We start from the raw sequence: 280,730 nt of genomic DNA, 5'->3' as shown, positions 1-280,730 counted from the left end.
ATAAACCTTGAGTCTGAAAAGGCTTGTGTGAGTCATGTGCCCCAGTTTGAGTCAGAAAATATGGCCTTGGAGCACTGGCGCAGGCAGCCCCATCTCCATCCCAGCACCACACGAAAAACACAGCCTTGATAGCGTTTTTATCCCCTGCGTTAGTCCTTTGCCCTAGTGGGTGCTAAGTAAATGTTTGAGAAATCCACGACTTGTGGGTCCCTAAGGCCCTCAGATCTTTCCGTAACAAGTCAGAAGAACAGATTAAAAGGCCCTGGAGATCTCGGTCCAGCTGCCTCTGCCCTGGATTCCAGGCTGGCTACTGCTCTGATGATCATGGTATTCCTGCCCGCTTGGGCACCAGCCTGGGGACAGAGGGACAGAAAGGATGAGCCTTGGTTCCTTGGGACCCCAAGGAGCTCAGTCTCGACATCGACTCGCCAACCACACAGGTTCAGACTGCTTCACTAAGAGGTGTACCCAGCATACCCACCTTCACTGTGGGACTCTCGGCTCAGTTGCTCAGCTGACTTCCTTGATATTGGCAGGGTTATCCTAAACACCAATCCAGTCCTTTCTTTCTATGGCTCCCTGCTGCCTTCAGAATAAAATCCACATTCTTTTTTTAAATTTAATTTTTAAAAAATTATTGAGTTTATTTAATTTATTTTTACATGTGAGTATTTAGCCGGCATATATGAGTGTGCACCACACGAATGCTTGGTGCCTGTGGAGGTCAGAAGATGGTAACAGATCCCCTGGAAGTAGAGTTGCAGACAGTTGTGAACCACCATGTGGGGGCTGGGACTCGAACCCAGGTCCTCTGGAAGAGCAGCCAGTGATCTTAACCACTGAACCACCTCCCCAGTCCCAAGTGCACATGCTTAAAATGGCCATTTCTTTGTCTGGGTTTGTCTCTAGCTGTCTACCCAGGGTTGTTTCTCACTGTTTCCTACAGGCAGGAAAAGATACGAGGGGTAACCCAGCTGTAAAGAGACAAGGGGTGCATCCTGAGGCAGGACCCGCGGTGGTCCTTAGACTTTTCTAAGTTAGCCTGCAATAGGCCAGGCTTTTTTTCCGGTCTCCCCACCTTCACACAGGCCATTCACTCTGTGTGGAATGCCTCTTGTTCTCCTCCGTTTCCCCAGAAAGACACCTGATCCTTGTCCCAGGAGACTGTACTAGTCCATGTGACGTGAGTGCTGGCTTCTCCTCTCTCCCAGCAAGGTGCCAGCCCCAGGCCTGAACAGCCTGGAGAACAGAGGAGAAAAGGGGCAGACTAGGAACCTGCCTGTGAATGGCTGTTAGTGTCACACTGTGCGACCTTGAGAAGGTCACTTTCCCTCTCCTGGAGTGGGGTAGAGAGCCACAGCTAAACAGGTCTGAAGACAGGAACTAAGGTTATCCCCCTGTGACCCAACCTTTTTAGCGTCCCTTGTAATTTGCATAGATTTGCATATGCACTATAAAAGATGTCAGCTAGATTTCATTCATAGAAAGAAATAGATTCCCAAGGATGGAAAGGACTCACCAGCTCAGAGTTCCATGCAAATCTTAGCTGTCTGAGGTGTTTTAGTCATTAACAGTCCAGCCTTTACATACGGGTGATAGAAGCTCAGAGAGGGAAAGTGACAAAACCAGGGTTGCACAGCAAATGAGTAAGGAGAGCTTCACCCAGCTTCCCATGTCTGCCAGCAGCTTGTATTGCGTCCCCTGTTTCTCATGGGGGGTAGAAGATGGGGCGGGGGGGCTTCGTTTCTTTCCTGGAGGCCTTTCTCTACACCGCAGAACAACAGAGCTGGCCAGCATGGCAGCCTCCACAACCACAGGAAACCAGGCTGTGGTAGAAGACAGACAGGAGTGGAAAATCTTCTGAGAGAGGCCGGGGTGCTTTCACCCGCCTAAAAATAACCTGCCTCATTAGAGATCGACAGATGACGTGGTCACCCGCAGGTTCTTCCACTAAGGCCCCGGAGGGCCGGAGCAGGGTTCTGTGAGGTGGCCCAGCATGTCAGGTCCCCCCCATGCTGGGGACAGCTGGAGCTCAGCTCAGGGTCCCACTGGGTTCTAACGTCAGGAGGACACAGTAGGTGAGCCAGTTCCCGGACAGGAGTGCTGGGTGGACTGGGATGTGCAAGAACCAACAGAAACAATGAGAACTTCAGAGAATGTTCCTAGAAATAAACCCACAGGAGCTGCAGGTGTGTGGGATGGAGACCCCCACACACACACTCCCGGCCCCGATTTCGGACCCTGAGCAGCTATGGCAGGTTGGCCAAGCCTGAGGTGAGACTCTTCTTTGGGTCATTACTGCCAAGTATTGGCTCACTACTCACTCAGTACCCTCTCAGTCCTGGTCAGTACCCATGCTCAGGCCCACGTGCTCAACCCAGTACATTCAGTGTCGATGAGAATTAATCTCAGTTGTCAGTGTGACGAGACCCACAATCCCCTGGGAGACGGCCTCTGGGCATCCCCATGGAGGATTATTGCCTTGGTTAGTTAATTTGGTTCGGTTCTCTGGGCTGGGCGGGGATCTTGGCGGAAGTAAAAAGGAGAACGTGAACGGAGAAATGCCATACATTCATTGCTGCCTTTTTTCTTTCTTCCCCCGAGACAAGGTCTCACCATGTAGCTCTGGCTGACCTGAAACTCACTCTGTAGGCCAGGCTGGCCTCAAATTCACAGGGCTTCGTCTGCCTCTGCCTCCCAGGTGCTGGGATTAAAGGTGTGCGCCACTATGGATACGGCGTCTCAACGTCCTTGCCGTGATGTATTTATTCTCCTCCCTTCTTTCAAGTCATGTGTCATAATATTTTATCTTAGAACAGAAAAAGCCATCATGAGTTACCATCCCAGTACCCATCTAGTACCCAATCTGTACCCTCCCAATACCTGTCCAGTACCACCTAGTATCCTCTTAGTCCCTTCAGTGCCGACCGGCCCTGCTGCAGTCCCGAAGGAGCCAGGAACACCGGGCTGGTTGAGCAGAGAGTTGGTTCTCCCTGCCCCCATCACCCAGGCCCAAGGGTGAACTCAGGGACCCAGGAACCAGCATAAGTTGTTTTGATTTTTGTTTTTCGTTGCTCCTTGCCTGTGGTATTATAACCTGTAACCAAAGATTCTGAAGCAAAAACCAGGCTTGGCCCGCTGTCCCCGGTATACCTATTATAGACACAAGTAATGGGGAAAAGTGGAGAGATTTATTCAATGCAGCCACAAATTGGGAAGGGAAACAGAGAGGTTCCTGTCAGGACTAATGTGCCGCTTACATTTAAGTAGGGGCTGGCCCAGCATTAGTGGCAGTTAATCCTAGAACTGGAGGAGGCAGACTCTGTGAGTTTGAGGCCAGCCTGGTCTATATAGTGAACTCCAAGCCAATTGAGGAGGACAATCACTTTTTTGTGGGGGAGTTGAAGGGAGCATTATCCTTGGGAGTTGAAGGGAGCATGCTCCCTGTGTTCCTGGATCACAGGGAGATTTAGCTTTGGGACAATGACTTTAACTCTCTGCCTTCAGCCCTGAAGGGGGTTGATAGGTTCAGACAGGGGTTCTCAACCTTCTTGATGCTGTGACCTTTTAATACAGGTCCTTATGTTGTGGTGACCCCTCAACCATAAAATTGTTTTGTTGCTACTTCATAACTGTAACTTATGAAGTTATATAACTTCATAACTGTTGCTACTGTTATGAATCATGATGTAAACATCTGACATGCAGGATACCTGATGTGTGGCCCTGTTGGAGATTGAGACCCACAGGTTGAGAACTGCTGGGTTAGCCAGGCCCTTCTTGACTAACAGCTTGGCTGTGTGGAGCAGAGACCAGGTATGCTCATTTTCCATAGGCAGAGGGCGAGTCAGCTCTTTCCCCAGTCACCCCTTCCAGAGACTGGGTCAGCAGGTGCCCCATTAGTGGCTGCTGGAGGGATGATTCGGGTCCTAGGCTGCTTTTTCAAAACCAGCACCCCCCCTTCAGCTGCTGTGTGTTTCGAGAACTCTTGGCCACCTCTGATCACATCCAATCAGAAGGGTTCCTGGTCCATCCTTGTCTCTGATCCAGTTCCCATCTCAGCATATGACTCTGGTCCTCAGCCGGGCTGCTCACCTTCTGACTGCTGTGTGCTATGAAGCCTCAGGCACAAAGGCAGGAACTCTTCTCTATAAGAACCAACCTGCCTCCATCTTAGGCTTAAAAGCCATCTTCAAGACAAACTAGGTTCATTCCCGTTTATGATTAAGCCTCTGTTTCTCAAGGATTGGGCTAGGCCCCACTTGTAATCTTCAAGAGGTTCTGTACTGCCTATTCCAGGAATGGCAATCACGTCTTTGTTTCCAACAGCTGTTACAACCATCCTGAAACCTTACCTTTGTACCTTGCTATGACTGCCTACTGTTCGACCACCTTGCAGTCGCGTCTGTTTCAGGAGGTCGTTATGACTAACTTGTTATCCTTACGCTCTTGTAACCCCGCCTACTTTGCCTGCCAAATTCCCCATTTGGAAACCCCCTGCTCCTGAGCGATAAAAACTTTACCTTCTTCACCTCCCATGCTGATCTCTTAACCCCACCTCAGAAGGAGGCAGCCCGTGTACACGAATAGAAAGGCTTACTTTAATAAAAAAATTAATTTGCTTTAATTAATTTGGACGTGATGATTTAGGGCAGTGGTCTTTCTCCTCCCATCTTTGGGATTAACAACCCCATGGCCACCCCAAGAGAGCATCACTACCTAGGCCTTCCTGTCCTTCCACCTACCACATCCATAGGAAGCCTTGAGAAAACTCAGAGTCTGTCCTGTGCCCCCACCGCTATAATCTTCTCACAGGCCACTGGATTCCACACTCAATGGCTACCTGCCACTGAGGCCTGATAGGCAAAAGACCCCTTGCCGCAGTTCCTGCAGCATGGGAGGCTCTCTGGTCTCCACGACTTTACACAAGCTCTGTCTTCTACCAGGACCCCTGAGTCCCTTCGACAGGAAGCGGCTGGCTCTTTTACACCTTTGAAGATTCCAGTCCTCAGGAAGTGACCTCCATTGCAATTCCAGCCAGGTCACCCACCCACTCACCACAGTGAGGTCATCAGCATCTGTAGCAATAAGTGCATGTAACAGGTGATGATAAAATCCCCACAATGATATTCTCAAGCAAGTTCACCATGGAACTTGGAGCAACTGGTCACGTGGTATTCATGGTCAAGAAGCAGAGAGTAGTGCTCAGAGCTCTCTCTCGGATTTTTTTTTTTAATTTTGTTTGCTTGATTGGTTTTTTGTTTTGTTTTGTTTTGTTTTGTTTTAAGACAGGGATTCTCTGTGTAGCCCTGGTTGTCCTGGAACTCCTGAACTAGACCAGGCTAGACTCACCTGCCTCTGCCTCTAGAGTGCTGGGACTAAAGGCCTGTGCCACTGTGCCACCACCTCCTGGCTTTGTGACTTGTTTGCTTGTTATGAGATAGGATCTCATTATATGATCCTGGCTGGCCTGGAACTCATAGATTGTCTCTGCCTATCACTTTATTTTAAATTGTGTGTACGTGTGTGTCCTTGCGTGACTCTGTGCATGTGAATGTAGTGCCCTCAGAGGCAGGAGAAGGCATCAGGTACACAGGAGCTGGGGTCATAGGCAGTTATGAGCTGCTACGTGGGTGCTGAGCCACCTCTCCAGTCCTCTCCCTTTTTGTTTCGTCCGGGCCCCGTGGGATGGTGTTGCCCGTTCAGGGTGAATCTTCCCATCTTGCTAACATAATCTAGAAACTCCCTCCCCATCATGCCCAAAGGTTTGTTCAGTGTTGGAGAGAGGCTGCTAGTTAGTTCCCAGCTGCCCAGAGCCAAAATAACCACACAGAAACCATATTAATGAAATCACTGCTTGACCCATTAGCTCAAGCTTCTTATTAGCTAACTCTTTCATATTAATTTAACCCATTTCTAGTAATCTGTATATCGCCACGTGGCTGAGGCTTACCGGGTAATGTTCCCAGCATCTATCTCCAGCGGCTCCATGACATCTCTCTAACTCCGCCTTCCTCCTCCCATGCTATAGGCCAAGCCAGTTCTTTATTCATTAACCAATAAAAGCAACACATAGACAGAAGGACCTCCCACACCAGTTCAGGGTGATTTTAGCTCCTGTAAATTTGACAGTATTGAATACTCCATTAGAGGACTTACCTGCAGCATTGTAAGTGACCACCTTTAAACAAGAACTTGAGCTCGTGGCTCGTTCTTTCCATGCCTGGCAGAGAGTGGAGCACACAGTAGGTGCCTAATCCAGCAACCTTGCACGGGTTCTTATTCATAATCTTCATGCTTTGGAGAACAGATCAGTCTGAAGGAGGAAAGTTACTTGTTTTGGTTTTAGAAACAGGGTCTCACTATGCAGACCATGCTAATCTTTTTTGTTTGTTTGGTTAGTTTGTGTGTGTGTGTGTGTGTGTGTGTGTGTTGTTTTGTTTTTCAAGACAGAGTTTCTCTGTGTAGTCCTGTCCATCCTGAGACTCACCCTGTGGACCAGACTGGCCTCAGACTCACAGATATCTGCCTGCCTCTGCCTCCTGAGTGCTGGGATTAAAGGCATGTGTTACCACGGCGTAGCTACCAGGCTAGTCTTAAATACACAGAGATCGGCCTGCCTTTACATCCTAAGTGCTGGAACTAAAGGTGTGTGGCACCATGCCTGGCCTACATTTATTTGTTTTACATATGTGTGGACATAGGCATGCCACAGTACACATGCACAGAGCTGTGTGCACAGACAACTTTCAGGAGGTAGTACCCTCCTTCCACCATATGGGTCCCAGAGACCAAACTCAGGTTGTCACGGTTGGTGGCAAGTGTCCTTACCTGCTCAGAGTACCCCGTAGCCCTTAATCCCACAGGAATCCAGTTCATTTGGGACAGGTGGTGGTGGAGCACGTCTTTAATTCCAGCACTCAGGAGGCAGAGGCTGGCTTATCTCAGTGAGTTTGAGGACAGCCTGGAGACCGAGTGAGTTCAGGACAGTCAAGGCTACCCAGAGAAAACCTATCTTGAAAAACAAAAACAAACAAAAGCAGGAGATCACAATTGTTTTCACAACTCTGCTGGGTAAGAGTGTTGGATGCCATCAGATGAGCCCAGGAGCGTCTAAGGAATGAGTCTGAGCATCCGGCCAACAGCCGATGGCCTGCAAGCTCCCTCCACATGCCATCAACCAGGACGGGAGGGATGTTGAACCCAGATGAGAACAAGGGGACAGGAGGCCCTGTGTGTTAAAGGGTCATTCATCACTGTCTCCCTCAACACGGGGTGCCTTTGGGACAGACCCGAGTCCCTTCCTCCGGGATCTAATACCTCTTTGGGACAGGAAACTCTTCCTTGTCACAGAGTTTCAGACCCCTCCCCCAGGCCACTCCCCTCCCTGCTCCCTGGAGTGTACTGGTGAAAGCCTGGCCTGTCAAGAGCCAGCCTGCAGGGTCCCCGGCCAGCAGCTGGAGATGGAGAGGCAGGAAGCAGGGACAATGGATGAAAGATCCTCAGTGCCCAGGTGGGTGGGGGAGGGACAGGCAGGAAGCCTGGTCTATGGAAGCTGGTCCAGCACAGGCTGAAGGAAGGCTGCGCGGGGTGCCGGAACCTGTGGGGTTTGTTTGGATTCCCCAGGGATCCAAGCTGGGGAGTCATTTGCAAACCTCAGTTGAGCCCTCCTCCATAGGGTGCCAGGCCTCGGGGGGGGGGGGGGGGGCCTGAGTGACAAGAATGTCACTTTCATTCATCACTGTTTGTCCCCAGGGCCTGGGAGCCAGGCTGCCTGCACAGTAGGGGCCTGATCTGTTGAATGCAGAATTTAATAGGGCACCACTAATAACTGAAGGATTACATATGGATTCGCTTGTTGGAGAAAACAAGGCTTGCGGGTGGGTACCCCCCAGGTGTTGCCCTGGCTCTTCCCACTGCACCTGCAAGGTCACCTCCTCAGCCTCCAATTCCAGCTCAAGAGATGCTCTTCCCTAGAAAGCCCTGAACTGGAGGGCTGCCCTGACCCCCAGCCGAGGAATATCCCCACTTCCTTTCTGCCTCTAGCCCTGCACATATTATGGGGTTGGGGATAGAACTTGAGGTGCTAAGGAGGTACTTTGCCATCGAACTATATCCCAGTCACCCTTCTCTTTTCCCTTCCCTCCCTCCTCCAGTTTTCTTTAGGTTCTGTAGCCAAGCCAGGCTCAAGATCGCTTTCCGAGTGTTGGGACTAGTGGCGTGCGCCGCCATGCCTGGCTTGTTCATTCATTTAATATATATGCTAAGCATGCATTCTGTGTCTACAAGGTTTCACAAACTGAGATGCAGTAATAGCCAGAAGCTCAGGGGCTCAAAGAAATAAAGCAAAGGCTAGAGAGTGAGCCGCTTTGGTGACCTCTAAAGCAAGCCTGGGCTTTGCCAAGGTTGAAGAGGGAGGAGGAGGGGAAGGAAAGAGGAAAAAAGGGGAAGAGGGAGAGGGAGGAAGGGAAAGAGAGAGAGAGAGACAGACAGACAGACAGACACAGAGAGAGAGAGAGAGAGAGAGAGAGAGAGAGAGAGAGAGACAGAAACACACACACAGACACAGAGAGAGGAGAGAGAGTGAAAGAGAGAGAGAGAGAGAGAGAGAGAGAGAGTTAGAGCTGGCCAGAGAGAATTCAGAGTGGAGGATAAGGCTGATGGTAATGACTGAGATGACCAGTGTGGCTGACCTGATGGTCTTGCTTCTGAGCCTGCTGCTATTCTCAGCCTGGTGGGAGTCCTATCCAGGAAGTAAGTGTGTCCAAGTGAAGCAGTGTGTCTCAGCAGCATGGAGCGTAGTCACTAGAGAACTCCAAAGCCGCTCACTCTGAGGAAGTTTTTATAAATGCCTTACTTTGTGCTTGGCTTTGTGCTGGGTGCAAGGGTTACCACAGTGAAGGAGACTGTCTGTCTCCGTTTGTGCTGCTGTAACAAGATGCCAGTGATCGGATGGTTTACAAACTGAAGAAGTTAGTTTTATCCCAGCTGTGGAGGCTGGGCCCTGGCAGACACATCTGGTGAGGGTCTGGCCTCAGCCTCATCCTCTCTGTGTACTCCACAGCTGGAAGCGAAGGGTCCTCCTGTAGTTGGCAGAGGCCAGAAGGGCCAAATAGTTCTCTCTCACAATTTTATTTATTTTTAAACTGTGTGTGCTCATGCACACACATGTTGGTGTGTTTGCAGGTGCTGGGAGTCAAACTTGGATCTTCTGCAAGAGCAACACTTTTTTTTTTTGAGACAGGGTTTGGCTGTAGCTTTGGAGCCTGCCTACTTAACTCTTGACCGCTGAAGCCATGGTCCTATTTGCTTATTTATTTCTCAGCGAGAACAAGAATGCTGTTTTATTTATCTGGATCCCTGGTGTCCTGGAACAAATAGAGGCTATTCAACACATATCTGTAAGAGAAAAGAACTGGGCAGGGCAGTGGTGGTGCACCAGGAGGCAGAGGCAGGTGGATCTCTGTGTCTGAGGCCAACCTGGTCTACAGAGTGAGTTCCAAGACAGCCAGGGCTACACAGAGAAACCCGGTCTCAAACAACAACAACAATAAGAACTGAGCGTAGAGGCTCACACCTACAATTCTAGTGCCCAGGAGGCTGAGGCAGGAGAATCATCTTGAGTTCAAAACCAGTATGAGCTATATAATGTGTTGTTCCAGGTCAACCTGGACTACAGAGTGAAGTCCTGGAGAGAGAGAGAGAGAGAGAGAGAGAGAGAGAGAGAGAGAGAGAGAGAAAGAATAGAAGGGAAGTCATAGGACCCTTCCAGGAAACTCAGTTAGAGCCGGGGTGCAGGATAGCCCAGAACCAGGGTGCAGGATAGCCCAGAAGATTTGGGTACCAGCAGAATCCCAGAGCAGATCTAGAGTGATACCATTCAGGTAGAAAGGGTCTTCTTGATGGTCTCAGGTGCAGCAGGAACGACCTGAGCCCTGGAGAACAAAGGCCAAGTCTTGCCTCTGTTTTGCAGCTGACTTCTGGTGGTTCTGTCAAAAGCCAGAGACAGGCGTAGCTGGGCAGAAAAGCCTAGGTCTTTCAGGGTCATGGGAGATGAAACGGGGGAGGGGACATGTTCTCTTCCTTCTGAAGCCATCCTGAGAAACCGAGGCACGTGAAGAAAGTTTTGTAGGACTGGAGAGATGTCTCAGTGCTTAAGAGCACTGGCTGTTCTTACAGAAGACCCAGGTTCAATTCTCAGCACCTCCATGGCGGCTCACAACCATCTATGAGATCTGATATCCTCTTTTGCCAGGCAAGCACTCATAGACATAAAATACATAAATAAATCTTAGAGCGAGAGCGAGAGAGAGTTCAGGGGACAGTAGGCAGGAAGGCCACGTGGGGCTTCATCCTTTCCCTGTCTTTTCTGGTCAGGACACTGGGGACTTTGATGGACCTCAACTTCCAGGACCTGATTAAACATACCACTTCAGGGTTAGTCAAATTGTCCAGGAGTTTAGTTGTTTGGTGTCTATTCACAAACAGTGAAAAAGGCTAAGGAAGGTGTTACATTCTGACATCATCTGAAGGTCACAAGATATTCTGGGTTCTGAAATATGAAGAGATTATTTATCTGTCAGTCCCTTAGATATATATGCTTCTTGTTAGCATTTAGAATGGCTAATATTTAATAATAGATTGTATTTAATAATATAATTTAGCTATTCATTATTTAATAATATATAATAATTAGTAATAACAGATAATATATTACTAAATATTAAATATTTATTATTTAATGCTAGATTTCTATTTAATAATACAATTTAATAATAGGTTAAAGATGTAGTGGCTCATGCCTTTAATTCCAGCACTCAGGAGGCAGAGGCAGGTAGATCTCTGTGAGTTTGAGGCCAGCCTGGTCTACAGATTCTAGGGAGAGACCCTGTCAAAAAAAAAAAAAAGGAAGGAAGGAACAAGCACGGTTACATGCTACATGGGGAGATGCCGTCAGCATCATGGGCTGTGTGCACAGGAACAGGCGGTAGGATGAACTTCTTCGTATCCCACAGATGCCCTGAAGGCACACAGGGATGACAGGTACATGCGGCCATGTGAGACAGCCTATGGGAGAGCAAAGGCAGAAACTTCCTGCTGGCTCCTCAGCTGTGTGCCCTTGGCAGACCCTCTTTGCCTGGAGAGGCCCCAGGTTCAGGCTGGGGCTTGGCTTTTGGAGGTGAGGGCAAGCTCACTTTTAACTACTTCCACTGAGTGGGGTTTATCTGAGTCCTCTCAGGATCATCTGCCTTTGGGTGCTCACAGTTCAGGGGAGGATAAGCCGGGAGGACAGATGAGCCGGGCACTGAGTCCAAGTCCTTGGGTTCACAGGTGGGCTGCTGAGCCCAGAGTCCTTGGAGGACTTGTCCAAGGGTACACAGCCAGGTGGCTGCAAAGTCAGTTTCAGAGTGCAGGTCTCTTCATTCCCTCCCGACGCTCTTTCTGCTCTGCTGGAGCTGTGTCGGAGGCTCAATTCCAAACCTGGCTTTTTGGTGATGCTGCGTGTAGCTGCCTGTGTCCAGATTCCATCTATGATGTAGGAGGGTCTTCTATCTATCTGTTTCTTTCATTGGTTAATTAATAAAGAAAACTGCTTGGCCTGATAGGTCAGAACATAGGTAGGCAGGGAAGACAGAACAGAATTGTGGGAGAAAGAAAGCAGAGGCAGGCAGTCGCCATGAATCTCCATGAAGCTCCGGCCAAAGATGGACGTAGGTTAGAATCTTCCCTATAAGCCACCACCTCATGGTGCTACACACATTAATAGAAATGGGTTAATCAAGATGTGAGAATTAATCAGTAAGAGGCTAGAGCTAATGGGCCAGGCAGCATTTAAATGAACACAATTTGTGTGTTGTTATTTTGGGTGTTAAGCTAGCCGTGCGGGAGTCGGGCAAAATGAAAAGCAGGCCTGCTTGCCTCATCACGACACATCTGGGTGCTTTGCACACAACGCTTTCCATCTTCACTGTACTTTCTGCCACCATCACTCCTGTTTCACTAGCCTAAAGTTTAGAGAGGGTGAGTGAGTCACCCAAGGTCACACAGCAGGTAAGCGCAGGCATGGAATTCACAGGTATTCTCCCCCCCTCCCTCCAGAGAGGGTCTCATGTATTCCAGACTGGCCTCAAACTCACCACATAATCAGGAACGACCTTGAACTTGTGACAGTCCCACCTCCTCCACGTGCTGGGGGTCACAGGTGTACGCCACTGTGGCTGGCTTGCATAGCTTTGGGGACTGAACCCAGGGCTTTGCGGGTGCTAGATAAGCATTCTACCAATTGAGCTGCATCCCTTGGAAGATTCAAGTACTCGACTACTGTCTCAGAAGCCTCCACTCAGCTGTGGCCTTGACCTCCAGAGTGTTGGGTGAGGGTTGGGGGCATGGTAACAAAGTCTGTAGTCAGACCAACACCGATCATGTGCTGCTTCATTTGGTCCCCAGAAGAGGTCCTCGATGGCTAGGACCTCGGATCTCAGAACTGTTAAGGTGTCCCCTGCCCCCTTCAGTGACAGCAAACTCAAGTTCATCGAGGCCAAGTCCGCTGACCAGGGTCACAGAGACTCTGCCTGGCTATCCTCAAGGCTACACTCTGGACTTGAACAATGGTTCCATACAAATACTGGCTCATTGGTCCCATGCACACTGATGCCTGCCCTACTGTGTGCCAAACCCCGTCAGAGACCTACTGGGCATAGACAGGGATAGTTCATGGCTCTTGCCCCACCTATAGCCAGCAGCAGAGGTGGGTTTGGGGACTGCGAAGAGCTCGGTTCCCATGCCCTCTCGGTGACACTGATGGGGTACCGGAACCAACCGTTGACGCTGGCCCGGTCGTCCCCCAAAGAATGTGCACTTGGAAAAGACGACGGAGGGAGGTTGTGATGACATCAGGCCCCCAGGCCTGGTCCTCGCTGCCTGGTTCTGACTCATCGCCCACACCTGCACTGGCCTCCGGCAGACAGGCTGGAAATAGCTGGGGAGGGACTAGGGGCAGCACCTGCACTCTGGGCTGCTGGCCCCACCCTCCGTGCCAGGAAGCAGGGTTGCTTCCCAGAGTGCAGCCCCACCTGAGTCTGCTGGCCTTCTGGCGGCTCAGGGAGAGGAGGCCCTCCAGGCCGCCAGAGGCTGTCCTGGCAACCATAGGGGACCACAGTGAAAACAATTTCTCATGATGCTGAAGTGGGTACTCGCTGGCGCCTGGCCCTGGCCTAAGTGTCACTGCCTCTTGTATTGAGTTCTGTGACTCCTCAGAAATTTGCTGTGAGTAAACCCATTTCACAGACGAGGAACTGGAGACTCAGCCAAAGAAGCTCACCTAAGGCCACACAACCCCAGTGTTAGGCAACATGGGCCTCCCCAAGCTGTCTTGGCTCCTTACCCCATCCAGTTGGGTCAGCTCACCCTGGGTTTCTGATCCAGCATTGTCCCCATCTTCCCCACCCTTTTTATCCAGGTAAGATCTCCCTTCTGAACGCGCAGGAAGACAGAACATTACCCTTCTCTTGCCCTCCCCGCCCAAGTCTGATCACGTTATCTCTCCGTCTAAAACCTGCAGTGACTCCCTATTGTCTTTGGGGTAAAGCATCTTCAGGGCCCTTCATGCACTGGGTCCTGTCCACTTGTCCAGGACTCCTCCCAGGCCTCACTTCCTGAGTGGGGACCGTAGACCCTCATGCTGATGTGGATGAAGGAGGCTCATGGACAGGATCTACCCAGCAGGCCACGTGTTTTCAGAGGCATTGTGGGGTTCAGTCTCTGCAGGCAGCCAGGTGATGGGCCAGGCCAGGCGCTGTCAGCCTGACTGAAATCCATCTAGCAATCTGAAAAGCCAGGCCAGCACCATAGAGGCATACTTGTAATCCCAGCACCGTGGACGCTGAAACAAGCTATGTATCAGGAGAAGACCGTATCAGGAAGAGAAGAAAAGGAGGAAAGAACGAGACGTGGGGGAGGGGGAGAGAGATAAAGAGAAATGGGGCTGAAGAGATGCTCAGTGCTTAAGAGTGATCGCTGCCCTTCCAAAGGGCCCGAGTTCAAATCCCAGCACCCACAGCGGATGGCTTGTCACCATCTCTAACTCTCGCTGCAAGGACTCTGCTGCCTCTGACTTCCTCGGGCACCTGTTCTCACACGCACAGGTACACATAATTAAACATAAGAAAAACAAACCTTTGAAATGGAGGGAGAGCGAAGGGGGTTGGCCGGAGAGAGAAGGGGGAAAAGGCGAAGGAAAGGAAAAAAAAGAAAGAGAGAGAAGCTTGAAGCACTTCCAGCAGCGGCGGTTGGAACTCTGGGAAGAAGGAGGGGCCGTCAAAATTGACTCTGGAGTCCTTTTTTTCTTTTTCTTTTTTTGAAAGAGGGTTTCTCTGTGTAGCCTTGGCTATCCTGGAACTCACTCTGTAGACCAGGCTGGCCTCAAACTGATCCACCTGCCTCTACCTTCTGATTACTGAGATTCAAGGGTGTGTACACCACCACCTGGCCGGCAGGCTTTCACTTTAACTATAAACTAGCAGGTAGATGCACCCATTGTAGAGAAAGAAAACTGAGTCCATCTATGTTATCAGAATCAGAACCAGAACCAGCATGGAAGCGTCGTCAAGTTCCAAAATCTGACCCTCTTCTTCCTGTACCCACTGTCCCCAGGCTTGGAAGATGGAGAGTCCTTGCTCGGGAGGGAAGGTGTGGAGTGGGATACAAAAGCGCCGGACAAGAGGGGCAGGTGTCTCCAGAGCTGCAAGTAGATGTGAGTGGGGCCTGAGGCCCATTGTAGCCGAGTGAGGTCATCTAGGATGAGCAGACACACCTGGTGTGGTCCGCGGACATACTCATCCAAACCCTGCCTACCACACCCCCACATTGCCGGTCACACCATCACGTGAGAGCAGCCAAGGCTGGAGGAAGTCTCAGGGGAGGAGCCAGGCTGGGTAGCATCCCGGTTGTCCTGGGCACATCTTGGGTGCCTCTGTTGAGGGCCACTCTGCCACAGCGGAGCTCTGGGCTGTGGACCGTGCAACTGTGACGTCAGAGCCCTCCCCGCCCCCCAGCATCTGGTGGTTGAAAGGCCACCTATTTTAAACTCACCCTGCCCTGCCGCCCTTTCCCCACGGAGGCAACGTGTGCTTCTGATCTGTGTTAGCCGCTCACTTCACGATCCAAACAGCCTGTTGTCTCCAGTACCAGTCTCCCGGTGGCTGCAGGAGTCCCCAGCAGCTCTGAGCAGTGGTTACACTCTGAACTCCAGGACATATTCCTGTCTTTCCGGAGCTTACAGCTCTTCCATGCTGGAACATGCCCTGTTTGTCGCTATTAAAACGTGAGTTCCTGGGCTAACACAGTGACTCAGTCGGTAAAGCACCTGTAACAGAGCATGAGGAACCTGAGTTCGAATCTAAGGAGCTAGGTATACCGTCCCAGCACTGCGGGTTGGATAGAAGTAGATGCCAGGGGCCTGTGGGCAGCCAGTCTGGCCTGCGCACTTAGCTGCATATTCAATGAGAGACCCCGTCTTAATAGAAAGAGAGGGGCGGGAGAGATAGCTCAGTGATTAAGGGCTCCGGTTGCTCTTTCAGAGGACTGGCGTTCAAATCCCACCATCTACATAGCAGCTCACAACCTTATGTAGTTCCAGTTCCAGGGTACCTGACACCCTCATCTGGCCTCCAGGGGCACAGTACACACATGATGCATAGACATATATGTAGGTAGTATACCCAAACATATATTTTTTAGAAAAAAAATAAAAGGAAAGGGCAACTGAAGAGATCTGATTTTAACCTCTAGCCTCCACACACAAGTGCACATATGTGAACATGCACCTGCACACATACGAATTACACACAAATATACAATATAAGCTCTAAGAACTTGGTGACTCATGCCTGTAATCCCAACTCTTGGGAAATTGAAGCAGGAGCATTGCTGTGAGTTTAAGTTCAGCCAGGGCTTCATATGGTGGAACCCTGTCTCAAAACCAAAACAAAACAATAAAATAGTACATATAAAAATAATAGTAAAGAAGTCAGATCTGGAACTGTGGATCCAGTTCAGGATAGGAGCATTTGGAGGGCATGCAAGTCCCCTCCTTTTGTGTGTGTGTGTGTGTGTGTGTGTGTGTGTGTGTTTTGAGACAGGGTTTCTCTGTGTAGCTTTGGAACCTGTCCTGGAACTTGCTCTGTAGACCAGGGTGGCCTCAAACTCACAGAGATCCACCTGCCTTTACCTCCTGAGTGCCATTTTTAATCCCCAGTACAGAAAAAAAAAAAAAAAAGACAGGGGCTAAGACAGAAATAGCTCAGCAGCTAAGACTTCTTTCTGCTTTTGTCTGTCTGTCTGTCTGTCTATCTATCTATCTATCTATCCATCCATCCATCTATTCATTCGTTATTTTGGAGGCAGGGACTTTCTATGTAGTCCTGGAGCTCACTATGTAGACAGGCTGGCTTTGACCTCACAAAGATCCACCTACCTCTGCCTCCCAAGTGCCAGGATTAAAGGCCTGTGCCACCACAACTGACTGTGTTTTCTCAACTTGCTGGGGACAGACCCAAGTTTGGTTCCCAATACCTACAAGGGGCAGCTCTCAACTTTGCGTAGCTCCAGCTTCGGGGAACCCAATACTCACTTCTGGCCTTTGCAGGCACAAGCACGTAACATATACATATGGATTTAAAAAACAAATTAATCCAGAAATGGTGGCGTATGCCTTTAATCTCAGCACTCAGGATCCTGAGGCAAGTGGAGTTTGAGGCCAGCTTGGTCTACATAGTGGGCTCTAGGACAGCCAAGAGTACAGAGAGAGCCCCTTCTTTAAAAAAACAATAAAAATAATAAATAAGTAAACAGATAAACCCCTGGGGTTAGAAAGACAACGGCACAGTTAAGAGAACTTTCTACGCTTGCAGAGGATCCGCCCCTTACCTGTTGGCTCACAACCATCTGTAACTCCAGTGTCAGGGCATCTGATGCCTCTGTCAACCTCTGTGAGCTCCTGCATGCACACAGCCCATAGATATACGTTCAGGCAAGTGCACATACACCTAAGATTAAATAAATAAATATTTTGCCGGGCGGTGGTGGCACACACCGTTAATCCCAGCACTCAGGAGGCAGAGGCAGGCAGATCTCTATGAGTTCGAGGCCAGCCTGGTCTACAAGAGCTAGTTCCAGGACAGACTCCAAAGATACAGAGAAACCCTGTCTCGACAAAACCAAAAATAAATAAATAAATAGATATTTTGAAACAAGCAAACCCATGTCCTTTGGGAGAACAGCCAGTGCTCTTAACTGCTGAGCCATCTTTCCAGCCCCAACCATAAGATTTTAATCTTTTCCTTTCTCTTTTGCTCTCTCTTTAGACAAGGTCTCATGTAGCCCAGGCTGACCCTAAACTCACTGTGTAACCTCCCAAGTGCTGGGATTACAAGTGTGTGTTACTGTATACTGCTCTGTGTGTGTCACACAAATACACAAATAGATATGCAGAAATTTACGGTTCGTTTTGAGAATCTCTTTTCCACTAGAGACTGGTAGCATGTAGATAAGATTGTTCTAGAACTCTCCCTCTGGCAGTCATCTGTGACCAAACACAAAAAGCCACTTAGGCAGAGGTAACCTCATCTTAGAATTCCTTAGTGTGCCTCAGGACCCAAGGATGCACCGGGGACCCAGTGCGGTGATGCAAGCCCATAATCCCAGCACTCAGGAGGCGGTAGCTGGGAGACTGCCAGTGCCAAGCCAGCCTGGGCTACACAAGGAGGCTCTCAAAACAAACAAACAAACAAACAAACAAACAAAGCCAAAAGCAAATAGAAAAGAGAACAACAACAAAATAAGGGCTGCAGAAACCCACCTCTCCTATTGATGCTTCCTAGACATTTCGAGGGTGGTAGTCATGATAATCATGGTTTTTCTTTTCTTCCCATTCCCTTTTTCTTTTAAATTATTATTATTATTTCATTTCTTTGAGACATGGTTCCTTTGTATAGCCTTGACGTTCCTTGAGCTAGCTCTGTAGACCAACAGGCTGGCCTTGAACTCACAGAGATCCACCTGCCTCTGCCTCCTGAGTGCTGGGATTAAAGGTGTGCACCACCAAGCCTGGATCTTTTTTCTTTGACATCTGGGCAGAAATGGTGAATGACTTGCTTCTGAGCATGCCCTACATCTTAACCCGACAACCACAAGCCTTCATCTCCAGCCAGGTTCTACATCCCACCTTCCCCTACCAGCTCAGCATCTCCCTTGCTAAGTTGCCCCAGGCCAGATACTAAGCACCCAGAGGCCCGCCTACAGGATTCAGATGATAGTTATCTGGTCCTAACCTTGTTCACACTTGCTGCCTGCCTTCACCTTCGCTCCCGTGCTCCTTCCCACAGAAACCACATTCAAGGCCCTGGGCCACACTCTCTTCTGCTCCCTCTGACCTGCCCTGCATCCCCATGAAATGCAGCCACCCCCTGGGCTGTGAATAAAAAACTTCTCCTTGGCACAGACTGCCCTGTAATCGCCTCTGTAAACTAAGTCCCACACCCAAATAAATTACTAGTTTGGAGGGTTGGAGAAAGAGTTTGGCCCTGGCCTGTCACATGCAGGGCCCTGGAGTTGCTCTTCAGTACCCAGGAAACATTAACAATCACACAGAGAATGCTGTTCATTTCAACAGTCCCAGGTTTCACTGCTACTGCACACGGAGCCAACCATCTTTGTATGCATGTGAATCCTACTCTGTTTGCCGGGGGGATTTATTATTAGTTAGTTAGTTAGTAGTTAGTTTTGAGATAGTCTCGGGTACCCCAGTCTAGCCGCAGATGACCTTGAACTTCTGGTTTGCCAGTCTCCATCTCACAGGTGCTGAGATTACAAGCATACATCGTTGTGCCCTGGTTTTACGTAGTGCTGGAGCTCAAACCCTAGGCTTTGTGCTTGTTAAGGGAGCACTCCGCCAACTGAGCCATGTTTCTAAACCACAAGTCTTACCTAGAATAACAATTGTCAAGTAGGACTGTAGAGAAGGTTCATGGCTAAGAGCCCTGGCTGCTCATCCAGAGGACCTGGACTCCAGTTCCAGAAGATCCAAAACTCTCTTCTGGCCTCTGTTGGCACTAGGCATGCAAGGGATAAATAGACATACCAGCAGGCAGAACACCCCTACACATAAAATACATAAAAATCAAAAGGAATAGCGGGTAATAATTATTTGTCCATCTCTAAAGGACAATACCCCTTTCCAAAATGAGCCTCTGCTGTTGTTGCCAGAGATGTTAGCTCATGTCAAGAGCCCATTTCTCTTTCTAGGCTTGTCTAGAAGCTGCCAGAAGGAGGTCCCTGGACTCAGGATGAAGCTGTCTTGGGGAACATCTCCAGAGCTGTGCAGTGAGATCACAATGGAGATGAAGGGTCTGGAAGAGAAGTCAAGGAGCTGCCTTCCCCAGCTGAGCCCCACAGGGAGCATCCTGCCATCCCAGCCTGCCAGAACTTTGTAGGATTGAGGTCTCACCTGCCCAGCCTGCTCTCAACAGCCTGGGTGTCCCGTTTGGGACCCTCATTCACGGTACTAAATTCATCCAAAACAAGCTTGCCCACCAAATGCTAAGAAAGACACATTAAGGTTTTCTTTTTAGGGATCGATATTAATAATAGCCAGACCCTGAGTACCTACTGTGTATTGGCCACTCTACGAGAATTTTCGTTCATTCTTCAAAACTTATTAAGGGTCTATGTGATGGTTAATGTTGAGTCTCAGTTTGATAAGATCTAGACTCATCTAGGAGATAAAGTTCTGGGCGTGTCTGGGAATGAGTTTCTAGATTTGATTAATGAGGAGCCACACTGACTGTAGGTGGTACCATTTCATGGACTGAGGTCTCAGGCAGATGGGGAGACCGTGGCTGAGCCCCAGCATTCTGCTCCCCGGCTGTGACTACAGTGTGACTTGCTTCCTCATCCTTCCTGTGAGCCAAAATGAGCCCATCTTCCCTTAAGCTGTTCTTGTCAGGTGTTTACAGCCAGGGGAAAGTAACTGACACAGTCTTGCTACAACCCTGAATAAAGGACACTTCCCTCTCAGAACTGATTTCCAAGCCACAGTCCCTGGGAGGCAAGCATCAGCCCCCACCCACTTCTCCCATTTACTCTGAAGCGGGGTCTCCCTACTTAGCTCGGGTTGGTCTGGAATGTGGCAGTCCCCAGTTGCAGACCCTAAGTGCTGAGATGACAGGTGAGCACCACCATGCCGGCCTCTGCTGCGACAAGGATGCTGAGGACCAGAAACATGTCCAAGGCACCACCAGCTGAGTCTGAGACATGACTTGAATCCAGATCCGCTAGGCTTCTCGACTAGAGCATCAACTCAGGGAACCATGGGAGGTGGAGAGGGCCACGCGGTCCTCAAGAGACCACCTGGGGGAGGGTCCCTGGAGCCCAGAGGAAGGGGTGCCATGTCCCATGTGCATCCCAGATGCTGGCAGTGACTGAGGAGTGGAATCAGGGGCTGAGCTGGCCACAGCTGTGGAAGGATACTCTCTTCCTTGCCCTTGTTTGGAATTCCCATCTTGACGTAAAAAGTTGTGAGTCACGGTCTCAGCACTTGTCCCGATTGCACAACCCACCGAGATGATTGCAGACACTGTCATGCCTCACGCCAGAACAGTTTCAACAGGCACGATTCCCTTTCTCTGCCCCGGATGTGAGGGATTTCGTTTGGAAGGACAGAGAGAACAATACAGGAAAAGGTGAGCCTAAGACCTCATATGTCACTCAAGGGGTATTCGAACTAAGACTCTAGAATGGTTTTAACAGCCCAGTCAACGCTCCTCCAAAACACCAGCCAACATCGTTTCATGAGCACCCTTGATGAGCTGATAGCCATCTAAAAAGTCAGCAGTGCTTAAACCTGTGGCTTCCAGATCAGCAGAACTTAAGGTCAAGCTCTGCTGTGTTATCCCAGGAACAACAATATACCTCTCTGAGCCTCAATTATTTATTTTATCTGTAAAATCATGAATAGCAGTTAAAAAGAAAAAGAAATCGAATCACCCAAAAGGTATCGTTAGACTTTCCCTTGTTGATTTATCTGCTTTTTATTGGTGCCCCCACAAATGTCCATCTTCTTGAGAGTGGGAACCTGATAGTACAGTTCCCAAAGCCTGGTGTACTCAGATGTGTTTGTTTTTGTTTTTGTTTTTGTTTTTTTGTTTTTCAAGACAGGGGTTCTCTGTGTAACAGTTCTTGCTGTTTTGGAACTTTCTCTGTAGCCCAGGCTGGTCTCAAACTCACAGAGATCCACCTGCCTCTGTCTCCCGAATGCCCCACCAATGCCAGGTCCCATTGTTTTGCTCTTAAGGAGTGCCCACCAGGATCCTTTCTCCTGTCCTCCTTGAACACATAGATTGTGACTAGAGAGCACAGTCCTTGCCTGGCAAATCTTGGCAAAGGTAGGCAGGGGTCCTCACAGTGCAGGCCGCCATGCCAGCTGCGGGGTCTCCTTGGCCTCATGCAGGATCGTGTTCTTGTCCTTGCTCGTGGAGGAAAGCACCTCCTGCCATCTCTTCCTTACTTCCTCAGGCACCAAGGACTTTCGTATGTTTGAGTCACAGGATAACTTAGTAACATCATCAGAGATAGCCACCCTGGACGCCATTTTTCAGGAGACCACAAGGCGAGCCCCAGAGCACCAGAACCGCCACAGCTGCTACCAGAAAGATGGCTTTCATTAATATTTGTGTATCTTTACTATCATTGCGCACGTGTGTGTATGGTGTGTATGTAGGCATGTGCATTGCATGTGTGGCAGCTGAGGACAGCTTTACAGAGCTGGATCTCTCCTTCCTCCTGTAAATGTGTTGGGGGCGAGAGCTCAGACGACCACGCTTCACCCCAGGACTTCCACCCGCTGAGCCACTGTGCCCGGCTCATTTAGTATTTTTAGGTTTATTATTCTATTTTATATGTGTGGGTCTTTTGCCTGCATTATATGTGCAACACATGCGCGCCTCCAGCCTGTGGAAGTCAGAAGAGAACATCGGATCCCCTAGGACTGGAGGTATGGATTTTCGTGAGCCACCATGTGGGTGCTGGGGACCAAACCTGGGTCCTCTGCAAGAGCAGCAAGTGCTCTTAACTGCTGGTCCACCTCTCTTACCCCTTATTTTATTTCAACAAGATTTAATTTGTACAGCCTGGAAGATCAGAGGTTCTGGAACTTTGTTTTCGTCACAGAATGGGTTACTTCCACGTTAGCTTCCATGTGAAGATCCGACTCCTAGACAAGATGAGAGTGGAGTGCCCCGGATGCTGGAGGCGGTGGTCCAGAGCGTGCCTGATCCGGGGATCTGTTGCTATCCAGCTTCCACAGAACCCCTGCACTTGGAGGAGCTGAGCTTTAAAACAAAATGACTGAACGAGAGTTACTCTCCAGGGTTCTTCCCAAAGTGCAGGAGCCATGGGGAGCGGAGAGGAGCCCTTGTTCTCCCAAATTACAGATGCGAGTTGTTCATTGAGTCAGAGTCCAGCTGCCTCCTGAGGTCATGAGAAAGAAGGCGAGGGCAAGCAAGGGGCACAGGAAGTGGAGCCGGCCAGCTGGGAGGCAGCAGCAGGCGTGGGTACTGTGGCCTCCTGGATGGGCCGGTGACATCACAACCCCAGGAAACAGCTGCCCCAGAGGCCCTCGCTGTCCCTTGCTCCTCCTCTGGGAAGATCGTCCGCCAGCTGTCACAGTGCTAATAGTACGCTGCCCTCCTCCGAGATCGTCCCCGGGCAGGCCGTCATCTTTAGCGGTGGCACCCACTTGCTCTCTGACGTGCCAGGACCACGTCCCCCTGTGCAGCACAGCTCCCAGTTGGATGTGGTCTCCTCTGTTGTTATACTAATGGAGTGCTATCTCCGTGACCCAAACGATGGTGATTTTAGGACCTACGGGTCACAACCTCCTTGGGGTTGCTTATCAGATATTTACGTTATGATTCATAGCAGAAGCAAGACTACAGTTATGAAGTAGTAACGAGAATATTTTGGTGGCTTGGGGGGGTCACCACCACATGGGGAGCTGTATTAAAGGGTCGCAGCGTTAGGAAGGTTGAGAACCGCTGGCTGAGAGAGGTCAATCATGCCACACAGATTCATCCAGCCTGGTTTTGTCTGACTCCAGGGTTTAACCTCTTTCCAGGGTGATTCAATACAAAGTGTATTCTTCATCCATGGCAAAACGGGGCTGTGCACTGCAGACCCCGTATCTTCATTGATGGTAACTCCAGGCCCGCCATCCAGTCTGCCTGGCACTCAACCCGGGCATCTATTGCTTTGACTGTCCTTACTGACCAAGGAGGACACCAGGGCTCAGGAGTACTTTAGTCAAGTACTAAAGACTTAGAGTAGGCGGGTCAAGACTCATCCGCAGAGCCTCCACGTTGAAGCCGCTTCCTTTCAGCCCTAAATTTCTCAGTCAGGATTCTCTTTCCTCCGTGTCTACAGATTCATCTTTTGGGACTATGGCAACAAACTACCATAGACTTGAAGTTCGCAGCAACTGTTTATTATGGTTCTCTGGAGGCTGGCAGTCCAAGATCCAGGTGCTTCAGCAAGAAAGTCCCCCTCTGGAACCATTGCTGGGGGGATGCTTAGTGTCCCTTCCTCCTCTTCCTCCCTCCCACTCTGTAGTGGTTGCCACAACCTTTAGCAGTCTGTGTTGTGGGATTTTGTAACTTCACTCGTAGGTTCTGTCTTTGCTAGTCCATCTCTTCTGTATGTCTCCATTGTGCATGTGTGTGTGTGTGTGTGTGTGTGTGTGTGTGTGTGCTCACACATGTTAGGCAAGTGCTCTATTACTGGGCTCCATCCCCAGCTCTCTCTCTTTTTACGTTTTATTTTGAGACAGGGTCTCACGAAATTGCCCAGGCCTGCCTTGAACTCATTCTGTCATCCATGTTGACCTTGGACTTTTGATTTTCCCACCTCAGCCCCCTGAGTAGCTAGGATCAGAGGCCTGCACCCTGGCCTGGCTTCGGTCTTCAATCCTACTGGTTAAGGATGCCAGTCCTTGTATTTAGGACTTTAAATACAGGACAATCTTATTTCAGGAGCTTTTATTGCATCTGTAAATCTCATCTGCTTCCACAAAAGATCATATTTTCTGACCTAGACTTTTGAGGGGGTGTGATTTCAACCCAATATACCGTTGCTACCATCTGGTTCAGCAAGGCAAGCCTTCACTGAGCATGAACAGCGTGTATGCCAGGGCAGCGAATGTCTATAACACAATGCTGCCCACTGTCTCCCAGAGGAGGTAACCGTGAGGTGGCTTCTATTTATTTATTTATTTATTTATTTAGCGTATGTGTGGGCCTCAGGTGGAGGTCAGAGGACAACTTGCAGGGTTCGAGTCTCTCCTTCCACGCATGGATTCTGGATTCTAGGAATTGAAGTCAGGTCATCGAGCCCCTTTCCTCACTGAAGTCATCTCACTGGCCCCACGTGTTTCTTGTTTTCTGACAGGGTTTTGCTACACAGCCTCAGCTGGCCTTGAGCTTTCGAGCGAGCCTCCTGCCTCAGCTTCCTGACTTCCAGCATGTATGCTCCTGTGCTTGGAAGAGGGGCTAGTTTTTAAACTAGCTGCAGAAATAACAAACACGAACTCACAAAGGAGAACAAGTCATGAGGCCGGGGATGGGGCGAGCGGGAGTGTGTGTGTGTCATCAATCAATCAATCAACCAATCTAGAGCTATTTATTAGGCACTCACTATGTACAAGAAAATGTCTGTTTGTAAAGACACAGAAAGGAACTGAGAGATGGCTCAGTTGGTAAAGTGCTTGCTGCATAGGCAGGAGGAATCAAGTTCAGATCAGCAGCACCCATGGAAAATTCAGGTACAGGGAATGCATCTGGGATCTCATTCGGTGTGGGAGGAGGAGGGTGTGGAGATGGGTGGAGCCTAAGCACTTGATGGCCAGCCATCAAGTTTCTAGCCATGGCTGTGCTTCAGTTCAGTGAGACCGTGTATCAAAATCTACAGTAGAGAGTGACTAAAACATATGCCCAGTGTCAAACTCTGGTCTCCAACACACATCACACATGTGAACACGCACCTAAATGTATGTGCCCACATGAACATACACACATACATAACATCCACACATGCAGGAAATCCTGACCCTTAGCTTTCAAGCTAGAAAGAACTCACATTCAGTCCACCTGTCAGTGCCTCGGTTTCCCCACCTGTAACTCACCTCACGGATGTGCGTGGTGTTGCTATCTAAGCTTTCGCCCACCAAAACACTTGAGCTCCTCCCCATAAACCAACAGGATCCCTGGTCTACACCAGCGAGCAGGCAAGATACCAGGCTCCGACAAAGCATCAAATGAAATACCAGGCCCTGTCATCTGTCCCCTGATTTGTAAGTTGGGTAACAGCCAGACATATGTACGAGCAAGGGCACATGGCAGGGTGGGCTAAAGGCCAGAAGGTGTCCCTCCAGAGAACAGGGAGATAGGGCCGCACCAGTGTGCTTCCTACAGGAAGTAATGTACATGAGACCCCAGAGAACCAGTAAAAAGAGAGTCTTACACAGTGGGTGCACACCTGCAAAAATCCCAGCACTTGGAAGGCAGAGGCAGGAGGATTGCTGTGAGTTTGTGAGTTTGAGGCCAGCTAAGCTAGAAAGCAAGACTGTCTACAAACAAAACAAACAAGGAAAGAAAGAAAGAAATAGGGCTGTTACACAGAGAAACCCTGTCTCAAAAGAAGAAGAAGAAGAAGAAGAAGAAGAAGAAGAAGAAGAAGAAGAAGAAGAAGAAGAAGAAGAAGGAAGAAGAAGAAGAAGAAGAAGAAGAAGAAGAAGAAGAAGAAGAAGAAGAAGAAGAAGAAGAAGAAGAAGAAGAAGAAAAGAAAAAGAAAATAGGTTTGGGCCAGATAGTGACCTTTTCCGAATGATTCTGGCTTCTGCAGGGCAATGAGCCTCTGTAAAAGTGAGAGACTTTCTAAGTCTAAAAAGAAAAAAGAAAAAAGCCCCAAGGGTAAGTACAGAGAAGAATGTACTTAGCTGTGCCACGGACATTTGCATCTCTCAATTTTGCCAATTCTGGTATCAGGCTTTATGCGGGGAATTTCCTACTGTGGATAGTTTCATATCTTCATATATATAATTCATATATTCATATATAATTCATATATTCACATATAAAATTCATATCTGTATATATAATTCATATATTCGTATATATGACTCATATATTCATCATATATATAATGTCATTAATTTTTGAGACAGGGTCTCACAATGTAGCCCTGTCTAACTTAGAACTCACTACATAGATCAGACTGGCTTCAAACTTATAGCCATCCCCCTGCCTCTGACTTCTGAGTGCTGGGATTACAGGTGTGCACCACCACACCTTGGCCTCATATATTTCTAGCATATGTAGAAGTATATGTACAGTAGACACTCAGTGGACATTTTGTCGAATAAATATTTATCCTTATCATCAGGCAGTGGCAGGAATGTGCCGCAGGGCCGCTAATGTGCTAAGCCAGCACTCTACCCCTAAACTACACCCTCAGTTCATAAATTACTTTAGTCTTTTGTTTTTCAAGACAGGGTTTCTCTGTGTAGCCTTGGCGGTCCTGGAACTGGCTTTGTGTACCAGGTTGACCTTGAACTCACAGAGATCCGCTTGCCTCTGCTTCCCAAGTGCTGGGATTAAAGGCATGTGCCACCACACCCAGTCATAAATTACTTTTATATTTCTGCTTTACGTAAAGCATTATGTCTTAAGTGGTATGCTAAGATTCATGTTTCCTTTCTGAAATACGAGGAATATAGCTATCCACAGTCAAACACGGACACTGGGCACAACTAGAAACAGTGATTGGAATGTCCAGCCTCAGTTCTGTCAGGACAAAGGCACACAACGCCTCAGTAACTTGAACCTTTGACACGAACCCGTGGGCTGTGCAGCTCTGAACTCGAGTCAGTCAAGGGAAGTGGGGTGCAAAGACTTTGTTGAAGTAAGCCTGCAATTTGAAGCCTGATACTAAAGAGAACAGGAATTCCCGGGGCCCAACCTTGTCTCCTCTGCTTGGAGCCCTTGAGGTTTGCACATTCTCGCCTTGAGATAAGAAGCTGGGCAGCCTCTTGAAGGTTTATTTTGTTTCTGGAGCCTCCAGATCTAGTGGGTGGATTGTGCCTTGAAATAGAAGCATCTCGAATGGCCTGTGAGTCATTCCTCCATGCAGGCCTGCCTGAGAGGTTTCATATCCTGTTCTCAGCTATACCTTGGTCGAGGTGTTTGTGTACGTGTGTGTGTGTGTGTGTGTGTGTGTGTGTGGTTTTGTTTCAGGACTGTTTGCCTAGGATTTGGTTTTGTAACTTTTACTTTCTTTTAATAGCTTTCTTTCAAACTGGAAGAATTTTTCAAATGGTTTTTGCGAGAAAGTTCAAACCCAAGAATGACTAAGGCCCAGGAGGAACTTGGAGTTTGGGAGGGGAATTCGTGTCCTGCTGTGAATCATCCAGTCACTGAATTCTGCAGAGAGAACAGCTTTTGAAAGGCTTCTAGGTTAGCTCCTCATTATGCAAATGGGGAAACTGAGGCTTGGGGTGGGAAAGGATTTCTACAGAGGTCCTTCGGCCTGTCAGTGGCAGGGGCAGTGCAGGTATTAGGGCTGAGTCCCAGGCAAGCTTTGGAGCTCGTGGGCACTCTGCCTATTCAGTGGGTACATTTTCAAAATTTGTACTGGGATGGTCAGAGCAGGTCCTCGGAGCACAGACATTAAGGGGCTGTGAGGGAGGAGCGGCCACATGCAAACGTGTCATTGCCTACAGTCGATCCTCCCTAGGGTCCTGCTAGGCATTGGTTTCCAAAAGGACATTGGACAAAGTCTGAGGGTGTTCTGATTCATCACAACTTGGATGGGAGTTGCTACTGGCATCTGGTAGAGGTGGAGCCAAGGATGCCATTGGCACCCGATAGTGCACAGGATAGACAGAAAGCACATATATATTGGCTCCAAATATCCATAGCGTCAGCACAGAGGAGACCTGTGTGGAGGTACGTGCTCCCACAGTCCTGTCAGCAAATGAGGCACATCTATGTAGTTTCCCAGGGCCCCCCAAATTTTTCCTTTTCAGACGGCCTGCCTTAAATTTCCCTTCATGTTTTAAGTTAAAGTGTCATGAATCTCTTCAGCAGGTCAAACTCAGGCCACCCCTCCCTATCATTCATAACGGCTCCTGGTGTCCTCATTGTTCAATCCCCTCCAGACACGTAGGCCACTGTAGGCTGAGTGAGGATGAAAGTGGGGGCCCCCGCTAACAAGTGTAGCTGGTATTCAGAAACAGACAAAAGGCAATGCAGACAGGCATGTCGCTCCCAGGCTGTGTCCTAGCTAGGGTTTCTATTGCCCTGATGGAACACCATGACAAAAAGCAACTTGGGAAGGAAAGAGTTTGTTTAGCTTACACTTTGACGTCACTGTTCATCATCAGAGGAAATCAGTACAGAAACTCAAGCCAGGAAGGAACCTGGAGGCAGGAGCTGTCGTAGAGGCTGTGGAAGACTGCGGCTTACTGGCTTGCTCCCTCTGGCTTGCTCCCCTGCACTCCTACAGAACCCAGGACCACTTGCACAGCACAGGGATGGCACCCTCTACAACGGGCTGGACCCACCCCCGCCAATTACTAATTAAGAAAATGACTTGCCTACAGCCTTATCTTAAGGATAAAGTCATCTTCTCCGATGACTTTAGCTTGTGTCAAGTTGACATAAGACCAGCAGGCACGCCATCAGTCAGGCCCTCAGAGATAGCCTGGCCTGAAAGAGGCCTCCAGTCTGGGACAACTGCCCTGAGGCCTTGCACCTCCCTCAGGGCCCACATCTGATCCTCCCATCTTAAGCTTTGATGGCCTTTTACCCAGTCTGGGCATGCGCCATGCAGTCCACTTTAACCCTCTAATCCTGTCCTTAGCCAGGGGTGAAATTCCTGCATTGGCCACTGACAAGGGCTAGCTTAAAGGGACACTCCTGTGTGCAACCCCAGGCCCTACATCTCCGCAACACTCTCAGTATGCCTCTGCTCTGCCCAGGACCCGTTTTCTAAGCTTTCATAATTGATATATTAGTTAGTTAAGCATTTGCATTTGCTATGCAAGTGTGAGGGCCAGAGTTCAGATCCCTAGAACTCTGAAAAGCCTGGGTGAGCATGTGGGCCAACTTGTATTCTGACACCCAGGGTTGGAGATAGGAGATTCTGGGAGTAAATCGGCTAGTCACACTAGCTAGGTCTGTGAGAGAGCCTGCCTCGGTGAAAAAGGCAGACAACTCCCAAGAGTCAACTGTGAACCTCTAAATGCCTGTTCACATACATGCATCCATGCCTGCACACATGCATGCACCCACACTTGTGCAAACACACACATGTACACACACTTACGTGCAAAACAAAAAAAAATTAGGCTTTGCTTCCAGATCATTAGAAGCCAAGTGTGTTACACATGCAGCTCTCCAGCTCTGGATACCTAAAACACTCTGTATCCATTGTATCCAGTTTTCTTTGCTGCTCTAACAAATGACTCCAAGCCAGATGGCTTGAGACAACCTGAATGTGATCTGACCCCACTGGGTTAGAATCAAAATGCCAGTGTGACCACGCCCTAAAACCTACTTCATGGCTTTTCTGGCTTCTAAGTTAGCCCCTATGCTTTGACCGGTGGCTCCTTCTCTATCATCAAACTCAAAAGCATGGCATCCCTTCACTCTTCCCGCTGCCACGCCTCTCTACCTGCTCTCCTTTGCTCCTTGTTCACATTAGAGACCCTTGTGAATTGTGCAGAACAACCCCACCCCCGATAAACTCTGTAATTGAGACCTGTGACCTTAATTCTCTTTTCTTTTTTGGTCTTTTGAGCCAGGGTTTCTCTGTGTGGCCCTAGTTGTCCTGAAGCTTGCTCTGTAGATCAGGCTGGCCTCGAACTCACAGAGATACCCCTGCTTCTGCCTCCCCAAGGGTTAAAGGTGTCTGCCACCACTGCCCGGCTACTTTTTTTATTTTCATTTTTTGAATGGCCTTAATTCTATCTGCAAACTAATTCCCCACTTGCTCTGTAAAGTAAAGGCATAAGTTCTGTGGCGGGGCCCCTGCAGGCTTCTAGGGAGGGTTACTCTCCAGTCCACCACACTGACCCACAGGAGGGGTGAAGATCATGCTGACCCTGAGAGTTCACACTCCTCCTAAAGGGAGTGCAGTTCACTTAGTGTGATGTCACTTGGCCCGAAGGCACACTGTGACCAGGTGTGCTGGTATTTCAGGTAAATATAGAAAATCGGATTCTTAGGTGAAACATTCTAATTTTGAAATCACAGTGCAGATAAGAAAAGAAAAGAAAAAAAAACCCACATCAAACCAGCTCAGGTGCTATATCTGATCTGCAGCCACTCAGGTGTATTCTAGGGGCCTCTTCTGTCCCATCAGAGGATAAGAATCAGGCAGGACGTGCCCTGGGGATGAGGCACCTTGGAGGCCTGGAGGAGGGAGGGGAAATTGAGCAGAAGCACCGCAGGTACCTGTGGGGATGCCTCAGGGGAAGGCTCTGAGGGAGAAGGGACCAACCATCTCCCTGAGGGACCAGCCGTCACCTGCAGGAAGCAGTGGTGCAGCAAAGAGAAGAGGAAACCAGGCTGAGGCTAGCCTGCAGAGATCCTGCAGAGCAAGGTGGCTCTGCGCCTCGCGGCTTCAGAACAAGCCAAGCAGACCCTTTCCTGCTGCCAGACGCTAGATGCTTTTCTTCTGAAACCTTGGTGACCCTCCAGCTGGGGGATGGCAGGCCTGGGCATGAAAAGACCATCTTCCTGCCCTATTTAGTTAGGTAGGTAGGTGTGTGTGTGTGTGTGTGTGTGTGTGTGTGTGTATCCACGTTAGCAACTGCACATACAGGCAGGAGGTCAGTGTTGAGGTGTCCTTCTTAACTAACTTTCCACCTTGTTTTCTTAGACAAGATATCTCACTCCATCTGATCCTGCTAGATGAGCAGGCCAGCAAAGCCCAGGGACCCTGTTGTACCATCTCTGCAGCCCTGGGATAGCGAGCATCTGGTCCAGGGCCTTAGACAGGATAGACAAGTGCTCTACCACTGAGCACACCCCAGCCCAATCTTTTAATTTTTAAAAATTACTTCATCATTATTTTTATTTTTGAGATAGGGTTCATTATGTAGCACTGGCTGTCTTAAAACTCATTCTGTAGATCAGGCTGGCCTCGAACTCCCAAATGCTGGGATTAATGGCATGTGCCACCACCACCCTGCTCTTTTAATATTTTCAAAAATTTGAACCCAACAACATTATTGCCTAACTAAACATTCATTGAAATCCTTTTGTTTATTAAAATATTATTTATTTATTTTAAGATGGGGTCTTATTATGTAGTACCGGTTAACCTAAAACACACTATGTAGACCAGGCTGGCTTTGAATTCACAGAGATCCATTTATCTTTCTCCCCAGTGCTAGGATTAAAAGCATAAGACACTACTGCACCTGACCCCAAAGTAGTTTAAATGCCTTGGTTTGCATTAGAAATAGAAACAAGTGGGGCAGTGGTGGCGCACACCTTTAATCCCAGCACTGGGGAGGTAGTGGCAGGAGAATCTCTGTGAGTTCAAGATCAGCCTGGTCTACAGAGTGAGTTCCAGGACAGTCAGAGTTACACGGAGAGACCCTGTCTCGGAAAAGAAAGAAAAGGAAGAAAGGAAGGAACGAAGGAAGGGAGGGAGAAAAGGAGGGAGGGAGGAAGGAGAGAGAGAGAGACAGACAGACAGACAGACAGACAGACAGACAAGGTTGTTGTCCTGATCATGGTTACTACCCTTCCATGAAGCGTGTGACGCTCCAGGACAGCCTAGGAAGGAGAAACTGTCCACAAATTGAGTCCTTGACTCCGCACCAATCGCCCACCTAAGCCCACAGCTGTTTTCTTTTCATCCTACCAAGACTTAATGGCCCCGGTTCAGGCTTTCAGAGTTCTATTCTCACGCATTCTGAATGAAACAGAGCTAAGACTCTAGAGTCAGCTGGCTTGCCCCTACCACACTGTAAGCCACACACTTAGCCTCTCTGAGCCTCAGTTACCTTATCTGTAAAATGGGAGGGATAATGGCACCCTAGTTCACAGTGCTGTTGTGAAGATTAATGAGTCCATGTGTGTACAGCGCTTGAAACGGCACTGGGATCAGGGCCCGTAAACGCTGACTTCACATGTGAGTCACTCTCCTGTAGTCGGAGAAAGTCATCTCAGGGAGGAAGATCAATCTGGGCTCGCAGTTCTAGAGGGATGCAGTTCATCATGGCAGAGAGGACACGGCAGCAGAAGCTCAAAGCAGCCGGCTGTATCAAACCCACAGTCGAGAAACAGAAAGAGGTGGATGGAGAGCCAGCACTTGTCATTTTGAGGTTTTTTGTTTTGTTTTGTTTTGTTTGTTTGTTTGCTTTGTTTTGTTGTTGTTGTTTTTGAGACAGGGTTTCTCTGTGTGGCTTTGGAGCCTGTCCTGGAACTAGCTCTTGTAGACCAGGCTGGCCTCGAACTCACAGAGATCCACCTGACTCTGCCTCCCAAGTGCTGGGATTAAAGGCGTGCGCCACCACTGCCCAGCTGGAGCCAGCACTTGTACCAGAAGCACCCACCCGGGAATAGTCTACATAGTTAAGACGGATGTTTCCACATCAGTGAAGATTATCTCTATCAAGATAATCCCCAGATGTGCCCAGAGGCCCATCCCCCAAGTGACTCTAGATTCTGTCAAGTTCCCGATGGACACCAACCACCACTCTCTTCCTATTGACAGTGTTCGTTATTTTCGTCACCTTCTCTTGTTCTGTCTTGAGACAGGGTCTCTCTCACTGGGTAGCTCTAGCTGGCCTGGAACTTACTGTGCAGAGCAAACTGGCTTCCAATTTTGTGCTGATCCTCCTGCCTCTGCCTCCCAAATACTGAGAGTACAGGAACATGTCACCACACCAGCCTTCTCAAACATCTTTATTTTTTTTTGTATTTATTTTAATTTTGCAAGTATTTTTTAGTTTATTTATTTATTTATGTATTTTATGTGTATGGGTGTTTTGCCTGCATGTATGTCTGTGCAGCATGTGCGTGTAGTGCCTACAGAATCCGGAAGAAGGCATCAGATCCCCCAGAATAGGAGTTACAGACAGTTGTAAGCTGCCACGCGGGTGTTGGGAATTGAACCAGGGTACTATAGGAGAACAACCAGGGCTCTGAACTGCTGAACCTTCTCTCCAGCCCTGCAGTATTGATTTGTGTGTGTATACATGTGTTCACACATGTGCCTCAGCATGCACGTGGAGGTTAGGGGACAGCTTGAAGGTGTCAGTCCTCCTCTTCCACCACGTGGAACCTGGGGATTGAACCCAGATCGTCAGCTCAGCAGCCCAGACTCTTACTCGCTGAGCGATGCGGCCGGCTTTTTCTCCAAACTTTCCTGATGAATGGGGGAATTGTTTAAACTCTGACAGTTTAAGCAGGTCATGGTGACACATGCTTGTAAGCCCACTATGCAGGAGACAGAAGCAGGAGGATCATGAGTTCAAGATCAGCCTGGGCTACATAATTAGACCATGTCTGACAACAAACCCCCAAACCTAACAACTTACGATGTAACGAGGGTGGCCTATGGAGCATGGTAAAATGAAGTGAATGTCACTGCTTGCATCAAAATCTTTACAAGCAGTCTGAGGGAGTAGTAGTGTTGATTTTCTGTTTTGTTTTTTAGTTGTCTCATATGTATGGGTAAGTGGTCTTTCATGTATGTGTCTGTGCACTGTGTGTGCAGTGCCTAAGGAGGCCAGAAGAGGGCATCAGATCTCCTGGGACTAGAGTTAGAGACAGTTGTGAGCTGCCATGTGGGCGCTGGGAATAGTCTGTATCCTCTAAAGAGCAGCAGGCGCTCTGATCCGCTGAACCATCTCTCCAGCCCCTAATGGTGATGTTTCATAAACAGAGAAACAAGACTTGGAATAGATCAGCAAGTTGCTGCTTGACACTGAGTTTGGAGTTGGAGACCACTAGGCTTCCAAGGTACAATCAGGATGATAGAGGGGGATTACAGTGAGTTCCAGGCAATCTGGGCTACAGAATGAATTGGTGCCTAGCCTGGACTTCAGGAGACCTGAGGGGAGTGATGTCAGGGGCAGAAAAGAGGGAAACATGGGGCTTGAATTGGGTTTCCAGGGCTTTCGGCTTGAGGGTGTCCTATAGAATAAGTCAAGTCACAAGGCAGAGGAGGGTTTGTTAGTTCTGGTTGTTGGTTTTGTTGGAGGTCAGACCTCCGCCTTCATGCTCCCAGATCTAGGAGGCTCCAAGGGTAGGGATCAGGTCAGGGCTCTGGCTTAGATTCTGGTCTCAGTTTTGGAGCCAAGTCTCTCCCTCCCTTGGGAGAGGAGAGTGCAAGGGAGGGGGAGTAAGGAGCATGCTACACATGACTGGACCAGCTGTCACCAAAGTGTTCTCAGGAGGAGGCTTTCCCAGCAACTCAAACTTACCCCAGGACTTCTGCCCGCTCTAAGGAACTCTTGGCGCAACTTGAAAACCTGACTTGTACCAGGTGTGTGAGTTCTATCCTGAGCACCAAATAAACAGCCCGTGGTAGCAGACACTTGTAAACGCATGGGAAGTAGAGGCAGGAGGATCAGGTATTCAAGGTTGTCCTTAGCTACCTAAGAAACATGAGCCCAGCCAGGGTTACATGAGATCTTGCCCCTCATCCGCCCCGCCCCCCAAAAAAGTTGTAATTTAAAAAGTTTAAATGAGTCAAGCATGGTGACACTCACCTTTAATCCCAGCACTCAGGAGGCAGAGGCAGGTGGATCTCTGTGAATTCAAGGCCAACCTGGTCTACAGAGTGAGTTTCAAGACAACCAGGGCTGTTACACAGTGAAACCCTGTCTCAAAAAAGCAGCAAAATAAATAAATAACTACAGATATAAACAAACAAATAAGTTGTTTAAATGTATAAGTTCAAGGGCCCAGAGGAGTACAGGACACAGTCCCAGCAGTGCCCAGGACGTGAGCTATTAGGAGCACTGCAGTTTGTGATGCGCGTCATTCCCTTTCTGAGCAAACTATGACTAAGGATAATATAATAATGCCAGATATGCCAAAAGGTGTTGGGAAAATCTGTTTTTCTTTCCTCTTCTTTTTTCTCAGAGTTGAGATCTTGATCCAGCTGGGTATGAACTTGTGGATACAGGTGATCCTTCTGCCTCAGCCTCCTTTTGGACGAGAGGTCTGTGTTATGGTGAGCTTTTTCTTTTATTTCCTAAGCGCTTTATTGAGCTGTGATTTACATACCATAAAATCGTCTGCTTTAAGGACACTGTGATTTTTTTGCATGCTTACCGAGCTGTGCGACCATCACTGCGTCAACTTGATAATATTTCCATCATCCCCCATGAACTTCACTCCCATCTGCAATCACTCTCCTCCCTTTCCCAGCCCCAGAGAACCACGAATCTACTTGTCTCTCTAGATTTGCCTTTTACGGGAATTTCCCATAAACGGAGCCATATATTATGCGGCCCTGTGAATATGGTTTCTTTTACTTAGCACAATTTTGGAGGTCCATCCGTGAGGCTACATGTTTCAGTAGTTTTTTTATGACTGAATAATATTCCATGTGTGACTGTCTCATACTTTGGTGATGTAGTCACCCGTTATGAACATTTGAGTCACTGTTGCTTGTTGGTGATTAACAGAAAAGCGTGGCTGTGAGTGTCCCTTACAAGTCCTTTCCTTTCTCCTGGGTATCAGATATCTGGGAGGGAACTGCTGGGTCAAATAGCAAACTTGGGTTTAACTTAAACACAAAAAACAAGAAACAAAACAACTGTTTATCTTTTCAAAAAGTGTGTGTGTGTACCCACATGTGAGTTCAAGCACACACATACACAAGTTAATATGTACCACGTGTGCACAGGAACTGGAGTTACAGGCAGTTGTAAGCTGCCTTCTAGGGATGCTGGGAATAGAACCCAAGTCCTCGTGGAGAGTAGTGAACAGCATCCTAAGCCATCTATCGCTCCAGCCCCTTGCCAAAGTTTATATTCTGTTCAGCAATGTATGAGGGTTTATTGAGAAAATTAGTACAAAAGCTTAGAATGGCATCTGGTTATAGGAGATGTTAAAAAAATGGGCAGCAGGAGTGGATGGGGGTGGGGTAGGGAGAAGGTGGGGGAGTGGGAGGAGGGGAGGGAGGGGGAACTGGGATGGGTAAGTAGAATAAAAAAGATTGTTTTCATGAAAAAAGGGCAGCTAGGGCTGGAGAGATGGCTGAACAGTTAAGGGCACTGGCTGTTCTTCCAGAGGTCCTAAGTTCAATTCCCAGCAACCACAGGGTGGCTCACAACCATCTGTAACTGTAGTCCCATGGGATCTGATGCCCTCAAACACAACACCAATATACATAAAGTACGTAAATAAAAGTAGTTGAAAATAGTTTTATTTTGTTTTGTTAAAAAAAAAAAAAAGCCAGCCAACACTAATAGGGGTTTCCTTTCTTTTCTCTTCTTTCTGTTTTATCTCTCTGCTCTGAGGCCTAAACCCAGGAATTCCAGCAGGGCCTAGGTGAACTTTGGATCCAGCCCAAGGAGAGGGTCTAACAGAGTTAGACAGTTAGAGTACCCAGAACGTTTTTGTTTCCTTCCCTGAAAAAGCAACTCTCTCCCCTCCTCTCTCCTCTTCTCCCTTCTCTCCTCTTCTCCTTCCTCTCTCCCCTCCCTTCCCTCTTCTCTCTTCTCCCTTCTCTCCTCTTCTTCTCCTCTCTCCCCTCCCCTCTCCCCTCCCTTCCCTCCTCGCCTCTCTTTCCTCTCCTCCTCCTCTCCCTCCTCTCTCCTCTCTTTCCTCTCTATCTCTCCTCCCTTCCTTACTCTCTCCTGTCTTCCCCCTCTGTTCCCTCCCCTCCCCTCTCCTTTCATTTCTTCTTCTCTCCTCTACCTCACTCTCAGTTTCTTTTCTCCACTGTTGAGGATTTTATGTAAAGTCTTGTGCATGCTAGACAAGAGCTCTACCACTGAGCTACATCCCAGCCTAACAAAGAGGAGCCCATCCGGAGAGTCCCTCTGACCTGTCGGGACCCCTTCTTTATCTGTTTGCACGCCCCTTAGCCTGGCTCCCCAAATTCTCCAGGCACCCCACCTCCATCTACTTACCCAGTCGTGGCTAGTAGGTTCCTCTACTTGGCCTCTGCCCATTCTCTCTGATGAACCTTACCGCACATCATTTTCTGCCCAGCTTCCTCAGTGTCTTGTAATGCCCACTTACCACATCTTAATGACTTACTGTGGAAAATAGTGTACAAAGAATAGATTCTTTATATCATTTTATTTTGGGATAATAGGGTCAGATGAGATTATATTACTCAAGTCAATTCCATTGTCTTTCTAAAATATTTATTCATTTATCTATTCATTTATTTCATTTATTTATCTATTCATTGTTTTCTTGAAACAGTCATAGCCAAGAAGGATCCTGAATTGCTGCTCCTCTGGCCTCTGCCTCCCTCACACTGGGATTAGAGGGATGCGCCACCATACCCCATGCTGTCCTCTTTTTTCTTTATTTTCATTTCGTGTGCATTGGTGTTTTTCCTTCATGTATGCCTGTCAGAGTGTTGGATCCTGGACTTACAGACAGTTGGGAGCCATCATGTGGGTGCTGGGGATTGAACTCAGGAACTCTGTAAGAGTAGCCAGTGCTCTTAACCACAGAACTCTCTCTCCTCCTTATTTATTTATTTATTTACTTATATATTTATTTTATCTTTGGTTTTTTGAGATAGGGTTTCTCTGTATCTTTGGAGCCTGTCTTGGGACTATCTCTGGTAGACCAGGTTGACCTCGAGCTCTCAGAGATCCACCTGCCTCTTCCTCTCAAGTGCTGGGATTAAAGGCACGAGCCACCACCGCCCGGCTCCCCTTCCTTTTTAAAAGACAACCAAAATTCCTTTTTAATCTTGGGATTGCTAAGAATGGAACCCAGGACCTTCTGCAGGTACTCTCCACTGAGGGACACCTCCTCAGCCCTCCTGATTGTTTGTAATGTAGCTAGTAAGCCATGTGAAGTTAGTTACATATGTGGACAGGAAATGTTTACTGTGCACTTGTGGAGGTCAGAGGACAACTTTTGGGAATCACTTCTCTTTTTCCACCATGTGGGTCCTGGAAATGGAATTCACCCATTGGGCCATCTCTACAGCCCTGTGTCTTACATCTCAGTGTCGGCTTGCATGCTGGTCTCTGACACAAGGCTCACTACACTCCCGTGGGGTGAATGTTGTGACTATCTCTTCTTTACAAAAAACTAAATCCAAGGGAGAGCGTGACCTGCCCAAGGTCACGGCTGGGCACTCACAGATTCCAGTTTCCAACCGAAGTTCTGTGACTCCAAAGTCTATCTTCAGTGGGACCTTGCTGCCCAGGTTAGAGCTGGAATGTACTTGATTAGACCGGCTATGAGCAATAACGAATCTAATCAGAACCCAGGCTGAACGCTGGTCTTTCATAAAGACAAAATGAGAGAAGAGATTAACATAAGCAATACATTACTTTCTATTGACTCTTGGGATGTGCGGATGAAATAAAAGACGGAGGACCACTGATCTGAGCAAGAATCTCATCTTACAAGTGTGGAAGCTGACGCTCAGGCAGGAGGATGAATTTACCAAGGGCTCCACTATGTTGGCAGTCCTTGGAGTTGTGGTTTTGGGAATCCTTGGGTGGGATCCTTGGGGACTTTAGTCTTTCCTAGGAAGGTTTCTGTCCCCAGCCACCTGGAAGCCCTTTTCGTGAGTCGGTCCTCTTCCTCCCCTAAGACTGTCCCAAAGACTAGAGCGAGGAGGGGGACAACCCACTTCCCATCAGGATCCCAAGGCCACCATCCGATCCCGGGCCAGGAATTCCTTTCAGAGATTTAAACCGAGACGAAAATAATTGTGAACCTTTGGAGGTCTCCAAGAGCTGACTGCTCCATTTCTCTCCCGACTTAGGTGACTCAGGCTTCCTAAGCGTCTTTCCCGAGGCGGGCCTGGACCTCACAGCTCTGCCCCCATCTGCTCTCACACGTGGTGGGGAGGTGTTGAAACAACCTACTTCCCCCGTGCCCTCTTCCCAGCCCTGTCCAATGAGGCGGGAGAAACGGCTACAGAGACATGCTGAATCCATCAAAACCCCGAGCCCCGGAAGCCACAGGCAGAGGCTGAGAAGGCGCCACTAAGATAGAAAGGCGCGGAAACAAAGGCCCAGAAAGAATGCCCTGGACAAAGAGGGAGACTCGGAAAAAGGCCTCGGGAGAGCGACGAAGGGGCCAGAAACGAGGGAAAGAGACGGGAGAACCAGAAAAGAGAGAGAGAAGAGGGGGAAGATGGAGAAGTCAGAGTTTGAGAAAAGGGGTGGAGGATGGAGACAGCGCTGGCAGGAGACTCAGGCGCGCGGGGCCGGGCGCGGGTCCCAGGTCCCCGGGGGCGGACCCTGCTGGCGGCGCCTGGCCCCGCTGCGGCCGTCGGAGCAGCCACATTCCTCCGGGTTTCCCACACATTCGCCATCAAAGCGTCCCCAAAGCCCCAGCTTTTCCCGCGCCCCTCCCCCGCCACTGGCTGGAGAAGCTATTTTTCACCCCCTCCTGGTCTTTAATCTGTTGTGGGAAAAGAAAGCGGCTTTTGTTGAACGAGGGGCTGCGCGGGGGGCGGGGAGGAGGCACGGGCGATTGTGTGTCCCGCAGCTGCGCGCCAACGCTGGGGTGGGGGCTGCCGGGGTGCAGGCCGAGCTGGGGCCGTCCGGGAAGGTGGGCCAGGGCGGTAGAGACAGCCTGGTCTCGGGGTGCACGTCAAGCTGGGCCTGCCCATGAAGGTGGGTTGGAACTATAGGGTGTAGGAACGGCCGGCGTGTGGTCAGGGAGGATGGCAGTGGAGAGGGACTGGAGTCCTCTTGCCTTTGTTTCCTTGGCCAGGAGATTGCAGGAAGATGGACTCATACGGGCTGGGTGTATATAGAATCCTGCCCAGGCTCGGGCTGCGACTCTGCAAAGGACAGACCGCGATTAATGTTTGGCTTTTATGGGCTGGGCGTAGAGCCCGGCGTCTCTTGCATGCACTGTACCAATGAGCTACATCCTCAGTCAGACAGCTTGCACTTAAATCCATCCGGCTGCATACAGTCCTCACCTGGGACCCAGACATGCAACTCACACCCAGGCAGTCTCACTCCAGAAAGTGGGTACAGCCCACGCTCGTATTCAAAGACACACACGCTGCCTAGGCAGATGCCAAAGTTCTGTGGGGCTTCGAATGTGTTTCCTTCGATTTCCATCCCCAAAGCGTTAGTTTGTAGCTCACCCTTTCCTACCTTTCGACAGCTAGCTGTGTGACCTTGGTCAGCTGACCTCACCTCTTTACACCCCAGTCAGTGTGAGAGTTGAGGATAATGACGTGTAAAATGCCTGCTCAGTTGGGTTTGATGAGACACAGCCTCTGATGGGAGCACGTGGCCGAATTTAAGGACAGCCTGGGCTACATAGCAAGATACCGTCTCCTGAAACATAAACAATGAAATGTCAAAATAGTGTTTGACACTCAGCAAGCACTACGGCTGCTACGCAAGTCACTGTTACACAAGCCAGCTTGGCTACTCACGATTTATCCTCAGGAGCAGTATAGCCTGCAGGAGCCTCTCTGTGAGAGCTCCAGCCCAGCCTCTGCCTTCTGGCATCCCAGCCTTTCCAGCACTCTGCAGAGTTGTGGCCCATTTAGGGGTGGGAGATCCCTTTCCTCTCTGGCAGGGTCGACCCTGCCGCCAGGCCCATCCCTCCCCTCCCTTCCCATCTCCTTCCCCTGGCAGCTTTTGAACTGCAGCTGGGCCCCAGGCCAAAACAGGACAATGTCTGGGCAGGGTGGACACTGTTCTTCAAGGTCTTTTTTGTCTTCATCTTTCCTTGCCGTGGACTCTGGACCTCACCATCCTTCTGGGGCTTTTCCTGAAGCACAAAACTCAACTATCTGCTATAGAGAGAGAAGTTGGGAGCCACAGGACGCAAGGGCAACCCGAGCTTGAACTGTTTCATTTCTATTTTGTTTGCAGTGCTGGACATCAAACCCCAGGGCCGCATCACCTCTATGCAACATCTCCACCCCCAGCCCCCAGGCCCAGTGATTCCCCAGTGATTCTATATTAAATCCTGCAGGCCAGGGCCTGGCTGTCTATACTTTGTAATCTCAGCACTCAGGAGGCCAAGGCAGGAGGATCAGCCATCACAAGTTATAGGTTAAGCTGGTCTACCCATGAGTTCTAGGCCAGCCAGAGGTACAAAGACCTGACTCAAAAGAACAATAGCAAAAATTAAAAACCCAGATCTTGTCTCTAAGTGGTGATGTCCCAAAAGTACTTAGGATGACTGGGGTAGAACTGAACTTAGTTGTCATTATTTTATTTTATTTTTTTATGTGTGTGGACTCACTTCAGCAGTACATGTACTGAAGTTGGAGCAATACAGGGAAGATTAGCATGGCCTCTGAGCAAGACCTGAGAATTAGTGAGGCATGCTGTATTAAAAATTCTTGCAGCAGCCAGGTGGTGGTGGTGGTGGAGTAGGCCTTTAATCCCAGCACTTGGGAGGCAGAGGCAGGTGGATCTCTGTGAGTTTGAGGCCAGCATGGTCTATAGAGTGAGTTCCAGGACAGCCAGGGCTACCCAGAAACCCTGTCTTGAAAAATAAAGCAAAACAATCAATGTGTGTGCGTATATGTGATGTATGTAAGGTTACACATGTCACAGCACCAGTGTGGAGGTCAGAGGGCAACTTTGTAGGACTGATTGTTTCATTCTGTCTCCGCATGGATTGTACTCAGATTGAACTGAGAGTGAACTCAGTTCATCAGGTTTGCTCTTCATCCATTGAGGCATTTCACTACACTGACTTGTGAAGATCTCCCTGCCTCTGCCTCCTGAGTGATGAAATTGTTAGGTCTATATAGCACCAGGTTCGGGCCTACAGGATTTAATGTTATCTGTACCAGGAGTTATAAGGGGCACCGATGAGTTCAAAGTCTTCTTAGGCTACACAGTTAGACTGTTTCAAAAACACCCACAGCTTCTCCTCAATAGAGAATCTCACACAGTGTAGGTGCTCAGAAAATACCCACCTCTGACTTACCTCATGCCAGGGGCAAAGCTAGGCCTGGGGCAGCCATGGTCACTGATCATTTGGTGAAATTTCAGTAGGTGTGACTTGGAAGATGGAGAAGGCATCCAAGTTGACTCTAATTTAGCAGTAGTCACTACGTAGCGAGGGTCAGAGGAAGTGTCACACTGGGAGGGCAGCTGGAACGGTAGTAGAGTGTGCTTAGCTTGTGCAAGACTCGTGTGTTCTGTCCCTAGCACTTAAACAAGCCTTACTACTTCTCACCCTACCTAATGGGCCCAATTAGCTTTTTTCTACCTGGTGTAATACAACCTTCTCAGGGGCTGGTGAAATGGCTTCATCAAGTGAAGTCACTTTTCCCAATACCCGAGGACCTGAGTTTGATCCTCTGGAGTCACACAGTGGAGGAAGAAAAGCAACTTTTGTAAACTGTCCTCTGGCCACCACGCATTCACACTAATGTGCGTGCGCGCGCACACACGCACACGCACACACACATACACACAGATATATGAATAAATGCAATGACAATCATTTCTGAGAGGTCCTTGGAAAGGGTAGAGGAAAATATGCAGAAGGTTAGAAGCTTTGGAGACAGGATGAAAATCTTGGCTTTCCCACTGAATGGCTGTGTGACCTGGTAGAAATCGCCTCTCTGAGCCCCTTATGCGTCCACAAAATGGGTCAGTGAAGCTAGGTATGGGGAGCACATTTGTAACCTCAGTACCCGGGAGGCTGAAGTAAGAGGATTTCAAGTTTGAGGACAGCACAGGCTACAAGGTGGAGACTCTGTCTCAGAAGAGTCAATGAGAAAATGCAGGGCCAGGTCCGGGCTGAGAGTGGAGAGCACAGCACTCTCAGGCCCCAGGTTCCATCCCCAGCACTGTAAAAACCAAGCCAAATCAAACAAAACCAAACCAACAATGATTAGGTAAACAGTGCTTGTCAAACAGGACTCAACAATGATGAAGGCAGCAGGCAGTGGCAGCTCCAAGTATTTCTGAAGTGTAGAGGAGCCCATCTCAAAACCCCCTAAAATGTCCACCTTTAGAAGGACTTAGGTCTCTTCTATTGCCTTTCTCAGTGTTGCCCACATTTCTGGGAACTACCTCTGGAGGAAGCACTAACTTCAAGGGACACCTTGGATCCCACGCAACACATCCTATCGCATAAAAGCAAGTACTTCCCATCTTTCTTCTGTCCTCTATGGTCTTCTCGGCTGCCAGGTGGGTAAATAGTATTTTCTCCCCATTTTTATAGAGCTGGTAAGCGAGAAGGAGTGAGGGTGGATAGCCTAGGCAATGCCAGGATATGCCTTCCTCGTGCCCTCTGGATGTGGGGTTGTACTTTGGGGTTCAGATTTGCTGAGAGGAGCAGGCATAGGCTCTCAGTGTATGGCTGGGAAATGCTCAGCCCATCTTTATGGCCACTTTCTGAACAAATAGGTAGATATCAGAAAATGCATGGACTGGCAAGATGGTTACCCTGCAAGCCCGAATGCCTGAGTTTGGTCCCGGTACCCAAAGTAGAAGGAAAGAACCGGATACCCCCACCCCCAGCTGTGTTCTGATGTCCTCGAATCGAATATGTTGGTGGCATGTACACACCATGGCACATGCCCACACTTACATATACATACATCACTTACACACATTTAAAAAAAAATACAACTTCTGGGAACTTTAACCAACATAGAATACTTAATGCTTATGAGAACTAGGGCCAGAGAGGTCAGGGAGTTAGGGGAGCAGAAGGGTTGGATCTTGGCCACAGGTCAGTCACAGACGTTCGACATAACCTTGGACAAGGTTCTAAGGTCCCTGGATCCTCGTGTCTACACATGGAGAAAAGATAGCGAGCTAGCTTGACAGAAGCCCAGTTTAAGCAAGACATCTGCAATCCTCATCATCGCGACATTGACTTTGAAATTCACAGCCGAGAGACCCCCTTGCCACCACGTCTTAAATTTCTAAAGACAAAATAGTAATAGCTTACAGTTCTGCCAGCTCCTCAAAAAAAAAAAATCAGAGAGCACAACATTGATTTTTTTTTTCTTTTTATAATTTTGGCAGAGGAAGATGCAGTTCCTGGAAATGCTTACAAAACGATTCCTGACACTAGGAGGAGAGAGTTAAAAAAGGGGAAAAAGTAACAAGAAAATTTATCTGCATACAGATAGAAAGGAGGAAGGTGGAAAGAAAAGGCATAAACAAAAGAACTAAAAGAGAAAGGGGGGTCTTTAAAAGGCCTCAATTCAGGGGACGTTATCAAGGTCTCAGAATCTGCGATTCACAAGCTGCTCGCCGGCTGGGGTGGCGCAGGCCCCGCCCCTATCTCGGGTGTCGGGCGTTCATTGGTGGAAGAGGCAGTCGCCGGCCGGTGACTGCCCGAGGAAAGGTTGCCTGGGACACGCATCCCTGTGTGAACGCATGACGTCCCACCCTGGCGCCAGGCTGTCTGGGGCTGAGTCTTAGATCAACACAGCTGTGGGACCCGGACCCACAGCTGGGCAAAGGAGCGGATTCCTCAACAAAAAATAGGATTGTGGGAAAAGTTCTGAAACAAAAACAGCGCAGACAAAAGCCTTAATGACATCCTTTCATAAAAATAAAAAATGCAAGAGGGGGGAAAAAGCTGGTAAAAGGAGCAGAACTGGGAACAGAAAGTTCAGAGGCGTTTGGAGTAAGAGGCTGAGGCCCCGCCACCGCTAAACAAGTTGCAGAAGGCCAGGGCGAGCCGGCCAGTCTGCTATGCGGGAAAGAGAGGAGTCTTTGGGGTTTAAACTCTATTCAATGTTCCCAACCTAATCGAAAACCACTCCTTTGACACTTAGACCCTTAGGGTCACAAAAGATCCTTAAAGGTCTTTTACCCCCTCCCTATCCTCGCCTCCCCCAAGTAAGGTCCAGGAAGGATTTGTTTCCAAAGGTAAATTCTTGTCATGGAAAGGAGATAACCCCACTGCACCCTCCTGCCCTATCCCACACAGCCTATGGCCATTTCAGCCTGGAAGCATCAAGAGGAAATAATAAACACTTTGAAGGTATTTTGCAAACCTTAAACCCAGTAAACCCTCTATCCAAGCCAGAGACAACAGAGGTACTGAAGGACCTGAGACCCTGGGTGGGCTAAGCACTAAGCTCTTCCCGTAACACAACTTGGCCCCATGCAGAACTAATGCTGGTGGAGGAAGCATGTCCGGTTCTTCTCTTTTTTTGAGACAGGGTCTCACTATTTAGTCCCTGGCTATCTTGAAACGCACTATGTAGACCAGGCTGGCCTTGGACTAACAGAGCTGTGCCTGCTTCTGCCTCCTGAGTGCTGAGATTAAAAGCCTTTTTATTTTTTTTAAAAAATAAATGAGTCAGAGCTGGGTATAAGGGCACACCCCTTTAATCCCAGCACTAGCATTTGAGGCCAGCCTGATCTACAGAATCTACAGAGTGAGTTCCAGGGCAGCTAGGGGCTACACAGAGAGACCCTGACTCAAAAAAAAAAAAAAAGGAAAAATAAACAAATGCATACATACAAACAAACACACGAGATCATCCTCATGAGCTCCACAAGCAAGAAAAGTGAGGCACCAAGAATAATTTGTTCCAAGTTCACACTGTGAAAGCATTTGAACATAGGTCTGCCAGGCAATGAAGGCCATGATTTTTCCAGAAGCTCCTGGAATGAGTATTTTGCACAAACATACAGAAGTCTTCACAACAGCCAAAGAAAGGGTCTTCTGTTTAGTTATTCGGGAGTCCTCAGCTACGGAGATTTTCCTTCCCCCTGACCAATAGCTGGCATGTAACTTCTTCAGCGTAAGCGTATAGAGATTGATTTGTGTTTTTACAGGTTAGATTCCCTTTTTCTGAAACTGAAAGAGCTGTCCTTGAGAACTTTCATATTCCCAGGAGAAAACTTCCCAAGGGCCCTGTGGAGTGATGGAAAAGAACGAGGCTTCACCTGTGACATGACACTGGACATGCTTCACACGCCTCTCCCAGCCCCTTGCCACCCCACATGCTCTCTCTGTCCAGCTGTCACACAAGCATAGATTTCTTGAGTCAGAAAGTGTAACAATCCCTTAGTGCCATCTCTCTCTCTCTTCTCTCTCTCTCTCTCTCTCTCTCTCTCTCTCTCTCTCAGAAGGCAATCAAAGCCAGGGTCGCTGGTTTTGCTCAAGATTCTATGAAGATGACCCACAGTTAGCAGAGATGGCTGAATGAAGGAACCCAGGGCTCTGGCTTCCTAGTGGCCTTCCCACTGTTGGAACTGTCCCAGCTCAGAGGTCCCATTGTCCTGTTGATCAGTGCCACACACTACTGAACACTTAATTGTTTCCTGTGTTAATCTCGTCCCGGACATTGTGAGGTTCTTGAGAGCAGGGGCCTCTGTTTCATGTGAAGCAACTCCATAAATATTCACTAGGCTGACTAAGACAGCAATCTTGGCTGGGAGAACCTCACCTGGCCTTTTCCAAGATGGAAACCAGAGTCTTGGAACTACAGGGTTTTCAGAGTCTGGGAAGTGGAGAGAAGACAGCCTAAGAATACAGAGTGCACTGTCCTTTTGCAATGGGGGGGGGGGTGCAATGTGTCCTCTTGCCTGCCTGCTGGCTCTTCCTGATCTCTCAGGCGGTGATGGAGCTACTTCAGCAGGACCAGGGATAATCACGTCCAGGTGGCTGCCCTTCCACAGCAGAAGGGGACAGACAAGGGAGCGAGTGCTGAAATTGCTATTGTTTTCTGCACCGAATGTGGAAAGTGTGAGGAGGAAGGGAGGCTGTGCAAAGTGAGGAAGCAAGAGTTAGAAGGGATTTGCTGACCCATTGCTGTATGTGCGTGGAGGGGACCTTCTAAAAGGGTGCGTGCAGAAATGATTCCTTCTAATCCTCCCTATCTGAAACCTTGTCCAAACTTCTAATCAAACTCACTGCCAAAGAACAACTGGGCACATATCTAGTTCCTTAAGGAGCTCATAGGACAATGGTCCCTGTTTTTTCTTTCTCCCTGGAAAACGCTTGGATCTAGACTATTTTCTTCTCTCTCTCTTTTACCCCCCCTTCCCCCTGTTGCTCAAATAAATAGTGTTCTTTGCTTAGGCCTCCTCTCCCCTCCTCCTTCTGTAATCTCAGCGCCTAGCCCAAATCTGTTTTCTTCATTGTAACCTCAGCTTCACCGCAATTAATTTTTTTCCCCTCTGGTCACAAGATAATTCCCGACGCCAGTGAGTCTGGAGGTCAGACGAGCAGCAAATTGGGGAACAAGGCGGCACTAATTCCTTACAAGTTTCCCTTGAAAATGAGAGAGAGAGAGAGAGAGAGAGAGAGATTGTCCTTTAGGGGTTCATGACGACCTCGGAGCTGTTGGTTCGAACCAGTGTTGTGCAGAGGGCAGGGGAGCTCAAAGATCTTGTGCGCCGCCAGAAAAGGCAAATCTTAAAGTTAATGGTTTTAAGTGATTTTTTTTTTCTTCAAATCTCTGCTGGCTCAAGAGGCCCGCCTCTCCTCAGTATCAGCGCTTCCTCATTCTTCGCGTCCGCGGCTCAGCGGTCCTCGGCGTCAGACCAGCCCTAGGAAGCCTGTTAGCAATTTAAACTCGCTGTGAACGCCCAGGGCCGGAGAGGCGGTGCTTAGGGCGGGCGGGGGCGGAGCCTGGACGGGCTCTTTTGAATAAAGGGGCGTAGCTTAGAGTCGATTCTATAAGAGCCGACTGCGGCAGGCGTGCGCCGACTGTTTGCTGCTTTAGTGGTCTTTCTCTCACCTCCAGCTTTACTATCTAACATGAAGGCGCTGAGCCCAGTGCGCGGCTGCTACGAAGCAGTGTGCTGCCTGTCGGAACGCAGCCTGGCCATCGCTCGGGGCCGCGGCAAGAGCCCGGCGGCCGAGGAGCCGCTTAGCCTCCTGGACGACATGAACCACTGCTACTCGCGCCTGCGGGAACTGGTGCCGGGAGTCCCGAGAGGCACTCAGCTTAGCCAGGTGGAAATCCTGCAGCGTGTCATAGACTACATCCTCGATCTGCAGGTGGTCCTGGCAGAGCCGGCGCCTGGACCCCCGGACGGTCCGCATCTCCCAATCCAGGTGCGCGGGGAACCAGGCGGGGCAGAGCTGATCATGCGGACTGGGATGCTACGGGTCTCTCACCGAGTCCCCGAATGACTTGGCTAACTTGCTTCTTATCCTCCTTTCACAGACAGCTGAGCTTACTCCGGAACTTGTGCTCTCCAACGACAAGAGGAGCTTTTGCCACTGACCTGGCGGCCCTGGCACCTCCCGGTAAGTTTTCTTCTGACGCGGACGAGAGGGAGGCTTGCTTGGAAAGTCCTGAGGTTGACAGAACATTGCAAGGTTTAGGGTTTCCTCCGTTTAGGGAAATCCAAGCCAGAGAGAGACAAGAGGCTTATCCGTGGTCACTTAGAGTAAACGACAGTACCAATGTCAATATCACGTGCATTTCTAAAGCACGTTGCCTCTGTTCACCCAGGGTGGCCAAAGCCTTGGGCAAGTGGGCGCGCGGATCGCACCAAATAGTCCTTTAGTAAAGGCAGCCCCTTTTCCATTAGTGTCATTTCCAAGCGGGAGGGGGAGTGGTGGCTCCGCCTGTGGTCCTTTGGCGCCAACTGGGTGGAGGCTGTGTGGGGTGCAGAGTTATCAGCTGGAGGTAGAGACCGAGTTTCCTCCCTGGCGCCGGCCAGTCTGCGGCGGCCTCCGCCTGGGCGCGCTCGGCGGAAACTGACGGCTCTCTCACTCTTCTCTTCTCCCCCGCCCAGAACGCAGGTGCTGGCGCCCGTTCCTCTTGGGACCCTGGGACTCTCTGGGACCCTCTCTCCGGCCGGAAGCCCGAGGGCATGGATGAGCCTCGATCTTGCCCAGCCCTCTTAACTTCCCCATAACCCCTGCCTCGAGGTTGGACCGGGAGCCCGAGAGCGAAGGACTGAACTTGGGTGGCCTGAAGAGCTAGCGCTGGTCAGCAGCTGGACAACGTCACCCTGTCCCTACCCTGACTCCCAAGTCTTAAAAGACTGGCTTTTCCGAGAATGGGGGTGTCGAGAAGGGGGGCGAGTGGCTGCCCTGCACACTGCCAAGGCAGCGTAAGAGCTGGTTTTCTGATCTCCTTGGAGAACGGCTCAGCTGCCCTGATTATGAACTCTATAATAGAGTATATAGCTTTTGTACCTTTTTTACAGGAAGGTGACTTTCTGTAATCATGTGATGTATATTAAACTTTTTATAAAAGTTAACATTTTGCATAATAAACCATTTTTGAACACTTTGTGTATGACATCATGCGCCATCTGCCCATTTCTTAAATCTTACCTGTCTGTCTTTAGGAAATAGCCTAGGACCTTGGAAGGAACAAGTTTGGATACCCTCAGGGTTGATTGAAGATGAGGGATATTGTGGGGTGGATATTTGAAAGGGCTAAGAATGGGAATCCCCAAATCCATTGGGGGTTGAGATAAAGGATCTGCAATCCTACCCTGCTACAATACAAGCTACCCAGGAAGTTTGAGGCTGCGTTTTTCTTTCAGTCCCTCAAAACTTGGAAGTGGCTCTTTGATGCTACAAATTGGTGATGCCTTCCTGGCTCCTAGCAAGGGATCTGGTAAGGGTGGTCCCATTTCAGCTTCTTCCTAGACTTCCAAACTTCAGGGTTGCTGGGCATAGTGACGCACGGCACACCTTTTAATTCTCGCACATGAGAGGCACGGGCAGGCATTTCTCTGCATCTGAGGTCAGCCTACCGAGTACTGAGTTCCAGGTCAGCCAGAGCTACGGAAGTGAAGAGCAAGCCGAAACCGGGGTCCCCTCAAATCTGCAGCCACTCTCAAGCTCAGGAATGCAGGCTAGCTGTGAAGTGAAGCTGCAAGTTCCGTTAACGCTCAGTAAACTTTGACCTGGGAAGTTGAGAAGAGTGACTAGGATTTGGGTGGGCAGGACTAGGACCTTAGACTGGCTATTTTATGGGGTCAGGCCTGGGAGTGGGAAAAGAGATAAGACATCAACCCATGCCCCATCTATCTACACCATCATTGCCCCTCCCCAGGTGGGATCCCATCTGTGTGTTGGGCCTTGGCATGAGCTACTTCTATTTCATAACAAGCAGGGCATGTCATTACCCTTTGTGCCTTAACCCTAGTAAGCTTTTTGGGGTGAACCAGGGTCAAGCAGGGGGTGCAACCTCTGCCTTTGCCAGCCGTCCTGCAGTTTGATAAATAGTTTTAACCTGTTCTGGGTCCTGGTTTCCTCTGATGGGTTGATGGAAGATAAGAGCATCCTTCAGAAAGCACACATGATTTTTCTGCAGGGTAATAGCAACCTCCCACCTTCTGGAGGTCTCAGCTCCCATGTGAGAAACCCTTGCCAAATAAATTTAGGACTCTCTCTGGTCACATCCACCTTGGAGCGTGTGTTAGGCTGTGATATGGTCTCTGGATACAGGTGAGCATCCCTGATTGCCGAGCACGGCAGGCTGCAGACTGTGCCTCCAGAGAGACTCAGTTTCCACATGTGTATCAGGCATTTCGGAACGGCCTTTACTCTCTAGCACAGTAGTCGGCCTTCTTCCCGTTCACTTAGAAGACAAGGGAAAGCAGCAGGCTCGTGTGCCATGTGACCTGGAGCAAGCCACTTCGTTCTGAGCCCAGCTGCCTGCTAGGACCAAAGATAATGATGGGAAAGTTCTTTGAAATGCATCACACACCTACGAGGCATTATTAAGCTAATTCCAAGGAAATTGCTTGTCAAGACTCCCAGGGCTGAGCAGTTCAGGTGGCCAGGACAAAAGCTTAGACCATCCCGCCAATCCATTAGTCATTAGAGAGTGAAAGCAATTTAGCCCTAGGTCAGAAACCTCTGGGATAGTCTGCTGTTGCAGTCATTAAGGGGAGTGCCTACCAGGTGCGCTGAGTCCATTTCGTCTTAATCTTTTTTTCTAATCAGTAAGGTGGGTCTTTTGAATAGGTTTATCAAGGTCACAGCGTGGAAGTGGGAGAAGGTATTTAAGAAGTTCAGCTTCCTCTAGCTTCAAAGCCCACATTCTCATCTCTACTTCAGACATCTCTTTTCCCTGCCAAATTTGTGGGGCACAAATTTGGAGCCCAGTAAGAGCTTGTTGAATAAACAACAAACAACAAAACATGAAGGTTTACCCCAGTTCTGTAGGAAATAGGATGATGGTACGTACCTCCCTTGCAGTTTTATGGTTCGGACAAAAGACCACACATAAAACATCTCCCGGGCTCCTTGAGCGATACAATTGAGGATCTTGAGCTGATCTCTTAGCTCTGAAGCACAAACATTTGGGCTGAATATATATATATATGAATATATATTAAAATACTCTATTAGCTCGTGGCCACACAGTTCCTAAGTGACAAAGCAGGGATTCAAACTCATATCCTTGACACTTGGTGGCCTTCCAAGAAGGCAGTTCACCTGACTCTCTATACAGCGTGGGACACTCTTCAATTTTGTCTTCCGAATCGTTACAGCTGTCCCTGGCCGCCACTCTTCCCCCAGGCTCCCCCGACTACACCTTTAAAACTTCTGTGAGCGCATTCCCTTAAGACTGCCCCCCCACACACACACACACCCCATAGCCGGCCTCCAGGCAAGAAGAAGCGGCTCGGCGGCGCCTGGGCAGGGCAGAGAGTCTCGGCCCACGTGGCCCTGGGCCCGGGAGGGCGGAGCTCCAGGCCCCACCCCTAGCTCGGCCCCACCCCCGGCCCGGCGCCCGCGCTCTCCCGCCCCCCGCGGGCCCTGGGGGCCGCTCGCAGGTGTTCGCTGGCGCCCGGATGTCTGAGCTCTGGCTCCACTCTGGCTCCGGCTCCCTCCGCAGCCTGCGGGCGGGGCTCGTAGCCCATCCGGAGCCTCGCGGCGCCCCCGCCGCTTCTGCCAGCAGCGCGGCCTGCAGCTCCCAACCTCCCGGCCTGGGTGAGCCCCCCACTACCCGGCCGAGTCGCTGACCCCACTGCTCTCGCGCTGCCCCCATCGGCGCTTGGGCCGCTGCAGCCTGGCGGCGCCCCCACCCCGCTTCCTGACTCGGCCCGGCGGCCGCCTGCCTCGCACCCCGCTCCTTCCTTCCTTCATTCTTTCAGGCAACGCGCATTCCTCGGGTGCCTGCGACGTGCCCTGCACAAGGCCTCGCCGACCTTCTGAGAGTGGCCTCGAGCCACCAGGCTTCCCTGCCCTCCCTTCCCACCCCGCCCGAAGCTGGCGGTGACGCCCTACTTTACTCTAGAGTTCTCTGATTATTCTCCCTCCAGTTAGACTTCAGTCCGAGGCAAGGCTAGGAGGTCGCTGTGTAATTATGATGGGGTCGGTCTGCAAGCCCCTTGATGAACCCGTCAGAGCATGGCCCGAACTGGGGTTCCAAGCAGCTTTGGTAATAGTTTGTCGCCTGGCCTCATGAACTAGATGTGGGGTCAGGATAAGGAGACTTAGAGACCAAGGTTTGGGGGTTGCCTTTGACAAGCTATGTAAGGAGGATCTGCTTTCTGTAAGCCCCTCCGCCAGCTCACACATCCCTCCCCGGTGGGAGCCTCACCATCATCTTAGCCTTCCTGCTGGGGACACCCACTTTCCACCAGTACTCTGTTCCTCTCAGCCAAATGTCATAGGCAGAAGCCTACTTGGGCCTGAAGCCCTGTTGTGAATAGAAACCTATGTTGGCCAGGGTAGGGAGGGGCTGCACCGAAGAACCAAATGTGTTTAGCAGAGAGCTGTTGTTCCTCCCAGTACCTTTTCCCATTTGTTCACAAATCTCCTGTCAGGGATGGGAGGACCCTCAAGCCTCACACATGTGGCCTGTTCAGAGACATCCAGCAAGCTAGTGGTCAAGACAAGACTCGTAAGTAGGATGTGATGGCATGTGTTGGACTCAGGACTTTGAGGCAGGAGGATCCTGAGTTTGAGGCCAGCCTAGGATACATAACAATAACTAGTCTTAAAACTGGATAAGGGGCTGCAGAGATGGCTCAGAGGTTAAGAGCACCCGTGGCTCTTCCAGAGGACCAGAGTTTGGTTCCCAGCACCCACATCAGATCCAGGGCCTCCAGTGCTCACTTCTGATCTCCATTGGGTGGATCTGGTCGTGGCGGCAAATATCTATAATCCCGGCACGCAGGAGGCAGAGGCAGGGGACTCTCTGAGGCCAGTGTGGTCTGCAGAGCAAGTTCTGGGACTGCGTAGAGAAACCCTGTCTTCAAAAATAAACGAATGGGGGCTGGAGAGATGGCTCAGAGGTTAAGAGCATTGCCTGCTCTTCCAAAGGTCCTGAGTTCAATTCCCAGCAACCACATGGTGGCTTACAACCATCTGTAATGGGGTCTGGTGCCCTCTTCTGGTCTGCAGACATACACACAGACAGAATATTGTATACATAATAAATAAATAAATATTTAAAAAAAATAAACGAATGGATGGAGGGAGGCATGGTGGCAAATACCTGTCTGTATGTAATCCCTGTACTTGGAAGGTAGGGGCAGAAAGATCAAGAATTCAAGGGCGATCTTCCACTACATTGAAAATTGGAGGCCAGAGTCAGTAAGTTAATGGAGCTAGCTGCCAAGCCTGATGGCCCGAGTTCAACCCCCAGAACGTACATAGTGGAGAGAAGGGGCTTCCACAAGTTGTCCTTACATGCATACTGCAGCGTGCATGTGCACCCCCTCCATACACACACACACACACACACACACACACACACGTAAGAAATTTTATGAAGTCAGAGGCCAATCTGAGCAGCATTAGACTCCATCTCAAAATGCTAGGGAAGAACAGCGGATAAACAAACAGGAAAACTGAAATATCTAAACGTAAAAGAAAGAGTTTGAGCCTAAACCTCCTGGATTCCCATCGCGGTCTCTCTTCACCCACTGAGCTCTCCCGAAGCCAGCAGGGGTATTATTCCCGCTTTGGGGATGGGGTAGGCTGGACTCTTGCCAATCCACAGACCTCACCCACTGCTCTTACAGAGAGACTGCCGGGGACTGCTGGAGAACACAGCCCTACCCAGAGACTCTGGAAAAGGGCAGTTGGGATGGCACCTCCCGGAAGCCTTGTCTCTTGTCCCTGCCCAGCCCCTTCCCTGCCCCGCTGCCAGGAACAAATGGAGGAAGGGTGACCAAGTAGGAGCTGAAAGCCAGGAGGGAGAGAAGGCTCTGAGAACTGCTGGGGCAGCTTAACTGGGTTCCTAGAGACACATACGGAACCCATTACCCTACATCAAGGTGGTCGCTGGCCAGCTGGCAGTGGATGGGTTTGGGGCGAAAAGCGTGTGTTCTGTGGCAGGAGGTGCTTAAGGCCCAGCTGACTCCCCAGGATGCGTCTCCCACTCCGTGACCCTGGCTCCCGCTAAGCCTTGTGTAGTTTTCAGTCCCTGCTCTTTCTAGCATCCAAATAGTTTCGAGATAAAGGCCCCTGTACCAATCCCCTGTAAGTTATTCAGGAGACTTGGGGGCCACCAATACAGACTACCGCATTCTCCCCAACTTGTCCCCCATTCTCACTGGGGCCAGAGGTCCTGTAGATCGGCCAGTGGGTCCAGATGTGTGACAAACTGCACCATTCATGATCTCTTGGTTTTCTCCCAGGACTTATCCTGGTGGGGGGTCCTACAACCTGTCAATCACCTCTTGCACTGCGGATCCATCTGCGTAGACAAGAGCAGCAAGATCTTGTTCAGAGGAGGCCTTTAGAAGCGCACAGCCCCTACAGGGCAACACAGTCTGGAAGGGAGGGGTGTCTTCTCTCTCAGTCCTGTGACCCTAAGCTGTTAGGGTCTTAACAAAAGGCGAGGTAGAGTAGCCAGTGTGTTTGTCATCTGCCATGTTAGGAACTTTTGCTCAGCTTGGGGCCATAGCTGAGCACTAGCGTGTTAGGTCCTGAACCCCATTCCTGGCATCTTCAAGCAAAAGGGAAAGAATGCTTTACTTAAGACTTTGAGACGAGGAAGGCAGCTCAGTTAGGAAGGAGCCTGAATTGCAGGCATGAGGACCTGAGAAGGCTGTGTGCAGGAGCACATGTCTGTAATCCCAGTGCTGGGGAGGGAGACAGGAGGATCCTGGGAGTTACCGACAAGTCATTCTTCCTGAGTCCGTGAGAAAGCCTGTCTCCACATATACGGAGAAGAAGAATCGAAGACGCCGGACGTTGGCCTCTGGCTTCCCCGCCTACAGGCCCTGTGCACACCTGGGCACACACAGACAGACAGAAACCCCTCAGAACGTGCACCAGCCCCAGACAGCCTACAACTGCCCCAGCCGCAGCAGCTCTCCTGAAGCTGGTTTTGCTTGTGTGAGTCTGGGAAGCAGACACAGCTGACGGGAACCCTGGCTTTGTCATTTATCAGCTCTGCCAGCACAGGTAAGCCGTTTATCCTCCACGAGCCTCGCTGGATTGACATGATGATTACATTTGATGACACGTGTAAAGCTCCTGGCACTTGCTCGGCCCTGGGTGACCCCCACCAGGAAGTCTGCTAGGTGTGGTGTCACATTCCCAGGTTCTTAGGCACTGGTGTTGGCAGCACACGGCAGCACCTCGGGACCACCTACCCGGTGTTTGTATCCAGGAGGGCACGCTGGCACTTAAGGAATGAGCCGTGCAGGGAAGCCACAGGCTGGATTCCGCTCCTCGGCAGTGCCAGCATGGACAAACCTCTTAACCTCTGTGTCTGCAGTTCCTCTCTGCCATCCTGCAAGAGGAAACTGAGTCCCAGGACGGAGAAGTGACTTACGCAAGGTCATATGGAAAAGAAGTACTCACAGACCTGGAAATAAAAGCCAGACTCTTGCCGGTGTGATGGCACACACCTTTAATCCCAGCACTTGGGAGGCAGAGGCAGATGGATCTCAGTGAGTTCGAGATCAGTCTGGTCTATAAAGTGAGTTCCAGGGCAGGCTCCAAAGCTACACAGAGAAACCTTGTCTTAAAAAAAAAAGCCCAACTTGGGGGCTGGAGAGATGGCTTAAGAGCACTGGCTGCTCTTCCAGAGGTCCTGAGTTCAATTCCCAGCAACCATATGGTGGCTCACAACCATCTGTAATGAGATCTGGCACCCTCTTCTGGCCTGCAGACAGAACACTATGTACATACTAAGTAAATCTTACCAAAAAAAAAGTTCACAAAAAACATAAAATAAAATCTGCCTTAAAAAAAAAAAAAAGCCGAACTCTAGGGGTCACACAGTAGTAGCGTGCATGGTCGCATGGTCTAGGTGACTGTTCACTGTGGACAGCCATTATCTATCTAGCCAGAGGGACCCATGGGAGGCCACTTGTCCCACCTCTCTGTCTTGCTTTCCCCTCCCTCCCCTCCTCTTTTTTCCTTCTAGGCTGCTCTTCAACTCTCTATCTAGCCTTTGACCTTGAACTTTTTGTTTTGCATTTTGAGACAGGGTTTCTCTGTGTAGCCCTGGCTGTCCTGGAACTCTCTCTGTAGACCACGCTTGCCCTCGAACTCACAGAGATCTGCCTGCCTCTGCCTCCCTAGTGTCGGGATTAAACTTGAGCTTTTAAAAAAAAAGGCCTATTTATTTTTACTTTTTGTGTATGACTATTTTGCCACATGTAGGTCTGCACAACACATGCATGCAGTGTCTGAGGCGACCAGAAGAGGGCATCAGAGCCCCTGAAATGGGAGTTACAGCTGGTTTTCGGCAGCCCCATGGGTACTGGAAATCCAACCTGAGTCCTCTGGAAGCACTGAACCATCTTTGCAGCCTGACCTTAAACTTTTGACCCTCCTGCCTCTACCTCCTAAGTGTTGGAATCACAGACATGTACACATGTCTTTAATTTCATAATTTATTATTATTTGCAAAATCTTGTGTGCGTTTGGGCGCTTCTAGGCCACAGCCTGTGGAGGGACATCCGAGGACAACTCGCAGAAGCCAGTTCTCTTCCACCAAGTGAGTCCTAAGGATTGAGCTCGAGATGTTGGTCTTGGTGGCAGGCACTTTTACTTGGTGAGCCATCTTACTGCCCAGTGCCTGGTGTACAATGTTGGGTGTTGCTAGGCAAGTGCTCTACCAACTGTTTCTTCCCTCTCTGCTTGAAGTGATCACCTTCATACACGATTCTGGTAAAATTTCCGTTTGAACAAGTGATGGCTAATACAGATATTCTAATAGTCTCACATTAAATGCCTGTGAGTTACAGGCTTTCCCACTCGCCGGCTATGTGGATTTGGACATATGACTTAACTGTTTCTGACCCCAGCATCTACAGCTATGTAATGGGAGCGGCAGTCGTTTCTCCCACGGAGAGATCTGAGAGCCAGTTAGCATGTGGTACCCTTCCTCCGCCTAGCTGTCCCTCATCATCTTGGTGTGCCCTGAGAAGTCACTGCTCACACATTCTGTAGCCATCTGTGCTGTCATGTAAAAATGTGGCATCTCTTTTCTGTTTGGTTCTTTAAGTTGAATTGACATCTCAGGAAGATGTACCAGATTTTTATCACATGGTTTTGTGAGGCCAGGCACCAAGCCAGCTTCACATAGCCACACATGTGCCTACATGAGCACACAAGCCTGCGGACACACATGCTCTGAGAAGCCCGAGCCACCATGGCTCCTTTCCAGAAGGGCTGGAAAGGGGCTTCAAGGAGCTGGAGGCTGCTCCACTCTCCCCAGCAGGCTCTGAGGGAGACATGGCCGCCACCAGCCGTGGCTCTGTCCCCCTCCTGCCCTGCGACTCTGCAGAGATCATCACCTCCCTCAGACTCATCCCTTTCTCGTCTCTCCTGTGAAAGGGGGTCCAGCATCTCTACATTTTGGGGTTCTTTTGTGTAGTGCTGGGAATTGAACCCACAGCCTTGTGCATGCTAAGCAAGTGTTCTTCCACTGAGCCTCATCTCCAGTCCTTTCCAGGTTCTTGCAAAGTCCACAGAAAGTGTAGAAAGTTCCTGAAAGGGAGTTCCTGCCAAGAGTCCAGCAATGAGAGTTCTCAGACACCCGGCTTGTTTTCAGGTGAGTAAAAATCATTTTAAGGAAATGAAATAAAGTCTTTGTGCCTTACATAAATAGATTGACTTATTACCTCTTAACACCCCAGTTAAGCCAATGAAAGTCTTTCCCCATAAACTTATTTTATTTCATCTCCAAATGTGAATAAGAGATTAAATATGTCTGGATAAAAGAATGAAGAGTGAAGATCACCGAGATTGGGTTTTCACTCTAACATGGGACAGAAAAGAGAAGGATCATTCTCCTGAGAGGTGTGTGTGTATGTGCTGTCTATGGTACTGGGAATTGAACCCAGGGACTCTGGTGTGCTTGCAAACCCTCTCCCTCCAGACTATCACCCTAGTGCCCCCACCCACCCAGTAATTCTGAACCCAGGCACAGCTGTGCACTCCTGCAATCCTATCACCCACGGGTCGTAGGCAGGAAGATCAGTAAAAAGTTTAGCCTGAGCTACATAGCAAGCATCTGTCTCAACCAACCAGGGCAAAGCAAAACCAAGATTATTTTGAGAACTCACTGAGGTGGTATATGTAAAGCTGTGGGACCAGCCAAAAGTCTCTTTCTCTGTCTGTCTCTGTCTCTGTCTCTGTCTCTGTCTCTCTCTCTCTCTCACACACACACACACACACACACACACATGTCGGCATTCTCAGTGATAGGACGTGGTTGCTTACCCCTGGGCCTCAGCGTTGGTGGTGTAGTGATAAACTCAATAACGCTTAAAGTGGCAACATTCATTGTTGAACACTTGGTTGTACAAGATCTGTGCTGCACACACGTTGGACTTGGCAACATGGTTCTGTCATAAATGTGCCTGCTGTGCCAGCCTGATGACCTGAGTCGGAGTCCTAGAGCCCACAGTGAAAGAACAGAAAGGGAAAAAGCCGGGCGGTGGTGGCGCACGCCTTTGATCCCAGCACTCAGGAGGCAGAGACAGGCAGATCTTTGTGAGTTTGAGACCAGCCTGGTCTACAAGAGCTAGCTCCAGGACAGACTCTGAAGCTTCAGAGAAACCCTGTCTCAAAAACAAGAACAGAAAGGCCCTAAAATCTGTCTTCTGCCCTTCCTGTGTGCATTGTCACAACAGCGCACAAATTTATATTCAGAAGCTAAGGATGCACAATGAACTTTGAGAACATCTTCTTGAAAGTCTTTTATCTTTAAGTGGGAAGCCTTTAAATTTTCTTGGTTGATTCCGTATCTTAAATATCTTTGTGTGGTTTTGTTGTTGTTTTGGTTTGGTGTTTGAGACAGGGTTTCTCTGTGTAACAGTCCTGGCTGTAGAACTGGCTTTGTAGACCAGGCTGGCCTCCTGCCCGCTTCCACCTCCCAAGTGCTGGGATTACAGGTGTGCGCAGCCACCACCACAGGCCTGCTTTTGCTTCTCTGAGACAGGTTCTCACTCTAGTCTAAGCTAGCCTGGAGCTTGTTATGTGGCCAGGCTGGCCTCATCCTCAGCAAGCTTTCTGTTTGACTCTCAGTTGCTGGGATTATAGGTCTGAGCCATCACCGTGTTCTGCTTTCTGCAGTGTTGTTTTTGGTTGTTTTTTGTTTTGTTTTCAGATGCTCACGTAGCCTAAGCTATCCTTGAATTTAATATGTAGTCAAGGATGACCGTGAACTTCTAATCCTCCTGCCTGTACCTCTGGAGTGCTGGGATTACATGGTTATAACATCACAGGGTTACGAAGTGCTGACGATCAAACCTAGGGCTTCATTTATCCTCCCTAAACACTGAAACTCCGTTTGTATTGTGTTGGTTTTTTATATATAGCTATTTATTTTTATTTTATGTGCATTGGTGTTTTTCCTGCATGTGTGTCCGTATGAGGGTGTCAGATCTTGGAGTTACAGACAGTTGTGATCTGTCACATGGGTGCTGAGCCCTTTGGAAGAGCAGCCCGTGCTTGAATCACTGAGCCAGCTCTCCAGCCCCTGCATTGTTTTTTTAATACCAAAAAAAAAAAAAAAAAATCTGTTCTACTTTGTCTCTTTGTGTTTCTCACATGCAGATGAGGTCATTTTAATTCTGATCCTTATGCATCTGGGGCCAAATCAGCTGGAGAGCAGCATGGCAGTGCTGGGTTGACCGTGTGGTAGGAATGGTGCTTGCCCAGCTCCTAGCCCCCCCCCCCCCCCCCCGGATCTATATATCCTTGTTATACGTGGATTAATGATCAACTGGTCGCAAATAAAGGAGTCCCAGGAATGGGACATAGTGATAATAGCTTCCCACCCCTTCCTTCCCTCCTCTCTCATGCACACATCTGTTGCAGAGGGCAGCAGTGACCCTCTGAGATCTGGTCAGCTAGGGACAAAGCCCTCTGAGCTGCTCTTCTCCCTCCCACAGCGTTGCAGCTCCTTCTGCAAAGCTTCCCCCATCCTGAGACCCTCAACCCGCTGGTCAAGCCCCACCCTCTTCAGAAAAAGGTCCCGAGCTTCCATGTCCCCGAAGGCTTGACCACTATGAGCGTCCCATGGTGCCCTGACCGTGTGTTGCATCTTCCAATGCCGTGTAAAGCTTGTCAGTACCAAGCAGGAGAGAGACACAGACAGAAACCTGGAGAGATCACTCAGTGGTCAAGAGCGCCATTACCGCTCCTGCAGAGGACCTGAGTTCAGTTCCCAGTACTCATAGGAAATTGACAACTGCCTGTACCCCAACAGTCAACCTCTGGCCTCTGTGGGCACACACAGACACATTCACATGATTAAAAACACACACACACACACACACACACACACACACACACAAAGAGATCAGGGCGTGGTGGCACTCGCCTTTAATCCCAGCACTCAGGAAGCACAGGAGGATGGATGACTGTGAGTATGAAGCCAGTCTGGTCTACGTAGTGTGTTTCAGGCCAGCCAGGCGACAGTGATACCCTGTTGAGGAAGGAGGAGAAGAAATTAAAAAAAGAAAAAACAAAAAAAAAAAAAAACAAAAAAAAACAAAAAAACCAAGCAAACAGACCAGACTTGGACCAGCAAGATGGCTTATTTGGAAAAGCACCTGCTGGGCAAGCATGAAGATCCAAGTTCAATCTCCAGCACCCAGGTAAGGCCAGGGCAGCACCCTTGTCTTCTCACTGGGCTCAGTGGGGGCCCTTGGAGCTTGGTGGCCACCTGTAGTTCGACAGAGTCAGTGAGCTCCAGGTTCAATGAGAGACTCACTTTCAAAAACATCATGTGTGTGGGCGGCGAGATGCTCAGTGGTTTAAAGTCCCTGCTGTGCTTGCAGAGGACCTGAGTTCTGTTTCTAGGGCCTAGTTGTCAGCTCTTAACTCTTCCAGGGGCTCCCAGGCTCTCGTCTGACCTCTGCAGGTGGCAGTTTCATGCTATGCACATACATTCGTAAAGCAGAACACCCACACATCAAATACAACTTAAAATACTAACCCTTAAAAAAAAAAGTTGATGGTGACTGAGAAAAGCACTCATTGTCAACCACTGACCTCTACACACACACACACACACACACACACACACACACACAGAGATTAGAGAGAGAGTGAGAAATTAGCTGGGGGTGGGTGCACGGGTGTGTTTAATCCTAGCACTTAGGAGGCAGAGACAAGTAGATCTCTGAGTTCGAGGTCAGCCTGGTCTACAGAGTGACTTCCAGAACAGCTAGGACTACACAGAAATCCTGCCTCAAATAACATTATTGCCATTATTTTGTTGCTGGGTATCAAAGTAATATTGGGGCTGGAGAGATGGTTCAGAGGTTAAGAGCACTGACTGCTCTTCCAAAGATCCTGAGTTCAATTCCCAGAAACCACTTGATGGCTCACAACCATCTGTAGTGAAATCTGGTGTGTTCTTCTGGCCTGCAGGGATACACGCAGACAGGGCACTGTACATATAACAAATCTTAAAACAAAACAAAACAAAAAAGCCTTGTACTTACTAGACAATCTGAAACTCAATTACACCTTCAACCTCCTAAGAATTTCTTTGTTTTGTTTTGTTTTTTTGAGGCATGGTTTCTCTGTGTAAAGTCCTGGCTGTCCTGGCATTCGCTTTGTAGACCAGGCTGGCCTCGAACTCCCAGAGATCCACCTGCCTCTACCTCCCAAGTGCTGGATTAAAGGCGTGTGCCACCACCACCCGGCCAGAATTTTTTGTAAATTCATCATTGCATTTCATGCTTTAAGCCTTTCTAAGTCTGCAAGCCATAGATGGGCACCTGAGGCCCATGTCCCAAGGCATGCCTCAACTTCTCTGAACTCATTCACCCTGAGGACCTTGTATGTGGGCTTTTGGCCTGACATCTTCCTCAGCAATTTAATAAAACAGGTGTTGTCTTCATGTGTTGAGGGCATTGAGACTCTTGTAGATGAAATAACTTGCCCAAGTCACACAGCCAGGAAGGGACAGTGGCAGGGGTATGTCAAAGCTAGTCCCCTCCAGCCTTTTATTTAGTGCTCTGGGCTTTGTTGTTAGGGAGCCTCCATCTGGTACCCCAAAGCAAGGCTGACTACCAAGACTGCCCCCCTCACCCACCTCCCTCAGCCTCAGCATCTGGGGTCAGAGGGCTCATGCAGAGGGCACACAAGGCCATACATACAGCCAAGCAACCCCCAAGGTCCATTGTCTACCCCAGAGACAATATAGATAAAGGACACAGCCTAGTGGGCTGCTTGCATCAATCTGTAGCCATGGAAACCCCTAGGGAGACAATTCCAAAGCCCTCCTTGTCAAACCCCCCCCCCACATACACACACCCTGCAGCTGTGTCGCAGCCCCCAGCGGGAGGGAAACTGTTGGTAATTGCCGCCTCCCCAACCACTGCCACCTCCAAATGGGACACAGCTGGATCACCCTTAAACCCCCTCCTGCAGCAGAACTGATACTGCTAAAGGGTCCTTAGGCCTTAACTTCTAAACCTGGCAGGTCAGTTTAAGGTTCTAGGGCGGTGAGAAATGCCCTTGATCCCAGGGTCAAACAAGGGAGGAAAGGTTCAATAGAACCCGCCACCGTAGAAAGAGTGACAGCGCAGATTTTTCGGCGTGTGACTGCTCTCTTGTGGCCAGTTGCTGCAATTGTCAGCTGCCGCACTGGAGGAGAGAACTTTCTTCAGGGCTATGTAACTTTCAGATGCCGGCGCCTGTTCTAATCGTCATCCTGTTGGGTGGGAGTTCCTATCCTACTTAGGAATGCTTAAGCCGAGGCTTCCAGAGAACATCACGAGGTAAAAAAGTCGGTTGTTAGGAAGGCATCCTAGGCAGCATTAACTCAAATACTTGCCATCATCTGCCTCAAGGCCGGATCTCTGTGAGTTTGAGGTCAGCCTGGTCTACAAGAGCTAGTTCCAGGACGGGCACCAAAACCCACAGAGAAACCTTGTCTCGGGGGGGGAAAAAAGAGAAAAAACAAATCTCTTTCCTCAAGACCTTGGGAAAATGATCAAACTCTATTCAGTTCTCTGTTCACTGCTGTTGCTATGACCAAAATAAATAATAACTTAAGGAAGAGTTTATTCAGCTTATAACCCCAGGATAGACCGTTACTTTGGAAGTCAAGGCAGGAACTTGGAGCGTCAAAAGCAGAAAGAGAATAAATGCATGGTTCTTTGCTTGCTTGCTCTCAGTGAGCTTTCTCCTCTTCTCTTAGACTACTGTGGACCCCCTGCCTAGAGAATGGTGCTGCCCACAGTAGGCTGGGTCTTCCTGCAAGCTTGACAGTCCCTGACAGACCTGCCCACAGGCAACCTGATCTAGATAACCCTTCTTTAAAAAAAAAAAAAAAGATATTATTTATTGGGAGGGCCTTGGACTTCCCACAGGGCTGGATACCCTTCCCTCTCTTAGGACTGGAGGGGGAGAGGGGGAGAATAAATAGGGGAGTGGAAGGGAAGTGGGAGGAGGGAAGGAAGTGGAAATTTTGAATGGTATTATTTATAAATTAATAAAAAATTATTAGAAAAATATTATTTATTTATTATATATACAGTGATCTGCCTGCATGTATTCCTTCTATCCAGAAGAGGGCACTAGATCTCATTACAGATGGTTGTGAGCCACCATGTTCCCACCAATTCCCACCAATTCTGGGAATTGAACTCAGAGACCTTTGGAAGAGCAGGCAGTGTTCTTAACCTCTGAGCCATCTGTCCAACCCTAGATAATCCCTCATTAATACCCTCTGAATCTGTTTCTCCATTTGTTTTGTTTTTAATAATTTACTTAATTTTATGCACCTTGATGTGACAGTGTTAGATTCCCCATCCAAACTGAGTTTACAGACAGTTGTGAGCTGCCATGTGGGTGCTGGGAGTGTTTGAACCTGGGTCCTCTGGAAAGGCAGCCAGTGCTCTTAACTGCTGAGCCATCTCTCCAGTCCCCCCACCCCCGTTTCTCCATTTGTTATGGTGTTATAAGAGTCAGGAAGATCACAGGTGGATGTTTCTAAGCCTTCAGGAAGCTGACCGCATGTATAGAGAGGATAGATAGAATTCTGGGGCACTTTATTGAGCGCTCCCTGACCTGGAGTCACGTGGCTGCTTTGATAATGGAGAGCTTCTGGGTGGGTCACAGGTAGGTCATCCCTTATCCAAAATGCTTGGCCCCAGATGTGTTTTGGATAGCACACATACATAAGCATATTTACATATTCATGATGAAATATAGCATGCCCCTGGGACCCAAGTCTAAACATAAAGTTCATTGGTGTAACAGGACTTACCTGTTAGGCAAGTGATGTGTCACTGAGCTGCCGCCTCCCTTCCCCCAGCTCAACCCTTGGACCTTCACTTTGACTGCACCGCATCACATGGGGTCCAGTGTTGAATGTCCTGGTAGGCAGAGGTTCTCAATCTGTGGGTCACGACCCCTTTGGGGTTGAATGACCCTTTCATGGGGGTTTCGCATCAGCTATCCTGCATAGATATTTACGTTACAATTCATAACAGTAAAAAAAATCACAGTTATGAAAATAATTTTACAGTTGGGCGAGGGTCACACCATGAGGAACTGTATTAAGGGTGCAGCATTAGGAAAGTGAAGAACCGCTGTGATCATGGTGATAGGGTCAGTGTCCAAAAGCTTTGCCCAGCATGCATGAGGTTTCCACTCCATCTCGCATACTGATTAGAAATAAGCTTCTGATTGGCTGGATAAGAGGAAATGGCCACGTTGAGTGGAAGAGTACGAAGGGGGGAAGTGGGATGGAGGGAAAAGCTATGTTTCTTTCTGGGGGGGGGGCGCAGAGAAAGGGAACACATTTAGCCTCTGAGGTGACCTAGACCTCTCTGACCTTACAGCCCCCTGATAGGATTTCCCCAGCCACAAAGTTCCAGAGACTGTGTCAGTGGCCTGAGGCTGTTCCCAGGGAGGGGCTGAGTGACCGGCCAAGGACTTCACACACCTCCTGTGGAGAATGGAGATTAAGCCTATCAGGGGCTCTGGGCTGGGCAAGGAGCACTTTTAATCTAACAGGGCAGGCGGGGAATAAAAACAGTCGTGATTACCATGAAGTTGATGCTGGACTGAGATACTCATGGGATGGCAGGCACTGGGGTCATAGTCAGCAGCTGAGGTTGGACACCAGCCATCACCACCCGACACCAGCAAGATTCCAGAGACCGACTGTCCTGGAACTCGCTCTGTAGACCAGACTGACTTCAAATTCACGGAGATCCACCTGTCTCTGCCTCCACCTCCAAGGGCTGGGATATAGAATGTACAACACTATGCCTGGTTTAAGACCAAACAGCTCTGGTCTTGTTTTCCCATCTTAACCCTTGATCTAAGCCCTGCTGAGCCCTTTGCCTAAGACCAAGCGCTACTGGGGTCCCAGGTCCGTTTTGGTTTTGTGGTGGAGATGGAACACAAAGATCTGCCGAGGCAAATGCTATATTCAACACCATCCCAGGGTGCTGTGCAGGCCAGGCTGCTGTAAATGAGATGCTGTGCTCGGAGACAGCAGCATGCAGCTGCTTGCTTCATTACCAGCCTCCACCAGGTCACGTGGTCTCCTTTAAAAGACCCCCCCTTCCTGCTCTCTCTGTATCCCAGTCTTTCTGCCTGTCTCTCTCACTCCAGGATGGCCTTTTGCTCTCCTCCCTCCCCCAGTAAACCTCTTGCCTTAGATCTGTTGTGTGGAGTGACCTCTTAGCAGGCTTGCCTAAGGTACCTTCCTGCCGTGACTTCTCAGCTGAGTCTGGATTCCTGACTTTGCTCCAAAATTTCACTTCTATTGGTCTGAAGCATTAAGGCACGCTTTAAAAAAAAAAAAAAAAAAAAAAAAAAAAAAAGGAAGTTCTTTGAATCAGGAATGAATATATGTCTTTCTTTGAATCGGGCATGACATTCTCAGTGACTTAACTGGTTAACAGAAAGGCAGGAGGCCTGGTGAAGCTCACCTGTAATCCCAGTATCCTAGTGCCCTAGTGCTGGGGCTGAGTTTGAGGCCAGCCTGGACTTTACAGTGAGGCCTTATTCAAATAGCAAGAAACAGAGCTTGGTGACAGACACCTGTAATTCCAGCACTCAGAAGGTGGAGGCAGAGGGCGCAAGAGTTCACAGCTGTCCTTGGCTACAGAGAAAATTGGTAGCTACCTGAGTTCTTATCTCAAAATGAGAAAGAGAGAGGGGGGTGGAGGGAGGGAGGGGAGGGAGGGAGGGAGGAAGAGAGAGAAAGAGAGAGAGAGAGAGAGAGAGAGAGTTGAGGAGGCGGGGAGCAAGCAGGATGCTTTCCCGGGGCAGGAGTTGAAGGAAGACATTTAAGCAGAACACCTCGGGTCCTCCGGAAGCAGAGGGGTCAGGCAGTTGGGAGAAGCATGTTGACCAGAACTCAAGGCTCAGTGTGAAGAGACTGGAGATTAGAGGTGCTGGAGGGCGGGGGTGCGGCATGCTGGATCTTTAGCCAGAGAGTGAAAGACAGGGTGCCCTAGGGAATAGGTGGGGAAAACTGATATGGGTGGTGCTCCCCCAAACTGTCCTAAATACCTCCAGTGTTTTTCTGTCTGTGTCTTCCTCTAGGCTGGTCTTGAGCTATTGGCAATCCTCCTGCCTTATCCTCCCAAGTACTGGGATTATGGATATGGGCCACTAAAAAAAAATTGTACTAGACCAGCAGTAAATGTTTTATTGTTTATTTGTTTGTTTTTTGTTTTCTGAGACAGGGTTTCTCTGTGTACCACCAGTTCTGGCTGTCCTGAAATTTACTTTGTAGACCAGGCTGGCCTCAAACTCAGAGATCTGTCTGCCTCTGCCTATGGAGTGCAGGAACTGTAAAGTGTGTGACATCACCACCCAACTCTTTTTTTAAAAGGTATTTTTAAATTGAATTTCCTTTTTAAAAGAATTATTTTATTTTATTTATGTAAACAGTGTTCTGTCTACATGTTTGCCTGAACGAATGTCAGAAGAGGGCACCAGATCTCATTATATAGATGGTTGTGAGCCACCATGTGGTTCCTGGGAATTGAACTCAGGACCTCTGGAAGAGCAGGCAGTACTCTTAACCGCTGAGCCATCTCTCCAGTCCCTAGCTAATGTTTAAGTTAAATTTATTCGTTGATAATTTCATGCATGTATGTTATGCTTTCTGATTACTCTTACTCCCACCCTTTTATCTACTTCCCACTCCTGCCCTTCCCCCCTTCACGCCCCAGAACACCATTTCCCCCTCAATTCTGGAGATTGTAGCAAACAAACACCTCACCAAGTCCTCTATAACTGAGCTATACCCGCAGATGGATGGTCCCCTTTAATGTGGGGTCATCTTCCCAGGTCCCAGCATCTGTGAAAAACATCTTCAGCGTCTAGAAACATCTGGAAAGAATCTGACCAAATTGGTCGCCTAGGCTTTCCCACCACGGCTGCATCCTTTACTCCCTGTCTTTGCACGCACTCGCCAAGGGAATCGGTGAGACGCTCCGCGGCAGATGCGCCAGCTGACCTCTAGATGGCACCCTTTTCCTTTGGCGCCAAAGGGCTTGTTTCACTCACTGCGTGAGCAAGTTCACCACGCCCACAGCCGCGTCCTCAGCAGAGCATTGCCCTTACACCCCAGAAAACAAAGATTTAAAATCAAGCAGAATGGTGGGCATAGGGCCATTTGCCTTTTATGTGCTCCCCTTCCCTATCTATAATGGAGACTGAGCTATCCCCAGGAAATGTTAGGCTGGTTTTCTGCGCTTTAGACCGGGATTCTTTGGGTATTTCACATAAAATGGATCTTATAATATGTGGCCTTTAGTATCCAGTTTCTTCCACTTGGCGAAATATTTTCAAGGCTCATCCATGTTGGGGTATAATTGGTTCTTCTTTGCTTTTTATGGCAAAAAGTATAGACCGCACATGGGGACCCACGACTATAATCCCAGCCCTCAGAGGCTAGGCAGGCGGGTTCAAGGACAGCCTCGTCACAGAGTGAAGTCCAGGACAGCCAGAGAGGTGTAGAGAGAAACACATACACATCAGTTGTAAGGCTACAGTTTTCTTTATGTATCTGTTTATCAGTTGATGACACCTGGGTTATTTTTACTCTGGAGTCATTAAACATACCTTCGCTATGAACACTTATGTGTACACATGTGCTACATAAAGATCTCATGTAGGGGTTGGAGAAATGGCTCAGTGGTTAAGAGCACTGACTGCTCTTCCAGAGGACGCGGGTTCAATTCCCAGCACCCACATGGCAGTTCACAACTGTCTGAAGATCCAGTTCCAGGGGATCTGACACCTTCACATCAATGCACATAAGATAAAGTTAAATAAACCATAAAAAAAAAAGATCTCATGTATATAGCCACGGCTGGCTTGGAACTTCAGAGACCTGCCTGTCTCTGTCCCACTGCGTGCTAGAATTAAAGGCTAGAATCAAGGACATGTGCCACAAAGTCTAGTCGTGAATACGCTTTGGTGTAGAGAGGCATTTCCTTCTTTCCTTCCTTCCTTCCTTCCTTCCTTCCTTCCTTCCTTCCTTCCTTCCTCCCTCCCTTCCTTCCATCCTTCTTTCCTTCCTTTCTTCCTTTTTCTTTCTTTTTTTTCCCCAAGACAGGGTTTCTCTGTGTAGCCCTGAAACCTGCTCAATAGACCAGGCTAGCCTTGAACTTGAGGATTTGCCTGTCTCTGCCTCCCAAGAGCTGTGATTAAAGGTGCTCGCCACCACTGCCTAGTGCACATCACAATCTTAACAGGGCTTTCAATTCTCTAAAGTTTATAGCCAGGATTACTAGATCATACTGTAGTTGTTTGTGTATATATATACACACAAATATATATATGTATATATACACACAAATATATATAGCTTTTTTTGTTTTTGAGACAAGGTCTCAATATGTAGCCACGACTGGCCTGAATCTCACTATGTGGACAAGGATGGCCTTGAACACATAGCGATCTTCCCACCTCCCAAGTGCTGTGAGTAAAGGCCCAGACTTTGTTTTATTTACCTATCTATGTATGGATTTGGTGGAGTAAGACCTGGACATACTGTGTAGCCTGAGTCCTGAGATTACAGGCCTTCTCTATCTGTGTGTGGCTTTTTGAGAAACTGCCAAATTGCTTCCAAAGCAGCTGCACTAACTCATTTCTTCCAGCAATGTAGGAGCTCAGATTTCCCCACTTCCTGGCCAACACTTGCTTGTGTCCATCTCTCTCAAGATGGCCATGCCAGTGGGAAGCAGAATCTCACAGCAGTTTTGCTATCTCCCGAGGGACTAACAATTTTTTTCTTTTTCTTTTCTTTCTTTCTTTTTCTTTTTTTTTTTTTTTGAACAGGGTTTCTCTGTGTGGCCATGGCTGTCCTGGAACTTGCTCTATAGACCAGACTAGCCTCAAACTCACAGAGATCCACCTGCCTCTGCCTCCTGAGTTTATTTTCATTCATATATGTGTGTGTACCTGTGTGATTTTTTTTGGTACCATGTGCACGCAGGAACTGGAGTTGCAGGCAGTTGTGAGCCAACATATAGATGATGGGAACCAAGTCTGAGCTCTATCCTCTGCAAGAACACTGAGTGCTCTTAACTACTGAGCCATCTCTCAAGTCCCATTGTTTCTCTCCCGCGTGCTTTCTGTGTGTGTGTGAAAGAGAGAGAGACAGAGAGATAGAGACAGAGAGACACAGAGAAAGAGAGACAGACAGACAGACAGACAGACAGACAGACAGAATCTTGTTCTGTAGCCCTGGCTAGCTTGATACTTGCTCTGAAGCCCAGGGTGACCTTGACACAAGGCAATCCCCCCCTGTTTTAGCCTGCTGGATGCCAGGATTGCAGGTGTGAATCACCACATCAGACTCTTTGGGAAACCTGCACCAATTATTGTAGGCTTTGATAAACAGGATTTTGAGCGGAGGCATCTGTCAGAGGTATTTCTTCAGAAGACACACAGGGGATGACAGATGTGGGGACTGGAAGTTTGCATTGGCTTGGGGAATTTTCCAAGGTTCTTTGTGCCTGGCTGGGAAAAGGACTTTGTTATCAGCTCTGTGCCTCAGGCAGGTCCTTAACTCGTGGAGTCACCCTTCACCACCTGGAAAATGGCCCGAAGCGTCCTGGACTCACCCAGTTGTGAGCATATTTATTTACTTATTTACTTACTTACTTACTTACTTACTTACTTATTTGGCAGGATCTCATACAGTACAGGTTGGCCTAAAGCTATGCAGTTGAGGCTGCCCCCAGTCGCTGCTCTTGCCTCCCCCTTCCGTCCTCTGTGACTGCAGACGTGAAACACCGCTTCCGGCCTGCTCACACGCTTTCCACTGCCAGCAACGTCTGCAGCCCAGAGATCCCTGGCTCATGCACAAGGCAAGGATTTCCAAGACTGGAGCTTCATTCAGTGTCCTTAGTGTGTGGCTCTGGAGAATGGCTCAGCGATTAAAAGAACTTGTTGCTCTTGCAAAGGACCCAGGTCCGGTTCCCAGCACCCATATGGAGGCTCACAACCATCAGTAACTCCAGTTCCAGGAGACCGGATGCCCTCTTCTGACCTTCTTGGGCACCAAGCATGCACGTGGCACACAGACATATATGCCAGCAAAGTAATCATACACATAAAATCAATACATCTTTAAAAAGAAAGATCTTAGTGCCTTGAGAGACAGAGATTCAAGTTTGCTCCAGTTTTATCTCCAAGCAACTTCTGTCAAATCTTTTTGCACTAAGCAGTTCCCAACCTATGAGTTGCAACTCCTTTGGGGGTTTCACGGGGTCGCCTAAGACCTCTGAAACCTACAGATGTTTACATTATTATTCATAACAATGGCAAAATTAGTTTGGAAGTAGCAATAAAAATAATTTTATGGTTGGGCGGTCACCACCACATGAGGAACTCTACTGAAGGGTATCAGCACCAGGAAGGCTGGGAACCCTTGAGCGACAGCCTTCACCCTTAGTGTCACGTGCTCATATTGTACCTGTTATAAGGTAATTGGGAGGCTTCAGCCAAACAAGAATGGTAGACCATGCTTTTTTGTGTTGTATTTTTTGAAACAGGGTCTCACTATGCAGTCCTGCTCACCCTAGAACTCACTAGATAGATCAAGCTGGCTTCGAACTCACTGTGATCCACTAGCCTCTGCCTGCCGCCTGTTGAGGTTGAAGGCCTTGACCACTTCTAGCACTTGGGAGGCAGAGGCAGGCGGATCTCTGTGAGTGGAAGGCTAGCCTCGTCTATCTAACGAGTTAGAGGCTAGCCAGAGCTACATAGCAAGCAAGACCTTATCTCAAAAGTGCCACCATAACCAAACAACCAAATAAGCAGGTAAACGCCGCACAGCCGGGTGTTTACACCTATTAACGCACCAGACGCCATTCTGTGGATTCCATATTCAACCAACGGTGTGTCCCAGTAAATGAACGGGCCACTTTGTCCCCAACGGTGTAAGAGGCAAAGCTTGGCGGTCCAGCATCCTGACTGAGATGGACGGGGCAAGGATTCAAGTCGAGGAAGACCAGCTTGAGCTCAGTCAGCACCCACACCTCCCGCAGGAATCCGTCCGTTCCCAGGCAGTGAAACTCCAAAGCCAGCCCTGACTACCCGAAACTCCACCACCGAGAACTGGCTCTCGGCCCCCCTCGCTGGCTGCCGGTTCCCTCCTTTTCTCCCAGCCCCACCCTGCCACCTCCACTTCCCTCCCTGGCCCTGGGGCTCTGCTTCTGTTTCAAACCTGCTGAGCTACAATTCCTTCCAGGTTCCCTCATCCGTAGAATGGGGATAGTAACAGTGCAGCGCGCTGCGGGGATCAGAGACACTGAGGGGAAGTGTGCCGAGTGGCTTCTAGCGACAGACCAGGGACCATCGCTTCCACTGTCTGGTGAATGACACCTTTGAAGACCTTAGCCACAAGCCGAGTGGGAGGGGCTGAAGGACTGGAGTTCTGAGGTGTGGGGCAACAGCTGCCCAAGGTTATTCAGCAGGAAGTAGGGGGCAGGACTTTGTGAGCGACCCCGCCCCCAGACTTTCTGAGTTCAAATCTTACTACTGCCTCTCTCTGTTGGACACATGAACAAGTCATAATCAATATTTCTTATCCACCTTCTGCACATCACACCAAGCCCCATTCAGAGAGATTTGACAGTGATCATAGCAGGAGCTTACAATGCAAATGATTTACACGGCAAGAAAGCCAAGCCTTGCTTGAGGCAGAACACAAAGAACAGTGAAAGAAAGGAAAAAGCCTTCTGGATGAAAGAGGGGAAATAGGCTAGGGAGGCTTCCTGGAGGAGGAGAGGGTTAAACTGGGCCTGGAAGGACCAATGAGATATTTAAACTGTTTTTTGTTTGCTTGTTTGTTTTGTTTTTTGTTTGTCAAGACATGGTTTCTCTGTAGTTTTTGGTGCCTGTCCTGGAACTAGCTCTTGTAGACCAGGCTGGCCTCAAACTCACGGAAATCCACCTGCCTCTGCCTTCTGAGAGCTGGAATTAAAGGCGTGTTCCACCACCACCTGGTGACATTATTATTATTATTATTATTATTATTTTGTTTTTTCAAGACAGGGTTTCTCTGTGTAGCCCTGGTTGCCCTGGAACTCAATCTGTAGACAAGGCTAGGATTAAAGACATGGGCCACCAGTGCCCTGCGAGATATCATGGACTAAAGATGTCTGTGTTCCAGAGACAATGTCTGACTGACGTAGCCACAGCTGCCGATTCCTGAGGGTCTGCACATTTTCTCTTGAGATTTCTCTGTGATCCTATGAAGTATCATTAGGGATGAAAAAAACAAGACCCAGAGAATTAAGAAATCTTGTCAAACAGCTTGGGTAAAGGGTTAGGGGTGTGAAATTCAGAAAGCTGGGGACAAAACCTGGGCTGCCTAATTCCTAATGGCCGAATGATGTTTTAATTTTGAGACTCAAACTGAAGGACTTTGAATGCCAAGGCTCAAACTTAAAAAAAAATAAAAATAAAATCCCCCACACAGCTGACCTTGAATAGGCCAGCACCTGCTGACGCCCCTCTCACTAGCCGTCCAATACTCTCTCAGCCTCTTCAATTGGAGAGATGTGAGCTGTGGATGTTCAGCAAGGCGCGTTTATGAATAAGGAAGACTGTTGAGGTGAAATAATTGTTCAGGAGAAACCTGAAGGTGTTTAACCCAGTAAGAGGGCTGGGTTCTGGGAAAATGACTGTCCCCCCCCCTCCACCCCCACCCCGCAGACTCTGGACCCTCGCCCCTGCTGTGCCTGCCAAGGCTACACCAGAGCTTGGGAGAGTCGGGGAGGAGCTTTCACTGGAACAAACAAAGACACCCAAGCTGGACTGTCCTAGATTTGACTGCCAACACTCAGATCAGCAAATCTGTGAATGACCCTGGGCAAATTGCAAATTACCCCGCCCCTCTGACTCTCTAGCCTTACCTATCCCCCTGCTCAGAATTGATGGGATAAATTAAACAACGTAAAACAGGTTATAGTCTAATCTTGGTGTGCTGTACCGGGTACAGTAGGTGCCCCATAGATGTTAGTTAGCTCTTTCTGAAGAAATATGAACGGGAGACTCCGCCCTTTCTTTTCTGCCCCTCTGCCAATTAAAGAAACAGGTGTCTGGCTTTCATTTGAAGAGAAAGGGAGATACATTGGCTATATTAATTAATTAATATATTAATAAATGAATATAATCTAGCCAAGCAACAATGCAAACAAAAGCTCCTGTGGCCCGGAAAAGGCACTGAGGGTCAAGACTCAGGTTCAGTCTCTGACTTCCCTCAAGTGTTTGGCCATTCCTCTGCGCTATTCGCTGTTTTGTCGGTGGCAATACTGGGAGTCCCAGGTGCACCTCCTGCCTCAGTTTCGCTGGCTGTTAGAGCCAAGAGGGCGCTGCAGTCAACAGATGTCGCGGCCCCTTTAAGCCAGTAAGTAAGCTACTGTTGTAATCGTTGTTTCTTAAACGGAGAAACAGCGCCTTTCCGGGGGCGGGTGGGTGGGTGGAGTCCGAATGTGTTGTAGCAGCCAATCGAAGCGTGGCATTTTCCGCGGGAGATCCGAATTTGGCGGCACGTAATTTGGCGCTAAAAAAAAAAAAAAGAAAAAAAAGAAAGGAAGAAAAAGAAAGAAAGAAAAAAGAAAAAGGAGACCGACCAAGGGCCGGGAACTAGAGGGCAAGCGGAGAGCTCAGCAGGGCGTGCAGGACACCCCTCGCGGGTCAGAGCACACGCGTGTCCGCGAAGTCCGTGGGATTCCCGGGACTCTTTCCCGCACCGGTGCGATCCCGGGTGCCCAGACATTCGGGGCGCAGGCCGGACCAGCCCCTGGCTGTGGCACCCGCGCCACGCGATCTCCGAGCGGAGATCTCCGAGCTCGGCAGCGCTGGGCGGCGGGCCAGGAGGGGAGGGTCCGGCCTTGCCCCGCGGGCGTCCATTGGCGGCTGCTCCCGGCGTCCGCGGCGCAGCCGGCTGCAAAGCCCGCAGGTGCCCCGCGCGCGCGCCAGACCCGGGTGGGTAGGGGGCGCCGCACTCGCTATGCTGCGCGCGCCGCGGACCCTGGCTCCGGCCACAGCAGCGCAACCCACAAAGAGCTTGCCCGCGTTGAACCCCACCGAGCTGTGGCCTCCAGGTCTCAGCAGCCCCCAGCTCTGTCCGGCCACCACCACCACCTACTACGCTTCGCTCTGCACGCAGACGGTGCCTTCCACTGCGGCGCTGGGCACCTGCCTCGACGCCACTCCCCACGGACCTGAGGGCCAGATTGTGCGATGTGTGCCCGCAGGCCGGCTGCCGGTAATGCTGGGGACCCCCCCCCCCCCCGGTGCTTCCCATATGTGTGTCTGGGTGGGGAAAAGGAAGGAGGGCGCCTGGGGCTCACTTTGAGTACAGCTGGTTGAGGTGGGGAAGTGGGACTGACTGGCAGTGTTTTCCTACGGTGTGAAATAATCTCACCTGCTGTTGTGGAGTGTGATGAGCACTGGACTGGGTGCCTGGAGACCCAACCCAGTGTCCACGGAGCCAGTGTGACCTTGAGAGAGTCCACAAGGCATAGACATTGCTAAAGTTCATTCATTTCTTCGCGTTGTTTCTACCAGAAACCAGCACCTGCTATGTCAGGCCAGGGGCTTGGCCTGTGTGATTTCCTGGTTTGACAGGAGAGTAAGTCCAGAGGTCTCTGGGCCGGCCTGGTATGGACAAAGTGGTCTAGCCAGCTCCTTCTCAAGTGTTGTCCTCGGGTCCTCCCCAGGGCCTGGTCATCCTCTGAAATAGCCAGCAGCAGATGCAAATGTAGCCAGCCTGTCGGAGTTCCTGTTCGGTTGGACTGTGTCGTCCTCAGACCTGCGGATCTGTTGTCAAGGAGGCCTGGTGTGGTGGCTTGGGGCGGTAGCACAGGGCGCCTGGGATAGGAGTAGGAGCCGCCTTAGGGTGGAGGTAGAGTGGGAGAAGGCCTGGGGGTGGGGGGTAGGAGCGAGGGTTGGAGAGCTTCGTTTCAACTGCTGGTCCTCACTGTGTATTTGGATAAGTCAGGGTCTCTGTTTCCTCTTTCCAAAGTTTTAAGCTTACATCCCTGTGGGGGAGGGTGCTCCTTGTACCACATCGTGTGGTACAAGTGGTCAGAGGACAACTTTCAGAGTCGGTTTTTTTACTTCTGAGTGGGTCCTGGGGTTCAAACTCAAGCTGTGGCGCTTGGTGGCAAGCTCCCCTACCCACTGAGCCACCTTGCAGCCCATGTTTCCTCTTCTAGAAAATGCACCTTCCCTGGCTTGTCTCCTCTGTCACTTCCAGCTCAGGTTTTGGAAGCAGGTGCCAGGGAGGGGAGATGATATTTGTGGTGTGTGGTAAGTCTAGGGACGGGGATAAGAACACCCCGTGTCCCCTGGGCATTCTGGATGACCTATGCATCTGTCTGTCCTACCTTCCCAGGACGAACTTGGGGCTCAGTAATCTTGGGAGCTACATGGATCAACTCTCTGGCTACAGGCAGAGCCACACTAGAGAGCATTTGGAGCCAAGCTGTGTTTTCCCTTCCCAGATCCCTTTCCTGTGAGCGCAGGAAGTGTCTGGGCTGTGCTGTCATCCCTGTTTTACAGGTCAAGATGTTGAGGATAATTCTCATGCCTTGTCTGATGTTCAGCATTTTCCGGCCTAATGCATTTATCTGTGTAGCTTGTAAAGCAGATTGAACAAGAAGCTTTGTGTCGGAGAGGTGGAAAACCGAGGGTCAGAGGTCATATGGGAGATGGGTCTGGTGATCTAACCCACCAGCAAGTTCTCTCTATGCAGCCTTGGAGCTAGGTGGCCCCAGGAAAGGGGACTCTGTGGCAGGCTAGTCTCTCCTTTGACCACCTGCTTTGGGATGTAGAGTGTCAGTAACAGCTGGGGTTCTGAGGCTGCGTTGGACCTTCCCCACCAACTTTGCATCTGTCTCGTTCTACCCTCCCAGGGCGGGCTCAGGGATCTTAGCCAGAGCAGCTCTTGCATGCCAGGTACTGCTTGGCACTCTTCACCAGTTATCCTGGTTAAGATGCCCGGGATGAGGCACTCTGCAGGTGAGGAAACCGAGCAGAGGCGAAGGCACTTGCCCACGTTACAAGCCAAGGAGGGGGGTGTCCTTGCATCATACTCGGTAAAGGCTTGCCAGGCCCAGAGCCCATCTCTGGTCCATCTCCAGATGCTGGGGCCCCAGTGCCCCGTGGGCAGGCCTAACCCCCCTGCTTACTCATTTTACAAGGGTGTGACCTGGAGTTGCTCCAAACCCAACCTTGGGTGTGGCCTTCTGCTTTGTGGCTGCAAAGTGTGGGGTGAGCAAGATTTGTTGGGGAGCTGACCTTTAAAGGCATGGTAACCAAGTTGAGTTGCAGAAGTAAGGACCCAGGTCTCCTTGCTTCTAGGCCACTGTTCTGCTGTCCTCTAGAAAAGGCTGAGGGCCACCCCTTTGTGGGGTCTCACCTCTGGCCTTTTCTGTCAGTCCTACAAACTGGCTTCTGTGAGGACAGTGGGGGCTCTTGGGTGAGTTTTCTTTGCCTCTTAATTTGTCTAGTCTGTCCACATTACTGTCCTGGAACTCATTCTGTAGACTAGGCTGGCCTCAAACTCAGAGATCTGCCAGCTTCTGCCTCCTAAATGCTGGGATTAAGGGCGTGCGCCACCACACCTGACTCTTGTTGCTGTTGGGATAGGGTCTCACTATTGCCAGGCTGGTCCTGAATGCCTAGGCTCAAATGATTCAGCTAGGCTGAGCAAACATACACTCCAGTAGTCCCAAGCACTGGGGAAACTGAGGCAGAAAGATTGTTGAAAGTTCCAGATCCAGCTGGTCATGGTGGCGTATTTAGGTCTTTGATTCCAAGACTGCACAGGCAGAAGCAGGTGGATCTCTGTGAGTTTGAGATCAGCCTGGTCTAGGACAGCCAGGGCTGCATAGTTATACCCTGGTTCAAGATAAACAAGCTCCTGCATCAGCCTCTCCAATGGCTTGGACTGTGTGTGTGTGTGTGTGTGTGTGTGTGTGTGTGTGTGTGTGTGTACACACTCTACTGACACCAGGTCAGAATATGACAAATAGACTCAGGGACAGGATGGAAGTCCCAGGCTGTTCTGCCGTCATGGAACATTGGAGCCGACAGCTAAGTGATCCCTAAATTTGTTCTCACTCCAGTTCCTGACTAGGTTGGAAAGGAGACCCAGGTCCCTGCTGTGTGACCTTGAACAAGTCACTTCCCTCTCTGGTCCAGATACTCTCTTGGTTGCCCTACCGGCTCCTCCGTTCCTCTAGGGCTACCTGAACAAGGGGGTGTTCTGTCCTCAAGGGCTTGGCAGGTGGACTTAAAAGGGGCTGCTTCAGAGGGTCCAGATTAGATCCACACTGGCCTCTGGGTGTGGTCACAGACCTTTGCTCTGCTTAGCCCCTGCTGTCTCCTCTTTGTTCACCCTTGAACTTCACCCACGGTGATACCCATGCCTGAGTGGCGGGAGGCCCCGCACTGGCCTGGACAGGGTACACTTACTGACTCTCAGCTGGAGCAGACTGACCCAATTCTATAGGTGGCTCAAGGCCACCTGACTTCTCAGCTCACCTCAGGAGGGAGAAGCCTAGCTTTGACCCCGTCTGACCCCAAGGCCTGCCCTCAGCCTCTCCTGCTGCTTGTCCTCGGGCGCCTGGCGCTGTAGGCTCAACCCAGTCACGTGACAGTACCCAAAGGTGTTTCGGCTGGTGTCCTTAGTGGGGACACTTTGTTACTTAGGTCCCCTGGAAGTCCAATGAGTGTAGGACGTAGTGAGAGAAGAAGAGACGGTGTGAAGTCGTGGGAGCAGATGACAGCCAGACCTTAGCCCACATTCTAGCAATTCCTGAGGAATGTGTATGCACAGCTTCTGTGGCCTGGCCATGACTTTGGGGTTGATCTGGAACAGAGCCGGGTTCAAGCCCTGGCTCTGCTTTGTCTCTCTGACGTTAGGCCTACCTTGCAGCTTAGCCTCTCTGTATTCACATGTCTGCCAAGACAGACTACCAGTGCTGATCCACTTCAGGACTGAGAATGGGATCAGCTGGTCAGGGTTCTCTCCTGCGCCTGTCTGGCAGGAGGCAAGTGGCCTTCTGATGGGGGTTTAGGAGGGTGGGGTGAGCTGGAACTTGGCTTCATCAATCCCCTTGTCTCCTTGCCCTCGTATGGGGTCAGAGTGAACCGTTTTGATGAAGACAGTCTGTGGAACCCACCTGGCCTTATTACACCGGCTGTGCAAAGGGTGCTAACGGTGCTGGGTGCTGGAGGCTCACTTAGAGCCAGGCGCTGGAGCTCGGTTTGGATTGTGCAGCAGGTCTCAGCGGGTAACTGACTGGGCCCTTCTCTGATGACGAGGTGAGGGCTACTCAGGAGACACTGGCAGGGGAACAAGCAGGGAAATGTTTGGATTTTGTCCGAGCCTCCGTATGGGGTGGAGAAGTGGCATTCGGGCTCCCCGGGGCAGTGAGCAGGATTCTTTCACCAGTCCAGGGAGGCTTCCTGGAGGGGGCAGGAGTGGGGGGGGGGCGCCGACACCTGTCAGGCCAGCTGTGCTCAGCAGCAGTTAGAAGGCTCAGCCTTCCGGAGCGTGACCTCACCGCTAAGTGTTGAAACAGACCTCTCAAGTGGATGGGGGTGTCTGGGGGGGCAGGCGAGGAAGGAAACAGGCTCAATGGTCCCAGAGGGTGTGTCCAGGAAGATGTTGAGATGTGTTTGGGGAATAGACTGTGCATTTCCTGAGCCCCCTACTGGGTATCTCATCCTGGGAACTCCACAGAAGTTACTTCCAAGTCCTTGCCATAGTTCTTCAGGTCACCATGTTCTGCCCATTTTAGGGAGCAGGAAACTGAGGCTCTTAGCTATGGTGGCACATGACCTTAGGTCACACCGTGAGCCTTCAAAGGTGCTGGAGATTCCAGCTGGCTCTTTGCCCAGTGCCCCAGTGCCCCAGTGCCTCTGCCCCACCCCTGCCCAGCCCTAACCATCAGGGAGGCCCTTTCCGGGCAATGCAGCTAGAATGTGACCCTGTGGTAGTGGTGGTGGGTGGTGTCTGGGTAGAAAGGAGCAGATGGGTTGTGGTTTGGTTTCCCCAGCAGGTGTTTCCCAAGCTTGGCGGGAACGGGGAGGGGCAGCAGGGCCTCAGCTGCTTGTCCTTAAGACACCGGGGAAGGACTCATTGTGTCTCGGCAAAGAGAATGACAAGCCGTCCATTCAGGAGGCCCTGGACCCTCAAACTGGAGCCCAAATGGCAAGGGGGAGTGTTTGCACTGTTTCCCAATGTGGGCACCTCCCTGGGGTGTGGCGCTGAGCCAGGAAGTCCCCTGGGCCTGGGCGGATGCTGGTCCCACCCTGATAAGGGCCAGCTGTGGGGCTGTGATGGGCACCAGGTCTGTCTGGGCCAGCTGCTTCTGAAAGGGGCGGGTCCTCGGCCTGATGTGGTTTAGGTTCCGCCCACTTCTTCCTTCAAGTGTGTGTGTGTGTGTGTGTGTGTGTGTGTGTGTGTTTCATTGGGTAGATGCCTCCAGGGGCTGATCCACAGAGATGGGAATTTAATTGCCCCTCAGAAAATATGGCACTCGCTTCGCTGGGCACTGACATTTCCTCCCCAGGTTCAGTCAGCCACACTGTACCAAGGGCTGATGGCATACACACGGGAAGTGGCTGCCGGTGGGCTCCTTGCCCTGGCTGCAGTTCAGAGAAAAGGCTAAGGAAGACCCAATTCTCTAACTCTTCTTCTTCCCCTCTCTCCTGTCTGTCAAAGGCCAAGAGGAAGCTGGACCTGGAGGGCATTGGGAGGCCTGCAGTCCCTGAATTCCGGACTCCCAAGGGGAAGTGCATCCGAGTGGATGGTTTGCCAAGCCCCAAAAGTAAGAGCTTCTGGTGGGCACCTGCAGCAGGGTGGCATGGGACAGGGGGTAACAGCTCTACCCAAGTCGCCAGCACCGGGGTCTGTTTCAGACTGTTTCCTTTTCCAAGGTTTCTGGTATATTCTCACACTTGATTCTGTCCAGGAATAGGATTGTGCCCCACTGACTGATGAGGCAGCTTGGAAGAGCTCAGGACTTGGCCAAGGTCACACAGCTAGTCCGTGGAAATGGAACTAATGCCTCACACTGCTTCTTAGCCTTCAGGCACCTGCTCCCCAGAGCTAACCACGATCGCCAGTGTTGATTTGGGAGCTTAATATATTTTTTTAAGTTTTCATAGATGGGTCAATCTGACTTTTTCTGAAAGACAGCTCTGGGGCTGGGGGTCAGTGGCTCACCAGGGTCTGTCTTCCACACGCAGACAGCCCTGGTTGATTCAAAGGGTGCTGAAGCTTGGAATAATCTCACCTGTGCCTCCCGACGATCTTGGGGCTGTCTGGCTAGAGCCTTCCTAAAGCTAAGCTGGAAAGAAGTCCTACAGCTGAGATTTCCAGTCAGTATTCTGGTTAAACTGGGAATTAAAACCAGTGTGTTCAGGAGATGTATGAATTTCCCCAGAGATCCAGTGAGTGCATGAAAGTCAGGAACTGGGAGCCCAGGTAAGGGCCCCCATGTGCCTTGACTGGCTCACCCTTTTCTGTGAACCCCTGTTAGCTCATGTAGATGAGACACAGCTAGATCAGGATGAGGAGAAAGTTTATTCTTCAACTGGCTGATTAGAGAGGTTACCTAGACCCAAGACTGATGGATTTCAAAGCTCACTCAGTAGAACTACAGAGCATAAGACACAGATCAACTATTAATGTCTGCCATGGACGCAAAACTGGACTAATCAATATGTGTGCCAAATGCTTGGCCTCTGCGTGTTAAGGGATTCTCAAGTCCCCTTCTAGAGGGATTTGTGACTAAAACTTAGTTCCCATGATTAGTTTGGCCACCAACTTCTATGTGACTTAAAGTCATTTGATTGCAAAAGTTCCTTTGTGGTTTAATTCGCTGCAGCTGAGATGTGGTATTGCAACATCACAGCCTCATTGAGAAAGGGACCTTTTCCACGAACCTGGTCCATTTGATGTTTGATGTTAGATGATTCCCCTCGGATAATTATTGGGCTACACATGGAAAGGCAAGGCGAATGTGGATCTATAAAAATGTTCTCAAATCCAGGCTTGCCCTTCCGTCCCGACCATAATTCCGAATTCCTGGTATAATTGGCAGGAGAGGATGGTTTAGGAGAAAGACTGGAGCCAAAGTGCCCGCGTTTGAATCCTAGTTTGCCACTTGCTGAGTGAAACGAACAAATTACGTAGTAAAAAAAAATCTGTGCTTCTGTATAGCCTTGCCGGGCAATCGCTAAAGATAAATGCCCAGAACAGTGACCCTCCCAACAGTACAAAGTTGTTGGAGTGTTGCTATGTCTGTCTGTCTGCTCTGGAAAGGTGAACCCCGAGCCGCGACACTTGGCTTCCGGTCTCTGCAGCGCCCCCTGGTGGTAAGACTTGGAGCAAGTCTCTTTCTTCCGAGGTTACAGGGTCCTGGTCTGGGCGACAGTGCAGAATCCCCTGCCTGCGTGCTCTGCACGCTGGACAGCTCTCGGTGAAGGCTAGTAGAAGGTGTTGCTTAGTGGAGTTGAACTCCTGGAGAGAACCCAAGCTGTCTCCCCCGGAGCAGTGTGTGAGTGAGACATCTTCTTTCTCAGCCCCCAAGTCTCCTGGGGAGAAGACACGCTATGACACTTCGCTGGGGCTCCTCACCAAGAAATTCATTTACCTCCTGAGCGAGTCCGAGGATGGTGTCCTGGACCTGAACTGGGCAGCCGAAGTGCTGGATGTGCAGAAGCGGCGCATCTATGACATCACCAACGTGTTGGAGGGTATCCAGCTCATCCGCAAGAAGTCCAAAAACAACATCCAGTGGGTGTGAGTGCCTGGGCCAGGCCGTGGCACCATCCAATGGGTGCATCGTTGGGGGCGGGGCCTGGAGCAGTAGCCAATAGGTGTGAGTTTTGGAGTGCCCGCCCCAGCAACAGGCAATCCGCCCAAGTACCAGGTGGTGGTGGTAGGTGGCCAAAGCCAACCAATGGGTCTATGAGGAGGGGCGTGGCCAGTGTGTTGGAGTGGGATAGGACAGGTGTTAAATGCTGGAATAATACAGTAGAAAGAGCAAAAGGACCGGACAGAGTGGATGGAGTTCCAGGGGTTATAAAGGCCTGAGAACACCCCAGGTCCTGTGTCTCTGGTCCCTAGGGTCTCCCCTCTTAGGAAAGCCCCTTGGGAGCTGCACAGGTGTGGGTCAGACTCCTCTCCACAGCTACAAGGTCTGAAAGAACCTTGGCGTGAACCCTAAAGGAAACCCAGGAGCGGAGCCAGGGCTAAAGTCAATAGTTCCTTTCCATCTGGTGGAGGCTGGGGCCTACAGGTAGACCGTGGGGCTCAGGCTTCTTATCGCTAACCTACCGCCAAACTTCAAGGGATAGTTCACGACAGTTCCCAGGGAGCTAGGCATCACCACCGATTTGCACGACATGGCACGGGGCACCACTGGAGACTTGCTCTGGCTTGGGGTTTCGCTAGCTCCCCCATGCAGTTGTGCAGGGCAGCCTTGACGGTAGGGTCCGCGAATATGGACTCACACCGACAATGGGGGCGGCTCTGTTCCCAGAGGCAGGGGAATATTTGAAGACCCCACCCGACCTGCGAAGCAGCAGCAGCTGGGGCAGGAGCTGAAGGAGCTGATGAACGCGGAGCAGGCCTTGGACCAGCTCATTCAGAGTTGCACGCAGAGCTTCAAGCACCTGACCGAAGATAATGCCAACAAGAAATATCCTTCCTGCGGGGACATGGGGGGAGGGGCAGGGCAGCTGGCTGTTGACTTCTACACTCAGTTGCTTTCTTACCTCCTTATAGGGACAGCTCCCTCTATGGGGCTGTCATATCTGTGTCTCCCTCAAGTAGGGAAATTTGGGGTTTGTTTTTCTTTCTTTCTGTTTTTCTGGTTTTTCTAGACAGGGTTTCTCTGTAGCTTTGGAAACTGTCCTGGAAATAGCTCTTGTAGACCAGGCTGGCCTCGAACTCCCAGAGATCCGCCTGCCTCCGCCTCCCGAGTGCTGGGATTAAAGGTGTGTGCCACCACCTCCCGGCCTCTTTTTTTTTTTTTTTAAACATTTACTTAGTTTATATATATATGAATGTTCCATCTGCATGAACAACTTTATGCCAGAAGTGGGCATCAGATCCCACTCTAGACGGTTGTGAGCCATGATGCGGTTGCTGGGAATTGAACTCGGGATCTCTGGAAGAACCGCCAGTGGTCTTAACCATCTCTCCAGCCCATTTTGTTTTGTTTTTTTTTTCTTTTGTGAGATGTTGGCACAGAGATTTAGGTGCCATGCCTGGTACCCAACTGTGTTGATAAGGGCTAGAATGGGTGTTTGGATCCAGTCTAGATTTCCCTTCATAGTTTTCTGTTTAGTTTTTACACTTTTTCTTTTTTAAATTGCATGTATTTATGTGGGGGGCACATGTGTGGAGGTCAGGACAGTTAGTTAGTGGGAGTCAATTCTTCCTACCAGGGAGGTCCCAAAGATCAAATTGCCATGCTTGAGGGCAAGCGTCTTTACTCTGAGGCATCTCACCAGCTTAGATTTTGTTTTGTATTGGGTTAAAGGTGTTAACCACTGTGCCCAGCTTATGTGGTCCTGGGGTTTGAACCCAGGGCTTCATGTATGCTAAGTAAGCAGTTAACCAACTGAGCTGCACCCCAGCCCTTGACTTTCTTGTTTTTCTTTTCCTTTCTTTCTTTCTTTCTTTCTTTCTTTCTTTCTTTCTTTCTTTCTTTCTTTCTTTCTTTCTTTCCTTCTTTCTCTCTCTCTCTCTCTCTCTCTCTCTCTCTCTCTCTCTCTCTCTCTATCTATTAGTTGGTTAGTTGAGATTTATTTATTTAGTTAGTTGATATAGGATTTCTCTGTAACTTTGGATCCTGGAACTCGCTCTGTAGACCAGGCTGGCCTTAAACTCTCAGAGACCCACTTGCCTCTGCCTCTGCCTCCTCCTCTGCCTCCCGAGTGCTGGGATTAAAGGCATGCACCACCACTGCCTGGCCAGTGCTGTCTTTCCAAGCCTGGGTTACCAGGCTTTATGTACTGTTTTCCTACATATTTCCTCTTTTCCTTTTCCTTTCTGCTGACATATTTCTATTGCGTCTGTATCATTTGTCAGCATCTGTTCATCTGCTGACAGGCCTCTAGGCTGATCCAGTTTCCTGTGGTTGCAGTCAGCCACACTAGACGCCTGTTTTCTCTCCTTCCATCTCTCTGGGATGGAAGGTCGTTTGTGCTTGTCAAAGAACAAGTTATGGTCACTTGCAGTCTTTCTGAACTGTATATCATGTGAGGTGACATTCAGAGGCTTAGGAGAGAAGATAAAAGCTCCCCGGCAGGCTGGGAGATTGTGTGTTTTGACAAGGTGTTCGCTTTTCTTAACTTTCCTGTCCCTACATTGGCCTATGTAACCTACCAGGACATTCGTGCTGTGGGCAACTTCAAGGAGCAGACGGTGATTGCAGTCAAGGCCCCTCCACAGACCAGGCTGGAAGTACCGGACAGGGCGGAGGTGAGAAGAGAAACATTGGGTGGAGGACAGGGTAGGAAGGCCCTGGATAGCTCTGTAGAGTCTGCCTGGCACTGCCAGCCCCAGCTGCACTGGTCCATTCTGGGTCTGGGGACTTCTCTGGTTTGGCAGAGATTTTTTTCTTTGCATTCCCTCTTCAGGGGTTACTGTGCACATGCACTGTCTCCCCACAGAAGCCAAATCAGGCCTCCCAAGAACCCTTACCTTACCTGCTGACCTTGCCCTCACAGGCTCAAGGTGAAAGATGAAACGGTTTTTCTTCAATGCTGAGGGTAGAACTCGGTGCCATGCATGTGCTAGAACATTCTCCATGACTGAGCTCTACCTGTACCCTTGGCTTTTTGAGACAGGGCCTCTCTGTGGGTCAGGTTGACGTTAAACTTGCTCAGCCTAGCCCCAAATTCATGCCCTTCTTGCCTCTGCCCCCTAAATACTGGTATTAGAGGCAGACATCACCATTCCTGGCATAAGATCAAATTAAAAAAGAAAAAAAAAGTTTTGTTTTTTGGTTAAAGATTTATTTATTTATTCTTATGTATATGAGTGTTCTACTTGCATGCATGCCTACATGGCAGACAAAAGAGGGCACTGGATCCCATCGTAGATGGTCGTGAGCCACCACCGTGTGGGTGCTGGGAATCGAACTCTAGAAGAACAGCCAGTGCTCTTAACCACTGAGCTGTGTCTCCAACTCCAAACCAAAACTTTAATACTCCTTGTGAAGCCTTTGGTGCTCTGAGCTCCAAAGACTCCGCCTGATCCCTCTCCTGAGCCCCTTCATCTCCCTGCCCTTTGCCAAGTCAGCCTGTCTGCAGTCTCTGCACTGAGTTCGGTCCTCAGGGCAGAACCTTCGCACAGGCTGTTCGCTCTAGGCAGAATGCACTTCCTCATCCCTGGTGGACCTGCTAGCCCTCCTCAGGTTTCAGCTAAGGCTGAGTCACTTCCTTCCTCATCAACCCCAGACTAGATCCTCTCATTTTTCTTTTTTTTTTTTTTAAAGCACACTAAATCTCAGCTCTCTGGCCCATCTTGAGAGGATTCCTTGCAAACTCACTAAGTAATCAAAGATGACCTTGAAATTTGATTCCTCTTGCCTCTATTTCCAGAATACCGGGATTGTAGGCCTGCTGAGAACGCTAGTTTAGGTGGTGCTGGGATAGAACCAGGGCCTTATACCTGCTAGGCCAGCATTCCACCAGCTGAGCTAGCCGGGGCCCCTGCTAGGCTTTTATGCTTTACAGAGGAATGTGTTGCTCAACTTCTGTCAGGGTGTGGCACATATTGAGGGATCCAGAAACGGTGATGTGTTTGAAGGAACCCATACTACAGAGGGAATGAAAGCCCCACCCCTCAACCCAGGACCTCGGCAATGGGTTTATTACTTCTTGACTGAAAATCTGTGTAAAGGACAGAGGAAGCATCCTGGGTGGGGGACAGGTAAACTGAGTCTCAGAGACTACAAGAGTTTCCTGCCAGGCGAGGTGCTGCATGGAGACCTGGGACTTGTGTGAGTGTGTGTGTGTGTGTGTGTGTGGCCACTGTGGCCTATGTAGGGGTACAATGGGAAGGGATAAGGGTGGAGAAACCAAACCCAACTTGTTTAGGCCTGTGGTGAGGAGACCAAATGACAAGCCCAGGATTTTGGAGATTGGAGACAAAGTTTAATTCGGGGGCTCAAATCACAGTTCCCGTTTTTCCATCTGTCCAGTGCTCTCTGTCCCTGCCTACCTCTCCATTCTTCTCAAGTGGGCTCCCTGCCAGTGGTAGCACACGTGTCCACACCTCAGCCATGTGACACCCTGAGGGAGCCACATAACCCTGGACTCTCCAAGCTGCCTCGAAAGTGAGGCCACAGGAATTGAAAGGCAGGCTTATTTACCCAAGGGACAATCAAGGTGTCCTCCCTCCAAGGGGACTTGCAGGTGGTTCCATGGATCGATGATGTTCTCCCAGCTGGGCCGGGAGGACAGTGTCGGGCTCAGGGGCTGAGCTTGTTCGCGTGGATAGCACTACCTGTAAGTACCTGTATGAATGGACGTTCATCCTGGCTGTCCTGAGGGTCTGTGTTCAGCATTGTGAGACAGTTTCTCTTCCTCCTCCAGGAGAACCTGCAGATTTATCTAAAGAGTACCCAAGGGCCCATTGAAGTCTACCTGTGCCCGGAGGAGGTGCAGGAGCCAGACAGTCCTGCCAAGGAGGCCCTCCCCTCCGCCTCTACCCTCAGCCCCATCCCTGACTTCGCCGAACCCAGCTGCAGCACTGACCCTGGGATCACAGAGACCACAGCGTCTTCAGGTAGGCCCTCTGTTCCTTGGGAGAGGAGGTGAGCGGAGCAGTGACTCTAATTCTTCCCCATTTGCACTTGTTGCATCCCCCGCAGATAAGCCCAGTGTCCCCACGTGTGATAACTGTGCTTCATGCTTTGCGAAACGAATGTGCATCCCTGTCTCACCGGGAGAGCCCGGGCTGCTCTGGGGCGGCACAGCCATTCATTCCCTCTGCTGTGTGCCCTTCAACAGTTGCTGCTTCAGTTTCCTTATCGGTAGGTTCGACAAGAGTAGTTAATGTTTAAGTCTCGGGTTATTAAAAGGATTAGTGAGCTCAGGTGAGCCGAGTGTTTGACCTGGCGATAGCTCTTCCTGTCATCTCTGCTGCCACAATTGCTATGTGGTTGGCTCCCAGCCAAGCACGTGGCACTCAATAAGCCACAGTAAGTCGTGTCACGTATGTGTTATGAGAGCTGAACCCGGGACATCATGCTTGTGCTTCCTAGGTAAATAAGCCCTTCACCCCCAAGCCACATCCTCAGCCTCTGGGTTGTTTTTTGTTTTTTGTTTTTTTTAATTAAAACTTTATCATAAAGAGTTTGTTAATAAAAAACATCACGCACTGAAATTAACCAGATCCAAAGTTTATATGTCTCAATATACTTTTATACTGTTTTATACTGTTAGAATAGCCAAGGCCACTGAGTGGTGGTGGCGCATACCATGCCTTTAATCCCAGCACTCAGGAGGCAGAGGCAACTGGATCTCCGAGTTTGAGGCCAACCAGGGCTCCTCAGAGAAACCCTGTCTCATTAAAAAACAACAACAACAAAAAAAAACCACAACAACCAAAACCGGGGGTCTGGGTGGGGGAGGGACTGAGTAGCCAAGACCAAAGAGAGATAGATTGCTCAGTGGCTAAGAGAACAAAAGGGCCAGATTCAGTTCCCAGCACCAGTGTGATAGCACACAGCCATCCATAATTGCAGTTCCAGAGGAGCCAGTACCTTCCTGAGCACAACCCAGCACCATGTGAGCACATATGCGCACGCGTGCACGCACACCCACCCACACACTCTCCCCGTGTGATGCATGTACATTCATGCAGGCAAAATACTCATATATATATATATATATATATGACATGAATATAAGTTTTTTAAACAGCCATTCTGAAGCTGTGAGCTTCCCATCCGATTCCTCACTGAGCCACTGAATGTGTTCGCACACTTAGCTACCACCAAAACCAGAGGACCAGAAACAGGATGACCTTTCTAGCTCTGTCTGTACCGTAGACTAGGCTGGCCTCAGGCTCACGAGGTCTGCCCGGCTCTGCCTCTTGAGTGTTGAGATTAACAGCGTATACCACTGTGCCTGGGGGTTTTCGTTTTGTTTCGAGATGGGGTCTTATGTAGCCCAGGCCCACCCTGAACTCTCTGTAGCTAAGGATGACCTTAAATTCTTATCCTCTTGCCTTTCAAGTGCTAGACTTATAGGTTTGCACCACTACACTTAATGTCTGTGCTGCTGGGCATCAAACTCGGGGATTTTGTGCCCAGTCTGCAAGCACCCTACCCACTGAGCCACATCCCCAACCTGAGTCTTTGTTGCTGTTTTACAATTTTTTTATTTCCATACCCATTTTCCATATATTTATTTTGCATTTACATTATATGTTTATTTACATTATTTATTGTTGTATGTGGACGTGTGTATATGTGTGCACGTGCATGCCATGACACGTGTGTGGAGGTCAGAAGGCCACCTGGAGGAGTTGTTTCTCTCCTTCTACCATGTGGGTGCCAGGGATGGAACTCAGATGGTCAGACTTAGTGCCAAGCGCCTTTACCTGCAAAGCCATGTTGTTGGCTCCAGGTCATTTTAATTGTTTGAGACAAGGGCTCTAGCCCAAGCTTATCTGGAAGTTGAAGTCCTCTGTCTTCACCTCCCCAGTGATAGGATTATTAAGTGTGTGTGTGTGTGTGTGTGTGTGTGTGTGTGTGTGCGCGCTACCACACCTGGTTAACTCTGGATTCCCAGAAGAGGTTCAGCACTTCCTCTGCTAACAGTAGCTAGGGTTTTGTTCTGTTTTGTTTTGTTCCACCATGACTTGGAAGGGGTCTCACTCACCTCTCCTAGTTTAATGATGGAAACCCAAGAGGGAGACAGTTTAGCCAAGGACAGGCAGCTGGGAGCAGCACAGTGGTGTTTTACCCTTGGCCCACAGGGGCCCAGGGCGGTGTCCTCAGGCACAGGATCAAGCAGGAAGGGCCCCTGGCTGGAGGGCCCACACCTGGCCCAGGGGTGGGGGAGCACCCAGTGGGTTTAGCTAATGAGTCGATGGGGCCAGAAGCCACCTCTGCAGAATGGCCTTGCCTTCTGTTAGGATTCTGCCCCAGGTCACGTGAACAGGTTCTTCAGGGTCTGTAGACCGCATTCCATCTTTGGTTTTTTGGATCCAGATTTCCTTAAGTAGAACCCTGGTAGTTTTTTCCGTTTAATTTTTTTTACATTTATTTATTGGTGGTGGTACATGTGCCACCCACAACTTGGAGGAATTGTTTTTCTCCTCCCACCATGTAGGTCCTGGGTTGAACTCGGGTCACTAGGCTCTCCTGCAAGTGCCTTGTCTCAGTGAGCCATCTTGCTAGCCCAAGAACCTTCATGTCTAAAGAAAGGCAGAACTGGGCTTAGCCCGATGACAAGGCCTGGTGTGACTGTTCTACAGGACATAGGTTGCTTCTCTTTCTCTGCCAAAAAGTTTGACACACTCCAGCCTTGCAGGTCAAAACTGGCTTGTTTTTGTATGGTCAACAAGCTAATGATGGCTTTGAACTCATGTTTTTCTTTGTCTTTAGTGGTCATGCTGGGAACCGAGCCCAGGACTTGGCACACCCTATCACTGGCTGCACCTTACCTTGGTTTTTACATTTTTCAAGCGTTGGAGAGGGGTCTAGAGAGGGGGCTCAGCTGTGAGGAGCATTTGCTGTTCTTGCAGAGGACATGAATTCTGTTCCCAGCACCCCTGTGGTGACTTCCTAACTACAGCTTTTGGTGATCTGATGCCCTCTTCTGACTTCTGCTGGCACTGCATGCTCAGGGCATACTTGTGGGCAAAATGCTTGGACACATAAAACAAATAAATCTTAAAAAAAAAAATTTTAAGGGGTCTGGAGAAATGGCTCAGAGGTTAAGAGCACTGACTGCTCTTCCAGAGGTCCTGAGTTCAATTCCCAGCGACCACATGGTGGCTCACAGCCATCTGTAATAAGATCTGGTGCCCTCATCTGGCCAGCAATCATACAGACAGACAGAACACTGTATACATAATAAATAAAAAATCTTTAAAAAAAAATTTAAGAAGAGTTGGGTAGCTGGGCAGTAGTGGCACACGCCTTTTATCCCAGCACTCTGAAGGCAGAGGCAGGCGGATCTCTGTGAGTTCTAGGCCAGCCTGGTCTACAAGAGCTAGCTAGCTCCAGGACAGGCTCCAAAGCTACAGAGAAACGCTGTCTTGGGGAGAAAAAGAAAGAAAGAAAGAAAGAAAGAAAGAAAGGAAGGAAGGAAGGAAGGAAGGAAGGAAGGAAGGAAGAAAGAAAGAAAGAAAGAAAGAAAGAAAGAAAGAAAGAAAGAAAGAAAGGAAAAGAAAAAGAAGAGTTGGGTAGAGAGCCACAGTGTTACAGAGGCCACATGTGTGCCATTAAACCTAAAACACTGCCCGGCCCTTTACAGAAGTTTATTGATCTCGGGCTCATTCTACAGAATTAAGCTAATGCCCAGAGAGAGCAAGTGGCTGCTTTAAGGTCTCACAAGTTGATGTAGAGCTGGGACAAGAGCCCAGACTCCTCGGTCTTCTCTGGGGATCCCTCCTGTATGTGTCACCCAGGGACCAGAGCTTCTCTGTGTGCCAGCCATCTGTCCCTTTGGGCACCTCCCCAGGCCCTATCTTTGATCCCAGACCTGTGCCCCACCCTGTTGTCCCTCCTGTTACTCTGCCCTCTTCGCTCAGCTGTCAATGTGTATGCGGCTTTCCAGAGTTAGTACTGCCTGCATGTCAACATGTACACGGCTCTCTAAAGTTAGTACTGCCTGCATGTCAACGTGTACGCGGCTCTCTAAAGTTAGTACTGCCTGCATGTTCATTGTCCTCTAGGGGAGACAGTGGTAAAGACTTCCCAGCAGCTCTCTAGTATGAGACCTGAAGCCCAGAGGCTGGGGTGGAGCTCAGGGGTACATTCTGGCTTTAAAAAGAAGAACATTCTCTCATGAATGTTGCAGGCCCCATTCCCAGGGGATGATACTATCAGACTATGGTTTTTATAAACAATTGATATAGACCAAGCACCCCACCCCTGCAGGGTCTAGTGTAGTTTGGAGCTATTCAGAGTGGACAGAGCAAAAGGTGTTACAAAGGATGGCTCCGGTCTGGCCATGTCCAGCAGCAGGAAGGAGAGCAAGGTTCACCCTACCCCATGGTTTCCACAGGCCTTCCCTCAGTTTCCACTCCCCGAAATTCTGAGTCATTTCTACTTTAGCCTCCTGGGATAGCTGGGCACTGAGTTCACAGCTGATAAGAAACAGGGCTGGGGTTTGCGGCCACACTCTTTTTCCCATGGCCAGGCCCCTGGCTGTCATCTCAGCGGTGTGTTAAAATTGTGGGGCGCTGGGGGTCGAACCTGGGGCCTATGTGCACTAGGCAAATTCTCTGTTGCTGAGTTATGTCACCAGCCCCAAGTTTTAGTGATGGTGGTAGTTGTAATTGATGTGTGTATGTGTGTTTTGCATGCATGTGCATGTGTGGCTATGCATACATGTGCAGAGGCCAGAGCAGGACACACCCTCTGAGTTGTTGCCATGAGACTGAGTCGCTGGGTCTGAAGCTTGCTATTATTTGGCCAAACTGACTGTCCCGTGAGCTCTCAGGATCCAGCTGTCTCTGTCTTCCACTTCTAGGGTTATAGGCACTCACAATCATGCCCGCCTTTAGGTAGGTGCTGGAGATTTGAACTCTGGTCCACCTACTTGCAGTGCAAGCCGTCTCAGCCACTAATCTGTCTCCCCAGCCCTTGTTTGTTGTTGTTTTGTTTCAGGATTTTGCTCTGTACCCCACACTAGTGATGTAGGCTACAAAACAAACTTAGAATGCTTCCCAAGGGCCAGAATTAGAGGTATAAGCCACTCTCCTTGGCACGAAACTTTTGTTCTAGGTTTTTCTGTAAGAATTTAATAGATTGATGGGGCTAGAGAGATGACTCAGTAGTTAAGAGCACTGACTACTCTTCCAGAGGACCCGGGTTCAACTCCCAGCAACCACACAGCAGCTCACAACTGCCTGAAACTCCAGTTTCAGGGGACCCGAAACTTCCCATGGCAAAACACTGATGGACATTTCAAAAAAAATATTTATTTTATTTTTCATTACTTATTTGTGTGTGGGCACGTGCATGCATACGAATACAGGTGCCCACAGAGGCCAGAGGAGGGCCTCAGATCTCCTGGATCTAGAGCTGCCTACTGTGAGCCGCCAGGTTTGCTGCTCCAAACTCAGGTCCCCTGGAAGAGCAGCACACTGAGCCACCTCTTCAGCCTGGGAAGATGCTTTTTTTTTTTTTTTTAAAGATTTATTTATTTATCTGTTATGTATACAGTGTTCCTCCTGCATGTATGCTTGCAGGCCAGAAGAGGGCACCAGACCCCATTACAGATGGTTGTGAGCCACCATGTGGTTGCTGGGAATTGAACTCAGGACCCCAGAAAGAGCAGCCAGTGCTCTGAACCTCTGAGCCATCTCTTCAGCCCAGAAGGATGCTTTTTAAAGATAGGAATTATTGGGGTGTTGTGTGTTGTGCTGATGGAGGAGGGTTAGGGAGACTGGAAATGCCGGAACGAGCAAAGGGCTTCGGGAGCAGGCCACTGCACCTTGCAGAGGAGAGGAGAGAGCGGAACATGGCATTTCTGTGACTGATGTCTGAAGAGGCAGGGTATCATCACACCATCGCGTGGGGGAGATGGAGGAGGGGCCGGCCGGCCAGCCAGAGAGCTCAGGGCCACCCATGACTCTTGTCCTTTTGTCTCCAAAACCAGTGCTGACGTCCCAGCCGGTCCCGCCACCACCAGCGCCATCCCTTGTCCCCTTGGAAACCACTGACAACATGCTGGAGCTGTCGCACCCACTGCTGCAACAAACCGAGGACCAGTTCCTGTCCCCGATCCTGACTGCCAACTCCCCTCTGATCAGCTTCTCCCCGCCCTTGGACCAGGATGAATACCTGTGGGGCATGGATGAGGGCGAGGGCATTAGCGACCTCTTTGACTCCTATGACCTTGGGGACCTGTTGATCAATTGAAGAGTCCCGCCTCTGTCTCTACCTCCTCACAGACAGAGCGACAGGCTCTCTGCCCAGATGGGGGATGCTGGACACTAGGTGTCAACCCCTGCGTGTGAGTGACTCCCTTCCAGCCTTCCTTCCGGTGTAGGCCAGCTGGGGAGATGTGGAGGATGTGAGTGAGGAAGTGTGTCAGGGGCTGGGCCCTGATCCTCCTCTTCTGACCTCTGACCCCTTCATGAAGGACAACAGGTGCAGGAGACCATGTTCAGGGAAAGGGTCTGCCGCCTTCTTCTGAGGGGCAGTTGGACCCTGGCTTTTTCAAGAAGCACTTAATGCCTTTGTATTTATTATTTCAGGTTTGTTTGTTCGTCCGCCCTGAGTTTTGGCAGGGAGATTTGTTCTAGTTTCTCCTCTGACAGGTCCTCCCATGTCTACTGTCTAAGGGAACCCCTGGGCTTCCAGGGGCCCGGGCCAACTCCTTGGTCCTTCTCCCACAGTAGTACCTGGGTCTTGAGGAGACTATCCAGTTTGCTTGAGTATTAACTGCACTTAGGCCTTGTAATTCTCATAAAGTGCAGGGCCCAGCCAAGGCGTTGGCTTAGGGTTCCCCACCTCTTCCATCCCAGAGAAGGTTCCAGTAGCTGTCTTGGGGGAGGTAGCATTGAGTTCCCTACAGGAGCAGGTAGCCAAGAAGGTTAGCTTCCAGTTGGGTCCCGTGTCTCTCCTGAGCCTCAGAAAGTAAATACAGGCCTTCAGGAACTAGGCCAGAAGAGTCCCTGGGAAAAGCAGGAGGCACGTGTCTTGGCTGCTGGAGGTTACCCTCCTTAGAGCCTCTGCCTCATCCTAGTCAGAGACTGGGGAGGTGGTGGCAGAGACAAGTGTGAGGAGAAACACCCTGGGGGCTGCCCATGCTCCCCTGGAAGGATTATTTTGTTTCTTGGTCACAGTTGTTGGAGGGAGAGATTCCTTAAGGACCAGCCTTCCCAAGCCCTCGCTCCACGTCCAAAGTCCGAAATGACAGGAACTTGGGGGCAGGTTTGCACCTTCCCACAATGGAATGCTGAGGGGATGACGGGTAGGGTGGAGTGGTCTTCACTGCAGACTAGATCTCAGCAGCTCATGAGGAGATGGTGTGGGGAGCTGGGAGAACCGTGGGCCTATTTCCCTATGGGCTGACCATCTAGGGTCCCTGTGGTCCAGATGGGGACAGGAGTCTGCTGTCTCCGTTGCCCTTCCTGGGATGGACATTGCTCTGGGCTGAACCAAGGCCATGTGTTCTGGAGAGGTACACCCAGGGGAAGGAGGGTCTTACCCTCTTTCAGGGAGCTCGGGTTTCTCAGGGGCTCAGCAGGGCAGCACTTTTTTTTTTTTTTTTTTTTTTTTGTGAGTTTGTAGCATTAAATTGATTTAAAAGATGAAGTTGACTCTGCCAGGTAGCTTCTAGCTGGCTGACTGGCAGTTGAAGTTTAGATGTTGGTCTAATGTGAACTGATGCCCATTTGGGGCTAATTTGTCTTATCCTTAGCTCAACTTTTTGGGCCCCCAAGTTAGTTCCCTTCGAGGAGAGGTCGGTGTCTCACAGCTGCCCCTCTTGGAATTTGTATACTTTTACATCGCGCGTCTAACCTTTCGACCTTGCGATGTGACCTTGTCGTCTATAAAGTTCACACTCAAGAACCGCACAGTTAAGCTACCAAAAAAGAAGAAATCTCATGAGGACGTTTACAGTCTTGTGTTGGGCTGTTGTCCATGGCTCTCTGTGGCCTGTGCTGCAGGTTGGACATACCTGCTACCAAACGCAGGGGCATAATCGGACACCAGGGAAGTCCACTGTGCTCTAAGCCTGCAGGTGACCCTCGAGTGGTGAGGGTGCCACCTGGACTCTAGTTTGATGCTCCTGAGGCTGGAGGCAGCTTTGTTGTTCTCAGGTCTCTGCTATTTAGTCATGTGCCAACTCCAAGAACAGAGACGCCCGACCTCCGTGCCTTGGTCTCTGGGGGGAGAGCTAAGGTTCTGGGGATAGAAGAGGGCTGTAGTTCCTGTCTGGAGTGAGGCTAATAACACAGCTCAGAATTCAAATTCAGCTGCCTAAGGCCCAGCCCAGGGATGGACAGAGGCCTTGCTACCAGCTGCCTCTTGCTCTCCTGCCCCTCTTTTCAATCCTGCTTGATCGAGGGGCTGGACCTCCCAGGACAAGCCCCAGGCTAGTGTGGGAAACAAACTCAAGCCTCTTTCTTGCCAATGATACTTGAGACCCCCCAAGTTCCTTAAAGTGCTTTAAAAGAATGGGGTGTACCCCATTTGGGACACCGTTTTGAGCGGTATTTCTTTTAGGCCCCACGGGAACATTCATGCTAGGGTGGGAAAGATGCCAGTCTCTTTTGAGGTGGATGCTTTTGTTCAGGGAGGTTTCCCAGCCTCAGCAGCAAGCCCCCAAGTCATTTGGGTCCCCAGGGACCCCAGAGCACTTAACAGAATTAAACTTGTAAATAGCGTTGGAAATGCGCCTGTGAAGGTGTCGGGGATGAGTCGGTCCCTCCATGGTGACATGGCCAGCTGGCGTGTCGATGAGCCGTGGGAGTTTATAAGCTTTGAGGGGGTGTGACTTGGTTTCTCCTCCGTGTGTGTTCTCAGCCTCCCTTCTGCACAGGTTAGTGTTTCAGGGAGTTTGCTTCTGCTGACCGGCATCGGCTGTTGTGTGGCTCTAGTGTACCTGAAGCCCTCGGGGTGGATGAGAATCAGTTTCTTGGTTTCTGTCATTGTGCCCAGAGGCCCCACCTCACCTAGGTACCCTATTCTCCCACAAGGCCCTTTAGGGACCATAATGGCCATAATCTGGCCAGCCTCTGGCTGCTGGGAGAGATGAAGTCTTATGGTGTTGTTTGTGTTGAGGGTGCCTGGGGGTGGGGGTCTGGGGTCTCTGAGCTGGGACTCCATGTGGGTCACCTACCTCCTCGTTTCACCCAAAGTTCTGCCTTGAACTCCAGCGAGTGTTCTTCAGTTGTGATGATTGGGCATTAAACAGTGTCAGCTGTAAAGTTTCGTCTCCGGGTCCTTTCTTTTTGCCGCCCTGGGGATCCCGCCCAGGCCCTCATACATGTTAAACACATGTCCACCATTGAACTGCCTGGGGATCCCCACCCAAGCCCTCATACATGTTAAACACATGTTCACCATTGAACTATACCTCAACCCCATTACGCTATTATGATGGACACTTTTTGCTGACTGGAGGGTGAGGACCATGCTTGCCCAGCTGATGTACCCAGTCCCCATGTGTCTTTTCCCTGCATTGCTGATCCCACGCTTGGAGTTAGCAGTGCCAACCTCCGCAGTGTGACCTGCCTGCCTCCCCTACTCCGCGTGGGGTGTGCCGCCGCCTCCCGGCTCATACCTAGCTCTCTGAGTACCTCAGATACCCCCAAACTGCATGCCTTAAGCAGGTGTCTCAAAGGTGTACAGCCTGTCAAGGAAGACTCAAAAATAGTGTGGGTCAGTTCTTTGAAGCGTTGAGACAAATCCTAAATAGAAACTGACCAACTAAATATAGACTTGCAAAATAAGGAAAAGAGGTCACAGCCAGGTAAGATTGAGATAGGGACGCCAAGAATTCATCAGCATGTTTACTGGAAAATTCCACACCTTTCTTGTGGAATGAACAAACGAATTGGGCTGGGGTATGTAGTTCAGTGGCAGAACCCATGCAAGAATAGTACCCTGGGTTCCACTGCCTGCACCTTCCCCCATGACAAAAGAAGGAAAAAAAAACCAAAACCAGCCAGCTTGCCCACGTGGCCTGTGAGATTAGCCCCTTTGCTCTCTTGAGCAAGGGTCGTTCATTTATCGGACATTTATGGATGGAGCATCTATGCCGTGCCAGGGTGGGGTCAGAAGTCTCCTTCCTGGTCCACGCTGTGCACCTGCTTTACCTTTTGCTTCCTCTTTGCAGGGCGGCCAGAGCCTGGTCTGTGTGTCAGCTGCGGAGTCCTTAGGTACCTGAAGCTCTGTGTTAAATCAAGGCTAGAAGACCACATAGGAGAGGGTGTGTCAGGGCCCAGCAGTGTGTCAGGGCCCAGCAGGGGGACTCTTGTGAAGTCTCTCTATTCAGATGTTTAGTAAATGAAATTGTAAGATACTCAGAACCAGAAAAAACAAAACACTAGGCTGGGTGAGGTGGTGTTTATGATCCCAGCCCTGGGAGGGTGGAGGCAGAGGGGTCATGAGTTCAAGGCCAGAAGCCAGTTTCAAACAAGAACTGGGTGAGATTGTTGCTCCTTTAGCCCAGAGGCTTTTTTTTTCCCTCTTATTTCCCCCCTCCCCCAACAGGGTTTTTCTGTGTAGTCTTGACTGTCCTGGAACTCACTTTATAGACCAGGCTGGTCTCAAACTCAGAGATCTGCCTACCTTTGTTCCTCAAGTGCTGGAATTAGAGGTGTGTGCTACCACTGCCAGGCAATTGTTTTTTTTCCAGAATATGGACTCAAACCCAGGGTCTCACATGCTAATCAAACATTCGAGCACTAACCTATAGTCTCAGGCACCCCATCTTCCTTTTCCCCCACTGTTTCCAGTCTTGCTAAAAATTGCCCATGCTGGCTTTGAATTTGTAATCCTCCTGCCTCAGGTTGCAGAATAGCTGGGATCACAGATCACACCAGACTCACAAACATTTTCTGTGTACCTACTATGTGCCTGCACCTGTTAGGTGCCTCCTTCGTGGTGCTTACAGTCAGTTCTAATCCAAACCACACCGTTTGTAGGTTGGCACAGATTGGAGGGGATCCAAACCACACCGTTTGTAGGTTGGCACTGATTGGAGGGGAATCAAATGAATTTAAAACCAAATGTACAAAACTCTGAGGTGTTTCTGGCCAAGGCTTCCAGGGATGCATTGTGGGACTTCAAGGCAGCCTTGGTTCTCAACACAGTCCTCGTACTTTGTAGAGCGCCTCTTTTCAAGCCGTGCATGATTATGACCTCCGTCTGAAACATCTCGCTCGGTCTGGAGACTGTGAAAAGGTATTATCTTCAATAAGGGTTACATTCCTGTGCGTAGACTTTCTATCCTTACAAAAACGTGACGGCTTAATTAAATTACGGAAACCAGACCAAGATGGCCGCTCACAGCAGAGTTCAGAGGGCCCCAGCTGAGTGGAAGCAGGAGGGTACCTGCTGGGTCTGTTGGCTGCTGGCTGTGTTGCGCTAGGCAAGGCCACCCATCCTTTCAGAAGTACGTGGTCCCTTCATGAACAGGACCACTAGGAGCTAGGTGTGGTTGCAGAGGTTGAGGCAGGAGAATGGAGAGTTATAGGCCACCCTTTGAAGATGTTATCTGGAGAACGTCGCCTGGGTGTTGGGACAGCAGTTGTTCACCCAGGGTGAGCACTATTGCCATCTAGTGGTCACTGCGAGAGGCAGCCCCTTCTTGGAAGCTAGTTTTAGGTTTGTGTTTTTTTGTTTTTGTTTTTTGAGACAGGGTTTCCCTGTGTAACAGTCCTAGCTGTCCTGGAACTAGCTATTGTAGACCAGGCTGGCCTCGAACTGACAGGGATTCACCTGCCTCTGCCTCCCGAGTGCTGGGATTAAAGGCGTGCGCCACCCCTGCCCGGCTCTAGTTCATTCTTTCAAAACCCACATAGATGTGTGATTCTGTCCAGTGAGGCTCAGAAAGGTGAATTTACGTTCCTGAATTAACACAGCTGGGACAGGATCAGGTGAGTAAGCGAGCTTGATGATCCACCTCATTCTTTGCCAGGGTGCTGAAGCTCAGACACTGGCACTCGCCACAGCCAGGTTGACGGTTTCCTCACTTCCTGGCTGAAGAATTTAGGCCGGGCCCCCACCTACCTCAGCATTCTACCCCTGAGCTGTATTAACCAACCTTTGGATAAATTATCTTTTTGAGGACTCCTAAGCAACGTGTGAAGAGGACCTACACAAAGTAAGGGTTGGTTGTCTGTTTTTGAGCAGAGAGAGTATAGTGTCTCTTTCTTTAGCTCTGACTGTCCTAGCCTTTAACTCCACCTGCCTCTGCCTCCCTAGTGCTGGAATTAAAAGCATGTATTCCCCCCACCTGGCACAAAGTAAGGTTTTGATAAATATAATATTCATTATTGTTTCATGCCCTGGTATACCCATCCCACCCCAATCCCTCTCACCTTCTTTAAAAAATTTATTATCACCATTATTCCTAATATATATATATATATATACATTGTCAGTAGGGTATCAGACCACTTGGAACTGGAGTTACAGGAACTGGAGTGAACTCCCTAGAATGGGTGTTAGGAATCCAACTTGGGTACCCTGCAAGAACAGTATGCACTTTTAACCACTGAGCCCGCCCCAGCTTCACCTTTTTTAAGACAAGGTCTCATGTAGCCCAGGCTTGCTTCAAGCTCCCTATAACAGAGGGTGACCTTGTATTTATGATCCTCCTCCAAACTCTCTAGTGCTGGGTTTACAAATATTATTCTTGAAAAAAAAAACCATACTATTTATTTATTTTATTTATTTTGTTTATGTATTTTTGGTGTTTTGAGACAGGATTTCACTGTGTAGCGTTGGCTGTCCTGGAACTTCCTCTGTAGACCAGGCTGGCCTCAGACTCATAGAGAGCTGTCGGCTTCTGCCTCCCCAGTGCTGGGATTAAAGGCGTGTGCCACCTCCCAACTCAACACATCCCTTTTGTGAGGTTCTGGGATGGAATTCAGGGCTCTGAGCAAGGCAAGCAATCTATCAATCAAACCTCACCACCAGCCACTCAATTCCTCCTCCTTTTAAAAGATTAGCTGCTGAGGGCTGGAGAGAGGGCTCAGTGGTTAAGAACATTTATACTGTTCTTGCAGAGGACCTGGGTTAGGTTCCCAGCATCCACCTGGTGACTCCAATTTCAAGGAATTTATGCCCTCTTACGATTTCCATAGGAACCAGGCACACATGTAGTGCACATGCATCCATGCAGGCAAAACACTCATATACATAAAATAAAACAAATCTTTTTTAACAATACAAAAATCATAAACATCTTTCTTTTACAATTTAGTTATTTGTGTGTGTGTGCACACATGTACATGTGTGTCACCGTGTGCATGATACATGTGGAAGTAAGAAGACAGGCTGTGAAGTCCATTCTCCCCTTCCAGCTGTACAGAGGTTCTAGGGATCAAGCTTAGACCTCAGGCTTTCACAGCTATCATTGTTTGTTGGCTTTTGTTTTGTTTGTTTTAGAACAGGGCTCTCACTATGTAGCCCTAGTTGGCATCTAACTCTCTATGTAAACCAAGATGGCCTCCATCTTAAGAGACCTGCCTGCTTCTACTTCTCAAGTTTGGCAGGAAGCAAGTGCCTTTCTCCCGCGCTGACTCTAAATCCTACTTCTTGTTTTTTGTTTGTTTGTTTTGGGTTTTTATTTTTGTTTTTTTCCAAGATAGGGTTTCTCTGTGTAGCCCTGGCTGTACTGGAACTTACTCTGTAGACCAGGCTGGCCTTGAACTCAGAGATCCACCTGCTTCCTCCCAAGTGTTGGGATTAAAGGCGCGTGCCACTACTGCCTGACTTCTAAATCCTATTCTTTTTTTTTCTTTTAAGATTTATTTATTATGTACACAGTGTTCTGCCTGTGTGTATTTATGCAGGCCAGAAGAGGGCACCAGATCTCATTATAGATGGTTGTGATCTGCCGTGTGGTTGCTGGGAATTGAACTCAGGACCTCTGGAAGAGCAGCCAGTGCTCTGCTGCTGAGCCATCCTTCCAGCAACCTAAATCTTATTCTTAAGAACTATGGTGGTGCCTTAAATTTATATATCAGACATGTTTATGTATTTACCAAATAAGTTTAGAAGGTTCCAACTGTTCACAGGTTCCCTGACCCTTTGGGAACCTGATTTTTAAAATTATTTATTTTTATTTTATGTGCATTTGTGTTTTGCCTGCATGTATGTCTGTGTGAGGGTGCTGGGTCATCTGGAATGGAAGTCAGAGGCAATTGTACTGGGAATTGAACTCAGTACCTTCAGGAGAATAGCCAATGCTCTTAACCTCCAAGCCGTCTCTCCAGTCTCGGGAATATGATTTTTGAAGTATCTAATTCATTCATACTGTCCTCTGCAAATTTCCCGTGAGTGCACAAAGGTTATTGCATCTGCTCTGTGGGGTGTGAGTGACATTCCTTCTCTACAGAAGTCTGGCCCACTCTAGTGGGCACTCAAGGCTACTGTGCTCCGCTTTCCAGCTGTGCACTACCCAACGCTAGGTGGCGCCACAGCACCAACTATAGTGCTCAAGTTTGGGCTCGAGCTCTTGTCTCTTTCAGCTGGGAATATCTAGTTCTCTCTTAAGGGAATTTAAAAATTGAGATTTGAAGATTAGGATCAGCTAGTGGTTTAAGATGAGGACATACAAAGACCACGGGGCCCTGGAAAGTGACTGTGGTCGACCCGAGCACCTTTCAGTTTCTTGGGTAGGAACCCCACACAACACTTGAGGCCAGGGAATTAGGGAGCAAAGAGAGGCGGGCATCTGTCTATGCCTCAGCAGACAGGGTGTAAAGGAAAAACAAGAAAACAAAGTGAGAGAATTGTATGTCATGGGCTTAGGAACGTATCAGCACAAAGTGCATCTTGGATGAATTATTTCACTTTTATTATTATTATTTCATGCCCTGGGAACATGAAAATCCCCTTCTTAGGAACTATGGCCGTGTAAATGGGTTGACATGCATACCCTCTCATTAAAAGATGTTTTTAAAATTATGTGTCTGTGTGTAGTTATGTGCACCCGTGTGCAGGTGCCTGCGGAGGACAGAAGAGGGCGTTGGAGTCCCTGGCGTTAGAGTTACAGGCTGTGTGTGCAGGTGCCTGTGGAGGACAGAAGAGGGCGTTGGAGTCCCTGGCATTAGAGTTACAGGCTGTGTGTGCAGGTGCCTGTGGAGGACAGAAGAGGGTGTTGGACTCCCTGGCGTTAGAGTTACAGGCTGTGGCTGTGAGCTGCCTGAAGTGGTTGGTGGGAACTCAACCCTGGTCTCCTGTCAGAGCTGCAAAGCCTTCTTAACCGCTGAGCCAGCTTCCCAGCCCCGACAGACATTTTAAAATTTGGTGCTCTGCATTTTCTCTGTAAACATTTTCTTTCGTGGGTTTGTGGAAGCACAAAGACCTATGGGCAGGGCATCAGAACATCCCAGGACATGAGGGAAGGCTTCCTTGGGGGCAGTAAAATGTATGCCATTTGAGCCAGGAAGCTGAAAAGAAACTGGAAATAATGCAGACAGAAGGGACAGGCTGCACGGGAGCAGGAGGTGACCAGGGCAGTGAGGTGGCAGTCTCCTGCCTCGGGAACTACACGGAGGCTTGTTCTTTTCTCCTGAGAGACTGGAGAGGCAGATCACATCGGATCAAGACGGTGCTAGGAGTGGTGTGTGTAGTGATATTTTATTTGTATTGTAATAAATAAAGCTGGCCTGATGTTCAGAGCGTAAAACAGCCCAACTGATCAGCCTTACAGACCTGGCAGTGGTGACACACACCTTTAATCCCAGTAGCTACACTGGCTTGCCGGAGTAACCAGGTGATGGTGCAGGCTCTTAATCCCAGCACTAGAGAGGAATGTAAGATGGGAGGAAACAGCTCTCACACACAGTCTCATTCTGAGATTCCTGGAGGCAGGATCGCCATTTCGGACTGAGGACTGAGGTAGAGGTAAGAGCCAGTGGCTGGCTGTTTTGCTTTGCTGACCTTCAGGTTGAACCCCAATATCTGTCTCTGGTTTTTTAATTAATCGTGCTACAGGTGTGCAAAGGTATAGCTCAGATCATCCGACTGAGGCGCCTCTTTGCTGCCATTTCCTCCTGAACTCAGTTCTCATTTGCACGAGAGATATGAATTACCTACGGCCTGGAGATGAACCTAGAACATGTTTCCAGAAGGTAGATCACATGGCAGCAGAGAGTGACATCAAATAAACCTGGACTTGAGTTCTGCCCTTTCTGCTCATGGGTCAGCTGACTTTGACATATAAACTAGCATGCCGTCCGTGTCATGTTCATTGCATACATACGTACTGTGTACCGGCTGTGGGGACAATGGATAACACGGGGGAGGGTGTGCTGTGGTTAAACTCTTCACTCTTTGTATCTCCTCATTTTGACCATCCTAGGAGGGAAGGCACCCTCATTCCACCTGGGAGAGAAGAGGAAACTGGGACCCACAGAAATGGAGCTATTTATGTAAGGCAGATAGAGGCAGATAGCAAAGACAGGATTCAACCCCGGGCCGTCTGTGCCTCTGGACACTAGCCTGGTTTCCCACAAAGCCTTAACCAAAACAAATCCCTTTCCTTCCTGACAGAATTTACATGGTAGTAGAGGGACAAACAGTAAAAGGGAGGCACATAAGTCAGCAGCATGAGCCTAGGCATCATGGCACATGACTTAATCCCAGAAGAGGCAGGCTGATTTCTCGGGAGGTGAAGGTCAGTCTGGTGTATCTAGTGTGTTCCAAGCCTTCCAAGGCTACACAGTAAAACTCTATCTCAAAATGAGAAAAAGAAGAAGAGGAAGAGGAAGAGAGAAAGATGATGATGATGAAGAAGAAGAAGAAGAAGAAGAAGAAGAAGAAGAAGAAGAAGAAGAAGAAGAAGAAGAAGAAGAAGAAGAAGAAAAGGAATGCAAGCAAGCAATGTCCTGGACAGGTCTCAGAGGTGTCATGCAGTTACAGTGCTCAGCAGGAAGCATCAGATAAACCCGGTGTGTGGCAGTGTCTGCAATCCTAGCATTCAAAAGATGGAAGCATGTGAGTCAGGAGTCTGAGGTGACCCATGGCTACACAGTAAGTCAGTCTAGAGAAAACCCTGTCTGAAGATAAATAGACACCCACGTGGGGAGGAGAGAGCCAACTCCTGAAAGTTGTCCTCTGACCTCGTGAATTCAGTGTCATGCATGTATACACACGTGTGTGAGAACACACACACACATTGTAAATTTTTAAAAATAAAATTAAAGGGACTGGAGAGACGGCTTGGTGGTTAAGGAGCATTTGTTCTTGCAGAGGACCTGGGTTCAATTCCCAGGAGCTATATGGTGGCTCACAGCTATCTGTAACTCTAGTTCCAGGGGGTCTGATACCTTCCTGTGGCTTCCTAGAGCACCCAGCATCACTCACATGGTACCCAGACATACAGGCAGGCAAAACATCCATACATATTAATAAAACAAAACAAGCAAAAAGCAAACTCATACCAAAAACCTAGCATACTAAAAGTAATGGATCGGGAAAAAGCAGCAGGATTAAGATGACAGAGAGGTGGAATGTGGAGAGCGGGGTGAGGAAGGCTGCAGGTGGCGAGTTTTAAACAAGATGGCCAGGATAAGCATTATGGTTACATTTGAAATGTTCAAGGGGGCTGGAGAGATGGCTCAGAGGTTAAAAGCATAGACTGCTTTTCCAGAGGTCCTGAGTTCAATTCCCAACAACCACATGGTGACTCACAACCATTTGTAATGAGACCTGGTGCCCTCTTCTGGTCTGCAGGCGAATATAGGCAGAATACTGCATACATAATAAATAATAAATCTTAAAAAAAGAAAACTTTTAAAAAAAGAAAAAAAGAAACATTCAAGCCTTGAAAAAAAAACCTCAAAATCAAACAAACAAACAAACAAAAAACAGAGGGAGGCAACCAGCGGGAAGCGAATTCCAGGCTGGGAAAGAGGCCAGTTCTAAGGTCCTGAGGCAGGAGTGTGTGCCTAGTGAGTTCAAGAGACATCAGGGACAGGTGATGAAGGAAGGAGGGAAGGACGGAGGGGCGGGGAGCAGCAGTCCCAGGAAGGTCTGCCTCAAAACAAAGGAAAAGCAAGCAAATAAAACTCACCCAGAGCTGGGTGGCAGTGTGCACACCTTTAATCAGGAGACTAGAGGCAAGCGGATCTCTGTGAGTTCGAGGCCAGCCTGGTCCAGAAAGAGGCAGCCTAGATAATCAGGAAGGAAGTGGAGATGGGAAGGAAAGAGGCACTCAGCATGGGTCAGATGCTGAGGCCACAGGCGTCAGGCTGGGTGGGGAAGGTGGCAAGAAGAAACCCCTGAAAAAGCCAAGGAGATGGACGAGGAAGGTAGATAGGTGGACACCAGACAGTGGGAAGGGCCCCTGGCCACAGGTGGAATTAAGAAACTTTGCCAAAGGAGTGGAGAGACGATGACTCAGCGGTTAAGAGCACTGGCTGTTCTTCCAGAGGACCCCAGTTCAATTCCCTGCACCCACATAGCAGCTCACACTTATCTGTAACTCCTCACACAGACATACACGCACGCAAAACACAGATGCACATAAAATAAAACTAATGTAACCCTCTCCCATTCCTACTTAAATATACTCTAGAGTATGACACGAGCCCAAACGCATAAATTACTTTTAGAAGCCAGAGAGGCAGGTGACTCAATGGCACATGGATGGGTGACGGCGAAGATCTTCTGTGGCCTGGTGAAGCAGACCTTATCTTTAACCACAGCCTTCAGGCAGAAAGAGAAGCAAACACGTTTGGCCGCCACTAAGACAGCGGTGGGCGGGGCACAGAGCTAGGGGGCAGGGCTGGAGGCTGTAGGGTCGCGAGGGCGGGGTCAGCGAGTCAAGCTGCGGGCATGCGTGCGGCTCTCAGAGGCTGGTAGTCCTTGGGGGCGTGGCGAAGAAGTAAGAGAAGCCGGTCGGGGGCGGGGCCTGGGAGTTGAGAGCTGGGTCCCGGGAAAGCGCTCCCCCACTTTAGGTCATAGAGGCCGGGCAGAGTAGGGCCGAAGCAGGGGACTAGGGCGTGGCCAGGAAGTTAGGGGCGCGGCTGGGGTGTGGCCGGAGAGTTAGAGAAGCGCGTGGGGGCGTGGCCATGGAGTTAGGATGAGGAACTGAGTCTGGGCCAAGGAGTTAGCCTAGGCATTCGGGGGCGTGGCTAGGGAGTTAGACTAGTGGGTCAGGGGCGTGGCCGAAGAAGAAGGCTAGGGGAACGGGGCGTGGCAGGAAAGTTAGGGGCGGGGCGGGGCGGGTCAGGGGGCAGGGCGTGAGGAGGCCAGGACCGGGACGCTGCGGGTAGTGGAGGCAGGCCCTGCGCGGTGCAGCCAGCCCAGCGCGGTTAAGTGCAGCGTCCCCCGCGCCCGGCTCAGGCAGCTTCGACGTCTCCGTCCCGCGCCCGCCATGCCCGAGCAGCTCAGTGTCGCGGAGTTCCTGGCCGTCACCGCGGAGGACCTCAGCTCCCCAACCGGGGCAGCCGCTTTCGCGGCCAAGATGCCCCGGTGCCGGGGGGCCGCTCTGGCACGGGAGGAGGTGAGGGGCCCAGGCGGGAGGGAGCTCACGTCAATTTGGGGCCTGGGTTTGACCTTTGCCGGAGTACTCGGAGCTACGATGGCTCTTTGAGGCGCTCCAGAAACTCGCCCCTCCTAGATCTGTGGGAACCTAGCTCATCTCAATCATCTGCCTCCTCACGGAGAAACCTGGAAGAGAGGACCAGAGGGTCACCTCGATAGAGACTCCTACATGGCGAGGCACATCTCTCAAATACTTTGGGCGACCTGCCCATCATATCATATGTGTATTTGCTCATTGGCTTACAGCTCTGTGTTTTCGTTTTTGGAGTCCCACAAATATTCAATCCCCCAGGTCAGTCCCTTTCTGAGAAACAGGCTCAGTCCTGAAACTACCTCTCCCTGACTTTAGGAGAGAGGTGGCCCCCTCCTCTTGGCTGCTTGTTCTGAGACTTGGCTCGCCTTGTGGAATGAATGCGAATGGGAAGAGGCGCCAGGAGCCGGGGTTCACCTTGGCTGTCGCGGGCAAGTTTATAGACTCCTCTCCCCTCCCTTCTCCTCTTTGTGTTTCCAAGTAAAGTGTCCCAGGCCCTTTCTTTTGCCCTTGTGGGCTGCCCCACCCCATTCCCATGCTCACTGGAGTTCATTCCTCTTCTCTGAACTCCCTTCAGCTTTTCATCCGTAAGGAATATGCAGTCTGTGGTCTGCAGCCAGAGGAGGATAATGTCCCGCAGCTGTGTTCGAGAGGATGCTCCAAATTGGGGTGGCATCTTGGACTTGAGCGGTACTCTGGACCCCCAACCCTTCACCATAAATGTGCTGCCTTTTGTGTGTGGCAGATACAAAACTACACAGAAATAGTCAGAGCTGAGGTCTTAGGAAATCTCCCTTCTTCCTTTCCCGTGTCTGGCTGGACCACTGTCTGGACTCTTTCCTCCTTGGTAAAGAAGACAGAGAATTGTACAAACTGTCAATTTCAAGTGGTGCTAACCCGTGTTCAGACCCTGGCCCTGCAGTTTGCAAGATGGGTGGGACCGGTCATGTGACCTGGCCGGTAAAGTGGGGCTAATTGTTTACCTCTTAGAGCTGTGCAGAGAGGGGAACATTACTGTCAAGGTCATTGACAGATCTCTTTAGGTAGTGACCAGATCTCTTGGAGCTTCATTTCTTGTGCACATAGTAAGAATACTTGGTTTTTGCTGCTGTTTAAGACTGTCTCACTAGAAAGCCCAAGCTGGCCTTAAGCTTGTGATCCTCCGGCCGTGGCCTTTCCAGAGCTGGTGTTACAGGGGTGCACACCATACCTGGGTTTGGAGTACATGTCTTTGTGAAAATGAGAGCCAGTGAGGCTAAGATCGCTTGAGCAGAAGCATTACCACAAATATGGGTGTCTTACTGGCTGTTCTGAGGGAAATGCTACCCCGTAGCCTTAGCCTTGTCTTCAGGAGTGCCTCCTTCACATTTCGGGACATCTTCAAGGATTTTTCTTCTTCTCCAGGTTGTCCACTAGAGTGCTGAGTCAGAGGCGAAGGGGCTGATCCGACTGTGTGCCTGTGCAGCTGACCCTACCTGACTGTCTCAGCATTGGGTCTGGAAATCCAGTGGGCTCTGGAGGGGGCTCAGATTTGCCTCCAGCGAAGGGCAGACAAAAGCCAACCTTTTTTGCCTTCAGATCCACGCGCTTGCAAGCTTTTGTTTTGTTTTGTTTATTGTTTTTGCAGCAGAAAGGCTTGAGGTTCCCAAGCACAGCTTTTCTCCTCAGCTTTCCAGCGTCCCCAAAGTTAGGAGTCTGACTTTCGAATTAGATTTTGATGGAATCTTCTGGTTGGTTTTGTGGTCATGCCTCTCTATTATTATGCTATGCTTACATGCAGTTTGATACTTTTTTTTTCTCCCTCCAGTACCAGGCATGACTAACCTCACTCCAGGCTTGCTTCTCCTGTTGCTTCTTAAATCAAGACTTCTAGGTCTAGGCGGTTTCCTGGAAGTAACTCGGGGCTCTGTCCTAGGACTTGCAAGCCTTTTTTGTCACTCCTACTGGGAAGGACCCTGGAACAGGCCATAGGAGCCAAGAGTGTGTAGGCTGGAGGACCCTGTGAGAGAGAAGTCAGCTAGAATTCCTCTCATTTAAGATGGAGAAACAGATACTGAGAGGACCAGACACTGCCTGAGTTCCCAGAGCAAGGGAGTGGGGGCAGCTGGCATTTCTCCCTCATTGTCTTAACCTCTGGTCCTGCTCTCTTTGTGCAACATTCACCTGCCTGGCCTCCCTCTAGACCGTCTCTAAACCTCAATTATTTCGTCTTGAAACCGAGTCTCCTAATTCCTCCCTGCTCAACCTCACTGGATTGCTAAAGGTTTCTTTGTTTTTCCCTATGAATCTCTGTGCAACATGAGGGAGTATTGAAATAATCCCTGCATCAGATGGCCCCTACCATCCTCGACCCCCCCCCCCCCCCGCAGCCATCATCCTATTGATTTTCACAGGGAAAATAAGGCAGTTGCCATGTGTGTCACGGCAGGTCCGGCTGGCTGCTGTTTTTGTATAGTTCTCTCTGCCATTTCTGTGCTGGGCATTGCGGATGTAATGATCCTTCTTTGGTTTGCTGACTGGATGGGGACACGCAGCATGTCTTAGGGTAATAAGCAAGAGTTGCCAGGAGCTGTCCTCAGTGTCCAGCAAAAGACACAGTGTTGTCAGAGGCTAAAGGAGCCACTAGGAAGTGAGCCAGTGAGAATCAGTGCAACACTGGAACTTCCTGGAGGAAGTTCTACTTCCAGCTAGATAGAGATGAACCCAGGTTAGCGGAGAACACGAGTGAATTCAGGGACTGGCTGAAAGGAAGCAGATCAAGAAGCCAGGAGACCATTTTGACCTGCACTCTGCAAGAGGCAGTCTCTGTGGACACGCGCATGCTCCCCGTGTTTGTCTTCAGAGCTGATAGATGGGGGAAGGGTCATGGCTAGCAGAGTGTTTACCAAAAATCTCTATCATGTCTAACAGTGCATAGTTGAAATTCTGATGGAGTCAAAATTACCTTTTCCTTGGTGTGTGTGTGTATGTACATGTGTTTATTTTGAGACAGGGTCTAGCCAAGGCTAGCCTGAAATTTATGACTCCCCCCGCCCCCTTTTCTAGCCTGTTTCTGTGGAAAGGAAGCTTGTTTTAAAGTATTAGAGGTGCCTCTTGGAACTGAGCAGCGAGGCCAGGTAGATGCCTTGTGGCCTGGGAGTTGAGGTTTGGGAGGAGTCAGGGGCTCGGGCAGCTGCTCCATCTATGTCCCCTCCCTCTGTTTTATCCGATTTGTGCTTCTGCTCCCTTCTCCTTACACAGGCCCCAGAGTTCAGGCAGCTTCAGCCCCACACGGTCACGAGACCTCGCTGGTCCAGTGTCTAAAGGTAACCCAGCCAGTCTCTCATGTCCCACTTCCAAGTTCCAGGCAGCCCAGCCCAGCTTTCGGACTGATTACAGAAGCTGGGTCTCCACCCCTCGTTTCATCAACAGAGGTCACGGAGGGATAGATTCAGGCAGGGTAAACATGGCCACAGTTAGTCCTGGGGGAGGAAGACACTTCTTAAAGAAGGAGGACAGGGTCCAGAGACTCCTCCCAGGAACATTCATGAAGCTTCTCTCTATTTGGTGTAGTCTGGCCTCTGCAGAGAGGCCCATGCTGCCAGGAGCCTCCTGTTTAGAACAGTTACATATTATCCCATTGGAATGTTTAGGGATGCTTAGCATCTCGGACTTTGTGCTGGGCATAGGGGATCAAAAATCCAATGGGGTTGACCAAGTACTAGAGGAGACAATATTACCAAGGGTCTCAAAATGGCACTGTATTCCAAGCTGGGTAGTAGGTGCTGGGAAAGCCCATCCCTCAGCAAGAGAGGTGCAGTCCCTGCCTTAAGCACAGTCTCTTCTGGAGAAGTCGGCCAGGGAACAGATGAGCACATTCAACAGCAATTGCATATGGTAGCAGGTGGCAGGAAGTTCATCCCCTTGTCCAGGCCTTCCTTAAGGCTGGGCCCTGGGTCACCATCTCTCTTCCTGCTGTCTCTCCAGACTGTCTAGCTCGTGACTTCAGTTACCTCTGGCCCCTCAGTGACTCACCCAGCCCAGACTCTCATGTCCAGCGGTTTTGCAGTGGTTTTCCTTAGACCACACTGACAACTCCTCAGGCTGGCCGCCAGGTTCTGTTACACAAGTTGGGAGGCTCATTCCACCAAGGGCCATGGATTTTACCTGCTGTGTGTCTGCGGTCTTCCTGCTTTTCCTTATTGCTTCCTGGTCCACACCTATCAGCTGTCCCCTAGAACACTGTGACCTCCAGCTGGCCTGACTGCTCAGCTTTCTTCTATTTCCCAGGTCCCACACATAAAACTTATATTTATTTTGTTTGGTTTTTTTATTTTGTTTGGTTTTGTTTTATGTTTTTTTTTTTTAACACAGAATTTCTCTGTGTAGCCCTAGCTGTCCTAGGACTAGCTCTGTAGACCAGGTTGGCCTCAAACTTACATAGATCTACCTACCTCTGCCTTTCAAGTTCTGGGGATAAAAAGGCATGTACCACTACTGCTTGGCTAAAATTTATACTTATTTGTATAACTATTTCATTAATATTTGGGTTTTTTTTTTTGGTTTTTAGAGACAGGGTTTGAGCTTGCTTGTAGACCAAGTTGGCCTTGAACTCACAGAGATCCACCTGCCCCTGGCCCCTATGCGCTGGGATTAAAGATGCCACCACCATCCAGCAACATCTGGTTTCTTTACAGAATGCATTTTCTTCTCCTGGAGACTAGACTCTTAAGTTTGGTGTTATAGTTCCAGTTTTACTGTTTTCAGTGTGGCCAGCATTTCAATTTAGGGTGAGTTAGGAGGGTAGGCAGGGGCAGGTCCCATGGAAGCTTGTAGGCAATGCTAGTAACTTATATTTTGCTGTGGTATGTGTGTGACTTTTATTATTATTGTTGCCATCGGCATTTATTATTGTTATTATTATTATTATTATTATGACAGGATCTCATTTATGTAGCCCTGGTTCTTGAACTCACAGAGATCCACTTGTCTCTGCCTCCCGAGTGCTGGGATTAGAGTGTACCACCATTACCTAGCTTGAGTTGTTGTTGTTTCTGAGACAAGGTTTCTCTGTGTAGCCCTGGTTGTCCTGGAACTTGCTCTGTAGACCAAACTGGCCTCAAACTCTGAGATCTGTCTGCCTCTGCCTTCCAAGTGCTGGAACTAAAGGCATGCGCCACCATACCCAACTTATTTTGCTTTTTTGAGACAAATCTCGCTTACTTAGCACTCATGGGGCAGAGACAGTACGACCATAACTTTTGAGGCCAGCCTGCTTTATATAGCTAGTTAAGAGGCCAGCCTCGACTACAGAATCAGACCTGTGTCAACAAAACGAGGCACACAGAGACATATATCAACAAGTTAGGGGACTGGGGAGATGGCTCAGTGGGTAAAGTGCTTGCTGCACAAGCAGCAATGGTATCCTGAATTTGGATTTCCATGCCTGCCAGTGCATGCCTGTAATCCCAGGGCTGGGGAGGGAGAGACAGGAGGGTTCCTGGGGTTTGCTGGACAGCCAGTTTATTGAATCAGTGAACTCCAAGTTCAGTGAGATCCTGTCTCAAACGCTAAGGAGGGGAAGCTGGGCAGTGGTGGCTCATGTCTTTAGTCCTAGCACCCTCCAGAGGCAGAGGCGAGCTGATCTCTTATGTCTCAGGCATCTTACTGTGAGCCCCAGTAGCACCCACCTGGGCTCTTTTAAACAGAATAGGAACTCACTTGATGGGAAACTCAGTAATTCCCAGAAGTTCCCCAAGCTAGAGAACCAGGGATGAGCAGCAGGCAAGAGGTCAGCCAAAATGACATCACAGAGCCAGGTTGGCAGGACATTGCCCCGTGCACTAAATGCCACAGCTTGAGGTGCCACTGCTCCTAGGATACTGTCACTCCTGTTGCTTATCAGCGCTACAGTGGACTTTCCGTGTTGCGTTCTGGTTCAGACCCACAGTGAGAGTCCCATATTAACTGCGCCTAGGCGCAGGGGAGCCTAGAAAAGCAAGAATTGGGCCTCTTTGGCTTTTATGAGACGTGGCCTGCTAAGACTTGTGTCATGATGTCAGATGTCCCTGGCACAGGTTTACCAGTGTGTAGGGTGTCTGGGAGTCTATAACCCGGTACTCCAAAAGTCCCTGAATCTGTGCATCTCATTTACATCCACCCTGGCAGTGGGAATGAATGATGAGATCAGCGCTGGGAGAGGAATGCGGGAGTCTAGGCCCTTGCTCCGGGGAGCTGAAGTCTGGAGAGCTAGCAGAAGTGAGTAGAGTAGAGAAGAATGGAGGAGACCGAAAGGAGCTTCCAAGGAAGCAGGGAGAGATCTGGAGACTGCAGGACTTCAGAACCGTGAGATTGTTTGGAGGAAGGAGGGGTGGCCAGCTCCAGGGTGCCTCTGTAGCAAAATAAGCAGTCAGCAAAACCACCAATGGCTTTGGCCCTGCAGAGGTCAGCAGCGAGTGTGTGAAGAGGGTTGAGGTCCTGTTCTCCTGTGTGCTGGAGAGACGTGGACAGGAGATTTATTCACTGCTTTGAAGAGAAGACCTGGGAGCCTAGCCCTGCCCCTCCCAGCCGTCCCTGTCTGGAGTGAGGGTCAGCCTCAGCCTGGTCTCCAAGTCTGTCCTCCTGCACATAGTTCAGCCTTAAGTGTGTGCTTCTCTTGGCTGATGCCAGCAGCTTCTGGCCATTGGAGTGACAAGGTAGATCTGGAATAGAAACTGAAACTTGGGAAGGAAACAGCACCCTCAAAGGCAGTTTGATTGCCTAGTTTTGCTGTTGTTAATGTTTTAACTTTTAGTGCGCGCGTGTGTGTGCGTGCATGCACATGTGTGATGTGTATGAGGGTGGTGAGTGGGGTGGTGGGTAGGGGTGGCAGATGTTGGTGTGGGTGTGTGAATGTGTTTGCTGGTGAGCTTGTATATATGCATGTGGGAGGTTAACCTCAGAGGACTTCGCTTAATTGCTCTTGCCCTTTGTGTGTTGAGATAGGGTCTTTCATTGCTTCCTGGCCAATGACCTCCAGGGATTTGCCTTTCTCTTCCTCACAGTGCTGGACTTACTGAAGTACTGTGAGCCTGGCTATTTGTGTGAGTGCCAGGGATCAGGATTCAGGTCTTCATGTGTGTGTGTGGCAAGTGCCTTACTGACTGAGCCATCTCCCCCAGCCCTTGCTATTTTTTTTTTTCCTGAGATAGAATCTCCTGTAGCTCAGGCTGACCTTGAGCTTGCTATGGAGCTGAGGATGACTTTGAACTCCTGGTCTTCCTGCCTTTCAACCTCCAGGTGCTGGGACTCTTGTGTCCAGTTTGTACAGTGTTAGGGACTAAACCCAAGGCTTCATGCGTGCTGCCACCTGAAATACATCGTTCCTTTAGAGGCCTGGTGTTTTCAAGAGAGCACACAGGGTTTCTCTGGTTTCAGGGCAGGCCCCAGGAATGTCATGTCTGCCTCTCCAGTCACCAGAGGCTCTTTGGAGGACTGAGATGGCTGATCTAGTAGCGGTGTTGAAGGTTCCTCTATGTTCGTTATACACCTTACAGGAGCTTAAAGAACCTCTCATACCTTGGGCTCCACCTTGACCCCATGGAATCAGAGTCTCCCAGGGATGAGACCTGAGCCGCTTGGAAATTCTCCAGATGGCTGAGCAGTCAATGTGAAAGTAGATCAGAAAGCTTTGAATGCCTACTAGAGGTTAGTGACCCGTTCAACCGTATTTGCAGAACACCCGTGGGTACAAAGACAGTTTCTGAGGTCATAGAGGTCTCCATTTGGTAGGGGAAGGACTCCCTCCTTGAAAGCCTGGTCAACCTGTGATGCCCACAGTATCCATTTGCCTGGCTGAGTTCAGTAGCAAGCAATCGGTGAGGTCAGACTGGCTTTGAATTGCTATTGGCAATTGCCAGACAAATAGCTTTACCTTTCAAAATCTGGCTCCCCACATGTAAGTCAGAGAGGATTCCATTGTATTCCATCGCAGACCTGACGCATACAGATGCGTAAAGATGTCTGCACCGGACATGAGGCAGCTGCCGCGAGTGACCCGTCCATGCTGTCCTGGTGTCAGGTCAGAAAGAGCTCTGTGATTTAGAAGACAGTGGACGAAGTTCCGAACCTGTTTGTTTGTTACCATCTTTCTATTAGGTCTTATTTGTAGCCCAGGCTGGCCTTGGAGTCATAGAGATCCACCCGTCTCTGCCTCCTGAGTGCTGGGATTAAAGGCTTGTGCCACCACGCCTAGCTCTCTGGAGCCTAGTTTTATTTTTTTTTTTATTTTTTAAATATTTATTTATTTATTTATTATGTATACAATATTCTGTCTCCAGACCAGAAGAGGGCACCAGACCTCATTACAGATGGTTGTGAGCCACCATGTGGTTGCCGGGAATTGAACTCAGATCCTTTGGAAGAACAGGCAATGCTCTTAACCACTGAGCCATCTCTCCAGCCCTGGAGCCTAGTTTTAAAGAGGCAGGATCTTCCTCCCTCTGCCCTCTGCTCTCCCATTCACCCGTTTCAGGCCTGGCTGCCTATTACAGTCTCGGTGGTGCCGTTAGGTAGTTTTATCTAAAGAGGTCATAAAAATTTACATTATGTAAAATTCACCATTTTAAACTTTCCCTCCTTCCCTCCCTCCCTCTGCTTTCTTCTTTTCCTTTTTCTCCCTCTTTCTATCTTTTCTGCTGAGAACTGGACTCAGGGTCTTGCACATTCTTTGCACTAATAGTTTACTACTGAGCTGTATACATCTCCACTTCAAAAATTAGGTCTTAAGGGGATGGAGAGTTAAGAGAGTGTACTGCAGCTGGGCAGTGGTGGCACACAGCTCTGACCCCAGCTCTCAAGAGGCAGAGGCAGATGGATCTCTGACTGAGTTCGAGGCCAGCCTGGTCTACAAAGGGAGTTCCAGGGCAGTCAGGGCGACACAGAGGAACTGTCTCGAAAAACTGAAAGGGAGAGAGAGAGAGAGAGAGAGAGAGAGAGAGAGAGAGAGAATGTACTGTTCTTCTAAAGGAACCTGCATTTGGTTCCCAGCACCCACATCAAGGGTCTCACGACTGCTGACAGCTGCACTCATGTGCACATACTCACACTCAGACACACACATAATTTTAAATGTATTTATTTGTTCATTCTTTATTATGTATAGTAATGGAAGGTTGAATGAAGACCTTATACATTAGGCAAACACTCTACCATTAGGCCGTTTCCCCATTTTAAAGCCTATAATTTGGTGATCTTAGTAAATTCAGTGTTGTACAGCCATCACCACTATCTAATTCTCGAGCACTGAGTAGCGGTCATCCCCATCCTTACCCCGGTCACTTTATATTTTTGGATTCGCCTGTTTTGGACGTTTTTCAAAGATGGACTCCTATAGTGTATATCCTTCTGTCTGGCTTCTTACAGTTAGCATTGCACTTTTAAAGCCTGTCCCATTGCCTGGCTTAGCAGACAGATCAGACGGTATGAAAGTGTTGTCCATGGAACCTTCTAGGGCCTGGGGGGTGGGGGTGGGTAAAGTACCCTAGCAATCATGTTGCCAGGTAACATGCAGAACATCCTTGCAATATCTGAGCTGTACTTTCACCCCACCAAGTTGTTCATCAGTTGTCTGACACGGGGATCCAGCTGAGTGTTGTGTATTTATTTATCTTTGCTAAATCTGGCTCCTCTACCAGCAGGAAGTGGCAGAGCCAGGATCTGTACCTGGGAAGCTGGCCCAGAGCTGAGCTCCTACTCATTCTGCTGGGGATGCCTGGCTCCTCATGCTGTCCCCAGGGTCTTTGGGGCCTCAAGGGAAGCTCCAGCGTTTGCTTGTTTTGTGGTTGTTTTTGTTTTGTTTCATTTAGGGCTCTAGGTGGTTTTCTAGGGCAGCCTGGGGATTTTGAAAAGGCAGCTACTGGACAATAATAGCCGTTAGGAAACCCTCCCTATGAACAGCACCCCAGGGCAGTCGCTTAAATGCTGAAGGGGTTCAGTGCCCTGAGAGAAGTACCGTTATTATCTCACTTGACAACAGGGGAAATGGAGGCTCAGAGAGGTTACATCACACAGCTAAGAGAACTGGACCCTGAACTTGGACATCACACTGTCACAGTTGGAGTTCTCAGTCCCTGCTGCCTTTTTGTGTTCCTGTGGGACCTTGATAGTGTTAACTAACTAATTAATTGATTCAATCGCTCGTTTATCCCATAGGTATTAATGGACATCCCTGTGGTGGGTGATGCAAATACGAAAGCAATGGAAGGGGCTAGAAAGATGGCTCGGGGGTAAGAGCGTTTGCTGCACAAGCATGAGGACCCGAGTTCAAATCCCAGCAGCCATATGAAAAGCTGAACGTGATCACTCCGGTGCCTGTCACACAGTACTGCAGGAATCAGAGACAGGGACCTTGCCCAGTCCTACTGGCTGCCAGCCTCCCTCCAGGTTCAGTGAGAGGCCCTGTCTCAAAGGAATATGGCAGAGAGTGAGAGAACAGGGCATCCGGTGCCCTTCCCTGGCCTCCACCTGGGCACACACTCCCTTCCACACGTGTCCAGTCTCACCCCCAAGGTCACATGTGTGAACACAGGACGGTAAGGGCTCTGATAGAAGCCTGTAGCTGGCACTGAATAGCCAAAGCCAGGGCAGGTCAGTTCTGCTGTGGTGGGAGCTGGGGTGACCCTCCTCCTGACTCAGGAAGGATGATTGTTTCCAGAAGGAGGAAGAGTCCTCCAGGCAGAGGGAGCAGCTGAGGTGACTGGATACAGCTCAGCATGGTCAGGAAATTGCCAGGGGCTCCATAGCTGGTGCCAGAGGGGCTCATGGTGAAGAGGGGGGTGGGTGTTGTCCTGGCTACCAGTCGAGGCCAGAGGGCTCCAGGCTGCAGATCGCTTACTTTTCTGTCCAGCAGGCCAGGCTTTCTCTCTCGACTGGGTGGAATCCAGGGCTGGCAGCCAGGGGTCGGCTGGGAATCTTCGGGAATCTTCAGCCCTCGGTCCAGCAAAGTTCTTGCTCTCTTAGCTCATCGCTGCCGAGAAGTCTCCTGAGGAAAATCCCAGCCAGGAAACTTGGGGTTTGTTGAGGCCTCCATGTGGGGGAGGGTGTGGCTCCCTTCCTGCAGCCCCTCTTCCTCTCCGCCTCCAGCTACCCCTCAAGGGGCAGTGGAGGGACTGAGCTGGCCAGGTTGGCCTGCTGCCCAGGCTGGGAACCATCCACAGAGGCCCCACCTGGGGTGCACAGGGGCACACGGCAGCCGGCTGGGGCTCCAGGCTCCATTCTTGCAGGAAGGAAGGCAACCAGAATCCTGAAATAATAAATGGCAGAGCCAGCAGGAGTCTTCCCTGTCACCGCCCAGCTTCTTCATTCCAGATGAGGGGCTCCGAAGTGGGAGGCCCAGGCATGGGGGAGACTGGGCAAAACCACTCTACCGGTCAGGCCTGGCTCCCGTAGGGCTGTGCGAGGCAGGGGTTTGGACCCTCCTCTCTTCAAGCACCTTCTGACTGCTCAGCAGGACACAGGGACACTGGGTAAAGTCACTGGTGGGCACGTGTGTCTGAGGCTGGCCAGCCTGGAGCAGCCTTGCAGGGCATGGCAAACTCAGTTCTGAGTTCCAAGCATCCCTTGGAGTGGGCTTAGAACTCACATCTGTCAGATCTAAACTGTAGATGAGGAAACTGAAGTTCAGGAAGAGAAGGAGCTTTCTTGGGGTACACAGAGGGAGCAGGCCAGAACCTCAGTACCTCACCCCACCCCCTCCAGCCTCCGGTTCGAGTCACTGGGTCATGCAGTGTTGAACATGCTTGTGCTCTGGGAGGCAGGTTGTTCTGTGCTCCTGTGTTGCCTGTGAAGACATCTCTGATAGAGGAGTTGATGCTCTTTAGAAAAGATGATCGGGAAATCAAGTGTGGTGACACATGCTTATAATCCCAGAATGTGAAGGACTGAGGCAGGAGGATTGCTATGAGTGTGCAGCTAGTTTGGGTTCTAGAGTAAGAAAGACTCTGACTCTAAAGAGAGCTGGAGGGGAGGATAGAGGAGAGGGCTAGAGAGAAGGCCCAGTAGGATCCTTTCCTCCCATGCATGAAACCTGGGTTCGCTCTAGAGGTAGAGTTCAAGGTCACCTTAAGCTACAAAAGGCCTTCCTCCCACCCCCTCAAAAGGAGATGGAAGGAAGAAGAGAAAAAGAAAGATGGCAGGGATTCTTACCCCTTGGGTTTGCCTCATGGTTTGCTGGCGCAGGGAAGTACGAGACCTTGAGCTCACTGTCTCCCTCGGCGCTCTGTGAAACGGGGCGGCTAATGAGGACCTGCAGTGTGGTGGGGCCAGCGAGGCCCTGCCCCGAAGCCAGCAGCCCTCAAGCGGGGCAGTAGGCAGTTTTACAGTGGTACAGGCTCTGGAGCTAGTTTGGAATTTGCGTCCTTCCTGTTGGGTAATCCGCTCCAGGCCAGCGCTGGCTGTACCCCTGTCACCCTGTACTGCCCCAGGGACACGGCTGCCCTCCCCGTCTCCTACCTGGACGTCGGCTGCAGCTGCCCTCTGAAGCCATGCTTTCTACCCTAAGTGATTCTTGTTGACCATGTTCAGACCCTCTAGGCGCTCCATGATTTGTAAGGTAAAACCCAGGGTTTTGGTAAAGCTTGGCCCCTGAATCTGCCTGTCTGCCTGGAATCTAGCCCTTCTCTGGGCACATGCCATAACTTCCAGCTTCACCATAGTTTCCTCATCTGTAAAACCTGCATTTGGCGAAAGGACTCCATAGGAGATACAGAGTGGCCTCAGTGCCGGGATTAAAGGCTGGCTTGCAGTGAGGGGAGAGCATGTCACTCACTGCCATCCAGTGCATCCTTCCAGCGGTCTTCACTGTGAAGCTCAGCTCTGGGGCCTGACTGCTCACACTCCCTCCCTGGCCCTGTGAGCGCTGGGAACCTCAGGCTGTTGCTCAGGTGTACCTGGCAGAGGTGCCCCACCCTCCATAGAATCATCTTCTCTTACTTTGCTCGGCCTGTGGCTTCTCATTTCGGGGGTCTCAAGATGCATCCCTTTCCCTAGGAGGGTCCAGGGCTGCTCTGTGCTCTGACCTTGAGTTTGCCAAGCATCCTAAGCCCTTAGCAGGCACCTCCTCACTGGTGTTTGGTCTTTACCTAAGCTGCAAGCACCAGAGACAGGGAGAGACTCATCCTCCCTCCCCAGATGTTCTGTCTTTACCCCTGAGCATCCGAAAGAGGGACAGTCTCATCTTCCATCCCTAGACTGTGCCTAGAGGACAGCAGGCACTCATCATGACTGAGGTGCCCCTGGGTCAGTTTTCCTGGGGCCTCAGTCAACCCTTCGTGGTGGAGCTGAGCTGGGGTTACCCCAGAAGTAGGAGGCTGGCCAAGTTTCCAGGCCTACCCTTTCCCTCTCTGCCTGTGCCAGCCACCCAGGCAGGGTCTCATTAGACTCTCAGTTTCTCTTGGGATCTGCTGGATCAGGAGCAAAATTAGTACCCAATATGGCCGGCCTCGCTCACTCACACACAAACCACAGGTGCAGCTTTGCGCAGTTAGTTCCATCTTCAGTGAGAAGGGAGTGGTTGAGACCATTGTGTGGGGGGAGCTGGCGGCCCAGAGGGACCAGGGACTTGCTGAGAGTCGCCAGGCCTGAGCAGAGTTAGGTCAGGGGATAAAGCAATCTCTTCGCTCTGCCTTGGACTCTGTGACTTACTGTCCTCTCTATCAAGTGCTGCCTCTTCTCCGACTCCCCTGGGACCCGCCCACCAGGCCTGGGCCCCAGAATTTCCCAGACTCCATTCTGTCTTATTGAAAGCCGAAAGGGGCCAGCTCGTTGCACATCGCCAAAGTGGCCTAGCCAGTCTCAGGTTACTCCCGCAGCCCTCAGCTTTGTTGCTGCAAGAACCCTTTTGTCTTCTTTAATTTATTTGCTTTGTAGAACTTTCCCAGCCTACTCTTAGCTTACTCACCGATTTCAACGAGTGTCTTGTTCTTTTACCTTTCAGCCCCCAATTTTCCCTTCTCTTAAAATTTATTTTTAGTGCATTGGTGTTTTGCCTGCATGTATGTCTGTATGAGGGAGGCTGTCGGGTCCCCTAGAATTGGAGTACAGACAGCTGTGAACTGTCATTTAGATGTTGGGAATTGAACCTGGGTCCTTTGGGAGAGGAGCCAGTCCTCTTAACTGCTGAGTCATCTCTCCACCTCCCAAACTTTTCCTTTTCAGGGGAAACTTAAAACATTCACAGAAGTATCAAGTTGGCAAACTCCATCCACCGCTTGCTATTCCTCTCTGGCCCACATCTCCTGCCTACCCCTTCTCTCTCTAAGACAGGATCTCATATGTAGTCCTGGGTGACCTGGAACTTGCTGTGTAGACCAGGCTGCTGCTGCTTCACAAGGGCTGCAATCAGTGATGTGTGTCTCCATACCTGGCTCCAACTATCATTTATTTTGCTTTGTCTTCTGTTTTCTTTGGTTTGTTTTTCTTGAGACAGGGTCTCATGTAGCCCAGCCTGGCCTCAAAGTCACTACATATTCAACAATGGCTTTGGATTCCTGATCCAACTGCCGTTATTTTTAAGTTCTGGGTGTACAGATGCCACCATGCCAGGATCTCTCTTATTTTGAAACAAACCCCATCTTTCCATTTCATCCTTCAGTAGTTGGGTATGCCTCTCTAAGCAGTAAGGATGCTATTTCTGAAAGTACTTTGCTGTCTTTGCCCCCCAAATATTAGCAGTATTATCCCTAAATTATCAATTACTCGGTATTCTAGTAAATGTCCTAAGACCTTTTGGTTTTATGTGTATCGATATGTATGAGCGAACACGCCACATGACATGTGTGGAGATCGGAGGATAGCCTTGGGTGTTGGTCCTCAGGAGTCTTCCTTTTGTTTGAGGCAGAGTCTCTCACTGGCCTGTAACTTCACCATGTAGGTCAGTCTGGCTGTCCTATCAGATTTCAGGGATCTGTCTTCACCTCCCATCTCACAACCCCAAGATTACAGGCATGCACTACCATACTCAGCTTTTATTAAAAATTGTAAATGACATATAATGTGTTAATGTATATATATATATGTATATATGTGCATATATATAAATGAAAAACAACTATAAGTCGGGCAGTGGTGGCACACACCTTTAATTCCAGCACTCAGGAGGCAGAGGCAGGGGGATCTCTGTGAGTTCAAGGCCAGCCTAGTCTACAGAGTGAGTTCCAGGACAGGTTCTAAAGCTACAGAGAAATCCTGTCTCGGGAAAAAAAAAAGCCAAAAAACTATATATGATACCATTATAATACACATTATATTTACTCTATGTGTATGCACATTATAATGGTATGATATATAGTTGTTTTTTGAGACAGGGTCTCACTGTGTAGCTCTGGCTGTCCTACACTCACCATGTAGACCAGGCTAGCCCCAAACTCACAGAGATTCTCCTGCCTCTGTCTCCCAAGTGCTGAGATTTAAGGCATGTACCCCTCTACTTGGCTTCCCTTATGGTATTTTTAAACAGAGTGTGCTTTTTGTGCCCTTTTGCCCACTCCCGCTCAGCTGTTTACATGGGCTCTGGGAATCCGAACTCAGACCCTCGCCCTTGTGAGATGACGACTTTACTAACTGGGCTATTTCTCAGCCCCCAGTGGCTCTTTGAGACCGACTTTCACTGTTTGGCTCAAACTGGCCTGGAACTCACATTGATATGGAACTTCTTCCTCCTGCCTAAGTTTCCCAAGCGCAGAGGCTATAGATATGTATTGTCACACCCAGTGACAGTTCATTTTTAAGAATCAGGTCTCAGGGGCTGGAGAGATGTTCTTCCAGAGGACCCAGGTTCAATTCCCCTTACCTACACAGTGACTCACAGCCCTCTGTAACTCTGGTTGCAGAGGATCAGATGACCCCTTAGACACTGCATGCAATGGTGATCAGGCAAAGCGTCCATATACACAGGAAATAGATCTTTAGAAATATCAGGGCTCAAATAAAGTTCATGTAATGTGATTTGTTGATATGTATTTTAAAGACTCTTGAGATATCCTCTCCAGGATTGAGGATGTAGCTCCAGGGTAAAGCACTTCCTTAGCATGCTTAAGACCCTAGTTGGGGGCTGGAGAGATGGCTCAGAGGTTAAGAGAACTGACTGCTGTTCCAGAGGCCCTGAGTTCAATTCCCAGCAACCACATGATGGCTCACACACATCTATAATGAGATCTGGTACCCAGAACACTATATACATAATAAATAAATTTTTTAAAAAAAGACCCTGGTTGGATCCCCAGCCCTGCAAAAAAAAAAAAAAAAGTTAAAATTTCCCCTCTTCTCAAGTTCAGGCGATGATAGTATACACCTTTAATCCCAGCACTTGGGAGGCAGAGGCAGGTGGATCTCTGAGTTTAGGGCCAGCCTGGTCCACAGAGTGAGTTCTAGGACAGTCAAGGCTACTCAGAGAAGAAACTCTGTCTCAAAACAAACAAACAAAAAACCTCTTCTCTATTCCTTACTCTTTCTCTCTCTCTCTTTAGAGACTCACTTCAGCTGGGACTGCTTGGAGTTTCTACATTATTTACTCAATGTGTTTAGTGTAATTTGGTTTGGGCATTCAAATAACCTGCTCTAATGACCATGTTTCATATCTAGAACATGTAATTTAATCTTCCCTGTGAACATCAGTTAAAGATCAAAGGAGTCAGAAATCACCCCTCCCAGAGCTCATTTTGAGCAGCAAGGCTTCCATGACCTCCCCACAACAACAGTTAAGAGATCTAGGAAAGGCTGGGAGGTACCCAGAATCCAGGAATGCTTGGAAAGAGATGGGGCTTGTTGGACAAAAGAGCCATACGCAGTTCTAGTGGGAGAGCAAATGAGATTACGGGACCCTTTCTTTTCCTTCTTTCTAGATCTTGCTGGCAGCATGTGAGAACTTTTCAAGTTGATAAGTGTAACTCCAGAGGTGCTGGTCGCAGTCTGTGGACCTGCAGGGTCTAGGTCACCGGGATGAGATGTATCCATTGGCGCGACGTGAGCTTAGGCAACTTTCCTGACTCATCTGCCAGATGGAGAGCAGCAAACAAACACCCTTCTCGATGGCCTCATTAGAACTAGAATGCCAGGGTGGGGCACTTACATTCTGTGCACTGTGCTTTCTTATGAATAGTGAACCAGGCATATCTTTAATCCCATCACTGGGTGGCAGAGGCAGGTGGACCTCTGAGTTAGAGGCCAACCTGGTCTATGGAGTGAGTTCCAGGACAGCCAGGTTAAACAGAGAAACCCTGTCTTGAAAAAAAAAAATCTCTATCTGGTTTTCGTTTTATTTGTTTTTGTTTTGAGACAGAGTGTTATGTGTAACTCTGGCTGGTCTGGAGCAGGATATCATCAGATTCACAGATTCACAGGGGTGAGGGTAGAGGTGGGAGGGGTGGGGAGTGGGGTGTCCACCTGCCTCTGCCACCGGCTGAGGGAGTGGTGCACAGGCGTGCACCACTCATGGCTGATTTGCTTTCTTCTTATTTTTAAATTTACATTTATTTATGTTTTGTATGCATACATATGCATGTGTGCACACTCGCACATGCCATAGGGCACGTGTGGAGGTCAGAGGTCAACTTGACAGAATCGGTTCTCTCCCTCCACCACCATGCAGGTCCCAGGCTCAGTTCATGTGTCTCTATAGCAAACCCCTTTACGCACCGAGTCAATTCCCTAGCTCCTGTGTGGGTTCTGGTTCTGTTTGCATTTTCAGTTAGAACTAGAGAAGAAAAGCCTCTGGGCTTTAGATTTTTTTCAGTCTATAATGTTACAGCTAATGGTTGACTCCAACATTCTGTGGTTTGGTCTCTCTGGAGGCATCCCCATGGTCCAGAGCAAAGCAAGTGGTCCACCTCCTGCTTCAGCTGTATGCTACAGCAGGGGTTTCCAGGTGGCGGGTACCTGGAGGGTCATCCCAGCAGAGCGACAAACCTAGAGGCTCTGAGAAACTGCTGATGTTGACTGACGGTAGCCGTAAAAGGTCACCGGAGGTACAGAAATGGTGTCTGTGGTGATCCAGAGGAGGGAATGTCTAATAGTGAAATATAATCTGCAGTTCCCAGGGCCTTATTGCTAGCAGTTCTGCCCCTTTGCTGGGTTGCCATGGTGACCACAGCTGGCACTGCAGGGCCACCAGGATGAAGAATGGGTACTATTGATGCATCCTGACCCAAGAAGAGGTGCAGGCAGAAAGCCTTCCTAGACAGGGCATCTGGGCATGGCCTGGTACTGACATCTATGGTCTTTTGCATAGGCCAATAGCCAGAGAGTGGTGTATTTATGTGGGGGGGGGTTGGGTGGGTGAGGGGCACAAAGGACATAGCCAGTGGTTGGAATTCAGGCCTTTTCTTGGTCTGGACAGGCCAGGCTGCCTGAAGGATTCCCCTGGGCTTCCCAAGTTCAGAAACATCTCTTTTGTGCTGGGTTCCCTCCATCTTTGCTCAGTGCGTATTTAGGTTTTTGCACAGAAGCACTGGCTCTCGTGTCAAAAGAAATCCAGATGTCCACCAGTTCTTAATATGTGTGTGCACGCATGCATGTGCACAGTCATGAAAATGCACATATTTCGGTACACTTGTAGAGGTCAGAGGACCACTCTGGGGAGTCAGTTCTCTCCTGTCACCTTGTGGACAGGACCCTGGGATCTAACTCCAGTCATCAGGCCTGTGCACAGGGACCTTTCCCATTTACCCGTGCTTGTCCATAGGTTCTGATTTGGGATCTAGGGCCTCAGTCTCCTTAGCACTGAAATCCTCGAATGTGTCCAGTGCTAGAGCTCTCCAGATCCTTCTATTCTCTTTTCTGCAGAACAGACTTGGGGGTGTTAGGACTTGGGGATCAAAGACTGCCACCAACTTTGCTTTCTTTTTTCAAAATTAATTAATTTTTATTTATATACATTGTTGTTTCACCTGCATGAATGTCTATGTGAGGGTGTTGGTGCTGCCATGTAGGTGCTGGGAATTGAACCCGGGTTCTCTGGAAGAGCAACCAGTGATCTTAACCACTGAGCCATCTGTCTCTTCAGCCCCAACTTTGCTTTCTTTTGCCAGGTCCTCTCTTTCCTTTCTGGTTCCTCCTCTACGGTCAAGGAGTCGGAGAAAGGACTGGTGGGGACAGTGGAGTTCGGACTGAGGTTCAGAGGTGGTTTGTCCATGAGTCAAAGCTGTGCCCCTGCCTCTGGCGGGTCAGCTTGATGTAGGCCTTTGGATTGTGTGGATTTGGCCCATCCTGAACTAAGTTCTGACTCTGCCCCTGTTTGTGACTGCATGATCTGACATCTCCCTTCTGTTTCACCTGTACAATGGTCATGGTGATGTCCACCTACCGCTGTGTGTACGGCCAGAAGCATGAAGTCAGGGGAGCCCTGAGCGCACATGGGAACCTGTGTGGCAGATGCTGGAGGCCAGAACCTCATGTCCTGATTCACTGCTGTCATTACAGGGTCCTGGAAGGCCCTCTGCCTTTCTCCCAAACCTTCTCTTCTTAGGCTGCTCTCAGAAATCCTCTGTAATATTTTTCTTTTTCTATTTTTGTTTTGTTTTTCAAAACAGGGTTTCTCAGCCGGGCGGTGGTGGCGCATGCCTTTAATTCCAGCACTCGGGAGGCAGAGGCGGGCGGATCTTTGTGAGTTCGAGGCCAGCCTGGTCTACAAGAGCTAGTTCCAGGACAGGCACCAAAACTACAGAGAAACCCTGTCTCGAAAAACCAAAAACAAAAAAAAAAAAAAAAAAAACAGGGTTTCTCTGTCTAATTCTGGCTGTCCTGGAACTAGCTCTTTAAACCAGGCTGGCCTCAAATTCACAGAGATCCACCTACCTCTGCCTCCCAAGGGCTGAAATTAAAGGTATACGCCACCATTGCCTGGTATTTATTTATTGTTTTTTTTTCCAAGACAGGGTTTCTCTGGGTTGCCCTGGCTGATCCTGTCCTGGAACTTGATCTGTAGACCTGGTTGGCCTTGAATTCACAGAGATCCGCCTGCCTCTGCCTCCCAAGTGCTGGGATTAAAGATATAGGCCACCATGCCCAGCCCAAGATGTTATTTTGTTTTCATTTATGTATATGTGGATGTGTGCAACATCCACACCTCTACCACTTGTGAGAGGGTATCTGTGGAGGCCAGAAGAGGGTGCTGGATACCCTGGAGCTGGGAGCCTCCCAGTATGGATGCTGAGAGTCGAGCATGGGTGCTCCGTGAGAGCGCTGTGTGCTTGTAACTGTAACTACTGAGCCAGCTCTTCAGGTCCCAGACAGGGCTAATTTGATCCATGCTGAGGAATAACTGGAGAATATTTAGTCTCTGTTTCCTATAATCAAACTGCTGTGTTTCTGTAAGAACAGAAAGCTTTGTATATACAACAAAAATCCTGCGGTTCCTAACATACAAGAGTCTCGAGCATGCACCAAGGTGTTCGGGGCTGCATTTGCTGATACTGTATGGTGTGGTATGGCAAACAGTGTAAGACGCTGGTGTTGCGTGTTCAGAACCAGGGCTGCAGTGAAGTTGCTTTGTACAGTGTGGGTGAGCCCTGCCAGAGGCAACTCAGGGTCATTGTGTTTGATTTTGAATTAATGTTTGGTGATCGCATCTTTAGAATCATTTTACTGTTGCCAAATCACTTGTGGTCCTCACACTCAGTTATGTGACCCATAGCTTAAGAAGCCTTGGTGGGGACTAGAGAGATGATCCAGAAATTAAAAACACTGACGGTTCTTCCAGAGGTCCTGAGTTCAATTCCCAGCAACCACATGGTGGCTCATAACCATCCATAATGAGATCTGGTGCCTCTTCTGGCCTGAAGGGCATACATGCAAGCAGAACACTGTACACATAATAAATAAATCTTAAAAGGGGGGGACTGGAGAGATGGCTCAGAGGTTAAGAGCACTGGCTGCTCTTCTAGTGGTCCTGAGTTCAGTTCCCAGCAACCACATGATGGTTCACAATCATCTATAATGGAATCTGGTGCCCTCTTCTGGCATGAAGGCATACATGCAGGTAGAACACTGTATACTTAGTAAATAAATAAACTCTTTTAAAAATTTTTTTTAAAAAAAGGAGCCTTGGTTAGGTTGAATCAAAGTTCCAAACCTAACCTGGTGGCTCCCCTGTGTCATACATCTTTGAATCTCTAGGTTTATGTGTCAAGCTGACTGGCTTTAAGTTGGTTGAGAAAGTGTGTAGTCTTCTTGGAGTGGCTTCTATGGTCAGGCGGAAGAATGATCAGGTAGAAGAAGGTGGCCACTTTATGCTTAGAATGGGGGAGCCCAGGGAAGAGTTCAGAGGACAGCAAAACTTGTCTGTGTGTCTGTGTTTGTCTGGAGGGTGGAATTCTGAAGTCAAGGCCCTCTTACTTGGCCCCACTGAACCTTGTACACCTTGCCTTTAGGTCCTGGAAGGAGACCAGGCTATCTTGCTGAGGATCAAGAAGGCTGTGCGGGCCATCCACAGCTCTGGCCTTGGTGAGTGAGCCTGCCTGGGGTCTGGGGCCTAGGGCCTAGCCAGGCCTACAGCCAGCTCTGAGAGCCTTTCCTTGTCTGCAGGCCATGTGGAGAATGAGGAACATTACCGAGAGGCTGTGGAGGCCTTGGGGAATAGTCACCTGTCCCAGAACAGCCACGAGCTGTCCACGGGCTTCCTGAACTTGGCTGTGTTCACCCGTGAGGTGGCTGCGCTCTTCAAGAACCTGGTGAGGCTCCTGCTTCTTCCTGCCAGACTCAGGGCAAATCCAGCAGTTTGTTTCTGGGAACTGAACCCAGGGTCTTCTGCAAGAGCAGCCAGCGCCCTTAGCCGCAGAGCCATCTCCCCAGCCTGAATCCAGCCTCTGTCTTCAGAGCTGACCAGGATGAGTCAGTTGTGCCTCTCGGTCTCTGACCACCCCTGCGCTGAAGCTTCTGCACGGATCTGGCACATCCTTCCCGTTTTGTTTTGAGGCTGGTCCCACTCCCGCCGCGGCCTTCTGAATGCTGGGCTCACAGTCGTCCCCCAACGCTGCCTCAGTTTTGTCTGATTTCTAGTCTCACTTTCCCCTGCTCTACTCCACTTCACCCAGGAGCAAAGGCAGGCTGGCAACAGGGCAGGATGAGCCCCGTACAGGGTAGAGGAGTTCGGGGAAGGCACTGAGTTCAACACCCCCAGCCCTCCTCTGGCTCTTCATCTCATCCTCTCCCTGACTCTTCCACTCCCACGGCTCTCCTTTGCCTCCTGGTACCTCCCTGGACCCTGATCCCCTTGGGGCGGGGTCTCAACTTCTTGCAGGTGCAGAACCTGAACAACATCGTCTCCTTCCCACTGGACAGTCTGATGAAGGGGCAGCTAAGGGACGGGCGGCATGTGAGTGTCTGTGTGGGAGAGAGGGAGCCGCTGAGGGTAGGGGGATGTAGAGCTGGGCGGGAGAGGAGGGGCTGACACCGCGGGAGTCCTGCCTCATACTGCCCCTGGGTCAGCTGGAGGGCCTGGCATCCATGCCACGTGTAGAGTTTGGCCTGCGGTTCTGACTCCCCACCTCTACTCCCGGACTAAAGGATAGGTGAGCCTCACGTGCTTCCCAGTACTGGGACGTGGTTGTTCAGAGTACAGGCCCAGGGTCCCCAATGCCCCGGTGCTGTTCCTCCTGTACCTGGCAGCTCTGGATTCATCAGAGAGGTCCTGCGAATGGAGGGTGGCAGCGTCACCTCCCTGGGCAGTCTGCCCCACAACTCATGGGGCCGGAACTGCCCTCATCTCAAAGTGACACCAGCATGGGCACCTCCCAAACCAGACTGGTGACTTTTTTCCTCAGAAGATGTTGAGGCTGTCTAGAAGGGTGTGGATAGCTGGGCTGGCTCAGGCTCAGGCATCTGGCCCAGGTTAGCCAGGTCAGGAGTCAGCTGTGTCTTACTGGTTTGCTGTGTGACCTTAGGGAGACTTCCCAACCAGTTTGTGCCTGCGTATTCTCCCTGGTAAGAGAGTGGCCTCATATCCAGCAGGGTAAATTGGTAGGATACAATAGGGGTGGTGTTTGACCTTTATCTCCCTGCCTCATCCTACTTGGCCCATGACAAAACTCAGAGCAGAACCTGGAGGTTGACTGTGCCCCAGGCTAGAACCCACCACACCTGGCTGGTTCTTGGCAACTCTGGGGAGAAGTTGGGGTGGGCTGAGCCTCAGGAAGGGTTGGTTGGGTGTGTGCTAGTGGGTATCAGTTGGAGAACAGCTCTGGACAACATAACTTAAGAGTGGGGGGTCCCTCTCAAGGTACAGAGCATACTGTTTATTCCAGGGCTGACGGTTCCCTTTGGGCAACTTGTTCTTTTTTCAACCCCAGGACTCGAAAAAGCACCTGGAGAAGGCGTGGAAAGACTATGAAGCCAAAGTGTAAGTGACCTTGGAAGGGTGGACAGAAGGAGAGGGTGCTTGTGTTGAGGAAGTGTCACTCAGGGTCTCTGGCTCCTAGGCCAGGCCTGGCTGGCTGCTGGGAGCTCTGCTGCAGGACAGTCCCATGTGAATGGACCATGGGATGCTCCCCCCCCACCCGCCCAGTGACCTTCTAGCCTTGCGGTACCCATGTGGACAGGGACATTGCATCCTCAAGATCACTCACCCCTGAGAAGGAGGTGTTAGAGTCCAGAGGCTCAAAGAGACTGAGTTGTTAGCTCAGGGCACACAGCTGGGGCAGCAGATGGTAGTTGCGGACACTGGGTGGACATAGGAGAGAGGAGACGCTGTGGCACGCCTAGGCTTCCTGTGTGTGCCACACCATACTACAGTTCTGCCACCAGCTATGGGCCATCCCCGGGACAGAGGAGTCTGTGGCATTCTGTGGCCAGCCTTCCTAAGCAGCCTGCTTCGGTTCTCTCAGGTTCCTGTTTCAGAACCTGTATTCTTCCTTGTAAAAATGATCTTGCTTACCTTTTGCTAAAGAAAAATATATTTCTTATATATAATTTAGAAAAAATGATGAAGTTAAAAAAAAAAGAGAGAGAGGGAAAGAGAGAGAAAATTTGCTCAGTATGAGTTTACATACATTCAGTCCCAGAAACTCCAGAGGCGAGGAAGGAGGATGACTTGATCCCAGGAGTTTCAGGCCAGCCTGGACAATACAGTGAGATCCTGTCCCATTACCCACACACACAGAAAAATAAGAAAAAGGTTTAATCATCTTTAGGAGAGTATTAGGGTCATTTTGTAGGAAGTGTCTGAAAGTTCTCCGTTAGAAATTTTCTTTCTTTCTTTCTTTCTTTCTTTCTTTCTTTCTTTCTTTCTTTCTCTCTCTCTTTCTTTCTTTCTTTCTTTATGTTTTTTTTAAAGATTTTATTTATTATGTATACAATATTCTGTCTGTGTATATGCCTGCAGGCCAGAAGAGGGCGCCAGATCTCATTACAAATGGTTGTGAGCCACCCTTTCTTTATGTTTTTTGAGACAGGGTTTCTCTGTGTAGGTTTGGAGCCTCTCCTGGCACTCGCTCTGTAGACCAGGCTGGCCTCAAACTTGCAGAAATCCCCTGCCTCTGCCTCCCAAGTGCTGGAATTAAAGGCGTGCACCACTGCCACCACCTGGCCAATTTATTTATTTATTTTTACAAAACCGTATGGCACTCTAATTTCATAACTTAAAAAACAAGGTTGGGGGGTTGGGGAGATGGCTCAGTTGTGTTCACTTTGCAAGCCTGAGTGCCTGAGTTCCATCCCCAGAAGCCATGTTAAACCAAACAACAAGCAAGGTGGCGGCTCCCTCCCGTAATTCCTGCAGCATGTAAGTGGAGGCAGGAAGATCAGCTTCAAAGCCAGCTTCTGCTGCATAGCTAGCTTGAGACCGGCTTGGGATACATAAGACTCTGTCTCAGAAAAATAAAAAAATAAAAAACCAAGATGAAATAGGGAGAAGCTACTAAAGTGTAGGAGAAAAACTCTTTCCTCCCCAGAAATGAGACAGTAATATTGTTCCACCTTTTTCTTCTAGATACAGTGAACTATGTTGATAAGACTGAGATTCAAATAACCATATCATTGTGTAATCTGCTATTTTTCTTTAGAAAATATCCTGTCAGACTGGGTGTGGTTATGTATACCTATCATACTTGTATTTGGGAGGGTAAGGCAGGAGGGTTGCAAGTTTGAAGCTAGTCTGGTACATAGAGAGATGCTGCCTCAGAAACAATAGCTGGGCTTGGTGGCACATGCCTTTAATCCCAGCATTCAGGAGGCAGAGGCAGGCGGATCTGTGTGAGTTCGAGACCAGTCTCACCTATAAAACTAGGTCCAGGACAGCCAGTGCTATTCAGAAAAACCCTGTTTCTGAGAAAACAAAAACAAAACAAAACGAAGCAAACAAACAAACAAAAACAAAAGAGAGAGAGAATTAAAAAAAGAGGAGGAAGAAAATACTTGCCTATTGCACCCTGGATCCAATCCCCAGTGTAAATGGGTGTGGCTGTGGTACAGACCCCAATTCCAGAAAGAGAAGGCAGAAGGGTGAGAGGTTCAAGGTTACATACCCCTACACATAGAGTTTGAGGCTAGTCTGGGATGCATGAGACCCTGTCTAAAAAAAAAGAAGAAAAAGCCGAAATTATGACCCATTTTTCTGCATTAGTACATGTTTCCAGACAGCAATAGTTAACTGGGGCAGGGCGTGCCAACACATTCATTCTGCAATGTGTGTTTAATCTTCCCTGTCATGGAGGAAGCATCCTGTGAGCTAATATTTGCTCCAGTGCGTAATGACCACTGCAGGACGGGTTCCAAAAAGCAGGTGCTGGAGCATTTATTGCCCCTCCGTCCCCTAGAGCCATGCACACCTGTCCAGGTCCAGACTTAAAGGTCATCCCTCCTCCTCTTACAGCTGTGAACATCCTGCCTGGGATGTTCATTTTAGAGGTCCAAACATGGGCAGACCCAGGCTAGCGTTATCTGTATGAGTTGCTAAGGGAACCATGTGACTCTTCCCTTAACCTTGTAGAGCCATGTCTACCAAAGTGGACAGAATCACCTTTCCCTACAGACCTTTCCCAAGCAACTCTGTCTTTACTAACTTTTTAATAAAATTTTTTTGTAAGATTTCAAAGGTGTAGTGGCATGCAGTTTTTTTTAATATTTATTTATTTTGTATACAATATTCTGTCTGTGTGTATGCCTGCAGGCCAGAAGAGGGCACCAGACCCCATCACAGATGGTTGTGAGCCACCATGTGGTTGCTGGGAATTGAACTCAGGACCTTTGGAAGAGCAGGCAGTGCTCTTAACCTCTGAGCCATCTCTCCAGCCTGGCATGCAGTTTTGATCCCAGCACTTGGGAGGCAGAGAGAGGCTGATCTCTATGAGCTTGAAGCCAACCTGGTCTACATAACGAGTTCCAGGACAGCCAGGGCTGCACAGTGAGACCCTGGTTAAAACAAAACAAAACAAAACAAAACAAAACAAACATTTGTTTATAGAAAATACTATTCCATTGACAAGATATGGGCTGCCTGGGGTTAGTGATGCACTGTTGATGTGGCCCTGACTAGGACCGTATTTGAGTGGCACATCATGGTGACTATGCGTTCCTTTCCATGGGGGTTCCAGGTGTTGCCAGATGTTAGTAAACTGTAAGATACTACAGTTCTTAGTTCAACCCATATGTTCTACAGTTCAACCCATATGCAAAGCCAGTCCAGGCATTAGGATGGCCCATATTGCTAACACCATCTGAATCCCTCTGGAGCCCATGGAAAGAGGGCACTGTCTCTACCTTGGGCTGCTGGCATGCCAAGTCCTGTGCCACCCTAGGACCATGTTTACCAGACTGATACATACATACATAATACATACATATACATACATTCATACACACACACACACAGCTCTGTTTCCTCATCTATAAAATGGCACAGTTTTACAGTACATTTAACATACCCGGCGCTGGGCTGGAGAGATGACTCAGTGGTTAAGAGCACTTGTTCCTCTTGCAGAGGACATGGATTTGATGCCCAGTACCTAGATGATGGCTCACAACCATCTGTAACAACCTTCAGTACCAGAGGATCTGATGCCCTCTTCTCAGGTACCAGGCACACATATGGTATACATGCATATACACAGGCAAAGCACTTATACACGTACAATTAAATAGATCTAAAATCAAAAGTATCCCATCTCTCTGTGCCAGATCTGGGATCAGAATAATGGGAAGTGCCTGAGAAGCAGAAACCCAGACCCCTGTCCTTCTTAGCATTGCCCTGACTAGATTTTTTTCTTTCTTAATATTTATTTTTATTTTATATGTATGTGCCCCGGTGAGTGTCTCTGCACCGTGCCCATGCAGTGCCTGTGGAGACCATCAGATGCCCCTGGAACTGGAATCACAGATGGTTGTGAGCCTCCATGTGGTTTCTGGGACTCGAACCCAGGACCAGTGCTCTTAACCACTGGGCTATCTCTCCAGCCCCCAACCTGTGATCTTGAACATCTCACTTTTCCTGGGTTTCAGCTTTATCACTCTGATTGTAGATTCTAACAAAGACAGTGTGGCTGTCTGCGTATGGTGGGTACCAAGATGGTGGAGTGGAGCTAAGCCACTGGGTTGGTCACCCACTGTGCCCAATACAGTGCTGCCCTCTGGGTGCTACACTAGATAGATCTGGATTCAAATCCCACCTCTGCCAGTTAATAGCCATGTGACTTGGACAAGCCTTAAGCTTCTCATCCGTACAATGGGGTAGCGTCCTGCCTCGTGTGCTTATCACTTTAGTGTGTGAAGCCCTGATACAAAGTCAGTGTGTAAAGATAGCCGTCAGGTTGGGGGTGCAGCTCAGTTGGTAGAGTGATCGCCAAGCACACACAGAGACCTGGGCTCATTCCCTGGTGTGATGTAGAAAACCTGGTGTGATGCACACTTACACTCTCAGCATTTGGGAGGTGGATGCTGGAAGATCAGAAGGTCAAGATGATCTTCTGAGACATAGTGAGGCCAGATTGGGTTACGTAAGACCCCTTTTCTGAGGAAAGTAAATGAGGAAGAATCACACTTAACGCTTTGGAAGAGCTTCCTTGGTGCCCGGAGCTGGGAAGACTCCTTACACCATTACCAGATTTGTTGTCCCAGCAAGAGAAGGCACAGCTGTCACCCACCCCATCCATAGATAGTAAATAAATAAATAAAGTCACCCCAGGTCCAGGGCCCTGCCTTGTTGTATCTTGCTGGTTTATATGACAAGAAGAGAAGTGATTCAACAAATAATGGAAACAAGAGTGACCAAGGTGTGGTAGCATCCACACAGGGCAGGGCGTGCAGGCAGTTCGATTTGACGAAGGGGGGGTAGTGAGGGAGGTGTGCAGGAGACTTGGCGTCACCACCTAGCTCAGGGCCTTCAGGTTGGCAGGTGCACAGTGTGCCTTTAGTCTTATTTCCCTCTCCTTCCTCACTACACTTGGATACCTGTCTTTGCCTCTCAGAGTAACATTGTGAAAGTAACAGGCTTTCAGAGCTTTGACTAAGAAGGTCTGTGAGCTCATGAGAACCAAGGTTCTGCTGGTCCTCTAACATACACATATTCTAAGTCCCTTAGCTAATCCAAACTCGTCACCCTTGGTCCCACCATCTTCATCATCTCTGACATAAAGTCTCGAACCCCTTCCTCTTGTTATAACTTAAAGACCAGGAAGCCTAACTGGTGGGAACCAGGCCTACTGTGGTCCTACCTCCCCATTGCCATCGCCTCGGGCAATGCCACATCCCTGTCCATCTCTGCATAGCTCCCTGAGCCCTCCACCTCAATGTATCCCATGTTCTTGCCCTCCTGCCCAGGCCTAGCTTCCTCCAAGCTGGGGTGTCAGGGCTTCCAGTCCAGCATAGACATCTCTTTCTAAGTTATCGTGACAAGGTCTCTCTTTTACTCTCCTGCCTCAGCTTTGATTTGTGTCTTTTTCCTCCGTGACCCCCTGGACTCCCCAGACCTACCCCACCGTCTGTTGTTGCCCGTCCAGGCACACAGATGGCACAGGGATGGGCTTTGTTCCCACACTCGTGGGCCCATAGCAGGGATGGTGGGTGGGATAAGGGTTGGTGACGCTTGTTCAAATGTTTCTTTCTTTATGACTTAGGGCCAAGCTGGAGAAGGAGAGGGATCGAGCCAGGATCACAGGGGGAAGCCATGGGGAGCTGTCCCAGGACACGCAGCGAGAGCGGCGGGTCTTCCAGCTGCACATGTGTGAGGTGAGGTGTGACCCCCAGTGAGGATGGGTTAGGTGTGTTTCCTGTTTGCCTCTTCCAGACCCTCAAGGCGTCAGCCACAGGCCCTAGGGCTGGCCAGCTGGGCTGTAGGATGTGACCAAGGTTCAGTGGAGGCTCAGAGGATTAGCCCTGGGCTGGGGAACAAAACCCCTGTCACCAGGATCTGGCTTACATCACGCTTCTTATCCTGTCTTCTGCCAGTACCTTGTCAAAGCTAGAGAGAGTCAGGTGAAGCAAGGTCCAGACTTCCTGCAGAGCCTCATCAAGTTCTTCCACGCCCAGCACAAGTAAGTATCTCCCCGCCTCAGCCTTTAATGCACCCCTCTGGGATTTGAGACCCTCCAGGTCTCTGTGTGCCTGGACCTCGTGAGCAACGCTTCCATCACACAGATGCTGCTGCATAAAGCTTTCACTGTGGTTCAGACACTAGGATTGAGCATAGTGATCCCCCCAGTCCCCCCAATACCCCTGGAGCAGGGAGCAGATACAGCATTTAAGCATTTATTCATGTATATGTGGGGATATAGATATGAATATATATATATATATATATTCTTTTTTTCAAGACAGGGTTTCTCTGTGTAGTGTTGGCTGTCTGGAACTAGTTCTGTAGGCCAGGCTGGCCTCGAACTCAGAGATCTGCCTGCTTCTGACTCCCAAGTGCTAGAATTAAAGGTGTGCCCCACCACCGCCCAGCTATTTAGCCATATTTTATAGATGAGGAAACTGAGTCCCACTTACTAAGTTGCCAGGGCTAGTCAGTGAGATCTGAACCCAGAGAGTCTCTCTGCATGCCTGCTCTCACCTTCAGGCAGCATGCCCAAGGGTGCTTGTGGGGACCTTCTCCACCTTCTGGCCTCATCTACATTTCCATCCCTCCCTGGTCCCCGTGTTTGGCCTCTGGCCTTCCTTAGCTTCTTCCAAGATGGCTGGAAAGCAGCTCAGAGCCTGTCCCCCTTCATCGACAAGCTGGCAGCCTCGGTCCATGTGGTAAGTCTAGCCTGTCCCTCAGTTGTGTTCAACCCCGTGTCCTTTTGGGAAGCTGGAAGTGTGGAGAGCGGGCTCCCAACACAGAGTGAAACACTGGCCCAGTGTGCTGCGTCAGGCTCTACCCTGCAATGTCCCCTCACTGGCCACGGGTCCTGTCCTCTGCCCATAGCTTCGGCAAGCTCAGGAGGAGGAGCTGCACAAGCTGACCCAGCTCCGCGACTCCCTCCGAGGGATGCTGCATCTGGAGAGCAGAGAGGTCAGGCCCTGAATCATTCTAAAAGAGATACCTGACCCATCCTCCTCACCCTGGCATACAGAGGGAGGGAAGGAGGGAGAGAAGCCCCCAAGTGTCCCCCGAGGAGCAGTGCAGCACGGGGCTCTTCCCTCCCAGACACCCTGAAGTCTCCTTTGCATGTCTGAGGTGCAGGAGCACCCAAACCGGAAGAACTCAGGGGGCGGCTACAGCATCCACCAGCACCAAGGCAACAAGCAGTTTGGGACTGAGAAGGTGGGCTTCCTGTACAAGAAAAGCGATGGGTGAGTGACTCAGAGAGCTCAAGCAACTTCCCCAAAGACACACAGGTCGGACATGCAGGTTAGAGAAGATGCTCCAGTAACTATTCTTGTATTCCTGTGGACCATTTTGCACAGTCTGATGGTATACAGTTATCAAAGGACAACTGGGCATGTGGCTCTTCGCTAAAGGTCACTAAAGGTTATTCTTCAAAAGTTGTAGCAACAGGGCCATCCGTGGCACGTGCCTTTAATCCCAGCATTTGGGAAGCTGAGGCAGAGGATATCTATGTGTTTGATATCTAGCAGCAGTTAAGATTTACTTACCAAGCAGTTAAGATTTACTTAACCTCAGCGATTAAGAGCACTGCCTGCTCTTCCAAAGGTCCTGAGTTCAATTCCCAGCAACCACATGGTGGCTCACAACCATCTGTGATGGGGTCTGATGCCCTCTTCTGGCCTGCAGGCATACACACAGACAGAATATTGTGTACATAATAAATAAATAAATATTTTAAAAAAGATATTTACTTACCAAGTCCTTAAGCCAGGTGGTGGTGGCGGCACACAGCTTTAATTCTAGTGCTCAGGAGGCAGAGGCAGGCAGATTTCAGTGAGTTCAAGGCCAGCCTGCTCTACAAGAGCTAGTTCCAGGACAGGCTCCAAAGCAGCACAGAGAAACCCTGTCTTGAAAAACAAAAACAAAACAAAACAAAAAACCCAAAGAAAAGAAAAAAGAAAGAAAGACTTACGAAGCACTTAATATGTCTTCATTCTTGCCCTCTATACAATATACTGTGGATACCTACAAATATGCCTAGAAATGAAAACATCAGGGCTGCAGAGGTGGCTCAGAGGTTAAGAGCACTGACTGCTTTTCCGGAGGTCCTGAGTTCAATTCTCAGCAACCACATGATGGTTCATATCTCTCTTTAATGAGAGCTGGTGCCCTCTTCTGGTGTTCAGGCAGAACACTAAATACATAATAAATAAATCTGAAAGAAAGAAAGAAAGAAAGAAAGAAAGAAAGAAAGAAAGAAAGAAAGAAAGAAAGAGAAAGAAAACTATGCCTTGCTTCCTGGTGTTAATTTTTCATTTTAGAAAGTAAAAATTTAGAAAAACCAGTAAGATGACTTAGAGCAGTGGTTCTCAACCTGTGGGTCCCGACCCCTTTGGGCCGTGGGTCTCAGCCTTTCTAATTGTGCTTTTCTTTAACACGGTTCCTCAGATTGTGATGACCCAACCATTTCCCTTGCTACTTCATAACTATAACTTTGCTACTGTTACGCATTGTCATATGTAATATAAATATCTGGTATGCAGGTAGTCTTAGATCACTCCTGTAAAAGGGTCATTCAACCCCCAAAGAGTCGCAACCCACAGGTTGAGAACTGCTACTTTTTCACAGGGTCACCTAAGAACATAAAAAAAAAAACATATTTATATTATGATTCATAATAGTAGCAAAATTAGTTATGAAATAACAATCAAAATAATTTTATGGTTGGGGTCACCACAACATGAAGAAGTGTTAACAGGTCACAACATTGGGAAGGTTGGGAGTCACTGGCTTAGAGGGTAAGGGTGTTTACTGTCATGCTTGGCCACCTAAGCTCAGGCCCTGGGATCCACACGGTAGAAAGAGAACTGAACATCTTAGTTACTTTTCTGTTGCTGCGAAGAGATGCCATGACCACGGCAACTTATGGAAGAAAGAGTTTACAGGGGTTTGTGGTCCCAGAGGGAGAGTCCATCACCATCGTGCAGGGAGCATGGCAGCAGCATCAGATCTTCCTGCCAAGCACGAGGCAGAAGAAGAGCGTACAGGAGATGGCATGGGTTTACCCCTCAGTGACGCCTCCCAATCCTTCCCAAACAGTTCTACCCACTGGGGGCCAGGTATTCAGACATGAACCTGTGTGGACTGTTCTCATTCAGACCACCACCCTGACTCCCTCGGGCTGTCCTCTGCCCCCATGTGTGTGCTCTGGCATGCTCGCACACAAAGTAAGTAAGGCGGTAAGCTGTGTTTCCTCCATCAGGCTAGAAGTTCTCAGGGTACTAGAGCCATATTGACCCTCTAGAATAGGAACTTGAAGTTTGAGGCTTCCCCCCTCATACTGGAGGCATCCTGAGGGCCGGAAGCCGTGAAGCACTGTGATGGGAACGGAAGAAGTCATGGATTCTACTCTCTGATGCAGGGGAATGAGGTGTGAGCCACTGGTCACTGTTTCTCTGTCCTTCTGTGCTTTAGGATTCGAAGAGTCTGGCAAAAGAGGAAGTGTGGAGTCAAATATGGCTGCCTGACCATCTCACACAGCATGGTGAGGCCTCTTGAGGGTTCTGAGCAGACAGATGCCAAGCTCTGTCCAGTGTTAGAGATCCCTGCTAGGAGGAGGGACGGTATCCAAAGAGCCTCCTTAGAATCCTTATCCCTCCCCTGGAGGGACAGGACTTTCTTGATTATTTAGTAGACAAAGAAACAAAGGATTCAGAGGCCCAGGGGGTAACATATGTGTCCTCCACTCTCAAATCCCCACAGATCAACCGGCCCCCAGTAAAGCTGACCCTGTTGACGTGCCAAGTGAGGCCAAACCCTGAGGAGAAAACGTGCTTCGACCTGGTGACCCGTGAGTAGTCTGTGCCAACCCCACACTGCCCAGTGCTTCCTCCTGAGAGGCTGCAGCCAGGGCTCTGTATTCAGTCCCACTAAGTAGCCAAAGGCTACCACTGCATACCCAGGACTCCAAGGGCCAGAGACTTTACAGGGTTTCACCTCCCATCCCTCTGAACATGAAAACACATGCTGGGAAGGAGCTGACCTTTCAGGCCAGGAATGTAGCTGACACTGCCTGGCAAGCCTGGAGCTCTGACTTCCGTGATGAGAACCACATAAAACTAGGCACAGTGCTGCACACCTGTAATTCCAACGTGGAGGATCAGAAGTTTAAGGGAATCCTCAGTTACATGGGAAGTTTTAAGCTAGCCTGGGCTACATGAGATCCTGCCTCATTTTTTTTAAAGCTATTGTCTTCAGAGAACCCTCTTGGAAGGAATGGGACCCAAGGCTTTAAGGTGGGGGTCTGGTTGTCCAGAGGAGAGAGGCATACATAGAGACCCTCAGAAGCCCCGACCTGCTGTAGGGAATCTAGGGCTGTGGGAGGAGAGTGTTTGCATTTAGCCTTGAGAGACACAGATTGTAGCATTTATGAAAAAGGAGGGACTTTAAGGTGGGGGTTAACAGGGTGGGAAGCATGAAAGCAGAACACGGACTCCCCCCATCAGTCTTACAAAGGACTTCACATAGTAGTGAGAGGCAAGGCCTGGACCTCTTCTAGGTCTGGACCTTGTTCCCCGTAGTCGGGACTGTGGGGGTCTGGAAGCAGGGTGCTGTATAGTTAAAGCCATAGACAAAACAGCTTGGGATCCGGTGGGGCGAGGTGAAGAGGAGAAGTAGGAAGCAAAGAAACTAGAATGGGGTGGCAGCTGGAGGTAAGGGCCATGCTGTGCTTGAGCGGGGCATAAGAGGTGTGCTAAGCACTGACCCTGGATCCACGGCCTCATGCAGAGAGCCTTGCTGGGGTCCTACTTCGGAGATGACTTCTGGAGGCGGTGGCACTTCGGGCCTGATCTCGGGGCACACAGGTGTTTGTCCTGGGGAAGGCCTGCAGGATCGGTGGCCTTGATGGCCTTTTTTCTACCCCACAGATAACCGCACATACCACTTCCATGCGGAGGACGAGCTAGAGTGTGAGGCGTGAGTGCCGGCTCTGGGCCCGCAGTGGTGGGGGCAGCGCATGGGGTAGGGAGCTCAGTCCCCCGACCCGGCCTCCTGTCCCCAATACGCCTACCATCTGCACAGGTGGGTGTCGGTGCTGCAGAACAGCAAGGATGAAGCGCTGAGTAGCGCCTTTAATGGGGAGCCCAGTGGCGGCCAGTGGTCTTGGGGTAGTGCCAGATTGGATTCTGAGCCCCAGGACCTCACCAAGATGCTGGTCGCTGAGGTGAAAAGCAGGCCGGGGAACGACCATTGTTGCGACTGTGGGGCTTCAGGTCAGTGGTGGGGAAGGTTTGGTGGGAGGGTGGGAGGTATGGAGAAGGGACTCTGGGCTGGAGGCTTTAGCTGCGCTCCTTGCTCCCCTGCAGACCCCACATGGCTCAGCACCAACCTGGGTGTGCTCACCTGCATCCAGTGCTCCGGGGTCCACCGCGAGCTGGGCGTGCGCTTTTCTCGCATACAGTCCCTCACCTTGGACCTCCTAGGCCCCTCAGAGCTGCTGGTGAGAGCAGGGTCAAGGGTCAGAGAGAATGCTAGGGGTGTGGGGTGGGACTCGGGGGACTGGAGCTTGGCTAACTGGGAATGAATCTGAAGCAACCAGAGTGGGGTTGGTAGGGCGGCACATGGGGAACTATGGGGAAGGACTGGACTTCGGAGACTGGACCTCGCCAGGGGCTCTGTCCTAGCACCCAATTTTACCTGCTGACTTGATACCCTGTGCTGTGCCTCCAGCTCGCCTTGAACATTGGAAACTCCCACTTCAATGAAATCATGGAGGCCCGTCTGCCCTCCCATGGCAGCCCTAAACCCTCTGCTGAGAGTGACATGTAAGGAAGGTCTCAGAAGGTGGGGTTTGCTAGCTCCCCAGTTCCCAGGGTCTGAGAGAAGTCTGGGGTCAGAAGGTTGGAGAGAAGGGTACCCTCTGACCTGGAAGTCGCCAGGACACTAGATTCTCCTGGAGGGTGGTTCCAGAAGTTACTATGTGGACAAACTTCTGAGGACCCGTGGTTGTCTGTTGTCTGGGTAGGAGCAGCCGCAGGAACTACATTGTGGCCAAGTATGTGGAACACAGGTTTGCACGCCAGTCCACACCTGATCCCCAAAGACTAAGAACAGCCATCTGCAGCAGGGACCTCCTGTCTGTACTGGAGGCCTTTGCCAATGGGCAGGACTTCGGACAGCTACTGCCAGGGCCTGACGGGCAGGTGAGAGGCCCTCCCAGGGCCACTTTTAACCCACCTGCTCTCACATGCTCCCCAGCCCTCCTCTAAGACCAGATGTCACAGTCTTCTACCATCTGCTCAGATCTCACACATTAAATGGGAAAGAGAATAATAGCTCCAGCCAAGCAGACCTAGGTCAGAATCCCTGCTGTATCTTTTCTTAGCTCTGCGACCCAGGGTAGTTAGTTAACTTCTCTGAGTCCTAACATGGGTTAACAATCGCCTTGGAAGTGGAAATGGGCAGGTCTGATTAGAGTGTGAAAGCCCCTGTATTTTGGAGATCCATTCATGAGGGAGGAAGGATTTCAGAATGATCCCGTCAGCAGGAGTGACTGTGACTGATTGGACATTTAAAAACTGACACTGGAGAGATACTTCAGTGTTTAAGAGCACTGGCTGCTCTTCCAGAGGCCCGGGTTCAATTCCCAGTATTCACATGGTGGCTCACAACCATCTGTAACTCCAGTGCCCCCTTCTGGTCTCCATGGGCACCATATGCATGTGGTACACAGATATACAGGCAAAACATTCATGCCTGTGAAATTGGGAGGGGGGGGATGTACGCAGTCTTTTCAAAACAAAACAACTGGATGTCGCTGACTGGGGGTGTAGCATCTGTGATGGAGCACAGTGAACCTAACCTGTGAGGCCCCGAGTTAGCCCGCAGCACGGGAGGAGGTAGAGCAGGATGTTTCTGAACTGTACGTCCGAAATCGTCACAGGCCACCTAGTGAACAGTAAGGGCATAGCACTTAAGTGAGGTGGGAAGTAGGACCTGGGTAAGGTGGGCAGCATGTTTAGCAGGTGACCTCCCAAAGAGTCCTTGGTGAGGAAGTAGGACAAAAGCAGAACCCCAGCCCGATGAGGATTTGGGAACACCTTCTCCTTGGGCAGAGGAGGAACCACTGACTGCCTGGGCTTTCTCAGGCTTCCCTAATGTGAGGATCTATCCATAGGGTCTTGTCTTTTGGGGTTTCTGACCCCTTCATAATCAGAGATGCTGGGGCAACAAGGGTTCATGGGGGAAGCACCAGGTTGAGGGCAGGTGACAGGGGAAACTCAGGCATGTATGTGTGTGTCTGTATGTTCAGGCACCCGGAGAGCTCGCCCTGCACTTGGCCATCAGAGTCGCCAGCCAGGCTTCCCTGCCCCTAGTGGACTTCCTCATCCAGAATGGGTGAGAGCCCGTCTGCCATCAGCAGCCTCCCTGTTCCCCCACCCCCTCCTTGTCCCTCAATCTTTCCCTGGGACTCTGACCCCCTTACCTGCTTGTTTCCCTCCCCAAACCTCCCTGCTACGCTCTCTTTCTAGTGGCCACTTGGATGCCAAGGCCGCAGATGGAAACACCGCCCTGCACTGCGCGGCGCTCCACGGCCAGCTGGACTGTCTCAAACTTCTGCTGAAAGGGAGAGCTCCCGTGGGGGCAGGTGCGGCCCGAGGCCCCTCCAGACTCCTTCACAGACCCGAGCACTGGCAGCAGGCATATTCCTACTCCTGACTTGCTTCTGCGCTCCTTTGTGGCCTCAGGGGTGGGGCTGTCATTCATTTCTAAGGCCTCAGCTTCCTCTCCTGTCCAAATGGGAGTGTCACAGAGCTAGTGAGCCCTCCAAAAGGTGTGGATGGAGCAAACGAAATCCTATCTGTATCTGCGTACAGTGATAGGAGGGTTCCCTGCTTACCATACAACATGTGTCTGGTCCCATGACATGTGAGCCATACTGCTAATCAGTGAATCCTCAAAGCCTGGTCAGATAGTTTCAAGTATCATATTCATTTTATAGATGAGACAGTTAAGACCCAGAGAGGTTAAGTAGGTCACCTAAGGCTGCACAGCTAGGAATTCAGAGAGCCAGTTTTTTCATACCCAGACAATCTGATTCTGAGGTCCATAGAGACCTCAAAGCTGCCTTAATTCTTGACCATGGTCCCTGGATTTCCCCTTCACAGCAAATGATGCTGGAGAAACAGCTCTGGACATAGCCAGGAAGAAACAGCACAAGGGATGCGAAGAACTGGTGAGTCTGAGGGCAGAGGCCGCCCTCTAACCCTTCCTCCCCCATGCTGGCCCTCTGACATGGTGAGCCTTGGCTTTTGGCAGCTGGAGCAGGCACAGGCAGGGACCCTCGCCTTCCATCTCCACGTGGACTATCCATGGGGACATTCCATGGGCCATGGCTTTGACAGTGAGGAGGAGGAGGAAGAAAAGGTAGGCCCAGCCCTTCAGCTCTGGGTGGCATCAGACAAGAGCCTTACTGGGCCTGTTTGGGAAGGGGCAAGCTGAGCTGTGGAAACCAAGATGGCCTTTCCCCACAGCACTGTCCTGTGAAGCCCCCAGCTCAGGCCTGCTGGGGCAGTGGGAGGTTGGACATCAGTAACAAGACGTATGAGACCATTGCTAGCCCAGGACCAGCCACCTCTCAGAGCCAGAGCGAGGACAGTCCCCCACCCCTGCCCATCAAAAGCTCTTCTAGGACCATACACCCAGGGCGAGCTGGACATTCCAATGGAGGTATGGTTGGCTGCCCAGAAGTATTGCGAACATGCCGTTTATTGAGAGACTGCTGCGTGGAGTACTGTGCTGGGCATGCATGCTGTATGCCAGAGCTAAGTGTGGTAGCACATGCCTGTAATCCCAGCTACGAGGAGCTGGGAGCAGGAAGATCAGGAGTTCAAGGTCAGCTAGGCTCAGTGAGACCCTGTCTGAAAACAACAGAGCCTATGGAGGCAAGCCCACCCCGCCATCAAGGTTCCCTTAGGCCATCCTCTCCTTCAGGTAAAGGGAGAGATGTTAAGTGACATGCTTAATCTGCCACCATTTGTGAAGCTTCTACTGTGCGATTCCAGCCCAGGTTGGGCTTTCTGGGATTCTTCAGTGCTTCAGTTAACCAAAAAGACACGTGTTTGTGGAGCATGCCCTGTGTGAGCCTAGTGAAGGGATGGAGCCTCGGAAGCAGTCAGTCATAACGTGAGGCTCCACATACTATAAGTGCTAATCCCAGGAGACCCAGGTTTGGTCCTCGGCAGAGTGCTCTCCCAGTACTGAGCAGAGCCTGGCTGTGCTCTTAGACTTGTGTATTGGATGAATGGAGCTTGCTGCAGGAGGCCAGGAAAGAGATAATGGGGAGGGTAGCTCCTGCTGGAGCTGGCGGTGGGTTGGGAGGGCTCCCTGAAGGAGGTAATGCCTAACCTGAGCTTGGGGGCTAGGCAGAAATGCCCAGGCTGAGGAGAGCGGGTAGACCCTACTAAATGAGAGTGCTGGGTGGCGCAGGGGCTGGGGAGCTGCGAGACAACCATGATGGAGCCATGAAGCCAAAGTCAGCTTTGACGCTGAACAAAGAGGAAAGCATTTCTTTTTTTAAAAGATTTATTTATGTATATGGTTGACATATTTGCATGGATGCCTGCGAGATCCTCTGGAAGAGCAGCCAGTGCTCTTAACCGCTGAACCATCTCTCCAGCCCCACATTTCTATGTTCTTATCACAGGGGAGCAATTAAAAAACAAACGTCACTTTGTGGTTCTAGATCGCTCTGACACCCCCAGTCTGAGGTCAGAGTCTCCTGAGGCCTCAGAGAACCCAAACAGCCCAGCGTCTTTCTTATCCAGCCTCACCGGCTCTGTGGAACCTGGGAGGTTGAGCCAAGCCCCGCCTAGCCCTGAAGAAGGCCTCCAGGAGACACCAGGCACCTCCCGACCTGGGCCAGCATCTGGGACCACCCCTCCTGAGGTGTACCTCCCCGTCAAGTTCAGGTTGGTATTGGCCTAGCTGTGCTGCTCAGTATGCCTCCTGACCACTTTGAGCATGCGTTGGCTTCTCTGCCTTTGAACAGTATCTGTCTGTAGTCTGGGTCACAGTCTCACTTAGGACCCAAGGTGTAGGCTGCACCTGGGTGGAGTCTTACCTCTTCCTCTTCCTACCACCTGCTTTTTGGTTTTGGTTTGTTTTGGTTATCTTTTTATCTGAGACAGGGTTTCTCTATGTAACAGCCTTGGCTGTTCTGGAACTCGCTCTTTAGACTAGGCTGGCCTCGAACTCACAGAGCTCCACCTGCCTCTGCCTCCTGCATGCTGGGATCTACCACCTGCTTTTAAGTTTAGCCAGGAGAGCCAAGGAGGAGCCTGGGCTTGGGCTGCTGAAGTTGGTGGGAGAAGGAAAAGCTTAGCCTTACCTGCAGAGACCCTTCTTAAACCCTCATGAAATCTTCACCTGTCAATCCAACTGCCTCGCTTCTCTGCAAACCCTTTTTGTCTAGACTTGAGTCTGGGGAGAAGTAGACTTGCGGGCATCCTTAGAGCCCTCTGCAGAGGGATCAGTTCCAGACCTCCAGGGCCTGTGATGATCCAGCCTCGGGGCCTGGTAGACTCTGGGTCCCCTTTCCTACCACCTCAGCCTTTTCTGTCTACCCAGGTCCCTCTGAGGGGCTCTGGACAGCTGGGTGACTTTGGCCATCCCTGCCTTCCAGCTCGGAGAGCACTCGGTCCTACAGACGGGGAGGTCGGATCCTGGAGGATGGTCCCTCTGCCTGGCATCCTCTGTCTAGAAGGAACATTCCGGTAAGAGCACTGGGTGTGTGCTTTGAAGCATAGGTTCCCGTGTTGTAGAACTGGTCAAGAGCAGGCACAGAGGGGAGGATGCCCTCCCTCGATGATGGCAACACTATGGACCAAGATGGCCACTGTTAAGCTGGTGCACCTCCCTGCTTTAGCCCAGGACTGCGTGCATCTGAGTGAAGCCTACCTAGAGCCATTTCCCAGAGGAGACACAAAAGGCTCTTTAACTGTGTCTGCTTCATCCTTCTTTTCCCAGGTCGTCCTTGTGGAAGGAGATGGCTCAAAGACCGGGGCTCTCGCGGCAAGTTCTCTGCAACTTTTGCACGACTAGCTCCTTGCTGACCCCTCTGCATGGCCCCACACTGGACCCCAAAATTCAAAGCTGGGACTTGAGCCCACAGAACTGGACTGTGCCCCTGCCAAGGACACTGACCCTTCTGTGTTGGCGCTGATGTAGATCTGAGGATGAGGATGCCTGGACTGGGTTCAGTTATCCAGCCAGTCAGTCCTTGCCAGACCAGGACCATTTCTCCCTATGAGGATGGGACCCACTTGCTATCTTTCACATCCGGGCACTGTCTTGTGGTCTAGTATTTCCCGTGATGATTCCAGCTCTGTGTCCAGACCTTTGCTAGGTACTATGGATGCCACATGAATAAGACAAGCATCCCACAGGTATGGTCCCTTGCTGGAAAGCTGTTCTCAAGAACTGACTTGGAATGAGCAGATCCTAAAGAAGGAAGATTGCTTCTGAGCCCCCAGGGTCAGCTTTTGTACATCTCAGAGCCATTCTTTTATTCATCTCTAATAAAGGATTCTCGGGGGAAGGACGGATCCTGCTGGTTCATTTATGGGTTCTAAAGAGTAATAGGAAAATGAAGGACTCTTAGGACTTGGGGTTCTTCCCCTGGCTCTGGTGAGGGACAGGGCTGGTAAGGAGGAGTGGTCACAGTATGAGCAGGGACATTTGGTGTGGCAAACATTTGCAGCTGGAGGGCGCATCCCCGAGGTCAGGGATAACCTCCTCAAGCACACTGTCTTTGTCTGTTTGTGTTGCTGTTTAATAGAATGCTGGAGGCTGGGCACTTTCTACAGCAAAAGGCTTTATTTGGCTTAGGATTCTGGCAATTAGAAAAGTCCAAACGGCATGTCATGAACAGCCGGTGAAAGGCCCCCTGGCTGTCACAACATCGCAGAGAGGTGGAAAGCAAACACTATGTGTAGTGGTTTCAATTGGCTTTATAGTAGCTCACTTTTGTCAGAACTCACTTGCTCTGAGAGACAGACCTCAACGCCCCCCCACTAGTTACCTCCCACTAGGCTCCACCCCTTAAAGGCTCGGTCATCACTCAACATTGCCACATCAGGCAGGAATCAAGCCTCTGGCCTGTAAGAAAACACACTCAAACCATAGCCGCGTGGTAACGGTCATCCCTCTGGCAATAGCCAATCCAAAATGTCAGCACTAAGCCTGAGAACTGCTGGTGTGTGCAGGAAAGCACACTGGGCTGGAGTGTGAGGACCTCACGTTTGGACTCTCCTCTCCCGTGGTTCCCTGATTGCTTCCAGATGATGAGTCGGCCAAGTTAGTGAGGTGACCCCCAGGAGCATAACGAGGGTAGAGAAGCGAAAAAGGAGGTCACCAAATGCTAGAGGAGAACAAGGACAAAGTTGTGGAGAATCTGTTTGCCACACAAGCACGAGGACATGAGTTCAGATCCCCAGAATTCATGCAAAAAGTCAGGCATGTACTGTACTCTCGTACTCCTGGCTCTGTGGAGGCAGATTCTAGGGGATCCCTGCTGCTTACTGACCAGCCCCAAGTTCAGTGAGAGACCCTGACTCAAAAGATAAAGTGGCTAGCATTTGAGAAAAGCGTCCATCAATGACTGGTCACCACATGTACCCATACACACGCACACAAAAGCATAAAGGATGCTGGCACATTGGCACACATCTGTAATTCCAGCATCTGAAGGCCGAGGCAAGAGCATAGTGAGTTAGGAAATACCTTCAATCTGTCCCTCTGAGAGTAAAGAATGGGGTGCTTACCACCAATGCTGGGCCCCTCTTGGGGTATCAATTCCCTGCCTGCCCCCAAAACTCAAAGGGAGATATGCCAAGTAGCAGCTGTGTGTCAGGATTGCGTGCAGGTGAGCTCCCAGGTGGGCAGAGGGGACATAATGGGTACCAGCAGTGCTGGCTCCACTCCGGGAGAATATCAATGATCCCACCTCCTGAGCTTTCATTTGCATAGTAAGGTTGGACGTGTTTATTCGGGTCCTTCATACTTGTGTTGGCCAAGAAGCCTCCCAGGAGCTCTAATCAAGAAAAACCTGGCTTGGGCAACTAGATGCTACCCACCCCCTCCTTTCCCCCACCTTCCTTCTCCACATCCCTATGCTGCAGCCACTGACTTCTCAGTTCCTCCACCGCGGACATGCCAGGGACCCTCCCATCCCTAAGCTTTGTACATTGAGTTCTCCAGAGGGCTGGCTGTCTTGCTCTGGATGCCAGAACCACCTGGAGCACAGGTGCTCAGTAAATAGAATAAACACGCGTGGCCTCCTCAATGGCACAAACCCCCTCTTTCTCCCACCAAACTCCCACCCTGCCCCTTACGGCAATAGATTTCACTTCTTGAGAGGGGATGGCACCCAGCTGGGCCTTTCAAGCGCCCTCTTCCGCGCCGGCCCCACCGCAGCTGTGGGGAATGCAGTTCTTTTCAATCCTTGTTTTGCCCAGTCGGCTGCAGTGAGGTCTTTCTTGCTAGTTGATTGGACGAGTTTGTTGGGGGAAAAAAAAACACAAACAAGCAAAAAAACCATCATTGATCGTCACCACACAGCAGCAGTTGGGAGACAGGTGTCCACAACAGGCTACCTCTGGTCCAGACCTGGTTCTCTGAGGTTCTCTCAAAAAGTTGGGGGATTTCAGTTTTCCCGATCCTCACACACTGTGGGCCCTCTTCTGCTCTCCATCCAGATCAGAGACCCTGGCAGGAAAGTCATTTTCTAGGTCTGCAGGGGACTCTTGTAAGACCTTTCTACCGGAGAGTACGTGTGCACAGCTGAGTGGGAGGCACACTTACTCCGTCCACCCCAAATTTCTCTTCCAAGCCCACCCCTTGCACACTGCAGTAAGAATCACCCAAAGCTTGGTCTCTCAGAGCATGATTGCGCCCCAGGACTTGAGAGTTTGTTAGAAACACATTAAACTATACTGCGGCCGGCTGGCCGGCAAAAGGCTCCAAGCATACCTCCCGAGAAGAGGCTGGAGACGGAAGCACACCACAGGCCTTGGGTACACGAAGGAGCCTAAGTTAGGGCAGGGCTGACTTCAGGATGCGATGAATGTACCAACTTCTCTCGGCTTGGGCATAGCCACGAAACTAAGTCCTCCTTCTGGGAGATGCAAAGACCCAGGAGCTCAGAACTTCCCGCAGCTGCACTCACACTCCAGGAGAAGCCTCATGCCCAAATGTCCCTGCAGCCCGGGGCACCCTTAAGAGGGTCGGAAAGGAAAAGCCCCTTTTCCCAGCCTGGTCCTTCCCCCAAAGGTGCGACCCGCCTGGCTCGTGCAATCTTTGCCCGGGCAGTCCTTGAAGTCTATATTTAGTGCCCGCCACCCCTCCCCCAGCGCTGGGAGGGGCATGCCCCGCCCCCGCCGGGCTTGAGTGGAGTGTTGCGCCCGTGCCGCTAGCGCTCTGCGCTTTGGCGCCCGCTACTGCTCTGCGCCCCTAACCCCGCGGGGCGTCGTGGACCAACATGGGCCTGGAAGAGGAGCTGCTGAGGATCGCCAAAAAGCTGGAGAAGATGGTGGCCCGGAAGAAGACGGTAAGGCTGCAAAGTTTGCAACGCAATCCCCGGGCCATGGAGGAGCGACCCGGCCAGCCACGGGTTTGGTGGGCGTGCCGGCCGTGTGCCCGAAGGGAGCGCTCGGGACTCCGGACTGGAGGCGGGTGGCAGGCTGCCAGGCAGGGGAGTCCCGCGCTACTTGCTGGGCACTTAGGGGGTGTGTGTGTGTGTGTGTGCGTGGCCAGGTCTGGAGAGGATTGTGAAGCCCCCTCCCTTCCCCCGAGGCGCGACTGGTGCAAGTCAGTGTGGACAAATCGGGTGCATTCGTGGGCTACCTGCGCTGTGCAGTGAGAACGTGAGGAGAGACACGAACCTGGAGCGAGGATTTTGAGAGTGCAAGGTCGGAGAGCTGCAGGCACGGCGGGAGTTGGAGGAACAAATTCTGATTGACTTGAAAAAGATCAGAGAAACTCGGGCTGAGAAGGGGCCGCCGAGCTGCATTTGCACTCCGCCACCCGGGAGTGGGCCTGCGAGACCAGAGCGAAGGGCCTTAGCTGGGGGTGCCAGGAGTCTGTTTGCAACTTTTTCCTTGGCCACGGGATGGGGCCCTGGCTGGCGGAGGTGAACAGGTGCGGGGCGGGGGGGCGGGGAGTGGGGGAGGAGAGGATGAGGCCTGGGCTGCCCCAGCGGGAGAGGTGCGCGAAGGAGAACTGTGCCGGGAGGAGGGTCCGCAGCCCTGCGCGAGGGTCCCTGATCGCTCAGTTCCAGCAGCGCACGTCGAGAGCCAAAAGGAAAGTTAATGTTTGATCTGTCTATCTAGCGATCTTTGCCTCAGGCTGGTGGCTGACGCCTGTGCCAATTCTGGAGGGCGTGAACAAGGAGGGAGGGAGGACAATGCTGGAGGGAGAAGACAGGGGACCCGGTGGATAAGGCCCTCCACGCCGACTCGCCGCGGGGTTCTTTTCTTCTCGAAGTGTCTTGCAATGTGTTACACCGGGACCTGCATTGCGCCAGTACATTCCAAGAAAGATGAAAAACGCTGGGGTCCGCGAGGAGAGGTTTCAGAGCCCGGAAGAGCGACTGAGGCCTGAGGAGCCAAGGGGGTGTCAAGCATCCTGGAATAGTTGCTGGGCAACAATGAGATGGTGGTGTTGGTACAGTGTTGAGAGCTGCCGTTTCCTCGTCTAAGATGATTGAATTCCTGGGGAAGAGCATCTCGGGACCGTAGAGAGGGGTGAGGAGTGAGACAGGTTTGCAAAGCCAATGGCAGGTCAGAGACAGGTGACTGAGGTGAGCGAGGCTTGCTTCTGCATGGCTGGAGGGGAAGCAGAAAGATGCCTCTCACCTGCACCGCCCAGGCTGCAGTTCCTCCCTCAGCTCCCATCCTCCGCTGAGGTGCTCTGGGCCACCCCCAAAGTTGCTGGCAAAACCTAATCTCAAGTCACAGGACACTTCTGCCGCTGGAGATGGCAGAACCCAACTAAGAAGCTGAGTGGCACTTCAGGTAGACAGGCTGTCTAAGCCTAACCCCTTGCTCACCCCAGACACTTGGATGAGCAAAGGAAGTCTGGACTTCCAGGTGAGAAGGATTAGGGGTAACAGGAAACTCAGGAGGCTCTGGGGAAGACAGCCAGGTTGGGAAGCTTAAGGGGCCTCCTACGGCTTAATTCTTTTACAGCCCTAGGCCAGCCACTGTACTTTTCTTCTTTGGACCTCGGTTTCCTCTTCTGTGAAATGGGAAGAGGTATTGGTGCCTCTTGGGAATAAGGGCCCGTGGAAGTGACAGGGCTGTCACCAGGAAAGTGGTGTGTCTGGCCACAGAGTCCTTACAGGACAGAGCCAGTGTAGAGCTGCGTCTGTGCCTGGAGTCTGTGCCTGGACTCTAGCAGGGTTTGGGTAGGCACGGAGCTCTGGGCTTCGGCCTGGGAAAGGCGGGCCTGTACAGAGAGTGAAAGTGGACCCGCCCAGTGGTGGTTAGTCCAAGAGAGAATTGCTTCCTGCAATAAGACAGCGTCCACGTTGCAGCTCAGGGCTGGAATTTATTTATTCAGCGACTCGGGGCTTTGTCAGATACTGTGAGCACGCACCAGCGAAAACAGCATGGAAGAGACAAGCACCGTGTACAGCTATACCTACACACAATGACACATCAACAGAGCCACACACATGCCACCCCGCAAGCCACTTCTACTTGCCTGTGTGTGAGATGCGGCTCCTGACGCTATCTATCAGGACAGGCCTGGTACACTCACAGGACAGTGTGAGTTAAATAAGAATGCCCTGAAAGTCGACAGGGTGGCTTCACCGGGAAATGCAAAGCCAGCAGCAGCCTCATTTATACTTTCAGACATCATCACACAGGAACAGAGAGAGACGGGGGGGGGGGGGGGGGGGTGTCTCAGGCTGCATCCTCGCGACTGCAGAACTGTACCAGAGAGACTGTTCGCCATAGGACAAGCGAGGCACACCCAGCCTGATGGGCAGGCAGCCTTTATGAGCCTGCCTACACGGCAAACTCACGGGCAAACTTACTCCTCAGGATGACCCAGTCATAAAGAAACAGGTACTCACTCGGTGGTGAGATGCAAATAATTGAGCTCTGGTTACGGGATTTTCAGGTAGCTCGCAAACTGTTAAACATAGACATTTGAAAAACATTAAAATGCTTATAATAAAAAGAACCCCTCACACAGGGCCTCCCCTGCCAGTTCTGCCCCACATCAGGGACCAGGGGTCGGGGGGAAAAGAACAACAAACCTTGAACTAGCAAGACAACTCAGTGGGTAAAGGTGCTTGCCACTAAGCCTGTTGAGCTGAGTTCAGAACATGTGGTGAGAGACAGCTGACGACACTGGGCCATCTTCTGGTCCGCACGGAGGCTATGCATGTGCACGTATGTATGTACACATACAATAAACGTCAAAGAAAACCCGGTTCAGAAATAGCATGTTGGAAGCTTGAGAGTCATCGCTGAAGGAGTATAGCTAATGCTACGAGTCAGGGTGTTCTCCTGGGAACTGGCTGTTGGTATGCACCATCATGTAAGAACCCGTGTTGGTATTCTACGACTGTATGTATTGGCAGATCGGTGCCTCAGTAAAGTATGTGAAGCTCCAAGGCCAGTGTTCATTCCAGCCTAGGTTTTTTTGTTTTGTTTTGTTTTGTTTTGTTTGTTTTTCCCCCTGAGACAAGGTTTCTTTGTATAGCTCTGGCTGTCCTGAAACTCACTCTGTCAACCAGGCTGGCCTTGAACTCACAGAGAGTTCTACTGCCTCTGCCTCCTGAGTACTGGGATTAAAGGCGTGTGCCACCACTGCCTGGTCCAGCCCAATCTTTCCAAAGCTTCTTGGTTTCCTCTTCTATAAATGGGTTAATAGTTCTGTAAAAGTGGAATAGTAAATAGGACCCACTTACCAGGGGCCTTCTGAGAGGTGGGTAGGTGGTTTGTGTGTTTTTGAGACAAGATCTTATATACAAGGCCTGCCTCAAACTTGGTACATGGACTGAGAATGACCTTGAACTTCTGCTTTCCTGCCTCCACCTCCCAAGAGCTGAGATTCTCCTTGTGAACTACCACCCTGGTGTTACACAGTGCTGGCTCTAAGCTTTGTGTATAAGCAAGCACTCTCCCGCCTAAACTACTCTCCCATCTCCTCCTTGTGAGAAGTCAGTGGACATTAAGGACTTAAGTGCTCCAGCACATAGCAAACCTTTCCCTAACATCAAGCGTGGAGCCGTGTTCCTCTGAGTTCATAGACACACCCGTCTGCAGGTCATTCTGGAAACACTGAACCTCAGTGCGAAGGGAGGCTAAGGACTAACAGAGGACAGCTCATAGGATGTGGTCCAGGTCCTGGCAAGGGGAGGCTGGGAACTGGAACCAGGCAAGGGACATACAGGACATAGTTCGTGTTCCTCAGGGGACTAATCTGAAGATAGCCAGGGCTGGCTTCTAGACACTAAACTTGCTCTTAGCCAAAAAGCTGAGAGGTGGCAGGGCCGGCCTCTGGGATGCAGGTGCCAGGAAGGAGAAGGCTAAAATGGGCTGAGGGTGTGTTGGGGACCTGGCAGACAGGTTTTCAACTCCAAGCTTCCTTCTTTCTCTCTTCCTGCTTTCTACTCTGTTTGATCTTTTAAAAATATTTATTTTTTATTCTATGTGTGAAAATTTTGCCGGCATGCATGCTTATCTGGGCACCGCATGCCTGCAATGCCCATGGAGACCAGAAGAGGGTGGTAAGTGATGAGCCACCCTGTGAGTGCTGGGAACTGAGTCCTCTTAAAGAGCAGCAAGGGCTTCAGCCACTGAGTCACCTCTCCAGCCCCTGTCTCGTTCCATCTTGTGTTTCTATACTCAGAGAGCGGCTGATGCCCGTGCAGAACTCTAAGGTCTTAGAGATGAAAGCAATTCTCGTTATTCAAGAGGAGTGAAATCATTTGTCCATAAAAAAACTCAAAGGGAAGGGCTGGGAGCACTCTAAAAGCTGAAGCAGGAGGATCACAAGTTCAAGGCTAGCTTAGGCAAGGAAGATCTTGTTTCCAAACAAATCCTTGAAGGTAAATGCCCATAGGAGTTGTCTTGGTAGGAGTCCCACGTTGAAATGACCCGAAAGTTTTATCCACCGGATTTTTACTATGTACCAGGAATTCTAATTATTTTATACCATTAGATAAACAGATATGCATGGCAGAAAAGTTACTCAGTAACAAAAAGGAGCTGTGTGTCCTGTTCATCTAAGGCAGTATGGATGGATCTCAGAAACAGTAAGCTAGGAAAAGAAAAAAGATGCTTACGCTACACTTTTGGAGCAGGGTTTGAGACAGGGTTTCTCTGTGTAACAGTCCTGCCTGTCCTGGAACTCGCTTTGTAGACCAGGCTGGCCTCAAACTCACTGAGATCTGCCTGCCTCTGTCCACCGAGTGCTGGGATTAAAGGTGTGCACCACCACTGCCTGGCTTGTTTATGCCACACTTTTTTTATATAAAATACTTAAAATGGCCAGGCATGGTGGCACAAGCCTTTAGTCTCAGCTTTTGTGAACTTGATGCAGGAGAAGCCAACTTGAGCTACATATTGAGCTGTTATAAAACATCCCTAAGAATACAAAGTCTAGGGGCTGGAGAGATGGCTCAGAGGTTAAGAGCACTGACTGCCCTTCCAGAGGTCCTGAGTTCAATTTCCAGCAACCACATGGCGTCTCAGAACCATCTGTAATGAGATCTGGTGCCCTTTTCTTGTATGCAGGCAGACCACTGTGTACATAATAAAAAAATACAAAGTCTAGAGTTGGGCATAGTGTCACACACCTTTAATCTCAGCATTTAGGGGGCAAAGGCTGGTGGATCTCTGTGAGTTTAAGACCAGTGTAGTAAAAGAAAAGGGGAGGGGATGCTGGAGAGATGGCTCAGAGAATAAGAGCACAGGCTGATCTTCCAGAGGTCCTGAGTTCAACTCCCAGCAACCACATGGTGGCTCACAGCCATCTACAATGAGATCTGGTGCCCTCTTCTGGTGTGCAGGCATACATGCAAGTAGAACACTTATACATAATACCTTTAAAAAAAAAAAGACCAGTGTAATCTACATTGCAAATTCCAGTACAGTCAGGCTGTGTAGAGAGATCCTGTCTCAAAAAACAAACAAAACAACAACAACAAAGTCAAGGTTGGGGAGATAAGTCAGTTGGTAAAGTGCTTAGTATACAACCACGAGGCCCTGAGTTCAAGCCCCGGCACTCACTGGAGACAGCTAGATGCCTAGAACTCATGGTCCAGCCACGCCTAACTGTTGAGCCTGTGGTCTTGTTGAGAGAGACTGTCTCGAAAAAACAAGGCGAATATACCCGAGGGAAAAAATACCCAAGATTAACTTCTGATCTCTACCACAAGCACATGCCTATCACGTGCATGTCACATGCACATAAACAGACACACACGTCACCTGTAGCGGTGCAAGGAGAATGTTGGTTGTGTAATATCGGCGGTAATAGGAGGCATACATTACAAAGAACCTGAGGGAATTTCTGAAGTGATGCCGTGTTCTTGGTGATGATGGTTTCATGGGATTATACGTGTGTCAGGACTCAGAGGCAGGCTAGAGAGATAGATGGGTTAGTGCATCAGGCACTTGTTGCCAAGTCTGATAACCTGAGTGTGATCTCTGGGACCCACGTGGTAGAAGGAGAGAGGCTGCTCCAACAAGTGCCCTCTGTTCTCCACACATGCACCTTGGCAGACACATGGCCTGCCTTCCCCCAACAAGATAAATACATGAGGGCTGGAGAGATAGCTCAGCAGTTAAGAGCATTGCCTGCTCTTCCAAAGGTCCTGAGTTCAATTCCCAGCAACCACATGGTGGCTCACAACCATCTGTAATGAGGTCTGGTGCCCTCTTCTGGCCTGCAGGCATACACGCAGAAAGAATATTGTATACATAATAAATAAATTAATTAATTAATTAAAAAAAGATAAATACATGAAAAAATATCTTTTTTTTTCTTAAATGTTTATTTTATGTGCATTGATGTTTTGTCTGCAGTATGCCTGTGTGAAGGGGTCAGATCTTGGAGCTATAGACAATTGTGAGCTGTCATGTGGGCGCTGGAAATTGAACCCAAGTCCTCTGGAAGAACAGTCAGTGCTCACAACCACTGAGCTTTCTCTCCAGCCCCCTGCCCCAATATTCTTAAAGTACCAATTCAGGACTCCTAGCAGTTGGGAGGCAGAGGCAAGCAGATCTCTGAGTTCCAGGACAGCCAGGACTACACAGAGAAACCCTCTCTTGAAAAAAAAACAAAAACAAAAAATATCATTCAGGGGAGCTGGAGAGATGGCTCAGTGGTTAGAGCTGGAGAGATGGCTTAGTGGTTAAGAATGCAGACTGCTCTTCAGAGGACCAGAGTCCAGGTTCTAGTACCCACACTGGGCAGCTCACAACCACCTGTAATCCCAAATCTAGGGAATATGACATCCCACATTCACACGCACATACTTGCCCAGAGACACATGAGCAAGACATACACATAATGTAAAACATACGTGTGGGGCTGAAGAGAAGACTCAGCAGTTAAGAGCACTGGCTGCTCTTTCAGAGGACCCGGGTACAGTTCTCAGAACCTATGTGATGGCTCACAACCATCTGTAACTCCAGTTCTGGGGGGAGTCCAATGCCTTCTTCTGACTTCCACAGGTACCAGGCACACATGTGGCACACATACATGCATGTAGACAAAGCATACATTTAAAATAAATTAAAATGTTTAAGTTATGAAAATGAATACACATAATTAAACATTTTTAAATTAAAAAAACTAAAAAAAAAAAAGACCAACTTAGGGAGATGGTTCAGCTGATGAAGTGCTTGCTACATCAGTTTGAAGACTGGACTTCAATTCCCAGCACCCATCAGCTGTCAGCCTGTACTCTCAGCATGAACAATAAATAGTGACTCCATTCTGAGGCAGACACAAGACAGGGACAAAGGGACATGCTGGGCAGAAAGTGAAGCAGAGGGAAAGGCTAGAACTCAGTGGAGGGAGGCACAGTGCTCTGAGGCCAACCTTTCCCTCCTCTTCTCTTCTGTGTCCCCACGTCTGTCCTTGGACCACACATCCGTCGGTTCTCCCCAGAGCCACAGCACTCAGAGAGTGGCCTGCAGCATCACCTGTGACCCAGTGCTCTTCTTGTGACTTCCCACAGGAAGGGGCCCTCGACCTTCTGAAGAAGCTGAACAATTGCCAGATGTCCATCCAGCTGCTGCAGGTGTGGGGGCCCCTTGGGGTAGCGTCTCTGTGGGAGGGAAAGACCCTGTGGAGGTTTCTGAGACATGGAAGTGGGACATGGGGAGCATCTCTTGAAGGCCAGTTCTTTCCCAGGTTTGGGGGGTCAGAGTCCTTGGGTTTAGGGAGAAGGTGGTTTCTTTGAATCTCTATCCAGAATTAAGGCCTGTGGGATCTAAGTGGCCCGTGACCCAGGGAGAGGGGGATGTCTGTCCCCTTGCTTTCAAATCCTCCTTAGATTTCCTGCGTACCCCCAAACTTTACCAGAGACTTCTGGCCCCGAAAGACAAACAGAGATCTAAGATATGGCAGCCAGAGGTGGGTCTAAGTCAAGACTTTCTCTCAACATATCTAGTGGACTGCAGATGGGGCAGGGTCCTAATTACAGCCAACACCCTCTCCACCCCAGCTCTACACCAAAGTTCCCGAAAATATAGGCTTGGGTCTTAGTCAGGGTGGTGGGTCAGACCCTAGTTCTACAATGGATGACTCAGAGTTAGGGCACGGATCCTGGGGAGGTCTAGGTTGGAGGGAAGTGATGGCTGAGCTGACGCTCCCTCCAGAAAGAGTCACTGGTCCTGTCCGTTCGCTCCCCTAATCCTTTCCCCACAGACCACCAGGATTGGAGTCGCCGTCAATGGAGTTCGCAAGCACTGCTCAGACAAGGAGGTGGTGTCCTTGGCCAAAGTCCTCATTAAAAACTGGAAGCGGCTACTGGGTGAGAGGGGGTGAGCTGCTAGGAGGTGGTACTTCTCAGCATATGGAAGAGGACGCTCAACTTGTGTCACTGAGTTATTCAATTAGTGACATGTGACCCCTGAATTATGGAGTTCATGGTGTTGTGGGCACAAGTGTAGGATCTATATGTAGCATCTAACCTTTCTTGTATGTGTCTATATGTTTCTGTTTGTGTACATGTATGTGCACATTGCCTGACTCTGCATTGATGGGTGTACTTCTATGTTCATGTTCCCATGTGAGGTATACATGTTATATATGTGTGTATATGTGTATGCATGTGTGTACATGAATGCATATATGTGTATGTGAATATGTGTATATGCATGCATATATGTGTGTGTGTGCGTGCGTGTGTGTGTGTGTGTGTGTGTGTGGTGGGCATGCATGCGACTGGCCCTTTATTCTCCAGTGCCCAAAGTCATGCAGGGCTGTCCTGAGAAGGTGCTGGGTGGAGAGACAATGCCACTCTTTCATTTACAGACTCCCCCAGAACTGCCAAAGGAGAGAGAGAAGAAAGAGACAAAGCAAAGAAGAAAGAAAAGGGGCTCGGCTGTTCAGACTGGAAACCAGAAGCAGGCCTTTCTCCGCCAAGGAAGAAAGGAGAGGGAGAGCCCCAAACCAGGTACTTCTTTCCTGGACTGAAGCGGAGGGGTCCACGCTTGTCTCTTTCTCTATCAGCAGCTGTTTAGAGAACTTCTGGAAGTCATACAGCCCTCAGAGGTGGATATTAGTGTCTCCCCCAGTGCTCACCCTGGGGTCTTTGGCTCAATCTGACTGAGTCACACGGCACTGGCTTCCCCTAGAAAGGTGAAGGGGTGGGAAGCATGCCAGCGATGCAGCCCTGGGGTTGCTATCCTTGATACACTCACAGGAGCCAGGCGCAGTGCACATGACTGTAAACACCTCACTCAAGAGGAAGGAGCAGGAGATCATGGGTTTGTGGCTAGCCTGGGCTACATAGCAAGATCACTGCCTCCAAAACAAAATAAAAACAAATAGGGATTCTCCCAGGAGCCTGTACAGCTGTTCTCTAGCCCTTCGGGAACAAAGAAAGAAGACCACGATGGAAGCGAGAACCCCTGTTCAGAGGGGCCCCCGTGTCCCCAGCATCGTGCCAGTCCTCTAAGCAAAGCCTTAGTGTACGACAAGAGCAGTCACCACTGACAGGATCCTCAGCTTGAAAGCTGTGGCTCTCTGCTAATTATCTGGAGTCTGTTTGCAGCGTTTCCTGTCTAGACACACTTTACGAACCAAGTCATTTGCGCTGGCAGTGATGTTGCCTGGTAACCCAGCCCACATCCCACCTTTGTCAGGTCTGCGGGGCCAGTGGGGCCAGGGCCTTGTGTGTCCTTTGAAAAGGGGAAGTAATTCAGTATTTACTCAGCATCTGTGTTAAATCACCTGGAAACAGGGGATCCTGGGAGTAAGGACTTCCCAGATCCCACAGCTATTGAGAGGCCTCAACTCCATGCCCGTTCCTCTCGCCTACCCTAGGTGGTGTTCCCCAAAGCTGTGTGCTCTGAATAAGACACAAATGCCACATTTATCATGGTAGATTAGAGATTTTGTAGATATGTAGATGCGGCATTGGGGAAGCTGAGGCAGGAGGATAGCTTGAGGCAGGAGTTGGAGGCCAGCCCCCATTTCAAAAGAAAAGCTTTCAAAAAGTGACTACATCTTCCTCAGTCCCTATAACCCGAAAGTCTTCTAACTTCCCGGGGTTTATCTTTGGCCACCTGTTAGTTAGTAGGTTGGTGGTAGATAATGTCACACTGCAGATACATACCTTCAGAATCTTTCTTTTTTTTTTCTTTTAATATTTATTTATTTATTATGTATACAATATTCTGTCTGTGTGTATGCCTGCAGGCCAGAAAAGGGTACCAGACCCCATTACAGATGGTTGTGAGCCACCATGTGGTTGCTGGGAATTGAACTCAGGACCTTTAGAAGAGCAGGCAATGCTCTTAACCGCTGAGCCAACTCTCCAGACCCTTCAGAATCTTTCAAATGCCTCAATGCACAAACTTAAAAACGCGTGTGTGTGTGTGTGTGTGTGTGTGTGTGTGTGTGTGTGTGTGTGTGTACACATGTGGAGGTCAGGGGAAAGCTTCTAGGAATCACGTCTGTCCTTCTCCCTTGTGGATTTGGGGTATCAAACTCAGGTCATCAGGTTTGGCATCTGCCCCCTCCTCTCCTCTTTCTCCCCTCCCCTCTCCTCTCTGCCTCCCCTCTCCTCTCTGCCTCCCCTCTCCTCTCTGCCTCCCCTCTCCTCTCTCCCCTGTCCCTTGTGACCTCTCTTCATAGTGCCAGGGATGGAACCGAGGGCCTTACCTGTGCTAAACCAATGCTCTAACACTGAGGTCCAGCCCAGTGCAGCCTCACACACAACTCTTCCCTGACTTTCATGGAGGGCTGCTGCATAATACATATCACAAGGAAGTAAGTTGTTCAGTATACCAGAAAATGGGAGCTGTGGAATTAGGAGAATTAGGTAAGATGAGGGTGCCATTGACAAACAGGAATTTTATAAGAACGGTGAGAGGAAACCGGGCATTGGAGAGCGGAAGTTGCTCGGTGCGTGTGGAAAGTGAAGGTGTTTTTACCTCTGACCTTGTCATGCTAACATCATGGTTACAGGATTTGAGTAGATTTTCTTTCCATCTTTTTTTTCCCTCCTGGACATTGTTTTCTTATAAGACTATGCATAGGGCTGGAGAGATGGCTCAGTGGTTAAGAGCATTGCCTGCTCCTCCAAAGGTCCTGAGTTCAATTCCCAGCAACCACATGGTGGCTCACAACCATCTGTAATGAGGTCTGGTGCCCTCTTCTGGCCTGCAGGCATATACACATCCAGAATATTGGATACATAATAAATAAATAAATATTTTTTAAAAAACTTTAAAAAAAAAGACTATGCATAGCACACGCCCAATCCTGTCCCCTGTTGTATTCACATTCGTACTCAGCTCATCTACCTTCCGCCATGCCTCTGTTCTTCTCCTCACCTCCTCTATGGCCTGCAGGGGAGGCTGAAGCCCACCTCAGTCTCTCCAGCTCCAGACCCATAGCAACCCCAGGAGCCCAGCTGTCTGGCAGCAGGAGAGGGGCCTGCTGAGAATTCTTAGGAGAGAATTACCTACAGGGTAGCATGAATGTTGCATTGCTGCAGGCATCTGTTCCCTCCCTTGGATTGCTGTCCGGTGGGGCTGGGCACTTCTGGACCTCGCTTTCCCTGGCCGCTGTGGCCCCAGGGAGGGTATCTCATCCTCCGCCCAATGTGCCTTGCCCCAGAGGTCCCTCTCCCAGGAGAGCAGAGCCGCTGCCAGCCTACAAGACAGCATCAACTCCAGTTTTGTGTCTTTCAGGAGAGACTCTGTAGACTCCAGGTCGTCCGCCACCTCCTCTCCAAAAAGGCCCTCAATGGAAAGGTAAAGGAAGCTGCTGACTTCTCCCCTGGCCTTGTTCATCAGGATGGGGTAGGGGTGGAGCTCTGCTCAGGAGGGGAAGCCTGAAACAGGAGAAAGGTGGAAACCCCAGACACTATGTTTCCTCCAAATCCTAGGACCTTTGGGTATGAATGCAGGCAGGTCCCTGTCACTCCATCACTGATTACCATCCCCAAGGTCAAGCTGAGCTCAGTAAGGACAGTCAGGGCCCCATAGAGAAGCCCAGTCTTGCAAACCAACCAACCAAACAACCAAACAAACAAAACGGTGTTTTGGAGATGGAGGGATTGATATAAACTCAAGGCCAGCCTAGGCTATATAATAAGAGGTAAGGAAGCTGGCTATGCAGTTAGTGGGGTCATACTTAGCCAAGGTTGTGTGAAGGCAACCTGACAGAGCAGTGGCAAGGAACACTGACTAGAATCTGCAGGAGCAAGCTGGAGGAAACAATGCATGGATGAGTCCAGTCCCACACAGGTCCTTTAGAAACTGGGGCCACTGGCTTGGGAGTAGCATCACCAGAGTTATCAGGCTTGCTCTGGTGGCTGCATCAGAGTGGGTTGCAGGGCTCAGAGCAGAGGAGAGAACAGCCAGGAGGTTGCTGGGATGATCTGTGGCTCAGATCGCTTTGATGGTGATGGAGGTAGAAAAAGGAATAGATTGAAGATCTGTCCTGGAGTGGCATTTGATGAATGATTGGATGTGGGATGTGAGGTGTGGTGATATTTTGTTTGTGTTTTAACAAATGAAACTTGCCTGAAGATCAGAGTGCAGAGCTAAACCACTAGAGGCCAGGGAGTGGTGGCACACACATGTAATCCCCAGACTCGGGAGACAGAGGCAGATGTATGTGAGAGCATGTGTTCATGTATGTGTGGGTGCATGTGATGGGGTCAGAGGACAAGTTTGTGGAGCCAGGTCTCTCTTTCTATCCTTATATGGATTCTAAGGATCAAACCTAGGGCCCAGGCTTACGTGCCCATCTCTCTGGCCCCAGTCTTCCAGTTACTTTGATTGGTTGGTTGTGTATGGACATACATGTGGAGGTCAAAGGGCAGCTTGTAGGGGTTGCCTCTCTCCTCCCACTGTGTGAGTTCCGGGATGGAACTCAGATTGTCAGGTTGTCAGGTTTGGTGGCAAACAACCATCTCATCAACCCACAGTCTTCCAGTTTTATGTGTTTTTGTTGCTGTTGCTTAATTTATGTGTATATGTGTCTCCTTGCTTGAGTTTATATGCACCATACATGTGTAGGAGCTCAGAGGCCAGGAAAGGGCATAGGTTCTCCTGGGCCTGGCGTTACAGGTGCTTGTGAGCCATGCTGGGAGGATAACAGACCCTCTCTGTAAGAAGAGTCAGGGCTCTCGACTGTCAACTCATCTCTCCAAGGGTTCCAGCTTTTAAGGAAAGCCAAACATTCATAGTCTTCATGTGACATTTCCAATTGTAAATATTGGCCACGGGTACAGATTTTTCTGGGACACAACAGGACACAGTACAGAGGTCACACATCAAAAATGCTAGCTTGGATTCCTTGGCCCCATAGCTTGGATTCAATGGAGTGTGCATACCGTGCAGGGGTACACAGGAAGAATGTCAGGGTGTGCCTCACAGAGGAAGGAGAGTTCGAGCTGGGAGTTGGCCTGCTTACTCAGAGGGCAATGTCAGGAGGACCCTGGGGAAGCAGTGCAAATGGGAGGCAGCAGGAATGAGCAGGTGTTCTGGGGATGGTGGCTGTAACCCACATGCACGGACAGACACACACGCACGCACGCGAAGGGCTCCATGGTAACAAGAGTTTACGGAAGTTGCATTCAGCTCAGGTGCCTTTATTCTTGACTTTAGCCAGGCAGCTTCTGCACACTTGCAGTAACTGAGTTGTCCTCAAGGTGGCAGGCAAGATTTTCTAAGAGCAGGCACTAGTACTGGGACTTGGAGGAAACTGGCTGACCCGGGAGCAGAAGGAAGGTGCAGCAGCCCAGCGTGGTGGTGCACGCCTTTAATCCCAGCATTCAGGAGGCAGAGACGGGGATCTCTGTGAGTTTGAGGCCAGCCTGGTCTACAGAGTCAGTTCCAGGACAGTCTCCAAAGCTACACAGAGAAACCCTGTCAAGAAAAACAAACAAAAAAGAAAAAAAGAAAGAAAGGAAAGTGCAGATAGATAAATGCACCTACCCCCGGGCTTCACTGATGATTCCCTTTCTGGAGTTTGGTAGTTGCTAATGGTATGAGCAGGACTGCCTAAAATAGCCCAGATACAAAATCTAGGTAACTAACTGGGCGGTAGTGGCGCACGCCTTCAGGCAGATCTCTGTGAGTTCGAGGCCAGCCTGGTCTACAAGAGCTAGTTCCAGGACAGGTACCAGAAACTACAGAGAAATCCTGTTTTGAAAATTTCAAAAAAAAAATTAAATAAATAATAATTAAAAAAACTAGATAACTAGGTCCTAGCCAAGCTGAAAGGCATGAAGCCAGGGTCCTACCAGGAAGGAGGGGGACGTGCCCTGCCTGGGAAAGGAGACTCTCATTTCTAGACACAGTGAAACGTGTTGGGGGAACTGGAAAGGCAGACAGCGCTTTCCCGTTTGACTCAACCGCTTGGAAATTGGATGGATGACTTCAGACTTCCTCAGTTTCACTTGGTGCGACTCGCTCTACTGATCTCTAAAGTGGAAGTAATTTTGACTCCTTAAGGTCACTGTGAGGGTCAGATGGTGAGATGGGAGGCCTGGCATTGCTACCACCCCACCCCCACCCCCGGCAAATGTGGCATGTGTGACGTTCATATACAGTATGAGTAACCCGATTATTTTTTGTGGGAATTTTCTTAGATTCCTTTAGACAGTCCAACAAACCCATAAGATGGGTGCTACTGTTAGTCCTATTCCACAGGTGAGAAGACATATCTGGAAGGTAAAGACCCCACCCAAGGTCATAGAGCTTCAAAGTGGGTGCACCAGGCTTTGGAATTTACCTCTGAAGCTTAGATGTGGTGTGTGTGTGTGTGTGTGTGTGTGTGTGTGTGTGTGTGTGTGTGTGTGCGAGCGCGCACGCACGCATGGTGGCACGCACATGGCAAACTTTGGGGAATTGGTGCTTTCTTTCCATCATGTGGGGTCATCAGGCTTGGTAGCAGTTGTTCTTCATCTACTAGACCATCAAAGCCTGTTTGGTTTTTTTTAAAGATGTATTTATTTTGCATACAGTGTTGTGCCTGCATCCAGAAGAGGACACCAGATTTCATTATAGATGGTTGTGAGCCACCATGTGGGTGCTGGGAGTTGAACTCAGGACCTCTGGAAGAGCAGCCAGTGCTCTTATCCTCTGAGCCATCTCTCCAGCCCAAAGCCTGGATTCTTTAGGGATTGGGAGATTGGCCCTCACTACGTAGTCCAGGCTAGAACTCATGATTCTCTTGCCTCAGCCCCTTGAGTGCTGAAATCACAGGGATGTGCTACCACAACCGGCTCTGGAGCTTGTATTCAAACTCAGAGCAGGCATTCCAAACATGACAGCTGTCGTCACTGCCTGCTCTAAAGCCCTGTCCTGTGCGCTTCCTCTACATCAGTGGTCGTAACCTTCCTAATGCTGTGACCTTTTAATACAGTTCCTCAGGTTGTGGTGACCCCCCAACCATAAAATTATTTTTTTTTAAAGATTTATTTATTTATTTTTATTCTGCCTCCATGTATGCCTGCATTCCAGAAGAGGGCACCAGATCTCATTACAGATAGTTGTGAGCCCACCATGTGGGTGCTGAGAATTAAACTCAGGACCTCTAGAAGAGCAGCCAGTGCTCTTAACCACCAAGCCATCTCTTAAAATGGTTTGTTTGTCTAATGTCCACTGTTGATTGTCACCCTCAGATCTAACAGCAGCAGATCTAAAGCGGAAACTCCCAAGACTCCCAGCAGCCCCTCAACTCCCACATTTGCTCCCTCTGTGTGTCTCCTGGCCCCCTGCTATCTCACAGGAGACTCTGTCCGCGACAAGTGTGTGGAGATGCTGTCAGCAGCCCTGAAGGCTGAAGGTGAGGGCATGGGCCGGGGGTGAGGGAGGAGAAGCAGAGATGAGATGCCATTTATTTACTTACTGACATTTTGAGACAGGGTCTCCAGTAGGGATCCAGGTGTCATCCTTGGCAAAGTCACACAGGATTGATGTCTGTTTCCTGATCTCTTTTTAGATGATTTCAAGGACTATGGAGTCAACTGTGACAAGCTGGCCTCAGAAATAGAAGACCATATCCTCATGTCGTATGGGGCCAGGACTGCCTGGACTGTCTAGTTGGTGGGATATGGGAGCAGCTCTGGGAACAGCTCCCTGCTCTGCCCTTGAACGAGAGCTCCTAAGTGAAGCTCTCATTGCTGTTAGGTCTTTCCCTGCCTCTTGGTGGGTTCCTGGGTTTATCTGGTTGCAGGTGATGCACCGGAGGCCCGGGGAGGCTCTGTCAATGCCAGAGCTCCTGCAGCTGACAGAGCTGGGCTTTGAACCCTGAAAGTATGACTGCAGAACCTGAGGGCTTAGCTGCTGTGCCAAGCGTTACGCACACCTCAGCTGGTCAAGTCATTGGCTGCCGGGTCTGAACAGACAGAGGGCAGCCTGCTTCGTGCACACTGTTCCCCTCCCTCCTCTGATGGGCGCAGCTCCCGGAGTGCACCCTGTGATGCCATCAGGCGGGCACTGTGTCAGGAAACTCCCAACCATCCCTGTGGTGCATGCAGCTGTTCTCATTGTATACACAAGGAAACTAGGCTGGGGACTCCAAGGTACCACAGCTGGATTGAAGGCCTTGGTCTATGGTTCTATGTATAAGAAAGTACATTTTATAATAGAATCTCACTGGGTACCCCTGGCTTGGCAGATCTCTCTCTCTCTCTCTCTCTCTCTCTCTCTCTCTCTCTCTCTCTCTCTGTAGACCAGGCTAGCTTCAAACTCACCAAGATCTGCCTGCCTCTGCCTCCAGAGTGCTGGTGTTGAAGGCACACAGCAACATGCCTGGTGGGTCCTGTGTGCCTATGCTTTTTAAAAAAAAAAAAACAAAAAAACAAAAAAAGAACACTACTATTTATTTATTATGTATACAATAGTCTATCTGTGTGTATGTCTGCAGGCCAGAAGAGGGCACCAGACCCCATTACAGATGGTTCTGAGCCACCATGTGGTTGCTGGGAATTGAACTCAGGACCTTTGGAAGAGCAGGCAGTGCTCTTAACCTCTGAGCCATCTCTCCAGCCCAATGCTTATACTTTCTATGTACTTTCCCCACTAATTTCACCTCCTCACTTTCCACCTTTTTTTTTAAAAAAAGTAATTTATTTTCACTTTATTTTAGATGCATTGGTGTCTGATCCCCTGGAACTGGAGTTACAGACAGTTGTGAGCTGCCCTGTGGGTGTTGGGAATTGAGCCCCGTGTTCCCTGGAAGAGTAGCCAGTGCTCTTTTAACTGCTGAGTCCCCCCCCCTTTTTTCTTTGTTTTGTTTTGTTTTTGTTTTCCGAGACAGGGTAGCCCTGGCTACCCTGGAACTCCTCTGTAGACTAGGCTGTTCTCAGACTCAGAGATCTTCTGCCTCCCAAGTGCTGGGGTTAAAGGCGTGTGCCACCACCGATCCCCTCCTGATTTTCTTTGCCCTGCGGAGACAATGGAGATGACTTACTGTAATTCAGCTCTACTATAATAGAAGATTTGCTTCTTAGGGAAAAGGGTTGCTTGCCATGGAAAGGATGGTGTGCTTTTCTCTCCCTGCAGACAGAGGTTTGCATGTTTAGATGAAGTGTGGGATGAAGGGGCCAGAAACTCTGGGGGAATGAGATGTGTGACTGGGTCTGCCTGGGAGGCCAGGGATCAGACTGCAGGCAGCTAGCTTGCCTGTTTCCGTCTCCTGCCTAAAGCCAACCTTATTATACCCCAGCATAGCCTCTGGTGGTTTCTGTTAGCCATTGTTCCATAGGTTATCCAGCCGTACCTCCACAGACCTTGCATTTCCCAGTCTCTCAGCAAATACATTCTCACATTTTCTGTTAATTCAGGATCCCAGAGCTTCGGGGTCTTAGGACTTCATCTTCGCTGTCTCCAGGACAGGCAGTGGCTTCCAAAGCGAGTTGGGTGGCCTGGTACCTTGTTCCACTTCTGTCTTTCTTCCTCGTTTGCTTCCTCCATTGTCTGTCCCTCTTGTTAGGAGAGGAGCTAAAGCCCGAAAGCTGCTTATTAGCTTTTTCTCATAGCTAAGGGAAGTCTGAATACAGGGCTCATGTGCTCTGTATCCCTCAAAAGATCTGGCCTCTGTGGAGTAACCCTGAACTAATATTGCATGGGTGAGAGGCATGGGTGTGACCTTCTGAAGGATCCCCAGGGTTTCCAGGACTGCTTTCCTCCTGATTGCCCCAGTGATACTGGTGTGGGCAGGAGGAATCGAAGAAAGGCTGGTGTTCCTAATCGTCCTCTCATTTTCACAGACCCACACTAAGAACTTTTGAATGGCAGTGTTAAACTCAGAGTTTAAAACTCTGGCTCCCAAAGGCTTAGTGGCATATTCTCTTATTTTCATACTAATATCTAGATGACATTCAAGCAAAAATGGGGCAAAAGCCACGACTCCACCTCCCTTCTTCCAGTTCCTGGAAGTCAGCTGCTCCGCTCTGCGTGTTGCCCTGGTCTCTGTCTTGGCTGTGCTTTTTCCTAGCAACAGCTTTGTCTTGCTTCCTTCACTTGGCTCAGGAGACCAAGAAAATGAGTCTGGCCGCTGCAGCCCTGCCCTGTGTCTCCAGCGCAGGAAGGGGAGGATCTGGGCTGCTGGGCTTGGACAGAACTGTGGTCTGTGGCCAGGGGTGACTTCCTGCCCATGAGCGAACAGAGCACTGCTGTTAAAAAGAAGCCTGGCTTGCAGCCCTAACCCCACTAGGACTTTGCCCTCTGACTTTGAGCAAGGACCTGAACCCTTTCCAAGTCTCAGTTTCCTCATCTACTTGTGGGAGAAGTAACCGTCCAGTCATTCCCAAAGTGGATTCCTGGGACAAAGAGGGAGGGAGAGCTCTGAGCAGACACTGTGGGAGAGTCTGGAGGTGCAGTTTGGTTGGCAGAGTGCTTGCCTGTAATTCTAGCACCTAAGAGATAGAAATAAAAGGATTAGAGAGTTCTAGGCTATCCTAGACTACAAGAGACCTTGTCTCGAAAGAAATTGGAGGTGGCAGAGGAGAACAGGACGGCCCACTGGATTTTGTTGTTGTTTTGTTTGCTTTTTGGTTTTTGAGGTAGGGTCTCTGTAGCCCTGGCTGTTCTGAAACTTGCTCTGTAGACCAGGCTGGCCTCAAACTCACAAAGATCCGCCTGCCTCTGCCTCCCGAGTGCTGGGATTAAAGGTATACATGACCACGCTCAGCTTCCAGGGGTTTTGCACTTTTCAGAGCCAGAAACATGTGGCTCATGGCCTTTTCCTTTGTCGGTTGCTCCCCCAACTCTGTGGTCATTTCAAACTAGAGGTTACCCTCAGTATTCTCGCGATAGCAATTCCCAGATGTGGGCTTGTTCCAGACCCCACAATGATAACTCCTTGATGCCGCCCAAGAGCCCTGTTTGTTTGTTTGTTTGTTTGTTTGTTTGTTTGTTTGTTTTTAAACAAAAGAGGGAACTGAGGACTGAAGTTCTGGGACTCACCTGAGGTGCAGGGAAGATTCAGACACAGTAGCATGCCTCTTCCTGGAGTCCCTGATACCACAGTGCTTGCTGTAATCTGCCCTCTTGGAGACTGTTCCTGGCTCTGTTATCTGACTGATCACAGAGCTCTAAACAGATGCCCATTAAGCAGAGGTCACAGAGATGACCCCTGATCCCTGGAGCAGGCTCCTGTTCCCACCATTCTCCTACATAGATGGCAAAATGGCCCTTGACCCAGACACATATCTACCAGGAACTCAAGAGCACAGACATGAAGTACCGGAATCGTGTGCGCAGCCGCATCAGCAATCTGAAGGACCCCAGGAACCCCAGCCTGAGGCAGAATGTGCTCAGTGGGGCCATTTCTCCAGGGCTCATCGCCAAGATGACAGCAGAGGTGAGGAGGATCACAGGGCCTCGGTGCAGGGTGCTGACCAGGGCCCTCCTGCTGCCCAGCTCTGAGAGCAGTGGCTGTAACTCTAGGGACACAATCTAGGTGCCCTTTAGTCCAGCCCAGCCTCCACCAGCTCATACTCTCATTGGACAGATGGGTACCCACACATCTCAGACCCCGCATCTTGGAAAGATCGTTGACACATCCTTGGGCGTGATTAGCTTCCAGAGCTGCCAGGGGACTCCCTATCAGTCTTCAAATCGAGAAATGAAGAGACCCAGAGAAGGCGAGAGGAAATGTGTTAAGCTCCTAAAGACTGGGTGGGATTTAGGGTGTTGTGGTGGTCCAAAGTAGAGGAGCATGACGCATGTTCTGTGTATAATGCGCAGAATGAGTATCTGGGATGTGTGTGTGATGTGGTGTGTGGTATATATGATACACAGAAAGAGTGTATGTGGTGTGTGTGACAGGTGCGTGGATAGGATGTTTAGCGTGTGGGTGTGATATAGATAGCTCTCTGTAGTGCAGGTGATGTGTGGCATGTTTACGTGTGTGATATGTGATGTGTGTATGATGTGTAATTACCACAAGTGTACCATGGCATGACTAGGTGGTATATGATTGATATGAATGTGTGCTTGCCAAGTATGTTCAAGTATGTGTTTGATCCCCAAGCTAGGCGTGGCTCACCCTGTAAACCCAGCACTTGGGAGATGGAAGCAGGACTATCAGGAGTTCAAGGCCGGCCTGGGCTACATAACAAGTTCAAGGACAGTCTGGGATACAGGAAACTCTGTCTCAAATAAATAATAACAATAAAATAATAATTAGCCGAAAACAGGCCTCCCTCCCTATGAGCCTTGGCTGCCCTCTGGTCCACACACCCACTTATAACTAGTGCTCCACCTGAGTGGGTCTGCCCAGCTTTTCTATGGCAGAGGCTTGAAGGCTTGTACTCAGAGATCGGCCTGAAGGGGTTCAGTGAACAGCGGTCAGACAGAAAAGGGGAGACACTGGATGGAGCTGATGCTGCATCTCCAGAAGGATCATGGACTCTGGGTGTGTCTGGGACAGCTGTCTGAGGTGTACGTCCACAGTGATTACAGAGACCTGTGACCCTGGTTCCTGTGGGGATCTGCTGGATAGTGTAGCCTGTAGGTCATGGTTCCCACCAGCAGACGGGCCTAGAGAGCATTGGGTCCTAGCTGGAGCAGGCACTGGTTAAAGCCCAGAGTGGAAGGCTATGGGACATGTGTGAGTAGCAGTCAGTTCAGATGCCAGGACGGTTTGGCTGAGGCCGAGGCCTGGCAGACAGGGTGAGCACTGTCCTAAAGGAATGATCCCACAGTACTAACTCCGGCTATTAGTACCTGCTGCTGCCCTACACAGTCCCAGCTGACCTTGACCCAGCTAGAACTCCCAGGTTGGACATTCCAGCCAGGATGGAGAGGAGACTCCTCTAGGACAGGCCTTTCCCAGGTCAGGAAGGACCAGGAGGGGCCAACGTCTCTCCCAGCTCTATGTTCCTAACCCAGTATAGTACTTCCCTCTCAGCTCAGACTCTAGAAACCTAGCAAAGGGTAGGCTCCCCCACCCACCCTGAAACAGACCCATTTCTCTCCAGGAAATGGCCAGTGATGAGCTGAGGGAGTTGAGGAACGCCATGACCCAGGAGGCCATCCGTGAGCACCAGATGGCCAAGACAGGCGGCACCACCACTGACCTCTTGCGGTGTAGCAAGTGCAAGAAGAAGAATTGCACCTACAACCAGGTGGGCAGAGGTGAGGTGGAGTGGGGCGGGGCCGTAGCAGGGGGAGCAGAGAAAGATGCCCACGGAGGTGCTCAGGGGATCGGAAACCGAATGCTTCAGGCCACTGGGTGAATGACAAACTTGAAGATGCCGCTTCGGTGACTGGTGGTTTTCTGGAGAATGTTCAGATTGCGGAATGAGCTGCCGCTTGTCCATGGAGCAGGGCTGGTGTGTCCTGTCTGTCCCGAAGTGAGAGTGAGCCCCAGGCCCCAACTTATACCACACTGTCTTCCATGAACAGTGCTGGGCACAGAGTTCAGGAGCGTCACTTATGCTGGAAGGAAGCATAGCAGTGTGAAACCCAGCTCCTCAGCCCATAGTACCCAGGTAGACCCATGGCAGGAAGGCTTTGAACTCAGATTTGGACATTTCTTTTTATCATACTTGGTTATTTTGAGATAGGGCCTTGAATTTACTTTGTAGCGAAGGCTACCTTGGAATTTCTTTTCTTTTTTTTCTTTTTTGTTTTGTGTTTTTGTTTTTGTTTTCGAGACAGGGTTTCTCTGTGTAACTTTGAAACCTGCCCTGGAACTCGCCCTGTAGACCAGGCTGGCCCAAGACTCACAGAGATCCACCAGCCTTCTGAGTGCTAGGATTAAAGGTGTGCACCATCACCGCCCAGCTACCCTGAAATTTCTGATCCTTTTTCCTCCTAAGTGCTGGGATTTCATGTGTGCACCACCATGATGAGCTTTTGGGTCCAAGCCTTTCTGAGGGAGTCCAGTCAGCTTCTCTGGTGATGACTAAGGGGGTTCCTGAGGATGAAGATACCCAGGAACCATAGGAGACTAGGGTGGGGATGGGAACAGACCTTCCCCCAAGTCCCAAGAATGGCCTATTGCTAGGTTCTGTCCTTAGAGTAGCAATATTGATTTCTAACTCATATTTAGTGATTCTAGAACTCTCTTCACTTCTCTATCTGCTCAACAAGCAAAATTCATCAAGAGTAGCCATACATGGTGGCACATGTCTGTATTTCTATCACTAGAGGAGTATGAGACAAGAGGACAGGATTAGGGGGTGGTAAAGCCAGCCTGGGATACATAAGGAAATCTGTCTGAAGGGGAAAAATGGGTTAGAGAGATCATTGCTCTATCAGAGGGTCAAGTTCAGATCCCAGCACCCGTATTGGATAGTCCACAAATACTTGTAACTCCAGATTCAGGGGATCTGATGTTCCCTATTGGCCTCAGCATGCACCTGCATGCATACACACACACAGCATCTCTTTAAAAGACAGGGTTGGGAATGTAGCTCTGTTAGTAGATCAGTGGGGCATGGGGTGGGAGCCTGTGTGAAGCAGTGGTTTGATCCCCAGCACCATAGAGACCAGAAGTGGTGGCGCATGCTAATCCCAGCACTAGATAGGTAGAGGGGGTGGGCTAGTGAGATGGCTCACTAGGTAAAGGTGGTTGATGCCAAACCTGATGACCCAGATGGTAAAAGGAAGAGAATCAACTCCTGTACATTGTCCTCTGACTTCCACACATGCCGTGGCATGTGCAGCCACATACATACACACAAAATAAAATGTAATAAAGAACTTTTTGAAGAGAAAAAGGAGGATCAGAAGTCCAAGGTTATTTTTGGATACATAAATATGAGACTTTGCCTCAAAAGTGGGAAGGTAATATCAGGAGCACTTTGTCCTCAGTATCCTGTGGCTACAGTGGAATATAATCACCCATTTTATTTTCTGAAAAGTTCTCTTGAAGGGTTCCAGTTCTGGAATTGGGGGACATCTGTGGAAACTCCTGTGCTCCTCCGTGTCCGTTCTAGACAGGGTTCTGGGTACTTGCGTGACGTTGCCCTTCAGAAGTGAGCTGCTCAGCTAGCAATGTTTAGTCTATCCTGCAAAAGCCCACGCCTGCTCTTCCTCCTTACCGCTGCTGTGTGGTGACAGGCTGTGCTATGCTGTGCCCCCTGACAGACAGCTGGAGGCCCATAACAGCAGAGGGCTTGGCCCCCACTGCTGATCCCAGCAGACACCACCAGGTTGCCTGTAGAAAGAGTTGGAAGGGCAGCTGAAACTCCAGGGTCTTGTGATGGAAACCCATGTCTCTGAACCTGAAGAATATAGAGGACTGGATATGGGGAAACACAACATAACCCAACCCATCCCAGTGATCTGCAAGCCCCCTTTCCTCTCTGAGTCTCAGCCACTTGCAGGGTGACAATAGGCAAGGTGATTTCCCAGGTACCTCTGGCTCAGACAGGCATGTCAGATACAGTGTGTTCTTGGGGGTGAGTCTGGGAAGGCTTCTTGTAAGAGGTGAGGCTTGGAGCAAAAGAAGAGAAACCGGTTCCGAAGGCTCGTCAAGAGTGCAAGTACAAAGGCCAGGCTGAGGCAGGGGGATTCTGAGTGAGCTGACGGATGCCCAGAGGAAAAGAGATTATACATCCATGTCAAGGAGATTAATCAGTGACAACCTGTGGGATTTGAATTTACATCTGAAGACAGTGGGTGCCATAGTGGCCCTAAGCAGGGGATGACCTTATGAATGATTCTTCTCTCCGTTAGGTGCAGACACGCAGTGCTGATGAACCCATGACCACCTTTGTCTTATGCAACGAATGTGGGAATCGCTGGAAGGTCTGTATGCGCGTGTCTTTCCCCCTCCCCGTCATCCACAGATGCTCCCTCCATAAGGAATAGTTTACCTACAGACAGGAAGAGGGCCCCATGCTAGCAGGCGGGGGGCTCACCAGCCTGCAGCACAGTAAGGGTGGCAGGGAGTTACTGGGGAGGGAGTGTTAGTTCGGAAGGGCAGTAGCTGGAATGGGTGGCGGCTCAGAGTTTATTACAGGGTGAGCAAGGCTGTCTGTTGGACGTGAATGGGCTTGGCTTCCTAGGGACCAGAGGGAAGGGAAACAAGAGCACTGTGCATTCAGACCAGACCTCTGTGAAACACTTTCACAGAGGCTAATGCCCTTTAACCTGGCCACACGTGGCTAAGATGGGCAAGCTGAGCCCTGTCACAGTAGAGTAGCCCTGAGGTGACCTGAGTGTCCTGTCCTTCTTAGGAAGCTCTGGAAAAGGCTTTTCACCACCGAGTGCTGTGACCTAGTGGCCTGGCTCCTGCAGGGACAATGGTCTGGTTTTCAGGGGTGACAGCCAAACAGAATCCTCCCAGATACTCTTTGCTAGGGGTGTGGTTCAGGCCTAGAGCATGTTCTGATATGAATGAGGTCCTAGGTTTGATCTCCAGCAAAACACATACACACACATATTACCATGGCCTAGCGAAGATCAGTGTGCAGTAATACAGGTTGCTATGGGTAAAGGGTATTCTGTCTGCTCCTCTGTGCCTGTTGGAAAAGCAGGACCCGAAGGAGGTTACATCTTGTCTTCTGACAGTGTTTTTAGTTAATGTCCACTGCCATGTGGGAGAGCTAAAGTCCAACCAAGTGGTCTGTAACCACCATGTTATTTTTTTTTTGTCGTTTTGAGTCAGGGACTTTCAATGTAGCCCTGGCTGTCCTGGAACTCCTTACACAGAGCAGGCTGGCTTCAGACTCACAGAGATCCACCTTCCTCTGCCTCCTGAGAGCTGGGATTAAAGGCAGGTAGCACCATGTCTGACTGTATCCACCATTTTGTCAATGAGACTCAATGAGACCTCTTACACTATTACCTCTTGGTTTTATAGTTCTGCTGACTGAATCACCCACCAGGATAACAGTGGGCAAGGTGAGGAAGATCAAGCAGCAAGCACAGACCATGTGACCCGGAACAACAATAAAAATTCAAATGAAAGAAAATGCTGAGCTCTGGATGAGACTGGGTTTTCGAGGAGGTGTGTGGGGTGGGGGGAGGAGGTGCCAATTACTAATCCGACATGAAAAAGATTGGTTCATGGGTGTGATGCTTACCCCAGCACCTACACAGAATGTCAGCATCAAATCAGGAGTCTTATCTTTGACATGGCGTGGCAGAGCTTTCGTTCCCTCTCCCCTACTGAAAAATAGCAGATTGGAGCTGGGAGTATAATTCAGTGGTTGGCCCTGGGCCCAGCATGGAGTAGATCCATCCCTTTATAGAGTAGAGGGGAAGGAGAGAAGAAAGGAAGGGGAGTGGTGGGTAATACCAAGCCTGGCATGGTGATATTTGCTTGTGATTCCAACTGCTTGGGAGGCTGAAGATGGTCACCTGAGTTTGGGAGTTCAAATCCAGCCTAGGAAACAATGAAACCCTGTCTCTTATTTTTTTTTTTAATTTCATTTCCGTTTTAGTATTTTACTGTATTTTGAGATTAGGATCTCGTATAACCCAGGATAGACTCAAGCTCTGTGTGTAGTTGAGGATGCATTGAACATCTGGTCCTCTAGCCTCCACGTTCAAGACTTGGGGTCCTAGGCCTGTGCCACCGTGCCCAGTTTATGCTGGAGATTGAACCTAGGGCCTTATGCCTGCTAGGTAAGCACTCTACCAATATAGCTACACCCCCAGCTCCAAGCTCCATCTTTAAACAAAACATCTGGGCTGGAGAAATGGCTTGGTGATGAAACTGCCCTTTCAGAGAACCCAGATTCAGTTGCCAGCACCCACATGGTGTCTCACAACTATCCAAAACTCCAGGGGATCTGATTCCCTCTTCTGATCTCTGAGAGGACCAGGCACACATGTGGTACATATATATTCATGTAGGCAAAACTCTCAGAGAAATAAAATACATCTAAAAAAATTAGACAAAAAAAATCCATGTGTGGTGGTACACTTGTTGAGTCCCAGTGCTTGGGAGGTAGAAGTAGGGTAGAAGTTCAAGGCCAGTGTGATCTAAGCAATGAGCCTCTGAAGGCTGGCAGTGTGGTTTGGCTTCTGCAGATAGGAATTTTTTCCCAAACGCTGCTGTGTGCTGTTCATAGCTGGCTTAAAGGCCTCTGAGGCCTCCGGATCATTCCAGGCAGGAACAGATATAGCATGGAGGGATTGCAGTACTACCCAGGACTTCTAGCCCCCCTTGAGGGTCCTGAGCCCCAGAGCCTGCCCAGACCCAGTGTGTTCCTTACAGCTCTCTGTAGTCTGAGCTTCCAAGAAGTAAGCAGAACACAGTAGCTTTGTTGAACTTCTCCCATGTTGACATCAGCCTGTTCTTTATGCTGAGGAGAACTTTAGGCAAAGCTAGAATCTTCGAGAGCAGCCTTCGATGCAGGTGTGGTGAACTGTGTTTCTTTCTTTCTTTCTTTCTTTCTTTCTTTCTTTCTTTCTTTCTTTCTTTCTTTCTGTTTTGTTTTTCGAGACAGTGTTTCTCTGTAGCTTTGGAGAGCGTTCTTGGAATTCACTCTATACTGTAGACTAGGTTGATCTCGAACTCACAGAGATCCGCCTGCCTCTGCCTCCCGAGTGCCGGGATTAAAGGCGTACGCCACCACCGCCTGGTCATGCTATGGTAGTTCTGTCACTGACTATCTAGCCCCAGACTGAGTCTCCTAGACCATGTGCCCTACCATGGCTGAAGCACAGGCTGTGACTCCTGGGAATCTGAATATGTCACCCTCTGCACCCATTTCTTAAGTAAAACATGTGAGCAGTGAGCTCCTGCCTCCTGGGGTAACTGTGGGGCTACAGAGTTTCCATCTGTCCTGGTCACCCATGGGGTAACACTGCCTGACAGTGACAGTGGAGGATCTGGTGTCTTCTGGACATCGTCCTTTCAGAATGGATGGCCAGCTTCCTTTCACCTGTCATGGACCTCTGCCAGAAGATGGGGCATGGAAATAGACTGGATATGGAAATCTGCCACAGGGTGCTGGCAGGATGGCTCGGTGGGGAAAGTCTAACCCAAGTCCAATCCTCAGGATCCACGTGGAGAGTGGGGCTTCCACAGGTTGTCCTCTGATCTCCACATGCATGCCCTAAACACAGACATCCAAATAACAAATGAAGAAACAAAGAGAGCGATGGAGAGAGACAGGCAGGCAGACAAACTTGCTTAAAACCTTCAGCTTTAATTAATTAATTTATTTTTTGATTTTTTGAGACAGGCTTTCTCTGTAGCTTTGAAGCCTGCCCTGGAACTCTCTCTGTAGACCAGGCTGGCCTTGAACTCACAAAGATCTGCCTGCCTCTGACTCCAGAATGCTGGGATTAAAGGCGTGCACCACTACCACCTGGCTGCCTTCAGCTTTTAAACCAGTAAATGTCCTGTGGAAAGACTGATGATCCTCTGAACGGGTTTCACACCCAAAGCTCCTAAAGACAGAGCAGGACGTATCCCTATCTGCTTTCCATCACCATGTGCAATACTGGGAGAGCCAGAGCTGCTCACAACCCCAGCCCTACCTTCCCGCTGGTCTCTGCCTGGCAGGGAAATGGGCTTGCACACTGGGTGATGATGTGTGCCACTTCTGAGGCACAATCGTCCCCCCCAGAGATGCAGAGCAATGGCACTTAGAAATCTAGGTGCTCCTTGAAGTTGGCCCTGGGGTCATGTTGCGATCCAGCATCTGACTCAGTGTGGGTCCTGGGTGAGACTGAAGAGTTCCTAATTCCAGCAAGTTCCTAGGTGCTGCCAGTGCTTCTGGCCATGAGTCACACTCTAAGTAGGAAGGGCTCAGATGCCTAGGTCTCTCTCTGCATGATTTAATTCTCCATTGCTTCTTGCCTTCTGACTAACAACAGTGAATATGTCTAATCCTCCATCCAAATGTTTATAACAGAAGAAAATCATGGCAGTGCCCACTGTCAATCTACTAATGTTAGTGAGGGTTGCTTTAGCGTGTTTTTTTTTTTAATTTTACATTTCCCCTACCTATACATAGTGAACTAAAATATATTTTTCAAAGGTAAAGAAAGCTTTACATATCCTATATAAAACAAAAATTCCAGTCTTAGAATTAAGCAGTGAATGTTCAGTATTATAAAGGTGTTAATAACAGGAGTTATAGTGGTAACATTTTACCCTTGAAAATGTCACAGATGGGGCTGGAGAGATGGCTCAGTGGTTAAGTGCACTGACTGCTCTTCCAGAGGACCCGGGTTCAATTCTCAGCACCCATATGACAGCTTACAACTGTCTGTAACTCCAGTTCCAGGGGATCTGACACCCTCACACAGTGCAGGCAAGATGCCAATGCACATGAAATAAAAAAATTTAAAGCTGGGTGGTGGTAATGCACATCTTTAATCCCAGCACGTGCTCACAAATGCCGCAATGTGTGTATAGAGGACAACTTGTAAGAACTGGCTTTTTCCGTTTTTTCCTTCCATCACATGGGTCCTGGGGACCTAACTTAGGTCTTCAGCCTCGGTGGCAAGCACCAAGCACCATACCTACCGAGCTTTCTTCTTCGTCAGTAACCTTACTGTTTAAAAAGGAGATGAGTCAGATTAAACAGCGAAGGAACAAGTCGCTATGAGTCCACATGTGCACCTTCACAAAAGGACAAAAAGACTGAACGGCCCATTGGTTTTATAATACCCTCCCAGTGCGTTTTCCTGTCCCCACCCAGGATCCATCCAGTTCATGTGATTTCAATGGCAAGGACTGGAAACAGGCTTTGCGGAATCACAGATGCGACTTCCTTCAAGTCCCATGCTCTTGGAAGGGCTTAGAGGTTCTGCAGGGCAGGCTCTTGCCTCACCTTCATACTTGGTTCCTCAGCCACACTGGCCTCTCTGGTATTTGTGGACTGTTGGGATGCCACTTAACTCCATGGCTGTGTCCATCCAGCCTTAGGCAAATTGGCATTAACATCTCCACTCAGGTAAGCAGATTGCTTCCCCGACGGAGGAAAAGGACAAGGTCAAGTGAGTGAAGCAGAGAGAAGACATGTTTTGGGAGTTTGGAGAAAAGATCTCACCAAGTTATTTCAGCAGAAAAGATATTGAAAGTAAAAGCCAGTTAAATAACCTACAGCTAATTTAGAAGGTATTTGTATCTTCAAAAGATCAAACACACATGGACTGGGATATAACTCAGTTGGTAAAACGTTGCCTTATATGCATGGGACCCCTTGGTTATCTGATCCCCAACACTGGCAGGGGTCGGGAGTGTTACGGACATCTAAAATATGGTATCAAAGTCTTTATTTTTTTTATTGTGTGTGTGAGAGAGAGAGACTGGGAAAAGGGTCCTGGTGGGCTTCTAACTCATACATAATTAACGACGGCCTTGAGCTCCCGAGCTTCCCTATTAGCTGGCATTACAGGTGTGCAGTAGTATGCCCAGTTTATGTGGTGCTAGAGAGTCGAGCCATGGCCTTGTGAATGCTTGGCAAACACTCTCCATCCTGTAACATCCTTAGCCCTGGAAGTCTTAACGTTTTAGGTTATGTATCTGAAGTGCATGCCTGGTGCCCGCACAAGTCAGGAGAGGGAACTCTGGAACTGGAATTATAGAAGCTTGTGAGCCACAGTGTGAGTGCTGGGAATCGAACCCTGGACCTCTTTGAAAGCAGCAAGTGCTCTTAACCACTGAGCCATCTCTTTAGTGCCATCCCCACCCCCACTCCCTGAAGCCTTAATCATCTTGCTTAGGCTATGAAGTCTCTTTTGTTACTCCTCCCTTTTCTCTAACTCAAGACTGTATCACCCAGGGCCTCTCAGATGCAGCAAAGTCCTCCGTTGTGAAGCCCTTCTCTCCATTACCGCCACCATCAACATGGTTTCTCAAGATTCTTTCAGGCACTGATGGAAAGCCCTTCGACTGGGCTCCCAGTGTGGTGGCCTCCGTGTTCCACCTTTGTCAACTCACCCTGAGTGCCTGCTCGGTTATCCTCAGCACATTTCCATCAGCCCACAAGTAGAGTTCAAATGTTTTATCCAGCCTGCAGCCTGCAGCCTGCAAAGCGTTCCTCCGTCTCCCGTCTATCTGATTTTCTTTTTTTGAATGGTTTGGGAAATGCTTCCTTCCCCCCTGCCCCCTCTCTTTTACTTGTTTTGCCTACATGTATGCCTGTATGAATGTCAGATCCCCTGGAACTGGAGTCACAGACAGTTGTGAACTGCCATGTAGGTGCTGGTAGTTGAACCCTGGTCCTCTGGAAGAGCAGCCACTGCCCCTAACCATTGAGCAATCCTGCCACCTCCCTTTCCCCCATCTTAAATGGCTCATCTTCCACTCTGCTCAGCTCTCTTGTTGCTCCAGCCTAAGTGGGCTATTTGCCTTATTTGTTACCACATGTCCCTTCCCACCTAGCTAGCTATTCTACTTCCACCACCCCCAGGCCGGTGCAAATTGCACCCGTTCCTCAAGCTCATCTCCGACAGACACATTCACATTCCACCAGAGTTCCCACCCCCAGACCACAGGAGATGGGGCCTCAGAGCTCCCGTACCTCTCAGTACCATGATCCTAGCTCAGTCTCTTGTTGCAGCCCATGATTTTTAAAATGCTTCTTTGTCTCACAGTGCTGCTAGCATCTGTCAGTCACTGGGCATTTACCGAGTGGGTGTCTGGGGCACACTGCGTAACTCTCCATGCTTCCAGTTTTCCACTTGCAAAATAGTGGCAATGCTGACTCTTAGCATGAAGTTAACAGCATCTGCAGAATGTTTAGAATCCTGCTTCACACACGTACTTCTTTCACCAGGAGCACCTGACATTGGCTTTCTCAAAGAACCCTCTGGCCCAAGAACTGGGTATTGTTTTGTTGTGGAGCTAATGGCGATTGAGCCTAGGACTTTAAGCATGCCAGGCAAGCACTTTACCACTGAACTCCAGCCCCCACCCCATTTCTTTTTCTTTCTTTCTTTCTTTCTTTCTTTCCTTCTTTCTTTCTTTCTCTTTTTTTTTTTCCCTTTGGTTTTTTGAGACAGGGTTTCTCTGTAGTTTTGAAGCCTGTTCTGGAACTAGCTCTCATAGACCAGGCTGGCCTTGAACTCATAGAGATCCACCTGCCTCTGCCTCCCAAGTGCTGGGATTAAAGGCGTGCCCACCACAGCCCTGCCCTGTTTCATTTTATTTTTTGAGATAAGTCTCACCTAAGCTTCCCAGGCTGACTTTGAACTTGGCATCCTCCTACATTTGCCTCCTAAGTAACTGAAAGTACAGACCGACTTGAGGTGGTGGGATTATAAACTTTTTAAAAATTACTTGAGCCAAGCAATAGTGGCACATGTCTTTAATACCAGCACTTAGGAGGCAGAGAAAGGCAGATAGATCACTGTGAGTTTAAGTCCAGCCTCAGAATGAATTCCAGGACAGCCAGGGTTACACAGAGCAACCCTTGAGGGGTGGGGGGTGGGGTGTGAATTCAGAATTTCTTGACCAGGTTGACCAACACAGAGAGATCCACAAAGAGATCAATTAATAGGATTGTAGTAAAATACACCCAGAAAAATCATCTTTACCATTTGAAATTTATAGTTTGGGGCTGGAGAGATGGCTCAGTGGTTAAGAGCATTGCCTGCTCTTCCAAAGGTCCTGAGTTCAACTCCCAGCAACCACATGGTGGCTCACAACCATCTGTATTGAGGTCTGGTGCCCTCTTCTGGCCTGCAGACATACACACCGACAGAATATTGTATACATAATAAATAAATAAAACTTTAAAAAAAAAATTTATAGTTTGGCAGTTTAGTTCAGTTATAATCTTCACATTGTCAACCAGTCTGTCTAGCAGGTTTTTTTTTGTTGTGTGCATGTACATGTTCTTGTGTGTGTGTATGTGTGTGTGTGTGTGTGTGTGTGTTTGCAAGTTCTCTTCATTGAACCTGGGGTTCACCAATTAGTAAGCCTCAGGAACCCTCCTGCTTCCATCCCCAGCGATGGAATTACAGTGTGCCACTACACCCAGCTTTGACATGGGTACAGGGGATCAAATAGTACGGCAAGCACCGTATTGATGGAGCCATCTTCCAAGTCTTGGGTTTTTGTTTTTGTTTTCTGAGACAGGATTTCTCTGTGTGGCCCTGGATGTCCTGGAACTAGCTCAGTAGACCAAGCTGACCTCGAACTCACAGAGATCCACCTGTTCCTGCCTCCCAAGTGCTGGATTAAGGGCGTGCACCACCACCACCTGGCTTAGCTTTTCATCTCTTAAAGGCTGACTGGCTCAGTGGCAGACTCTGGGAGTCTAACACACATGAGGCCCTTTCCCTCCTGCAAGCCCACACCTTCCTCCATCCTGGCAACCACTAGAGCACTGTTTGTATTATTAGACTCTTTATAAGCTGAGGAGCCAAAGTTCAGGGAGTAATTTGTTCTTGGGAGAACTTGGATTTGGACTCAGATCCCCAGTTACCTTCTGAGTCACTTCATATAGCTTCACCACACAGAGCATCTGTAACACATTTAACCCCCTCCTGTCTTGGACAATGGGCACCGTGTGCTAAGGTCCTCCTCTGTGCCACTCTCACACTTAATCCTCCCAGCAGCCATGTAGGGGGCGGCGTCCAATTCCTAGCTTAGTATCTAGCACAGAAAGGGCATAATAACCCGGCTTCCGTAGATGTCTTTTAACAGTCTAGACAATACCAAATCAGTTTGTTATGCATTTTTAAAGCTATGCTCTACATCTTTGGGAGGATCCTCTCTCTGGGGAAAACCAGCAGAAGCATAGGAGACCAAGCGCCTGCCCAGTCCTCTGCGCCCTGCCCTCCTCCTGCAGGGCCCATCTGCTCTCCTCACCTAGGCCAGCCCCCAGGGCCTTCGTGCGGGACTGACTACCAGCTTCACTGATCTGCAGCCAAAGGCGGAGACAGGCATGCAAGGGAACATGAGACACTGTCCTCGCCCTGCTTCTTTGCTCTGCCGCTCCCCCATCGGGTCCTAAGGAACCCAAGTCAAGCTGGAGCAGAGCTGTCCTTTCCCGCCTCTGTGTCTTTGCACAAGCTGTTCAAGACTAAAGCTCTCCCTCCTACAGTCTTCCTCTCTGACATGCCCACAGTCTGCAGACTGCTTGAATGTCACCTCCACTGCAAAGCCTCCTTCCTCCCCAGGGAAAAGGGGGTGGCAGATGGGGACATGCCAGAATGCATGTCTGGGTGCAGCTGTAAGGTCAAGGGAGACCCAAGTCATTTCCTTTGGAAAAGAAAATTGAGAGAATTACAAACACGGAGCCATAATTTAAACTGTTTAACAGATTAATGCCTCTGATAGCAAAGAAAAACATACGAGGGGCTGGAGAGATGGCTCAGCGGTTAAGAGCATTGCCTGCTCTTCCGAAGGTCCTGAGTTCAATTCCCAGCAACCACATGGTGGCTCACAACCATCTGTAATGAGGTCTGGTGCCCTCTTCTGGACTACAGGCATACATGCAGACAGAATATTGTATACATGATAAAATAAATAAATATTTAAAAAAAAAAGAAAAGAAGAGAAAAACATACGAGTGATTAAAATATGGGGCTGGAGAGCTGGTTCAGAGATTAAAAGTGCTTGTTCTTTTGGGGAACTGGAGTTTGGTTTCAGGTACCCACATTGGATGGCTCACAATGTCCTGTAATTCCAGCTCCAGGGGAACTGACTCCTGGCTTTCTCAGGGTTCTCAGGGCATTGCCACAGGTATGCACGCGTGTGCACGCACGCAAGCACACAAACACACACACGGGGTGGGGAGTTAATAAAATGAATCTTTAGAAAAAAATGTTTATTAAAAATAACCATTTCCAGAGCCCCCTAGGAACACTGATCCAGTCGCAAATGCTTATATTTTATTTTATTTTTTTTTCAAAATATTTATTTATTTACTTTGTATACAATATTCTGTCTGTGTGTATGCCTGCAGGCCAGAAGAGGGCACCAGACCCCGTTACAGATGGTTGTGAGCCACCATGTGGTTGCTGGGAATTGAACTCAGGACCTTTGGAAGAGCAGGCAATGCTCTTAGCCTCTGAGCCACCTCTCCAGCCCAAATGCTTATATTTTAAACATATGCAAGGAAGGTCCTCATTTCCCACCGCCAAGCCGCACTGAAGCCTCCACACAGAAGATGCTCCTCATTTGCTGAATGATGGGGACAGACAGGATTTCCCAATTCACTCAAGAAAACCCAAAACAGTATTTCTGAATAACACTGAACAATAGGGCAGGAAGCAGCCTTCTCCTCCCGGGACACTCCTCACTCCCCCTCCATGCCCCAACCCTCGAGTCAAGCTGCAAGCTGCAACAGGAAGACCTTTAGCCACTGTCCTTCCTGCCCGCTCCCCCAGGTGCTTCCCACCCTGCTCCTACCTCCTCTCTACTCCCGGAGGCTGACAACTGGGCACACAGAACCATCCTGCCCCCAGGGAATAAAAAGAATAGTAAGAGGGACAAAAGAGGATTTAAAGCTCGGCAGCAAGGGGACAAAAGGCCTCAGTGTTTACAAAGGATCTGCCAGAAGAGACCAGAAAGGGGAGCTCCTTTTGCGTGGGGCTGGGCCCTCTTCTCACCTTAGAGACCTGCTCATGAGCAGCACAGGCCTCCTCTGTGTTTCTAGGAGTTTGATTATTGACCCCTGACTCAGTTTTCTCTGAGCGAGGCCTCAACTTTCTGGGCTGCTGGCAATCCCAAATACTAGGCTCGAATACATATTCATACCATGAACTTGAACCCACCCACTGGCCCAACTTCCAGTTCCTTCTGCATTTCCAGCAGAAAAAATAGTGTAAGGATAAGGCCACCCCAGAGTTGCTGTGATTTTCCAGCCCTTCAGGCCATTGAATATACCCACAGACCTTTCTGTAAGTTTCTCCTGCTACCAAAGGTAGGAGCCATCCAAACACCTGTGGTCTGATGGTTCATTCTGTACAGGTGTGCTTTAAATCCCTTCTCAGCTTCCTTAGCTACAATTCCAACTGTACAGAAAAGGGAGATGACAGGGCTGGAGAGTTAGCTCAGTGGCTAAAAGTGTATACTGCTCAGAGCGGCAGTGGTGGCGCAGACCTTTAATTCCAGCACTTGGAAGGCAGAGGCAGGTGGATCTCTGTGAGTTTGAGACCAGCCTGGTCCACAAAATGAGTTTCAGGACAGCCACGGCTACTCAGAGAAACCCTGTCTCAAAACAACAGCCACAATAAGTGCTCTGGTAGAGGCTCCAAATTTGCTTTCCAGTGCTCTCCCCCATAGAGTGGCTCACAATCACTTGTAATTCCAGCAGGGGATTGGACACCCTCTTCTGGCTTCCTCAGGCACCTGTACTCACTCATATGTGCATAAACACCCCCCAAACGCAAATACAAATCATTAAAAATAAAACAGATTTTAAAAGAGGAAATGGGCCTGGAGAGATTTTCCTGAAGAATACACAGCCTAGGTCCTGAATTTGCACTGTCTGACCTTTACGGCCACACTCTTCTGACTCTTGTAAATCCTTCAGGATTCTAATTTACATGGTGGCTGGATCAATTTTACAGTAGGTAGAAGGAATAATTCTGTGTGGCACCGACACATTTTTGCGTCCCAGCTTTGGGAGTGAAGGAACAGCACAGGTAGAAAAGCTGCATTATGGCTGGCAGGGGTCCTGCTAGCTCATTTGTAGATCCTTGAGTCATACAGCCATAAATAGCTGGGCACTGGGAACAGGACACTAATAAAAGCATGACTGGGAATCATATTTGAAAAAAAAAATTTTTTTAAGTTCTTCAGTGCGTGGATGTATCTGCAAAACAAAAGAAAAGCCCTTTTTCCCAGCCCAGGCAGAGAAGTCTCCTGTTCAGTCAGAGACAACAGGCTTCTGGGCATCAAGCCAAGGTTCTTGGGATATTTATAACTTGAAGAGGGTGGGAGTCCCTAATAAGCTGCTATATTCTTTTTCCATCACTTCCCTCTCCAAGGCTACAGCAAGCTGGAAGCTCTTCCCCACGCAGAATGCCTGCTTTGCCTAGCCCTCGTCTTCCATTGTCTAATTCCTTCATCCCGGCTGGGGAAAGGGAAGGCTCCAAGTCCTACTGTTTGGAGGACTCTTACTGAATGTAGCTTAGCTGCTGTTGGTGTTTATTGGTCAGCTGTTGTGGCCTCAGGGATCTGTTTATGAGCTTGAGGTTTTCTCGGAGCAATAGAACAGTCTGAGGTCTCTGCAAATCTTGAAGCTTTGGGCTCAATCCTACTATCAAACTCTGGCCTTTGCCTGTTCATCTATGGATTCGGATTTCTACCCGTGGCTCTGAGATCTCCGGAATCTGCTGGTGATCTCTAGAATCTTTTCAAACGTCAGGGCTCGTTATAACTCTGAGGCTTGAGGATCTCAGGCCTCTCGAAGATCTTGGAACCAGTGATCCACTGGGTCTTTCACAGACCAGGAGGTAAGCCTGTTCATTCTGCCCTAACCCGGGTTTGTGGTTTCTTTGAAACAGAGAATGCTAACATCCTTAGGACCCTTTCAGGTTCAATCATCACAGGTCCTGGGTCTCCATGGTGTTGGGAAGTCATCAAGAATCTTTCAGCAGAGAGATCGTCAATCGTGCAAGTTTCTTGAAGCTCCATTCTGAGACCAGCTATCTCCCTACACACCCTAGCTCCTTACCCGCTTCTGATTTCAGTGTTCTGGCGTTTTAGATAAAAAGTGCACTTGGGTCGGGTCTCTATAAAACAGCGCGAGAAGCTCCCTACAGGGTTAACAGGATACTGGATCCTGGCTGCAGATTGCACTCCCACACAGGGCATGCAGCACGACGCCTTCTGGAAAATGTAGTCTGCAGGCAGGTTGCGAATACCGCAAGTTCTTTTGGGAGTTGTAGTTCTCAGACGCGGAGAGCAAGCGCTGCAGGCGGCACTGGGAGGTGTTGCGAGTACGTGGGCGGGGCCCAAAGTTCCACCGCGGGCTGGGAGTCTCCCGAAGGAGGGAACTGGAGCTTTTTCCCGCTCTGGCCTGGGCTGTCAAAAGAGGGTTGATCCCAGCTGAGTTCAGCCCAGGTCGCCACACTCGCGGATAATATCTGACTCAAAGACGGTCGTAGGGCCCTGAGAAAAAAACAGGGAAGCCTCCTTTACTGAGTTGTGCTGTGGTCTCCGAGAAGAAAGTGGAGGGTACTCCGTCTGGTCCTGAAGGACGTTGCCCTGTCTCCTCCCTTTTGTTCTTTATCCACCCCAGCTCTTGGCCTCTAAGTGGCCTTTGTACGCCAGAGTGGAACTCCAAGTCCCGGCAGGCCGCGAGGTGCGCGCACGCGTGGTGGAGATGCTCGGCCACGCGGCAGGAGGAGGGTTGATGATTTGGCATCTGATTGGCCTCGTGTTTGATGAGTTTTTTTTTCTGATTGGCTGAGGTTGCTGCCGGAAAGGCCCTTGCCCGGAGATGGAAGAGCAGAGGCATTCTGTAGGGCTGGGTTGAAAGCCTCGGTTTAATAGCATCGCCCTGACCCCCAGTCCGGGGGAGCATCTAGCCAGGGGCTGTCCTCCCTTACTCTAGCCTTGCATGTACTTGGTATTAACCGAGACCCAGAGAGCGGGTCACGCTCGGGGGTCAGAGAGGAGGAGAGTGACCGGTCCTGGGCCGTCCCTGCATACCCTGCGACCAGAACTCCAGCCCTAGGGAGTGGGCAGGGCCTCTAGCCGCGCCTCGCTCGCTGCTTTTCATCTCCTTCAGCGTTGTCTACTAGCTACTATTCCTGCTCTCTCTCCCAGGAGACGAACGCTTGAGCCTGAGATGGCAGCCACCCTGCTCATGGCTGGGTCCCAGGTAAGCCGGGGGTGGCTTCCCGGACCTCGCCTCTGCTTACCCATCTCGCCCGGTGTTTCCCCGTTCTGCAAACTCTATAGGAAATTCCCTGGGGTTAACTCATTTCGCTATTTTGCTGCAGGGGCTTAGTGCTGGCTAATTTAGCCATATACAAGCACATATCGAGCATCTACTGTATGCCTTTAACTACTGAGAAGAATAAAACCGAACAAGATGGGTGATACCCTCCTTGCCAACCAATATCTGTAGGGAGAGAGGTGCATTCGATTAACCTTGATACAATATGATAAGTCCTCCGCCGTAGCAAGAAAGTGCTGTGGAGTGGGAACAGCAGAATCGTGGCGTGATTAACTCTGCGGTATCCGAGGAAGGAGTGAAAAGCAAATGAGTATAGGGACAGGAAAAACAACAGTTGGCGCTAGAACTGGACCATAAAGAAGAGAATGTCACTGGTCTTAGAAAAGGAGAACATTGCATGTAGAGGTCTGGAGCCATGTAAGTTCTAGGTCTGAAGAGGATGTGTCCCAAAGTGGGCAGGGATATCTGGTAGATTGCCTGAGGAGGCAGCTAGTAGATCGCCCTGCCTTTTGATCACATGTCTTTTTTCTTTCTTTCTTATTTCTTCTTTGCACTCTACAGATCAGACTTAATGCCAATGCCTTCTCGACATGTCTAACCATGTCTCTAATTTCAAGAAGAAAGGCTGGGACTAAACTCCTAGATACTAAGTAGTGAGGAAGCATTGTGTGATTTCAGGCCCCTGTGACATTTGAAGATATGGCCATGTACCTCACTCGGGAAGAATGGAGACCTCTGGATCCTACACAGAGAGACCTTTACAGGGACGTGATGCAGGAGAATTACGGAAATGTTGTGTCACTGGGTGAGTGGGCATTTTTACCTTTTTCCGTCTCCTGTTTTGAACCTGTCAAAATGACTTAGGTCTTTCAGTGCAGACTTGTTTGTTTGCTTTTAAGGGAAAACAGACGATTAGTGATGCAAAACTTTAAATGTGGGATGGTCTGTGTTATATGGTCGGGAAAAATGGTTTCTGGAGTTTTAGAGACTTTGAGGATCCTCATACCATGAGTCATCTGCCATCCGGCAGCCTGTTTGTACAGATCGCTGACCAAACAGGTCTGGCGCTGTGGTGCCTGCCAGGACATAAAGGCCCTGTAAGTGATGCTTTTTCTCTAGGGCGCTAGAAGATGAGGGCTCCTAAGCAGGTTCACAGAAGGGCAGAAGCCACCCCTTTTGTGTTTGTTTTGGCTCCATGGCTGCAGTTTTGCCTTAGGTACTTTATCTAGGTAGGTTCTTGTCTGGAGCAGTTTCAAAGGTGCTCATCCTTGAAGTGTGCCATGTTGTTTCAGAGGAATCCTTGCACGGTTAGATCCCAAATCCTATTGAGAGGAGAACTCATGAGGCTGGGGGCTGCCGCACAGTGGGTAGGGTGCTTAGCATACTTGAAACCCTGGGTTTGATTCTCAGCAGTGCATAAAGCCAGGCACAGGACTAAGATATTTTTAAATGTTTTTATCCTCAGAACAAAAGGTAACCTGAGGGGTTTTCTTAGCTTGGACTTTCTCTGATGTCTCAATTTCTTTGGCTTCTTCTATTGTGTGAATTTTTTAGTCTTTTGGCTCTTTGAGAGGCCCACCACCCAGCTCCCAAATAAATCACACAGAGGCTTATTATTATTTATGAATACCGGTCTTAGCTTGTCTTCTTTCTTGCCAGCTTTTCTTAACTTATATATTTTTATCTATCTATCTGTCTGTCTGTCTGTCAGCATTCTCCCTGCATGTATGTTTGCCTGCCAGGAGAGGGCACCAAATCTCAGTATAGAGGGTTGTGAGCCATCATGTGGTTGCTGGGAATTGAACTGAGGACTTCTGGAAGAACATTTAGTGTTCTTGACCTTTAAGCTATCTCTCCAGCCTCTTCTTTTTTTAAATATATATTTTATTTATTTATTATGTGTACAATATTCTGTCTGTATGTATGCCTTCAGGCCAGAAGAGAGCACCAGACCTCATTACAGATGGTTGTGAGCCACCATGTGGTTGCTGGGAATTGAACTCAGGACCTTTGGAAGAGCAGGCAATGCTCTTAACCTCTGAGCCATCTCTCCAGCCCCCTCTAGCCTCTTCTTAACTTGTATTATCCTGACTACTTTTTGCCTCTGGACTTTTATCTTTCTCTATTTCTGTATACCGTTCTTTCCTTCTTATTCTGTGACTGGCTGAGTGGCTGGCCCCAATGGCCTCCTCTCAGATTTCTCCTTCTATTTATACTCTGCCCCTCCTAGCCTTGCTCCTGTCTCGCTATTGGCCGTTCATTTCTTTATTAGGATCACCAGGTGTTTCAGACAGGCAGACAGGCACAGTAACAGTTTCACAGATAAACAGATGCAGCATAAACAAAAGTCATATACCTGAAAATAATATTCCCCAACATTCTTTGTAACAGGAAGGCTGCTTGTTTGTCCTGGCTGCCCAGAGCCGAAATAATCACACAGAAACTGTATTCATTAAATCACTGCTTGATCCATTAGCTCTAGCATTTTATTGGATAACTGTTACATCTCAATTTAACCCATTTCTAGTAATCTGTATATCTCCACGTGGCAGTGGCTTACCGGCAAAGATTCTAACCGGTGTCTACCTTAGTTGGAGGATCCATGGCTTCTCCCTCCCAGAATTTAATTCCTTCTTCCCCACCTACCTAAGTTCTGCCCTATCAACAGTCCAAGGCAGTTTCTTTTTTGTTGTTGTTGTTGTTTTGGTTTTTTTTTTTATTTTTTTTTCAAAACAGGGTTTCTCTGTAGCCTTGGAGGTTGTCCTAGAACTAGCTCTTGTAGACCAGGCTGGCCTTGAGCTCACAGAGATCCCCATGCCTCTGCTTCCTGAGTGCCTGGCTTGGATTTCTTTTCTGTTTGTTTGCTTGCTTCTTGTGTATGTGTGTGTGAATGTGTGTGTGTGTGTGTGAGAGAGAGAGAGAGAGCGAGAGAGAGAGAGCGAGAGAGAGAGATGGGATATACATGTGTGTGCACATGAGTGTGCTGATAACATTTACCTGTGTATAAGCCATAGGCCCACTTCCAGTATTTTATCTGTTTCCACCTCATTTTTGAAACAAAGTCTCTCTTCTAATTGAACCTTGAGCTAGCTCTTTGGTGCAACTGGCTGACTAGCAGGGCCCCAGGATCCACTAGATTTCATCCTCTTGAATACTGGGGTTAATGGTATGCCCAGCCTTTATGTGTATATGTGATGTCCCAACCCAGATTCTAATGTTTGTACAATAAATATTTTATCCACTGAGTCATCTTTCCAACCTCCCTTTAGGTTTTGGATTTTTTGTTTGTTTGTTTTTGTTTTGTTTTTGTGACTAGTTACCAAATTTATTTATTCATAAGCCCTTTTTAATCAACATAACTACTTACAGGTTTCTGGTGTGTACTAAGAAACCCAATATGGAAAATGGAGGGTCTGATAGAAGTTCCTTATGAGCTGGTTGTATATTTATTTTCACACTTGAAATATATGAAATATTGAAGTATATGCAATATACGTAGTTCTAAAGCTGGTCTGAGTTGGTTCTGATGTGTGGTTTAGTGCTATAGCACATGCTTAGCATACATAGAATGTCAGATTTGTTCCCCAACAGTCCTCTGCAAACGAGGAGCTGCTCTGTGCAGCCTTTTATATACTCTGACTTTAAGTAACATCTGAAAATCACTTTTTCTGTCAAATAAGAGATGAAGACATGAAGCTGGAGAAATGGCTCAGAGGTAAAGAGTGCTGCTGCCCTTCCAAAGCAACCACATGGCAGCTCACAACCATCTATAATGAGATCTGGTGCCCTCTTCTGACCTGCAGGCAGAACACTGTGTACATAATATCTCTTTTAAAAATACAGGAGCTGCTTCTGTGGTGTGCACCAGTGTTCACTGCACTGGGTAGGTAGAGTCAACAGGAAGAAATATTCGGTGTCACCTGACATAGTGAGTTAGACCCTGTCACAGACGAATGTTCCTGATAGAGATAGTTAAAAAAATAACTTCATAGGGAGCTGGAGAGATGGCTCAGAGGTTAAGAGCACTGGCGGCTCTTCCAGAGGCTCTGTTTTCAATTCCCAGCACCCACATGGTGGCTCACAACCATCTGTAATGAAATCTGGTGCCCACTTCTGCCATGCAGGCATACACAAGACACTGTATAAATAATAAATAATTTTTAAAAAATCTGGTAGCTTCTGAGTAAATATAATAATTAAGAAGGCTTGACAAGTTAAAATAACACATGCTCCAAGATTTTTCTAGAGTCTTTTAGATACCCTAATTTAAGGTTTCTTGTTTTTTTTATTCTGATTGTTCCCTTTTTCAAAAAAAGGGGGGGTAATAGATAGTTTCTTTCTTTCTTCTTCTTTTTTTTTTTTTTTTTTTTTTTTTTGCTTTTTTGATTTTGTTTTTGTTTTTCAAGACAGGGTTTCTCTGTAGTTTTGGAGCCTGTCCTGGAACTAGCTCTTGTAGGCCAGACTGACCTTGAACTCAAAGAAGCGTCTGGTTCCCCGAGCATAGATAATTTCTTAAATAACAATTAACTAAAGAGCCTGAACTTAGCAGAAGACTTGAGTTGAACATTTAGATTTTGTTTTTATTGTTTAAGTACATGTATATGAGAGTGTGGGTTTGTGTATATGAGTATAGTGCCCACAGAAGCCAGAATGCATTGCATCCCTAGAGCTGGAATTCGTGATTGGGAGCTGCCCAGTGTGGGTACTGGCAACCAAACCCAGGTCCTCTGTAAGAGCAGTATCGTCTCTCCAGCCCCTACTGTGTCTCCCATTACCTGGGAAAGCCACTTGACCTCTCTGAGCCATGGATCTCTCCTTCACGGAGATGGACTTTCATGATAAATGTGAGCATTCACAGTTAAGAACTTGGTGTGTTGCCGAAGCCATTTGGCTCAGTCCACCCTCCCCTGTGGATAATGTACGGACTTCCCACTTTTGCATTCTCGCCTGATGCTGAAATAGACTGAAGCTGGGCGGTGGTGGCGCACGCCTTTAATCCCAGCACTGGGGAGGCAGAGGCAGATAGATCTCTGTGAGTTTGAGGCCAGCCTGGTCTACAAGAGCTAGTTCCAGGACAGGTTTCAAAGCTACAGAGAAACCCTGTCTCGAAAAAAAGAAAAAACAAAGAAAGAAAGAAACTAAGAAGAAAAGTAAAAGAAAGAGGACCTGGTACTGGAGCTGGGCATGGTGTAGCTGAGTGGTAGAGCACTTAAATGCGAGCCCAAAATCCTGGGTTTACTGTCCAGCGCCGAAAATAGAGGAATAAACAGAACCCCTTGGTTTAGTGCCAGGAACACAGTAAGAATGTTTATGCCCTGACCGTCTCTGCATTATTTACTCCTTACAGACTTTGAGATCAGGAGCGAGAACGAAACAAACCCGAAAGAAGAGCTTAGTGAAGATGTGGAGTTTGTGACCATGTCCGAAGAGCCTATGGGGGATGCTGAGAAGAACCCGGAAAGCGAAGAGGCCTTTGAAAGTGGGGACAGGTCTGAAAGACAGTGGGAAGAGCTGACCGCAGAAGAGTGGGTCAGCTACCCTCTCCAGCAAGTCACTGACCTGCTGGCCCACAAAGAAGTCCACACAGGCATCCGCTATCACATATGTTCTCAGTGTGGGAAGGCCTTCAGTCAGATTTCAGACCTCAATCGACACCAAAAAACGCACACGGGAGACAGACCCTACAAGTGTTATGAATGCGGCAAGGGCTTCAGCCGCAGCTCCCACCTCATCCAGCATCAGAGAACACACACGGGCGAGCGACCCTACGACTGCAACGAGTGCGGGAAAAGCTTTGGAAGGAGCTCTCACCTCATTCAGCACCAGACAATCCACACCGGGGAGAAGCCCCACAAGTGTACCGAGTGTGGGAAGAGCTTCTGCCGGCTCTCCCACCTCATCCAGCACCAGCGGACCCACAGTGGGGAGAAGCCCTACGAGTGCGAGGAATGCGGGAAAAGCTTCAGTCGGAGCTCGCACCTGGCTCAGCACCAGAGGACGCACACGGGCGAGAAGCCTTACGAGTGTAACGAGTGTGGCCGGGGCTTCAGCGAGCGCTCCGACCTCATCAAGCACTACCGCGTGCACACGGGCGAGAGGCCCTACAAGTGTGAGGAGTGCGGGAAGAACTTCAGTCAGAACTCGGACCTGGTGCGGCACCGCAGGGCCCACACCGGGGAAAAGCCATACCACTGTAACGAGTGCGGGGAGAACTTCAGCCGCATCTCGCACTTGGTTCAGCACCAGCGGACGCACACGGGGGAGAAGCCCTACGAGTGCACGGCCTGTGGGAAAAGCTTCAGTCGCAGCTCCCATCTGATCACACACCAGAAAATTCACACCGGGGAGAAGCCCTACGAGTGTAACGAGTGCTGGCGAAGCTTCGGGGAGAGGTCAGATCTGATTAAGCACCAGAGGACTCACACGGGAGAAAAGCCCTACGAGTGTGTGCAGTGTGGAAAGGGGTTTACGCAAAGCTCCAACCTCATCACCCATCAAAGAGTTCACACGGGAGAGAAGCCTTACGAATGTACCGAGTGTGACAAGAGTTTCAGCCGGAGCTCAGCTCTTATTAAACACAAGAGAGTCCATACCGACTAAGTCCTGTATTCCTGAGTAAGAAATGACTCGTGGAGGTACAGTTATATTTGATTTGATATCAGTGAGCTTCCTTAAGACTGACTTTCCTTATTGTGAGCCACAGTTTAAAACGTGGAAGAATACAACCCCTTTGAAATTCCGACCACAGCTTTGGGGATGTTTCCCCCTTCTCCAAGATTGATATTTTTCTTCACATGAATCGCTTCATCAAAAGCAGCCCCCATCCCTAGTAACTTGAAAGCTGAAGACCAGAGGACAAGATGCTGGTGGATGCTTAGGCCTGGAAATGGAGTAGATTTTTAAAAAAGTTTTTTTTTTTTCCTCTCGTATCTTTGGCCCCAAAAGACTGCAGTGGGAATGTAGAACTGGACTAGGGTGGCCACAGCTGCTCTGGCAGAAGGCAGGCACACTCGGGCTCATGCACTTCCCTTCCAAAGGGCTTTTTCCTCGAGTAGCTCATACTGGTACCTTGCCATCTTGCGCACAGGATTCTGCACGCTGAAGGCAGTGACTGAATCATTTCTCCTCGTTTCTCACTTGTGTATAGCTTGCATGCTTTTGAAAGCTACCCGAAGATACAGTGTGAAAGAAGGGTACAAGTTTGAGGACCAAGGGCCCTTGGATGGTGGTGACCTTAGCAAGAGATACCCAATGATGCTGTCATTAATCAGGTTTATGAATTGTCTTCGGAAATCACTTTAGAGATCATAGTGCAGAAACTGCCTTTAGGAAAGGATGGGACTGCGAGTGACGATGGAATGGAGTAGGAAGTGAGCTGACTCCTTCAGGGAAGGGAGCACAGAGCCCTTCCCAGGGAGCGTCAGTCATTTCTGTGTTCTTTGCCATCTAACTTTTAACAGTTAGGTTACTTGCCCTTGTAAGGCTAACTCTAGGGTGTGATAGGGCCACATCCCAGTCATTATCTTAGCTTGCATAAAGGCATGTATGTGTATGTACAGTGACATGTGTATTCTAATAGCGGAAACCGAATTCCTAAGAATCAGCATGTTCTTACGTGATGTAGCTCATAAGATAGAACTGTAGGCATACTCCATGTGAGAGATGTCCTTTATTTTTCTTCTGTTATGGAAAAGAATTTGAACACTAGTGCACGAGCGTGCACTCTCCTGTCAGGCTTGGTTTTGTACAGAACTAAACTCTTACTTGTATGTCCATCAGTTGTGAGAGAATGACTGGACAGTTAGGTCCTTTGCCCTTTCTCAGACTGAGTTATCTTCTCCTGTGATGAAACCTCTTTGGCCTCATCAGAAGAAATGAATAAACCTAAAGAGGAGTGTGTTTCCCGCCTCCAGATACAAAGAGTTACAGTGAGCGTTGCCCCAGTGTCTCCCAGTACCTCAGTTCTCTTTGTCTCAGCCCAGGTAGGAATTATGAGCTAGCCCGGATATTGGTGCTTATTCCATCCCGTGGGGATGGAAGGGGATGGGGCCCAGTGCATTTTTATGGTGCTTAGTGCAAACTTGCAAATGTTAACTTTTTTGTTTTGTTTTGTTTTGTTTTTTGAGAAATCTTTTATTTTGCTGGAGTGGGGATCAGGGGTGGTGTACATACCTTTAATCCCAGCACTTGGGAGGCAGAGACTGGCAGATCTCTGTGAGTTCAAGGCCAGCCTGGTTTTGAGTTCCAGGACAGCCAGGGCTACATGGAGAGTCCCTGTCTTGAAAAAAACAAAACAAAACAAAACTTTTTTGTTGAAGTTCTTTGGGATTTGGCATTTAGTGCTTTCGCTACAGAGAGTCACTGTGAGCGCAGCCGGGTGATACCATGTCACTCACTAGTGACAACCTCAAAAGCAACCCGAATGAAAACCACTCCGAGGGCCTTTAAGTGGCCCCTCCCATTTGAGTACGAACTTGGGGCAGGGCACACGGTTTCTATTCTGTATGAAATCTAGCCTGCCGTGGATATTCGCATTTTAACCGTTAGGTGACTTATGTATTCTTGGTAACTAAACTCAGATACGGCATCTGTATGTAGCCAGTGACTTGAGTGGATCTCAGCATTCTCCCGTTGCGCCTTTGAGTCACTCTAAGTGACTGCTTGGGAGCAACTTGTAGAAGACAGCACCTCCGATCCAACCTCATTTTACCCTTTTCCTTACCCGTCCCCATCCCCCAGCCCTGCAACCCTACCTCCAGCCTTTGTTTAAAGTTTTGCTAGTGTGCCACTTGCTGCTTTTGCCTTCTAGATGAAAGGCTCAGGGAAGGACTCTGATTGCCTTCCCATCCCTCCGTACCTGTCTGCGCCAGCCGAGTGCCCTCCCTCCTGCGGTCATCTGCTGCCCACCCCCAGTGCTGAACTCTGGAAGTCGTGTGTCTGCCACACTTCACTAATGCTGTTTGCAGGCCCCTGGCTGTTTGTGCACACACCCAGACACTCTGGGCCTGTGTTCTGTGGTTGTGGAGTCCCTGGCTGTTTGTGCACACACCCAGACACTCTGGGCCTGTGTTCTGTGCTTGTGGAGAATGGATGAACAAGCAAATCTGTAGAGCAGATCCCCTTGGTATTGGTCAATTATCCTAGTGTCTTGTCTATGGCTGTATTATCCTAACAATATTCTATAATTAAAGGCATAATTTTTAAAGTCAAAACAACTGAGTTATTTTGGTAATCTCAAACAGGTTGCTATCAGAGCCTCTCATCAGGTTTATTAAAATTGGGCATGATCATCTTTACATTTGTGCTTTGTGCATAGATGTACAGATATTTTACATAGACTTTCCTATAGGAATTGAGGATATGGTCAGTGTCTTGAGCTCTTTGAATATGCCACATCTCAAATGGTCGGTATAAAAGTCTAAATAGTTTCCTAAGATGTCCATGCCAGTGGCAAAAGCAAGGTAGTATTGGGTATGAGTATCTCAGTAGCTTTGCAGGAAAAAGGAAAACATGTCCAAAAGGAAAAGTTAAGGTCTGAACTTTTTAAAAAGCATTTCTAGAGGCTGGAGAGATGGCTCAGTTGTTAAGAGCACTGGCTGCTCTTCCAGAGGTCCTGAGTTCAGTTCCCAGCAACCACATGGTGGCTCACAACCATCTGTAGTGGGATCAGTTGCCCTCTTCTGGCATAAAGACGTACATGCAGATAGAGCACTCAGATACTCAAATGGATGAATAAACAAACAAATCTGAGAGAGAGAGAGAGAGAGTTAGTTAGTTTCTGGAAACATTACCAAGAGCCAGCACCAGGCACAGTGGCGCATTCCTGTTACCCCAGTGCTCAGAAGGCAGAGCCAGGTGGATCTCTGAATTTGAGGCCAGCCTGATCTACATATAGCAAGACCCTGTCTCCACACAAAACAAAAACAACTAAAATAGCTAGTAAGATGGCTCAGTGGGTAAAGGTGCTTTCAGTAGAAGCCTAATGACCTGAGTTTGGTAGGAAGCGAGAACTAACTCCCGGTAGTTGTCCTCTGACGGACCACTGTGTGATTGGCTTGTGCTTCCCCTACCCCAAACAGGTTATTAAACAAAAAGTAGCAAAACAATCAGGCCCGTCTCTTAGGAACAGTCAGATCTTGTGATTCAAGATGAGCAGGGGTGGGGCTGGAGAGATGGCTCAGAGGTTAAGAGCACTGCCTGCTCTTCCAGAGGTCCTGAGTTCAATTCCCAGCAACCACATGGTGGCTCACAACCATCTGTAATGAGATCTGGTGCCCTCTTCTGGCCAGCAAGCATACAGAGAGACAGAACACTGTATGCATAACAAATGAATAAATAAATAAATAAATCTTTTTTAAAAAAAAAAGATAAGCAGGGGCTGGAGAGGGGGCTCAGCATTTGAGAACACTTCCTGCTTTTGCAAAGGAGCAGGTTCGATTCCCAGCCCCCACATAGTGGCTTACAACTATCCATAACTCCAGAGGATCCAAGACCCTCTTCTGACCTTTGTGGGCACCAAGCGCAGGAGTGGTACCCACACATACATGCAAACAAAGCTCTGATATATGTCAACAATTATTTTTATTTTAGATTTGTGTTTTTGAGACAGGGTTGATCTATGTAGACTTGGGTGTCTTGGAACTCACTCTGTAGACCAGGCTGGCCTTGAACTCAGAAATCTGCCAGCCTCTGCCTCCCAAGTGCTGGGATTAAAGGGGTCTGCTGCCACCACCCAGTGAAAAGATGCTTAATTTGTGGTAGCAAGATGGCTGAAAGGCACTTGGCCATGAAACCTGGCAACCTAAGTTTAATCCATGAATCCTTGTGATGGAAGGTGAGAATAGATTGCCATATGTTGCCCTATAATAAATAATAGTAATAAACTTAAAAATTAAGCTGTTTCTTTCTGAGGATAGTAGCATAGGCCTGTGTCCCACCTACTTGGGAGAGGATCTTAGGGAATCACTTGCGAGCAGGGATTTGGACCTAGGTATTGAAAGACCCTCAAGGATAGCTCAGTGGTTAAGAGCACCTGCGTTCTTTTAGAACATCTTCCTGGGTTCGATTTCTAGCACCCCTATGCTCTTCAAAACTGTCTTTAACTCCGGTCCTGGGGGTAGGACGCCCTCTTCTGGTTTCTCTAGGTACTGGTTTTGTGGTGGACACACATACGTGAAACAAAACACTCACTATACACATAAACATAACTTAAATGTGAAAAGGTGTGGGGGCTGCTAGAAATGTCATCAGTAGTGGAGTAGGGGAGGCCCTGAGTTCAGTCCTCAGTTCTACGGCAAACAGAATCTTCTAGCAGTTCAGCATTCTCGGTGGCTGGAAAGGAAGTTAGAGGAAATTAATTCACCGGAAGTGTAACTAGGTGCCTACCATATAGCATATTTGGTACGTTATTTCTCTAGCATTTCCAGCAAAACAGACTGGCTCCGGTGTGAACTGTCTTCTAGCAGGTTAGGGTTGCAAAGGGAGCACAGACAGTCTCCAGGCTGTTAGGACGCCAGTGGGGACACGGAAATGCTGATTTGCTATCTGATTCCCTGGTGTCTCAGAAGATGTTGCTAGCCAGCACTCCCTCCCATACTCTGGGGAAAACGGGCCCTTAGGAAGCTTTTGTTCAAACTCTCTGGGGGCCTCCTACAGTAAATACCTACACACGCGGACACAGATACACACATGAACACAATTCTAAATGATTATTAAATCCTAAAATCTAGACTAGATGTACACACCGTTAATGCCAGCACTTGGGAGGCAGGAACAGACAGGTGCAGGTGGATCTCTGTGAGGCTTTGAGATAAGGTAGACCATTTAGCGGCCCTGGTGACACACACCTGCAGTCCCAGCTGGCTTCTGAGAAGAAGACAGGATTGCAATACAGAGCCTGCCAGACTCTTCCTTCCAGGGGAGGGAGGGGAAGAGATCGGATCTTTGGGAAATACCGACAGGTAAAATCAGTGGAATAAAATCCGGGCAGTCTCATTGTAACTTGTTTGTTTTCAAGGTTAGTATCACTGTCAACATCTCCAAAGGTAGGTTTGCTTCATTTTCCATTCCGTTGAAGTTGGGGTTGATGGAGGCACAAGTCTTGCTTTGAGCGTCACCACAGCCCTGCAGCTGCCTCTCAGCAGCTCCTGATGGGGGTTCTGAAACCTTGAAATCAAACTCACACCCCACTAGACACTTCTCCCACCCATCCCACAGCTTCTCCTGCTCTTCCCAAAGCTTCCCAGCTGGAAACTTGCATATTATCCTTGCTACCTGCTCCTTGAAGTTCCTCCTCCCCAATCAATGACAAATGTCAGTTGCATAATTAGCTGTTGAGTTCATGTCATCTCCTAAATGCCCTGGAACTTCCTTTGTAGACCAGACTGGTCTCGAACTCACAGAGATCTGCATGCCTCTGTCGCCCGAATGCTGGGATTAAAGTCATAACACCACCATGCCTGGCTATCGACCCTTTGTCTACTGCCACTGATAAGCATATGATTTGGGCAATTTTAACTTCTCTTTTTTTTGAGTTTCCCAACCACAAATAAAAAGTTATGCCTAGTCTATTTACCTCATCAAGTTGTAGGGGTTAAATGATGTACTGGGATTCAGGCTATTAGCAGTTACTCAGACTGTCACCAGGACATTTTACTTAACAAAACAACCGCATAATGCGTTTCCTTAATCTCTGTCCCTTCTCCTTTTCTATACAGCTCTAATGATCTTTTTGAAAGGCACACTTTGGGGTAAACCTTCCTAAGGTCCCAAATTTGATCTCCAGCACTGAAGGCACCAAAGGGGTAGTGGGGCTGGAGAGATGGCTCAGTAGTAAAGAGTGCTTACTGAGCCAGGTGGTGGTTGCAGTAGAAGCTGCTGCATGGAGCGCGCCTTTCATCCCAGCAGTGGGGAGGCAGAGGCAGGTGGATCTTCTGTGATCTATGGAGCGAGTTACAGGACAGCCAGGACTACACAAAAAAAACACTGTCTCAAAAAACCAAAACCAGAGCTGGGTGGTGGTGGTACATGCCCTTAATCCCAGCATTCGGGAGGCAGAGGCAGGCAGATCTCCGTGAGTTCAAAGCCAAGCAGGTCTACAAAACAAGAAAAGAAGAAGAGGAAGAAGAAGAGGAAGAGGAGAAGGAGGAGGAAGAAGAGGAGGAGGAGGAGGAGGAGGAGAAGAAGAAGAAGAAGAAGAAGAAGAAGAAGAAGAAGAAGAAGAAGAAGAAGAAGAAGAAGAAGAAGAGGAGGAGTTTAGTTCTGCCAGGTGTGGTTGTAATGATCTATCTTGTCCCTTTAAGAGACAAGCCACGCCCACTCCCTCCCTGGTCCACTGAGGCAGGCAGATCTTCCTGCTTTCCTGCTTGCAGCCTGACTCCCTTCCTTTTCCATCTCCCTCTTGAAGAGGCAGCTTCTGTCTCTCCCCTCTTTCTCTCCTCCCTCCCTCCCTCTCTCTCCCTTCCCTCTTCTCCCCTTTTCCCTTCCCCCTCCATAACCCACTAAATAAATGTCCAACCTCACTCTGCATGGCGTGTCTATCCATGTCTCTGTCTTTCACCTGCCGCCATGTGACTCGCCACCTGGGACCAGCCACCTTTGGAGACCTGTGGTGTGGTCTTGTGCGCTTTTCCTGCCTGGGACTGGCTGCTCTAGGACCTGCAGCCCTCTGCCTGTCACCACATGGACCGCTTCCTGTCACCATTCGGGGACCTACAGTGTTTCTGTCACTGCAGCTACTTGGGGATCCCGCAGCATTTTATTTTTATTAATCCATTTCATGAGTGGTGCAAACCTTTAATCTTAGTACTCAGGAGGCAGAGGCAATGGATCTCTGAGTTTGAGGCCAGTCAGGTCTACAGAGCGAGTTCCAGGACAGTGAGTGGCTACATAGAGAAACCTTGTCTTGATAAAAACAAAACAAGAAACTAAAGTTCAATCCCTTTAAAATATCCAGTCTCTTTAGAAATCCAATATCTCTTTTAAAAGTTCAAAATTATAATTAAAATTAAGTTAAATATTTTCTTCAAGAGGGAAGAACTAGGGAAGAATCACAATCAGAACAAAACAAAACGAAAATCCCGAAGTATAAATAGCTATGGGATTCACTCGCGGTCTTGTGGGCTCCTCCAAAGGGCTTGGGTCGCTTCTCAGGCTCCGTCCTCTGCAGCACACACAGCTCTGGCTGCTCCACTCCATACCTGCTGCTGTTCCTTGTGGCCATCCCATGGTACCGGCATCTCCAGCTGGGGGCTCTGCTGCTACTGGACCACACTTTCACCAATAGCCTCTTCATGGTTCCAAGCCTCAGCTTCTCTTCATGACTCCTTCAGTCCTGGGGCTTCAACTGCCACTAACCCTGCACCTTCTCCAGTGGCCTTTCTTGGCCTCTCACAGTGCCAAGCCTCAGCTGCTTTCCATGACCCCTCTGTGCCTTCAAAACCTGTACCACCTGGGTGACTCTTCCACATTATCAGGTTTGGCTGACAAGCATTGCAACCGTGACTGTGTCTGGAACACAGCATCTGTGTACTCTCAGGAAACACTTCCCAGAAGATTTCACCACAATGAAATGTTTCCCCCTCGAGACAGGGTTTCTCTATGTAGCTTTGGAACCTGTCCTGGAACTCGCTTTGTAGACCAAACTGGTCTTGAACTCACAGAGATCCTCCTGCCTCTGCCTCCCGAGTGCTGGGATTAAAGGTGTGTGCACCACCACTGCTCAGTTTTTCTAGTGTCATTTTTTTCTTTTTAATTTTGGGGGAGGAGAAAGTTTATTGTAGATAAAAGGGAGAGGCAGGGGCGTCTGTCTGGGAGAGTCTAGAGAGAATGTGACCCTGAACCATGTGAGGAGGCGGGCAAGGAGAGACCAAGAAGCCAGGAGGGTAAAGAGAGTAGGGGAAAGCTGCTAATGTCTTAGCTCCCGCCAACGGTATCAAGTGTCCCAGCAGAGCAAACTTTTCACTTTAGTGTCTTCTTAATTACAGTTGATTCTTCAGCCCCAGCTAACTAGAACCTCAGGATCTTTTTTTTTTTTAAAGAAACTCTGCCTGCAGGCCAGAAGAGGGCACCAGATCTCATTACAGATGATTGTGAGCCACCATGTGGTTGCTGGGTATTGGAACTCAGGACCTTTGGAAGAACAGGCAATACTCTTAACCGCTGAGCCATCTCTGCAGTCCGAACCTCAAAATCTTAATTCAAAATAATAAATGGAATTAAAGGCCCGTGCCACTGCTTCCTGACTCTTAGCATGATTTCTTACAGAACCCAGGACCATCATCCCATGGGTGGCACCATCCACAGTGGGCCATCAATCACTAATTAAGAAAATTATTAAAACTAAGCTGAAATGACTAAAATTAAAACCTTTTAGGCTTGCCTTCAGCCCAATCTTATGGAGGTATTTTCTTAATTGAGGATCCCTCCTCCCAGATGACTTTAGCTTGCGTCAAGTTGACATAAAATTATCCAGCACAGTCTTTGGAGAGTTGACAAGAATTTGGTCAGTCTTTTAAAAAAAAAATATTTATTTATTTATTATGTATACAATATTCTGTCTGTGTATATGCCTGCATGCCAGAAGAGGTTCTTAACCACTGAGCCACCTCTCCAGCCCCCTTGGTCAGTCTTTAAATTCTTCAAGCCCAGTGCATAAACCAATGGTTACTACTATTTAGTGATGGATCCAGATTCCATTACTGTTGGGCACCAGCCTTGACAAAAGTAGTTCTTGCCTGGGTAGAGGTATAGGGATTTAGAAAAATATTAGCAAAGAATATGAAGACGTGAAAGAAAATAAAGGGAGAAACAAAGAATAGTATTCAGAGGAAATTCCAGTGAGTACTGAAATTTGCCTGTATTTAATTTCCAATTGCTTTAAATACCTCTGACCCCTAAAGGTTAGACAAAACAAGGTAAGACAAAAACAAAAAGCAAAAACAAAAAAAAAAACCCACTACATTAACATGATACAAGGAAATGAACCTCTCGCAATTGAAGGTGGCAGGCTACATCCATAATTAAACATTCTGTTGCTAGAACAAAGCTAGCCATGCTCACACCCCAGACCAAAGCGTTCTGTAGGCAAACCACTCCCTGGTGAAATCCAAAGTTATCTCCGTAAAGGAACTAGACCCTTAGCAGGATCCTTAGACTCTTGTTTGCTGTAGGAACAGATCTATTCTCTATTCCTGGAATACAAGGGCTGGCTATTAGCCACACCTGCTGACAATAACCTTGAGAGAGCAGAACTCTCTGCTCTAAATCTAGGTGAGACCTTTGAGGTGGGAAGCACAATAACCTTGAAGGAACTAGAAGTAAGTTCCACCTCTCTGACCTTTGGTCAATGTGGAAATAGGCTCACATTTTTTCAGATCTCCACACATTACAAATTTAATGAAAGTTTTGGGTCATCTGTGTCTTTATTGATTTTTGAGGGTTTTTTTTTTTTTGTATATTGTGGATGTGAACTTTTAAACAGGTATTTGATTTGTGCATATTTTCACCAGTCTTTAGCTTGCCTTTTCATATTTTCTTTTCTTTTTGTTTTGTTTTTCAAGACAGGGTTTCTCTGTGTCACTTTGTTGCCTGTCCTGGAACTAGCTCTTGTATGTAGACCAGGCTGGCCTCGAACTCACAGAGATCCTTCTAGATCCTTCCACTTCTGCCTCCAAAGTGCTGGGATTAAAGGCATGTGCCACCACCACCTGGCACCTTTTCATATTTTCTATGTATGTATCTATGTATCTATGTATCTATCCATCTATCTATCTATCTATCTATCTATCTATCTATCTATCTATCTATCTATCATCTCTCCTCTCCCAGCAGCATTATATGATTTCAAACTGTCAATCCTCCTGCCTTTTCGTTCCAATTGCTGGGCTTACAGATACATGCCAATATGTATGGCTTTGATAGAATTTTTATTCAAGATTCTCCTTTCAAAATACCTGACTTGGTAGCTGTAATGATCTGTTCTGTCTCTTTAAGAGACAAGCCACGCCTCCCCTCCCCCCCCACCCGGTCTGCTGAAACAGGCTGATCTTCAGCTTCCAGCCTGAGTTCCTTCCCTTTTCTGTAAAAGTTCTGTCTTCTGGTCAAGCAGTGGTGACACACACCTTTAACCTCAGCACTTGGGAGGCAGAAGCAGGTGGATCTCTGTGAATGCCTAGTCTATAAAGTTTCAGTACAGCCAGTGCTACACAGAGAAACCCTGTCTCAAAAAACAAAAACACGGCCGGGCAGTGGTGGCGCACGCCTTTAATCCCGGGGAGGCAGAGGCAGGTGCATCTCTGTGAGTTCGAAGACAGCCTGGTCTTCAAGAGCTAGTTCCAGGACAGGCTCCAAAGCTACATAGAAACCCTGTCTCGAAAAACAAACAAACAAGCAAAAAACAAAAAAAAGAAAAGAAAGAAAGACCCACAAAACAAATAAACAATAGAAGTTCCATCTTCTGACTTAGGCAAGGGAGGGAAGAATCATACTTTCTGGACTCACTCTTGTTGAACATATCTGCTTTTTACCATTTCTCCCAGAAACCTCCATTCTCACTCAAACCACCATATAGCTATGTTTTTTTTCCAGGTTCCAGAGCCATGTGCCTATACACACTCATCTCTTAGCCCCCTACTTGTATATCATAGTCTTGAACTGCCCAGGACCTTACAATTCTATGTCAGTTAAACAACCCACTTCAAAGTTTTGTTTCCATGTCCAATCTCTCGAGGGTAGATCAGTCTGTCTGTGTGTACCCTGAAAGATTGTGGGGAGATGGATGGAGCTGCATGCTGCATACCATACGTGGATATGAGGATACCCCTGGGAGAGCACAGAGTCCAGTGGTAATGGGAAAAGAAGGGGCAAGCCTCCATTTAAACCAGCAGTTCTCAACCTTTAGGTCACAACCCCTTGTGTGTGTCGGGGGCTCGAACAACCCTTTCATCAGAAAGGGTTGCTAAGATCATCAGAAAACATATATATTTACATTGTGATTCATAGAAGTATCACAATTACAGTTATAAACTAGCAATGGAAATAGTTTCATGGTTGGGGGTCACCACAACATGAGGAACTGTGTTAAAAGATTCACGCCTCAGTCCTGGTCCAGGCTCACTATTGTATGTTTTCATGACAGAGTTATTTGTTAAAGAGTCAGAATCTTGGAACCCAGATTACTGAGGCCTGTGCTTTATTGTACAGTTTAATATGCTATTATAAAACAGAACATACAAAGAAAAGAAATATAGGATGGAGAGAAAGACCACAAGGTGCCCGCCTTACTTTGCTCAGCGCTAGGCATGTGCACGGTGCACAGGCATACAGGCAGGCAAAACACCCAGACACATAAAATAAAGTAAAAAGTCTGAAGAAGACAAGGATTCTGGCTTTATTGAGCTTATATCTTGGTAAGGAGTTGGACAAATATATTCATGTTTTATGAAGAAATCAAAGCATACAAAGATGTATCAAGGGGTAGAAAATCGAAGGGGAGTGGGAGGGGACTGATTTGATAGAACGCGGTCTTGGAAAGTGTCTCTAAAGAGGTGCTATTTGGCCGGGCGGTGGTGGCGCACGCCTTTAATCCCAGCACTAGGGAGGTAGAGGCGGGCGGATCTTTGTGAGTTCGAGGCCAGCCTGGTCTACAAGAGCTAGTTCCAGGACAGACACCAAAGCTACAGAGAAACCCTGTCTCGAAAAACAAAAACAAAAACAAAAACAACAACAACAAAAAAGAGGTGCTATTTGGGGCGCGGGTGTAAGTTAGTGACAGAATAGTTGCCCAGGACATGTCAAGCTCCGGAATGGATCCCCAGGTTTGCAAAGGAGAGTCGATCTCTGAGTGGAGCTCAGCATGAATGAATGAGCTACCTGGAAGAAGGACTGAGTGCAGGTACCACTGAGGGGACAGCCATCAAGTGGTTGATATGGCTGAGTTCAGGGATGAAAGGACTGAGTGGCGGGGACAAACATCATCTTTACAATTGTTTTATTTTTGTTGTTTGTTTGCTTGCTTGTTCTGAGACAGGGTCTCACACTGTAGCTTGACCTAGTCCTGGAACTCAATGTGTAGCCCAAGCTGGCCTGAAACTTTTCATGGTTCTCCTTTCTTAGCATTCCAAGTGTTGGGATTATGGGGTTAGAGACTAGTTGTTGAGTTTAAGCGTAAATTCAAAGTTCAGGACCAGATAGAGACAAAGAAACATGGAACCTGGGCATGGTGGCACATGCCGGTTATCTCAGTGCTTGAGAGACTGAGGCAAGAGGATTGCCAGTCTTGGGCTGCATAGTGAAATCTTGTCACAAACAAACAAACAAACATACACCATACCTACCTCGCAAATGGTGAGACTAGCACTAATGTGGAAAAGGTTGGGGCTGGAGTTGTGACTTAGTGGAGTGCTTGGCTAGTGGCTAGCATGCTCAAAGTCCTGGGTTTGATCCCCAGCACCATGTAAATCTGACGGGACAATGCACAACCCTAGCACTGGTGAGGGTGAGACAGGAGAATTGGAAATTCAAGGTCATCCTTGAGTTCTCGGGTTACGTGAACTTCTGTCCAAAAAGAAAAAAAAAAAAGTAGTGGTGGCCAAAGCCTGGAAAGACATGAGGAATCTTGGGTGGAGTGAGAGATAGAGGATAGAATCCTGGGAACACCAACAGATAACGGTCTGGAGGAGAGGACCCTGAAGGAAGGACCAGGGCAGGAGAGTCAACGGGGCAAAGGACCTGTCTAGTGCAATGCTGGCAAGATGTCTAGTGAAGTTTGGAATTTGGAAGTCTGTAAATGGAAAAACCTTACATTGTGGTTATTATTCACGATAATTATAGAGCACATGCCCCGTCCTGCAGTGGATATTTTAGCTTAAGGGTAATGAGGGCTTAGTTATATACACAGTCTATTTAGTGTTTTGTTGAATTTCCAAACATGTGCTAAAGTTAGACTGAACGCTATAATTACTCCACGGCACCACACTGGTGCTGGAAACAGGATTCACAATCCCTGTAGAATTGGATTTGTGAAGCTGTGTACTTTAACTCCTATATTTGAATATGGGTTAATACTTATCTGAGAATCCAAGAGGATTTGAGTTAAAATTTTGCACTACCACCTCCATGGCATGTGGCTCTTCTGCCTGCCTGTGGGGAAGTGGAAATGATTAGGGTCAAAGGAGTTATGTGAAGCAACCTGTTGGGATGTGGCTTCTGGAATGGAGGTCATATCTACTGCTGTTGCCTGCTCTGGTCTCTATAAAATGGGTGTAGACAATGGTGCCACAGGGTGTGTGCTCTGAGACCATGGGGGTGAGCTGCCAGGGAATTCCACTATTGCAGAATGGAAGAATGTTGCATCTGAGTATTTAACACTCTAAAGTTGGATTTGATAATCCTTAACTGAAATCAGAATTGGTGGTTGCTTTTTTAAAGGTAGGCTGGGAAAGCAGAGCTCTCTTAGGTAAATTTTCTGTTTTTCCTCCCAGTATTCTTCATCTGAACCTAAGAAGAGAATTTATTCAAAATGGAGGGAAGTTGAAGGTGCAGGCGTTAAGAATGCATACTGCTCTTCCAGACACTTAGTTCAGTTCCCAACACCCATGCTGGGTGAATCATAACTGCTGGGGGATTAGATGCCTTCTTATGGACCCAGTGAACCCTTGCACTCATATACAAATTAGATTTATTAGCAAGGCATGGTGGCACATGCTTATAATCCCAGCACTTGGGAGGCAGAGGCAGGGGGATCTCTGTGAGTTTAGGGCTAGCCTGGTCTATAGGGTGAGTTTCAGGACAGCGAGGGAGACATGAAAAGATCCTGTCTAAAAAAATAGATGTATTAATTTTATTTACATGTGAGTGTTTTGCCTGCATGCATGTATGTGTGCCATACATGCTTGATGCCCGTGAAGGTCAAGAGAAGGTCAGATTCCCCTGGAACTGGAGTTATGATGGTTGTGAGACACCATGTGGGTGCTGAGAATGGAACTTAGTTCCTCTGCAAGAGCAACAAGTGTTCTTAACTATTGAGATATCTTTTTGGCCCCTAATTAAAAACAAATAATGCAGGAGGGCCAGAGAAATGAAATCAGTAGTTAAGAGCGTTAAGAGCACTCGCTGTTCTTCCAGAAGATGGGAGTTTGGCTCCCAATACCTATGTTGGGCAGCTCACAACTGCTTGTATTGCTCCAGGTGATCACATTTTTTCTAGCCTCCACTGGTATGTGTACGCGTGTAGGCGTGCACACACACACACTATCTTTGGTTCTTTTTTTTTTTTTTTTTGGTTGTTGTTGTTCTTTTTCCTTTGGTTTTTCGAGACAGGGTTTCTCTGCATAACACTTCTGGCTGTCCTGAAACTCACTCTGTAGACCAGGCTGACGTCGAGCTCACTGAGATCCACCTGCCTCTGCCTCTTGAGTGCTGAGATTAAAATACACACCGCAGGGTTGGTGATATGGCTCAACAGTTAAGAGTACTGACTGCTCTTCTTGAGGACCTGGGTTTAATCCCCAGGACCATATGGCTTCTGACACCCTTACGCTCAGACATATATTCAGTGAAAAACCAATACTCATAAAATAAAAATAAATACATTATACTGGGTGTGGTGGCATATGCCTTTAATCCCAGTACTCAGGAAGCAGAGGCAGGCCTGGTCTGCAAAGTGAGTTCAGGGACAGCCAGAGCTGTTACACAGAGAAACCCTGTCTCAAAAAGCAAACAAAGAAACAAATTATTAATGCAAAAAAAAATTTGGAGTCACAACCCCGACAAGATGCGGTGTGCGGTGGTTGCTTGCATGTGATCTCAGCACTTAGGGTTGGAGGGAAATATTCTATCATGTTGTACAAGGCTGGTCCCCAGCAAAACAGGAGGGTTTGTAGAGGGAGGTCTCTTACTGGCTGAGGTGTCTCTTCTGGAGTGAAGACTAAGGACTGAGCCATTTAGAGTGACACCAGAGTTTGAATCTAGGTCATCTCACCTCACTTGAGCCATCTCACATGCCAGTTCCATTTTAACTCTGTAAGTCTCACTTCTTCCACAAACTGAGTTAATATCACTGAGGCACCGACTTCCATATGAAAACCAGCAGTGGCATATGTGACACAGTCAATACAATACATTATAGTGTGTAGAACTCTAAAACAACTCTAAAGCCATTTCTGACAATTTTGAAGCCTTGTCTGAGGCCTCTCAGCAGTAGTGTTCCCCCTCCCCCTGGGAACCAAGGATGTAATAGCTACACATGCACGTACTGAGATGTTGGGAATTTTCCATCTCCCTGAATAGGGGCAAGATAACCCTTAGGTGTTGACTCAGTTACTGATGTTTTGACTCAGTCCCTGGGAAGAGGGTAAAGTGACCCTCAGATGTTCTCCCTTACCTCATCTGATCTGGCAACCACTCTCCAGCCAATTATTGGTAATAGCCCTTTTGAATAAGCCAATCATAATAGTTAAAGAACAACTCCCAGATACCCCCCTTGCTTCTGTGGCTTTTTCCTTTAAAAATAGCCTGTACCAGCCATTCAGGGTCTTTCTGGCTCCTCGAATGCTGAAAGACCCTGTCATGACAGAATTAATAAGATCCTCATGCTTTTACAACAACTGTGGTGTGAGAGATGGTCTCTTGGGGCGACTCCTCCTCAGTGATTGGACTCTAGGGTCCAACAAGTGAAAATTATCTATGAAGATGTTCCACAAAAATGGAAACACACTTTTACATTTGAAAATACCTTTGATGAAGGACTGGAAAGTTGACTTAGATGTTAAGGGTACTTATTGCTCTTCCAGAAGATCTGAGTTTAATTCTCAGCACCTACATGGTGGCTCATAACCATTTGTAATTTCAGTTCCAAGGGGTCTGACACCCTCTTCTGATCTCTGCAGGCACCAGGCACACATGTGGTGAATAGAGTACTTGTAGGTAAAACGCTCTCATTCAAGAGAAGGAGAAGAAGAAAAGCAAAAAACCAAAGGATGGAAGCAAAACCAAAAATACCTAGCCGAAAAGATATGGGTCAGACACAACAGGACACACTTTTGATCCCAGCACTTAGTGAGGCCAGTCTGGAACACATAGTGCGTTTCAGGACAGCCAGGGCTACATAGCCTGGCTCAGCAAACAAACAAACAAGCACGTCTTCATTCACGTTGTGAACAGTGTATGTGAGAGCTTTGATCTGAATATCCTGAGGCCCTGGAATTTTTCCAAGACACAAAAGCTTATTTAAATTTTTTTTTTAAATTATTTATTTTATATGATTTAGTGCTTTGTATACCTTATATCTGCAAACCTTATGTGTGTCTAGTGTCCAAGGTCAGAAGAGGGAGTTGGATCCTTTGAAACTGTAGTAACTGTGAGGGCCAGCCATGATAATCAAGTCTGGGCAGAAAGGAAGTTCTTTACTTCCTCCAACTTTTATCACCTGGGACTCTGGCCATTAATACATTTAAATGGAGTCTAGAGTCTCAATAGTTTACCCTGAGACAATGCCTGGCAGGTGGAGATTACCTGACCCCTACACAAGAGCAGACCAGTCAAAGGAAATTTTTGGCATTCCAAGCACTGTAGATAGAAACACCTGCCAGCACTTCACCAGGATACCCCTACACAAATGTCAGTCAATCAGGGGTCCTGAACCTCAGAGACCCCTCACCCCCATCTTTACTACTGTTGGGTCCCTTGAGGACAGGCCTTCTCACCCCCACTTGATCTGTTTTGCATTCTTGTGGTTGGTTGTTCCCGAAAACAAGAACAAAAACAAGAATGATCTGTTGTTTTCAGCAATGTTTCTAAAGATGTTTACCCCTAAGGTGACAAGAGCTTCTTGCTTTTGCTGGCTTGGCCTTCCCTGCTGAGGGCTATATATACTGTGTGAGAAAGTGGAATAAGGAGGCTTGTCTGCAGAACCTGAAGTTGTGCAGAGAACTACAGTTGCCGTGCTGGTGTGGCAACTACTGTAAAAACCCAATTCTAATTGAGCTCTCTTGTTATTCCAATACATTGGACATGCGGAGAGACCGAGTTTGCAAACTTTATTAAAATAAAGGCTCTTTGCTTTTACATATGGGACTTGGTCTCCTTTGTTGGCTTTTGTGGGGACCCTCGGATTTGGGTCCCCACATAACAGTAACAAGACTTTTGTGAACCACCATGTAGGTGCTGTAATTAAACCTGGGTTTTTCCAGCTTCCAGAACTTTTATTATTATTATTTTCCCTCCAAGTTGGGGTCTGAACTTAGGGCCCTTTGTATTGAAGTACATGCTCTAACACTGAACCACAGCCTCAGCTCCCAGCATGTCTGTGTTTTACAGAATGGGTGCCATAGCCTCTTTAGCATGGCTATGACATGTCATGTCATGTGATGGGGTAATTTATATGTGTGTGTGTCTGAAGGGAGGTGCAGACCAAGGGCAGAGGAAGATGCTGGGTATCCTGCTCTTCCACTCTCCATGTCAATCCCTTGAGACAATCCCTATGATTCTCAGCCCTCATCAGCACTGGGGATTACAGGTGCATGTGGTCAGCCCAGGCATTTTGCACAGATGCATAGATTCAAAGTCGGTTGTAGGCCCATATTTCTATATGGCATGGCGGCCAAGTCATCAAGCCATAGGCCACACCTGAGATGGGTCAGGTATCAGCCAGGCAGGCTGTCGCTAACCTAACAAAGGTTGTTGCTCCTTTTTTGTAATTTAGAGCCATGTTCCCCCCACCCCACCTCCACGCCGGTTATGTGGGAGGTTATGTGGGTCTGGTCAAGATAAATAATTGAGGGTCCGGGCTAGCATCAGACCCCTCTTTTCCTGGCTGTGCAGTTCTGGAACTCACTTTGACCTTGAACTCACAGTTTGTTTGTTTGTTTTTTTTTTAAGATTTATTTGGGCTGGAGAGATGGCTTAGAGGTTAAGAACATTGCCTGCTCTTCCAAAGGTCCTGAGTTCAATTCTGAGCAACCACATGGTGGCTCACAACCATCTGTAGCAAGATCTGGTACCTTCTTCTGGCAGGCAAGCATACATGCAGACTCTTGGCTCTTAATCTCTGAGCCATCTCTCCAGCTTCCAAAGTCAAGTTTCTACCTTGTATTTGAGCCATCTCTCTAACCCCCCAGAACAGGATTTCAATTTTTACAGTTCTGTAGACAGGGAAGTCCAACATTGTTAGACACACGGGGTAAGAGCCTTCTTGCAATGTAACCCTATGGTGGGAGCGCAAAATATGTAGAGAAAATCAGAGTCAGATATCAAGCTCACAGCCTGAAGGCCTTCCACTGTCAGCATTAACCCATTGAGGGTAGAGTCCTAGTGCCTGAAACACCTCCCATTAAAGGCCCCACCTCTCAACACTGCCACAGAGGCCTTCAAGTTTGCTACACGTGCATTCTTTCAGATGTACACTAAAAAACGCAGGGCTCGATGAACAATTTGATTTATCGGGTTTGAGAAACTTCATTTCCAGATACATTTGGAAGCAGATCCCCTGACCCTCACTGAGGTGGCAGTTGGGCTTGGGACAGGAATGACAGGTGAAAGGTTTATGAATAACAGGATTTAGTCTCTATTGGGAAGGAACGCTTTGCCTCCTGGTAGATCCAGTGCCCCACCTACACTATGCTCCAAACTCTGGAGTCCTTGACTTCTGTTAACATGGCTCTTGAATCCGATCCACTTTATTCTGTGTGGAAAGGAGCCAGGGAGGGAAACAAGCAGTTTTCCCAATCGTTCCAAGGGATGCTTTTCTACAGAAAAATCTCCAGCCAAACGATTCAAGTCATCCTTCAATTGTGTTTCGACTAGAGCCAAGGTGATCGAGCGACGGAGCCGAGCGTGGAAAAGGGTGTGTTTGGGACCTACGCTATCCGAACTCCCAGCAAGGAGTGAGGGAGGATTGGGGGATAAGCAACTCCCGCGCCGGGTAGCAGCGCCATTGCAGAGCGTGGCCGCAAGGACCCGAGGGGGCGGGGCTCCGGAGGCGGCCACGCGGCGCAAGGCCTAGATTTTCGGCCTCGTAACCGTGCTAGACGAAGAGGGAGGAGCTTCGGCCACGCAAGGCCTGCAGCCCCGCAGCCTCACCACTACCAGGGGCTCCCACCAGACCCCTTTGTGTGCATGCCCCCGCCCCGGAGGCGCCTCAGCCAGTGGCGCTGAGAACCCTCATTGGCTCAGCCCGACGGCCACGCCGATTGGCTCGCGGAGCCACCGGCATGGGGGCCGCTCTCCCTCTCTCTTATTGGCCCGCTGAACTGCCCGTCACGCAGCCTCCGGAGCTGATTGCTCGGCCGCACGGAGTCCCTGGAAGCAGTTCCGGGAAACCCCGCGTGCTGCCGGGATCGCGTCTCGGTCCATGAGGGGGGGAGGGGGTGGCGCGCGCGCCATTTCTAGTCGTTTTCAAAGCGCCTCGCGCTGATTCTCACGGGCCCGGCCGCCGGCCCCCCGCTCTGCCCTGGTGAGTCTCGCGCCGGCCCGTGGGGGGAGGGGCCGGGAGTCCCGGTCTGACCGGACTCGGCCGGGCCCGGGCTCGGCGACCTGGTCTGCAGTTTGGGTCTTTGCTCCGAGGCCCGAGGGTGGGGGTGGGGATGGGCCGGGGGCGGCTTCTGCTCGGGCCGACCGCGCAGCCGTGGGCCTGAGTCCTGCCGCGGCGCTTCCTCTCTCGCTCATCATCCTCAGCCCCTCCGGTGCCCAGTCCCTCGGTCCGCTGTCCTTCGCGCGGCCTGCCGGTCTCGCGGTGCTTTTCCCGCCTCCGCCCGCCGCTCTCGGCGGCCCGGCCGGGCGAAGGGTTTCAGGCGTTTCCTTGACCTCAGCGCTTTCCCCCTAGGCCCGCGATCGGGCCTGGCCCGCATCTCGCCGGGCATCGAGTGGGATGTGTTGAGAACCCGGTCGCGCCCGAGGGGGTGGGGTTAGCCGAGGGCGGGGTGCAAATCCCAGGGTTACCTGAGCGGGGAGCAAACTTTTGTGGGAGTCGGAGCGGAGGGCCCGAGGTATGGGGGGGTGCCTCCCACCCGATCCCCGTCTTGCATGCTTGGAGCCTAGATTTGAAGGAAAAAATGACTACTAGAGGCCGTGACACTTGGTTTCGAGCGGCGCCTCAGCTAGGTAATTCTGAGAATGTCCTAGGCGCTCCAGATTGGAAAAGCGCTTCTTTTTCTTACACGGTAGTGACCATGTGGCCAGAATTTCAAGACGAGAGCCCAGGGGTTCTTGAAAGGGTCAGTCCTTTCTTGTTAACCGGCTTTAGATACTTTTTCCTCCTGCCCTTGGAATCAGTCGTAGTGATTAAGGGCTTGACACTACCGAGCTTTGAGATAACGGTTAGCCTTCGTTGGTTCTTTTAAAGCCCTTCTCTTTACATTTTGCTTAGAGATGCTCGTCAGAAGTCAGGGAGGAGTTAGTATTGACTTCCTAAGTCTCCCAGTGGCCCTTATAAATCTTACTTTAAATGGCTTTATTTTGTAATTTTTTTTTTTTGCAAAAAAAAAGTTTAGGTCAAAGATTCCAGTCACGTTAGTATATTTGCTGCATCCAGAAATATGGTTTGGCTATGTGGCATTGTGTTGAATTGAAATGAGTTTTAAATGGTCTCATAATATAAAAGTCTTTTAAATGAGCACTTTGTATTCGGCTTGAGGTTTTCTTTTTGTCTTGTTCTGAAGGTTTTATTTTCTGAAGTCTATTTTAACTTTTTTTTGGGTTAAAGTTGACAAAATGGAAATTTTAAAACAATTTCAATATCAGTGATAGTCATAAATATGTCTTGTGCTTAATACATAACTTGTCATTTTGCTTCACGCATACTTTAAAAAAAACCACTTCACCTTAACAGATCCTCATTGAACTTCTCCGTTAATTTGCTTCTCCTGTAACCTAGTATTCACAGGTGCAGTGCTATGATGGTCTTGTGGTAGAACTTTTGAGTTGTGGTGGTCTTACTGTAGTGTTTGGGAGGGGATGGGGAAACACAACTATATGTTCACAAAAAGATTGGGGATTTTAGAATACTTCTTGGAAGACTAGGTTGTATTAATCAGTAAATATGCTCATCTTGTGTGCTAATAGTTTCTTGTGCCGCCAGTTTTGGATGTTTCCAGTTTTTGCTAGTTCATCAGAATCTGACGCTTTCCTTGAGATACGTTTATCCATTCAGACTTTGACTACAGTCGGCGTCTCTGTAGACGTGAGAGGGCTAGAGAGAGTTTCGTGATGCTGGGAAGTCATGCAGTTCAGGTCATTCTCAGAGTAACACCGTTCACATTTTCCTTCCTGCTCTTGCTTCCCTGCCCTCTTCGGCTTTCTCCTCTCATTAACTTCAACTAAATATCAGTGGATGTTCAAACTAAGAGTTGTTTTACATCAGGAAACAGCACCTGGCGCATTTGCATAGTGTTTGATGAGTAATCTGGAAGTGATTGGTTATCTTAGGAGTTAGTGCTTTTAGGTGACTTGTATTTTCTTCTTAGCTGGCTATCTTGAGTTTAAGAAAAGTAGGCATTTTCTTGAGACCCACCTTCATCATGCCTTTTTTCAGTACGTGCCGCAATGTCTTTATTGTGCCACCAGTTATCTCCATCACATTATAATCTCGCCACAAACACACACTGAAATTCCCTGCCTCTGAGGTAGTATAGACTGGCCTTGTGTGCGTTTGTGATTATTTACTCTCTCTTCAGGGAATTAGTCCATTTCAGCATTATATACAGGCTGAACATACAAAATGATTTTGGTAGGTTAATCTGAGAAATCTGGCTGAAGTTTATGCCAATTAGATAGTGTTTGTGAAGTTTTTTTGGAAGTTGTCCATTCAGCATTTTTTGCAGCTTTCTTTCACTGACAAGAAAAATTGAGTTTGTACTCCTGATTTTTTTTTAAAAGAAAAGCAACCTCAACTTATTTTTATGTAGACTTTAAACAATGGCTTAGCTTTTAAAGTTGGTCATTTTTTCTTTTAAATCTGTGAATGGGAATAGCAAATTAATCTTAGAACAAAATTAATGTGAAAGTTGTGTTGTTTTTTTTTTTAAGTTAGGTGGAGAGAATCCAAGCCACCAGCTCGTTGAACTAGATACAACATGAATTTATTTCATAGCTATGTTGTTTCTGAAGCAGAGCTAGGAAAAATGGAAAGTTCTTAAGCCTTGACTAAGGGATGTGTGGGTATTCGTTCTGCTTTAAACCAAACTTTAGAAATCTGTAAGCTGAGGGGCTTTTAGGATTTTGTGGTGGTTTGTTGATCTGCTCCCCAGAACACAATGGCTGCTTTTGTTACTCAGCAATTGTACCTTCAGTAAATTCAAGCCCTTTTAACCCAGAGTACATGAAGTTGCTTAAGAATCTAATACTTCCATGTACATTTTCTATAGTTTCAGAAGATTATTATTGAAAATTTAGATCAGATGCTCACAAAAGGCATAAATATTCTGGATAGTTGTTATTAGCAGCATGTGTACAAATTAGTTCAGATAAGTCATGCATTGTCCTACAAACTAGTTATTTCTGGCTTAATGTAATATAGCTCCTGAATTTTTTCCAGCAGCATAATAAAATGGCTAATCAGGTGAATGGTAATGCGGTACAGTTAAAAGAAGAGGAAGAACCAATGGATACTTCCAGTGTAACTCACACAGAACACTACAAGACACTGATAGAGGCAGGCCTCCCACAGAAGGTGGCAGAAAGACTTGATGAAATATTTCAGACAGGTATAATATGCATTTCTTGTTTCTGACTGGTTATGAAAGTGAGGGCAAACCACGTTGAATTTTACAGATTTTTTAAGGTTAAATAATGCTTACTGTTTCTGATCTGTATAGAGCTGAATATACTTTCCCTTCATTGAGGACATATTGGGTTTGACTTTGATATTCCTATTTAATTATTTTGAAGCCTTCTTAGTGTTGAATATGCAGTCTTAGTTGTTTCAGGACAGAACATCAATTTGTCTTAGATTTACTACCAATTAAAATGTATGTTTCAGCATACCAAATTTTGCATTTCCCCCTTAACCTAAATCAGTCATCATTTTGCTTTTACTTTTCTACTTTTAGCTTTTTAAAACTGACTGTTAAATCAGCTTAGGTCTGATTAGGTGGCATAATAAGAGGAATAGTTAGACTGTACTGTCTGAAACGATAATATATGTCAGATTCCTTGAGAGTTTGTGGCCTGTCTAGTTTCTAATAGACAGAAATTCACATCTCTCAGTAATTTGGAAGTGTTTGGTTTGTAACAGCTGTTTTTTTTTCTTAATGTGTAAGTCCCATGCTTAAGTGCTTAAGCAAATTTGAACATCTTAATTTGGTTGGTTGTAAGTGGTTTGAAGTTTTAAAGAGGGAGAGAAATATTTACCCTTAGGGAATGGTGTTCGTAAATAAAATGTGTCCTCCTTTGGGGCCATAGATGGAAACTTTCTTCCTCAGTGTTTGTGTGCCTATTCAGATCAGGAGAGAGGATTGAATTGTTTCTCTTAGACATAAGTCTCAAATACAGTAGACAAATAGCTGTGCTTTTTTTTTCTTAAAATATTTTAAATCTCATAGCTGAGATTTAATTTCAGATACTAAAATGGCTTTTAAAAATGACTCCTGAGTGATGGTCCCATTTGAAAACCAGTTCTCAGGAACTTTCTGTGACATTCTGCCCTAGAGAACTGGCAGAGATCTGCTTAGAGATGCTCCCTGTATAGTGTTTTGTTACTGCTAAGAGGCTGATGGTTTGGGTGTAGGATTGGATTGACAGGATGGATTGATGATTGTCCTGAGTTGTGGCTTTGGGTGGTGGTATGAAATATTCAAGTAAGGAAGCTAGTCACTTAGCCGTGCTCATTCTGAGCCTTTAAAACATGACATGGCAACGTTTTTAAGCAGAAACTTTGCAAGTGCCATCATGTTTATTTTCAGTTCATTTACTGTATGAAATAAAGTTCTTTTTGGCTTTTCCAGAATAGGATCACTTTTGTTGTTGGTTCATATGGACTTGGGGAAGGGGCTGTTAATCTGTCAAATATTCTATTTTACATTGGATCAATTCTGAAAAGGTGCCTTATGTATTAAGTTATTTTAAACATAGATATTCTGTTTGTAGTTAAGGAGACTACATATATAGAATGCAGCACATATATATTCTGCATACTTTATTTAAAAATCTAACATTTTTACTGATATTTGAAAGAAATGGTCATTATTGACAGTGTTGTGAATGCCACGGCATCTTTTAAATCTTGGCTTGTTATTTCGGTAGAGAAAGAGATTGCCATAAATATGAAATTCAGAGCTGATTTAGCAAGCTGCACTTGCATTTGTAGAATCATTGAAAATTATGCCTTTCCACATTCTGACTGCAGCAAAGTAGATGCTTGGATAAATACATTTTAATTTATTATTGGTACTAAGGAGGGAAAACCTTTGACACTTTTTGGAGTGGAAAGAATTAAGTAAAATTGGTTCTCATATTTTCTCCTACCTCTTCTATGATAAACAATTAAAACAACCTGCAATTTGAATATTTATTCTTAAGAAATACAGTGTATTCTTGCCACTCTAATATAAACCAGAATTTCTTAAATGAATAGTTCATCTTTAGTGCAGTATGTTCATCAAACTTTCAGAACTTACTGCTGTTTGGAGAGTTGGAAACATTTTAGGATCTTGATTTTTTTTGTGTTTTTTTTTAAGTTAAAATTCATGTTTATAGTTGACATTTTATGTTTTTTTGTACTATCTAAATCTTAGTTGTATAACAATGTATATGCATATAGTTAAATGAGAATGTAGTTTGTAAGAGATGATACTGAATGTAACAACTCTCACTAGGACAGATTAGCTTGCCTCTTTTATTGCAATAATGTTAACCCTTTTCAATTTGATTTTTAGGATTGGTAGCTTATGTCGATCTTGATGAAAGAGCAATTGATGCTCTCAGGGAGTTTAATGAAGAAGGAGCTCTGTCTGTACTACAGCAGTTCAAGGAAAGTGACTTATCTCATGTTCAGGTAAGGTCAGTACTAGCAAATACCTCTGAGCAGTTAATAGTCTGCAGCTTTTGAACTGTGACAGTCCTGTTTTTGCCTGTGAGGAAATGTTCTTTTTGTGTGTGTGACTATCTCTCCTTTGAGAAACTTAAGGGAAAAAAAGATCTGTGTCAGAGTTTCAGAAGCATGAGCACAAGACAAAAGTCTTCCCCACCTTTTTATACAGTAAGTTCCTTCAAAAGCTTAACCCATGGTTTGATTATTGTTACTATTAAGATTTATAAGTTTGAATTACTCACATTAAAAAATATTCTTTGGGTTATTTGATCTATTTTTGTGTGAGAAATACTTTTAGACATCTTGGAAAGACAGTCCAGCTTCAATTAAATATTAATAAAAGGAAGACTTTTTTCCCCTCCAGTTTTGAAGGTAAGCTCCCCGAGGCTGTCTGTTCCTGTCTCTGGTACATAGTGACTACCATCAAAATATTTGTTGAATGAATGGAATGAAAATGAAATTTCATTGTGTATTTGACCCTTCAGAGATTCCTGGTAATTCTTCCTTTTGGATTGCTTGCATGTTTTAGAACAAAAGTGCATTTTTATGTGGAGTTATGAAGACCTACAGGCAGAGAGAGAAACAGGGCAGCAAGGTGCAGGAGTCCACAAAAGGGCCCGATGAGGCAAAGATCAAGGTAAACACAACTGGGGCGGGGGTTACAGTATTGGTGCAAAGCTCTAATTCAGATCCTTCCTTCGTCTGACATAGATGCATGCTTTTACTTTCTTTATAAGCACTGTTTATATTGTTTGTTTGCTCCAGGTTCTCATTATGCAGCTCAAGCTGGCATGGTACTCACTGTGTATCCCAGGCTGGTCCCAAGTTCATGGAGATCCTGCCTCAGCCTCCTGAGTGTTGAAGTGAAAGGCCTGAACTATCACTGGGAAAAAGCTGTTGTAGTCTAACTTTCTTTTTAAATTTTCCCTGACCTCAGTTTATTTATAAATGGTAATGGTTGTGCTTACCTCCTGGAGTAGTGAAGATTAAGTGAATTCATATGTAAAGTGTCCACCCTCTCCAATCATTATTATTATTATTTAGATAAACTGCTTTGAAAGACAAATAGGCTTTCAAATGGGTATTTATTGTTTTATAGAGATTACCCCCAACCCCGCCTTGGGGCATCTGAACCAGGGCTTCACACATGCTAAGCAAGTGCTTGATCCTGAGCTGGACTCCCAGATTTAATTTGAATGGTATTGAATGTTGGAGTTGTTTGTTCAGGTGGCTTATATTTAGGTATAACTAACTTTGTAATGTGTCTTTACACTTTTCTCCTCACCATTTATAAAATGACCTACTCCCATTCCTTTAAAAATTTCAAACTAATGCCGGCAGGTCTGGTCTACCAGAGCTAGCTCCAGGACAGGTTCCAAAGCGACAGAGAAACCCTGTCTTAAAAAACAAAAAAAAAAAGTTTCAAACTACTGTATAAAAACTCAGGTTGACCAACCCTAAATTAGGGGAAGAAAGACCCCTTAAAGACCCAAAGACCCTAGCTCTTAAAGATTTTTACTTCCTGAGTACCCCCTCTGTTTTGCTGAGGGTCTTTGTGTATCTCTCTCTCTCTCTCTCTCTCTCTCTCTCTCTCTCTCTCTCTGTATGTGTGTGTGTATCTCTCTTTTTTTCTTCATCCCTAATTAAAGCCTTTCTTTAACCGCCTTCAATTCTGGTTTGAGGTAGTAGTTTAACAATTTTCATTTACTGACTAGCTGATTGGCTGGTTATTTGCCCTTAATGATGGGTATATTATAGAAATAATATGTGTATATTTTGTCTTAGTTAAGAGTGTATCTATTGTTCTGATAAAATACTATGACCAAAAACAATTTGGGAAGGAAAATGTTTATTCCATCTTACACTTTCCTATTACAGTCCATCACTGAGGAAAGTCAGAGCAGAAACTGAAGGAAGGAACCTGGAGGCAGGAACTAATGCAGAGTCTGTTGAAGAACACTGCTTACTGCCTTCCTTCCCATGGTTTGCTCATTTTGTTTTTTTATACACCCTGGGACCACCTGTCCAGGGGTGGCATTGCCTTCGTGTGTTGAGCCCTCCTATATCAATCGTTACTCAAGAAAATACTCCATAGACTTGCCAGGCAGTTTTATGGAGTTTTTATTAAGAGTCCTTCCTAGATATGTCTAGGTTGTATAAAGTTCACAATCCAACCAGTACAATTGCTAATTTGTATGTTATTTGTATAATATGTGTACTTGGTTGTATTTGATATTACATGTATATTTGTGTTTAAAAGCTTTGAATCAAAGGTAGAAAAATGAAAGATCCAAGACGTTCATCCCTGTGGAATCCCAGGGTTGACTAAACCTAATACATGTAAATCTGGTGTTGCTTTGTATAATTAGAAACCTAACATGCAAAACTCTTCCCTTTCTTGGTAGATTGTATATTTTGTTTGTCAACAAAAGATGATGTATATACATTTCATATGAATGCTACCTATAGTGCATGCTTCTTGAGGACAAGGGCATATTTTCTATGACATAACTATTAATAAGATAGGACGGTAATCAAGAAATAATAAGGTTTCTTCTTTTGAAATCTGAGTATATTTGGTAGTTGCCAGATTTAGAGTATACTTTGAGAATGTCTAGTTTTTCTGGACTTTATGTTATAGTAAAAATATGCAACAAATAAATGGAACTGGAGTTAAGGACAGTTATGAGCCTCCATGTGTGTGTTGGAAATCAAACTTATGTCTTCTGCAAGATCCATAGATGCTTTTTATTTCAAAGCCATATCTCCGGCCACCACCTCTTAATTGTTGTTTTTAATTATATGTATACGTGTGTGTTTGAGTGTAGGTTTGTGCACATGACTACAGTGCCCATGGAGAGCCAGGAGAGGGTATTGGGTCCCTGGACCTGGAGTTACAGTTAGTTTATTATGAGGTAGTTCATATGATTGCCGGAAATTAATCTATGATCCTCTGCAAGACCAGTAAACTCTTAATTGCTAATCTATGCTTGCTTTTTGCTTTTATTTGAGACATGGCATCTCTGTGTAGCTCTGACAGTGTAGCTCTCTCTGTAGAGATCCATCTGTCTCTCTCTGCATCCTCAGTGCTTGAATTAAAGGCATGCATCACTACAGCCAGGCACCACCACAGCCAGGCCCCATCCCAGGTTTTTATGTGATACTGGGGATAGAACCCAGGGCTTTAAGCTAGCTAGATAAATACCTTTACCAACTGAGTTATATTTTCAGGTGCCTCCTTTTAATCCCACCATAAAATACATTTTAAAAAATAATTTAATTTTATTTTATGTGCATTAGTGTGAAGGTATCAGATCCCCTGGAGTTGTGAGCTGCCATGTGGGTGCTGGGAATTGAACCCAGGTCCTCTGGAAGAACTGCCAGTGCTCTTAACCCACTGAGTCATCTCTCCAACCCCCATAAAAAACATTTAATAAGATGCTATAGTAACTTAAAAAAGATTATTATACTGATATGCGTATATTTATTATATTTTCAAGTATAACATGTATAATTAATTATGTTTAGGCCTTGCTTGAGAGGACTGGTTATACTCTGGATGTAACCACAGGACAAAGGAAGTATGGTGGTCCTCCACCAGACAGTGTGTACTCGGGTGTGCAACCTGGAATTGGAACAGAGGTACGTTTTATCCTTTTGCCAAAATTCTTTCCAGTGCATTAATTGTATTATCTAGTGTATGATGGGGGTAAAGTACTTTATTCTTTTTAAAGTATTATATTTGATGCTATCTGTATACACTTTGTGCCATTGTTATAAAGGTAAATCTATTCTTTTTCCTTTTTGGTTTTTTGAGACAGGGTTTCTCTGTGTAGCCTTGGCTGTTCTGGAACTCATTCTGTAGACCAGGCTGGCTTCGAACTCACAGAGATCCACCTGCCTCTGCCTCCTGAGTGCTGGGAGTAAAGGCGTGCAAGGATAATCTTGGTGTAGATATCTCAATACTTTTATTGTTTTTGGTTTTTTTGAGATAGAGTTTCTCTGTGTTCTGACTGTCCTGGAACTTGCTTTGTAGACTATGCTGGCCTTGAGCCAAAGATTAGTCCCCCTCCTGAGTGCTAGGATTAAAAGTGTGCCAAAGAAATACAAATAAGAATTGGAGCTACGCTAAAGGGAGAAGCCGTTATCCAGCTGTCTATCTACTTACCTACCTATCATCTACCTACCTACCTATCCCCATCCATCTATCTCCCTCCCTCCCTCCCCCCCTCCCCCCCTCCCTCCCTCCCTCCCTCCCCCAGCGGTTTTTCGCATTTGTTTGTTTGGTTTTTTTGCCTTTGTTGTTGTTGTTGTTGTTGGGGGGGTTGCTAAAAATTTGAGTTTCGGGTCTCATGCATTCTGAACAAGTGTTCTACCATTGTGTTACGCCCTTGACTCAGACCTTTTATTTGAAATGGTATCTTTTTTTTTTCCTCTTATTTTTTCTGAGACAGGGTTTCTCTTTGTAATAGCCTTGACTGGCCTTGAACTTACAGAGATGTCTGCAGTGCTGGGATTAAAGGCGTGCGCCACCACTGCCTGGCTAAGAAGTGACTCTTGACTTTTGTGAAAGTTTCTTGCTCATTCTGCTGGAGTGCTGGGGTGACAAGTTTACTGCACACCACGTTTATGTAATGCTGAACAGCTAACCCAGAGTTCTTGTGTGCTCGATAGACAAGTACCCTACTCATTAGGTTCCTCCTACATCCTATAGCCCTAGTTTTCCATGTGCTTTTTATTGTAGCGTTCTCCGATCTTTTAAATGGAGAAACTAGATGATAAAATAACCTGTTATAGCAAGGACTTTTTTGGATTTGATGTCTCCATTGTCTATTTTTAGTACTTAGCATAGAGCCAGGAACACAGTGCACACAGTATTTGATGAAAATTTTTTTTTTTTGTGAGATAGAATATCATTGGGGTGTGGGTGTGATGTAGGATATGAGTATGAGAGTACAGGTGTGTGAAGGATGGAAGTCAGAGAACTGCTTTTGGGAGCCCGTTTCTCTGTCAATTCAGATCATCAGACTTGTTTGACAAGTGACTTAACCCTCTGAGGTATTTGCTGTACCTCATACCGTCCAGGCTGGACTTGAATTTGCTGTCTAGCCTCTCAGGGGCTGGGATTACAGCCATGTGCTACATTCCCTTGTTTGTAGAAGTCTCTTAAATAGCATGATGGAGGTGAGGAGGATAAGGGTAACTTCTTAGATAGTCACGGTGTCTGCTCGTTATTTGGGGAGTATCATTGTTAGACATTAGAGTTAAGTGTTTAGGTTGTCTAGTAGAGACATAAGAAATTAAAACTGTCATTGATAGCTTCTCCCATCCTTTACCGTTTTTTTGGGGGGGGGTTGGGAGGGGAGAGGGTGATTTCAGGACATTTTTCTATGTAGTCCTTGCTGTTCTGGAATTTCCTTTGTAGACCAGGCTAGCATCTTACTCAGATCCATCTGCCTGCCTCTGCCTCCCTAGTTTTGGGTTTAAAGGCATGAGCAGCCTCTGCCTGGCCCCATCCTTCACTTTTTAACAAATAATTTTGATTACATTTATGTATGCACATGTCACAGTACACATGTGGAGATATTAGGACAACTTGTGGGAGTTGTTTCTTTTACTATGTGGGTCCTAGGAATGGAATTCAGGTTGTCAGTTTCTGCAGCAAGTGCATCTACCCACTGAGCCTCTCACCACCCCCTACCCTTCATCTATCTCTCTCTTTTTATTTTGAGACAGGGCCTCTCTACATAGCCCTAGCTATCCTGAAACTCACTATGTAAACTAGGTTGGCCTCAAACTCAGAGATCCATCCACCCGCTTGTGCCTCCCAAGTGCTGGGGTCAAAGGTGTGCACTACTGTGGCTAGCCCCATTCATCTTTTGTTTGTTCTTTTGCTCATTCTTTTCTCCCTTTCTTTCTCTCTCTTTTTGTTTTTTTTGGGTTTTTTTGTTTGTTTGTTTGTTTTGTTTGGTTTGGTTTTTGGTTTTTCGAGACAGGGTTTCTCTGTAGCTTTGGAGCCTGTCCTGGCACTCGCTCTGTAGACCAGGCTGGCTTCGAACTCACAGAGATCCACCTGCCTCTGCCTCCCGAGTGCTGGGATTAAAGTGTGCACCACTACCGCCCGGCCTTCTTTCTTGTTTTTCAAGACAGGATTTCTCTGTAACACTCCTGGCTGTCCTGGAACTAGCTCTTGTAGACCAAGCTGGCCTCGAACTCACAGAGTTCCACCTGCCTCTGCCTCCTAAATGCTGGAATTAAATGCAGGCACCACCATCGCTCGCCTATAAATGCTGAGATTAAAGGTGTACAATACCACCACCTGGTTTGTTGATTTACTTTTAAAGCAATGTAGAAATGTGGTTTAGTTGGGCCCGGTGGCTCAAGCCTGTAATCCAAGCTACTTGAGAATTAGAGACAGGAGAGTCTCAAGTTCCAGGCCTGTTTGGGCAGTTTGCAAAACCATATCTCAAAATAGAAGAAAATAAGGGTTAGGGCTGGTGTGGTTAGTGATGCAGTTTACATTTGTAATCCCAGCTCTTGAGGCAAGTGGCTCACTTTGGGTTTTGAGACCAGCCAGGGCTACATAGATCTGCTTCGAAAAAAAAGTAAATTGAGGGAGGGAGGAGATAATAGTCAGTGATAGAGTCCTTACTTAATATGTTCAAGGCTTTAGGTTCTATCCTAACATAACAGAGAGGTTGTGGCACACTTCTTTTGAACTCTTAGTATTTTTTCCCTGTTAGTTTTAATATTCCTTTACTTGTTTGTTTGAAGCAAGGGTCTCATGTACCTCAGGCTGTGTTCACATTTGTTGTGTGGCTGAGACTGCATCAGCGTTTGTGGCTTAGAGTTTGTTCTTAGCATTTAAATTTTCTTTTCTTGCTGAAATAAACTAAAGCCAAGCAGTGCTGGCGCACACCTTTAATCCCAATACTCAGGAGGCAGAGGCAGGCAGATCCCTGAGTTCGAGGCCAGTCTGGTTTACAGAGTGAGTTCCAGGACAGGCTCCAAAGCTACAGAGAAACCCTGTCTCGAAAAACAAAAACAAGTTTTTCTTATAAACATATCTACAAGATGACTGGATTAAAAATGGAATCAACTTGTCCTTATTTTCCTCGTTCTTAAGGTTTCCTGAAACACCTCTAAGAGGGCAGGCAGAACAGTTTAAAAGCAGACTTTAGTGTTATACCATTCATTGTGCTTGTTGAGGCCAGAGGTTGAGGCTAGGTGCTTCCTCAATTGCTTCCCACCATATATTAAAAAAATGTGTTTAATGTGTATATGAGAGTGCTTACATATATGTAGAGGCATCAGTTCCTAGAACTGGAGGTGCAAGGTGTTGTGAGCGTCTGTTGTAGGGGCCAGGAATTGAACTTGGGTTCTTTGCAAGAACGCCAAGTGCTTGCCACTATTGAGCCATCTGTCCGGCCTCTACAATTTAAAAATTTTATTTGCATATGTGGTGTTGGGGAGGCTTGTATGCCATGGCTTGCATTTCATAGGTCAGAGGAAAACCATGTGGAGTTGGTTCTCTCTTACCTTTATGTGAATTCCAGAGATTAAACTCAGATTGTTGGATTGAGTCATCTCACTGACTCTCCACCTTTTATTTTTTATTTTTTCATTTTATTTATTTTTAGTGCATTGGTGTTTTGCCTGCGTGTATGTGTGTATGAGGGTATCAAACCCCTAGAATTGGAGTTATAGACAGCTATGAGCTGCCGTGTGGGTGCTGGGAATTATTTTTATTTTATGTGTACTGGTGTTTTGTATCTGTGATGGTGTTGCATCTCTTTGGGCTAGGGTTCCAGACAGTTGTGAGCTGCCATGTGGATGCTGGGAATTAAACCTTGGTCTTCTGGAAGAACAACCAATGTTCTTAACTGCTGAGCTATCTCTCTAGTCCTGCTTTCCACATTTTTGAGACAGGGTCTCTCAGTGGGTAAAGTGCTTGAGGCCGGCATTAGTGTGAAAGCTGGGCTTGCTGACAAACGTCCATACCTCAATACAGAGTGGGAGGCAGAGACCCCTAGGTCTCTGTAGACCAGGCTGGCCTTGAACTCAGATTCATCTGCCTCCTCTTCCTGAGTGCTGAGATTCAAGGCATGCCTAGCACCTTTTTTGTTTCTTCCTATGTCTACGTGTACTACCTGTGTTTGTCAGTCTGTAGAGGTCCTAGGTATTAGACACCCCCAGGATCTGGAGTTACAGGCAGTTGGTTCTTGGAATTGAACTTGGGTCCTCTTCAAGAGCACTACATGCCCTTTAACTTCAGCAGAAACATCCATCATTCTTGTACCTCTCTTCCTTCAAATAGATTATAGACTGAGAATGTAACTCTCAGTTGGTGCAGTGCTTGGCTGCATGTATGAGACCTTGTGTTTAATGTACAGTAGTGCATAAAGCAAACATGGTGGTGCATGCTTGTAATTGCAGCACCAGGATAAAGAAAGAAGAATCAAAAGTTCAAAGCCGTCTTTTTCTGCATATTGAGTTGAGGACCAGTCCCTGATATACATGAGATCCTGCCTTTAAAAAGAGGAAGAAGGCTGCGTCGTGGTGGTGGTGGTGGTGGTGGTGGTGGTGGTGGTGGTGGTGGTGGTGCAGGTGCACACCTTTAATCCCAGTACTCGGGAGGGAGAAGCAGTTGTGTGTGGATCGTCGTGTGTGTCGTCCCCCGTCCCCGTCCCCCCCCCCCCCCCCCCCCCCCGCACGTTTGAGGCCAGCCTGATCTACAGAGGGAGTTCCAGGTCAGCCTAGGAGAGAGGAACTAAGAGAGATGGCTCTGAATAAGAGTTGTTCTTGTAGAGGACCCAGACTTGACTCCCAACACTGACATGGAAGCTCATTGTAACTCCAGTTCTAGTGAATCGAAGCCTTTTCCTCGGCTTCTTGGGTAGCAGATACATATGTAGACAAAAACACTCATACATATATAACAAAAAAGGAATTTGTAGTTGGCAGATACGATGGCACAGACATATGATCCCAGTACTTTGGAGGTAGAGGCAGAAGAATCAAGAATTCTAGATCATCCTTAGCTACATAGTGAGCATATAGGAGCTTATTTAGAAAAAGAATTTAAAAAAATAAGACTATGATACGAATTTTCTGTATCATAGAAGTTGAACCTTACATGTGTGGTTGCAAGATGAGGACATTGACTCACTAATTAGACTAATTGTTCCAAGTAACTAAAAGTATAGATTTGAATCAGTCACCTATTACTAGATTAAGCATCAGTTGTAGCTTGCCAGGATTGTCCTTTTAACCCTGACTGAGCCTGTTCATACATTTAATTTTCTACCCAGTTATCGGTATGCTTCCCTTAGAATGTAAATCACATTCTTTTTCTTCTCAACACATCTAGAAAAAAGTTTAAACTTCTAGGCATGGTTTAACTTAATTTGACTTTATTGTCTGACTTTCTACCACCCTTCACTGAAATTGACAGCTATAGCCTTTAGGCTGCCCTTTATTTCCTTCCTTCCTTCCTTCCTTCCTTCCTTCCTTCCTTCCTTCCTTCCTTCCTTCCTTCCTCTTTTCTTTTCTTTTCTTTTCTTTTCTTTTCTTTTAAGAGACAGGGTCTCTCTGGGTAGTGATTAAAGGCTAGGCAAAAATAAAGGATGTGCCACCAGGCGTGACCATTAATAATAATTTTTTTACTTTCTTACTTGTAGTGCTAGGGATTGAACCCAGGACCTGTCTTGTTTGAAGGAGACACTCTATCATTGAACTATCTACCCAGCCCCAGTGATATTTTCCACATCTTTCCGAGTACTCTTGTTTTTTTATTAGTTATCTATGCTTTGGTCATTGTTCAGAATTTAAAATATTGCTGTAGATGAGTTTGTAGATAGCAAATGTCTCTCATGTAAATATTAGTTTACTGTATCTTCTTGTGGCTTATAAATGTTACATCAAAAAGTTGTTTTTGAGCTGGGCATGTCATGCACATCTTTAATACCCAGTTCTCAGGAGGCAGAGACAGATGGACCAGCCTGGCCTACAAAGAGAGTTCTCAGGACAACCAGGGCTACACAGAGAAACCTGTCTTGAAAAAAAAAGGACAACAAAAAATTGTTTTAATGTTGATGTTGGAGAAACTTCAAAATTTTGGTGTAAATGCTGACTTATTTTAACTTTAATGTTTTTGTTATTTTATAACTTAGCTTTGTAATTTTATTTTTTCTTTGTTTATAATTAAAGAAATATCATGACTTCTTTAAATGGTAAAAAAGGAATTTTTTCCTTACCTTACAATTAAATGTGCTTGCCAAACAGAGTAGGTACTTAGGAAGGTGGCTGAAGGAAGACGGTCAATTTTCCTTATAAAGTAATAGACCAAAGACAAGAATTTTTTGTAAACTATTAAGGTTGCTTTTTAAATAATGACAATTTATTATTGAGAAAACTCAATGAAAGCTTGGTCAGTTTTGGATTAAATTATTATTTATGAAAATGATGTGTATTAGTGGGGATAAGGGGTTGGGGATGGCAGTTGCCTTTAATCCCAGCACATGGGAATTAGAGGTAGTTGGATCTCTGTGGGTTCAAGGCCAGCCTAGTCTACAGAGGGGAGTTCTAGAACAGCCTGGGCTGTTACAACGTTGTCTCAAAAACAAACAAAAATGAGTGTTGTATTTCTATGAAGGCACAGACTAGCTTTTTCTGTATTCCTTAATCTTAACAATATCTCACTGTATAGACCAAGCTGGCCTATAACTCACAGAGATCTTTGAAATTGTTAGTATGGATTTTTGCAACTATCGGTTTCCATTTTATTTATAGATTTAACTTGTGTTGATAACCTTAAGACTTTTTTGTGTTTGTTTAATTTTTGTTTTCGTTTTTCAAGACAAGGTTTTTCTCTATAACAGCCCTGGAACTTGCTTTGTAGACCAGGCTGGCCTCTAATTCACAAAGATCCGCGTCTGCCTCTGTCTCTCGGATGCTGGGATTAAAGAAGTGTTCCAATACACCTATCTGACTTCAAGGTTATAGTAAAAGTTCATATTTAATCTAAACTGACTGTCAGATTCAAATTATCCTTATCCTACCTTAAGTACTTTAGCTTTTATCCCCTAGCATGAGACAGAAATTCTGCCTCTGTCTCTAAATGAAGTACTTATGTTGGGTTCTAACAAGGAAGTTTTATTTCAGGTCTTCGTAGGTAAAATCCCAAGAGACTTATATGAGGATGAGTTGGTACCCCCTTTTTGAGAAGGCTGGTCCTATCTGGGATCTACGCCTCATGATGGATCCACTCTCTGGTCAGAACAGAGGATATGCCTTTATCACCTTCTGTGGGAAGGAAGCTGCCCAGGAAGCAGTTAAGCTGGTATGTGATCAATACCCACTGTCCAAATCTTTACTGTCTGAGACAATAAACTTCAGTTCAAAAAAATGTGCAGTTAACATGGTTTCATTTTCTTTAGTTACTGCTTTTAATATCTTTATATTGACTGAGTTGGTATGTAATCTTTGTTTTATTTTTCCTGATTATAATTCTAAATTAACTAACAGATTGGTTAGTTAACTTAGCAGTAAAAAAAAACCTCAGCAGTTTTTTTTTATTTAGTATAAAGCTAATTCAGATTTTTCTTTTAGATAAAAATGTCAGTTCTTGCTGTCAGACTTTAGGCATATAATGTTATATGCCTATATATATAGGCTTATAATGTTAGTATAATGGAGGCTAAGATGGTTCTGCAGAACATAACTAGATGACAATGACTGTTTTAGGACTTGGTTTAGGAAATAGTGTGAATCTGTTTTATTTGTGTCACAATCCAGCTGTACCATTAAAAAAATTGTATTCTAAGTCTGTCCTCTTTTGCTGTGTAATAGCCTTTTACAGTTTTCTTTTTCTCCAGGGCTTGTTCCCATATTGTGCTTGTTAAAGCAGCCCTTAGTTTTGCAGGTGACTTGTATTCTTACTGCATGAAGGTTATTCTCTCAGTGTGTTAAGCAGTGCCAGTGCTCCTTAGTAGACTGTTCCAGACATCTGAGGGCGTGTGCTTAACGCTGGAGCAGTTCTTGCATTTTTAGCACAGCTGTATCCATCAAATGCTTTGGTTTCATTAGTGAGGTCTGAATTAGTTCTTTCCTGGATTGACCCAGGTTTTAATTTTTCTGGTGGATTTTTCTCTTTAAATTTGTTTATTTGATTTTTAAAAAATTTCAAGGCATTATTTTCTCGTTTTTGGTAGTATATGGGTGACTTTTAAATAATCTTTTTTAGTAAACTAGTGGTAAGTAACGTTAAAACATAAGAAACTAAAATTTATTTAAGAATCCATCACTATAGTGAGTTTAAATAAAACATTTTTTTATTCATAAAGTTTTGAAAGTTTTGGTAGTTTACAACTTTATTTAGAATTGAGGTTTGTATACACTGTGAAACTCAAGGGTTTTATTTTTAGCATTGAATAAACCTAATTGTTCCTTTTAATATATTATTGTTTTGACTGTTGCTTATCTGTATCTAATTTTATCCTCAAGGACTCTGAATAGTTTCAGGTATTCCTTCTGAGATTCTCTGGCAAAGAATTTTCGGGTAGATAAATTTGAAATATGTAGCCAGTCTAGTGGTGGTACATGCCTTTAATCCCAGCACTTGGGAGGTAGAGCGAGGCAGCTAGGTCTACAGAGTGAGTTCCAGAGCTACATAGAGAAACCCTGTCTCAACCTCTCCCCCCACCAAAAAAAGAAAAATATTCAATGTTAAAATGAATATCCTTGAGCCCTTTTTATATGGATGAACAGTAAAGGTTAATAAAACCAAGCCATAACTGGAGTTTGTAACAAGTTTAAAATACACACTCATGGGCTGGAGACATGGCTCAGAGGTTAAGAACATTGCCTGTTCTTTCAAGGGTCCTGAGTTCAATTCCCAGCAACCACAAGAGGTCTGGTGCCCCCTTCTGGCCTGCAGGCATACACACAGACAGAATATTGTATACATAATAAATAAAATATAAAAAAATACACATATCTCTGCAAGCTTTAGGAGAGATAGGTGAGTATTTGACCTTAAGTTGTGGGGCTCCTTAAATTAATATCAGTTGTCCTCAGTTGGGGGTGGTTTGGGGGTCTCTGGTTCTTTTCTTCTTTGCAGTGTGACAGCTATGAGATTCGCCCTGGTAAACACTTGGGAGTGTGCATTTCTGTGGCAAACAACAGACTTTTTGTTGGATCCATTCCAAAGAATAAGACTAAAGAAAACATTCTGGAAGAGTTCAGTAAAGTCACAGGTAAAACAAAAATGAATATAGAAGTTGGTTTTTGGGAATCTCTTGTATTATTTATAAATAAATGTTGCCCTCAAAGGAGATAATATCGTAAACTAAGAAAGACACTTATATCTGAATTGCTTCCTTTCTGCTTTAATAATGGTTGGACTAAACATGTGTCTAAGTTCATGATTTCATCTAATTTCCTTTTCACTTTGTCTCAGTTGAACCTTGGTTTTTGGTATAGCCTTTAATCTCTAGTCCTCAAGTTAAAGCTTTTTCCTCTAGTAGTTGTAGGATTAGGGAGAAGAGACTTCTCATTTCTTCCTGTTGACCTATTTTTAATTTTTAAAATACTTCAATTGAATTCATGCAGTTGATTGAGAAGTACATTTTATATCACAGATTCACATAATTAAATAAAAATAACCAGTCATGCATAGGGGTTCATGTTTGTATTCCTCAAACTTGGACATTAGGAGTTTGTCAACAGAACTAACCCAAGGATAGTCTGGGAAATATGAAACTCTACCTTAGAAACAAAACAGAAGACTTTATAATCTGAAAGAATTGAATAAAACTGTATTTTGATTCATTACAAAAGATTCATCTTATTTTCTATTCCATTTCACTTGTTATGTGGGTGCTGGGGATTTGAACTCAGGTCCTCTTGCTTTCACAGCAAGCACTCAAACCCACTGAGCCATTTCCTTAGGCAGCATTTCACTTTTTAAAAATATCTGTCTGTCTGTCTGTCTGTCTATCTATCTATCTATCTATCTTTGAGCTAGTCTCTAGTCTTAGCAGGTATGGAGTTTGGTACGTAGACATGGGTGGCCTTGAGTTTACAGAAATTTAGCTGCCTCTATCTCTGCCCCTGCCCCTGGAATGCTGGAATTAAAGAAGTGTGCCACCATGCCTGGTCTGCATTCCACTTTTTAAATGTTGAGATGGACCAGTGAGGTGGCTCATCTGCTAAAGGTATGCTTGCTGCAGGCCTTCTGATTTGAATTCAGTCTCCAGATTACACAAATTGACAGGAGAGAATCCACTCATGACAGTTGTTCTTGACTTCCGCAAATGCATCCTGGCATAGGAGCATCTGCTGGTATGCCCGCTGGCATGCTCTGTTTCTCTGTCTCTTCTCTCTCCCCATCTCTCTCTCTTACACACATGAGAGAAAGAAAGGAAGAAGTAATATTGGATTATGATTTGAAAACACTTTTAAGTTTATGGTCTCCTCTTACAAAAACTATATTCCTTTATATTTTTGTCACCAAGTCATACTGTCTTTTCCCTTTACTTGAAGCTGTCATTTATTGCTCTGGCTTCACCTTTTCTTTAACCTAGAAGGTTGCCTAATTCTCCTTCTTCTGTACTATATTGATTTGCTCATAGTACTTTTAAAATCTATATAGATGACCAATTTAAGGCCAGACTTCAGTTATCCAGAATAGAGTTGGATCTTTTCTTCAGACGTTCTGCTCATTTTGTGTTGGTCAGTTGCTTTATTCACTATTTATATAACAGTTTCTTTCTGTTCATGTCCATCCACTTATTCTCCAGCATGTGCTTATTAAACTACCTGGGATACAGTAGTGGATGAGAAAGCTGTTCTTTGCTATTCTTTGCTTTTGCAGGGCCTACATCTGGGAAAAGACTTACGACCAAAACATTAAAGAGAAATATTTCCAGATTGTAGGAAAATACTATAAAAGGGAAAATATAGAATATTTAACTACGAAATATCTAATATCTGTTTCCATGGTTAGCATTTCTCATAAGATGTTATTTCAGTCAAACCTGAAAACTCAAGTATACTGCTTACAAAGAACAGAGTACATTCCAAAAGAGTAACATGTATCAAGTGTCTCAGTCAAGAAATAACTTTTTTTTAAAACTGTATATGTGTTTTTAGTCCCAAGGGCCACTTTTGTCCCTGTCAAAGGGAATGCTAACCTTCTTTCCTTCCATACAACACAAGAAATAACTTGTTCTATTAAAGTAACTGATAGGAAGCTAATGTTTGTTTAAAGGTGATTTAAAGTACAATTATATGAGATAAAGTAGGCAGGACTCTATTAGACCATATAAGAAGTTTGTATTTTACTGCATGCAGAATAAAAAGGTATTTAAAGGTCTTATGCATGGAATTTTATTGCATACAGAATGAAAAGGTATTTGAAGGTATTATGCATGGAATAACAGATGTTTCATCTTTACAGAATGCTTTTTCTATTGTACTGTGGATAAGGACTTAGAGCTTAGCAGGATTAGTAAAGAAGCATGGACCAGGGCAGTAGTGAGATGGGAAAAAGTAAATGTGTTGGATTTGGACCGTAGAGATGAAATAAAGGGGGTGGGTATTATTTTTTGACTGGCTTGAGGACTTAGCTGATAATGGATGATCGTTTATTAGATAGGGAAAATAGATTTTAGGTGTAGATGTACTGTTTTCCACATGTGAAATTTGTCCAAGACATTTTAAGCAGCTCATCACCTGACCTGGGTCTCAGAGAAATTTAGGCTAGAAAAAAATTGAAGCATTTGTTTATAAGGGTGTATAAAGTACTCGACTAGCTCGTATGACCTAGACAGCAAAGGAAAGGACTAAGCTTAGAGGGACTCGACACAGATAATTGCTGATCATCTCTTTTTATGATAAAAATAGTAGCTATTAGGTTGGGTAAAAGGAAAGTTTGTTTTGTTTTGTTTGCCTTTTGTCTGATTAGTTGTTGAAAGTTAGTTCTCTTGCATTTATATGAGTAATTGGAGTCTTGAGATTCTGAGTGCCTTTATAAATTATGAAGTCATGTTTTATCATATAATTGCAAAACTTCATAGTAGTTGAATCTACTTTGAGAACTATAAAATTAATAGAGAATACGTAATACTGTCCCGAACTCTGCATTGAATAATGCTGATCTAATGTTTACTACTGTGAGGCTTCAATTTTTTTTTTTTTTTTTGCTCATTGGCAAGTGGATTTAGGTCTGCCTAATCGCTAGACGTGTGGTGGATGCTTTTGGCTTATATATCTGGCTGTTGGTTTAACAGAGGGTTTGGTGGACGTTATTCTCTATCATCAACCCGATGACAAAAAGAAGAATCGGGGGTTCTGCTTCCTTGAATATGAGGATCACAAGTCAGCAGCACAAGCCAGACGCCGGCTGATGAGTGGAAAAGTAAAAGTGTGGGGAAATGTAGTTACAGTTGAATGGGCTGACCCTGTGGAAGAACCAGATCCAGAAGTCATGGCTAAGGTAAATACAGCTGCTTGGGGCTGGGAGTAGGTTACCATTTCAGTTTCATAGTCAAAGCTCAAACTTTGTGTATATGAAAGTAAATACAAATTGGTCTTTACTGTAATTGTTGAGAAAAGCAAAAAGTCTGTCTAATACAAAAGCCTGTCTTAGCTTCTGGTTAATTTCCTCCAGATCAGATATGTCAAAAGAACTGAAGTCCAGTTTCTTCAAACAAGTATTTCATATACACTGAGTATTTATTTAATGTTAGCACCATGAAAAATAGCAATACATTGGCCAAAAGTAGTGTTTTTTTCTTTTTTTCCATTTTTGGACAATTTCCCTATTTAGCTCAGACTGACCTGGAACTCACTGTGTAGACCAGGTCAGCCTTTTTTTTTTTTTTTTTTTTTTTTAATGTGCACTGGCATTTTGCCTGCGTGTGTGTGTGTGTGTGTGTGTCTGTCTGTCTGTCTGTCTGTCTGTCTGTCTATCCCCTGCATTTGGGTTACAGGTTCTCTGGAAGAGCAGCCAGTGCTCCAAACCACTGAGCTATCACTCCAGCCCCTCCCAGGTCAGCTTCTAACTCAGTCCTCTTGCCCAGACTTCTGAGTGTTGGTAGTATAGACATACAGGCACGAACTAGCTGACGCTATGACTTTTGTTACATTAATGTGAATTGTGCCTTATTTAGATTTACAGTTAATTTATTTTAATGTATCCAGTTTCTCTCCCCCATCCCCCATGAAAAAAGACAAAAGATTGCCATGCTTGTTAATATTTGATTGTGGCAAAATAGACTCAACAGATCCTACAAAGAGCCAGTCCTCAATTTCCTCATTGTCAGATCTTTGCTTGGGGGTACTGGTTCTTAGACTTTTGTTTTTGGGTGGCTTGGGACTGAAAGGCATTCATCTGCTGCTTGCAGTGAGTTTGTATATTTCAATTATGGCTCTTTCCTCAGGGGGGCAACTTTATCAATGACTATAAATTTGTGTTTGGATATTCATGCCTGAAATTTTTTTGTTTTGAGCTTTCTTCCCCTAATTATTCCAGATTTTAAAGAGACAGATGTTCCCCTCTGTCTAGTTTGGTCTATATTAGTATGGTGTAGTATCTTTGTATGCAAAAAATGTTTGGGGGTTGAGCAGAGATGATCCAGAGAGTCTCTCAAGAGTTCTGCTTCCTGTTTTTTTGTCTTAAATTCCTTGAGTAGATGAGTATCCAGGAAACGGAGTGGGAATCTAAAATAGTCCTGGTTGTCTGGTCAGATGTTCGTCCAACTGTCAGGCGGGCCTGCCTGCCTGCCTGCCTGCCTGCCTGCCTGCCTGCCTGCCTGCCTGCCTGCCTGCCTTCCTTCCTTCGTTTCTCTTGCTAAATTTCAGTCTTCATTGTTTCTTTTAGTATATTGTGGCTTTGTGCTAACTACTGAACCTTGGATGACTTGTGTTTTATTTGGGTTGGGTAAATGTCTTAAACTGCACTGTAGCTTTGACTACCTATACACACAAAGCATATCCTCTTCTATTTCTTTTTTTTTTAAATAAAAATATCTAAAAATGTGTATTATGCATTGGGAATACTAAAATTTCTCAGAGATCTCAATACAGAACTAGTAATTTTGCTTTACACCAAATCCTGCTAAACTTCTAAGTGGTAGTTCAAAATAAACCCTCAGACCCCCACCATCCACCAGAACTTGTTTAGAAGCCCTGGGTTCCACCCCCAATACCAAATAAAACTGGTTGTGGTAGTAGTATACTTGGTAGGTAAAGCTAATAAAGTAAGAAACTTAGACTGTTGTTGGCCACATAGGTGGTTTTGAGATCCTGTCTTAAACAAAAGAAACCTCCCAAAATTCATGAAAATTGAAAAGGCTTTAGAGTGGTAAGGAAGCCTCTGTTAACTTGTAATTGAGTCAAATCGAGATCTTGCTTCCTTTCTAACTTAAAGCTTATGTGTTTTGGTAAAGCTTCTATTCTTTCACTCACTAGTCTCAGAACTTAACCTTTTTGGCAAGGTGGGTCAGTTTTTACAGTCAACTGAAACCTAAAACCTAAATGTAACTCTTACAGGTACCCTTTTTGTTTTACTGACTATGTTTAACTTAGTATTTAAACTATGTTTTTGCAGTGCTTAGCAAGTGCTATCTATACATATGAAATATACTCTACAACTCTGTTGAACAGTTTTTAAGTGCAATTCCAAGCTTGTTTTTGTACTGCAGACCAGACCTACAGCCTCATACACGTAGCCTCATAAGTGTGAGGCAAGCACTCTGCCAGCAAGTTGGTTACCCTTCAGTTCAAATCCAAGGAGTAGCTTTTTTTTTTTTCTTTTCAAAAGGTGAATAAGCCAGTGGAAGCCTGTCTAGTCTAGAGGCTAGAGCTTAGTCTGAAAGTATGGAAAATATAAAGGCAAAGGTAGGGGTAAAACGTATGAAAATTTTTTTGAATTAATCTAATCTTTCCAAATCTTTTGTTGTTTTTTGGCTTTTGGTTTACTTATTTGTTTGTTTGTTTGTTTGTTTAGATAGGGTCTCTTTACATAGCCTTGGCTGTCCTAGAACTCATTATGTAGACCAGGCTGTCCACAAACACAGATTAACTCACGTCTCTCTGAGCTGTGTCCCCACCCTGTAAGTACTGTGACTAAGGCATGTGCTACTATGCCTGGACTCAGATCTTTGTGAACCACATAGCCCTTTATCTGAGGCAACAGTTTTAGTGGTTATGCTCAATTTTTTATTTTGCTTAAATTGGATAGTTTCCTAATTCAAGAATAAAAAATTACACAGAAAAGTATACACAAGTTCACCCCTACCATCATCCTATAAGGTACCTAGTTTTAATAATCTATAGATTACTTTTTTAGCATTTACTTAGACAAGTATAGGCGAATAAAAGCATGTTATTTTCCTTAATTCTCAGATGAGTGACTGTAGGCAGCCTTTTGTGTTTATTAATCTGTATTTGCTTTATTCACCATTCTGTGCGATCAGCCCTGGGAAGATACAGCATTATTATGTGTAACACTAAAAAGTTACATGATGCTGCCAGTTAAATTAGCATGGTGGTTATTCATCTGTTGACTGCACTATGTTATAGCTCTGTTTCAGAGATGTGATGAGCAGGGAAAGAATTTCTCTTAGCACCCATAGATCCTGACTCTAATCAGCTCATATAGCGTGTCTTTTTTTCTTTTCTTTTTCTTTTTGTTTTCTGAGACAGGGTTTCTCTGTAACTTTGGAGCCTTTCCTGGAACTAGCTCTTGTAGACCAGGCTGGCCTTTAACTCACAGAGATCTGCCTGCCTCTGCCTCCCAAGGCGTGTCTTATTTTTTAATATCCATAGTATACTCAGCTGTAGATAGACATTGGATTGTTTCTGATTTTCTGTTATAAATATAGTAAGAATGTACTGTGTTGATATAGGGCAAATATATTGTAGGATAGATACTTAGGGGAAAATTATAATCTAAAGGATAAATGCAATTATTAAGATAGTCCCTTGCTTTCCTCTGTAACAGGTGTCCCTCATACTTGACAAAATAGTATATGATCAAACTTATATTTTTGTTTAGTGCTGTATGTGGTTTGTTTCTTTTACTAACTTTGTGTTTGAGTGTTTAATATATGAGAAGTTAACATGTATTTCTTTATCAATCATGTCATGAGTTTTACTTATTTTTTCTGTTCATTTGTTGAGCATTTTCTTATTTTCTGATGCTTTAATGTTTCTCTGTGATGTAAGTTGTAAATTTCTTTTCCATATTAATCATCTGTCTTCTGACTTTGTTTATGATGGCTTTGCCGTATAACCCTGTTCTCAGTAGTTAGTATCATTCCTTTATTTGAGTTCTAGATTTTAAGTCATAAAAGGCTGCTCCACACCATGTGACTTTTAAAACTTAATTTTTGAGATTGTATTATTTCCCCCTTCCCTGACACCAATATTTTATAAAGGAATCCCCTCTTGGTTTCCTCTGATATACAACTCTCACATTACTATTTTACACTTTTGATCTGTTTATCTTGGTATATGGTATGTAATATGGACTTTCTTTTTTTCCTCCATTAATGCTATTCTACTCTAAATATTTAAGCTTTGTAGTTTGTTTCTAGATTTTATTCTTTCTCCTCAGCCCAAGTAAGTCTTTTCTTGTATAGTTTTTAAATAATATCTACAGTTTTAGGAGTGAAACAGATAAACTTGTTTTGAGGGGTACTTAGAAATTATGATAATTTGCGAATTAGTAATGATAATTATGTGTTGGTGCCTAATAGATTTTGCTCAGTGATGACTGTTCTGATGAGAAGGCAGGAGCCAACAGTTTGTATAACTTGGTTACTTTTTAAAAAGTCTTAATAAAGTGATAGCTAATGCAAAAATTATTTCTTAATGTTTCTCAGAATTTCTATGACTGTGCTTTTAGACTTGCTGGTTTAGAGTTGAAAAGTCAAAAGCCTATGCCACGAAGACAAGAAGTAGTATTTTAAGGTTTAAACTAAAATTTAGGAGTGCCAATTTTGTGTATTTATTGCTGTTAGGTGAAAGTTTTATTTGTGAGAAACTTGGCTACTACGGTGACTGAAGAAATATTAGAAAAGTCATTTTCTGAATTTGGGAAACTGGAGAGAGTGAAGAAGTTGAAAGATTATGCATTTGTTCATTTTGAAGACAGAGGAGCTGCTGTCAAGGTAGGAGCTTTGCTGGTTTTGTTTTTTCTTTTTTTCCTTTTTTTAACTATTTATTTTCAAAATTGGTAGACACATAAAATACATATTTTAAGATTTTTTTTTTTTCTTTCAAAGGCACAAGGTTTCTCTCTGTAGCTCTGAGTGTCCTGGAACTAGCTCTGTAGATCAGGCTATCCTTGAACTCACAGAGATCCACCTGCCTCTACCTCCCGAGTGCTGGGATTAAAGACATGCACCACCACTGCCTGGCTAAGATTTTTTAAAAATTATTAATTAGGGGCTAGAAAGATGGCTCAGTGGTTAAGAGCATTGCCTGCTCTTCCAAAGGTCCTGAGTTACAATTCCCAGCAACCACGTGGTGACTCACAATCATCTGTAATGGGGTCTAGCTAGTGCCCTCTTCTGGCGTGCGGGCAGCATGCATGGAGGCAGATTGTTGGATACATAACAAATAAATATTTGAAAAAAAAATTAATTAATTTATAAGTGTATATCTGTGTTGAGGGTTTGTGCATATGTGAGTATACAGATGCTCAGAGAAGTCCAGAAGAGGGACTGGAGCTGAAGTTACAGGTGGTTGTGAACCACCCTGTGTGGGAACCAAACCTGGTTCCTCTGGAAGAACATTATACTCCCTCCTAACCTGAGCCAGCTGTACAGCCCCATAAAGTAACTTTTAAAGTGGAAATAAAGTTGGTGTTTGTTGTATGTTGAGTGGTTGTGTGTTTGTTACAGCAGTCTGAACCCAGAGCCTCATACATGAGGCAAGTGCTTTTCCTCTGAGCCACACCCAGCTATAGTCTTCACAATTTAGCCAAACTTTGAGCTTTTAAAAAAACTAATAGTGTAACCAGGTGGTGGTGGCACACATCTTTAATCCCAACACTTGGGAGACAGGCAGTTGGTCTCTGAATTTGAGTCATCCTGGTCTATAGAAGCGAGTTCCATGAACAGCCAGAGCCACACACAGAAACCCTGTCTCAAAAAGTATGATATACTGTGTAATATCAGTTAACTATTCATTTCTGTTGTATTTATTTTTGTTTTGTTTTTTTTGAGATAGGGTTTTTCTGTGTAGCCCTGGCTGTCCTGGAACTTACCATGTAGAACAAGTCAGCTTTGAACTCACAGAGGTGTATACAACCATGTAGAACAAGTCAGCTTTGAACTCACAGAGGTGTATACACCTGCCTGTGCACTCCCAAGTGTTGGGATCAAAGGCTACACCACCGCCCCAGCTCCTAATGGGTGAAACTTTCATTTTCTTATTCTCGTCTCCTTCCTTAGCAGGAAAACCAAAACTACTTTTATAGTCTTTTCTTTGTTTGATTGCTTGTTTTAATATGATCAGGAAAATGGGTCCAAAATTTTAAGTGACTCAAACATTGTTCTTTTTCCGAATTCTCTGTTGGTGGTTGTCTTATTTGGGGTTTCTGTTGCTGTGATAAAACAGCATGACCAAAAGCAACTTGGGGAAGAAAGGAATTACATCATCTTAAACTTGTAGTTCATCATCCAGGGACATCAGGGCAGGAACTCAAGTGGAGGATTGCTGCTTATTGGCTTGCTCAGCCTGCTCTTGCTTTTTTTTTTTCTTTCTCTCCCTCTTTTTCTTTATTTTCTTTTTCTTTCTTTTTTGTTGGTTTTTGAGACAGGGTCTCTCTTCTGTACCTCTGGTTGTCCTGGAGCTCACTCTGTAAACCAGCCTGGCCTTGAACTCAAAGAGATCTGCCTACTTCTGCCCCCCACCCCTCCCAGTACTGAGATTAAAGGTGTGGGCCACCACCGCCTGGCAGCCTGCTTTGCTGCTTTCTTATGGTACCCAGGACCACCAAACCAGGAGTAGCACCTTCCACAGGGAACTCTACTATCTCATAGAAAAATACTTCACAGATTTGCCCACAGGCTAATCTGGTGAGAACGTTTTTCTCAGTTGAGATGCCCTTTTTAAACAGATGATTAACATATGCTGACATAGCACAGTGGTTTACTTCTGATTTGAACATTTTCCTCCTAGGCTGCTGCTTTGAAGTAGGACTTATAGAATAATTGACTAGGACAGGGCTTTGTTTGTGTGCTTTCTTCTTGTTTTTATAGTACTGATGATCAAATACCGTACCCCAAGCATATTAGACCTTAGCTCTGTCTCGAACAAGTTCTGGTATAGCATTAATGACTTGCTTTCTGCTGGAGTCTGTTGAAATATTGATTATAACATTCATAGCTAGTGTGCAGTATAGTTTTCTTCTGTTTGGCTTCTTAAATTTCTAATGGTAAAGAACATGCTTGATAAATTTATGTAATACTTTATGAATATTGCTTTTTATTTGGTACTAAATAATTGGATGAGTTAGTAGGAAATATTTGCAAGAACTCAAAATATTTATAAGACCTGGTAGACTAATTCGTTAAAGAAGCCTGTGAAATTAAAAAATTTATAATCTAGGAACCAGGAAGTATTCTGCATGGTCAGGGCAGATAGAGCATAGGTGTTTCATTCTCTTGTTTATAGAGGTTAGCAATATTTGTGTTTGTTCTGTACTGGTAGACATCAGACATTTAGGCATGGGTTTTACCCCTTAGGTACAAGCCCTGAAGCAGGAAGATAGATAATAAGTTGCTTTAATTGAAGCAGTCCTCTTAGCTCATTGGTTAAATTTCTCTAGCATGTGCAAGACTCTGGGTTTGATATCTAGCACTTAAAAAAAATGTGGATTTCTCAGCATTTGATAATCAAAAGAAGGTGAATTTCTCTTGAGTTCATGGCCAGCCTGGTGTACATAGTTCCAGGCTACATAGAGAAACTCTGTCTTTAAATAATGAAATCTCAGATGAAGATGGTGACTCACGCCTGTAATACTAGCACTAGAGACAGGTAGATCCCTGTAAATTCAAGGCCATCCTGGATTACTGAGTGAGTTCCAGGACAGGATCTGCACAGAGAAATCCTGAGGGAGGGAGATGGAGCAGGTGGGCGGGAGAGAGAGAAAAAGAAGGAGCAATGGTTTTGGAGAAGAAGAGGAAAGGAGAGACAAAGAATGAGCCATGGTTTTTGCTTTCTTGGTGGTTGCTTAAGGCTTTTGGTTTAGGCACAGTAAGTCTTGTGTTAGATGTGAGGGAAAATTAGACTTATTGTCTTGCTAAATTTCACAGATAACTTTTTCATTTCCCATCCATGAAATGTCTGTCCAAGACTTGAATGTTAAATACCACATCTTTATTGAGATCTGAAGAGTTAGTTTTTGTCTGATGTGTATTGATGCTAGCATTTTTCCTGGGTGTGAATTGCTTTAAGAATGAATTATTTGAGGGATGAAGAGATGACTTAGCTATTAAGAATACTGTCTGTTCTTTCAGAGGACCCAGGTTCAATTCCCAGCACTTACATGACAGCTCACAGCTATCTGTAACTCCAGCTAAAGGATTTTTGACACCCTTATACAGGCAAAACACCAATGACAGTAAAATAAAAATAAGCAATTCAGAAAAAAGAATTATTTGGAATTAAGGAGTTTGGCTAAATGCAGCTTTTTTAAAAAAAGAAAACCTTTTGTTTATTTTATGTGTATGGGTGTGTCATCTACGTGTGTATATGTTCTACATGTGTACCTGGTACTCTCAGAGTTCAGAAGAGAGCATTAAATCCTCTGGAACTGGAGTTAGGGATGGTTGTGAGCTGCCATGTTGGTGCTGGGAATCAAACCTGGGTCCTCTGCAAGAGTAGCAAGTACTCTTCACTGCTGAGCCATCTTTCCAGACCCTCTTTCACCTCCTAAAATATAATATTAGAGTATTGCTTTTTGTTCTCAATAGTAATTTATGTGTAAAGCATAAGATGAAAAAAGAGTTAATTTTGGCTAGACTGCTCTAGCAGTCTAAGTAAAATATTTTGTAGAGGCAGTGATAAGTTTATGCCTTTTGAAGATTTAAAAACATTTTTAGTGTATAAGTATTTTGCTTGCATGTATGTCTCTGCATGAGACATACATATATGCATAGTATACACGGAAACTAAAAGGGGGGCCACATTGTTTGGAATTGGTGATATAGATTCCGTATTGGTGCTTGAAATTGAGCTCAGAGTTCCTCAAGCCAGTGACCTTACCCACTGAGCCAGCTCTCAAGTTCCCTATTTATATTACATTTTAAAATACTGTTTCTTTTGCAATAAACTTACTTTTGTAATTTAGGCTATGGATGAAATGAATGGAAAAGAAATAGAAGGGGAAGAAATTGAAATTGTCTTAGCTAAGCCACCAGACAAGAAAAGGAAAGAGCGCCAAGCTGCTAGACAGGCCTCCAGAAGCACTGCGTGAGTTTATATTTTACTATTTGAACAGAATACGGTGGTAACAAGGTCAGATAATAAAGGCAGTATGAACCTTGAAGTAAATTGATTTGTTGTTCCTTTTTTCCCTTCCCTCCATTGCTAGGTATGAAGATTATTATTATCACCCTCCTCCCCGAATGCCACCTCCAATGAGAGGTCGAGGTCGTGGTGGAGGGAGAGGTGGATATGGCTACCCTCCAGATTATTATGGCTATGAAGACTACTATGATGATTACTATGGTTATGATTATCACGACTATCGTGGAGGCTATGAAGATCCCTACTACGGCTATGATGATGGCTATGCAGTAAGAGGAAGAGGAGGAGGAAGGGGAGGGCGAGGTGCTCCACCACCACCAAGGGGGCGGGGAGCACCACCTCCAAGAGGTAGAGCTGGCTATTCACAGAGGGGGGCACCTTTGGGACCACCAAGAGGCTCAAGGGGTGGCAGAGGGGGTCCTGCACAACAGCAGAGAGGCCGTGGTTCTCGTGGAGCTCGGGGTAATCGAGGGGGCAATGTAGGAGGCAAGAGAAAGGCAGATGGGTACAACCAGCCTGATTCCAAACGTCGACAGACCAACAACCAACAGAACTGGGGTTCCCAACCCATCGCTCAGCAGCCGCTTCAGCAAGGTGGTGACTATTCCGGTAACTATGGTTACAATAATGACAACCAAGAATTTTATCAGGATACTTATGGGCAACAGTGGAAATAGACAAGTGAGGGCTTGAAAACGATACTGGCAAGATACGATTGGCTCTAGATCTACATTCTTCAAAACAAAATTGGCTTAACTGTTTCATCTTTGAGTAGCAGTTTGCTGCCATTTGTATTCAGCTGAAGAAATCACTATTGTGTATATACTCAAGTCTTTTTATTTTTCTTCTTTTCTAAATGCTCTTGGACATTATTGGTCTTGCAGAGTTCCCTTATTCTGGGGTCACAATGCTTTTATCGTTCCAGGCTTCATTTTAGCTTCAGAACAAACTGTTAAATCATGATTTTGCAGAACCTTTGGTTTGGACAGTTCTGTTTTTTTGGATTTGGAATAGATTACATAGGAGTATGAAGTATGCTGTAAATAAAAGTACAAGCTAGTGCTTTGTCTTAGTAGTTTTAAGAAATTAAAGCAAACAGATTTAAGTTTCCTTGTATTGAAAATAACCTATGACTGTATGTTTTGCATTCCTAGAAGCAGGTTAACTGTGTTTTTAAATTGTTATAACTTCACACCTTTTTGAAATCTGCCCTACAAAATTTGTTTGGCTTAAACGTCAAAGCCGTGACAATTTGTTCTTTGATGTGATTGTATTTCCAATTTCTTGTTCATGTAAGATTTCAATAAAACTCAAAAATCTATTCAAAACATTACCTATTTCAAATTCAATTGTGTCCTAAAACATTATTTTATTCGTAATCCTTGAAGGAATACTGTTTTCAAAGTAGAACTGCCTATGTGAGTGATCAAATTCATGAAAAATTTCTTGTCTATTCCATCATGTATTGTGGATATCAGATTTGAGGATTATTCTAAATTCACGTATTCCAAATAGCATTTCATTGATTGGTGTTCTCTCATAATCTCTTCTAATTTTGAAATTTTATCCTTAAAACAAAACAGACTCAAAGGTTTTTGAGCAGGTATTGGATAATTTTCATTAAAGCAAAATGGAACTGGGGAAGCAGACTACAATTTATTTGACCCACATTATTTCAAACCAAGAATATTTTGTGACTGAAGACCTTATTGGCTGGATAAGTAGATATAAATATAGAGAAAACTTAGTATTGTGGCGTCATTTGCACCATGGATTAAACTTCAGTTTTAGTGTTTATGGTCAGCACCCCTACTTTAGTTACTGGTTTAGGACCACAATTTCTGTCGCTGAGTACACTTGCTTTGGGAAGCAGTCATGCCTTAGAAGAGGCTTTTAAATATCATGTAGTTGTATCTCTGACTTTCTGCTAAATTCTCTTTATTTTTAAATTTTTATTCTGTCTACTGGCTAAGTTTTTGCTGGCCAAGTAATAGCATTATCTATTTCCTTGTTTCTTTTAGAAATTAATTTATTCTGATGACTTTTTGCTAAATGAAAAGAACAGAAGAATTAAATTTTCAGTTTGAAATTTTTTCCTTTGGTGCTGGGACTTGAACCCAGGGCCTTGCACATATGCAAACACTGAGCTGAATCTCTAATCCCCTAAATTGTTTTAAATTATAAAACATAAACCACTGGGGAATTAAAATGGACTCCCTCATTTTATGCTATGTTCCTGTTTGGTGTCTTTTGTGGTCACAGTTAGATATCAGAAATCACATGCCATTTAATTCCTTGTTGGCACAGTCAATCATATTTTCAGTTTCGCGACTTCATTTTGAATATTAAAAATTAATAGTTGCTGATGAAAGTCAAATACCACATTTTTTTCAAAGTTTATTTATATAGGATAATAATTTTACAGGCTTTAAATAGTCTAATTTTGTAGAAACTAATAAAGGAATTATGTGGCCTGTTATAAGTTAACATGGGTGTTACTTGGTAAGGTTTACAGTCGAGTTTTTAATTTTGTTTATGCCCATGTATATACATAAAGACAGCAGATAATCTTTAAGTGCTGCTTTTAAAACTTTGAAAATATAATTTGAAGCCTCGAGTGTAAATTAGATTAAATGATTTTTTTTTTTTTATTGGAAAGCAAAAAATGTACAAGTAAAAATTTCATTGCTAGTATTTTTTAAAATGGACTAGCAAGGTGGCCCAGCAGGTGCTGTCAGACCTGACTCTGAGCGTTACACACAGCTTCACACATAGTTAATTGATTTAAAAAATATTTAATTAGATATTAGTCATAAAGTTAGGAAAAGGAAATAGAAGTGATTCTGAAAAAGCAATTTGTACTTCTGCCAGTAGCCCTAAAATACAAACTTTAGCAAATACAGTGAAGCTCAAGTTCCATTTCAAAACCCTTTAACTGTATATTCTATTTCGAATTTTAAGTGGGCATTTTCTTTTCTGTCCCTTTCACTAATTAAAAATACATCTACAGAGATTTCCTTTAATCTTTGCTTTAAGAGTTTTTATTTCTTAAAAATCAATGGCCCCATTTAAAAAATTTAGAGCTTTTCCTAATTGGTGTCATAGTGTAGTCATAGTTATCCCTCGGCATTCACCGAAACAGTGCTCACCTTGTCATGGGCATCGGACAAATGTCAATCAAGGAATTTTGTAGATTTGCAGTAGAGAATTTTATTTATTTGTTTTATTTATAAGTAAATAGGCACAGATTATGAATTCTGACCTATTCGTCTACTTTTCCATATATTTTTTTCCCTCCCCAACCTAGTTAAGCATTAATTTATGAGCTTGTCAGACTGAGTGTTGGGAAGTAATACCTATATTGAGGTAGGCCTCTTTGTAGGTACCCTCCTGACATTAATGAGTATATTTCTTCCCCATAATGGAATGCTAATTTTTATTTGATCACTCATTTATAGCAGTTGTTTATATGTGTATATTTATATAAAGGTGTTCTAATTAAAAACAAAAAGTTCTAATAAGTTGCCAGATTTCTAATTAAATTCAGATTTACCTGATCAAAAAAGAAAAGGAAAATTAATTATGGTTTTAAAGTTTCTTTTTTTAAAAAAAAGTATAGCAAATTTGCTTTTTATTTTTCTTAGTTGCAGAGGTTATTCTGCAAAAGAAAGCCCAATGCTTTCTCCTAATTAGAGATCATTTTTCTCATTGACTTGCTTAGGATATGAACCGTCATACAAAGGTTAGCGTGGATCAGAATTAATTATGTATTTTAAATTATAGGAGAGAAGGGACATAAAATTCCACTCCTATCATAAAGCCTTATAAAATTATTCTTGAAACTCATTACATCATTTGCCTCCTGCCCATTGAAATAATCATACCTATGTTTTATTGTGTATTATTTGTAAAACCAAACCCTTCCAGTAAATGCTTGCTATAAGGCTATTCCTTGTTATAAAGACTTAAAAATTTATTACAAGTTTTCCTTTTGAAGTCTACCTTTCAAAGACAGTCTAACTGAACTGAGCTGTTCTCAGAACAGTGGCTGTACTTGCTGTTTGCGCTGCTCTCTGATTTGGAATTTCCTAAGTGAGCAGTGAAGAGAAAGCCTTATAGAAAGACTGCACTGGACCTGTGAATGTGTTTCTGTTTCTCTAAAATGGGAGCTTCTGTTAACTTAGGATAGAGTTCTGAGTGCGCCAGTGGTCAGGTGACTGCTGGAGAGTGCAAAAGAACAGATACACAAACCAAACATGTTTACTTTTGCATTAGAAGTTGGTTGCTCAGGTCTTAACTTTTGAAATGCAAACATCAAGTTTTTAAAAAAATTAATATATTGGTTAGTAATTTCATATTAATATTTAATTTGAAGTAGCTATTGGTACTCTTTCTGGAAATTTTTTCTTTTAAAAAATCATGTTTATATGTATATATATATATATATCTGTTATTGTTGTAATTTTGAGGTTACCAGAAGCTCTGGCTTTGTTTTGGTTTTGCTTTTTTTATCATTTTCAGATGTTGTCCAGAAATCTGCAAGTGTTCTTTTCCTGTTTTAACTCCTTCCTTTTATCACCTGACTATCAGGGAAGCGAGGTTGAGGCTGCCCTGCCCTGACATGTCATGATGTCGACTTGCTAGGTGGGGTTCGCTGGGGACCATAACCAGTGGAATTGTTGGTAAGAACTTTTTTTTCCTATTTCTTTTCTTTTCCTTTTTTTTTATTCATTAGTGGGGAATTGTGGGAAAATGCTGCCCATATCTTATAAGTAGGCAATTATGTTGGCCTTATAGAAATATAAAGATTTTAAATAGTATTTGTATTCTCAATAGGAACATATAATAAGAACTTCACTCATTCTTAGATTAGTAGATCGGCTGGAAAGGTCTGCGGATATTAATTAATGAAATATTCCCAGTTATAACTTACAAAATAGTTACTTTACAATCTAGAACATCTATCGAAGCGATCACATTTTATTTTACTGTGATTTTAGCCTCTTTGTTGTCTATTATATTTTTATTGTGTAAGTTAGCATGTTAGCATATTAGCATGTAAGGAGGTTTACTGCACACTAATTTTTATTAAAAATGAGAAGCTATTGCCTAGACTGGAGGGTTTAAACAGCATACTATATATTTTTATTTTAATAAAAATTTGACATTATAAAATTAAACTTTTTAAAGTTTTATCAGTTTAATAAAAAAAAGGTATTGGCTTAAAGATACATTGATAATGGTAACTTGGGATCCATAGGAAATTTATATGGCTAAAGTCTTAAGACCTTGAATGTGAACAGAAACATAAAAGTGGAGTTGAGGATATAGTTCAGTGAGAGCTTGTACTTAATATGTTTGAGGCATTAAGTTTGGTCCTCAGCAGCTGTTCTAAATAAAACAAAAATGTGATAAGCCTGTCAACTGACAAGATTTGTAAGTACTGCTAGAACTAATACTCAAAATCTAGATGATTGCTAAAGTAAAATTCTGTACAGTGTGTGGTGGTGCTCACCTCAATCCCAGCACTGGGGAAGTCTGAAGAAGGAAGATTGTGAGCTCCGGACCATTCCGGGTAATGCAGTGAGATCCCAAGACTCGGGATCAGTGGTGGAGCGCTTGCCTAGAATTCCTAAGAATCTAGGTCAATACCTAGTAGCACAAGTTTTCTTTAGGTAACAACAAAAACTTACCCCAGCTTATACTCAGGGAATTTCATGATGATTAAGTATAAATTGAGGAAAACTTATTTACTAACTAGACAAAAATATTTTTAATAAAATTTTTATCACAAATTGAATGTAATTATGGATATTTAAGTCAGAAGAACTGTCTCGTTATTCTTGTGGAGCTTAACCTTTTCTTGGCAGCATCATACAGACAGAATCTGGTAGGTGTTACACATGTGCTAGTCAGCATTGTAAGTGTAATTCTTGCTCTCAGTTTACTGCAAAGTGGCTAGCTGAGTGGCACAAATGAAGTCATACAGATCAACCTGCAATTTCAAGGTTGGGTTCAAGTTTTGTTTCTTTGTGCACATTTTATGCATGTTGTGTGAGTGCTAGAAAAAAAATCAGGTGTAGAACTTGAATGCTCGCACTATAAAAGCATGTTTCTTGTGAACTTTGTTGGTATTAGGAACACTCAGTTTGATGAGTTTGTGTAAGTTAAGAGAAATAAGAGTGCAAATTTATTAACCTTATGTATTTATAACAAAATATACTTAATGAGACCAGAAAGAGAAGGAGACACTATGGAAGAACACTTAAATTGCTCAAATAAGGGCTTCCATTTCACATAGCAACTGTTTCAGAATCCTAGAACATTGTCTATTTTGACTTCTCACAGGTAAAGGCCAAAAGAGACAACCAAAGAGACTTCTCTGGCCTGCTAAAGAATATAGAATTGTACTTTAAAGAATCACTACAGTGTTTAGAGTTACATTCTCTGGCTATTTTTAGAATTTAACTGAAAATGCCTACAGACACTAGATTCCTGGTGTGCATACAGTAACATTAGCTATGTCCAAATTGGGAAATTTGCAAGACATTTTCCATTTAATCATTTTAAGAAAAACCTGCTTTTGGTACAGTGTTCATGTACCATAACTGTATTGGAATATTTGTACAATGTTTATATTTTTAATAAAATTTAACATGTTCAAAATGTTGTGTTGGTGATTTGGGGTGGGGTGTCATGGATTCAGCTGTGCAAAGCAGATTCATTAGCTGTTAAATTCAGGTTTTTATAGTAAACAGGCATTCTTCCCAAATCCAGTACTAACCTGTTTGAAGAAAGCTAGTCAATGAGTGGCAAAGTAGTTACTTGTACTGAGTTACTGGGTACGGCTCTTCCTGGAGAGGGTACTTAGAGTACCTCAGATGAGACCTGGACTCGAGTGTGTCAGGCAGGAATGTTCATTACAGGCTGCCAACAGAATTTTTCTGAGGAAATTTTAACAACCGCATTAGAAGTGATCTTCAAAACCTATGAAGGGGCAATTGGAAACATCTATATGGTGTTTTCAGTATGATTTTTATGCCTTGAGCCTGTAACAAGATGTACCACAAAGAGAGGTGGCAAGAGGGGGTATTTGACAGCTGTGTTGGCAGGTTGGATGTGTAGTCGAGAAATGCTGCCAGTGAGCAGGAAGTTCCATGTGAAGAGTTCTCTGTGTCTTCAAGTAAGTTTAGTTTCTGTTTTCATACAGCTCCCATTCTCTTACAGGTTACCTTGATATGGCCAGTTCTCTTCTGTCATTTTCCTTGAGGGTATATTCATCCTCACCAATGGTAAAGGTGGAAGTTCTGCAGCTCACAATGGAGATTTACTTGAAGTCATACACTCATTCCTCTTTGTACTGTGCCATTAACATAAAAAAAGACTTACAGGAAAGTCATGGGGGTTGAATGGTTAAAACAAATTGAATAGCAAGGAATCCTAATATATCTCTTGAGTGACGATTGCTGATAAGTGTAGTTATAAGATGAGAACTATAGGGCCTTCCCTGCAATTCCTGGTTTTCAGTTTACTCTTCTGTTCTTTTTCTGTTAGTTCCCAAGTCAAAAGAGCCAGGAAGGACTGTTAGAAAAGCAGACTTAATCGAAGCTCTTTCAGATGTTTTTGTAGTTAACAGTAGGGAGGTCCCAGGCCAGGCAGGTGTGGTGCCAGGCCCTACCCTGTCTAGCTCCAAGCTCAGATGTGGGCCACATTTACTTTGGGATGTCTGTAGATCATGTCTGACTTCATTTAGTTCATTTGTAAAAGTGAGTATTTTCCTGTGCAGTTGTATTATTGATGTAGAGGAATATCTTGCACCTATATCATTCAAAATACTGCTTTTCTGTTTAGAAATTTCAGGAAAATTAGGACTATGTATAAGTATTTCTCACAAGAAACACTGTTTTTCCCACTATTTGCAATTCCCAGATAGAGACCTTACTTTTATTTAAACATAAATTTAAATATGTAGCCCTTGAACTCAGATCTGTCAGCTTCCTCACAAGTGCTGAGATTAAAAGCACTATGCCTAGCCCCAGAAGGTGACTATTAGGGCTTGCTTGTTAATAGGGCCTGGGTCCGTGATAATGGTTCAGTGTTGAGAGAATTTCTGTGCACGAATCCCTGGGTTTACTTCCCAGCATGATGGGGGAAAATAAGAGACTAATAAATTAAGTCATGAAATCATACAGTTAGATTCATGACATGTCTGAGGATGACCTGGGCAGCCTGGTCAGTGTCTGTATCAAACGATTTAAACTTTACAGCTTCATTCTTTTCAAATCACATGAGTTGATCATCTTAAAACACAGTTCCACAGCTGCAACACCATTGGAAAGGGCTCAGCCTAGAGTTCCTAGCTATACAGAGGGTGAAGCAGTGTCTTGAATGGAAAAGGACTGCATCATTTGAGGTCTTCTAATAGTCCACAGAGGGCTTTGTCTGCCATGGAGATTAATTTTATGCTTAAGCCAAGAATTCTGTAAATCTGTAAATTTCAGTTCTTTAGATTTTTAAATAAATTAAACAGAAAATATTATACTTCAGGAACTGTTTTCTGTTTAAAATTTTGGGCTTTAGGAGCTGGAGAGATATCTCAGTGGCCAAGAGCACTGGCTGTTCTTTCAGAGGACCCAGGTTCAATTTCCAGCACCCACATGGCAGCTCACAACTGTTTGTAACTCCAGTTCCAAGGGATCTGATGCCTTCATACCAATACATATAAAATAAATGTTATTTTCTTTTTAAATTGGGCTTTAAAAGGAAGTATGTTTTTCATTGCTCAAAATGCCATCCTAACAAGTCCTGTCATTGAACCTGTAATAATGGGGCTTAATTATTTGGCTATTGTTAAAATACCTCATTTGGTTTGATCAGAAGAACTTAAATCCCCTTCCAGCAAATCATGGTAAAACTCAAAGGTTTTGAGCCAGGTGGTGTTGGCACACACCTTTAATCCTAGCACTCAAAGGCAGAGACAGATAGATCTCTGTAAGTTCAAGGTTAGCTTGTTGGTCTAGAGTGAGTTGTTGGACAGATAGGACAACCCTATAGTAAGTCCTACAGAAAAACCCTGTAATGAAAAACAAAACGAAATGCATTGGTGTGCCTACTGGATGGCAGTAAAGTCCTGTCGGTGCAGTGTTCTGGAAGCAACGGGAGGAGGATCAAAGTCTGAGGCTATACAGGGAGACTCCACCCTTTAGATACAATGAATAGTAAATTTTGCTGCTGAATCTCATGTTTATGTTGTGAAGAGTAATGTTGTGTTCATGCACTGAAATAATTTCTGATCAGTTTTTCTAAATGAAAAAGTGCTGAGTGAGCGCATTTGTTGTATATATCAAAATGATGACTGTGTCATCCCAGCTACACTAGAACCTGGGCAGGAGGATTAACATTTTGAATCCAGCTTGAGCAATATATAAAGTCTGTTTCTTAACGCCCTTAGACGGAACAGTGCGGGTAATTAACTGTTTGGAGCTGTTCAGGGCCAGTTCATCACTCCTCAAGCTGATGTGTATGGAAGCCTATTAGGAGTTTTCCAATTTTCTCTTTTTCTCAGACTCCATGTCCCACGCTAATGTGAACTTCCGGTTGATTTTTCTCTCTTGATCATCTTATTGGTGGGGTTTTGTTGAGGTGATTTATTAGCTCTGAGGTGAGGCAAGGGTCTTCTGTTTCATCATCTCCTAGGTGATGCCAGGGTCATGATTGTCTCACATTTCAGGAACTTAACAAAAGAAGACCTTAGTAGAAGAACTACCAAAAAGTCATTGATGGGTGTTATTTTTATATTTGTTTTTTGAGGCAGAGTTTCTCTGTGTAGCTCTGGCTGTCCTGTAATTTGTAGACCCGGCTGGCCTTGATCTTAGAGACTAGCCTGCCTTTAAAGACTATGGTCAAGTTTTAGAACTTGGTTGTATAGGCTTTGGTTTGCCATCTAGCAATACAAAACACTGTGGTAAAAGACTGCAGATGTCAGTAGTGCTTGGAGTGCCAAGAAGGAAATAAGGAAATAGATGAGACAATAATTTTAATAGTTTTAGGGGTTGTTAGAAAATAAGACCACCAAGGCAGAGTCACTGCATGTTGTTTAGGAGTTGGGTCAGGAGATAGGCTCAGGAGTTACTGAAGGTGGTCAAGACTTAGAACAGGTTAACAGGAAGATGAGTGCAGGTTAGTTGTTGAGATCTGTCTTTGACCCTAAAAGAGGCAGAGCAGAGTAAAGCTGACTAGTGATAGGTTGATAACTATTATGAGTTGTATGTACCACCCTCTGCTAAGTGGATGTTTTACATGTAATCTACAGGACTGGAAGGTAGGCTTTGTATATAAGCTACTCAGATGGAAGGTAAGTAAAAAAGTATTTGTAGCTAGTGACCACCAGCCTTATAAATGTTTGAAGTGGCAAGACTGAAATGTGAACCTTGACTCCCAAGTATACCCGTACTTTTATTTTGATACAGGTATAGCCTAGACTGGATTTGGACTAGCCCTGTAGCATAGACTGGCTTTGAAGACTGATCATTCTGTCTCTAGTTCTGAAGCCCTGAGGTCACAGGCTTGAGCCACTCTATACCATTTCACAGCTTTAAGTTACTAGGTTAGAAGTAAACATGAAGTAAATAATAAATTTTATACATACTTTATATTGTATACATACTAAAGCTACCCTAATTCAAATTTAAAGTGAAATAGGCTAGTGGTAGAATATGTGCTTAGCATCATATACAATGCTTAGAGCCTATCTCAGCATCAAAGAAAGATGAAGAAAACAGGTAAAATAGTTCTATCATTTACTTTAGCTGGACATGGTGGCTCATGCCTTTAATTCAGACACTCGGGAGGCAGAGGCAGGTGGGTCTCTGAGATCAAGACTAGCCTGATCTACAGAGCAAGTTCCAAGACAGCCATGGATACACAGAGAAACCTTGTCTTGAAAAAATAAATTAGTTCAAAGTATCATTAGATTTTTAGTCTATAAGAAGCCAGTTTGGGGCTGGAAATGTCACTCATCGGTAGAGTTTGTCTAATGTACACAAGGCTAGGGTTTGATTAAGAAACACAAAAAAAGGAAAAAAGGAAGCTTGTGGTTTTTTTTTTCCCTAGGCAAGCTTATAATTGATTTGGAAAAGAAAACTCTCCCTCTCTCTATCTATCTATCTATCTATCTATCTATCTATCTATCTATCTATCTATCTATCTATCTATCTATCTATCTATATATAATAGGTCTCTGAGCCTGTGTACCACATGAGTTCCTAGTACCCTTGGGTCCTCCGGAACAGGAGTTGACAGGAATTTTGGGAGCCAACATGTGGGTGCAGGGAATAAAGCTCTGGTCCTCTGGAATAGCAGTCAGTGCCTTTTACTGCTGAACCATCTCTGCAGCCTGGAAAGCTCTCTTCTAAGTGATTTAAACGTTTAAAAATCTTAATTTATTTTTATTCCTGAGTTCTTATTTAGTCTTATAAAGTACCAGTTCATTAAATTGTCCCATCGCAGTTTTTCTGCAGTCTTAAAAGATGTAAAAGGTTGCTAAAGGACTTGCTTATGTGTGAATGTATAAAATAAAGCCAGACTTGCTTGTGTGTGCTTCTGATCCCGACTCTAGGGAGTCAGAGACAGAAGGTTAACAAATTCAAGGCCACCTAGCCTGGGATAAGCAGTGAGCTACTATCTCAAGAAAAAGAAACCAGTAATAAAATAGAATTACATAATAAGCTAAACATTCATCCATTGCTGGGTGGTGGTGGTTCACGCCTTTAATCCCAGCACTCCGGGAGGCAGAGGCAGGTGGAGCTCTGAGTTTGAGGCTAGCATGGTCTACAAGAGCTAATTTCCAAAGCCACAGAGAAACCCTGTCTTGAAAAACAAAAACAAAAAATCCCTGATTTAGTGTGGAGAACCTACTTTTTAAAGGTTTATTTATGATGTATACAACACTCCTTCCATGTATGCTTGCATGCCAGAAGAGGGCACCAGATCTCATTATAGATGGCTGTGAGCCACCATGTGGTTGCTGGGAATTGAACTCAGGACCTCTGGAAGAGCAGTCAGTGCTCTTAACCTCTGAGCCATCTCTCCAGCCCCAAGAACCTACTTTAAAAATCAGTGTGGAGAACATACTTTAAAAAATTCTGTCTCTGCCAGGCATACTACAAATGACTAATCCCAACACTCAGGAGAGCAGTTAGAACTAAAGGTTAGTTGCCAGCTGGTATTCCGTACACAGTTGAAGGTTGGTCTTAGTTACATAGTAAGACTATCTAAAGAAAAGCTATTCTCAGCCAGGCTTGATGGCACACACCTTTAATCTTGGCAGAATCAGGTGAATCTCTTGCGTTAGAGTTCCAGGATAGCCAGGAATGTGCGGAGAGACCCTGTTTCAGGAAGAAAAAAGGAAGGAAAGAAAAGTTATTTTCCCAAATATAGAAACAATGATAAATGCTGGGTGATGGTGGCCCAAACCTTTTCTCCCAGACAAGGCCAGCTTGGTCCACAGTGCAAGTTCCAGGACAGACACAGAGAAACTCTCGAAAAACTATAAAACAAACAACAAAAAAACAATGGTAAGTGAAAAAATGACTTTCTTTGCTATTCTATCTCATGAAAAACTGAGTAAATTAGAAAATGATTCAGAAGGGGCTAGCTGGAGTCTTAACTCTAGTCTTAGCCCCCCTTTAGGTTACTTTTGAGTTTTTCTGACTGTTTAAAATGTTCATCAGACTGTGTGTGTGTGTGTGTGTGTGTGTGTGTGTGTGTGTGAGAGAGAGAGAGAGAGAGAGAGAGAACACCCAAGGTCTTGTACATACTAAGTAAACGCTGTGTGTGTACAATTGAGTTATATTCCCAGCTCTTGGAACAGGCCTTACTATGTATGCATCCTCCTGCCTATGCCTCTGTAGTGGTACTACAGTTACAAATGTAACCTGGCCCACAAGACTGTTTTGGGTTAGGGTAGATTACGTGGCTGCTAGAGGAAGACTTATATACATGATGTGAAATATGACAACACAAGATACATCCGGTCTTTGAAAAGTCATCTTCCCCCCATTAGACCTTAGAGCTAAAGGTACTTGACTGGTAATGTGTTTGCCTACCATGCATGAACTCTTGGTTCAGAATATAGCACCTCATACATTGGACATGGTAGTGCACATGGTAGTACTGGGGAGGCTGAGATAGAAGGATCAGAAGTTTAGAGTTATTCTCAAATACATAGAGAGTTTGAGGTTAGCCTAAATGTAATTTATACGATTCTCAGAGAGGGGTTAAAAAAAGACTTGCATAACCTAAGCTTGAGTTTATATCTTCTGCTTCAGCCTCTATAGTCCTGGGATGTTAGATATATTGCTGTTCTTTTAGAAACAGCATTTATATTGCAGTGGTACTTTTTAAGTGTGCATTAGTGTGTGTGTGTGTGTACATGCGCATGTCTATAATATAAGCACAGGAAAGTAAAGCAAGAAGGTCACAGAATTTCCGGCCAGCCTAGGTTTCATGATGATGCTTAAATTTAAAAAGATGTCTTGGAACCAGCATTGGTAACTGATGCCTTTAATCTTAGTATTTGGGAGGCATAAGCAAGTGGGTCTCCCAGAAGTTAGGGCCAGCCTGGTCTGTATGGTTCTAGGCCATCCAGAGCTGCGTAGTAAGACCCTGTCTAAAAACAAATAGCTTCGTTTGATGTCAGTATACCACTTATAAGGCCTCAAGCGTCAGAGGCAGCAATCTTTAGTTTGAGACTAGCCTGGACTCCATGGTGAGGTCTTGACTCAAAAAAAAACCACAGGCTGAAGATTTAATTCAGTGATAGAGTACCTGTTTTATCAAGTTGAAGGCCCTGTGTGCAATGGCGGTCTTTTTCTTTGAAGTCTTAGCCTTTCTCAGGACACTGCAGCAGCTCCAGTCACTTGCTTCTCCATCTCTATCCCTGAGGAAAATGGAATTGCCTTTGAAAATAACCCCACTTGGACAAGTCTGGTTTTGGTCACAGTTTCTTAGGGCCCAAAAGCAAAGAGAAAGGGAAGAGGTTGGTAACCAGATAACCTTTGGGTGGCACTTAGGTGAGAAATAATAGCCCTTTTGACTACAGACCTACCTCTAGTTTCAAGCTTCTTCCCCACCCTGGAGTAATTTCCAGGAACTTGGCAAAATCTTTAAAACCGAGGTAAGAACGCCTGTTAGAAGAAGTGAAGGTAAGACATTTTTCAGATAAAGAAGGGTGGTGGGTAAAGATGGAGCTCTTGACTGGAATGCTTGAAGGTTGCAGGGAGTGAAGTACAGCCTGCATTAGGAGGTGGGGCGTATATTATGCTGGTTGTGTTCTTCTGTCCTTTCTGTGCAGATCACTTAACTAACAAAGTGAGTGGTTCATTTCTTAGTTGTGGAAGAATAGGAAGCCTGCCTGGAGGCACATTTGCAGCAAGTGCTTTGTTCCCAGGTAGCAGAAAGGACTCAATGATACTAGAACTTTTCAACAAGGATAGCATCTCCAGAGGAGACCTTTGCTGTCTTTAGGCTGCAGATAAGGTTCAAGAATAGTGCTTGATCAGTGGCTTGGTCATTGAGAAGGACCTGGAAGTATTCAGTGGTAAGTATTTGCCTAGGATGTGTGAGGCCCTAGGTTCAGTTCCCAGCAACACAAACACAAAAGATCATTGGAAAATAGGAAGTATTGGATTTTTATTTTCCTGGTCTGGCTTCTTATTCTCATAACATCTCGAATCTCAAATGCTCTTCATAAACACTCAGTTACTATTTAAAGTGGCATTTTATGTGCTAAGACTTCTGAAATCGAAGTTTTTAGGGCACAGTTTATATCTGACCAAGTTAGAAGATACTACATTTAATGTGAGTATCCATTTTATCTTGGTGTTAATAAAGACTAGTATTTAAGTTCAGTTTTGTTCTTGACTTGGACCCTGAATTTAGATCTGAATCAAATGAATTAAGGGAAAATGTGAGGCAGAACCAACAGTTTTATTCAAAATAAATCTAGATCTGTTTTTTGTTTTTAAGTCAGACTTTTGGGCCTACCTTGGAACATTGAGTGTTGTGTTAAAATAATAGTGTTGCTCAACAACAAAAAGTCATGGTACATGACATTGGTTCTGGCAGTTCTGAGGAATAGGCAGGGGATCCCTATGAGCTCCAGAGCAACCAGAGCAACACAGTGAGATCGTGTCTCAGAAAGTTAAAAAAAAATAGCATTGCTCATATTTCATTGTTTCAAAAAACTACACACACAAACGTTTGAAGTGTGGTTAGATTATGTAGCCAGATGAGAAACATAACTGCTACCAATGAGAACATAACCTATGTGGGTCTTAATTACACTCTTGGGGAACACAAATATGAATAGCCTAGAGTAATTTCAATTATGAGAGTTTATAGGCACCTTTCTCAGGATAGTTGATGTCCTTGGAATTTCTTTTTACCAGGGCCTCTATTTTTCTTAATTTTATAAACTAGGTAGGAAAACAAAAACTATCAAAATGGTTGTGTTAAATAAGGCACAGACAAATTGGTTGTGCTTGTCATTGGATCTCCTCTGTATGAGGCTAAGCTTGAGAAAGTGAAACTGAGTATTAGGGAAAATTAACCCTGATGGTGAAGGTGAAATGACCCAGTGCTACAACTCCCAGTACTACACTGAAGGGTAATTAACTTTGAAAGTTCAACCTTGAGGATGGGATGTAGTTCAGTTGGTAGAATGCTTGCCTAGCATGCATGAAACTCTGGGTTTGAACCTGATCGCTTCATAAACTGAACATAGTGGCACCTGCTTTTAATCCCAGTACTTAGAAGGTGGAGGCAGGAGATTCAGAAGTTCACAGTGGTCCTTTGCTGAATATCATGTTCAAAGCCAACGTGGGCTACCTGTGTTGCTGAATCCAAGAAAAATACCTTGGAAATTTCTGTTACCTGTTATGGTAACAAAATTCATGAGCTTGAATGTAGAAGTCTACTACTGTCTAGTTTCTTGACTTAATGTACCTAATCTAGGGTGTGTTTCAACCCTGCAACTAACTTTATTTTTGCCTTCTTTCCAGATACCGATTGTAACACATGTTCCCAGCCACACTGATAAACTCTGAGCGTGTCTTTTATTTGAAAGGATACTTATATGCACATTCTGTCTTCGATGTGAATATTCCGTTGAACCTACAGACTAAAACTGAGTTCAGTGATACATGCAGCTTTTTCTCTCATGCCTACATAACTTTGAGCTGAGACCATCTGAAATGTGACTCACTTTCTTTTTAAAACTGAGTTCTGCTTTCTTTTTCTTTATAAAAGTAAACAGTCAACATGAGCTTTGCTGTCAGAATCTGACATTAACAACAGTGGTTGATGTTTTTGATCTTCAGTTAAGAATTTTTCTGGCATTAAATGACCTATTGAGTCTAATCTTTTCTATTTTAAATTGGCTGGCTTTTCTTCCTATTCAGTGAATACCACTTCATGATATCATACATTCTTTTGAAATACCAGCCTGGAAATTGACCATATGTTGAATGACAGACATTTTGGAGGTTTTCGGGGGTGGGTTCTAAAACTAAAACTTGGCATGGGGTGCATTCTCAGTCTTTATTTTCATTGGTTCTGGTCATTAACCGGCATACTTCTCTGGTCCCTAAAGTAGCTTTATATGCTAATTTTGTTTTGCCTTCCTAGCTGCTAAGATAGCTAAGTCATTGCAAAGTGCACATTTTTAAATGGTTTCATCTGAGGATTGCTCCCGAGCCACTGATGGAATGTGCCTTGAGAAGAATGTGCCATTTGGAATCAGGACCGTCCAGTAAGGATGACTGCCTGATCACATGGTCAGAATAATCAAACTCTTAACAGTGTTCCCCTAAAAGCAAGTCTTGACAGCCTTGGGGTTTCGTCCATCTCTCCTCATTTCCATTCTCTAATAAGTGATGATGCAGTTCTGTCATTTCTGAGTATCTTAGGGAATTGAATTGTCAGTAAGTCAGTTCCCCGAAACTGTTTGAGTTATAGAAAACAAGTAGAACTTGGTTTGCTAGCTAGCTGAACTATAAAGAGTTTTGGTTATCAGCTTATGATTTTGTAGTATAGAAAATTTCTTGGTACATTTCAAATGCATTGTTCAATATTTCTCCTACATTTTACTGAGTTTAATGTTTATTTGTACATCAGAAAGCAGCTGAATAAGCTGGGTATAATGCACACTTGTAACCTCAGCAGCACCTGGGAGCCCAAGGCACAAGAGGTTCAGTATGAAGCTGGCCTGAGTTGAGCTACACATTGAACTCTATCTCAAATATTTTAAAGAAGAAAAGTCAGTTGAATGGAGATAAACCTTTCAAACTTAAAGCTTACACCATGAGAATGTTCTTTTCTTGTTTAAGTGGTTTGTATGTAAAACCTATTCCAAATCTGACTAACTAATCAACCACTTAGATGAGTCTACTAGTCCTGACCGGTTGCTCTTATCAGAATTGTTTTTCCTTTACCCATTTAGCAAAATCATCAAGAGACTTCACTAGTTTATTTTTGGTCTTCATGGGACTCATACCTTGTCTCACTGGTTTACTAAAAGAATGCAGAAGCCAGCTCTGGTGGAGTGTACCAACGTTAAGTTAATTAACCACTCCTCAGACAGGAGGCTTCAGAGCACCCTGGGCAGCAGAGATTCCATTAACAGGAAATTTCAGCCTAAACTGGGGAAAGAAAGGGACCAGCTGCAGGTGGGGAGGGGACTTGGGTGAGGAATTTGGGAAGGGATTGAATGAAATAAATTATAATGGTACCAATGGCTGAAGATGCCATAATAAAACCATTGCTTGGTACCCTAACCTACAAAATTAAGGAAGAAAATGTCTGCAGATAGGTCTTGAGCTTGCCAGAGGGCCTTTTAGCGTTAAACTACTTATAATTCATTTCCACATACATCAAAGTGTGACTCTTCCCAGTTGAAGTTGTGAGATCTCAATCTATGCCCCAGTGACTTAATTTTATGTCCTTCCCTGTTTACTGTGTCTGACCTTCAAGATTTCGGGACTGATGCTGAAGTGGAAACCAGCCAGTGCAGACGTTTGGGGGAAATGACATCTGAAGAATGCAAAAGGAAGTAGGAATTCATGTCTAGTCTTCCCAAACCTGCCTTCCACACTCGAGTTGATGGAATTTTCCAGCTAAGCCTTATGACTCTGTTTGATGTTCTTAGGAAAGGTACCAAGAAGGTGAGTGAACTGTTGACTTTGAAGAAAGACTGCCTCTGTATTAGAACCATACCTCTACTTTTGTAAAGACAGGAACTTCTTCCTGGGTTCCACAGCCCTGCCTCTATTTGGTATATGTCATGGGACTGTGCAAAATGTAGAGTAGTTGAGTCTCCAAGTATTCCACTTCCGGCAGGCATGGCGGTGCACTGAAGCAAAAGGTTTAAGAGTTCAAGGAGAGGGACTGGAGTGATGACGCAGCTGTGAAGAGCACTTATGGCAAAGGATCCGGATTCAATTCCCAGTACCCACATGGCAGCTCACAGCCATTTATGATTCCAACTTCAGGGGTCCAATGTCCGACTTTGGTGAGCACCAGGCATGTAGATGGTATGCAGACATCCATGCAAGCAAAACATCCATACATAGAAAAATGATATAAAAAAGTTCAGGAGGACCCTGTTGGAATGAATATTTATTTGTTTTAGTGTTCTTGGTACATTCATTTTTAAATTGTTTAATGTTCAAAGGCTCCACCAGAATTACATTCCCTTTGATGTGAACAAATACAAGTAAGCTGGGATTTTTAGTGCTTTCTGTGAACATTCATTTATTAGTTTTGTGGCAGAATTACTGAAAAAAATTACTAGAAATAAGCTGGGCTTTGTGGTACACACCTTTAATCCCAGCAATCAGGAGGCAGAGGCAGGCGGGTCTCTGAGTTTGCGGCCAGCCTGATCTGTGAACCGAGTTCCAGGACGGCCAGGGCTGTTAAACAGAGAAACTCTGTCTCAAAAACTAAAAAAAAAAAAAAAAAGAATAAGAAAAAAAATGGCTAGAAATAAATGATTCCAGATTGATTATGTATCTGTGCAGTTTGGATCCTGCAGACCTTGGAGGTAAACTAGTATAGAGTTTATGACCTTAAGGAACTCACTCTTATTCATAAAATATAGAGAGTAGTTTAAGGTATTAAAATTTGATTTAAAGGGGGGAGGAGCTAAATTCCTTACTAGTATTCCATGCCAATAACTAATATGCTGACTTGACTGCAACACATTTTAAATGGAAGATCTAAGTAGGTATGTTGTAATCCCAGCACTCAAGAGGCTGAGGCATGAGCATCAAGTTTGAAGGCAGCCTGAGACATTCTCTCTCTCTCTCTCTCTCTCTCTCTCTCTCTCTCACACACACACACACACACACACACACACTCCCTATTTATGTGGGTTTATATGTGTAACATTTATTAGATCCTTCATATTTCGGGTACTACGAAATATGAGCTTTACATATAATATTTCAGAAAAGGTAGAGATGTGCACTAACTTTGCTTAAGTTTATATAACTGACGTAGGACCAATATTGAACTCAAGCAGTTTGACTGCAGAACCTGCACTTTTTCCTGTTTGGATGTGATAATTTAAATGTAGTACCTGTGATGGGTAACCTCAAAACAGCCCAGATTCTTAATCAAATTTGTTTTGGTTTTAAAAAAAAATGCCAGTTGTAATAGCACACTTCTTAAATCTCAGCACTCAGGAGGCAGAGGCAGGTGAATCTCTGTAAGTTGAAGGCCAATCTGGTCTTCATAGCAAAGTCCAAGCTAGCCAGGGCTGCACAGTGAAACCCTGTCTAAACCACTCACACACAAAAAAATGAGAAAGAGAAAAAATAGGAATGTACAATTAGTGATGAAAGTTGATTAACGCAGCAGTAACTTGGTGCTCAGACATTCAGTCTGCATGCTAACCTTCCTTTTGTCCCAGATACAGAATTGAAAGATCTGGAACAGAAGGAGCACTTTCTGCTTAGAATGCAGACGGGGTGGAGGATGGGAGGCAGGTTGTTTTCTTTTAGCTGTTAAGTCATGACTGTGACTGCTGAGACTTTCCCCAGTATTCTTCTAGAAACAAAACAGACTGCAGAAGAGAAGAGAAAAGCCCAAGTAGGTGAGTGCCCTGTGCTGTTTGCAGCGCCACTGCGCCTCTGTCACTGTTGTGTTGTTCTTCTGTAAATCTAATTTTAACTTTAATAAACTGCTTTCTGAAAGTCATTGGATATCTGCCTCATTTCTACGTGTTAGTGTTAGCTGCTCCTGCCTCAGGACGGAGGGTTTAAGTAGAGTCACAAAAAACAAGCAAACCAACTCGTTGCAGGGTCCACTCAGCACTGAAACTGCACAATTTTAAAGGAAAAGCAAAATTTGTAAAATCAATCTAAAAAGTGTTGGATCATACGCTTCAACCAGTTGTGACGGAACAGAGTTACCTGTATAATCCTTGCCCTCTGGAGGGGAAACAGGAAGAAAAGGAGTTTAAGGCCACCCTGGGCCACGTAGTAAGACCCTGAGTCAGAACCTTAAGTAGCTTTCCCTGCTGTGGGTAAGTCCTGGGTTCGGTCCCCAGCCCTAGTCAGATAGATATTTACCTGTAAAAAGTAAGTAACTGAAGGAACAGTGTTGACCCTGGCTCACTCAGATTGTTCCTTCCTCATACATTGCATTATGTAAATTGCCCAAGGATCTTGCTAAAATGCTGTTTTTTTATTCAGTAGATCTGATCAACCTTTTCTAGGGCACAACAGCACATGGGCTGTATAATAAGTTCCAGGCTAGTCTAGACTTCAAAGTAGGGTCCTGTCTCAAATGCAAAACAAGTCTTATTGAAATAATAATCCATATGCATACAGTTCATTCACAATTCAATGCACTGAGATTTTGTGTGTCCATCTGTTTATTTCTGTTAGGACCATAACCAGGAGTGTTGGATCAGATGGTAACCTCCATTTCAAGAATTAAAAACTGTGTGTGTTTGGTGGTGATGCTGGGAATTGAACCTAGACCTCAGGCATCCTAGATAGGGCTCTAACACTGAACTGCTTTTCCAGCCCTGCAAAACCTTTTTCTGGGAGAGGCTGTGGTGTTCGAGTCTGCATTTTTAGCAACAGGGGGTGCAGATTAACTGACTGCAGATTCCATTCCAGCCGCTGCAGAAAAGAAACATGGATTTGAACTGAGCTGAGCTAGTTAAGTCTGATGAGCCTTCATAGTTGCCTCATGTTTTTGCTCTTATTCTGGGGATTATTGTTCCTGATTTTAAACTCTTAGTCTGATACCTAGAGAAAAGGAATTTCATTCTTAGTTGAAGAAGCTGTTTTAAGTATGTGCTTTCCAGACGTGGTGGTGCAGGCCTTTAATTTCTAGCACTCAGGAGGCAGAGGTTCAAGGTCAGCATGGTCTACACAGAATGAGTTCCAGGACAGCCAGGGTTATAGAAAGACCTTGTCCTCTGACCTCCACATGTGCCTGCATGTAATAACTCAGAGTAAGTTATTTTTAAAAGAATGCTTCTGAGGACAATGCTAAAATGGTGGAGCAAAGACATTGAGATTATGACAAGATGTTCATGCTCTATACACCAAACTGCTGCCAAGTAAGGCAGGCAGTAGAGTTAGCTTGGCATCCTGAGAAAGCATTTAGCAACCTGGGAACACATCTTCAATGAGCTGTACACATACCTATCTTCATGTCAATGTTTACATCACTGACAAATATAGCTGTAATTACCCATTTGTTCTGGCACATACTAGAACGTATTAGGGACCTAAGTCAGTGGGCTGATCCAGCTGGGCGTGGTATGGCAGCATGAATAAATCCTTGGTGACTTTGCTATTTGTATGTGCTTCTTCATTTCTTTGAACATGACACTGGGATCCTGGAGACACTTGATTCACACAGAAACCACACAGGTGCTGTGTTAAGTCTTGGGTCCATGGAAAGGAGAGTGTTCCCTAATAATGGGCATCCAACTGAGAATGATGGCACACACCTTTAATTCCAGTACTTGGGAAACAGAGGCAAAAGGATCTCTATTTTCGAGCCCAACTTGGTCTCCATAGTAAGTTACAGAGCACACGGAGAAACCCCGTCTCAAAGCTACCGGAAAGAGTAGTGTAATATGATGGTTGTTTTAAGATTTTTGTTACATATAAAAATAGAAGTTTTGGGGGTTTGTGCCTTATTCTATTGCTGTGAAGAGACACCATGCCCAAGGTAACTCTTAATTAAAGCATTTAATTGGGGCTTAAAGTTTCAGAGGTTTAGTTCATGATCATTTTGGGGAGCATGGTTGCAGGCAGGTGCTAGAGCAGTAGCTGAGAGCTACATCATGATCACCAGGCAGTGAGACTGGGGCTTGCTATGGATTTTTGAAATCTCAAATCCCACGCCCAATAGCTCACTTCCTTCAACAAGGCCACATCTCCTAGTCCTTTTAATCCTTTAAAATAGTGCCACTCCCTGGTGACTAAACATTCAAATATATGAGTCTATGATGTGGGCATTCTTATTTAAAGCACCACAGGGTGGGTGGATGTGAGAGAGAGAGAGAGAGACAGAAACAGCTGGATTTTGAACTTACCGTCTTTAGATGTTGTCTACCACTAAGCTGCATCTTAGCCTTCAACGATGCATGCTTCTCTTGAATGGCTTGTCTTGGTGCTAGAAGTGAAAGGTCTAGGAAACATGGATGCAAAGGTAACTCAGCCAAGGTGGCATTTTGTACCTGTAACCCCACCACTTAGGAGATGGAGGCAGGAGCATCATTCAAAGCCAGCCTCAGGTACATACTAAGTTTATAACTGGCATGACCCAAATGAGACCCAGGATCAGAAAATGAGTATGTAAATGTAGATTGACCTGTTTTTTACCCTTACCTATGTTGGCAGGAAGTGGTCTTAAAGAATCTGATGATGGTTAGTAGAGGGCAACAAGGGCCTGGGTTTTTTCTTTAGGATTGTGTGGTCAAAAAGTCTAGGGGAGCCACACTGGCCTGCTCCTCATTTTCAAAAAAACAAATTACATAGGGTAATCTAAAGCCCAGCTATAATTTACGCTTGGAAATTGTTAGCTGGAAGATTGTCTTATGGAATGCCCTTCCAGGTTACTTAAGGTATATTCTCACCCTTTTCAGTTTACTGCTGTGAGTTCTACACAACAAACTACCCAATCCCCAAATGTAGGAGCTTAAAGTGAACATTTATGATACTATAAAGCTTGTCTGCATCGAGAATCCTAGAGGAAAGTTGTGTACGGTGGAGCTATGGCTAGGTGGTTCAGGGTACTGGCTGTTGGATCTAAGTTTAATTTCCAACACTAACAAAGCAGTTCACAGCTAGCTGTAACTCCACTCCCAGGGGACCCAGTGCCCTCTTCTGGTCTCTCTGGTTCAGGCACACATGTACTACATGGATATACATACAAGCAAGACGCATATCCAAACTAAAAATTTCTTTGCACTAGGTGTGGTGGCACACATCTGTAATCCCAGCACTCAGGAGACAGAGGCAGGTGGATCTCTGTGAGTTTGAGACCAGCCTGGTCTATAGAGTGAGTTCCAGGACAGCCAAGGCTACATAGTGAGACCCTGTCCTAAAAAAAAAAAAAAAAAAAAAAAAAAAAAAAAATCCTAGTGATGTAGCTCAGTTGGTACTTACCTAGCACTGAGAAGCCCTAGGTTCCTTATAAATTGGATGTGGTGTGTGTGCCTGTAACCCAGCCCTCAGGAGGACCCAGAGTTCAGTTACAGGGCTGGGTAGATGCCCTGCTTCTAAGGGGACAGCAAGGGGCTAAAATACCAGTCTGAATCCTGAGACTCAAATGGTAGGAATGAGAACCAGCTCCAGCAAGCTATCCCCTGCCCCCACATGCATGCCGTGGCCCACAAGCTTACAAATAAATGGAATAACAAAATCTGGATTAGAACTGCTACTTTCTAAGAAAAGTTTACTGAGTAAATGAAAATACACCCAACAGCAAAGTGCTGACTGTCATTAAATTACCCGAGACAAACTTGTCTTAGGGTACATATGTAAGAATATTGATAGGAGCCAGATGTGTTGTTGTGCACACCTTTAATCCCAGCACTCTGGAGGCAGAGGCAGATGATAAAAAGTTCCAGGCCAGCCTCAGGAATATGTGAAGTTAGAGACCAGTCTCAGTTGAGACCTTATCTCAACCCCATCCCCTAAATAAACGAGGACTAAGAAGATGTGGTAGTAAAGTGTTAGCCTGAGGGCCAAGTCCCAGCACCACCACCTCAGAAAGCTGGGCATGCCTAGTGACTGCAGTGACCTCTCCCCTACTGTAGTCCCAGCACTTGGTTAGGCAGAGAAAAAGTTAATCCCTGGGGCAAGACTCTAGTTAGACCAGCCAGAACCAGGGAGCTCTGGGCTCAGCAAGGACCCTACCTTAATGAAGTGGAGACCGATTGAAGACGGTATCTGATGTTGTCTTTGAACCTACACATACATATGAGCACTCCCTCCACACGAATGTGCATACACACATGTACACCCATCACATAACAGAATGAATGTTGACCTGGCATGGTGATGAAAGCCTTTAATCCCAACACTAGAGATACAAGGGCAGATGAATCTCTGAGTTTGAGGCTAGTCCTGCCAATATAGTAAATTCCAGGTCAGCCTGGGCTACATAGTGAGACCCTGGGTTTTTTTATTTTTATTTTAAGATTTTATTTATTAAGTATACAATGTTCTGCCTGCATGTATGCCCTTCAGGCCAGAAGAGGGCACCAGATCTCATTGTAGATGGTTGTGAACCACCATGTGGTTGCTGGGAATTGAACTCAGGACCTCTGGAAGAGCAGCCAGTGCTCTTAACCTCTGAACCATCTCTCCAGCCCCAAGAGACCCTGTTTTAAAACATTAAAAAAAATAAGAGAAAAGTATTTAATAGTAAAATCATTTGTAAATGTCAAAAAGTAGAACCAGGTCTGGGAAATGGCTCACTGGGTAGAACACTTGCTACACAGTCCTGATGTCCTGGAGTTGATCACCTGCACCCATGTCTTCTAACTTCTGCACATGCCATAGTACACACACACACACACACACACACACACACAAAACACACCACAAATGGAAGCCAAATTTCAAAAACTTTTTTTTTAAGATTTAATTATTTATTATGTATACAGTGTTCTGCCCAGAAGAGGGCACCAGATCTCATTATAGATAGTTTTGAGCTACCATGTGGTTGCTGAGAATTGAACTTGGGTCCTCTGGAAGAGCAGGCGGTGCTCTTAACTTCTGAACCATCTCTCTACCCAGTGATAAACTGTCTTTTCACACAAAGTAAACCTGGATTGTGTGTGTGTGTGGTTAGTGTCACTGTTACACAAATTTGAGTCACCTGGAAAGAGCGGGTCTCAATTGAATAATTGCCTCCCTCAGATTGGCCTGTGGGCAAGTCTGTGGGTTTTTTTTTTGTTTTTTTTTTGATGAATGACTCATGTGGAAGGGCTCACCCCACCCCACTGTGGGCAGTGTCATCCATCCCCAGGCAGGCAGCCTGGCCTGTATAAGTGAGGAAACTTCAGGGCTGGAGTAATGACTCAGAGGTTAAGAGCACTTGTTCTTGTAAAGGATTCAGGTTTGATTTCCACACATGGCGGCTCACAACTGTCCATAACTCCCGTTGTAGGAGCTCCAACATCTTCTGACCTCAGCAAACACCAAGCACGTGAATGGTGCATAGACATACTTGCAAGCAAGATGCTCATACAAATGCAATATATAAGTCTTTTAAAAGGATGAAAGAAAGCCAAGTCAAGTCAGCAAGTTGTATTCCTCCCTGGTGTCTGCTTCAGTTCCTGCCTGTGGGCTCCTGCCCTGGCTTCCCTCAGTGATAGATTATCTGAAAGTGTTAGCTGAAATGACCCTCTGCTTCTCAAGCTGATTTTGGTCATAGTGTTTACTGCAACAGGAAAATAGCTAGGACATTGTATGTTGCTGGAAACCCAGGGCTTCACAAATACTATACAAGTGTTGTGCTGTGTCATTTGTCTGCCGTTTGCTTTGAATGAGCTGACTATAGTCATCTTAAATATTTGAGGGTGGGAATTGTCAGAATGCTTGAGGTCCTGGCACTGGATGAATCTCTTAAGCGATGGTAACCCAATATGATTCCATACATGTCAAAAACTATAGAGCAAAGTCAGAAAGTGGTTGCCATCTAAGGCATACGATGTGGAAAGAGGACTTCAGAGTTTTACTTTTGTCAACATAGGTCAATAGGCATTATTATGATTTATTAATCTATAAGTTTCATATAAGTCATTGGCATTGTTTTTATAATATTTAAAACTGGGTTATAAGGCAACCTGATGATAGAGCATGGCTGAGGTCCTGGGTTCAATCTCCAGTATCACAAGGGGGAAAAAGTTAGCTTTATAGTTCAATTTTTGTCATAAATTGTTTTCATAGTCTCAGTAAAATAGCTGCCACCCTGGTAATGTTGTGGGGGGTGGCAGAGGTGACCCACCACAGGCACCCTGGTAATATTGTGGAGGGTGGCTGAGGTGACCCACCACAGTGCTGCCTGGCGCTGGCTATAGGAACATCTTCCCATGCATGATCATGCGCTAAGGATTAACGCACCAAGAGTCATCAACCCTTGGAGACTGCACTCTTATTTTTCTGTCTTAGAGATAAAATCAAGTCTAGTAAGGTTGAGTCAGGATACAAGCCTATTATATAATGGCCAACATGCTAAAATTTTATTTGATTATATGACTTACAGTGACCCGTTGAATCCAGCCATGTGAGCAGCTTCACCAGTGACATTTGCTCAACTCTCAGCTGCCCATTAGTCAGCTTTAGGTGGGCCCTGTGATTGCCTCCCTCCTCAACAGCTGCTGCTTTAGGGCTGGAAGTGACTGAGAAAGTCGTCTCTGCCTGGGTTAGGAAGGGAACAAACAGTCAAGGTCTGGACCACAACTGCACAGAGAGGAGGAAGCAGATGATGCTTAAGAAAGTTAAAACTCAAAGGAAGGGATTTCCCTGTCATTTAGTAAAGCTGACTGGAGACTCCAGGACCACGCCTTTAAGACGGTGCTCCACCCTCAGAGTTTTAGTTGGAAGTCTGAAAACTGGAGAGTCTTTTAGCCTCTTAGGAAAATTGTAAATCTTACTATAGGTGACTGGGTCCTCTTAAATATGAGAAACTGGGGCGGGAACTGGGACTGGGACCTGGGTAGGTGCTTGCCTAACATGCAGTAGGTCCTAATTTGATCCTCAGCACTGAAAAAAATAATAAAAAAATAATTAGCACCACAAAGACACTGTACCTAATTAGAACACCAGTGAACGTGTTGCCTGTTGTCATGAATGCCAATGAACAGAGTCAGGCATTGGTTAAATCTTTAGGTTGTCCTTTATTCAGAGAGAGCCAATGATCATATCTTAGCATCTCATCATGGGCCAAAGGTTTCATGGTGGAAATGAAGGCAGTCATTTCAGACCTTGGTGTCTTCCATCTGCTCAGACAGCAAGTCTTGTGATGTCTAAGTCGCTCTCAACATCATCCCTGTCACCTTCCATCACTTTCTGGACTCTGGGACTCAGTTATTTCTTGAAATACTGAGTCTAGTTTGTGTCTGCCATTATCAGTCCCGCGCTCCAGCTGCTGATGTGGAGGAGAATGAATTCAGAACAAGCACTGTGTGCTAAGTTAATAACACACATGCACATGCGTGCACACACACACCCCTAATACCAATTCATGGGGTGTGAGAGGTATAAAGTAGTATAGTGACTAATTCTGGATCCCAAGACCTTAACTGTATAGTAGGATAGACTTTCTTCACAAATAATCAGTTGGACAACTAGAAACACTGGGGAAGAATACAAAGAGCTAAAAGACATGTTCTCCAAAAAAGAGAAGCGACACAAACTTGGTAGGAAAGACAAGTTAGACTGTTCCCTATTATTGCCACCAGGGGGCGCTATTTACAAGGGTTACGGGTTTCTAGACCAAAGTAGAACCACCTGTTTATGACATTCACAGAAAATAGGTGTTTTCAGATTTCAAAGACTTCTCTGAAGCCCTGTCTCCACCTTGATGCTCTCCGTTCTGAACTCTGTATGAAAGAATGAGCATTAAGCCTGAAACACTCCAACTATCCATTATTAGCTGTGGGATTTTAACATTTAGTGACCTTCTGGGCTGTGGCTATAGCTCAGTTGCTAGAGGGACTCCAAAGCATGCATGAAGTCCAGGTTCAATTACCAGCGCTGTGTTAGCCTTTAATGATGACACACACCTGTCAATCCAAAATTTGGGAGGTAGGAGCAGGAGAATCAGAAGTTCAAGGTCATTCTTAATTGCTTGGGGGAATTGAATGCTAGCCCAGGTTACAGGAGACACTGACTCAAAAAGAAACAAACAAAAACAAAACAAAACAAAACAAAAAACAAAAACCCTGTCTTTCTTTGTTCGGCTCAGTGGTAGAAGCCTTTCCTGGCATACACCTGACTTTAAGCCCAGCACTGCAAGGAACATTTATAAACATACAAGTTTATTTCTATTGAGTCTTTAGTTTTTCTCTCTCTTTCTTTCTCTCTTTCTCTCTTCCTCTCTTCCTCTCTTCCTGGAGCTCACTCTATAGAACAGGCTGGCCTCAAACTCACAGAGATCCGCCTGCCTCTGTCTCCCAAGTTCTGGGATTAAAGGCGTGAATCACCACTGCCCAGCTAAAAGTCATTTATTTATTTATTTATTTTGTATACAGTGTTCTGCCTGCATGTATGCCTGCATGTAGAAGAGGGTGCCAGATCTCATTACAGATGGTTATGAGTCACCATTTGGGTGCTGGGAATTGAACTCAGGACCTCTGGAAGAGCAGCCAGTGCTCTTAACCTCTAAGTCATCTCTCCATGACTAAAAGTCATTTTTTAAATTATATTCTGGCCGGTTCTGGTGGCACAGGCCGGTAGGATTTGCTGAAAAAAAAATTATATTCTGCTCTGTGGATGCTTATTTTATTTTACATAAACACACACAACAAAAACAACCAATTTCCAAACACCAAGTGACATTAGTAAGGTGGTTTTAAAAGATTCCTTTGTGTTCCTCTTACTAGCAAGACATGTTTCAATAATCTAAACCCAATTCAATCTAAAGAAACACTTTCCTTTTTTTTTTTTTTTCCTGGCGCTCTTGGTCCAGAGATCCTTTTAAAGACTTGGAATTTCCTCAGTAATAGTGTCTATTTCTTAAGAAATCCCTTTTTCAACCAGGCCTGAGCTTATGCTAATGAGGCAATTTACTAATGAGGCCGTTAATAGGCTCAGGATTGACCGCAACCACTGCCCTCTAAAAGGGAACTTGGCTAGAGGCTAAATTGTATAAAATTTGGACAACAACATCTGGCATATGTAACACTTCTCTCAGAGTGAAGGACTATGTTGAGGTGCTGAGAGGGTCTCTCTGGAGAGCATCATCTAAGCTCTGCCCCCTGACCTGTCTGGATGCATTTCCTCCACTTGACTGTTGCTTTTCTGAATTCCACGACCCCATCAAGCAAATTATTGAAGCCAAAGAGAGACTTGGGTAGCCCTATATTTGTAGTCAGTTCAGAAAAAATAGGGAACTGACATTTGGAAGTGAACAGACTTGTGGGACCCTTACTCTGTGGGGTCTGTGCTTAGGACAGTGACAGAACTGAGTTCCTGGACACCCAGAGTTCCGTGAGATGAAGAATCAGTCATCCATTGGTGCAGGAAAACCTTCACATTCGCTGTCAGAGGCGCTCTGAGTAAAGGAATCATTTTCGTCTACAGCAGGTGGCAGACACCAGCGATGACCCTCAAATAATTCAGCCTGTGATCAGTCATAACATTTATCTGCCAACGTAGTTCTTTTGAGTTCCAGACATCTCTTTGCAATCCTTTTTAGAAGGCTTGAACTTGAATTGACATTTCTCAGACTTGATGGGGCGCAGGGCTGTCTCCTCTGACCCTGGTCCTGCTGAGCATCACACAGCTTCATGTTCTCCGAAGCCTCTGTCTCAGCGGACTCTCTGGGGTCCATCCAGAGTGACTGATTGGTTAGGCACTCAATGTTGCTCAAAGTAGGTCCACTGTCTTTGGCTAGGCAAAATCCTTAATAACTGGTCACTGTCCCTACCCTCCACCCTCCTGGTCACTATCCCTCCCTTCACTCTCTTGGTCATTGTTCCCACCCTCCACCCTCCTGGACACTGTCCCTCCCTCCACTCTCTTGGCCATTGTCCCCACCCTCCAGCCTCCTGATCACTGTCCCCACCCTCCACCCTCCTGATGTGGTCTTTTCCTACTTGCTGTGAGTTTTCTAGAAACCACTCTCGTTCCCTCCCACGTGGATTAGGGAACAATGTCAGCTTCCAAAGCTGAGTGTGTTGCTATGGGAACTTAAAGTTATTTAGAGTTGCAGAGCAATAACAAGTAATCATTGGCACAACCTGAAACACTCCTGTAATTGTCCCCAAGAAGAATGGGTGGAATATTTGACTCTTAGGTGAGGGAACTTCTGTGCTTTTTGTCCCCGGTGGGGAACTGCTGAGTGTGGCGGCTGGGAGAAGGGAGCTTCTGGTTTGAAGATAAGCCTCCTTGCTTTCCCACTTCCTGTTGCTGGTGTCCCTTACAGGCTCTTCATTCTCCCTCAGCTGCTTTTTTTCCCGTGGAAAGTGGGGCATCAGTCTACAGCTGAAAGGGACATGGGAGAAGCCGTGTGAGTCTCTGAAGCAGGTGGTGTCTGCACATTAGTCGTCTAGATGAGGAACCAGCAGGCAGGGAGAAAACCTGTACCTTTAGCGTGACCTTGCTACTGCTTTATGAAAGAAATCTGCACACTCACACTACACTCCAGCTGCCCTCAACATTCTAAAAGTTTTATTTTTATTTTATGTATATGGATGTTTTGCTTGCATGCATGTCCATGCACCACTTGTGTGCCTGGTGCCCAAAGAGACTAGAAGAAAGCATCAGATCCCCTGGAATCAGAGTTACCGACAGCTGGGAGCCTTCTGTGTGGGTGCTGGGAATAGAACCCAGGTCCTCTACAAAAGCAGTCAGTGCTCTTAACTGCTGAGCCATTTTTCCAGTCCTCTTCCTTAACATTTGAATCTACACACAGTCTTCAGGAGTCTAATAGTGACTAAATTATTAACATGTATTCATGTGTTATGTGTGTGCTAGGGGCAGGGGCAGGATTCTAATGTTTGAAATGTCTTTTACATTACGTATTCATGTGTGTGATGGCCGATTATAAACCCAGGGACTCCTATTCTCTACGTCTGATACACACTCCTTCACTAGGGCATCAAATCCATGTCTCATGCCTCAAGCCCAGCATCCTACCATTAAACTGTCTCCCCAGTCCAGCCTTTAGTCTCCTTCAACCTGAGGTCATCTTCAACCTTTTGTGTTCTGTTTTCTGGTCCTGGTGAATCTGTGACTGGGTTATGGTCATGTCTGTATATTTACCAGGAGCCCTACAGAAGTGATTCTGGGTCCCTGGTGCTTCATATCAGAAGGTATCTTGGTAACGTTAGTTTTTTTTAAAAAAATTTTCTTTTTATTTGCATTGGTGTTTTGTCTGCATGTATGTGTGAGGATGTGAGATCTTGGAGTTACAGACAGTTGTTAGCTGCCATGTGGTTGCTGGGGATTGAACCCGATCCTCTGGAAGAACAGTCAGTGCTTTTTACCGCTGAGCCATCTCTCCAACCCCAACATTAGCTTTTTTATTTGTTTATTTGTTTGTTTATTTTGTTTGGTTCGGTTTTGTTTTTTTTTAAGACATGGTTTCTCTGAATAGCCCTGGTTGTCCTGAAACTCCCTCTGTAGACTGGGCTGGCCTCGAACTCAGAGATCCTCCTCTCTTTGTCTCCTGAGTGCTGGGAGTAAAAGCTTGTGCCACCGCCACCACCCAGCCGGTGATGATGACTTTAATTACTTGGTTAAGATGGTGTTTCTGAGTAGGCATGGCAATGCCTATCTGTAATCCCAACACTTGAGAAGCCAAAACAGGAGGATAGCTGCAAGTTTTTGACTCACCTAGCCTCCTACAGCAGCAGCATTTGCTTCTTATCCGGGCTCTGGGGAGGGATGCTAAGGCAAGAGGATCCCTGGGGTTCGCTGGCCAGCCCATCAGCTGAATCAGTGTTCTTCAGGTTCAGAGAGAGACGAAATGAGGAGATCTGGAGAGACGGCTCACTGCTGTAGAGCACACACTGCTCTTGCAGTAGATCTGGATTCAGTTCCCAGCACCCACATCTAGCAGGACACAACTACTTGTGACTTCCCCTCCAGGGGCTGACATGTCTGGCCTCACGACACCTGCACTCATATGCGCATACACACGGATGCAGAGAGTTAAAAAAAATACATCTTTAAAAAAAAAATGAGGCGAGTGTCCAGTGATAGTGAATGCTTTTAATCCCAGCCTAGTTACAGAGCAAGTTCCAGGACAGCCAAGGCTACACAGAGAAACCCTGTCTCAAAAGAAACAAAGGGACAAAAAAAACCAAAACAAAACAACAACAACAAAACAACAACAACAGCAAAAACCAAACCAAAAACAGAAGACTAGTGCTTGCCAGGTTGTGATTACTAAGTGAGTTACAAGGGTCTCTTGTTAGGTCTCGTTCCTCGGCCACCTTCGTTTTCTCTGTGCTCCTAAGCATTATACATTCTATAAGGCAGTGCTTCCCACTGCGTTCGTTCATGTCAGTATGATGCAGGGATTCGTGCGTTATTCTATAGTTTATAACCCAATGCCGTCATCATCATTCAGATACCATGTCTGAAGGTCGGATTTGGGTCTTGAAAGGTAGAAATAAAGTGGTAAGAGAAGTTTGGGTGAGTGTTCAGTAATAAAAGTGACTTATATATTGAAGTGTATTGAAATCTTAAGAAAAATAGCACAGCCACTCAACAGTGGCCAAAGGAGCTTGGTGGGAAGGCCAGGACAGGTGTGTTCATTGTCAAGGAGAAGGAGAAGATTGTTGGAGCTTCAAGTTGTCCCAGCCCTCTTGAAGAGGCGGGCGGCGGGGGGGGG

The 280,730-nt window shown here is 47.0% G+C and overlaps 6 protein-coding genes, 3 long non-coding RNA genes, 1 other non-coding gene and 1 pseudogene across 19 annotated transcripts; 7 read left to right on the top strand and 4 right to left on the bottom strand.

The window, feature by feature from the left end:
- The first annotated feature begins 41,502 nt into the window (after positions 1–41,502).
- On the top strand, positions 41,503–41,605 carry LOC125406383 (U6 spliceosomal RNA). The gene has a single exon (XR_007233884.3). It is a non-coding gene; the product is annotated as a U6 spliceosomal RNA (small nuclear RNA).
- Positions 41,606–47,905: 6,300 nt separating this feature from the next.
- Id3 (inhibitor of DNA binding 3) lies at positions 47,906–49,458 on the top strand. The gene is made up of 3 exons (XM_048443238.3): positions 47,906–48,269; positions 48,382–48,464; positions 48,959–49,458. Exons 1-2 carry the CDS (start codon positions 47,970–47,972, stop codon positions 48,439–48,441), a joined length of 360 nt encoding a protein of 119 aa, XP_048299195.1. The 5' UTR covers positions 47,906–47,969; the 3' UTR covers positions 48,442–48,464; positions 48,959–49,458.
- An 11,460-nt stretch (positions 49,459–60,918) lies between these two features.
- On the bottom strand, positions 60,919–61,385 carry LOC125406253 (uncharacterized). Its single transcript, XR_007233859.2, has 2 exons — positions 61,172–61,385; positions 60,919–61,044 (listed from the first exon to the last, which is right to left on the bottom strand). It is a non-coding gene; the product is annotated as an uncharacterized LOC125406253 (long non-coding RNA).
- Positions 61,386–74,204: 12,819 nt separating this feature from the next.
- LOC146894117 (uncharacterized) lies at positions 74,205–76,127 on the bottom strand. Its single transcript, XR_015002199.2, has 2 exons — positions 75,499–76,127; positions 74,205–74,631 (listed from the first exon to the last, which is right to left on the bottom strand). It is a non-coding gene; the product is annotated as an uncharacterized LOC146894117 (long non-coding RNA).
- Positions 74,668–97,239, top strand: E2f2 (E2F transcription factor 2). Of its 2 annotated transcripts, none has more exons than XM_087907015.1 (7): positions 74,668–75,339; positions 80,812–80,917; positions 82,677–82,896; positions 83,639–83,797; positions 85,473–85,587; positions 87,708–87,900; positions 93,957–97,239. In XM_087907015.1, the coding sequence occupies exons 1-7, from the start codon at positions 75,082–75,084 to the stop codon at positions 94,217–94,219; spliced, it is 1,314 nt and encodes a 437-aa protein (XP_087763141.1). In that variant the 5' UTR covers positions 74,668–75,081; the 3' UTR covers positions 94,220–97,239. The 2 variants fall into 2 exon arrangements, with proteins under 2 accessions (XP_087763141.1, XP_087763142.1); XM_087907016.1 differs by lacking the exon at positions 74,668–75,339 and adding an exon at positions 79,874–80,329.
- A 10,006-nt stretch (positions 97,240–107,245) lies between these two features.
- Positions 107,246–148,639, top strand: Asap3 (ArfGAP with SH3 domain, ankyrin repeat and PH domain 3). Of its 2 annotated transcripts, none has more exons than XM_085690485.2 (25): positions 107,246–107,501; positions 128,954–129,026; positions 129,108–129,253; positions 129,823–129,897; positions 130,871–130,920; positions 136,628–136,739; positions 136,959–137,044; positions 137,672–137,747; positions 137,917–138,003; positions 138,175–138,284; positions 140,515–140,584; positions 140,803–140,890; positions 141,969–142,017; positions 142,123–142,313; positions 142,407–142,540; positions 142,771–142,865; positions 143,066–143,243; positions 144,353–144,438; positions 144,573–144,688; positions 145,209–145,276; positions 145,360–145,467; positions 145,575–145,770; positions 146,747–147,011; positions 147,725–147,815; positions 148,069–148,639. In XM_085690485.2, the coding sequence occupies exons 1-25, from the start codon at positions 107,373–107,375 to the stop codon at positions 148,141–148,143; spliced, it is 2,754 nt and encodes a 917-aa protein (XP_085546611.2). In that variant the 5' UTR covers positions 107,246–107,372; the 3' UTR covers positions 148,144–148,639. The 2 variants fall into 2 exon arrangements, with proteins under 2 accessions (XP_085546611.2, XP_048299200.3); XM_048443243.3 differs by having other exon boundaries at positions 107,247–107,501; positions 146,786–147,011.
- Positions 148,640–148,895: 256 nt separating this feature from the next.
- On the bottom strand, positions 148,896–151,391 carry LOC146894116 (uncharacterized). The gene is made up of 2 exons (XR_015738057.1): positions 150,709–151,391; positions 148,896–150,581 (listed from the first exon to the last, which is right to left on the bottom strand). It is a non-coding gene; the product is annotated as an uncharacterized LOC146894116 (long non-coding RNA).
- An 81-nt stretch (positions 151,392–151,472) lies between these two features.
- Tcea3 (transcription elongation factor A3) lies at positions 151,473–177,199 on the top strand. Of its 3 annotated transcripts, none has more exons than XM_085690483.2 (11): positions 151,473–151,648; positions 159,308–159,370; positions 160,000–160,105; positions 160,609–160,750; positions 163,497–163,559; positions 167,444–167,607; positions 167,764–167,825; positions 171,481–171,630; positions 173,252–173,398; positions 175,959–176,030; positions 177,088–177,199. In XM_085690483.2, the coding sequence occupies exons 1-11, from the start codon at positions 151,580–151,582 to the stop codon at positions 177,094–177,096; spliced, it is 1,047 nt and encodes a 348-aa protein (XP_085546609.2). In that variant the 5' UTR covers positions 151,473–151,579; the 3' UTR covers positions 177,097–177,199. The 3 variants fall into 3 exon arrangements, with proteins under 3 accessions (XP_085546609.2, XP_087763140.1, XP_085546610.2); XM_087907014.1 differs by lacking the exon at positions 151,473–151,648 and adding an exon at positions 151,863–152,009; XM_085690484.2 differs by lacking the exon at positions 151,473–151,648 and adding an exon at positions 152,089–152,238.
- A 10,914-nt stretch (positions 177,200–188,113) lies between these two features.
- On the top strand, positions 188,114–199,272 carry Znf436 (zinc finger protein 436). 6 transcript variants are annotated; one of them, XM_048443248.3, is made up of 4 exons: positions 188,114–188,606; positions 189,925–189,979; positions 190,736–190,862; positions 195,405–199,272. In XM_048443248.3, the coding sequence occupies exons 2-4, from the start codon at positions 189,947–189,949 to the stop codon at positions 196,655–196,657; spliced, it is 1,413 nt and encodes a 470-aa protein (XP_048299205.1). In that variant the 5' UTR covers positions 188,114–188,606; positions 189,925–189,946; the 3' UTR covers positions 196,658–199,272. The 6 variants fall into 6 exon arrangements, with proteins under 6 accessions (XP_048299205.1, XP_085546608.1, XP_048299208.1 ...); XM_085690482.2 differs by having other exon boundaries at positions 190,619–190,862; XM_048443251.3 differs by lacking the exon at positions 189,925–189,979.
- A 17,103-nt stretch (positions 199,273–216,375) lies between these two features.
- Hnrnpr (heterogeneous nuclear ribonucleoprotein R) lies at positions 216,376–248,955 on the top strand. The gene is given in 12 exon segments (XM_048443255.3): positions 216,376–216,506; positions 219,585–219,753; positions 221,923–222,041; positions 222,607–222,714; positions 225,606–225,719; positions 233,241–233,288; positions 233,290–233,418; positions 235,198–235,333; positions 238,370–238,575; positions 243,107–243,256; positions 247,447–247,568; positions 247,690–248,955. Coding segments are annotated over 11 exon segments (1,902 nt in total). The 5' UTR covers positions 216,376–216,506; positions 219,585–219,596; the 3' UTR covers positions 248,303–248,955.
- LOC125406379 (U6atac minor spliceosomal RNA) lies at positions 237,192–237,293 on the bottom strand (annotated as a pseudogene).
- Positions 248,956–280,730: the final 31,775 nt, after the last annotated feature.

The sequence above is a fragment of the Myodes glareolus genome, chromosome 6 (genome assembly GCF_982192425.1).
Source record: "Myodes glareolus chromosome 6, mMyoGla1.1, whole genome shotgun sequence".
In the NCBI taxonomy this organism is placed as follows: Eukaryota; Metazoa; Chordata; class Mammalia; order Rodentia; family Cricetidae; genus Myodes; species Myodes glareolus.
Note: the sequence above shows the minus strand (reverse complement) of the source record. Positions and strands in the feature narration are given on the sequence as shown.

Excerpts from the sequence above, each read along its gene's own strand:
- Id3 (XM_048443238.3), top strand. The coding sequence starts at position 47,970 with ATGAAGGCGCTGAGCCCAGTGCGCGGCTGCTACGAAGCAGTGTGCTGC. Across the intron at positions 48,270-48,381 it reads GTCCGCATCTCCCAATCCAG|ACAGCTGAGCTTACTCCGGA; the intron begins GTGCGCGGGGAA and ends CTCCTTTCACAG.
- E2f2 (XM_087907016.1), top strand. The coding sequence starts at position 79,922 with ATGACCTTAGGTCACACCGTGAGCCTTCAAAGGTGCTGGAGATTCCAG. Across the intron at positions 80,330-80,811 it reads TGTTTGCACTGTTTCCCAAT|GCCAAGAGGAAGCTGGACCT; the intron begins GTGGGCACCTCC and ends TGTCTGTCAAAG. Across the intron at positions 83,798-85,472 it reads GAAGATAATGCCAACAAGAA|ATTGGCCTATGTAACCTACC; the intron begins ATATCCTTCCTG and ends TCCTGTCCCTAC.
- Asap3 (XM_085690485.2), top strand. The coding sequence starts at position 107,373 with ATGCCCGAGCAGCTCAGTGTCGCGGAGTTCCTGGCCGTCACCGCGGAG. Across the intron at positions 143,244-144,352 it reads TGCCAGGGCCTGACGGGCAG|GCACCCGGAGAGCTCGCCCT; the intron begins GTGAGAGGCCCT and ends CTGTATGTTCAG. Across the intron at positions 144,439-144,572 it reads GACTTCCTCATCCAGAATGG|TGGCCACTTGGATGCCAAGG; the intron begins GTGAGAGCCCGT and ends CTCTCTTTCTAG.
- Tcea3 (XM_085690483.2), top strand. The coding sequence starts at position 151,580 with ATGGGCCTGGAAGAGGAGCTGCTGAGGATCGCCAAAAAGCTGGAGAAG. Across the intron at positions 159,371-159,999 it reads TGTCCATCCAGCTGCTGCAG|ACCACCAGGATTGGAGTCGC; the intron begins GTGTGGGGGCCC and ends CTTTCCCCACAG. Across the intron at positions 173,399-175,958 it reads AGAATTGCACCTACAACCAG|GTGCAGACACGCAGTGCTGA; the intron begins GTGGGCAGAGGT and ends TCTCTCCGTTAG.
- Znf436 (XM_048443248.3), top strand. The coding sequence starts at position 189,947 with ATGGCAGCCACCCTGCTCATGGCTGGGTCCCAG. Across the intron at positions 189,980-190,735 it reads TGCTCATGGCTGGGTCCCAG|GCCCCTGTGACATTTGAAGA; the intron begins GTAAGCCGGGGG and ends GTGTGATTTCAG. Across the intron at positions 190,863-195,404 it reads CGGAAATGTTGTGTCACTGG|ACTTTGAGATCAGGAGCGAG; the intron begins GTGAGTGGGCAT and ends TACTCCTTACAG.